Source organism: Drosophila persimilis, unplaced genomic scaffold (genome assembly GCF_003286085.1).
Source record: "Drosophila persimilis strain 14011-0111.01,24,50 unplaced genomic scaffold, DperRS2 tig00000579-arrow-pilon, whole genome shotgun sequence".
Taxonomy (NCBI): Eukaryota; Metazoa; Arthropoda; class Insecta; order Diptera; family Drosophilidae; genus Drosophila; species Drosophila persimilis.
Window position 1 is genome coordinate 1,383,065 of NW_020825322.1, and position 245,521 is coordinate 1,628,585.

General features: G+C 44.1%; 37 protein-coding genes and 2 long non-coding RNA genes across 58 annotated transcripts; 16 read left to right on the top strand and 23 right to left on the bottom strand.

Moving 5' to 3' along the window:
• Positions 1-875: 875 nt before the first annotated feature.
• On the top strand, positions 876-1,867 carry LOC6598226 (larval cuticle protein 16/17). The gene is made up of 2 exons (XM_002023332.1): positions 876-1,233; positions 1,653-1,867. The coding sequence occupies exons 1-2, from the start codon at positions 876-878 to the stop codon at positions 1,865-1,867; spliced, it is 573 nt and encodes a 190-aa protein (XP_002023368.1).
• Positions 1,868-2,978: 1,111 nt separating this feature from the next.
• LOC6598225 lies at positions 2,979-3,829 on the bottom strand. Its single transcript, XM_002023331.2, has 2 exons — positions 3,170-3,829; positions 2,979-3,104 (listed from the first exon to the last, which is right to left on the bottom strand). The coding sequence occupies exon 1, from the start codon at positions 3,672-3,674 to the stop codon at positions 3,180-3,182; it is 495 nt and encodes a 164-aa protein (XP_002023367.1). The 5' UTR covers positions 3,675-3,829; the 3' UTR covers positions 2,979-3,104; positions 3,170-3,179.
• Positions 3,830-11,418: 7,589 nt separating this feature from the next.
• Positions 11,419-12,028, top strand: LOC6598224. The gene is made up of 2 exons (XM_002023330.2): positions 11,419-11,440; positions 11,505-12,028. Exons 1-2 carry the CDS (start codon positions 11,433-11,435, stop codon positions 11,905-11,907), a joined length of 411 nt encoding a protein of 136 aa, XP_002023366.1. The 5' UTR covers positions 11,419-11,432; the 3' UTR covers positions 11,908-12,028.
• A 1,945-nt stretch (positions 12,029-13,973) lies between these two features.
• On the bottom strand, positions 13,974-15,173 carry LOC6598223. The gene is made up of 3 exons (XM_002023329.2): positions 14,449-15,173; positions 14,178-14,350; positions 13,974-14,085 (listed from the first exon to the last, which is right to left on the bottom strand). The coding sequence occupies exons 1-3, from the start codon at positions 15,171-15,173 to the stop codon at positions 14,012-14,014; spliced, it is 972 nt and encodes a 323-aa protein (XP_002023365.1). The 3' UTR covers positions 13,974-14,011.
• A 4,281-nt stretch (positions 15,174-19,454) lies between these two features.
• Positions 19,455-20,796, top strand: LOC6598222. The gene is made up of 2 exons (XM_002023328.1): positions 19,455-19,613; positions 19,942-20,796. Exons 1-2 carry the CDS (start codon positions 19,455-19,457, stop codon positions 20,794-20,796), a joined length of 1,014 nt encoding a protein of 337 aa, XP_002023364.1.
• Positions 20,797-21,745: 949 nt separating this feature from the next.
• On the bottom strand, positions 21,746-22,447 carry LOC6598189 (sperm flagellar protein 1). Its single transcript, XM_002023327.2, has 2 exons — positions 21,962-22,447; positions 21,746-21,895 (listed from the first exon to the last, which is right to left on the bottom strand). Exon 1 carries the CDS (start codon positions 22,379-22,381, stop codon positions 21,989-21,991), a length of 393 nt encoding a protein of 130 aa, XP_002023363.1. The 5' UTR covers positions 22,382-22,447; the 3' UTR covers positions 21,746-21,895; positions 21,962-21,988.
• Positions 22,448-26,601: 4,154 nt separating this feature from the next.
• On the top strand, positions 26,602-28,142 carry LOC6598188. The gene is made up of 3 exons (XM_002023326.2): positions 26,602-26,660; positions 27,306-27,859; positions 27,931-28,142. Exon 2 carries the CDS (start codon positions 27,342-27,344, stop codon positions 27,768-27,770), a length of 429 nt encoding a protein of 142 aa, XP_002023362.1. The 5' UTR covers positions 26,602-26,660; positions 27,306-27,341; the 3' UTR covers positions 27,771-27,859; positions 27,931-28,142.
• A 1,886-nt stretch (positions 28,143-30,028) lies between these two features.
• LOC113566130 lies at positions 30,029-39,068 on the top strand. Of its 5 annotated transcripts, none has more exons than XM_026990383.1 (2): positions 30,029-30,045; positions 38,926-39,068. In XM_026990383.1, the coding sequence occupies exon 2, from the start codon at positions 38,928-38,930 to the stop codon at positions 39,048-39,050; it is 123 nt and encodes a 40-aa protein (XP_026846184.1). In that variant the 5' UTR covers positions 30,029-30,045; positions 38,926-38,927; the 3' UTR covers positions 39,051-39,068. The 5 variants fall into 5 exon arrangements, with proteins under 5 accessions (XP_026846184.1, XP_026846181.1, XP_026846183.1 ...); XM_026990380.1 differs by lacking the exon at positions 30,029-30,045 and adding an exon at positions 30,060-30,325; XM_026990382.1 differs by lacking the exon at positions 30,029-30,045 and adding an exon at positions 30,060-30,177.
• Positions 39,069-40,865: 1,797 nt separating this feature from the next.
• LOC6598186 (protein-tyrosine sulfotransferase) lies at positions 40,866-53,456 on the top strand. 2 transcript variants are annotated; one of them, XM_002023324.2, is made up of 7 exons: positions 40,866-41,046; positions 43,984-44,114; positions 46,192-46,432; positions 46,587-46,766; positions 47,100-47,236; positions 47,300-47,498; positions 52,782-53,456. In XM_002023324.2, exons 1-7 carry the CDS (start codon positions 40,885-40,887, stop codon positions 53,277-53,279), a joined length of 1,548 nt encoding a protein of 515 aa, XP_002023360.1. In that variant the 5' UTR covers positions 40,866-40,884; the 3' UTR covers positions 53,280-53,456. The 2 variants fall into 2 exon arrangements, with proteins under 2 accessions (XP_002023360.1, XP_026846179.1); XM_026990378.1 differs by having other exon boundaries at positions 47,300-47,460; positions 52,782-52,890.
• A 4,391-nt stretch (positions 53,457-57,847) lies between these two features.
• On the bottom strand, positions 57,848-64,935 carry LOC6598185 (troponin T, skeletal muscle). 5 transcript variants are annotated; one of them, XM_026990371.1, is made up of 9 exons: positions 64,898-64,935; positions 64,061-64,105; positions 61,841-61,864; positions 60,757-61,129; positions 59,768-59,986; positions 59,594-59,686; positions 59,429-59,509; positions 59,244-59,322; positions 57,848-58,393 (listed from the first exon to the last, which is right to left on the bottom strand). In XM_026990371.1, exons 1-9 carry the CDS (start codon positions 64,918-64,920, stop codon positions 58,137-58,139), a joined length of 1,194 nt encoding a protein of 397 aa, XP_026846172.1. In that variant the 5' UTR covers positions 64,921-64,935; the 3' UTR covers positions 57,848-58,136. The 5 variants fall into 5 exon arrangements, with proteins under 5 accessions (XP_026846172.1, XP_026846170.1, XP_026846171.1 ...); XM_026990369.1 differs by lacking the exons at positions 59,244-59,322; positions 61,841-61,864; positions 64,061-64,105 and adding an exon at positions 58,732-58,810 and having other exon boundaries at positions 60,760-61,129; XM_026990370.1 differs by lacking the exons at positions 61,841-61,864; positions 64,061-64,105 and having other exon boundaries at positions 60,760-61,129.
• Positions 64,936-74,138: 9,203 nt separating this feature from the next.
• Positions 74,139-77,361, top strand: LOC6598184 (late secretory pathway protein AVL9 homolog). The gene is made up of 4 exons (XM_002023322.2): positions 74,139-75,481; positions 75,545-75,946; positions 76,012-76,192; positions 76,267-77,361. Exons 1-4 carry the CDS (start codon positions 74,434-74,436, stop codon positions 76,814-76,816), a joined length of 2,181 nt encoding a protein of 726 aa, XP_002023358.2. The 5' UTR covers positions 74,139-74,433; the 3' UTR covers positions 76,817-77,361.
• Positions 77,362-77,538: 177 nt separating this feature from the next.
• On the bottom strand, positions 77,539-79,837 carry LOC6598183 (kinetochore protein NDC80 homolog). The gene is made up of 3 exons (XM_002023321.2): positions 79,689-79,837; positions 79,554-79,616; positions 77,539-79,488 (listed from the first exon to the last, which is right to left on the bottom strand). The coding sequence occupies exons 1-3, from the start codon at positions 79,772-79,774 to the stop codon at positions 77,616-77,618; spliced, it is 2,022 nt and encodes a 673-aa protein (XP_002023357.1). The 5' UTR covers positions 79,775-79,837; the 3' UTR covers positions 77,539-77,615.
• Positions 79,838-81,196: 1,359 nt separating this feature from the next.
• Positions 81,197-108,990, bottom strand: LOC6598182 (solute carrier family 41 member 1). 4 transcript variants are annotated; one of them, XM_026990350.1, is made up of 9 exons: positions 108,726-108,990; positions 106,811-106,901; positions 84,242-84,519; positions 82,985-83,309; positions 82,765-82,911; positions 82,538-82,685; positions 81,859-82,064; positions 81,642-81,790; positions 81,197-81,559 (listed from the first exon to the last, which is right to left on the bottom strand). In XM_026990350.1, exons 1-9 carry the CDS (start codon positions 108,786-108,788, stop codon positions 81,353-81,355), a joined length of 1,614 nt encoding a protein of 537 aa, XP_026846151.1. In that variant the 5' UTR covers positions 108,789-108,990; the 3' UTR covers positions 81,197-81,352. The 4 variants fall into 4 exon arrangements, with proteins under 4 accessions (XP_026846151.1, XP_026846149.1, XP_026846153.1 ...); XM_026990348.1 differs by having other exon boundaries at positions 84,242-84,597; XM_026990352.1 differs by lacking the exons at positions 106,811-106,901; positions 108,726-108,990 and adding an exon at positions 86,283-86,919.
• A 483-nt stretch (positions 108,991-109,473) lies between these two features.
• Positions 109,474-113,820, top strand: LOC6598181 (protein ovarian tumor locus). Of its 2 annotated transcripts, XM_002023319.2 has the most exons (9): positions 109,474-109,780; positions 110,111-110,355; positions 110,426-110,523; positions 110,596-110,750; positions 110,810-111,178; positions 111,255-111,391; positions 111,547-111,678; positions 111,784-113,034; positions 113,101-113,820. In XM_002023319.2, the coding sequence occupies exons 2-9, from the start codon at positions 110,119-110,121 to the stop codon at positions 113,290-113,292; spliced, it is 2,571 nt and encodes an 856-aa protein (XP_002023355.1). In that variant the 5' UTR covers positions 109,474-109,780; positions 110,111-110,118; the 3' UTR covers positions 113,293-113,820. The 2 variants fall into 2 exon arrangements, with proteins under 2 accessions (XP_002023355.1, XP_026846331.1); XM_026990530.1 differs by lacking the exon at positions 111,547-111,678 and having other exon boundaries at positions 109,475-109,780; positions 110,109-110,355.
• Positions 113,821-113,861: 41 nt separating this feature from the next.
• On the bottom strand, positions 113,862-115,010 carry LOC113566163. Its single transcript, XR_003408966.1, has 4 exons — positions 114,291-115,010; positions 114,151-114,216; positions 113,997-114,084; positions 113,862-113,925 (listed from the first exon to the last, which is right to left on the bottom strand). It is a non-coding gene; the product is annotated as an uncharacterized LOC113566163 (long non-coding RNA).
• Positions 115,011-115,633: 623 nt separating this feature from the next.
• On the bottom strand, positions 115,634-116,933 carry LOC6598179 (chorion protein S38). The gene is made up of 2 exons (XM_026990428.1): positions 116,823-116,933; positions 115,634-116,735 (listed from the first exon to the last, which is right to left on the bottom strand). The coding sequence occupies exons 1-2, from the start codon at positions 116,865-116,867 to the stop codon at positions 115,806-115,808; spliced, it is 975 nt and encodes a 324-aa protein (XP_026846229.1). The 5' UTR covers positions 116,868-116,933; the 3' UTR covers positions 115,634-115,805.
• Positions 116,934-118,595: 1,662 nt separating this feature from the next.
• Positions 118,596-119,688, bottom strand: LOC6598178 (chorion protein S36). The gene is made up of 2 exons (XM_002023316.2): positions 119,620-119,688; positions 118,596-119,531 (listed from the first exon to the last, which is right to left on the bottom strand). The coding sequence occupies exons 1-2, from the start codon at positions 119,665-119,667 to the stop codon at positions 118,722-118,724; spliced, it is 858 nt and encodes a 285-aa protein (XP_002023352.1). The 5' UTR covers positions 119,668-119,688; the 3' UTR covers positions 118,596-118,721.
• An 863-nt stretch (positions 119,689-120,551) lies between these two features.
• On the bottom strand, positions 120,552-121,804 carry LOC6598177 (putative uncharacterized protein DDB_G0271606). Its single transcript, XM_026990492.1, has 2 exons — positions 121,743-121,804; positions 120,552-121,680 (listed from the first exon to the last, which is right to left on the bottom strand). The coding sequence occupies exons 1-2, from the start codon at positions 121,770-121,772 to the stop codon at positions 120,658-120,660; spliced, it is 1,053 nt and encodes a 350-aa protein (XP_026846293.1). The 5' UTR covers positions 121,773-121,804; the 3' UTR covers positions 120,552-120,657.
• Positions 121,805-123,588: 1,784 nt separating this feature from the next.
• LOC6598176 lies at positions 123,589-125,762 on the bottom strand. Of its 2 annotated transcripts, XM_026990443.1 has the most exons (3): positions 125,361-125,758; positions 125,244-125,304; positions 123,589-123,911 (listed from the first exon to the last, which is right to left on the bottom strand). In XM_026990443.1, the coding sequence occupies exons 1-3, from the start codon at positions 125,680-125,682 to the stop codon at positions 123,887-123,889; spliced, it is 408 nt and encodes a 135-aa protein (XP_026846244.1). In that variant the 5' UTR covers positions 125,683-125,758; the 3' UTR covers positions 123,589-123,886. The 2 variants fall into 2 exon arrangements, with proteins under 2 accessions (XP_026846244.1, XP_026846243.1); XM_026990442.1 differs by lacking the exon at positions 123,589-123,911 and having other exon boundaries at positions 123,967-125,304; positions 125,361-125,762.
• Positions 125,763-126,790: 1,028 nt separating this feature from the next.
• LOC113566136 lies at positions 126,791-127,807 on the top strand. The gene is made up of 3 exons (XR_003408957.1): positions 126,791-126,805; positions 127,029-127,341; positions 127,407-127,807. It is a non-coding gene; the product is annotated as an uncharacterized LOC113566136 (long non-coding RNA).
• Positions 127,808-127,889: 82 nt separating this feature from the next.
• On the bottom strand, positions 127,890-130,065 carry LOC6598175. 2 transcript variants are annotated; one of them, XM_002023313.2, is made up of 4 exons: positions 129,624-130,065; positions 129,232-129,420; positions 128,599-128,684; positions 127,890-128,526 (listed from the first exon to the last, which is right to left on the bottom strand). In XM_002023313.2, exons 1-4 carry the CDS (start codon positions 129,678-129,680, stop codon positions 127,950-127,952), a joined length of 909 nt encoding a protein of 302 aa, XP_002023349.1. In that variant the 5' UTR covers positions 129,681-130,065; the 3' UTR covers positions 127,890-127,949. The 2 variants fall into 2 exon arrangements, with proteins under 2 accessions (XP_002023349.1, XP_026846251.1); XM_026990450.1 differs by lacking the exons at positions 129,232-129,420; positions 129,624-130,065 and adding an exon at positions 128,780-129,205.
• Positions 130,066-131,123: 1,058 nt separating this feature from the next.
• On the top strand, positions 131,124-132,314 carry LOC6598174 (sepiapterin reductase). Its single transcript, XM_002023312.2, has one exon. It carries the CDS (start codon positions 131,328-131,330, stop codon positions 132,135-132,137), a length of 810 nt encoding a protein of 269 aa, XP_002023348.1. The 5' UTR covers positions 131,124-131,327; the 3' UTR covers positions 132,138-132,314.
• A 1,372-nt stretch (positions 132,315-133,686) lies between these two features.
• On the top strand, positions 133,687-134,614 carry LOC6598173 (sepiapterin reductase). The gene has a single exon (XM_002023311.2). It carries the CDS (start codon positions 133,737-133,739, stop codon positions 134,538-134,540), a length of 804 nt encoding a protein of 267 aa, XP_002023347.1. The 5' UTR covers positions 133,687-133,736; the 3' UTR covers positions 134,541-134,614.
• LOC6598221 (splicing factor ESS-2 homolog) lies at positions 134,556-136,247 on the bottom strand. The gene is made up of 2 exons (XM_002023310.2): positions 135,843-136,247; positions 134,556-135,783 (listed from the first exon to the last, which is right to left on the bottom strand). Exons 1-2 carry the CDS (start codon positions 136,186-136,188, stop codon positions 134,654-134,656), a joined length of 1,476 nt encoding a protein of 491 aa, XP_002023346.1. The 5' UTR covers positions 136,189-136,247; the 3' UTR covers positions 134,556-134,653.
• A 569-nt stretch (positions 136,248-136,816) lies between these two features.
• LOC6598220 lies at positions 136,817-138,336 on the bottom strand. The gene is made up of 4 exons (XM_026990407.1): positions 138,152-138,336; positions 138,035-138,085; positions 137,324-137,890; positions 136,817-137,255 (listed from the first exon to the last, which is right to left on the bottom strand). The coding sequence occupies exons 1-3, from the start codon at positions 138,178-138,180 to the stop codon at positions 137,554-137,556; spliced, it is 417 nt and encodes a 138-aa protein (XP_026846208.1). The 5' UTR covers positions 138,181-138,336; the 3' UTR covers positions 136,817-137,255; positions 137,324-137,553.
• Positions 138,337-138,768: 432 nt separating this feature from the next.
• On the top strand, positions 138,769-140,747 carry LOC6598219. Its single transcript, XM_002023308.2, has 3 exons — positions 138,769-138,894; positions 139,945-140,067; positions 140,129-140,747. Exons 1-3 carry the CDS (start codon positions 138,837-138,839, stop codon positions 140,599-140,601), a joined length of 654 nt encoding a protein of 217 aa, XP_002023344.1. The 5' UTR covers positions 138,769-138,836; the 3' UTR covers positions 140,602-140,747.
• A 762-nt stretch (positions 140,748-141,509) lies between these two features.
• LOC6598218 lies at positions 141,510-142,334 on the bottom strand. Its single transcript, XM_002023307.2, has one exon. The coding sequence runs from the start codon at positions 142,287-142,289 to the stop codon at positions 141,609-141,611; it is 681 nt and encodes a 226-aa protein (XP_002023343.1). The 5' UTR covers positions 142,290-142,334; the 3' UTR covers positions 141,510-141,608.
• Positions 142,335-144,815: 2,481 nt separating this feature from the next.
• On the top strand, positions 144,816-151,646 carry LOC6598217 (T-box transcription factor TBX1). The gene is made up of 7 exons (XM_002023306.2): positions 144,816-144,987; positions 146,877-147,292; positions 147,606-147,838; positions 147,911-148,067; positions 148,166-148,327; positions 149,564-149,631; positions 150,641-151,646. The coding sequence occupies exons 1-7, from the start codon at positions 144,816-144,818 to the stop codon at positions 151,563-151,565; spliced, it is 2,133 nt and encodes a 710-aa protein (XP_002023342.2). The 3' UTR covers positions 151,566-151,646.
• Positions 151,647-159,334: 7,688 nt separating this feature from the next.
• LOC6598216 (E3 ubiquitin-protein ligase hrd-1) lies at positions 159,335-160,755 on the bottom strand. The gene is made up of 3 exons (XM_002023305.2): positions 160,712-160,755; positions 159,728-160,524; positions 159,335-159,653 (listed from the first exon to the last, which is right to left on the bottom strand). The coding sequence occupies exon 2, from the start codon at positions 160,512-160,514 to the stop codon at positions 159,858-159,860; it is 657 nt and encodes a 218-aa protein (XP_002023341.2). The 5' UTR covers positions 160,515-160,524; positions 160,712-160,755; the 3' UTR covers positions 159,335-159,653; positions 159,728-159,857.
• A 507-nt stretch (positions 160,756-161,262) lies between these two features.
• On the top strand, positions 161,263-162,713 carry LOC6598215 (uncharacterized protein F58A4.6). 2 transcript variants are annotated; one of them, XM_026990343.1, is made up of 2 exons: positions 161,263-161,851; positions 162,526-162,713. In XM_026990343.1, exons 1-2 carry the CDS (start codon positions 161,432-161,434, stop codon positions 162,544-162,546), a joined length of 441 nt encoding a protein of 146 aa, XP_026846144.1. In that variant the 5' UTR covers positions 161,263-161,431; the 3' UTR covers positions 162,547-162,713. The 2 variants fall into 2 exon arrangements, with proteins under 2 accessions (XP_026846144.1, XP_002023340.1); XM_002023304.2 differs by having other exon boundaries at positions 161,266-161,851; positions 161,911-162,713.
• On the bottom strand, positions 162,479-166,438 carry LOC6598214 (bleomycin hydrolase). Of its 2 annotated transcripts, none has more exons than XM_002023303.2 (5): positions 166,255-166,438; positions 163,980-164,623; positions 163,438-163,913; positions 163,238-163,358; positions 162,479-163,163 (listed from the first exon to the last, which is right to left on the bottom strand). In XM_002023303.2, exons 1-5 carry the CDS (start codon positions 166,256-166,258, stop codon positions 162,948-162,950), a joined length of 1,461 nt encoding a protein of 486 aa, XP_002023339.1. In that variant the 5' UTR covers positions 166,259-166,438; the 3' UTR covers positions 162,479-162,947. The 2 variants fall into 2 exon arrangements, with proteins under 2 accessions (XP_002023339.1, XP_026846143.1); XM_026990342.1 differs by having other exon boundaries at positions 163,980-164,833; positions 166,255-166,352.
• Positions 166,439-167,941: 1,503 nt separating this feature from the next.
• Positions 167,942-170,667, top strand: LOC6598213. Its single transcript, XM_002023302.2, has 4 exons — positions 167,942-168,330; positions 168,443-168,478; positions 168,783-170,349; positions 170,425-170,667. The coding sequence occupies exons 1-4, from the start codon at positions 168,175-168,177 to the stop codon at positions 170,631-170,633; spliced, it is 1,968 nt and encodes a 655-aa protein (XP_002023338.2). The 5' UTR covers positions 167,942-168,174; the 3' UTR covers positions 170,634-170,667.
• A 1,037-nt stretch (positions 170,668-171,704) lies between these two features.
• On the bottom strand, positions 171,705-172,465 carry LOC6598212. The gene is made up of 2 exons (XM_026990486.1): positions 172,420-172,465; positions 171,705-172,275 (listed from the first exon to the last, which is right to left on the bottom strand). The coding sequence occupies exons 1-2, from the start codon at positions 172,428-172,430 to the stop codon at positions 171,939-171,941; spliced, it is 348 nt and encodes a 115-aa protein (XP_026846287.1). The 5' UTR covers positions 172,431-172,465; the 3' UTR covers positions 171,705-171,938.
• Positions 172,466-173,158: 693 nt separating this feature from the next.
• On the bottom strand, positions 173,159-173,818 carry LOC6598211. Its single transcript, XM_026990436.1, has 2 exons — positions 173,729-173,818; positions 173,159-173,580 (listed from the first exon to the last, which is right to left on the bottom strand). Exons 1-2 carry the CDS (start codon positions 173,799-173,801, stop codon positions 173,189-173,191), a joined length of 465 nt encoding a protein of 154 aa, XP_026846237.1. The 5' UTR covers positions 173,802-173,818; the 3' UTR covers positions 173,159-173,188.
• A 455-nt stretch (positions 173,819-174,273) lies between these two features.
• LOC6598209 (cytoplasmic dynein 1 light intermediate chain 1) lies at positions 174,274-182,968 on the top strand. Of its 3 annotated transcripts, none has more exons than XM_026990335.1 (8): positions 174,274-174,415; positions 174,721-174,919; positions 180,927-181,117; positions 181,186-181,586; positions 181,652-181,881; positions 181,964-182,075; positions 182,364-182,558; positions 182,632-182,968. In XM_026990335.1, exons 2-8 carry the CDS (start codon positions 174,822-174,824, stop codon positions 182,902-182,904), a joined length of 1,500 nt encoding a protein of 499 aa, XP_026846136.1. In that variant the 5' UTR covers positions 174,274-174,415; positions 174,721-174,821; the 3' UTR covers positions 182,905-182,968. The 3 variants fall into 3 exon arrangements, with proteins under 3 accessions (XP_026846136.1, XP_002023334.1, XP_026846137.1); XM_002023298.2 differs by having other exon boundaries at positions 174,724-174,919; XM_026990336.1 differs by having other exon boundaries at positions 174,274-174,379.
• Positions 176,179-179,610, bottom strand: LOC6598210 (armadillo repeat-containing protein 2). The gene is made up of 7 exons (XM_026990333.1): positions 178,862-179,610; positions 178,597-178,792; positions 178,399-178,536; positions 177,717-178,336; positions 177,478-177,658; positions 177,172-177,402; positions 176,179-177,111 (listed from the first exon to the last, which is right to left on the bottom strand). Exons 1-7 carry the CDS (start codon positions 179,383-179,385, stop codon positions 176,290-176,292), a joined length of 2,712 nt encoding a protein of 903 aa, XP_026846134.1. The 5' UTR covers positions 179,386-179,610; the 3' UTR covers positions 176,179-176,289.
• A 6,982-nt stretch (positions 182,969-189,950) lies between the features above and the next one.
• On the bottom strand, positions 189,951-190,865 carry LOC6598208 (farnesol dehydrogenase). Its single transcript, XM_002023297.2, has 2 exons — positions 190,264-190,865; positions 189,951-190,189 (listed from the first exon to the last, which is right to left on the bottom strand). The coding sequence occupies exons 1-2, from the start codon at positions 190,837-190,839 to the stop codon at positions 190,016-190,018; spliced, it is 750 nt and encodes a 249-aa protein (XP_002023333.1). The 5' UTR covers positions 190,840-190,865; the 3' UTR covers positions 189,951-190,015.
• Positions 190,866-191,497: 632 nt separating this feature from the next.
• Positions 191,498-192,150, bottom strand: LOC6598207. Its single transcript, XM_002023296.2, has one exon. It carries the CDS (start codon positions 192,102-192,104, stop codon positions 191,583-191,585), a length of 522 nt encoding a protein of 173 aa, XP_002023332.1. The 5' UTR covers positions 192,105-192,150; the 3' UTR covers positions 191,498-191,582.
• Positions 192,151-195,726: 3,576 nt separating this feature from the next.
• LOC113566157 lies at positions 195,727-197,149 on the bottom strand. Its single transcript, XM_026990509.1, has 5 exons — positions 197,096-197,149; positions 196,442-196,600; positions 196,246-196,378; positions 196,030-196,157; positions 195,727-195,973 (listed from the first exon to the last, which is right to left on the bottom strand). The coding sequence occupies exons 2-5, from the start codon at positions 196,553-196,555 to the stop codon at positions 195,887-195,889; spliced, it is 462 nt and encodes a 153-aa protein (XP_026846310.1). The 5' UTR covers positions 196,556-196,600; positions 197,096-197,149; the 3' UTR covers positions 195,727-195,886.
• Positions 197,150-245,521: the final 48,372 nt, after the last annotated feature.

The following is a 245,521-nucleotide window of genomic DNA, read 5'->3' on the forward strand; positions in this document are numbered from 1 at the left end:
AATGCTTGGCGCTTGGGGCGTGGGGCGTGGACTTGGGCTCGGCCCAGTGTGCGAGTCCCTGGAGCCGGAGAATCGATTCGGCCAATTTGGCGGCGGTGCGAACAGCCCCCAAAGCAAACACACACACAGCAGAGTTGGGGCAGAGAGAGAGAGAGAGAGAGAAGGAGAGCCAAAAGGGGCGCAACCAAATTGCCCAGTTAGCAACCTGTCCGGGCCGGCTCTGCTACGCCCCGACCCCTCCCCAGATAAGCATGTGTATAAGTAGATGAAATTAAGATTTTTTTTTTATGATTAAGCGTTGAGAATTTTTGACGGCAATGCCTCCACCGACAGATGTACCTACATACCTCCCTGTACCTCCCTTTCCCTCCCCCACTCCCCCAGTCACTTCTCACAGTACTCTTCGCCATCGGCTCCCTCTGTGGATATCGGTGTGGAGCTGGAGCTGGAGCTGGTGCTGGGACTGCGACTGCGACTGGGACAGAAGCTCTCATGAGTTGTAGCCGACGTTGTAGCGTTGGCGCTGGCTTCGCTGTTGCTGCTGTTGCTGCTGTTGCTGCTGCTGCTGTCGTTGCTTTTGCTGCTGCTGCTGCTGCTGATGCTTCAACCGCTGCTGTCGTTGACTATAAAAAGCCAAAGTTACGCAGTTTCCGAATTAAACTGTTAACAAAACAACACGCGACAGCACACGCACCCACATTCCCCAACCAAACACTCACCCACACACACACACACACATTAAACCCCATCCTTTCCTCCATTCTGTCAACTATATAACACACTCCTGCACGCACTCTAGCAGACTGTTTACCCCACTTTCTACCCCACTCAACACACACTTTCTACCCCACTCAAAAACTCTTTCACACATGAAAATGGCCAATACTAGTACTGTAAATCTGCTGCTCTCCGTCTCCGTGGCCGTCCTCCTGCTGCAGTGTCTCAGTCTGAGTGCCGCTGCCAGTGCAGACCCACAGAGCCACATGGAGAGGCAGGCGGATCATAGGGGCGTGCGACTACTGGATCGCTTCGACAATCGCTATCCGGATGGTAGCTACGAGTACCGCTTCGAGCTGGATGATGGAACGGCGCGCTACGAGCGGGGATACTTTGCCCTGATCGACAAGGTCAAGACCTTGATGGTCGTCGGATATTACTCCTATCGCATGACGGATGGGCGATACATCACCGTCTTCTACAACGCCGATCAGTTTGGATACCGTCAGAACCAATGTGAGTATAGAAGAATAGTTGAATACGAGTCGAATAAGAGCTTTGTTAAGTGCTTGGATGTTGTTAGGGAGTGTTTTTACTTAAGTGCTCTGAGAGCCTTTTAAACTTAAAAATGTTCTATGATAAACAATTTCACAAGATAATGATTCCAGTATATAGATGAAGCATAATTTGGCAATAGTGAAATGTGAAAAGATTGTAGATTAATGAATCCACAAAAGTTCAACCTCGTACTATTTGAAATTTAAAAGCGAAGACGAGAATCCCTTTTTTAAGACGAGTGAAAAAAAAAATCCCCCCCTATTTGGCATTTAATTTAAATATGTTTCTTCTATCAATTCTCTACTAAGAATAATACCCATTTGTTTGAATAAGCAATCAATTTAATTGATTCCATCTTTCTTTTGTTTCTCCCTCAGCGATCACACCTCAGGTGTACCCGAATCTGCCGCGCTCCATTGAAGTGCCAATGGCCAGCAGCGGGACGCCCGGACTACGCTCCCAGTCCCGGTCAGAGTCTGCCTACAGCTCCCCAGCCCCATCCCCATCCCCATACCCCACTACCCGTTCGCCGTCTGAGAGCACCACCACGCCCAGGGGGGCTGCGACGAGTCGCAGGGGAGGGCGCTTCTGAGACCGGGTTCAAGTAATTATTCCTACCTCTTCTTCACCTCGCTCTGTGCCCTGACTACTGATATTATATTATTATGAATTTAATTTTTTTTAAATATTTTTTTGCGTTTATTGAGAGCGAATTAAAAAATAATAAAAATTTATTAAGGCAAAGCTGCAGAAATTATGAATTTATTATTGAAGATGTTTCCAGTGGTTTGTGCGCCTCTTTGGGTATTTTATGGGTCCCAGCCAGTGGGTTACAGGGTCCCCCAGTCACGCCTCTCCTCTCCGCTTCAGTTCTCACTTCCCCTCTGGGATGAAAAGATTTCGCGATTTTTCGAAAGTCGCCGTCGCCGTCGCCCGACAATTTGGCAATAAATTTACCGCAAAGCGATTCGGGCAATAAAACATACAAGTGCAGACCCCACCGTCCCCCCACCAGCCTTCTCGGTCGCAGTCGCAGTCACAGCCCCCGCCCCTTGGGGTACGTATAGTGCATATATTGTACATATCGAATATCTGGTCATATTTTTGCATTTTAACACAATTTTCGGAGGGATTTTCTGGCCAAAGGCAATTAAGGAACGAAAACGAAACCAAAACTGAAACGAAACGAGACCAGGTCCAGGAGGAACGACGAAACGAACGGGAATGGGAATGGGAATGGGAATGGATGTGGAAGTGGGAAGTGGGAAGTTGCAATGGAATACCAAATCCCGATCCCAAAAGTGTGTGAAGGTTCGTCATAAATTTATAAAGTGCAGACAGTGGCCCGATTGGTTACGCAGGGAATCGAGGATGCGACGCCAGACGCCAAACGGGTTCAATGATCCACCTCTGACTGGCAGGATTACTCGTAAGCTCGCTCGCATATTTTCTTACCCTTTATCTTCCGACTATAAAGCCATAAAACATAAAAGCCCATAAAGAACCAACCTGAGGTCGGATTGCATTCGATTTCGCTGTGCTTAATTGCAGAGCTCCCAAAAAGGAAATCCAGCAATCCGAGCAATCAAAATTAATTTGATTTTGGTTCAAATTACGCAGAGTTGCATAATCAGGACATCGGTCCTACAAGTCTTTGTGAGAAAAACTTTTCAAAGAAATAATTGAACTTAAAGACAGCTAGCTTGTGGGAGGCCGTTCACTAATATCATTTATTGCCAGACCAGTCTATTGGATTTAAAATATATCAAAAGATCAAAACAAATTTCGTTGGCACTCTGCGAGCAGCACTGACCAGGTGGATGGGGATACTAGGGGTAAAAGAACAACCAAATAAATAATCTTCAAGCTTCCAATTGCATAGGTAAACACATACCACACACGATCTAGAGCTTCCAATCCTTATCCAGCGTCAAACTAGATTCTGCGCCGGTCATCGCTGCTAGGCACCCCAGCTCATGTGAGCAGCAGTTCAGCTCCTCTAAGGACTTCAGCACCCCCAAGGAGATAGCCTTGGAGGAGATTCTGAATTTCGGGTGCTCTTCCTCTTTGAATATCAGGCGGAACAGCAGCCAGTCGACTGCTCCTGGCTTGCCTTCGGCCAGCTGTACGAGATCGTTGGCCTTCAGTCGGAGACCCAGTTTCTTCAGATCGCGAAACGAGAACACCTGCCAGTTCTGCAGACGTCGAGCAAAGCTGCTGGCCGAAGTATAGAACTCCAGCTTTATGGAAGGGTACTTCTTCTGGAGGATCTGGGCCACGGGGCGCACATCGGAGTATGTGTCGCGAAGCGAACGCGGGTTCAGGGTGATACCCTCGATATTCAGCCACTTCTCGAGGCGAGCATGCTCGCGGCCGCTCAGTGCTCGAATGCGCTGCATTGCACTCACGAATTCTAAGTATGTGCGATTTTCCTTTAACTAATACTATTACTATTTAATACTACTAAAATAATTTTGAGTACTGTTGCTGTGTTGTGGGCCTAAGATCCGATCAACTGTTATAACCTATTTTCTGGCCTTATTGTGTGATGTGTATCGGTTGGAGGTCGAAACTGTTGTGAAATGTCGTGTGTGAAATATTTGTGTGCTCAAAACAAGTCACACAGTATATTCTCAGAGCACTCGATTATTCTCACTCTCAGTTTTACTACGATTTCTTCGATTTATCGAGCTAAGCGGCATTCCACCACTACATTCCACCACTTGCTAAAATAAACTACAAAAGGAAGGAAAATAGAAAATAGAATCTGGAAATTTGTTCTAATGAAAAAAAGAAAATTGAATTAAAAAGGAAATTGCAGAAGCGAGAACTTGGCTGCCATAAAAGCAACACTTCTTCGTGACGATGGAAGCCCTTCCCTTCTATGAGGCGAAGGCGTTAAACAGGCGTTGCTAGAAATTGCGGGATGCAGGATGCAGGATGCAGGACGCAGGATGCTGGATGGATGGGGTGCCGGGGTCACGGCCTTGGTCTCTTGACTCGATTGCTTGCCACTGTCGTCGCATTTGAAAAGACGAGTCGACCGAGCCGAAGAGGGAAGACAAAGAAAGGGAAAATAGAAACGGAAAGGAGGAGATCTTCGAGGACAAGTTCCTTGGTGGTGGTGTGGTGACTGCCCTTGGGTCGTACTAATTTGTTAACCTTTTTTACCTTATGTTTATATTTTTAATTGAACCCATAGGCTACGAATGCAGAGAATCCCTTCTTAAGAAAGATTGACCAGACTTTGAGGTTGTCAATATTATGATAAATGCACTTTACCGTCGATTTAACATTCCGAGAGTGATTATACAAGATACACAATAAAAACAAACTTTGACAAGTACTAAAAGCGCCTTTTCAGCTCGGCACGAAGTTACGCCGCCATCCCCAGTTACCAAGGAAAACCCCCACTGGATCCAGAGACCGAAAGACCAAAGACCGAAAGACCGAAGGACCGAAAGACAGACAGACAGACACATGTACCCGAGGTAGTTAAAATTATCAATGAAACTTTACAATCACAGTTAAAAGAGGAAAAGAAAAAGAATAAGCTGATGTGGAAGCGGAAGCGGACGAGCAGGAAAATGGATTGGGTTTTCTTGGGGCGGAGGCAGGCAACAGGGCGGGCGAAATAGGGGTGGAGGGTGAGTGCGAAAAAAAAGAATAAAACCAAATACAGAGAAAAAGTTAACTGAACTGCAACTTTGTTAACTTTGCCGCTTATTAAAGAGATGAACGGGGACGAGTCAGTCGGCAGCAGAACAGGAAAAGCCGCCGAAAGAGAGCAGTTGCCGGAAACCATGTTCGAGCAGTTGGAAAAGTACCCATATTCGAGCTTTGACTGGCTTAAAGATCCGCAAGAACTTTAAAAGCATTTCAGTGTCTTTAGCGGCCCAGGCAAGTCAATGTCAATGCCAGGCTTGCCTTGCCCATTACCCCCCATGTTTTTCCATTAAATACACATCGCCCAACAAAAAATCTTAAAGGTTATTCTGTATATGCAAAGCGTTTTTTTGTTTGGTGGCCTTGTGGCTGGCTGAAATATAATCAAAAGGCAATAAATATTGCAAATGTGACAAAGCAGGCAAAGTTTAACTAGGACAGGGACCGCAACGCCTCGCCCACACCAGAGCTCGGGAAATGGCTGGAAAATGTTTGCCTGCCACTGCGGCAACAGCAGCAAACAGCCAAAACAGCGACACAAAAAAATGTAAACCAGAGCTGAAGGATGGCCGAGCAAACAGGGGGGCAGAGGACATCGAAAAAGGACCAAGAAGCCAGGACGAGCTTGGAGCTGACCAAGCCATCAGATACCCTTGGAAAGCCAACACAGTCCGATGCGATATGCCAGTGGATCAGAGTGGACTGAAGCCCTTTGGAATATATTGGATATATGTATATGGAACCTCACCTTAATCAAGACATTAAAAGATAATCACGGCGTACAATACGTATGTGACTATCGAGCACAGCAAATTGGTATATCATCCATTTTAAGCTTATTGGAATTATGTGTTTGCCAGATTGAAATTCTAAGCTATTTATTTAATAATCTCTTGAATATATTTCCACTTAAATTTAACTTAATTTGCAGTCCAAAAAATGTTTTGTATCTTACCTAAATATGAGTATGTTTATGTTCATGTGTTGATGTGTGACTTTTCCCATGAAATAAGATATGTGGATGGTGAAATCATTTGTAAATTTTCCTTAATTTATTTTAAAATTCAAATAAAGTGGAGTATTTAGTTACACATTTTTACAGGCTTACAATATGTACGACCAATTATTTTCTATGCATGAACATTGATATGCCTTGCAAGCAATTAGTATAAATATAAATCAGATGTGGGATTGCTCCACCCCCGCCATAAAAATCGTTCAGGCAAAATACAAATTTAGATGTGATTTTTGCTCCTCCAAAAATAATTCCCCTTTACAGACATTTGATATAGCGAAGCAATCCGGATAGTTCTTGCTTGAATGCTTCACATAGCAGTGCAATCAAAGCCAGCAAAATCGCGACCCTACCCCTGTGTACGTCCCAATTGCAATGTCAGAATAGTTCACGTTGCAACACTTAATGGACTAGGGGACAAGCGACTCTGCTCAGCTCTCGATGCTGAACTCTTTGGCTTTGTGGGGCAAGCTCCTGCTCATTATTCGCATACCTTTGGCAAGGGTATAGTGGGGATGAGCCTTGTGGCTGAGCGGTTGAGGGCGATGCGATGTGGTGGGCGGGCTGGAAGGGTTCGGCGTTGGGGGTTGGGGGTTGGGGGTGGAGCGAAAAAAATTAAATATAAAATGCAAAAATGGCTTTTAAGCAGCGAAAGTCGCGTTTAGCTGTGCGGCCGTAGGGAAAGGGCACGGAACGGGCTCGGCTCGGCTCGGTCCCAAGGGAGGCAGGACACACGCCAGGTGGTATGTGGGCCGGATGTGCTAAAAGGACATTGCTGTTGTTCGTCAGGGCAGGGGCTCGTGTGTGCAGTTCATCAGCGACCGCAGCAAAAGGCAGAGATCCAGCGAGCAGAAAAAGGACACTCTGTCCTGCAAGTTAACCATCAAAAAATAAAATAAACAAATAACAGGAAGATGGGGAAAAAGCAAGTTATCATAGGACTGACTTAGCCGGGCTAAATGAAGCCTGGCAAAAGGTTCATTAAAGATATAAATATGGAAATAAAGAATGCAGCACGAGAAATTCAAATATTGGTATAGGCCCCTTTAGAATGGTGCAAAAAATAAGCCACGAAAACAAAACAAAAACTGATTGTGAAACTCCGCGAAAACGCTTCGTGGAACATCCTCGCGTGCCTGTGCAGCCCTGAGCAAATTATGAACTGCAAGCAAATTGCATTCTTTTGGGGGCATTTCTTTGCCCCATTATTTTTGTTTGCTTGCCGGCTGGCACCTCTAATGAAATTGCCCTTAAGTCTGTCTGTCTGACTGACTGACTAACTAGCTGGCTTCCCGCACCCGCCTGTCCCCCGGCGCCCCTCCTGTGTTTAGGCAAGTGGAAATTCATTATTTTAGCGAGCATGCCGCAAATTATGCGATGAACTTTTTCACTGCCGCTCGGCTCACATCTGTCATTTCTGCGCCTGCAAGTGGAATGGAATACCCCTATTGAGCAAGATTAAATTGTGAGAGAATTTCGCACGAATTTCATGCACGGAATCAACATTCCAAATTGAATGAGCCCCCGCTTTGATGGTCTCTGGTCGGGGCTGATTGGGCCCCGGAGTACATTCGCTTTCCATGATGGCTTGTCACCTGGTTTTGGGTTCCCAAGGATCTCTGATTCGATCTCTGAGCAACATATTGGGAGCACTTAGTCCAGACCACATTTCTTTTGTTCTGTTGTGTCTAGATAGAGCTTGCAATTATATATTGCATGACGATCATAGTAACTAAGTAACAGTTCCATACTCTGTGTTTAATTGTTTGTTTTAACATCGGATTACAGCTTAGTGGAGCTTTGCCATCATTACCTCTACCATCCCCCGGTGGAGAATCTCAGCTAGTTCTGGAAACTATTGCCATTTATGGACTGATTACAGAGCATGCTCCGACAATCCAGAGACAGACAATCCAGCTCCAATGATAAATACGGGCCCACCAATTATTCCAAAGCTGCCACCAGAAAAAAGCGAAGGGAATTTCCAACCACATAACAACTGTGGAATACATTTAAATTTTTAACGAAAATCCACTAAGAGCATTTCACACAAAACCCAATCCAACCTCTACCCATCCGCCGTTAACATCAACTTTATCCCGACATTCGGCAGTTCTAGGAAGGGATTTCCTGGTTATGCAGAGGTAGAATATTCGTAAAACTCGTATGTATGTACAAAAAAATAAATGTATAATAAAAACTCCCCTATGTCGCAGGCGTTGGGCACAAAACATGTTTCCTACCCGGCAATCGTATGGTGTTTAGGGTATATTGTATTCGCAAGGATCTATGACTTGAGCTTTGACGACCGAAAATTATAATTAATTATTTGTGATATTCGATGCTTCCATGTGGCCTGATGGTAATTACACAAAGTTCTTCTTCGATTCGAATATGGTTCCTTTGGCAAATGTGGGTTTCACTGGTTTCCAGCATGCAAATTATATTTCTTAAGTCCAAAGACTCCACGGCATCGTAGGGTATCACCCTGAGCAGGATCACATGTTGGAGCAGCTTCTCCGAAAACCAGAATTGGACTGTTGCTAGCAAAGTCTTCAAGAATATTTAAAGCCACTGACAGAAGGCAAATCAATGGAATTAGGGTAATTTGTAGATCGAAGAATATATAGCCTACAAACTCCCATTCATCGAGAATTTTCTTTAAGTCCTTAGCTGATACTTGCTGATCTCTCGCAATATTTCGTATGAGGAGGTATTATGTATGTTGCTTAACGGGTATCCCCGTAGTCGTAATCCCAGGTCCGGGCATTGTTAATTGTTTCTTTTTTTTCGCTCTCTGGTGCAAAATGAACATGAAGCTATTTGTTAATTCAATGAATTTATTTTACTGACAGAGAAAAGCCCAAACGAAACGGGGCACCGAACAGTGGCCAGGCCATGTTGCAGCACACACACGGGGACTACGGCAGATACTCACGCACATTGATGAACACATTACAAGATATTTTGCATATTTTATGGGCTCGAGGAGAGACGAAGGACCCACATACATATGTATATCGGTGGATCCATATGTATGAGCCGCAAAGGAGTGCACAAGTGCAGTGTGAGGGCAGGAGGGCAGGAGGGCAGAAAGGGAAATGAAGTCAGCTCGTGTAAAAATCTGTTTTTATGATTAATTGCCGTTCCAGTGAAAAATGAACCACGACAAGGGGGAGGCAGACGGCACACGCAGAGCTTGTCCTGGCCGGGCCTGGCCGGGCCTGGCCGGGCCATTTCTGCATTTCAATTTGTATTTTCCCAGCAATTTCATTTGCACGCCATTTTCATTGCTCCCCTCCCTCTCAGTTTCCTCCCGTCTCCTCCAGTCCCCTCCAGGCCCCTCCATCATTCTCGTTGCCAGACTTTACATTTCTCGCATTCACACTTGGCATCTGTCTGTCCGTTTTGTGTGGCTTTCTGTCAGACAGCCAGCTCTAGTTTTTCTTTTGCCCGGATTGAAAGTTTTATTTGCCCGATTTAATGGTGATCCCCAGCATATATAATTATACGATAATTAATCCCTGCCTGAACGAGGGCGCAACAGCATATTGTGCTCCCCCTTGGCGCTCTCTCTTTTTCCCTGCGCCAACGATTTAAGTTTTCCTCTATTTTTGCACCCTCCGCACACTGCGGGGAAAACTTATCTTGAGGAAAGTTTTCGGATCCGGTATTGGCAATTCCGTAATCCAGGACGATATATCTGAAACCAGATCGTCCGCAAAATCCTGACAAATACCCAAGGTACTATTCACAGAACCTCATCCGATTTCGCTAAAAATTCGAGTGTTTGTATATTTTAAAACATTTTGTATTTTCTCACGGTGTAGTTGTTTAGTGTGTGTTGTTGTTTTTCTCCTACTGCAAATTGGCGCGTTTATCTGGCATTATTTTGTGCACATTCGTTTCATATTGCTTTAGCTTGCTCCCTCGTTGGCTGACGAACACGGGAGTAAGGCTCTTTCTTTTTGCAGCACTACTTGGTCTGCCTCTTCCTGAGCTGTTTATACCCTTGCACAGACCATTTTCGATTCTATAGATTCCTTGGCAGCATCCATAGCTGAGTCCATGAGTTGTATTACAAATATATCAATCTACCAAATCTAATGGCAATCGAATGAGTAGTAGCGATGCAACTGCAAGTGTACAAAATACTTCGGTCTCCAAAAACATTGACTGTTTTTGTTGTGCCTCCTGCATTAGTTGATCGCCACTGCCACACCATCCTCCTCATCCGCTGTCGACTGCTGCCTCAACGACGAGTATTGCTTCTCCTCCTATGGCTGCCACAGCCACAGCCTCTACCGCTGCTTCCGTTTCCTTTTGCTTCACTCTGGTGGCACGCAGGCTTCCAGGCAGCACGAGGCGCAGAGGGCAGTAGAAGTGGCAGTGGCAGTGGCAGTGGCAGTGGCAGCAGTGGGGTCGGGAAAAACAACTGCAACTGGCATTTTTGGCGTTCCCGGCACGCGCTCACTAATTTTATTCCTTAATAAAAACCAAAGGCACAAAGCGATGGCAAATGGCTGAGCAGTGGGAGTACGAGCTGTGGGAGCACGACAGTGAGGAGCCAAGGCGGTGTGCAGAGGAGGGACCGGGACCCACATCGGAACAGTGGAAAGACCCAAGGCAGAGCTGCCACCCACCCCAGAGCCGGAGAAGTTCTGCACGTAGCGCTTCATCTCTCTCGCTGCGCGCATCCATTGGCCCCATTATTGGGGGGCCCACCTTTACGGGAGGCATGGGTCTCGCTATCAAACTAGCAAAGTTCATTAAAGTGATAATTACAAAGGCCGTAAAGCGAACGACGGACGACCAAGACGACACGAAACGGATATACGAGCTGACGGCAACAACAGCAACAGCAGCAGCAATAAGAACCGGAAAAGGGTTGCCCTCGAGACTCTTAAATAAGTGCATATAATTGTAAATGGGCAAGGACATGGGATACTACACTCTCCATCGTAGCCTCCCACTCGTTTTCTCTCTGACTAAAATTCGTTGCTTAATTTACAGTAAATGGAGCAGAACCGTTCCATCTGAGATGTTTATAAAATGTATACCTCCCATCCAGAAATTAGCAAAAATCATCAAATACGAGTATCTGCGTTTTCTAGAAAACGTTGATAAGTATAAGGGTTTCCTCTGGGACTCTTTGATTTAAATTAATTACAATCAATATATATAATATTTCAACTAAATTATATTCTATTTATTGTATAGTGTTTGATATTTATATTAACTATGTGCTTTATTTAATCAATCCCCATAGCAGTTTTCAAACAATGTTACAGCCAGTTACGGATTTGATTTTATAGTCCGTTGGCGAATGTCCGTACATTTTTAGAGCCAAAGTAGGCCAAGTAATAATTTGTGTGGCACTTGCTTATTTATTCCCCATTTTCATTCTCAAGCAAAGAGTTGTCACGTTCAACTCCGAAATTATTTTTTGTATTCCAATCAAAACCGACGAAACAAAATGTCTAGGTAAGTAGTCTGCAAATCTCTGCTCAAGTCACTCCTTTGACTCTCCTGCCATTTTTGTCGACAGGAACAAATGCGTTATCAAGCGATTTGATAGGCCAAGTGGACACGAGACCGGTAGGACACTGATGAAGAAAGCTACAGAGGAGACGCTGATGAGACGCGGAGATGTTGAAGACTCCTCTCCTGATACAATTCTGCGTATGCACCTCAGGAGGCTTAGTAGCGAGAACAGTCATCGCAGTGGAGTGGAAGGGATTGCCGTGGATCGCGCCCTGTCTCCGAACATGGCTACCGGCCATAAGTCTTGCAAACTGACCAAAGTGTGCAAAACTGGAAACCACTCGAGCACCAAGGACCGCAATTCGGGTACCGCTCGTTTCAAGTACAGAAAGAATTCCCAGATACGCACCAAGATCTGCTTAAGCTGTATGCGAAAAATGCTGTCCAAAAGTAATACAACCTCTTGATACAGACATCAAAATTTAAGGTTTAATTCAAAATACTTCGTTTTTTTTTTTTAATGTTAATTCAAAACATTAAAACTTGAGTACATATTTTGTTTCTTGGTTACTTAGTAAAAAAAACTAACGCTCGAGTCTTGTCTTTGTTTAACTCGTGCCTCTCGTGATTGAGATTCACGTCATGGCGACATGCTCACACGCACATTTTCCTTATCTTGTAATGAGTAATGCAGTAATGAGTACTTCATTAGATAAAACAAGTCAAAGGTAGAGATATAGCGGCGGATACAAATGGCTTCTGATCACCCAAGAGAGCTCTCCCCAAATAGAGTTCCCACAGTAATTAACTGTAGACCCAAAATTGTTCAACCACTTATTTATTTCGGGTTGTTTGAAGTCTTCTTTCCATCAATTTAATTGTGAACCCAAAAAGTAAATACGAGTACTGGTATGCCACAAAATTTGGCCAATACTCCATTGAAATCATCTTTTAAATACATATTCAGGGGTAATCATTGGAATCGAGGGACATATACAGGGACATAAAATAGAAGCAAACAAGACTTTAAATAATCATAACCCGAGACCCAAAAACTTTGCACAGCTGCCAACAGGCTGACGCCCAAGGACCAGGAAAACTTTGCGGCATAAACAACAAACAACGAGTGCTAAAAGGGAGGAGTAAAGGGAGGAAATCGGACGAGAGGGATGTGCCAAGAAGCGGGTTGAAAGCCATAAACTACAATTGAAAGAAACAACAAAGGCGGCAGCAGAGGCAGCGGCATTGGGCACAAAGCAAAAAGTATATAAATAAATAAATACATATGCAAAAATGCGAAAAGGATTGGGCAACAGAACAGTGAGATACTCGCACTTTGATATGCATCTAAATGGCATCATCAGGAGCAGCATCATCGCCATCCAATTCTCTGGCGGAACGGGTACTGGGACGGGGACGCGGACGAGGACGGGGACCCTCGGGGCGCCAAATGTGACAGCACAAGCAAGAACAACAAGCATATTCAAAAGATGGCAATCAGCATCGGTGCGATTGAGAAAGCAACAGCAAATAGAATAATACTCAAACGGAAAAAAACAACAATCCTAAGCGGAATCCAGGACATTCAAATGGGAGGCAAAGAAGCCAGTTTGGAGTCCAGCAATAATAGCTCCGGCATACCAAAGTCCATATACCCTTGAAGATCAACAGATTTCAACTAAAGATCTCAAATTTGAGTGCTAATTTCCCTCTTAACATAATTATATCTTTATTTTATAGTCATAGCTTCCATCATGGTAAGCCGATAATCATTCTTCAGGAAATCATACTTAATGTTCATACGTCTTATGTGAAAAATGTTTTATATTACAAATTGCACAGACTCTATGCCATTTGTCATAAAGCAATGAACACAAAATATTTTTCAATATATCTCGATAGCCAATTCTCTCCAACATAAGACTGAGCACAGGTCTAAGAACCTTGAAAAGAAGAAACAACATTTGTAGAGAAACAAAATTTTAACAAAAATTAGAATACCTTCAGGAAGGGCATGCCATCGGTAGGAAAACAAAAGCAACACAAACAGACAGCCATAAGAGCCAACGAAAAAACAGCAAATCATTTTGTGGGCATTACATTTTATTTCGCCATTCGTTTGCCGTAGCCAAAAGTGAACAGTGGGTCAAATATTAGATCAAATATAACAAAATTTTCAAGCCAAAGGGTAGAAACCCTAATGCCGCTAAACAGAGCAATGGATACCTCAGTTGTATTTCATTTTATTTATTTAATTATCTCGTACACATATGGTTCCTCTAGTTCCTTTGATCTCATGATCAGCCATGCTTTAATTTCGCTAAAAAATGCAGTCAAATTAAACTCGTTGAATAGGAGTACACGATATAATCATTTTTTCATATATTAGAAGTCCCTTTGTATTATTTTTATAATAATTGCTAAATGCTGCATTGATTGCTTCGTTTGGTTATATACCATTCAATAATAGCCCATATTATATTATAGTTTATCGAAAGAAAAAAAAAAAAAATTATACATTTATGTAGTTCCACTGTGCAGCGCGAATTTTAGAATCCTTCTCATCCTTGCTCACATATTGGATGGTTTTGTGGCTTTGTAATGCAAATGTTTGGGCAACCCTGGCTGATGATAGTTTTGCTCAACTGAAGAGAGGAAAAGGAAATAGACAATGACAATGACGGTTGATTTTGGGGAGCCACAGCCACAGCCACCCCCCAACCTCCAACTAACTCACTCTTATAGACATTGTATCCACGCTCATCGGCAATGAAATACTGCGTTTGTATCAGATTGCGTCGACCTGCGATGGGCACCGAGTTGTAGCCCTCCTGCACATTGATCAGCTGTTCGCCCACGCGTTTCGTGTACAGTTTCTTATAGTTCGCCAGGCCGTTGCTCAACACTAATCTGTAAATTCGAAATATATTTATAATATAATTTAAAAAATATTTAAATGTTTACTCTCTCCCTGTCTCTTTCTGTATTGTGGAATGTGTGGTACGTACTTGTACTCTTCGGTTCCATTGGGATGTATGAGGTGATAATTTTCAACAACATAAGTGGGGGTTGGTGTTGTCGTGCCAGTGGGATCTATGGGCCTGGGACGTGCAGTGGTTGAAGAAATTGATGGTGGAGCTGGTGCTGGGGCCGGTTCATCCAAGAAATAATCAAGATTTTCCTCTTCAAAGTCCATTTGCGGAAATACAGCCAATTGATCCTCATACAAAGGCCAGATTTGTGTTGCTGTTGTGGTAGTGGGTGGTGTTATGGTTGTTGTTGTTGTGGTTGTTGGTGTTGGTTTTGTTGTTGTTGTTGTGGTGGTGGTACTGTCCTCCAGTGGATTGAAGTCATCACCATCCTCAATGTCACTGGGCCAAACAACCAATTGTAATTCATAGATGGGCTGACTATCGGGGGACTTCAAGTGGCGCTGCAGCTGGACCGGCTTATTAGCCGTGCTACTTGCCCCAGACTCAGCCACAGCAGCCTCCACCTCCTGTCCCATGTCCATCTCATCGTGGCAGCCTAACGAGCCCATTGTCGCCGCATCGAAAGTCAATTTGCAGTCGATGCGTTGCCTGTCCTTCTCAAGTGTCGAACTCAACTGGTTCTGGCTCCTCGACTCCTCGACCTCCTCGACTGGTGCTGCCTGGACAGAGCTCTTGGCCAGGATTAGTGTCGCCAGCATCATAGCCAGTGGCAGGACGAGCCATATTCTGTTTGATGTCATGACTGCGGGCACTTTTCTTTGCCGTCTCTCGCTGCCAAAAGGCTCAGACTTGTATTTATACGAATCGAAAAAGCTTGACGCTTGAGGCCCTGACGCTGACTGTGACTGCAACTGCAACTGCAGCAGCAGCATCGACTGCATCATCGATTTAATCAACAGCACTTTGGACACCAGAAACATTTTATTCTCTCATTGTTATAATACCGTTATGCGACGCGCGGAGAAATGGGAACAGCGAACGAGAGAGAGAGAGAGAGAGAGAGAGAGAGAGGGGCCAACAGAATGAAAGAGGATCAAAATAAAGCTTTGCTTCTGCTTAACCCTTCAGTGGGTCACTGGGCATCATTCCCGAAATAAAAGTTATTCTCATCGAAACATAACTTTGAAAATAGTTTAAAATAATTTCCTTATACGTATGTACATAAATCAACTTCTTAAAGAGATAAAGCCAAAGTTAACAAAATATTCCCCCATTTGATTGGGGATTCCACTAAGGGATTTGTTTTAATTTTCCTACAATGAAATCTCTTCAAGTTCTAAAATACAGTTTGGAATTTTTAAAATATATATTTTATCACTAAAAAAGCTTTTATAATCGTATAAATATGTAAAACTTACTGACAATATATTGGAGATCTTCAAATTTAAAGACTATTATTCTCAATAAAGAGGTGCACGATGGATATTTATTACTGATTGGTATATTTTTCTTACTATTGAATTTCTGCAACATTATATTATGACACCCACACTTTCGACCGCTTGGCCTTTGCAAGGGTTAAAGTGCATTTTACAATCCTGAAAGATGATGAAAATCACCCAATAAAGATGTGAAAGGGCTCAGGTGCAGGATTGTTATAAAGTTTATAATTGTTTCATTTTCTGTGGGTATGGGTGTGGGTGTGGGTGTGCTGGTGTGTGAGCGTGTATGTTTCTTCGTATCTTTTTGCTTTTTGTGTTTATGAAAGTTCATTGGCTTCTTCTATAGATGGGATATTATCGGATTGATACGATTGCTGGCACCAAATTAATTCTGACCGAGTGATTGCCCAAGTAGAAGCATTTCGTAGCGGAGGCACTTCCCAGAGACACTTACTTGGATTCCTTATGACCCTTCACCTTTTGTTGGTAGTCTAGTCAAAGGGATTCATTATTTGTCCTATTTCTCCTTTTTTCTTGGTCATTTGAAGTACATCATTTATAATGAGATTTTCCAAGTTGAGCAAAATACGAGTACTTGGTGGACGGTGAATGGTGAATGGTGGAGGTGATGGAGGGGCAACCAGTGGTCGCAGCTGCAGCCCGAGTCGCGGAACAGAGACGCTGCTGTTGATAATGATGATGATGACGCAGCAGCAGCAGGGTATGCCGGGGCGGCGACGATGAAGCTTTTGATGCCCTGTTATTTTAAAAGTGGAAGAGTATGCCTTATCAGACAATAATACCTTATTTGTATAGTGTTTCGAAAAAATTGTATTATCAAATATCAAAAGCATTTAACCATATTTTTTTGAGCTTCTGTAGGATTAAAGGCTAAAAACGAGATTAATTCATTGCGGATTCATCTAGGGAACATACGAATTTCTGCCTAAGAAATTGATCAAATACAGTGTCCAAAATGCCCACAATTTGAAAAATATTTGGTTCAAATTTGATGACTATTATCCACCGAACTTCAATTATTTCGCATAGCTGTGAGATAATATATTTGTTGGTTTTTGGCAATAGTTTATTTTTGATGATAGTTTTTTTCCAAATCTAGTTAGGGTATCGCCATAGTCGGAACAAGGACCATATTGTGATTTCTTCTGATTGCTCCTCTTCTTCTACTTTCTTCGTTTATCTGGCGCTTCTTCTTTGGCATCTCCTGCATCTTCTTGTGTGATTTTGTTGCTGTCGTGTGTCATAAAAGATACATTATTTCGTGAGATATTTTTAAAGCTTGATTTTCTTAAAACCGGTCCAACGCCTCTTCCCGCCTTAACCGCCTCGCCAACGGCATTTGAATCAATCGATTGCCTGCCTCTGTGTCGTTTTTGATTTTTTCTGGACATTTTCAAGGGCAGCAGCAATATCCATTTTTTAGTTCAATTTCTATTTAATTGAAAGAAAGCCAGAACGAAACTAACACATACCCCCACACACAAAGCAAGGGAGGGGAGGTCTTTAATGTGCAATTTGTCAAAAACTTTTTTGATTTATGAGTCCACAACGGCAGCGGCAGCGGCAGCGGCAGCAACAACAACAGCGATGGCATCGAGAACAGCAAGCGGCTGTCAAACAAGTTGTCCCAGTACATTTTCCCCTGCCCCTGCCCGTGCCCCTCCCCCTCCCGCACGGAACCAAAGAAAATTGAAAATCTCTCACACAAATTTCCATGCAAACGAAACATTTTCCCCCTTCTTGCATCTCCCTGTTCCTGTTTCGTTATATTTTCTTCCTTCCTTGCTTTTTTTTTTCTTTTTTTTTTTTGGGTACAAGTTTAATTTGATTTGATTTTTTGGTGAATGCCGCTGGACATGGCCCCCAAGGCAATTTGTCAAGGACACATGTACATACATAGGTATGTGCAAATTTATGTACAATCTTTATTCCGTATTTTGAGGCCCCAAAATAGTATACTTAATCCAATTTAAATGTGTCAATATTGAAGATTATTTCCAATCTAAAAAAAATTGTTATTTTCTAATTTTGAAAAAGGAGCGACAGCCAGCATGGAAATATTTTCTTAATAAATGCAATTAATTTATCAAAATGATATTCTGTTACTTGGTAAATAATTAAGTGAAGCCTGAAATTATTTTAAGCCCAGGAATACAGAAAGAAAATGATTTAATTGGAACAAGTTTTAGAAGTTCGGAAGATAATAGTCATCAAATTAGAACCAGATAGTTTTCAAATGGTGGGAATTTTGGGAACAGTATTTCAAAAATTTTGTAGGCAGAAATTCATATATTTCGTTTATGAATCCGCAATCTCTTTATTTTCCTTTGACCCTACAGATGCTCAAAAAATTATAGTTAAATCTTTCGATATTTTTGCTATCTATGAGATAGTTTTTACCGTAAGAGTAGTAGTACCATCCTACATATGTGTATATATTTTACCCTTTTTTTCAAAGTTATTTGGATTAAGTCGGATAAATTAACTAGTAAAGCTGTGTTGTCCTTTGAAATAATTACATTAACTCATCTTTTATCGATGAAATATTAAAATTTCTGTATGAAAATGAATAATAGATTAAATATTTTTTCACTGGAGGAGGGATGTTGGCGTGGGACCAGAATATGACCCGTCTACGCCTTGAAATTATACATGTATATAATATATACATATATATGTATGGATATAAGAACCATTATGATCAACTGTACAAAATTTCAGCTCAAAATTGGCATTTTTCGAGTGTCTGGCAAACTTTTGGCTCCGCTTGTACGGCGTGTGGTTTCCATTGAAAATAGTCATACTTATCTTTGAATTAATTTTACTTTGCATCTCATACATCCACAGCAGTATCTCATTGCCCAATTGTTTCCAGAGTCTTATGCTGAATTGTTTATGGTTGCAACATGGCAGAGTGGCAAGTGCAACAAGGTAAAGTTAATCTGCTGAAGCTGAAGCAGAGACTGAAGGAGCGCAAAATATGAACAGAAATTAATTTGGGAAATTCTATAGCGAGGCGTGGGATGCGGTTGGGTGCTGTGCTCTGGTCCTTCAGGGGTGAAAAGGGTTGAATTCCAATAGGTTTGCCTAACAATGACTCATTTGAATACACAATTCTGCATTATTTTGGTATCTAAATCAGGACCAAAGCTTTGTGCATATGGGTCTATTGTTGTCATTTTCATTTAATCGATTTAATCCCATGCTCTTACCTCAACAATAAAGCTCTTCCGAAAACCTGAGGAGCATTTTAAATGCCCATATAACTTGTTATATTTAAACATACACAAGAGTGCAGCACTCGATATTAAAATTTGACCCACTTCTTGTGTAGAATCCAGTTCTTAAATCCTTATTAAGAACAATTAAAATTCGGGCCAAATCAGGTTCCATTAACCGCACCCCAACAAGAATAAGAAAACAAAACCGATGGAATATCATAAACGCTTTTGAAATCTCTTACCAAAGAGACCATATATAAGAAGATTCCGATTCGAGGTTGAGATCAAAGCGAGATCAACTCAGGAACGCTTCAAACAAGATCGGAAAAGATCAAAAGAAAACTGAAAAATATATCAAAGATATAGAAATAGTTAGAACTTTATTAGAAGAGACATCATGGAGGGTATATTGAGTTTGAGATTCCTCATCCTGATGGCTGTGGTATGTGTGGTCGTGGCACAGACTGCCACAACGAAGGAACCCATGAGAACCACCACCGGGAAACCTATGAAAGACTTTAAGGAGGCCACAGATAAACGCGATAAACGTCAATTGGTAAGTGAGATTGGGGATCTACGAGGAGCAAAAAGGTGAAAGCTTTCCCAGAATTCTTGGGAGATATCTGTCCGCCCAGGAGGATCTCTCAGAAAGATATAACATACTCCTGTGTGTCTGGGAAGCTTATCCTTCTGATACGATTTTTGGGATACATTTTAAGGGATTTTGCCCTTCGCTGCTTGTTACTGGACATACGCAAACATGCAAAGAGGTTTCGATTTCCGATTTCCATTAGACATTCTATATGCACCATAATACCATAAATAAATAGTGAACATTCTTGTGGCATCCCTAGTACAACCCCTGGCTTGCTTCTCAATTGCAGGGCAGCAATGTTGGTGCCGCCGCCAGCACCGGAGGCAATTTCCCCATCTTCTACGATGGGGTCAATGTGAATCCTCCCCTGCAGCCGCTGCAGCCACTGCAGCCACTGCAGCCGCTACAGCCCCTGCCACCGCTCCAGCAACTGCAACCCTTGCCGCAGCTGCAGCCCATCACCGTGGTACAACCGGGGGCCTCCAGTGGCAATCTGCAGGGCCTGCCGCAGACCGGCTGGCTGCCCAACTTCGGACAGAACTTTGGCCAGAATCTGCCCATCATTGGCACTTTGGTGGGCGGTCTGCCCAACCTGATCAACAGCCTGGGTCTGGGCAACCTCAATGGCGGCTTTGGCACTCTGGGCGGCATCAATCTGGGCAATCTGGGCAACCTGGGCCTGGGCGGACTGACCCCAGTGGTGGCGACACCCGTACCCGTGCCCGTACCCATCACCGGTGTCAGTCCCAGCAATCAACAATGCCCGCTCACCCAGAAGCTCAGCTGCCGCTGCGAGCCACTCATCCAGCTGCCCGGCCTGAAGCCCAGCTCCCAGCTCCGTGGACCCCAGTCCCAGTCCCAGTCGCAGTCGCAGACGCAGCTGGTTCAGATCCTCAGGCAGAACGTGCGCCGCAACGATGATGGGTCCCAGGAGCTGCGCGTCATCCTCAGCAGCGGGCATGTGGTCTACCAACGTACTGCGAAGGATCTCGGCCAGAGCGGCTACTTTGCCATGAGGATCCAGACGGGGCGGTACTTCAACATTTACTACACTGTCAACGACAAGGAGTACACGGTGAGGGCCGACGTCAAGGACGCGCCACCCAGCTCCGATTTCGATGAGGGGCTCAGTGGACAGATCTAAGAATCGTGCAACGGACTGTCTCCCGATGAGTATCGAGCATTGAACGAGAAAGTAAAAGGAAATTACACATCTGGTCAAAAGACTTTCTCCGATAAATGGGTATAACACTTGAATGTCCACAATCATCATCGTCTTGAGCGGCTCCAATCTTTCCTCCCCACATAATCCTCAACGTTCATCGCATAGCCACTTCTTCAAAAAGTATATAAATCATATTATTTTTTTTTTTTAGAACTAAAACTATAAACTAGCCGAAAATAAAATACACAACAATGAAACACATTTGTGGAAATTGTCCCGCTGGGGATTGAAGTTGCAAAGACAAACATTTATGGGCCAGGACTATAAAGTTTTCTGGATGTTGTTTTTTATTGCCGCAGTTGGTGTTGCTGGGGAGGAACCAGCCAGGGCTAATCTGCCTTGGGTTGTCTGAAAGAGGACTTTGGAGAAAGACTCCTTAATATGTAATTACAACGTCCGGGCAGGGCAGGGCAGGGCGAAGGAGTCGGAATCGAAATCGGAGTCTTCTTCCTGCCTGCCACTGCCACCAGTTGAAGCTCCTGGTGGATGGTGAAAAGACAGTGGCTCAAAGACCTCAATCTCCGAATGGCCAAATGGAAATCAAGCCGTAAAATGCAATGTCCTCTACCCAGCTCTGCCCTGCCCCCAAATGCCACGCCATTCGCTCCTCGTTTCAGTTAAGAGCTTTGCCGAGCGGATGCAACTCGAACGAGGATAAGTTCTGCAATGAGCCGGGAACAGGATGACCGGGAAATGGAAACTGCAGGATACTGCTCGGAACAGCATGAAAGCCGGCAATGCGATATAAAATTAAAAGTTCGCCTTTGTACTTCAGCTCGGGACACTTCTGACTGGAGCACAAGCTGCACCCTGAGGCTTCTATTTGACCTTTAATCCCGCGTGCATTCAATGAAAGTCGATGTACCAGTTTTGTCATATGAGTGCGCTATTTATCACATATCACAGGCCACTGGTAATTTGGATGCCAAATCAATTACAAAGTCTGAACAAACCAAAGTTGCATTGGCGTGTGGCATTGACGAGAGCCGCCTTAGAACGGGGCCAGCGCATCCGAGTTCTTTTGAAAGAAAAGAGAATACAACTTAAGGACATTGCAAAGACTTCGGTATAGCACAATAAATACCTAACGTTCTGGAACTTCCGACTGGATTCACGAGGACCAAGCACCGTACCCTTTGCAAACACTCCACATTGTTGGAGGCACCTCCTCCTGGGAGAAAACATTCAACAGCACATAGTCGATGGCTCCAGTCCGGCCTTCGGCCAGCTGCTTGAGATCACTTTTCTTCAGCCGGAGTCCCAGTTTCTTTAGCACGCGATACGAGAAGACTTCCCAGTTCTGAAGACGGCGAGAAAAGCTGGAGACCGTGGGATAGAACTCCAGCCTGATTGAGGGGCAGATCTTCTTGAGGATCTCTGCCACGGGTCGCACGTCGGAGTAGGTGTCCCGACGGGAACGCCAGTTCAGGGTGATACCCTCGCTCTTCAGCCATAAATCAAGCTGAAAACGTTCGCGTTTTGTCAGCTCACGAATGGTGCCCATGTTGACGCTCAGAAACTATAATTTTCCAACAACTAATACTTCAAAACATCTTTGGTTTAACCGAAATACTTAGAAAAGACGCGATATTTCGTCTGTAAAAACTAATACAATTTTGTTTATATTTTGTTTTTTCGAAATTTCTGAATCGAAGTGTATCTTACGGAAGTTGAAACTGTTCTGACTGTGCCAGAGAAAACCAGAGAAAACCAGAGAAACGGCAGGCTGTCATAAAATACTAGATGGAAGGGATTTTCTGTGCTAGCTTGGTTTTGTTTTTCCATACGAATCGAACCAACTATCGAAATCGATGATGTCTGAATCAGACCCTCTCAGATTCTGGTTCAGATTCATCACTGTGCCCTCCTTGTGCACCCTCTATTGCCACACTCTGTTAAATATTGCATAGCCAAAGCGATTGGTTGGGGTTGGGGTCTGGTAACCGCTTCCTCAACTAATTCACCCGACTGTGGCATATGAAATCTGTTGTTGTTGTAGGGAATGGCGCGGCGTGGCGTGGCGTGGCGTGTGGCGTGGGTCTAGGGGCGAAGCACAACCGCATTGCTCTGTGTAGACGAAAGTTTTCCGCAAATCATAAATGGGCCCAGGACACAGGACACAAAACCGGACCGGACCGGACGGGACGGGACGGAACCCTGCACTCTGCAATCGTCAAACCCTAAACTTTTAAAACTCCCCTTAAACTTCCGCGCACACACACACACGCACACCCCCCTCCACCCCCTCCTTCCTGACAGCCCACTTCCGCCTCATTGGTTATGCCAATTGGGGGAAAATTCCCAGGCAGCAACAATTGAAATTGCCGGACTCGTTGTCGAGGCGGGGGAGTTTGCCATTTGATGGAACTTTAAGCTGCAGCTGACTACTCGCCCTCCCTCTCCCATCAATCCCTATGGCCGGCGGTAATTACATATTACCAGATGACTACCATTAAATGCCCCCCAATGCCCCTGCCCCTGCCCCTGCCACTAACGTTGGGGGCTTAAAGCTGGCACAGAAGTATCTTTAAGTGGTGCCGAGTTGCACCACGCATCATTAAATCGACTGAATGCTCCACATTTGGTTCGGTTTGCCGACTGCAGGACCGGCCCGGGACTGCATCCATTAGCAGAAATGACCAGACGGGCACAGAGACCCAGACCCGTCGCAACCGCAGACCAACGTGAGTGACCAGCGAGAGCGAGGCTCGTGACTAGACAGTGTCCGACGGTCTTGCAACACCATCCAGCCCACGCCGGATGACCTATGGCAACGTGACAGCGCTCCACTGAACGCCCCTCCCGCCGAAAGCTGCCGCATTGTGTGGCCAAAAAGCGAAACCGCAACTGAGCCTGGAACTGGCCCCGCAACACGGGGCAAGTCCGAGAATCAGAACACACAGAGCCAAAACCCGGAGCTGCAATAGAGCCCCAGAACCTATTGGCAACGGATGCGAATCGAGAGCGGAAAGCGTGGCAGGTAGCTGGCTGGCGTTGTTGCCGTTGCGCGAAGAGGGCAAATCGTCGGGCTGGACGCCATGGAAATGACTAAAATGTATTAGCCAGAATTAAGTTGGTTACGCAGGGAAAGCGAGACGGAGGGTACGCCGTGAGGGGAGGGGCGCAAAGAAGGCCGGACACCCAGATACACAGATCCACATAGTATTAAGAGAGGTGGCCTGAGACCTCCATCTAAAGGGTGAGAGAGGCAAAGAACGAGCCAGTGCATTGGTTTTGGCCCGCCCGACACATGTGAATGGCCGAAAAGCATACAAAACATTGGGCTGCTTATGGTTATGGCTTACGGGTGCTTTGAGGTTAGTTTGGGTTGGTCTGAGTAACTAGTTTGGGACTAATGAATGTTGAATTCAACGGAGTCCTTGCAGACCCCTAGCTGAAAGTAACCCATAATTTCCATTACGTATTTTCCATGGCTTATTACGATCTGTTTCCCCACAATAATCTATGCCTTCAACCAGGTTTCTTTTCACTTTCTTCATTACTCATATATTTATATAATGGTTTTAGTTGAGTTATACAATTTGGCTTAGATTAGGTTCTCAAAAGGTTTTACAATATCTTACCATATTTCTCCCAAGGGGAGATTAACAATGAGATTATTACGGATTACCGGTTGAAGGATGATATTTGAATCATTTTTAATATATAAAACTAAAACTTCTACCATTTCCTGATCTGATGAATACGTTATTGATGGCTAATTTTTATATTATGGTTTTTGTATGCATATCTAATACCCCTAAGGTCTGTCGACTCTCCTTATTCACAGTCAATGATGAGCTTGCAATTCCAAAATATTGAAATCACTGAAGGGTTCGCGATTTGGTTAGTGATGTTTTCGAAACTCTGTTCGAAATCGTATCCATTTGTATATTCTGTCCTGATTTGCTGGTATTCTGCCTTTGTTGCATACTTTTGATGGACTCACGGACTCGGACATCTTTGGTTGTCTTTTTTTCAGAATAGTTTATAAAAGGTGAGGGTCATCCGGCTACATCAAAGGGAGAACGATTATTATTGTTAACAGACTTGGTACGGATGCTCGGATCTAGATTTGGTATATTTTTCTGAGAGAATTGTGGATTATTATATGTAAATTCTTGAGGTGTAAACATACTGTATTATATGTATTGAGGATTTTGTCTGTAATTGTGGTTGTTCTTATAGTTAATGTTCGATCGATGTGCTGGAATCGGTTTTTGGTTCGATCTACCAAATTCCGCTGTGTCTTGTAGTCTTGTAATCCGGTCTAGGCCAGATGGAAGGTCTGTTGGTGCCCTCATCCCTAGGAAGATCTCCTCGTAGTCCCCTTGACCGTTGGCTATTTTGTACAGCCATGGCAATCTGGTCTTGTATGGTTCCCAAATCTCTTTTATCGGCATAGTGCAGCGTAAGGCATCTCGATATCGCCTTCCAATTGAAGGGAACATTATAGCACTCTAATGTCGTATCTGCTTGCCCAATGATCTTGTTGCGGACTGTAAAAAGTATTCCAAAATATTTTGGAGTACCTTCCTGATCGTCATAGAGCGCAAAAATCCTATCAACTGCCTTTTTCCAAGAGCTAAATTCAGATCGGACACCGGAAAACACTCGAAGAAGTTTCACAACGTCTGGAATTCTATCCAATTCGTTCAAATTTCCACGATATTCAGGCTTAATTATTATATCGGCGAAATTAAGAAAGTCTGAATTTGGGTAGGGAGTGTGTTGGGTCCTTCCAAGTATTTCGGATAGCATAGTTGCTAGTTCTGTCATGTCTGGTAATTGTTAAATTTTTCTTGTTTTCACTGGAACTTTGAGTTATTCGAAATTTTGAGAAATGGTCCTTAAAGGTTGAGAGAGTTTTCACTAGTTTACGAAACTTATTGTTGTATTGTTCACTGGATCCTTCTTTAGAGGAATACAAATACACGATTGAGAACTGCCTTTATTGAGAATCCATGTTCAACTGAATCTAGAATCTGTAATCATCTATTGGTGATCGCGGCAGAGGAAAGTCGGCTGCGGAGTCGGCCGCAGGAGTTGGGGGGCAGCATCAAGTCAGCAGCGGTGGTCGGTGGTCGGTGGTGGGGACAGAGAACAGCAGAGTCAGCATTGTCGCAGTCGCGTCGTCAAAGCAGGGGTGGGGGTGGGGCCGGAGGACGGCGTCGACGGTCTCGGAGAAAATGCTGACTGAATTGGATCCAGCGGTACTTGAGAAATACTTTGGTTCGGTAATTTTGTTTGGACTGGAAATGGAAATATGATATACGTACATTCGGAGTTCTTTGAAAGTGGACACAAACGGATGAATAAACTGAAGAATGTTTGTTTTTCTTTTTGGTTTTGATTTTAGAGCATTGAACTCTTCGAACAGGCCACTCTTGAAACAGAGCATAGGCTTAACTTATAAGTTATAGCTCTCAATTAGCCCTTAATTTAAATGTGGCATTTGTACGTATTTAACAGTTCAATATTTGATGGTGCAGGCTTTCCAACACTTAAAGCTTTCCAACACTATTTCCAGCATCGTTTCAGAGATGTAATCGCTGTAATCCCTACCTGTCAAAGTAGTAGGCCGGCAGTTTCCATCAAATATAATATTATAGTTCGTATTCATAGTTCCCCAAATCATTACAGTAGTTTCAAATCAGCGATATTTTTTCCAAATTCTGCCCAAGTTTTAATCAGTTGGCACTATAAATATTGTTGCTTTATTTCGAAGAAAAGTGTAAGCCCCATTGTGAAGCATTCGTGGATGAATTTTATTTACTTAAAAGGTAAGTATGCTCTGGCTTTTGCTGCACAATGAGCACCCAATAGTCCTTTAAACTAAAGTTAAAAAATAGCCCCATACCATACAAAAAAACGGTAGAAGACTTAAACTTTGACTTAATATGGTACAAATAGCTGTTGTTTCGATACGAGCAATCATCTTTTCACGCCATCTTTTGAATTTTTAACCAGGATTTTGGTGGTATAATATTGCAAATACGAAGTACGTGGATATGATCTACTCCTTCAGGCCTACAACCTACTTTTGGACACGTACAAAGTACGCTCAAAAGTCGTCATTTTGTCGCGTGGTATTCTATTCCAGAATTTTGAAATTATTTTGACCATTTCGGGAAATTAAGCCAGATGCTGATCAGACTCCTAAGCACTGTCGAAACGAGGCTGCAGCAGCCATTTCTGCCGAATATTGAAGCCATTTAGTGGGCGTCAGTCTCGAAAAATCTCTTGAATAATCCCCTCCATCTAGTATGCTGTGACAGCCTGCTGTCAGCTGGTTTGAGCACAGGCAGCCCATAAATTCACAACGCTTTCGACTTCCATAGAACATACAACGTTTGAAAAATACACAACAAAATAAATTAGTCACAACATTACTTTTCAAATACACAAATTTCTTCTGTATTCACAAGTTTTGGTCAAAAGAAAAATTAGAATTCGTGAACGCCATGTGTAGCATCCGTCAACTGTCTGAAGAGGAGCGTTCGCTCGTCGATTCATGGCTGGAGAGCGAGGGCATCGTGTTGAACTCGCGCTCGCGGCGCGATACATACTCCGATGTGCGGCCCGTGGCAGAGATCCTGAAGAAGATCTACCCCGAAATAGAGCTCGAATGCTATCCCACTGTCAGCAGCTTCGATCGTCGCCTCCAGAACTGGCAAATCTTCGCGTTTCGGGTGCTCCTGAAGCTGGGTCTGCGGCTCCACAATCATGATCTCAAACAGCTGGCCGAAGGCAAGCCGGGGGCCGTCGACTGGGTGCTCTTCCATGCGTTTTCCCACGCCGAAACGTTTCCCAAAGTACGGAGCTGTTCCAGGGCCCGTTCCATGGGTGGTGTTTCCAGGCGCCAGAGCACGAAAAAGTGGCGCGATATTTAAATGTATGCTGTATGAAATTGCCCTTTATTATCTTGGGCTATCTATAATAATGGCCTATCATCGCCCCATCATCGCCATACAAATTTCAGGTGGGTGGAATTCCTTTAGAAAAACGGAGAACGGCAGACCTCCAAGTTTAACGTAACCGTTCCCGCCACAGTTCAAAGATGATTGCTGGAGGGACAAGAAGACAGTTTCCCGCCGGATGCGACTCGATTGGGGATATCATCTACGTGGGACCTGGCCAATGGCACGTGCTCCTGGATGTCCGGGCTACAGTCGAGCTCCATGGATTAGTTTATTTTAGTAGTACCCAGATCACAGATATTTTAATAACTCGTACAAAAAGTAAAAAACCCAGCCTCTTCTGAATATGGATATATTTACTTCTTGTAGAGCAATACACTTTATCCACAGTGGTCAGTGCTCGCCCCTGGGCTTCTGCACAGCCTGGTAGAGTCCTTGTGCGCTTTGGGTCGTAGTGGGGTCCGAACCGAGCGTTGGTTCTGAAAATCGGGGTTCTTGCACTGGTTCTTCCTCGCTTGCGTTAGGTATTAATCCAATCCTCTAGTACCTCTAGTAGATCTAGAGGATCTCCAATCCTTATCCAACGTCCCAGTGGATTCTGCGGTGTGCCCGTTGCTATGGTCTGCGAAGCGGTTCAGCGCCACCAAGAAGTTGGCCTTGGCAGTGATGCGGGAAGGCGCATGATCTCGTTCCCAGTCGATTGCTCCTGGTCCGCGACGCAGTTTCTACAGCTCGTGAGAACACCTTCCAGTTTTGAGTTTAGGGGGGTGCGTTCACAATCAACTCCGATACTGACCAATACAAATTATTCAAAGCTATTTTCTGTATTTTTTGTGGTATTCCTACTGAAATCCTGCAAGGATGTGTCACAAAACTTTATCGTTAGACCGTTAAGAGAATGTTTGAACTACACTTGCGTCATCTGTGGGATTCAGAGGAACACTACTGTTATATGCGCCCCCTAGATCGAACAGTGCTGCCAGATAAGCACAATTCAGTTATATATTTATATCAATAAGTTTTAGTAACAATTAACGAATAGATCAAGTCAATCGGTCCTTTTTAATCAGGGAATATAGGTCGATATACATAGATTTTAAGGATATCCACCTAACGTTGGACCGTTAAGAGAATGTTTTAATACCGCTGGCGTCATCTATGGAAACAAGAGAGAAAAAAGCTTTTAAAGGCGCCCGCTAGACCAAACAGTGCAGCCACACTAACAGAATTGTCACATTGCCGCTTATCTACTTCATTTCTACTTACAAATAGAGTATTATTTAATTCTACGAGTCACAACAGAATTTGGCTATAATATTTTTATTTTAAAAATAGAGATACGGATCCAAGAAATTCGTTCCGCTTATCGCACAAAAATATCGATGTGGTGCCGATCAGAAACGGTGAGGTGAGGTGCGTTGAAGCCTTTTAATGTTGCTGGGCCATTTTGCCATACTGTCCATACCTTTTTTTAATCACCAGCAACAAAGTCCTCCAGCAACATGCAAGCGAGAGCGGGCACACTGCCAGAAGAAACGGCAAATGGTCTCACAAATTTTGCTCTGCCTGTCAGCTGTTCGTGAAACCAAAAAAAAATAATACAAAATAATGCCGACAAGTGGGTATTTAATAATTTAAACGCAGCCTTAGATAAGGATATCGTGGTCTTTTTTTAAGCAGAGATAAGAGATAGGATGGGCTCTCAAGAATATATATTATTATTCTTTTTGTTTTCCACGAATTAACTCAAGTTTCTATCCTGTTTAAATTAACGGGTTTTAAGTGGGCTAAGATCTTTTTTTAGCGGTATATTTACGGTATATTTTAAAAACCAAGGCGGCATATTTAAGTATATTCCAGAAGTTCAGACACTAAATGGGCTAAAAAGGTAGGGACAACAGGCAAAAACTCCCGTAAGTTTTTTTTGTTTGACCTTTTTCGCCAAAACCATTTTTCAGACAAAATCCAATAAAAGCAAGTATTAAGAATACCCCAGTTAAATAGAAAATTGATTCATCAATCGTATAAAATTATGATGGCATGGCTTAATGTTCTGTATAGCTAGTAATATTCGACGGAATATCAAAAACGAGGAATATGTATAACAGAACTTGAATTCGTCAGTATATTTACGGTATATTTTTAAATCGAGACGGTATATGTAGGTATATTTCTGAGGGTTGGACGGTATATTTTATCGACAAGTCCGCGGTTACACTGGTTGTCGGTTTAGCGCTGTCGAAGGAAGGTTGTGTCGAAATTTTTTTTTAAGAATTCAGAAAACTCGACTCGTGTGTCGCACGCACAATTTGCAAAACAGTAAAATCTACGAGTTCAGTGCAGCTGTAGTGCACGTGTGCCTGTGTGTTTGTGTTCAAGTGTGAGTGAGTGAGGACTGTGCAGATCTGAAACGTTGGTTCTCGCGGAGAGGAGGCGGAGAAAGAGTAAGAGCACAACAAAATACAACAAGTGCAAACAACGCGCGGACATCTTCTGACACGAAACAACAAGAACAACAACAACAACGGGTACCGTTGGCGGTAGAGTGTTAGAGTTAGAGTGTGGGGGATTCCGGCGGCGGCGACGACGTGGGAACAGGGGCAGCAGGCACGTTATTGTTGCTAGAACATTGATAGCGAAATGATTAATGAATAAAGCGCGGCACACAGCCCAACGGCATATCGAGTAAATATATTGTACATTTAATACTAATGAAAACTATTTCACCCGCCCTTCCCCTCCCACCGTCACCCCTCTATAAAGTTATATATTTTAGGCGACGTTTCTGCTTTTCGCTTCTGCTGTTGGGTTCGAAAGAGGCAGTGGAATGGTAAAGGGAGAAGAACTAGCGTTGGTCTTTCGGTTCGTTCTCTTCTGCCATTTCCATTTGCCATTCCTGCTGCTGGTGCTGTTGCTGCTGCTGCGGTTTTTTGTCGCTTCGCTTTTGGCCGCCTGCAGGCCGCATAATGAGAGTGCTTCAATTTCAATGCATTTCGCTCTCGCGCGCGCTCTTTCTGGCTTTTTGTTGTTGCTGGTGTTGTTGTTGGTGTGTTTTGTTCCTCTGGCAGGCGGCAGTCACATGCATGTGCATGAGAATTTCCAGCTGTGTCGCCGAGGAGTGTCTCCTCTCCATGTTCGTCCGTGTGTTTGGAAGGGAGTCTGCGATTTGGAATTGTGGGCCTGGCAGGAAGGGGGAGCTTCATTTGTTCGTCCTTCCGCCCCCCCCACACACACACAGCCTCCCCCCGGCAGTCCTTGGGCTACATTTTCGTTTTATTTTGTCAAAGTTTGTTGCACTTTTCGCATCCTGTCAACCCAGCCCACCCCACAGCATTTCCTCTCCCTCGCACATAGTACACCCATTCTGTATTTCGTTTCCTCTCCTTTAACCGCCCCCGTCCCTGTCACCCTCCCCCTCCCAACAGCAACAATTAGTCGCAGCTGAGAAAGAAGGGCACCAAGGCAGAGCAGAGCAGCGCAGCGCAGCGCAGCGCATCGTCGCTGGCGGCAGACAAAAGCCGCCTTGCCATCTTGCAGTCCCTTTCCTCTCTGCTCTCTTCCTATCTAACGCTAGCGCTGTCTCTGTCTTAACTTTTGATACCCTCTCAGCGGGTATGATGGTTCTTGCCACGTCTGTTAAATAATCTTATGCACGTTGGTCCCCTACGAATTATAGGGTATTATATGGTGCGACCCCTTCCTCCTGACTGCTGGTCTTCCCTTCTTATTTATGTACACATTCCACTTGGCACTTGTTATATTTATACGCTCCGAACACTTGCACATGCCACACCTCCCTCGCCCGCCCGCTCGCCCCCTGGCGCACTCTCTCTTTGGGATGTGGGATGTGGGATGTGTGGCATCATCAGTATGCCAGTTGTCACTTCATCGTTTTAAATGCGCTTCATGGTTTTCAATTTCGGAAAACAAGTGGCCCAAAAGAGCTGCAGAAGTGCCCATATTACATGCCACAGCAGAAGCAAAGAAGACGTTGAGGCCCTCCTGCTGCAACTCCCCCCACCGTCCCCCTCCCCGACTGCAGGCAAATGAAATTAGTCTCCCCAGCAACTGAGAAAGAGAGAAGGAAGACAGGGAAGGATGGTGAGCAGCAGTTGGATATAAAACTCAATAAAATTCCACTAAATGCAAATTTCGAATGCATCCATTCGAACTCATACAGCCACCATCCCCCCGCCCCCAAGCCCTTACTGCCCCGTCAACAGCTCGAAATTACAAAAAAAAAAAAAAAAAGAGAGAAAAGAAAAAAGAATAACGCCAATCCGAAAGTTCCGGCCAAGTCTTTGGGACGGTGTAAAATCATTATTCGTCACGCTTATTCGTCCGTCTGGTGCTGCTTGAGGGACGCGTCGCGGTCAAGGGCGTAAACGTGTTCTCCGAGAGAGAGAGAGAGAGCAAAAGAGAGAGACAGATCGCTTTTGAATATGAGAAAGTCTTCAAAATACAGGTAGAAATGCGAATGCAACGCAGCTACCGGAAAAAATGAAAACAAAACTCTTTAGAGATTGGAAAATTCCAGACTACCCCGCGATCTACAATGTATCCATATATCAAAGGAATAGATACTTCAGCTAAAAGTTTCTCTCTCTCATTTTTATCTGATTTGACCACAAACTTTGACCTACCTGTTGATTTGTGGAGCAAATAATTTCCACACTTCCATCCTGCCACGCACTCAGCCAATTAACGGTATTTTGGAGCAAGAAAAAAACCAAAATTAATTGTGGATTGTGGAAAATATTACGCATTTATCATCGTTCCACGCGTATTAACGTGGCTATCAGCATTTTTCATCATTCACTCAAATTGCGGCCCATTACGGGGGCCGGAAAAGAATATAAAACAAAATGAAATTAATATCAAAAATTAAGGGGAATACTTACGAGAATATGTATATGCAAATCGCAGACACGCTACGTTGACTGTTTGTTCTACCAACAAAAAGAGAACAATGAAACCAAAAAAAAAAAAAAAACCAAAAAGGGAGAACCATTTTGATGGCCTCCAAAAGACCAACCTCCCATGGTCGCCCCCTCTCCCCAAACAATTGCACAAATTGCCCAAAAGCCAGAGAGAGAGAGAGGGAGAGGGAGAGGGAGAGAGGCAGACTGACGTTAAGGAAACGCGAAGGAAATGCAAAGGAAACTCCTTGGCTCCATTAAAAGTTGGCCCATTTGACATCGGTTTCATCGTTCTTCTCACCCCCTGGCCAAAAGGGGAAGTTTTAATGGCCTTTCCCTGAGTCCGTCCAGTCGTGGCTTGAAATTCTGTCTTTTGGGACACGTAAGCCCTCTCTTTCGCCCTCGCTCTCTCTCTTCTGTACAAAGAGAGCGAGCGACTTAAAATTGCCAATCAAATGAAACACAAAAAAAAAACACACACATACACACAGACACACAGAAAAAGTGCAAAAATTTAGCACGCTTATCAATTTATGACATTCGCCCTGTAAGGCCCCCCGCCCCCGCTTGACGCCCCACAGGCACCGCCGACTCTTCATCAGCAGAAACTTTGTTGCCAATTTGCATACAATGCAGTTTTTGCAGTTAACATTTTCCACTTGACAGTTTGTTACATTTTTTGCATCTTGTTTTAAATATTTATTTGTATTTTTTATAGTCCCCCCACACAACGTGCGGTACTTCGTAGGGCACAACAGTAAAGGGGTATACTTTTTATAGACTCTTAGAGCCGCACATATAAATATTTGCAATTTTGTAAATGTAATTTGAAACATTGTAGTGCTAACTGCTGGAGGGCTATCTATGCCATAGATAATTCTAGTATATATTTACTGCTTGTTTATTGGTTTAATCATTGGAGTATATTCCAAGTAAATCCCAGTCCCTGGGTATCCCCACAGTAGCAAGACGGGCGTGCGAGTGCCCCACACGGAGTGTCCCGTCTTCGACACACATTTAGTTTTGTTGCAAAGTCTGTTGCACAATTTCAAAGTCAATTCATTCATTCGATTGTTTTTTCTGTGTGTGTGTGTTTTCGGTTTCAACTTTTGATGCCCGGCGCGTCGCTGCTCGGCTTTCAATCGATTCCACATCCAAAAGCAAACAAACGCCGCTCTCGCTGTCGCTCTCCCGCTCCCGCTCTCTCTGTCTCTGTCACTCTCTTTCTGTCACTTTTGTTGCTTTAATCGCGCAATATTTTAGGTTCAATGACTTGAGGCATTTGTTTTGTATCGTTTCTTTTGCTGCTCTCGGGGGGTGGGGAGTGTTAATTACTTCTTCGTTTTTTTGTTCTTGTTTCAATTGTCACATTTTTTTTTATCGGGGCAGATCGAACGCTTGGCCACGACCTCCCAAAAGAGGGGAGGAATCGCTGACAGACAGACGCAAGCTGCCTGATACATAACTATTTTGATTGGTCCGCGAAGCGTGCGTGTCGTCAGCTTTTAAGCTTTTTTTGTTGGCCCTAATGACGCTATAAGCCCTGCCCTGCCCGTTGGAGTACGTAACGACAGAACACAGAAAGGAGGGAGCTCTGTCACTCTTGGAGCTTCTCTATAGACAAAAAGATGTAGCCATTTCCTTACAGCAATCAAAAATAAGTAGAACACAAGGCTTCTATACCCTTTTTCGTTAAATATTAATGGGAAATGTCACATCTACTCGATTGTATCTATGCCAAAGCGAAGTTCAATGTACCTGCCCGATTCCGATTCCGATTCCACAGCTGCACAAAGTCTTCTTCCCGTCTCTGTTTCGTATTCATACAATACTCGTATTTATTTATACAGCAGTTGACATAACACAAATTGAATTATAACATTTCTTTCCTGCTTCTCTTTGCCGTATTTTTCCTGTTTGGCTGGCTGCTGCAGCAACATTCCGTGTATAACGCGATCAGACGTTAAGTTTTAATTAACACTTTTTGCCCCACTTGCACGGGCAACACCCCACCCGATCTCTGCCGGATAGATGGGGTGTCTAACGGTGCCCTGAAGAGGGTATTAGTATATGCTGGCAGTGCAGCGTGTGGGCGGGGGGGGCGGAAACCCTCTTAAGCCCAGCCCCTGGCTTCACTCTTAGCATGGCTTTTCCCACTTTGAGTAGTTAATGTATGAGCATCATCCCGATAGAGGAGGGCATTAAATAATCAGTATGATATGGGATATATATACCATATAGGGATTGGATATAGGCCAGCCTTGAAACTTATTAAAAGATATATTTGATGCTCGAGCGGAATGTGTCGCCTCCACATACATGTCGTGTGCATGACGCGACACATTTGAGGCTCGGCTCGAGTTTGCTTGGTGCCCCGCTGCTGCGAAGGAATCGAGCACATTTGTAGGGTATTCTTTGATTCATTGGAATGCTGTGGCATTTCCTTCTCTCTCTCTCTCTCTGTCTTTCATCATCCAGTGTCGCGTTGCGCTTCAGTGTGCAAATATGCTGGGGGATATTCGCTTCATTGCATCCGCTGCCCCAGCGTTACGTGGCGTTGCGTTACGTTGCGTTGCGTCGCATTGTTCCGGCAAGGGCAAATCCCAAGTCCCTGTCACTGGGCCCCCGTCGTGGGTTTAGATAACGCCCTAGAACAGCTGCCTCCTACCCTCCGCCACCCTCTACTGCTGCTGCTGCTGCTGCATGTTGTCTGAAGTAATTTATAATATCATGACGTGACGTGCCTCGTGCCGCTGCCTTCTGCTTTGGCCTGATAAATGAGGCGAATGTCGCCGTGGAGTCAGTTGGCTAAATAATAAACTCTCTGCGAGGCATGCGGGCCATGGCGTTTCAGCCACGTTTTGAGTTGAAAAATAGAATGGCTATGGCTATGGCTATGGCCTTCCCTTCCCCACTTGTCACTCTCTCTCTCTGTCTCTCTCTCTCTTTTTTACCCTCTCACTCTGCTTAAGCTTCACGGATTTTGTTTTTGTTTTTGGCGCGCTTTAGTTTTTAGAATTTTCCATCAAATCATCAACACTTCCTGCAAAAAGCGTGGCTCAACATTATTTATGCAGATTTGTCTCTTTTATTTTTTCGCCCACCACTCGTTGTCCCTCTCTCGCTCTCAGGCGAATGATGTGGCAGACAATGAGACGCATGGAGGCGCAACAAGCGTGTGAACTAGCGCCAGGCTATTTGAACAAAGTGCCACAGTGGGACTGCAGTCGATGGAAGATGCCCAAAATGGTAGCCAAATTTTGCTTTAAAGCCCAGAGAGCACAGATGAAAGGTTTCGTGCACCAGTTTTTGTCGAGGCACACCCCCCGTACGACGTTTCATATGATTTTTGATTCGTGTCCTTCAATTTTTGTACATTTCTTTTGTTCAGAAAGATCCTCTTTAAAGACTTTATTGCTTTAGTGGCCCCAATAGATGCATTTCTTATGTCCCTGGGGCCACTGTGCGGCTGTGCGGCTGTGTGGAGCCGAGTGGAGTGGCCAAAAACAAAATGCCATTAAGCTTAAGTTGAGCACGACACGAAAGAACAAAATCAGCTGAGAACCGAGCGAACTGTTTGTGGAAAAAGGCACATAAAAAGCAAACAACCATTCGCTGCACATACTCCTAGTGTTATAATAAAAAGCAAAGTCCCATCAAATAAAGTAGGGAAAAACTCTTCACTTCGCTCATATGCATAAGCAATTTAATGTGACCGTCTGGCTGGCTGGAATGTTGGTTGGATGTTGAATGGGGATGTTGGTTCCAGAGCTGAGAGCTCTCTTGTTTGGCAATACAATAAAATTTACACGCTTATTAATTTTTACAAGACTTTAACCGACACTTTGGCTCCCACAGGCGAACGACAGGAAACAACAACAACAACAAAACGGCTGCCGGGAGGAAAAGTAGAGCAATGTGTGTGTGTCTGTGTGTGTGTGTGTCTGTGTGTGTTTACCCTTTTGCCAGCAAACACACAATCCACATCCACATCCACATACACACACTCCTCCTCCGGGTAGCACCTCTTCAAACAAAAATTCGACTTGCTTTTTGGTATTTTTCCCTATTTGAAAGAGTGCTCGAGGGGTGGGGGGTGGGAGTAGTGAATAGTGGGGCGGGGGTAGTGGGCGGAAAGAGGGTTGCTCTAGTAACTCGCAAAATAAAAACAAAAAACTTCCGACTGCTGAGCCCTTCTGGGTAAATATATAAGCCACATTTTGGCATGCAAAATATGGCCAAAAGGAATTTTTATTTTTTGTTAATATCAAAACTTTTCGACACACGAAAGCGCACAAGTGAGAAGAGAAGAAAGTCAAAAAGGGAAAATAGGAGACTCGGAAGCGGAAGGGCAAAGAACCAAAGAGAAACGGAAGCAAACCCTTGAGGGGTTCGCTGTCATATGTGGAAAGCACATTTTTGCATTCCCAGACACACACACACACTCCCTCAGAGTCCCCGCCCCCCATGGCCAAAACAACTCCTTGGAATGACCAACAAGTTGGCACGGATCAGAAGCCAGGAAGCACGGAGACAACCGACAGACAGAGAGGCGCTCAGACATGCACACACACGACGAGCCAGTGGGTGTGTCGCGGCCTGCGTGGGTCGACACGAAGATACCCCTCAGCGGTGGCCAGATGATGCACTCACCGAAAAGTGTTAACCCTGTTTCAATTAAATCTGTACTTAAGTAGAAGGATATTTGAATTAAGTATTTTCCCAATCCCGTCAAAAGGTCTTTAGAATTTTCCGATTTTGGGTGAGGTCGTCGAGGCCTAATATACCCCACTGCAAATCCCAGCACCTTCGGGGGCATAAAAACGGAATGTTTAATTGAGAATAAAAGGAGTGCTGCCTACCCTCTCCCCCACGTACGTCTACGAGTGCACAATACGGTGTATGCTTGGTCCTACAGGGCCAAAGGTGAATCATTCGAGAGATGAAAGGAGCGAAAGGAGTCGGTGGGCTGGTGGAGAGCCGACCGCAGATGACGACAAATTGCAAGCTTTCTTTGGAAAGTTTCTAGTGTCCGGAATAGGGTTTTGGGGTTAAGAAAATTGCATGCGAGTAATGGAACACACACCCAAAAAAAAACAAAAAAAAACTCATGGGAGAGATGATTTGTGCAAAGTTGTTCATTCTGTGGCTGTTTCGGGGGGAACAGGCGAAACGGTTTCTTTGTCGGCAAATCATCCGAAATTCGTTGCAGAAGACCCGTCCTTCTGAATGAATGAATGCCAAATTAAATAAGTTCGGGGTGTGGGGGTGTGGGGTGTGGGGGGGAGTGGAAAAACTTTTCCTTCAGTGTAATTACGGCTTCTAAATACGGAAATTGTGTGAGGCTAACGGAAGGGGAGGGCCGTCGTCCAGGTCTGGGAAGCAGTTCAAATAGTTCTCAGGAATCCCCAGGTATCGTTTCTGTATCTAATTTGATTTCTCGGGCAAGTGCAGTGGTCACTTCTCCATGGACTGAACGATGTGTTCTATCAGATAGCACTCGAAGCTGGCAAAGATACTCTTTGATGGGGGCTTCCCTTAAATAAGGAACTCTTTTCCTCTGCCCCTCCTGCCTGTTCTGTATTTAAGGGAATTATGCTTGAGCATCTGACACGTCGGCCGCACTCTCGAGAGTTGCCAGGGACTTGGCAGTTGGCAGTTGTGAAGTGCTGCTGCCACAGCCAGCGCTCCTCAAGAGGAGGACGCAAGAGGAGCCCCCGTGACGAATGTCCCCTCACAATTTTACGAGATGCACTCGACAAGCTACAGTCGGGCTTGCCAACGGATCGCCGACGATTCCTGACTGGCAAAGACGTATTTTGCATCTCTGCTTTGTGTTTGTATCCGTTTACTTATGGGATCTTTTGCGCCAAGCCCATCTGCTGGCAGTCTCCACTGTGCTGGCACTGCATGTGGCGACCCAGGCCACTTAGACCTGTGGAAACAGCTGGTAGATGTCTTGTGTCTTGTGTCTGAGCCCCAGGAGTCACGTCCCCATGTCATAGTGGCAGTAGTAGATTTCTAATCAAATATGGTAACACAAATGACAAAAAACAAGACAAAAAAACGGGAGGGAAAAGGAAGAGTAATGTGCGGCTGTTTACGCTTTTTACGCTTCTGTTTGCTGTCATCTCATTCCCCCGTCTGTTTGCCGATCTGTCTAGTGTTTTGGGATTACTAATAATAAATGTTCGATCGTCTGTTTGCAGGTATGACGGAGGAAATAACCAACAATTGGAGCTATTACCTGTATATATCGCTGACACTGGTCCCAGTCTATTTGGCCTTTCGGCTCATCAAGACCCTCGGCTGGCAGCTCTTTGTCAACAACTGAGCAAACACAGGACAGAGCTCGGTCCCCACTCCAACCAGGGTGATGCATCTACTGCCGCATCCAGGGGACACAGAAAAAGGCAAAGGTGCGTAGTCACTCGAGGTCTCCACACAGATGCAGTCCGGTATTCGGTAGTGCCGCTGGTCGAGCGTTGAATAGTTTCGAGTGCAGCAGCAGCAGCACCCAAAGGGTCTCCGGACGGCGACCAACAAATATACAGGGACGAGGATTAGGCAATCAAGAGATTGGCAACTGAATTTCAATTGGTAGGTGCATCGAGGAGATGGGCAAAATGCCCAACTGAACGTCCTTTGTACAGGAAGCTTTGCATAGTTTGAAACTAAAAATAAATACAAAATTAATGAATTCAAAAGTTTAACGCGTTTCACACAAAAATTAAATAAATGTATGAATACAAATTTATTAAATAATTTTAAAAAAATTAAATAAATAAATTAATAAATTAAAAAAAAAAATTGTGCATTTGAAAAAAAAAATAAATATAAAAAAAGTTAATAAATATAAAAAAAAATGTATAAACTTAAAAAAATTAAGTATTAAATTAAAAAATAATAATACATTTAAAAAAAGGAAATACAAAATCAAAATTAATTTAAACAATAAATAACAATACAAATTAATAAATTAATTACGTATTCAAAATCCTTAAGGACGATGCAATTTGAGTCTCCTTAAGCCATAGCTGAGCCTAGCAAACGCCCTCAAAAACACGCAACCTACAGTGGTGTTTCATCGGTTTCCTTATCGCGTCTTCGCATCGTATCTTAAGGCCACCAAAACAGTCTAGCCGATCGGTTCTCATGGTGTTGCACAGACCTTTCCATGCCAATCATATACCCGCACTGTTCGTCACGATTATAGGGTGTGTTTGGGGTTTATAACGAGTTGCAAGCACACAATAATTTTTTTCCACTTAAAAACTATTTAAATATGCATAATTTGTTGTATTTTTTGTGTGTTTTTTGCAGTTGAAATACAACAAAATAAATTATAGCAAATGCAATAAAGAAAAGTGGAGGCAGAAGCAGAAAAGAACCCAGAGGTGGAGCCAGAGTAAAGGAGAGCGATAAACAACAGGAGGCCAGCTGCTGGGATTTGTTTGGCCAAGAAGCAGGCGCTGCTTTGGCCAAAAGAAGCAAACAAAAGGCGAGGCAATGCCAAGCAATCAACGTCATAAACAGGAGCAGAAGCAGAACCAGCATAAGGAGGGGCAGGACTACAGTGGCCGCCGTAGACGCAGTCATTGCGGTGGCATAAACGAGGAGCAGCAGCAACAACAACAGCAACTGGAGAAACGCAGTCAGCATCAAAACCAGAAACATCTGCTCGAGAGCTCCCCTTTTGCCACGAAAGCCCAGGACTACACCTCCAACGGCAACGGCAACGCCAACGCCATCTCCTTCTAGAGAGCAAACAGTGAAGCAGAAAGAGTGAAAGCAAAGCAAAGCAAAGCCAGAGCCAAAGCAAAACAACTCGCTTTGAGGACTGGGCACGCTGTACGACTCTGTACATGACTCAAGAAAACCAATTTACATATTTAAGCTTTGGGCAAACGAACGAGGAGGAGGATAGAGCCAACTAGAAGACCACTCACTCGTCAATAAAAAGGCGACGACGACGAAGACGAGGGGTGTAAGAAGGAGCCACAAGCAGAGCCAAGGAGTCAGGCACCAGGCACCAGGCCCCAGGCCCCCAAGTGGCAGGCGGTAGGCGGCTGGCGGCAGACGGCTGGAGTCGTTAGGGGCAATTCAAATCAAAAAGCAGTTAGCTTCAACACCTTCCACGTCGGAATAGAAAGAGAGTGAGAGCCAGGATGCGATTGCCGTATCGTAATAAAAAGGTCACCCTGTGGGTGCTCTTTGGCATCATTGTCATCACGATGTTCCTATTCAAATTTACCGAACTGCGCCCCACCTGCCTCTTCAGAGTGGATGCCACCAACAACGAGCTGTCCTCCCAAATGGTTCGCGTTGAGGTATGTACCCAAATCTCGGCCCCCACACACACGCACACACGCTACCCCCCGCCAAAAAAAAAAAAAAAACATCTTCGCATCCTCGTGGCCTTAACGTGCGTTTCGAGTGCGTAAGAAAGTTTGGGAAAAAGAAAGTTTTCTTCCAGCTACTCGTACGAGCAGCTATATAATGGGAAAACCAACAAGAGAGGGAGGGAGGGAGGGAGGAAGGAAGGCATCCTCCTTGCAGGTGTAGGAACAAACTTTTGTGGCATTTACATATCAAACATTTGTTCGCCTAAGGACTTTGCTTATTTGATAATTTAATCAATTTGATGGCAACTCCAAAATGAAATTAGTTTCAAATTGAAAAGAATCTTCCTTTAGTGAGTGAAATTTGTGTGAGAATTAATGCAAAACACGACATCAAGGAGACCCCTGTGTCATTCGTTTGATGAGACCAATCGACTGTGAAAAATACCAGCAATTACGAGTTAAATACCAGTATATTTGAATAATTATGAGCTAAAATCCGATAACACAATCTATTCTGTTGTATAGGCCAACGATAATTGTCTTCCAATGGCAAAGAAATAATTAATTGTATGTGTGTAATGACTCCTTCTATAATATTGGATTATTCCCGATGGGCACGTGCCCACCGCCACTGCTAGAGCTCCAGGTTATATTCTTTGACAACCGAAGCCAAACAGGTACCAACGATTCGCACAGAATTAACAAATAAAATACATGTCGTGTGCATGATTCTTTTTTCTTTTCTCAAAATAACAAGCCTGTCCAACACTAATCTAAATAATTGTCCACTTGTCCACCATTCCCTTTTTTTGCAGTCGATCGTAAAACGCTCTGTCAGCCATTCGCTTATGGGACATTTGTACAGCAAAATCAACGAGTGTTGGGCGATTTCCCCGTGAAAGGAAGAGGGGCATTCATTCAGCTGTAATCCCAGCTTTGGCCGCGATGGGCGTTTGTAGCATCCGCGATTGATTCGGTTATGCGAGGCTGAAGCAATGTAATTCAATATTCAACTGCAAATACACTCCCGCGACGCACTGTGGTGCCTGGGTCCCCGGGTCCCAGGGCCCCAGGGCGCCCTGGAACACAAAACGTTTGCAATGATAAATCAAAGGGAAAAATACTCGTAGAAATTATATAGGAATCGTAGAAATAGGAGAACCGAAAGCAGGATAACTAATTTCATGTTGGCTGAACATACAGAGCGGACTGGAGTGGTAATGGGAGGATGCCCCAGTCCGTTTGGGAGGAAAGAGAGTGGCCATCCATTCATTCATCCCCCCACACCCCCAGGACTGACCGACCTGCCGACCGCACACGCAGACCAAAGCAAAAGTCATTGAGGGAATTTAACTGGTTATCGGATGACCGAACACTATTTTGTAAACATTAGTCCAAACCAAAATGGTCCTCATTGGACGTTGAATACCATGGGGAGGCAGGCAGGGATGCATGGGAAATGGTAAAGGCAGTGGAGAGGGAAGGGGAAGGAGGGGGAGGAGGAGAAAAAGCCATTGATTAGCATTGGGAATATCGAAGGCCATAAGGAGCTTAGAACCGGACCAGGGGCCAGAGCCATGACTCGCACACGAAAGACAATACCGATTGAGATGTGTGTGCTGAGATAGACAAAATTTTACTTTTCCATTTCCATTCGCTCACAGAACATTAGCACATCTTTTGGCTTTAACCCAGAGATGGAATTTAATTTCTTGGCATTTCTGTTTGTCCGTAATTAAGGGAACAATGAAGCGATGATGCCTTCTGATGTTTGCCTTCTGGTGTGGGGAACTCCATTCCAGTTGATTTAATTTTGAAATTGAATTTTGATATGTTTGATGAGTGCAAATTTCAATGTGCATGCATGGACTCAAATATCCCTTCTGGTAGCCAATTGGCATAGACTCAGAGAAAACCGCACTGAAAATTTAATATTTACACTTAAATTTATATTTTATACCAGCTGATCCGACAAACCATTTTCTGCAGTATTTTCTGTTGCCCCGAAGGCTGTAAATGGAACAGGTTTGAATCTGGATACCTGCCCGTCCATCTGGACTTTTGTCTGAATCTGAGCGCCTGGCAATGTGAACATTTGCTGTCCAAAGCACCAATCAGCACATTCGGATGAGCGGAATATTGAATAATTGGTCCGTACTCGCATGAGAGACGAAGAAACGAACCCTAGAATCATTCCAATTGTCGTTGTAAAACCAGAGTTAATTGCTCAATTAATTTGTAAATCAAACTAAATTATCAAAAATAGAAACATTCCTTAATTTAATACAATTAATGACACACACCACAGACACAGATACGAGTATCTTATCAGCCAACAGTGAAGTGCTTTCCCCTTAAGTTTATTTTGTTTATCATTTGATAGGCCCCCCCGCCAAAACCCAAAAGCTATCATAGATATCGGTGCCCCTAATTCATTTATAATCGATAAAGGAACACCGATCGATATCCCATTACGAATCGCGATAGCCCACAATAGAGGGCAGCGCAGAAGGTGTTGGGGAAAAGGTTGGTTCTACAAGGCCAGAAATTTAACTTTTATTGACAGTTTGAGTTCTATTTTTAATAATTTCCATCGCATTACGGGGCCCGTCCCGTACTCAAGCCCGGAAGACATTTTCCAGATATTCTTCTGTCATTTTCCTTATTTTTTTTGACGCTAATGCCTAGGAAGGCGTTAACACCTGCGCTAACTCAAGCGTCAAACCAGTCCTCCCTCCCCTACACGGCCGTACTTTTGCCGTCATCATCATCATCATGCTCTGAGCCACGTAATTTTTCTCTCGCCTGCCTGCCACATTTTCTCTAATTTCATTTTTTCTCTCTCCCCCAACACGGACGCCCACGCCATGCCACACCGATGCCACGCCATGCCACACCGATGCCACACCGATGCCCTTGCAGAAATACGTCACGGATGACAATCAACGCGTTTATTCATATAACCGGGAGATGCCTTTAATATTCATAGGCGGCGTGCCCAGATCTGGTACGACGCTGATGCGCGCCATGCTGGATGCCCATCCCGATGTGCGGTAAGTATTTTTCCACCCAGGATGCGATACCCCTTGTACAACGGCGTGGTGAACTGTTCAATTAGTGCAGAGTCCTGGCAATCGCGAGTCATACTTCCTGCTGAAAGTGTCCTTGAAGCCGGCAAAGCCAAGGGGAAAGGAAAGGGGCTCTTGTTTCAATCTACATGTCTTTGCTCTTTTCAAATGTACAAAAATGTAGCATATTTTTTTGCCAGCCTTTTGCATAAAGTGTATCCTTCTCTATTGTTGGCCCCACAGGGAGAATATTGTAATTTTAATATTTGCATTTCTCCACCACCCCCCAGCCAGCCCTCGGTTTCCCGTCCCGTTGTCCTGGGTTGGCCTTGTGCCTTTGCCTCCTCCAGATTGCACGGCCACAATTCAATATATGTATTCCGTGTCGCCCTTTGGCAATTTCTCCTTCTGCCGCAGAGACAGAAGGCAGGCGGCAGGTCCTGGCTTACCCTCATATATTTTCCCACTGCCTCACAATACTCACAATCCCCCTCGTATTGCCATAATTCTTAAGTTTCCCTTTACGCATGAGTAATTAGCCACGAAAATTGTGCAATCTGAAAATGTTAAAGGCCAAAAGCAGAACATTGCAAAGAGATGAGCCACCAGCCTCCAGCCTCCTGTTGCCTTAATTTTTGTAGCCGCTTATATATATATATTTTTTTTTTATTAACAATTTGCCTTTCTGCAGTCCCAGTCCCTGCCTCATGCCTCATCCATGGTCTATCCCGGATAGGAGATGTCCGTTGACAGGGAGCTCGGGCTCGCTTTTTCTGATGGCTGCACAGCACAATTTCCGCTATTTAAAAACCTACTTCCCGGCTACCCGAAGCAGCCCCCTGCCACAGGACGGAAGAGACTGTGGGATGTGGAAACGCGATGTGGAAGGGCGATTTTAGTTACGAAATAGGTTCAGCGAGCGCCAGGTTGAGGCCAGCACTTTGTCCCTTTGTTCGTCCCAAAAATTCAGTAAAGTTTTCGCAAGTTTCTCGTGTGTGAGAGAGAGGTAGAAGGAGACTCCAACACTCGGATTAAATCTAGTATCTGGTGTGTGTGTATTTGTAGCATTTAGCATTTTAGCATTTGGACTTGGCTTGAACTCAATTAGTGTGAGTCCTCGGTAAGCCCCAGGAATAATTTGTGGGATTTTTGTGTGTGTGTTTGGAGAGGGGAGGCACGCCTCCCACCGTTAATGTTGAGGTGTGAAACACACAAAATGCGCTTTGTGGCATATCCGATTTGGGTGCATGAGCTCTTAATTCCTTAACTTTTGAGTGCACAAAATGAATGCAAGATTTTACTCGCAACCGCAATCGTTTCGCTTGAAATACGTTCGGGCCAAATGTGCACAGACTTAATGGGTAACTAATCCTTTAACAGAGAGGCCAACAGGCTCCGGGATCCTTCAGGGCAGCACAGAAGCACTTGAATCTCTCATGGTGGCTGCAATCAATGAGGCAGCGCGATATTTATGATAATTTACGCAATCAGCGTACCAATTTTTTGTGCATGCTCTGAACTTGATTACTAGCTTTGGTTCATGGCTCCTGGTTGCTGGTTTCTTCTACTGGGACTGGGACTGGGTCTGGGACTGGGTCTGAGAATGGGGCTGGCGTTCAAACAATTCGTTTGAAGCCCTTCATAGTTGAGTGAGCTTTGAGCAGCCCGAAAGGAAACCGACAACCGAAGGGCGGCGGGTAAAAAATTGGGAGCCAAATGAGAGTTATGCATCAGACATCCAGCCCAGCAGTGCAGGGCAGTGCTGGGGAGGGGTGGTAGGGCTGGAGGTGGGGTATACCATTTCATTTGTCCGATTGCATTAGGAGGTGGTTTTTCGCCTTGTTCCTCCTGCTGGGCCAGCACCGATGGGACCCTTGCGTTCGTCCTGTTGTTGCCAGGCGATATCATGAACAGTTCCTAACCGCCACACGATACGATACATATATGCAACCTGCTGTTGCTGCTGATTCCACTTCCAATTACTTTATGTTTGTTCTCTCTCCCTCTCTCCTACCGTCGCCTGCTTCCGGTCTTTGTGTGTGTTTGCATGTGTGCGGTATAGCTGCGGGCAGGAAACGCGCGTCATTCCACGCATCCTGCAATTGCGCTCGCACTGGCTAAAGTCCGAGAAGGAGTCGCTCCGGCTGCAGGAGGCCGGCATCACCAAAGAGGTCATGAACAGTGCCATAGCGCAGTTCTGTCTGGAAATCATTGCTAAGCATGGCGAGCCGGCGCCCCGTTTATGTAACAAGGATCCGCTGACGCTGAAAATGGGCTCCTATGTCATCGAGCTCTTTCCGAACGTAAGCATAAGCACCCCACAGCCCACCCAAACCATAAAGCGGCATCTTACGTCAGCCCTGCTCCCAGGCTACCAGACTCCCATTCTCCCATGCTGTATCCTGCTGTGATACAATTTCCTCCGCCATCCTTTCTACATTTTCCTCCTCTTTGCAGGCTAAATTCCTGTTCATGGTGCGCGACGGCCGGGCGACAGTTCATTCGATTATATCGCGCAAGGTGACAATCACCGGATTCGATTTGAGCAGCTACCGCCAGTGTATGCAGAAATGGAATCACGCCATCGAGGTGATGCACGAACAGTGCCGGGATATCGGCAAGGACCGCTGCATGATGGTGAGTACAACGGGTCCCGGTCCCGGTCCCGGTTCCCACGTGACAAGCCAATCAATGATGGAGGAGCACCCGCTTCCATCCGCAGAGGAAATCACCAAAGAGGCTTCTCCTTCTTTGTTTATTTTTGCTTGAATTCCTTAAAGGACGAAACATTCAGTAGCCACATACCAGTTTTGAAGAGATCTTGATTATCTCTCCAATAAGGGAGTTATTATTATGTATTCCATTATGTATCTGATCCATTTAAACCATCCTAAGAACCTTTGGATTCCATTCATTCTTCGACCTCTTTCTGTGTAGTTTCGTTATTTATGGCCACTTGTTTCTGCTCAGGTCTACTATGAACAGCTGGTGCTGCATCCAGAGGAGTGGATGCGCAAGATATTGCAATTCTTGGATGTGCCATGGAACGATGCGGTCCTGCATCACGAGGAGTTCATCAACAAGCCGAACGGGGTGCCGCTCTCCAAGTGAGTTTTTGCCGGTCAATAAAAAAACATTTTTGATTCAATTTTATCCCCGAAACCCGTTAGAGTGGAGCGTTCATCGGATCAGGTCATCAAGCCGGTGAATCTGGAGGCGCTTTCCAAGTGGGTGGGCCAGATACCGGGCGATGTGGTGCGCGATATGGCCGATATAGCGCCCATGCTGTCCGTGCTCGGCTACGATCCGTATGCGAATCCGCCGGACTATGGTAAGCCAGATGCATGGGTGCAGGACAACACGTCGAAGGTAAGGTGCAGCCCCCACCAAAACAACAGCAAAACAGCACACACACGAAAACAGGCTTCAAAACGATGGCGAGGACTCCATGTCCTGTCCATCTCCCACTTTGCACGAAACGCATTTTAAGCCCTCGCACTGTCACGCTCTCTCTATCTCTCTCTCTCTCTCTTGCTCTCTGTCATGCTCTTATGGCGGCCCTCTCCCTAGGGAGGAGGCAAAGGAAGGGCTACTTTCTGTTTGCCTCCCCCTGCGCCCCGGCTAAGCTCCTCCATGCATGCTCTTGTTATCTTTCACCTTTCCCACCCCCACCCCCCTTCACAGCCGCCATGTCATTGGCATATTTTGCACTTCTTTAGCCCCCCCCCCCCCACACACACTCTTTGTGGAAAGGGAAACAAGGCGCAGACATACGCCTTACATCACACGTTTTGCAACACTCTTTATTTATTTTCTTTTCTTTCTTGTATCCTTCTACTCGATTTCGTTTTCTGTGTGTGCGATTTGTGTTTTGTTTTGTTTGTTTTGTGCTTTGCACTTTGCCTTTGCACGTTTCCTTTTTTTGTTGTTGTTGTTGGTTGCACCCCTGCAATTCCCCTGTTTATTTTCTTTTTTTGCTTTTCTTTTTTTTTTGTTATGTATATTCCTCTTTTTTTCAGCTACTTTGATTCTTGTTCCTATGCCAACGATATATCGTACTTATTTGTTGTTTTTGCTCTTCTTATTGGTTCTTGCTTATTGCTTGCGTATGTATATCAATAGCAGTGGTGGAGCAGCACCCATGGGAATGGGAGTGGGAATGGGTATGGGTATGGGTATGGGGGAAATGAATATGATGACTATGACTATGATGAGTCGAAGGTGAAGAGTATGGTGGGGCGACTGGCGAAAGACTACTTGGAGTAGCTTTGAAGATGCGACTATATTGGGTTTCATAAGAATCTTCGTGTAGGAAGCTGGGAAATTATAATTCCCCCAAATTAGATACTCACTGAAAGTGGAACTATTGTATTGTATTATTAGCTTGTTGACGTGCAATCATTGAACCCACAAGTGAAGCTTGTCACGCGCAGGCAACGCCACACCACCCAGAAACGAACAGGTGGGGTACCAGCAGGACCTGGCAAGGGGCTAGTATTTAAGAGACTTAAAGTTGAGCTGTTGTACGTGTACACTTAAAGGCAGAGAAATATTTCTTATGGGTGCAATATATTCGATTTGTGGTGAAGGAGGATGTGTATTCCTCGGTTATTGATCCGAGTCTATATAGCCATGTCTGTCTGTCGCACTCTTTCCTGCACACTCTTCGTCGTGCAGTGTGAGCCTCTGGCGGAGAGGAGCCCTACTGGCCATCGTGCAAACTGGCTTAGATTGCAATTCTTGAGATACATCGATATGTTTACGTTCAGCAGATGAGGAGTGGTCTGGCGGACAGAGCGAGAGCCGGATATTGCCGGATTTCCTTCTGAATTCGACGTTCGTTCCAGTGTGTGAATTGTAATTAAAGGCAAACACTAAGCCGATGACTATAATTCGCATCAATTCCACAAAGTCAAAGTAAAAGTATGTCGAACAGAGAGACACAAGCAGACACAAGCAGACAGACAATGCTGCACAAGTAAATAAAACCCATCTCTGTGTTTATTTATGCCGTGAAAAAGTGATGTGTCAGCAAAGATTGTGGCAATGTTTAAATACCAGTTTGCTTCAAGTTCCAGTCCCAATCGCTTGGCAATCGCCATTCATCCATTCACATTTCTCTCCAATGGCTTTTGGTTAGCAATTACAACGCCCTGAGGTCACAGTTCAATTGCGCTGTGGACCATTGCGGCTGTCATATTACGCATATTCGTCTGACTGAGTGGCATGTTCATTCGGATGATGATTCGGCCACAGATGTTGCCGGCGGGCGTCCCGCCTTACCCACAAGATTTAATTGCAATTTTCGGTTGGCCAGGGACGAACTTGGAGCGGACCAGCGGCGCGATGTGGGGCGCTCTAGACTCCATCTGCCCCATCCTTGCCCCCCTACTCTGTCGCTCTCTCGCCCTCTCGCTCTCGCTCTCTCTCTATGTCTGTCTGCCAGTGCATCCTGCAGAGTTATGTCCTGCGCAGCGACGCGTTAAATTAGCTGCTAATTAATTAGTCCACTCGACTCGAGTTGAGTTAACTTAACTTGAGTTATTTCCTCTTTACGTCTTTTTTTTTTTTTTTTTTTTTTGCATATTTGTTTGTCCAAAGAGTGTCTCATAAATTAAAATTGCATCAGTGTCAGCGCCAGCGCCAGCGCCAGCGCCAGCGCCAGCACCAGACCAATGCTGATAGTGGCAGAGACAGGACTCTGGTCCCGGGTGCACATTTAACTGGATTCTCCACTCCGAAGGGTGGGGTGGCTCCAGTCTGGGTCCAGCGATAGACTGACAGAGCCGGGAACTGAACGGAACGGAGGTCCAGGACTAGCGAGTCGGGACTAAACCGTTCCGTTTAGGATGTGTGGGCAGCCATATACACTGTGCACTGCACTTTTCAACTCGATTTGCTTTCACCTTTCACTGACATTCTGTACAAAATTCTATATACAAAACGAGGTGGAACGTTGTGAGTTGCTGCGGACACCGCAACTCTACGGTTATACCCGATACTAAGTCAGTATGGCTCTCCTCCGGCAGACGCCGCTAATAAAAAACGACACGACAAAGAGTGCGTGCGAGAGAGACAGAAAATCAGTCTGAGCGTGACGTCGGGCGCTGCGTAGCCACTGCAAATTGATTTGTTTCCTTTGGCTATAAAAATGATCTGATCTGATCCAGATTCAGCAATCTGATAGATATGGTCGTTATCTATGATTCTGCGTTTTTAGTTTTCTCAAATCTGCAATATTGTGGATGCAACAGATTTTCGTCCTTTGTGGGGGCGGAAGGGGGTGGGGCGAAATTTTGAGATAAAGGTTTTATAGTGAGATCTAACAGAAGTGCGGATACCAAATTTGGTTACTCTAGCTTTAATAGTCTCTGAGATTTGTGAATATCCCCAGATTTGCATCCTTTGCGGGGGCGGAAGGGGGTGTGGCGAAATTTTGAAACAAACTCGTCTCGGTCCGATATATTAGGAGTGTGGATACCAAATTTGGCTGCTCTAGCTTTTATAGTCTCTGAGATCTAGGCGCTAATGTTTTACTCTAAGCAAAGCCGCCTATGCTACCTGTGTGTTAGAGAGAGACAGGGCGAGAAAAAATGAAATTGTTTTCTTGATGCTGGCTATAATAATAATACGATCGAATTCAGATTCTGCAGTCTAAAAGATATGGTCATTCTCTACGATTCTGCGTTTTTAGTTTTCTCGTATCTTTAAAATTGTGGATGCCACAGATTTTCGCCCTTTGTGGGGGCGGAAGTGGGCGGGGCAAAGTTTTGAAATATTTTTGGAGCAGTGACATATTACAGAAGTCTGGATCCAAAATATCGTTGCTCTAGCTCTTATAGTCTTTGAGCATTAGGCGCTGAAGGGGACGGACAGACGGACAGACGGACAGACGGACGGACGGACAGACAGACAGGGCTCAATCGACTCGGCTATTGATGCTGATCAAGAATATATATACTTTATAGGGTCGGAAACGATTCCTTCTGGACGTTACACACATCCACTTTTACCACAAATCTAATATACCCCAATACTCATTTTGAGTATCGGGTATAAAAATTCTTCTATACAAAATTTTTTTTTAATTTTTCCCTGAAATTTCTGTATTTTTTTTTTTTTTGTATTGCGCTGTTACGGCGGCAATTTCTGCTTGACAGTTGAAATTGCAATGTTTCCACGCTGTTGCCAGTGGGGAGGCGTTACCAGGGATGGGGGTGGGGGTGGAGGGGGAGGGTGCAACACATCAGACAGCTTATGGCATAAGTGGCAATTTAAACATGCATGCCACCACCATCAGAGAGCGACAGTGGCAGGAACGAGCGGACAGGTGAGGCAGTGAGAGAGAGAGAGAGAGAGAGAGAGAGAGAGAGAGAGCCGGACAAAGTTAAGTCAACTTTTGCAATCCCCGTTACAGTTTGACTGGCGATTCCTGACGCCACATAATGCCACCAGGCACCTGCCACACTGCCACCTGCCGCCCCCCAACCGTAACCGTAGCCATAACCAGGTCGCAATGCAATTAATATCAATTGAAAGCCCGCCAATTTCATTATATTCCTTAATTTATGTTAATGACAAATATTTTAATTAATTGACGCGGCTGCTCCCCTGCTCCTCCACCCCTCCACCTTCCTGCTGCTCGAGGTGTCTGCGCACATTTAATATTTTATCCATATTTGCATATTTCATATTTGTGCAGTAAAAAAAAAACCGAGTGCGGGGGAAAACTGCACGCGAAAAATGGAAATCAAAATAACGAAAGGGAAATACCCTCAGGCAGGGCCCCAAATGGGGGACCAGCGAATGTAAATATAAATAAGATGGGACCGCTGCAAAAAATGCTCGTGTAAAGCAAATATGTTGAAGGGGCAGGACAGCGCAGAGTGCAACGAGAAAAATCTGTTCAAAAAAATCATCACATTGCAAAAATACCAGAGAATACTGTGGACGGGGGACGGATGGACGGGGGAGGAAAAAATGCGAATTGCGAAAATATATTTGCTGCATAAAAAACCCGATGGCAAACCGACAAAAGCTAGATTAAAAACTGCCCAAGGAAGATTAATAAACAGCATTATTCAATTAACTACCACACCCATGAAAGAAATTTTGTATTTGTATAATATTTAAAGCCCTTAAGGATACACAAAGGCAAAGTTTTCATCAGTAAAAATGGACATGGATTTGGAATACATTTAAAAAATGGGGAAAGTAAACTCTTTGCCCACTTTGTGTCAGTCTTTGAAGGTTTTTTATGGCGCAAAAGATGATCTTTCATACTAGTTTCGCTAAAAGTCTTTTGTGGCAACACAAAGTTGAACAACAATTTGCGGTGTTCGAATGTTTCCGTTTTTGGCAATGTTCTGAAGCATAAACGGGCAGCTGCTGGCATATCCACATATGCTGGGGCTGTTGTGTGTATCTGTGCAGATTGGGGAGCGACCATAATGAAGCGGCGGCCATCGGATCGGCAACAGCTGCTTAAATGGAGGATATAATCCACAGTATTTATGCTCAATCCTCATATGTGTGCCTGCGGATGTTCATTTAAAATATTTAAAGGATAGTTGCATCTACAATTAAGACATACATATGTACATATAGTATTTGTATTTATGCAGTCGATTAATTTGTTTGTACATTTTTCAGGTGAAGGCAAATCGAAGACTGTGGGAAAATAAGGCCAAGCAAGTGCTCCAAATGAATCCCAGGTCGAGTGAGGACACTGATAACGACAACCCCAACAATATAATTAACACTAGCAACAACAACAACAACAACAAAAATAATAATAATAATAATAATGATATGAACGATAATAATCTGTACAATATCAATAAAATTATACCAGTAGAAGAACAAGAACAGCAGCAGCATCAACTGCCGAGACACCATCAGGAGCATGAGCAACAACATCGGCAGCAGGACCATCAGCATCAAAAAAAAGAATACGTTCGAGAAGAGGAACAGGAACAGGAACCGGAAGACGAACAACAATTGTTGCATCAAAAGCCAAAGGATGTCATTACGATAAAGCAGCTGCCATTACAGTTCAGTGGCAGCATCAGTAACAGCAACAACAAAAACAACAACAACAACAAAAACAATAACCACAACAACCAGAATGGCCCACTGGCGGATACATGATATCCGCATATACCCATAAGACTGCCACGTGGCAAGCACTGAGAGAACGCGGAAACTTTGATAATGATAATGATAACAATGAGAGATGTATATGTAGATGTTGTTGGATGATGTGGTGCGCACAGACACCCAAAACATACACACACACACACAAATGCAAACCAATTTTAAATTGTATAAGCTATACAGCATAAAAGATTACATTTGGATATACATATGTGTATATGTATGTATGATGTACATGTACGTACATATAATAATGCTTTTTAATGTTACCAAATATGAACGAAACACAACAGAAAACATTTTAGCCCACAACAGGGTGCGTTTCATGACAAAGAATAGGATAGACATTGAAACAGATTATCCCATAAATGATAAATGATATGTAAATGTATTCTTTGGGATGACACAGGCATTAATCTGTTCCACAATTCGCTTAGACACCATCTCTTACGTATGTATATGCGAATACACCATTCCCTAAACTCTATTCATTAATTGTCTTAATAAGAAGAGTGATATTATGCTTTAGTTTCACTTACACAGTTACAGACCAGGTTTAAATCTACTTAATTTAAAGCAAGAACTCCATTGGACAACAGACTTAATATGTATAAACTAGAACCACTTCCATATAACTGGGCAGCAGATCTGTGGACACTCTTAAGTCATGAAACGCACTGTCTGCATAGTATATCTACTCCGAACAATCTATAAGTTACAAAAGACCACCAACAGAAGCTGAAGAAGTGCAAGCAAAAGCTCGAAATTGATTGCAGGCGCTCACCGACCTCCTCTATAATATATATTTATATATATATATATAAAATCTTTCAATTTAGTTTAGACACAATCTTTTGTACGCATGTTTTTTGAGAGACTTATAATTAGATACCATTTTTTTGCATATTTTTAATTGTGTATATATGTATGTACGAGTAAATTATAAAATAATTCGATTATTATTTTCCCCCTAAGCGTTTCTGATCGAAAGAATCTCTCGCGGTGGCTGAATTTCGTCTTTGGACATCTCTAGGCCCCTTTATAATATAAAATAGGGCACTGTTTATAAGCTTGCATGGCGGGACAGCAACAGATATCTATAAATGTTACATTTTTAATGAATGAGCTTTTAACATTTTTTATTTCAACTGACGAAATATTAGTAATACATCAAATATTTGCTCCTGTAGGGGTTTTAAAAACGAAAAGAAAATCGTGAGTAAGAATAAAACTAGGAATTTTTTAATCGTTTTTTTTTTTTTGTTGCAATAAATTGACTGAATGTAAAGAAAATAAATTGAATAAATCAATATTAATATTTAATTATACAATATACATACAATATATTATGAAATATATAAATGGATGTATCTATGTAAAACTGAATGTCTAAATATGTAAATGCGAGTTGTAATAGATTTTATCATACTCATGCATGTATGTATGTATATGTGTGTGCAATGTATGCCATGTGTCTGTATGAATAAGAGAGGATCATAGACCTCGAAGGATGTTAGGCTTACAACAGTTAAACTGTTGGCTTTGTGGGCACCTGGAGGACGTTTACTTCAGCCTCCACTGCCTGGCTGGACGACAACTCGAGCGACAGCAGATAGAGCGAGAGACAACTAACTTATGATAAGCGACTGCTTGACGTGACTGTACTTACCACATACAGCTTAAGATCAGTTACAGCCACGACATAGGGACACAACCCTCGTAGAGAGTAGTTCGAGGACGGGATTGTACTTACATACGACTAATATAGAGTAATGACAGTTTAACTGCTGGCGCCTGCATAAAATATGGGTACTGCCAGTGCACTGACAGGATATGGATCTTTTGGATACTAGTAAAGATGAATTCTAGGGTGACGGGACTATACTTTCAGGATATAGGCTAAGAACTGGATAATTGCTGGCGCCTGGATGACATTTACTTCAGAGAGCACTGCTTGAGGCTGCACTCCACTTCATTTAGCGGAAAAGGACTCTACGAACAACCAGCTAGAGCGAGAGGCAACGACTTGCTTGGACCGTACTGTACTGACCGCAGCTCCTTCCAAGTTAGTTTTGAAGTAAATGTCCTTGCGGAACATTATTTTGTTTTCTTTTTGCCACTGAACGCACTCCTCCACACACACAGACAGGCACTCACACAGCCATATGAGCCTTGTCCGTCCTAGCTGCTGCGTGGGTGCATGGGTGTGCGCGAAAGGGATAGCTAGATGTTGTATGTATGCTTGTACTTAATTGCCCTTAGCCTGGCACTCAAAGAAAAAGTCCCTTAAGATAAGTTTTTATTTTATTGTTTATTTCAATAAATAAAAACAGAAGAGAATTGCTGACAATAAATAAGAAAACAAAAAATGATTGCTTAGAGGAAATTGAAAATGACAAAAGACAGAGAAGGATAATCCATATACCGCTGTCTCCCTTGCTCACTAAAACATTATTTAAAAAAAAAAGAAGTAAAATTTCAGACAATGAAATGAGCAAAAGTTTATGATATGTATGTATGTAATATATATTTTAAATCTGTGTGTGCGCGTTTCAGAGCCAACGAAAGCAGAGCATAAATGTGCGCCATGAAATGGACAAATGCCTTAATGCTGGCCATGAAACGCAGTGTATGTGTAAACTATACGAGTATATAAATGTGAAATGTGAAACGTGAACTATTTTTGCTATCTTATAAGATGCATTTTTTGTCTAATTTTTACCAATGTATGTATGTATGTACTATATCTCCCCAAATATAAATATGCATAGACATATATTGTATGTAAACATCATTTTATTCTGTGGGTAATCGCTGCATGTTGAAACACCAATTTGTATTAGCACAATGGATCGCACGATCTACTTGCAGCAGACAGACAATCAAGGCTCAAAGAAACTATAAAATTAAACTAAATGAATCCCCAACAAGCCCCATCCAAGGAACCATAACGAAGAGTATTTAGCAAATTAGAAACCAGGAAAACGGCAACAAAAAAAAACACCCTGTACGCTGCAAAGATCACATACGGAAAAGAACCATGTAATTCTATTCATTCGAAGATTTTCCGTGTGCAGTTCGTAGGCTAAGCAAATTGTACAATATTGTATTCATTAATAACACCGACATGAACATGAAGAATCTGCCGAATATGTATACTTACGTGGAATTATACTATACAACCAAAAACAAACAAAAAACAAAAAAAAACAAATCAAAAGCGGAAACAATAAAAGTTAAACATAACATATAAAACATAACGTTAAAATTACAAAAAAAAAAAACGTTTGTACTTATTCCTAAAATTTCAGACTGTAGTAATATCAAGGACCAAGGACCAGTCATATACATATGTACTATATTCTGTTTCCCTGATATATGTACTTATGTACTTGCAGGTTTTGTCTTTGATTGAAAATCTGATGCGCAGGTGGCGAAGTGGGACGTCATTTTCTGGGCCCTAACTCTGCTAGGAGTCCAAGATTAACTGGTAGCCATCATTTGAAATTTTCATTGTGGGCATGAAAAAGCGCCCCATTTCTCAAGAATTGTAGAACTTCTGATCCCGCATCGGCTTTGTTGGCTTTACATCGTTGTCCTGCTTTGTCTCAAAGTTGCTATATTTTGATAAGAACTCTTTGATATGCTGTTTTGCAATTCTCGGTGCTATAGACATGATCTGAAAGGGCATTACAAGTTTTTCTGTCATAGTTTTTGTACTCAGTTTACGAATAAGATGGGAGAGCTATTCGAATTGACCAACACGGAAAAAGTTTCTTCTATTGGATATTTTAGGATAGAAGGTTCGGCTTTCAAGGTGCCGAGCAGATAGGAATTCACATATGAAGAGGCTAGGCACTTATAAAGATGGGGGGATTCATATATTTAAGATACTAGATCTACGATTGGCTATGGCTCTGGCTCTAGCCGACGCTAAAAATATACCTTGAGGATGCTTCAGGAACGTTATTCTATTCTATACTATTCGAGCTTCCCACTCTGACGTAGATTAACCAAGATAGAGCCACCCAAGGCCAGTCAATCCATGTACTATACGAAATGTAGCGTTCAAAAAAAGTATAGCATACTTTGCAGCTGTTGAATTGTTGTAACCGTCGTTCATGCATAGGTACATAGATTGAACATTTTTACGCTATCCCAGAAAGGGTTTTATGGACCAAAGAATACACCATTAAATTTGTCAGTTGACATTGTTTGTTGTTCCTATGAGATATTCTGGACTTCCTTCCCATCTTTCCCAGCAATCTTTTTGGAACTGCTGCAGACTAGTAAATATCCCGCGTTCACTTCTAGACCGCACTCGCATAAGTAGTAGCAGAGATATGCTACAGCGAAAGAGCGGATATTGGTACATATGTTTCCCATATCCATACGCCATGGAGAACCAATGAGGGCCAATGCTGAGAGAGAGAGACCCGATCGACGCACAGACATACACACAAACAACAGGAATTGTTCATAGATATGATGCCATAACACACTTTAATATCTTGTTTGATCTTTTTTTTTTAGTTGATGGTTTTTGTTCTCTGGTATTTGACTTAGTTGGTGTTGGTTTTGATGTTTTATTTGAAAGAAATTGTACATTTCCTGTTTCAATTTGATAAGTTCAATAAAAAAAGTTGCTCAAGTTGTTGTTTTGTTGTTTTGCAAGAATAATAAGTATGTTTTTGAATAAGCTAAGATAATAACTATTTAGTTCATTCTTTTACTTTTATTAAAATTGTTTGGCTTTGGTATTTTTGCTTTGGTATTTAAATGTAGAGTTTGTTTTACGAAAAAGACGGGGGGGGGAACGAATGGCTTCAGAGTTCAGGGTTCAGAGTTGGCTTATTCCTCCTCCTCCTCCTCTTCCTCCTCCTCCTCCTCCTCTTCCTCCTCCTCTTCCTCCTCCTCTTCCTCTTCCTCCTCCTCTTCTTCCTCATCCTCCTCAGCCTCCTCATCCTCCTCCTCGACGACCTCCTCCTCGACTTCCTCATCATCCTCAACGATGTCCTCATCGGCCTTGGCGTCTTCCTCGCCCTCGGGTGTCTCGGGCTCACCGGCCTTCTTGCCTGGTCGCTCGCCGAACCACTTTGGCAGTTTGGCTATATATTCGGAGAAAGAAAACACACAGAAACACAAACGATTAGCACTGGATCGATCGAATGGGATAAAAACGGGGGAAAAACTCTTGTGGATGGGGCCAGAGGAACAGGAGCAGGAACAGGAAAATATAATACAATACATAGCACGACAATGAACAGAATGATGAATGTTGTTCTGTTGTTGTCGTCTCTGGCGGTGCGGGGGCTACAGCGAGTGCATGTGCGCGGGGTACAGTCGACCCCCATTCACAGTGCTGGTGCTTGTGCTTGTACTGGTGCTGGTAGCAGTGGCAGTGGCAGTGGCAGTGGCGGTAGTAGTAGTAGAGTACAGTACATACATTTTTGACGGCCGGTGTATTGTTCCTTCTTCTCGTTCCAGATCTTCTCGTTCGAGTCCTTGGTGATCGCATCCCAGCCCTGTCGTTTTTGTGTTCGAGCGTGTGTTTGTGTTTGGGTTTTTTTTGGGGATGGCGTGTTTTTGGTTGGGTTGTTTTTAATGAATGTTACGATACGCAGCGCACACAAGTACAGTTGACAATTATGAAATATAGTTTACATAAAACATAGAAAGAAAAAAATAAAAAGAGAGTAGACGTTAGGCGAGTTATTGCTGTCAGTCCCCATTCCCGTCCCCCACCACCCATTCATTCCCTTCATCCTAAGCTGCTTCATCGCTCATCGCTTCCCAACGAACCCTTTGACGTGACTGTACTTTGGTAATGATTGGACATAGTTTATGGATTAGACATAGATAGATAGGTAGATAGAGAAACACGTAGACACACGTAGGATATTGGAGATTGGAGATGGCCCAATAGATGGGCCATGTGATCGTATATCGGACGCTTACATTTTGTGCGCTGAGTAAATCTTTCCTGTCTTTCTTGCCAGGTCTTTTCTAAGGTTTCCGCATAGACCGTATTATAGCCCTATATTATTGATATTGAGATATACATAGAGAATATACATAGAAGCAAGAGAAACCCAGACAAAGACCAAAACCCCCAATCGTGTGCCAGGCAACCGAATACTTACACCCTCGAAGAGCTTCTTCTTGTCGTCGTATGAGCGTGTATCCACACGTCGCTCATATTTGGAGGCGACTTGAATCTTGGGCTGCAAATGCAAAGAAAATCATGTAAGTCAGATATCGATATCGGAATCGGAATCGGAATCGGAGCTGGCGTATCGATCACTTACCGGGTATTTGCCAGTCAAAGCTTCTGGGTCGAGACCCTTCTTCAAGGCTTTGTGCCTGAGCTGTTGCTTCTGTCTTTCCTTCAACTCTTTCAACTGGATTCGGAGGGGAGGAGATCATATTGATTTGTCAGCTGGCTTCGATTGCTATGGGGTGCTATGGCGATTGGTACTCACATCGTAGTCCTGACGTTTCTGCCTTTCTTCCAAGTCATACTTCTCAGTTTCCAATTTGACGATGAGCTCCCACAGCTCCTGGGCCTTCTCGCGCAGCTTGGCCTCGCCGAAGCCCTCGATGGCCAGTGGCTTGATGCGGAACGACAGCGAGATCTTCTTCTCCTCCTCCAACTGTTCCTTAGTCTTGTTACGTTCCATGGCGGCGGACGAGAGTCCCAACTATTTTTTTTGTTTTGTTTTCATGTGCGTGCAAGTTTTTTTTTGTTTTGTTTTGTTTTTGGTTTTGGTTTTGGTTTTTTTGAATTTGTTTTAATTTTTTTAATATTTGTTTTTGATGCAGACACATTTCGTTGTGTTTTCGGTTTTATTTTGTATTTGTTTGGTTTTGTTTTGTGGTACGTGTGGTACAAGTGAGAGAGACAAACAGTGAGAGAGAGAGAGATAGACACACAAGAGAAGAGCGCATGGAGCGGAAGAGGAAGTTGCGATTGTTTTTTTTTTTTAATTGTGTTTGGTTGTTTGTTTGTTGGTTTATTTGTTTGTGTGTGTGCATATGGACATACATGCGTGTTTGCAAAAGAAAAAAGAAAAAACAAAGAGTTTGTTTTGTTGTTTCAGTTTCACATTTGTGTAGGATTGGGTTTGGTTTGTTGTGTGACAAGCATGGATGCGATACGAGTATTGATGGATGGGACACAAACGATAACGATAACGATAACGATCACGTTCACGGTCAATGATCGAGGATCAACGATCAGCGATCAATGACGACCAACAATAAGGGCAATCGATGAGGAAAACATAATTGATGTGTGTGTGTGTGTGTGGTTTGTAAGTGTGTGTTTGTGCGAATCGTATGTGAGAGAATAAAAAAGAAAACAAAACAAAACGCATAATGATATAGCCAAAAACCAGAAAAAAATAAAATAAAATATATGGTTGGGGGAAGCGTATCAGTAGGGTGCATTGATGGAATCTCATATAATTACCACGCCTGCATCCTTCTTGGCAATGGTGAAGTTGGGGCCCTTCTTGTCCTTGTCCTTCATGGCCTGCAACATAGCCTGGCGCTTCTTCTCGGCTTCCTCGAGACGCATGCGCTTCTCCTCGATCTCGCGCTGCTTCTTCTCCTCAGCCTCGCGGATGCGGCGCTCCTCCTCCTCCTTCTTGCGCTGAGCCATCTTCTGCTCCTCCTCGGCGCGGGAGATCTTGCGCTTGGCCTGCTTCTCCTTCAGCTTCTTCAGCTCATCCTCCTCCTTGGATCTCTGTTTGCGCCATTCGCTGATGTATTCTTTCAGCTGTTCATCGAGATCGGATCGCTTCTGGTCCTGACGCTTGATGAACTCTGGATCGCCCTCACCTCTGGATAGTGCCAAGTCAGGGTTAAGGGGGGGAGAACAAAATAATCGATTAGTTTTCGCTCATCAAGTGGCGGGCTGTTATGTTTTTTTATTCTTTTTGGTTTCTTTTAGATAGCCACTAGTACTACGAATAATGTCTAAATACTAAAATTAATTACAGAATTTTGATACAACTTCTTAAGGCCCGTTTTAATTCGTTTATCATCTTTTATATATTTTGTTGGTCTAAAAGTCTAAAGGGAATCTAAATACTAGTCTTTATTGAGTTTTATTTTTTATTTTCTTTACAATTAGTAGCCATCAAAGAGCTGATGTGAGAAAGCATTAGGTTTTCTACATTCTACTAAGGACAAGTCTACTCTAGATAAAAAAAAAGATAAATAAACATTAACGGAAGCGGAAACACGCCAAAAAAGGAAACGATTATTAATCGCTTCGATGGCGCCGCTTGAGGTGAGTTGTGGTGAGTAAGTGTGTTGAATTGAGTTGTGTTGAGTGGAGTTAAGTTGAGTAGTGCTTGCTACGGAGGTACAGTACAGTCTGAATTATACATTTGAGTTCTTGAGGGTGCTTTTTGGGGGCTGGGTTGGGTTGTACGAACAGGCGGATTAATCGTGGACGATCTTAACATAACACTAGGGTTTTAGGTTTAGTTTCGGTTAGCATTCTTGTTTCATTTGTGGTTCACATTTGTTTTTGTACATAGACTTACTCGGCTGGTGTCTGAGGTGGTTTTCTATACGTGAGGCATTGAGGTGGCAACAAACATGGAGGTGGTGATATTTTTTATACATATATAGATTTGGTTTTGTTTGTTTGTTTTGTGTTTCAAAAAATTGACAAATTCACGGTGTTTTTGTGGGTTTCGGTTTGAAAATTGCATACAAAATTGAATTAAATTTAAATTTTTGTTTTTTTTTTTTTTTGAAAAGAAAGAGAAAAACATTTGGTTGTTTAAAAAAAATTCAATTGCAAAATGGTTTGGTTTGTTTGTTGTTTTTTTTTTTTGTTTTTTGGAAACGAAATGAAAGAAGAAGATAAGATGGAGAATATATATAGAGAGAGATATTTTTTTTTTGTATAAAATAAAAACAAAATAATTAAGTTCGTGGTAAGTACGTATTTGTTGTTTCTTTTGTTGTTGTTTTCTGTTTTGTTGTTGTTCTAAAGAAAACTAAAAAATGTGAATAAAATCGAAACGAAACGAAATTCCAAGCAACGATTCTTTATACAGTATGAACTGGAGCTGGTTCTGGAACTGGTACTGGAACTGGAACTGGTTCTGGTTCTCTGATGCATGGTTTGTTGGTTGAGAGAGAGATATAATGTCGAAAGAGAGCACAAATATACAAAAAAAAATTGTTTGTCTCTTTGGTTTTTTTGGTTTTTAAATTTTGTTGTTTTTTTTTGGTAATTGGCAAACGAGCAATGGTTTTTGGGCATTTCAAAAAGAGATTTGCGGAAATTTTGTGGAGCATTCTGTTTTTGGAAAAAGATTTGTACAGATTTGCAGGATATTGTGATATCAGATTCGAAACAAATACGAATTACATTTGATTTAGAATTTGGGTTTCAGATTTCAGATTTTTGATTTTTGGTTTGGTTTCTTTCTTTCTTCTTTTCATTGGTTTTCTCACACAATTTACTTACTTCCTGTAACAAGAAAGAGAATCAAAAAGAGATGGAAGAGAGAAAGAGAGAGAGAGAAACATAGTTCAATGAGATCAATGAGATATTTCCAAGTCTGAAAGGCAAGAACATTTTTTGCTAAGCCAGGCCAGCGATAGGCGGAAAGAGAGTTAACTTTTTGCCAAAAGTTTGTTTTAGAATTTTAGATTTAGAAATTTATATAGATATATATATATATATATTGTTTGGAAATTTATTTTCTTGCTGCTGGGAATCGGTTTGGGGGATAGACAGACATGTTGCAGCTGCAGACAGATAGACAAAAGACAGGTTACGAATACAAAATACACAATAATAAGTATATGGTATATAGAAAGCTATAGGCTCCAATGGTGTGGGGTGTGGGTTGTGGGCTGTGGAGTGTGGGGTGTGGGTTGTGGGGGGATACACATAGCTTTTATGTACATACATATGTACACAGATTGCGATTTGCGATTTGATTTGCCAATTGGTTTGCCGAGGACGGGGGGTAGATGGGGGACAGAACTACACATGAGCTCGTTGGCTTGAGTGATAGGGTGATAGGGGGTGAAGGGGTGAGTGAATGGGTTCGATGGTGCTTCTCCAGGGTTCCATTAGTAGGTTTTTTTTGTACAATTATCGGAAGTTTAGGTCGTGATATTTGATTTTTGATTTCGAAATTTTCTTTGATAGACGCACACAACAACACATTGAAAACAAAAACCAAAGGAAATAACATAAATGTACAACGGAAAAGGAAAACAAAATCATAATCATAATGGTAAAATTAATAAAACAAATACAATTATTTACAGACAAGTACACAAAACAATTTTGTTGGGTTGGTTTCTGGTTTTGGGGATGGGTTTTCGGTTTTAGGTTTCAGGTTTAGGCTTTCGGGTGATACACAAAAATGGACAGGAAGGACAGATTTTCTACGGATTTATCAAAAAGTTTTGTTTGTTTGTTCTATTCTTTGATTTGTCAGCATTTGGCGTACATTGACAACAGAAAAATATACAAAAATACAACACATATAGAAAATTTTGGAGTAAAAAACAAAAATTACATAACAAAAGATGGAAGGTTTTTTTATAGATCAAACAACAAAAAAAAGGAGCGACAAAAATATTTATATTTATGTGACACAAAAAGGGAGTGGGGGGGGGGGGGGTGGTAAGATAATACAGATAGTACGAGTATATTATAAATGAACACCAATCGAGTTCTTGAGGCTGCTGCACCAAAACCAACAAAAAATTGGCAACAAAAATGTACTTACGTCTCCTCTCTGGTCTCCTCGACAACCTCCTCCTCCTCGGAGCTGCTTTGGAGTTCGTAATTAAACGGAGTCGTTTAATTATAACAGTATTATATGTGTTTTTTTGTTGGTGTTTTTTTTTTTTTTTTTTTTTATTATTATTATTTTGTTTGACGAGTGGGAGTGCAAAAGTGCGAACGGACACACACACGGGTGCAGGTGCAGAGGTGATTGTCGATTGTTGTTGAATTGTTGTTGATTTGTGGTGTTGTTGTTGATTGGTTGTTGTTCGATTTCGAAAGAAACGAAACGACAGCATTAGCGGTTGATCGAACAGAATAATGATAGGTATGGTGGTTGTTGTTGGTTCACGGTTAGGTTTCGTGGTTCGTGGTTCGTGGATCGGGGTTCGGTTTTGGGTTGTAGGTTGTGGTTTTCCATGGGGGAATGCGTGGAAATAGACAAAAAGGAGTACAGATCAAAATAGGTGCCACAAATACATGGTACATGGTACATGGTACATGGGTATATCAAAAGTGTTGTATAGTGGCGTGTACGGGTCCCGCACACAAGACGTGTTCAAAAACTTCTCTTACAAAAATTCACAAAAAATTCATTCGACAAAATAATGTTCCAAAATAACTTTGAATTAGTAGTGGGAAACTTGAATACTTCTCTTCAATTTGTAACTTTAACTTGAACTAACTATATTTCTTATCATTTAGCACTAGTATCACTATCGCCATACGCCTTTTTTCGATCTCTTAACACTTTGATTACTCGTTACTCTCTCGTTGTCGGACGCGTCGTATACTTAATATTTTCAAGTCGTCGAGCGCCTCCGGCTCTGCTACTTACGTGTACTCTTCATCGTCGGACATGGTTACGGTTTAGGGTTGAAAAAACCTGCAACAATAATTTGGAGAAGGAAAGTTTCGGTTAGAATCTGCTGGTGGTTCAGTAATTTCCAACAAAAGTAGCTGCAGCAACAGCAACAGCAACAACAACAAACAACGTTCTTTCCTCTTTCTATGTCTATGATTGCCTTTATAGGACTCTATAAATAGATGCATATCTCTTTCTATGTGTGTGTGCTGTCATAAGATATACACATATATATGTATATATGTATATGTATAGGGAGAGAGACCTGTCTTTATATAGCCAGCCGGCAACAATGTCGTGTTCTCACATCATAATCCTCGACAACAACAAATTCCTGCGGCTCTGTTGCCTCTAAAATTATTTAATTTTCTGGGTCTATCTTTATATCTTTATATTAACACATTTGCATGTGTGCGAGTGTGCGAGTGTGCGAGGGAGAGCGCCATAGTCTGATCTATATACACACACATATGTATATCGGGGCTTTTCTTCAATTTTTGTTTCAATGCGTTTCCCGTTAAAAATAGACTGCGGGGCACGTATTGAATTTCCCTTTTGGCGGCGACGGCATCCAAAAGCTTCGCAAAAGCTTCCACAAAAGCTTATTCTGATTTTTTGTTGAGATTCGAAAATTTTGTTATATTTTTTTTACCTTGGCACTAAATCAGAAATTCTAGAAAAGCTTCTCGCATATATATATTTTATATGTATATGTATTTGTGTGTGCCAAAGAAAAGAAAAATAAATTTCAAATGCCATTCATAGATCGCTCTCTAAATATCTATACTAAATATATTCCATATATTATATATGGTTCTAAATATATGGGGCGTGTGTGTGGCACATTTCATATGCAAAAATGTCTAAAATTTCATAAGATTCGTGCGATTGTCTTCCTTTTTGCATTTTGCATTGGAATGCAGTTTTAAAGACCTATTTTTAGTGTTACACGAAACTGGGTCAGTTCTGGAGAATATCGGGTACACACGGATGGCAATGTTGCCGGAAAACCTTTTTTACAGAAGACTACAAGAAGTTCTTGAAAACCTCTCTTCGTTGTAGCCTACAAAATGGTTCCATCTGACAGATCTGAAAGGATCTGTCTCAGAAAACGATCCATACCTTAACGAATGATGCCTTTTGATTGAAGTTTTTACCTGGCTATATTTTTGCAAGTGGGACTTATGTTCTCTACAATACTTGAGTCGTTCTCTTGTGTCGGTCTTTCCTACAGATTGCCAATAACCCAATGACACTACCGTTGGCAGTGCTTTCCCAAAAGCTCTACAGGATTCCATTTATAGGAATCTATCTTCCAGAATCTCCAGATCTGTATCTGTTGGCTGTCGTGTGTGGGTGGATCTACATCTACATCTGCATCTCTTTCCCCATCTCTTTCTCTATCTCTGTGTCTGTGGCTGTGTCTAATCTCTGTCTCAATGGCGCCTGCGCCGATTGTGGCCACAGCTGCCAGAGACGAAGAGTATCTTTGTGTGTGTGTGGATCTGTGTGTCTGTGCGGCCGTCTGTGCCAGCGTGTGGTGTATCTTGGACATTTTACCAAGGTAAAAACACACACGCACACAGACCGAATTTATTTTTAAAATACGAACAAAATGAAGCAACAAAATTCAGAAATTTCCTCTCAGATCATATAACACTTTTTGGTCTTTGGTTCGACTCGTCGCTCGAGTCGGATGAATATATATATTCCTGTCTTGCTGTGGTTTTTGCTTTTTTTTTTATTGATGTTCCTATTTGGTTTTTGTTGTTGTTCTGGTTGTTGCCGATGCTGCTGCTGTTGTTGTTGCTTTGGTTGTTTTTTTCTCTTTTTTGTAGTTATTGTTGTTGCTGCTGCTTTTGCTTTTGCTTTTGATTTGTCTTTGGCTTTTGATGTTGTCGCAAATGCCTGGGAGCACTCGAATAGAAGTATTTTTAGCCAATGCGGCAGGCAAAAACTAAACGAAAAAAATTTAAAAAAAAAAAAAAAGAAGAAGAAAAACATTGGCATACAAAAAAATAGGAAACAAATTATCATTTTGTTGCAGAGTTTTTTTACGGTTCGTTTGAATTCACTTGATACGATTTCGGTCCATTCAATTTCACTTGAAAAAAATTGCCAACAAAAAAAAAACGTAACTGAAACAGGATTATATAATACGGAATTTCCAATGTTGTTTCGGTTTTTTGTTGATTTGAATTGTTCGGTTGATTGATGGCTTGCCTTGCCCCGTTCGTTACGACAAAGGATTTTTTCGGTTTATGTTCGATTTGAATGTTGATTTCTTGGTTCTTGGTTTTTTTTTTTTGGTTTTTCAAAAACTTTTTCGTTCATTTTTTTTTTTTTTTGTTCTTTCGGTTCGACACACTCTTTGATTTTGGGCAGGAAGAAGCAGCAGCAGTAGAGCAGAAGAAGGAACAGAAACAGAAAAAAAAAAAAACTTACTTAGGGAAAAAGAAACAAATTGAAATCTCAACTAAAGTCCGAGCAGCTGACGTCGTAGGAGCGAATGCTGCGGTTCGACTAAACAGACTGACGATCCAAAGCGTTGCTACACGTTATGTTAAAGAATTTTTCATCGTTCGCGTTCGCGGAAAAGCATGAAAAGCATTTACCCCCGCTCACGAACCCCACGAATCCCCATACCAATGGCCATACCCATACCCATACCCATACCCATACCCATACCGATACCCATACGAGAGCCTCGCGAGTGCCATGCGATCGCCTGCTATATACCAGAATCGTCGCGATAAACGAACGGGCGTGAAGAGGCCAGATATATGCCACGATGTGGCAACAAGTGGCCGGCCCAGGGGGGGACACACTGAGGGGATCTGTGCTGTGTGCTGTGTGCTGTGCGCTGTGTGCGTGTGGGTGGGTGTGGGTGGGTGGCGGCAGCCGTTTTCAGGTGGGCTGCAACTGAAACATAAACTTGCCTCACACATTCAAAAGATTCCAAAATGAAAATTTTCCAATTGGCCAGAGCGAGAGCAAACCAGGAGGGGGTCGGAGCAGATCTATATAGCATATATATGTATACACATAACTAGAACATGAGTATATAGCTTCTGGGGTGCGTCGGTGGCTCTCGCTGGCTCTTTACACATTTGTTTTTGGAATCAAATATCGTAGAACATAAATTTCACAGCCATTAAAATTTTGTTGCCGCTCAGTTGCATATATCTCTGCACATACTCGTGCTCGGGCCTATGTATAGGCTAGGTATAGCCAGAGTTTCCCATCTAGAAAATATTGATATTCGCCTGTGTTGGTGTGACATATTCGACGGCAATTGTTGCAGCATTTGAACCCCATTTCGGCCCCAGAGTGCACGCCCTACAGCTCTATATGTTCTACGAGTATACCTATATAGATCCGTATAGACTGTATCGCACTATATACATACAGACAGACATACATATGTATGTGGCCCAGTGCTGACGTCGCTCGGCCTTTGGTGGCCCCCATCGCATTGCCATTTGTCTAACACTTGAATCTATTCGTCATTGTTCTGCTTCGCTCTTTTTTTTACTTCTGTTTTTTTTTTGGTTTTCTTTCTGCAAGTATCCAACGGATACATTCGCCAAATAATTCCCTATGCCCTAGCACGCATTACAGTCACTCCGTTAAGTCATTGGCTTCGTCCAGATATATCGACGATAACTGGAGCATCCGGCATTGTCTGCCCACCACCAGATTTCGTATTATCCCCGGAAGGGTATTCCTTCTGAATGCCTGTGAAAAGTGCATCCTACTGTAAGATCCATCCAGAAATGAATCTTATATAATATTTATACAGTAGTTTTTTCTAACAAAAATGTTGGATCGTGCTCCCGAGTGCTCACGGGGCTTTCCCACTAGTATTAATATAATTATAATCGTAATTAAAATAATTATTTATTTTTTATATTAGATATATTACACAAAGTTTAGGTATAATGCTTCTGCTGAAGATTTAAGGTACTACTTTATCCGATAGTAGTACCACTATCTTGAAACGGGAATAAAATTATTCCCGACTTAAGCTGAACATTTCTTAGAGACTGAATAATACAAATAAGAACATATTTGTATTCGTAAAGGGCTCAATATGATATCGTGTCCACATGGAGGATCCCTGAAAGACATGTTCAACAGATGTTCAATAAGAAAATAGTAGGCAAGGAGCCCTAGATTAAGTAAGGACTCCGTTTCATTGCATCCAGAGGATGCTGAACTAAAAACCGCCTGGCAAAATCGAATATTACAATGCATAAAATCTTTCTTAGCGAGAGGGAGAGGATGTTTTCTGGGGGTTATTGATGCATTTCTACGCTCAAATAAAAAACTAAATTGATCTATGATTTCTTTAGGTAAAGCTTTTGAGGAGAAATCATTTGGAAATCGGCTTAGAAGAGCAAAACTATTATACCTAATATATAGATCGTATTAGAAAAATAATTCCCATTTACATTTATGGCAGATCAGATCCCAGACTTGTCTAATAATAATGATATAATCCCACTATCAATATACATACATATGGTTATGTATATAGTTGTTTTGTTAAGATTTATGTTTTGATTCGGCATCTACTTGTCTCTTAAATTTAGAACAGTTTAGTATCTGCATTTTAACCGTATGTACCGAGACGATATGCACTATACGAATATGCTTTATTTACACATGTACATCTAGATATGTATCTCAATCCGTGCATCTGTATCCGTTGGATATGGGTCGTCCGGTATGGTCTAGGTATCATCCATTGCTTGCCAAATCGCCGAGCTGCAGTAAGGCACAGGCACCGGTGGGCAGGGAAGAAATCGGTTGCTATAGGATAGCGAAAGGCATGTCTGCCCCGGCTATATCCAGCACAGACATCGGTCAGAATCGGCGGAATTGAACATTTCATTGCCATCTGGCTGGGTTCACGTAACATTTTCCGTTCGATAAACAACTTTGAACTTATGGCAAACGTCGGTCCAGCTATTCCAATAATCTGCACAATTCTTGTACATAAATATATACACTAGTCGGTTATACAGATGTATAGAGATGGTATGGGTATGCCTTCAACTGAATTTCAATTCGCATCATCTTCAGCATCAACAAAAAGAATCAGGGAATAACAAATAGCACAATTTCGGATTTTCGTTGTTCTATTTTTGGCGCTTTGTGTGGGCGCTCTCGTCTATAGCCTTCGGTTTTAGTACCGCTCGTATGCACGAAGTCTGCTTCAGAAATACAAACATACACAGATATGTGCATATATGTATATGCATTTGCTTAAATATCATATAAGTATATGTATATCTATCTATAGGCCAGCTTTCTGGGGCGATGTTTACGGGTAACTGTCGGTAATACATATATCCATAGATAATAAATAACATAAACAATATCGAAAATCTGGAAAAATATTTTCAATATTTTAAAACCTGTCATTGAAGTACGTATAAATATGTAATCAGGCTCAAAATAATTTGCAACTATTGAAGTTAATATCATATTAAAAATTCTAGAATAATTATGCTTTTAATATACATATATATATACATATGTATGTATCATCCAGGGAAATCGCCCAAATATTTAAATTTGAATATCTTTCCTTGCATTCAGTCTACGACTGTGCACATTTTGCTTTCGGTTAAATTAATTTCACAGCCCAGCCCCATAAAATGAGAATATATATTTTCGTATCCCATTCTGCATGCATTCATTGAATGGGAATGGTTCAGATTCGGATTCGGATTCGGCACCAGTCCAGTCCAGGTCTCGTACATATCTTGTAAAGAACAAACAACTCGCTGTGTTCCAAATTTAGATTCTGTACGTTCGATAGTCGATTTAAAAATAAGTCTTAACTAAATTAAATGAAAATGAAAACGAACATGAAACGAGAAATAACACAGAAATATCCAAGAGGAAAAACACATAAAAGAAACACCAAAGAAACGGCTGAAAATATCAAACCGTTTAGGAACGAAATCAAACTCAGAAATTCTATATAGGACTTATGGTCTGTCCATTATATGTATAATATTACACGTTTATTTTCAGAACTCTTCGTTTTGTTTTTAATTTTTTGGGTTTCGTCTTTCTTACAATTTGAAAAGTATACATATTAAAATTTAAATTGTAGAAGACTTCTCCAGTTATAGATTTATTGGAGTATTGACACTACTGACTGGCATATTTTATTATTCCAGATAACAATGGCACCTAGTCTATGTACTCTAATTGAATAGATACAAAAAATCACAGACTAAAATAAATAAATTAATTGTAGAAAAATTATAGCCACTTACGGTCAAGAAGGGTCAAAGCTTATAGGCTTGCTTTAAGCCAGAAACACACAATTTCTTATCTTCCAAATAAGAAAGTTTTAATATCTATCTTATTTGTATACTTAAATGTAATTTCCAAAGGACAAAAATTAAGTTGTAGACCTGGTTGAGTAGATAATTTCCTCATACTTCGAATTTGCAATAGTATACCACCAAAATCGTTTTTCAAAATTCGAAAAACACCGATTCGGTGACTTTCATAATTTTCACTTGGCTATCTGCAAGGCGGATAACAGATTGGTACGAGAATTGTCAATATCGGACCTTGAATGAAATCAGTTTAAAAAATATTTAAAAGCTCTTAACATAATCGAGTGAAATACTTGACCAAACAACTTCTATCGTCCCAATTAGATCAGATTTTGTGTCTTAATGTTTTCCAGGTTCGAAGACATTCTCCAGAGTAATATTCAAGTCTGGCAAAATGGCTCCCGACTATCCAATCGGTCGAGTGTATGCTTTTTCTTATGTATGTACATAAGTCGTGAAAGTAATACTTATGATTATGATTTTATATGATATACCAGGAGTCCGACAGCCTCATTGAAACTATCCTCAATTATATAGGGATATATTGAACCAGAATTTTTGTATCAAAAAAATTGTTTTCACATAAACACTGTTTTTATAAAGTGTCGTTTCTATGTTATCATATTATGTTATTTTTTGATTTCGCTCGGATTTGGTAAGATTATTAAGACTTGGTGAATGTTTGTTTGTTGTGGCGCCGACTGTTTTCATGTCAGCTAGTTATTTATATATTAATTTAATCTTGTCGATACATACATATGTACAAGTGTATTCTAATGCTGACTGCAGCAGCAAATAATTTTGTGCTAAATGCCATCCAGATTTCTTAAAAACTAAGCAAGCACTTATCCTGAAAAAATCCGCTTGATGGGAAAACTATAAGCCACAATTAGTTACATTTTTTTTTTTATTTATATTTGTCCTTTACAAATTCACATGTACATGTATACATTTATAATAAAATTAATTATTTCACTTCAATTAATGTAAGCCTCGAAGTGTCAAAATTAGAAAGAAATTGAAAATAGTAATTTTTCCAAAGAGCACAGTAATTTTTGATCGTGTTGAGTATACAATTAAAGAAAAGGTTAACTTTTAACGAGAAGGTTTTTAAACTTCTCTCATTCCTAAACCCTGAACCTAAGCCCATAGTCAATGGCCAATTATCAGATTTGCATGTATAAAAGATTTCCTCAACTTATTAAAGATCCGCAGGGAATCGATAATGAATTTGTCCTATTAAAAAATGATGAGGTTCTTTTTAGTTTATTAAAAACACACAAAAGTCCTGGCCATTTCTGGTATTCATTGGGACAAATAAAAGATTTCAACAATGAATTAAAATATGAAAAATTGCCAGTTTCGAATGTATCATGTGAAAGAATTTTCTCCGAAGTGAACTTAATAAAAACAAATACAAGAAATAGATTTATGAATATAAATGTTTCAAATCTTTTATATGTGAGACAAGGTCTAAGGAAGAACAACGGTTGCGAGAATTTTGAACCGAACACTGAAATGCTGTTCCAGCGAAATCCCAGCGACATCGTTAAGGACGATAGTGATGTTAGTGATTAGTATATTATTAAGACTTTATTATTATTAATAAGTCTTATTAAGACTTAAGATTATTAAATGAAATGAATGAAACAATTATATCGAATAGGCCAATCAAGTAGGAAATAGATTCACCAATCGTATAAAATTATGTGGGCATGGCTAAATCTTCCATATAGCTGATATTCGACGGAAGATCAGAATTGAGGGAAACGTCGTATTTGTTGAATCGGTAATGGCCCGGTTGACAACATTTAAATCCTTGTCGCTCACATTCAAAAAAGTTAGATTTGGCGCGCACCACTCGTAACCAGTCAATAGTATCGATAACCGAACTTGAATCGGGTAAGGACCTCTTTTACTCGATTGACAACAATGAGTCTCATTCCATGCACACATACCCTGGGGGAAATGGATGTTATAGAGTTGTCAATATGTTTGTCATCACAGGCAAAAACAATTTATTTTCAATATATTTTATTATTATTCAATATTATTTAATATTATTTCCAATATTTCAACGATATTTTAAAGCTTATTGTCTTCTTGCAGAAACCAAGAATAGGTATCAGGATCGAGATCATATACTCATCACTCATCATATACATGAATATGTCTAAAAAATGTCAATTTGAGAATACGTCTTTATTAGTTACGTTTTATCTTCATATCAATATATATACTTTCATATAAAATTAATAAAATATGGTATACAAAGGCCTATACTACGGCTTACACGCAATATAGCGACTCTTTTTTTGTTGAACTTTTTCGTTTAAACCTTTTTTTACAATAAATAAAATAAAAGCAAGGATTAAAAACTATGCAATCTTGTAGAAAGTTTATTCATCAATGGGATAAAACTATTCGGGCATTACTGAAAGATTTAGCTTGTCAGCATTATTCAATGGAATATCAAATTTGAGCAATTTCCTTTTTCGTTTGTTTTGATTGACCTATTTCGCTACTTGTTGTTTGTTTGACTTATTTCGCTAAAACCTCTTTTTACGCAAAATGCAATAAAAGCAAGTATTAAAAATACACCAGTAAAATAGAAAATTGATTCATCAATCGTATAAATTATGATAGCATGGCTAAATGTTCTATATAGCTAGTAATATTCGACGGAATATCAAAAACGAGGAATATGTAAAATAGAACTTGAATTCGTGAGTATATTTACGGTATATTTTTAAAACGAGGCGGTATATGTCGACATATTTCTGAGGGTCGGACGGTATATTTTATCGATAAATCCGCAGTCACACTGCTGCCAACCCCCCATCACCAACACACTGCAAATTTTTTTAAACAAAAAACTAAGCAAATTCCGAAAACAACAACAATTAGCGCGTAGAAAGAAGGAGAACAGCAATAACAATAGCGATTGCAAACACTTTGCAACTGTATTTGTGAGTGAGTGGCTGCTGATGTGGGCTTCGCAATCCTGACTCCTAGGCTTATCATTGCCTTGCCCACCCACCCGCCTTTCGATTTGTCAATCGGGAATTGTTTTAACCGCAGCAGAGCCTCACACACCGCAACGAAGCACAGCGCATTCCTGTGTGCAGTTGATCAGTCGCCGTCATGGCCAGCAGCAGTACGGAGCCGGAGAATAAGCCACCGATACTGCACATCCTGGTGGTGGGTTTCCACCACAAGCTAGGATGCCAGGTGGAGTTCTCCCATCCGCCGCTGATAGCCGGCTCCAGTGGCCGCAACGAGTGCCCATCCGGTTGGAAGTATTTGCCAACGCTGGCCCTGCCCGACGGCTCACATAATTTCGTGGAGGATACGGTGTTCTTTAACCTACCCAGCCTGTTCGAGCCGGCGGCCAGCATCTATGGCGTCTCCTGTTACCGCCAGATACGCGTGGAGAAGCTTAAAATCCGCACAGCCGATGTCACACGGAGCACAGTGCAGAAATCGGTCTGCATTTTGTCCCGCCAGCCCATTTATGGCTATATCGAGGTGAAACTGGCCCTGATAGCCGACGCGTTCTTTGACCAGGGCGACTTTAGTTGCACGGAACTTCTGGTCAAGGCGTATCAGCAGCTGAATGCCTGCCTGCTGGACGACGAGTCACGCCGCCCTTTGCGTCACTTTCACGTGGGACTGTCCCTTCGCGAGATCGTCCTCCACTGGCGCCACAAGACACTGATACTCTTCAAGCTGCTGCTCCTGCAGCGCCGGGTTGTCTGCTTTGGGTCTCCGGTGCGCGGCATGTGTGTGCTCATCCTGGGCATGGCCTCGCTGGTGCCGCGACTCCTGGAGAAGGGCTTTCAGGAGGTGGCCTGTGTGCGTACCTCCCGTCCGCTTTCGCCCATGCCCGATTTTACCGATTCGCTGCAACGAGAGGCGCTAGCACTGGCCGCCGCCGAGGCAGAGGCTGAGGCGGCAACACAGGACGAGCCGAAGCTGACGCCCGAAAGCGCAACGGCAGCCGAGGGCGAGGCGGAGGACCTGGCGCTGGTCTCTTCTGCCGCCTCGGCGGGCTCCCAATGCAGCGGCGACACCTCGCCCCACTCCACACCAAACTCGCAGGACTCGAACTTTGCATCCTCCTCGTCGCATCGGGAATCGAACGGCCGCAACAGCTCGCTAACGCGAGAGGCCAGCGTGGACACACTAGCCTGTAAGTGGAGTCCAAATGAATCCCCGCTTTATCTGTATGCCTCCGCACCCTCTGTTTCCACAGCCAACCTGGCCGCCCTGTGCTCCGTCAACCCGGATGAGTATCGTGCCCCCGTTAGCATCTTTGCCAGCGGCAATCTCTGTCTGCCGTATTTGTCGCTACCCTACATGGATCTGCTTAGCGATCCCATGGTCCTCTCCTATGTCATTGGCACCTCGAATGTTCTGTTCCAGCAGAAGCGCCAGCTGGCCGACGTCCTGGTCGACATTGAGGCGGCCAATCTGGATGCCCACGATCCTGAACTGCGTCGCCAATTGGTGTTGAGCACCGAAGATTTGCGCTACATGGACTACATCATGAAGCATGTCCAGACGCCCAAAGAAGATGCGGAGGGCAGCGAGCATTGGATAAGGGAACAGTTTCAGGGCTACATTCTGGCTCTACTACGCACCGCAGTGTCTCCGGGTGAGTGCCGTCCCTCCCGCTGCTCTTTTGTTCCAGCCCCCCTCTCATGATGATTCCTTCGATAGATTCCACGCCCAAGGACAACGATCATTTTAATGCGCACTTTATAGGCGCCTTCAAGCGCACCCAATGCTATCAGGAATGGTTTGATGTGCGACCCGAACCCGAATTTTTCGAAGCCCTACCCGCTGGCCATCCCTTTGCCGGCACCCTATCCGTGGCGGATATGAAACTGAAGCTGGCGCAGTAAGCCCTTCCAATCTTTCCGAACCATTCGCACGCCCTCTAGCATTTCTCTCTCTCTCTCTCCCCTGCCATAGGACCATGCAGAACAGCGAGAGCGGTCGTAAAATCAATCAGGCCGTGAACACCACCAGTCGAGCGGTTGGCGGCGCCATCTCTCAGGCCAAGGGCGCCTTTTCCAGCTGGTGGTCCTCGATAACAACAGTGCCAGCGAATCCTGGCAACGGGACCGGCACGCTTTCTGACAGCGAGGACGGCGAAGGTGCAGCTGGGGCGGTGGTTGTGGCCACTGCCCAAGAGATCTCAGTCACATTCCAGAATCACAAAGATGCTGAGGACTTGGATATAGCTGGCGTGAGCATACACCTGGCTGGCCAGAGCCAGGACAACAGCACCAGAACCAGCACCGGCACCCCCCTGGAGGAGGCGCACGAGTCGAGAAATGTTTCCCTGGAGCAGCAGCAGGGCATCGTGGAGATTGGTCGTGAGGCAGAGCTGCTCGACAAGGCCGAAGAGAGTCCCCTCTCGAGCATATCTCAGCAACCACTGCGTCCTGGCTGTGGGGCTGATGTGGCCACCTCAGCCCCAGCCCTAGAGCGCAACAACGGGGATGTTTTCATTGTCTGAAGGGTCACGGCAGCAAGCGGCAGAGCGGCATTGTAAAAAAAAAACTTAACTAAGCGTATAATGATAATTATTTAATTTATTGCGAAACAAATTGTGTCTCAGTCTCAATGTCTAGATATTTCTACATGTCCCCAAAATTGGCCAAATGATAATATTATTTAATATTTATGTGTAACCCCTTGCCATCCGCCACACACACAAACACACACACACACACACTCAATGTATGTATATGTACTATATCCGATATCCTATATCCTAGACCATATGTAAAGCTAGACCGTTCCAAGTGCAATTTGTAATCCAAACAAAAGAAGATTAATTAGAGAAAACTCAAAGCTTCATCCGCGTGGCAATAAGAAACTCAATGAATTCGTATTTATGTATGATGGGGCCGATCCAGCCGAACGCACACACGAAACGATATTAATGGCCTTCTTGTCCAGAGAGTCGAGTCCCGTGCACCCCACCCACACTATTGACCTTTAACCTAAAATGTAATCCAGACACACACAAAAATAAACATATGAAATGTGCAATTACAATTATTCCATATTTCGAGCTTAATGGAGGAGTCGCATTGGACTGCTGGATGGCAGCTCCATCACTTTAATGATTGCCTGTGTCAGTCCTGCGGCATATGACAGCTGACCCACACCCGCAAAAGGTTGATGTTGTCCTCGAGATCCTAGATCGCACCTGCGCAGTGAAAGAAATACTAGCAAAAAGAACAAATCTATTTAAAAATACCTGGAATAATTTATTAAACACACAAAACAAAAATATTAAAAACTCAAACTCAGGGGGACTCCTGTATGGCCGGGAATGCCGCATCAAACGGGGGTATCCTTGTGACCTGGATCATCTGCTTGGCAGCGCACAGCTTGCTGTCGTTCTCGGCAATCGTTAGCTGCACAGCCTTGAGCTCCTCCTCGGCCTCGGCCAGCGTTTGTTCGTAGCTGTCGAGGTAGGCATTTCTGGTATGCAGTGCCTGCTGCTGACACAACTCGCCGGCTGTGATGAGGTCCCCGTTCTTTTGCTTCATGCTGCGAATCAGGTTGCAGTGCTCCCGTTCCTGGGCCTGCAGCTGCTCCAGCCGGGTGTCTAGCTCGTATTGACTGTCGATAAGCTGCTGCTGGTCCTGCGCCATCGTTTCGAGCTTGCTCTTGTGATTCGACTCCATTTGGGCCATGGTCTGCTTCTGGGTCCGCAACTCCGACCCTAGGGTGGCCAGTTGGGTGTCCAGGTTGCGTTTGGTCACCATGATATTTGTTTTTTGCTCCTCCAGCTGCTTGCAACGGTCAGCGCTCCGCTGGCGGCACAGACGCAATCGATTCGCCAGTTTGGCCAGACGCTGATGGCCACCCTGGACCTCGTCGCGGCTGGGCTGCAGCGACATGGCCAGCTCCATCCTAGCCTTACCGCTGGCCTTGCATATCACCGAATCCATGCAGATTTTGCGCGCAAGACAATTGAACTGCTCGATCTTGTCCAGGAGCTTCTGCTTGGAGCGCGACAGCAGTACCTGCTGGTTGAGCTGACGCTCAGTGATCTCTTTGACCTCGCGCTTGTAGACCTTGGACTCGTTGGTACGATCGGTGTACTGGATCTGCAGATCCTTCAGCTGTTGGGCCGTGTACCGCTGGCTGGACACCGTCTGCTGGATGTGGCGCCGCTCCTTCTCCAGCGACTTGATTTGCGCTGTCTTTTGTTTGGCCTTGGCTCGCAGCTCCTTGATCAGATCACGCTTATTAGCGGCATCCTTGTGCATGGCCTGCAGATGCTGCCTGAGCTGCTCCTGCTTGCAGATGAGGCTTTCCAGCTGCTGAAAGTTCTTGCCATCGGCGGGTAGAGCCTCTTCCAGCTTCTGGTCGACGCCGCTGAGTTTCGTTCTTAGGGCCTCTATGTCCGCATCGAGGGCCCGGCGGTCGGCCAGGTCGCACCTCTTGCTGATAACCTTGTCTCTGGTCCTGGCCTGCAGCAGTTCCTCTTCTTCTTTGTTCTCCTGATCCCAGAGAGAGAAACATGCCGTGGCCTGGACCCACAGTAGCTCGTTCTGCTCCTCGTCCAGCACGAGCGGTCCACTCTGGGTGGTTGACATGGCAATCGACTCGGAGGCCATGCTGTGCAGGTACGCGCTGTGCTGATCGGCCGTTTCCATGAAAGGGAAATCTTTGCTCTCATCCTCGGCCGCCGGTTGTGGGCCAAAGTCCATCAGGAAGTCCAGCATCACAATTACATGGCCGAACGAGTGCTGTGCGGTTGGCGTCATCAGCGAGGACTTATTCATTTGGTACGGATAGTTGAGCTTCTGCATGGTATTCATAATGTCCTCCACATGATTGCTGCCCACCGTGACCCGATTCCGTATGATTTGATGGAAGAAAAAGTTGATTATTCCCACAAACTGCTTCGTTCCCATCTGACGTAGGCCCGAGCCACGATTGAAGAATTCGCTGGTGATTCCCTGTATGCTATGCGTGGGCAAGATGGCGTGCAAATAGTCCTGGATCTGTTGGCACTTCTCTGACACCCATTTCTTGTTCGAGTGGTGCGGCATCTCAGAGCCCATGCGATGGCTGCTCATGGGTGTTCGGTTCGACGGCAGACCCATCTGGCTGCCGCGATCTCGTTCCAGGCACAGTGGCTGCCCTAACCGGGAATGCGATGGCCTGGCGGATGGACAAACAAATAATTTGAATTGGTCTGGCCGTTGGTTGCATGGCTGTTCCTTTACCTTATGGTTTTGCAGCTACCCTTGGCCTTGGGAGTGGGCGTGGCCATGCTGCGGAGTCCTAGTCTGCATGGAACCCGAGAAAGAGAGTAGGGCATCAGAAAACTAACTAAAAATCCAATTTGTTGTCCTCCTTACCTGGTCTGCCGCTTGTCCACGTTGCCCTCATCTTCGTGGACATCCTCGCGGAACTCGCTGGTTCGCCTGGGCATTGCGCGGTACATTTTGAGCTCTCTAATAATTAGTTACCCTATCGTAAAATTCAGTTTATTTATTATTATTTATTTGCGCGTAAAGTTCTGAAATGTTTGGCATCGGGCCTAAGTTGGCTGCGCATGCGAGCAGTGTGATCGCGGATTTATCGATAAAATATACCGTCCTACCCTCAGAAATATACCGAAACATACCGCCTCATTTTCAAAATATACCGTAAATATAGCGTCGGCTCATTTTAGACCCCAAAAAATACCGAAAATTATAAAAAATGCGGGTGATATATCGATAGCTGATCGAGGGATAGATGGCGTACGATACATCGATAGCGATATGAGGGTGCTAGGGCCCGCCAAAGATATTTTCAAACTAGAGATTTAAAAACCAAGTGGGAATTCTATCTTTATGAACGTTTTGCTTTCGTTTATTCCAACATATTTAATTAATTGGTATTATTGTTTCAAATATTACACAATAATGATGCCCTTTCGTTTACGATGTACATTAATTTATAATTATTGTTATTATTATAACTAAATATCGATCACATTTCCTTTCAGAACGTCTCTCATTCTCATCGTTTTCTTTATCCCTGTTCGCATTTTTTTATAGAACGCACACATTCACTGTACAATATTTTTCGGTTTAAAGAAACAAACAAACAAAAACGAAATGCGCACGCTTTAACTTAAAATATATCTATACAATAATAATATACAATTAAAAGAGGAATATACATACATACATGCACACACTCATCTATATAATAATAAATATCGTTTGCCGTGTGATTGAATTATTGCTTCTTTCTCAGGAGGTGGGCGGGGCAGGGGAATGATAAGAAACTTATTTAAAAAAATAGGAAAAAAAAAATTAAGCGAGATTTGCAAAAATCAAATCTACGCTAATACTACGCATTGTTTTTTTACGTTTGTAAATTGTAGGTGTGCATGGGACTAACAAGAAATTAAGTAATGTATATTCTATTTAGGACTATTTTTGCATTTACACGATTCAATTATTATTTTTTGGCTGCCTTAAGGTTAACAAAAGGTTAAAGTTTCAAGCAAAAGGAACAAGAACAAGAACCGAAGGAGGTGAAGGAAACGACATACATATGTAAATGTTTTCTAGTTCCATCTCCCGTTTTAATCCCCCATTTTGTATATATATTTCTTTAAATTGTGTATAATATTGTCCTAAAAGCCTTAAAAAATATTATGCAGCACGCCTGCCATGTATACAATATATATACACCATACGTATGTATATATAGGCATGTACCATATACTCGAACATAACTTCATTTGTGGAGCAAAAAGGAAGGAACACAAGCAAAAGCCATGTGCAAAGAAGGACAGACAGAATATGGAAAATATTCTGTTTCGTGTTTGTGTGTGTGTGAGTGTGTGTGTGGGGGGGGGGGGGGGGGGGGGGGAAAGGTCTATACATACAATTTCTAGGATTTCTATGTTTCTTTTTCACTTTAGGTACATAACAGTTCTTTATATCGAGTTGCGGCTGCTTTCTTTTCGTTTTTCTGTGGCTTCTATTGCATTAGTTTAGAGTTTAGAGGGAAAGATCCCCTTCTAGTTGGGTGCATTCAGTGCATTCTCCACCCCAGATCCATACTGCATTCCCACGGACATGGTAAAGATCCACGCGACGGCCAACAGACTGCTGCCCAGCAGATCGCCCAGCGCCGTCAGATAGGGTATGGCCGAATTGTCCGGATCGATCTTCCACTTCCACATCGCGTGCACAATGATGTGGGCAATGTACAGCAGCAGCGTTACCTGTGGAAACACGGAGTCACAGTTTAGCCACAACACATACGTACATACATTCTGCCCGTTCTGTTTTCGGGGGATTCCTCACCTGAATAAAACTGGCCAACAGATAGGAGACCACAAAAACCCAGGACACCGTCGAGGCGTGCATATTTAGGTAGTCAGCCGTAAAGATAAACAGTATGTTGCCCGGTATGGACATGGCAATGAGTATCCTTGCCGTCTTTGCGTAGGGAACTGCAAGCAGATAACAAATTATTATTATTCGCATTCGGCTGGAATCCTGACCACCGCCGGGCACTCACCTCCTTTGAACAACGCCTTCCAGGGCCACTCCCAGATCTTTGTGTGCGGTGGTATAATGCCAATAATTGAGCTCTGATGCAGCATTGTGGATATCTTGCTGGCCTGCACCGACACCAGATTCCCGCCAATTCCATTGATGATCGGCTGAAAGACCACAAAGCCATCGAATACCTCCACGGCAGCATCCAACACGAGCCCACCCAGTCTGCAAAATACAAATGATAAAATTAGATGTGATTCCATTTCGATTTGGGATTACAAATTTGCAATTGAAGTCTGTGTTCCTGCCAAGTCATGGCGGATAATTACTCGAACATTTGGAATTCTAATTCTGCTTCTAATTCTAATTATAGTATTTTCTGCTTGTGCGATGTTGTGTGTGTGTGTGTATCCCGCAATTGACCTGCTGCCAAATGCGAGTCAGGGACACCCATAACAAGGGGCAAAAATTTCACATGGTCACCATCGTCGACAGATTTATCAGATTTATAAATACACACAATCTACGGCGTGCTAGTAAAGCGTATGCCTGGACATGATTTGGCACAAATGAAGCCTCGATCGACCGATATCTAAATATGGTCAGCAAAACCTGACGATTTCGTATGGCATGGGATTTGTGCTTATCATGGCCTCAATTCTCGGTTCTTGAGACTCTTTGGCACTCGATCAACCTACCCACTTATGCAGAGAGCCGACAGCACTGGCACCCAGCCGCTCTTCAGCACCGGGCGCGTGTACTCGTTCCGCATCACAATCAGCACCCACATGGGCAACAGCACCAGATAGCAGGTGACCACAATGAAAGTGATCCACAGATGGGTCTCTAAACAGAACAGAATGGAATAGTATCAATATGGAATAGAATATAGTGGGATTTGGGGGGAAAGCAGGGGGGCACTCACTTATGTTCTCATACAGCAGAGAGGCAATGAACGAGAGCAGACTTATGGAAACCACATCCCCGATGGAGGCGGCCAGCGGTGTGGCCAGGTTGTCCGGATTCAGTTGGTACTTCTGCGAGAACAGGATCACAGCCACCAAAACGAAATCTGATGAAAACAAATAGATAGTTACTTTGAGGGACTGTTTCTCTAGGCGTTTTTCAATGCACTATGCACTTACCCAACACAAAGCACGACGAGGTGGCCGTGAACATGGCCGAGGCCGTCAGCAGCATCACATTCTCAAAGTAGAACTCTCCGGTCATGGCCGCACCCACACTCACGGCGAACATGGCCACCAGAAAGGAGGCCACGATGGCCTGGACCTGCACCAATGCTATATTCCCCACAATCATTCGCACCACATTCTGCCGGCTCGTCATATTCCCCAGATTCACTTGCGTCGAGAGGCGCGACGCGAGGCACATGTCCAGATTTCCCTTCAGACCCAACAGCGCCGGCACCAGGATAAACAGCTCGCTCACGTTCTTAAAGACATACCATTTCTGAAGAGGAGGAGGGGAGAGAGGAGAGTGGAGAGAAGGGTAGAATGCAAACATTCATATATTATTTATATTGCAATAAATTAAGATATCACAAAGATACATATGGCAATCTTTATGGCTGTGTAAATCTCGCCCGTCTGTCTGTCTGTCTCTAGTCTGGCGATTTCCAAACATTTTCAGTTCTGTTCGGGCATTGGCCGCCTGGAACTGGCTTCGGTGCCAGTTTGGCCCAGAACTTTTACCATCCCAACCCATCCATCAATTAGCAGGCTAATTAAACACTCCACCATCCAAATTTCTTGATATATTCGCAGACAGCGATAAATGATATTCTACCACATAAAAATAGTAGACAATCAGGGCCGGACTTGAGGGCAGAGAGGACTCCAGAATATTAGTTATTACTTACTACATTTATTACGGGCCCCAGGGCCTGCAGACCTACAAATCCGGTCCTGTATGGGTTCAAAGATTGCCTTGTCTTACTTTTATTCTTTGTATTTTCTGAAGAAAACAATTGATGTGATTGAAAAGTTCTTCAATAACTATTTTTCTCAATTTGTCGTGGAAATATTCCCACCCACACATGATAAAACAAAAAAAAGACAAAAACCTACAAGCAAAAGATTGTTATTAGTTATTTATAATTTTCTTTGTGGCTTGGGCTTTGTGTAAATCTTTTTTAATGGCCCCTCAACAAAGCAATTAACATTTTTTTTTTACAATTTACAATTGCCGCAATTTTTGTTTTCGTTTCGCCTTTCGTGTTTCGTGTGTTTTATTTGATTTTTGTGGGGAAGTTCTTATCGCCAGTTACACCACGAGAATTCCCGGGATTTATCGGCTGTTTTTTCGTTTTGTTTTGCTTTGTTTTATCTATCTAGATATATGTATGTATGTATGTATGTGTATCCCTCGATCTGGCGGCTTACCTCGACTTTTCCCAGCACAATGCCAGCCCCGATGGTTCCGATGCCGGCCAGGAAGAACGGTATGGAGACCTGCAGCAGGATCGTTGTCCATTTCTCCTGCTTGATACCCGGCCGGTTGAGTGCCAGCTTCTCCTCGGAACTGCCATTGATGCCAGCGATGCTGGCCGCGTCTGCTGCCACCAGGGGGCCGCCATTGGGGCCGCCTCCACCGCCGCCGCCGCCGCTTCCTGCACCTCCGCCGCCAGCACTCGCCGCACCAGGATCCGGTTCGGAGGATGCTATGGACGTCGTGATGATTGAGCTTAGTGAACCAGTTGTCGAATGTGGTAGGCCCGACAACTTCTCATTGTCGGGATCTGGTTACGAGCATGGTCGGGGTATGGTTTGGGGGGTAGAGAGGGGAAAAAAGAAAGAGGGGAGAGCACGGCAAGATGCAGGGTTAGTACATAAATATTTTTGGGGATATTTTCAGAGGGGTGGGTGTGGGTTGTTGCAAGGGATCAAAGATCGAGTGCGTGTGGTGGGTGGGTGGGTGGGTGGATGGTTGCTGGGTCTCTCACTCATGTCTCATGCACGGACCGTGTGTGCCGTGTGTGCGTGTGTGTGTGTGTGGCATGCATCTAAATTTAGCAGCATTATGCAATTAGCAAGGCAATTAATTAACATCACTATAAATGATATGTGTACATTGTATGTGTGTGTGTGTGTGTGTGTGTGTGTGTGGAATATTCTCTTGTTTGTTGCTGTTTTTCTTTTTTTTTAAATATATTTTTTTTTCTCTCTTCTTCTCCACCAGCTGGTGGTCTCCGAGTCTCTTCTGTGCTGCTGCCTCGGGGCTCGAAACTCGTTTTGAATAGAATCTTTTTGTGTTTTTAGTGTCTGAATCCGAGTGCCCCCGTATATTGTATCCGGAGTTCCATAAACCACAAATCGCTCGGCCATAAACAAATTCGCCAGCCATTCGTCCGAGACAGCGACAATTAAACATTTCAACCAACAAATAAACAATTAAGAAAGCCGCTACGCGATACGCGATACGTGTGGCGGGTTTACCCCCCCGACCACTCGATTACCCATTAATTACCCATTATGAAACTACGAAATAGCCAAGAAAAACTATTGCACGGCAATAACTTGATAAATCAATTGAGGATCTTGCTGACTAACCGAGTTGTTTGGGTTTCCCAGAGATCGGCAACAAAAAAAAAAACAAAACAGCATGCATTGCGTGTGCATAATTCTAGACTTGAGTTTCGCTGATAGGCGCCTGATAGGGGTTTACTCCAAACATACTCATCTTTGCCCATTTTAATCCATAGACAGACAAACGGATGGAAGGGATCTACAAGATTTCCTTTGAGATTTATCTGAGAGCTCTACTACAAAGTACATACATATGTTCCAATTTATCTGTCTTTCTGTCAAATTCTGGAAACTTTAAGCAGCACGGTGACATGTATCATTTAATTTAATTTAATTTATGTGAAATATAGTCCAAGAAGCACATTTCTGATCCTTTCCCAGCACATACGCATACTCGTAAAATACCCAAAAATATTATCAAAATGTGAAGAAATATAATAAGAAAGAGAAGCAACATGCAATGATCTAAAAATTATATTAAAAAAGATTAGTAGTCGTACAAATTGAATACTTTTATGGCTAAAAAAATCGATATGTTTGCAGCAAGTATTACCACAAATTCATTGAAATTTGTGCATAAAAATGTTAAAAAAAAAAAGTCAAAGATAGATAGAGAGAGAATAAACTTAAAATAGAGAGAAAGAGAGGGCAAAAATAAGAAGCAAAAAAACGTAGAGAAAGGAAGAAAAAGGATCCCTTGATCCTGGCTTTTTGTGGTGTGTGTGTGTGTGTGTAGCCAGCCCTCGAAAACTCCAAAAGAAAGAGTCCTACCTATCCGAGACGACGCCGCACTTGAGGTTTGAGAGACTCCCGCTTTAAGGATTTTTTTGTTTGTTTTTTTGGTGGCAGGATGGCAGGGCAGTGGCAGGGGGGGAGGGGGAGAGGGGGATCCACTCACCGTTTCCATTGAAAATGGTAAACAATTTATATTTATCATCCGATGCCACAACATCTAGGGGCGTGGTTGCTGTCAGTGTGGACAATTGTTGTTGGTATATTGGTGGTGTGGCATATGCGGATGGTGGCGTTGTTGTTGTTGTTGTTGTGTTTTTGTTGTTTGTATTATTATTGTTGTTGCTGTAGCTACTATTATTATTATTATTGTTGTTGTTGTTCATATTCATGTTGATTGTGATGGGTGGCGGATCATCATTGATCGCTGCTGCCGCTCCTCCCGTTGCATGATCGAACGTTGCATCGTCCACCGTTTGCGGATTGGCATAGCCGGACAGGCGTCGCACATTGAGCGGCGTCAGTCGGTGTTTCAGCTCATTGGGTGTTGTGTTTGTGGTTGTGGATGGTGTTGTATATGGTGTTGATGTGCCTGTGGATGGTGTGCTGGCTGTGGCTGTGGATGATGGGTGCTCGGTTGTCTGTTCGTTGGGTAGCGACATTTTAGCATTTGTATCGTGTCTCGTGTGTCTTGGGGCGTGTGTCTCGTGTGGCGTGTGTTCTGTCTTGTATTTTCCTTCTGTAGCGTGCAATATTCTGTTTCGGTTTCGGTTTAGTTTGTTTTTTTTTTTTTTTTTTTTTTTTTGACTAAAATTGGCTCGAAAAAACGCACAAAAAAATCATCAACTAACTGTGTGTGGGTGTGTGTGTGTGTGTGTTTGGGTGCTTTAATAAATATAATATAATATATATTTTGTTTATTTTTTAGATATAATATCTATCTATCTATCGGTTTTGCATAATTTTTGTTTTTGGTTTTTTCTGTTTTTTTTTTTTTTTTTGAGCTTTTCGTTTTTATTGTTTTCTATGACTAAACACAAAAAAAAAAAATGGTAGTTGAAATATCACACGATTTGGTTCTGAATAAATAATTTAAATTTATTTATTAAATTTCATTCATTAAACTAGAATTTTTCGGAATGCTGTTGTATATTGCTTTACGTACGCTCTGATTGAAGAGGAATGATTGAGGTTGATTGAAGAACATTTACGAATTGGAATAAAAATTGAAAGAATCCAATGGGAATTTCCGCGGGCGTTTCGGTTTACATTTTCGTGGCTATGGGTTTTGGGTATGCTCTCGTCTCCGTCTCCGTCTCCGTCTCGGTCTCGGTCTCAGTCTCGTCGTGTCCTCGTCTATGATGTGCGTTTGTGTTTGTGTGTGCGTGTGTGTGTGGGGTGGGGGGTAGGGCGATGTGTGCGTGGTTGTGGGGTGGGATGATGTTCTAGGGGGAGAGAGGTTGAGGTAGAAGAACTGAGGCTGTGGCTGTCGCTGAGCTTAGTCACCGGACCGTTGATATGGCTGCAAGGGTTTGAATTCGTGTTACATTTCGGTATTTTGTTAAATGATATTCATAATCTATGGCATATAGATTCTAGAACGGCTAGAATCTGGCTGGAAATCAATGGAAATCATCAATAAAAAAAAAACAACTAGAGAAAGTACACCCTGTCCCTGCGGGATAGACGAAGCTAAACGGGTTCTGGCGTCTCCTAGGCTTATTCATGGTAGAATCCATGAGAATTGGGAAATAAACATATTACATGTCGTGTGCATGATTCAGCATAAGGTTTGCTCGGCAGCTCCCGAATTCCCTAGGCTTATTCATTGGTTCAGCCTTTGGCTTAAGACATCTTTTCGACTCCAGACGCACTAGCGAATGCTTCAAAGTAGAAACAAATTACATGTCGTGTGCATGATTCAGCATAAGGTTAGATCGGCTGCTAAAAGTTTTCCCTTTCATCGAAAGTGGCATCCCCCGCAATAAACTGCCATTGCCATATACGAGGCTTTGCAGTCCCTAACCTGCCCGAACATCTGTGTTGTGTGTTCAACTTCACTTCCGCATAGAGAGCCCTGAAAAGGAGGGTGCCCTGACCCACGGCCAAGTTGCAGCCTGGTTTTTAGCACTTGTTTAGGACCTGTTTTGTGTGTGTCGCTTCTACAAGAGTTGTGTCTTTCTTTTGGGGCGAGCTGAAAACACATTTTAGCTTCAAGGCAGCGGCAGGGGCAGGGCCGGAGGGCAAACCATTGGCAAATTCAGTTTAGGGACTGCAAATCCATTCGAAATGCAATTTCTGGAAAATGGTCTACGGGTGTCACAGTCAGGGCGATAAGTGGAAGACTTTTGTTTATGGACTTTTCGCAACTTTTCCAAAACGATAAGATTTTAATTTGCTGGCACGCTTGATCGCCAGCTCGCCGGATCGCCTGACAACACACAGCACGCGGACACAATAAACTGTCCCTGTCCACTTGGCCGACAATGAAAACGATGATGATTGCCGCTCAATCGGCGGCCAGTCAATTGCGGTGTGGGACCACTCGAAACTCGAGGGCTCGAACGGTTCTTTTTTCTTCTTTGGAAGGCTTATCGGCTTCGCGTGGACGGGCAGCCTTCGAGCACAAATCAAAATCATGTCACTGCAAATCATAACAGCCAGGTCACGCGTCAATGGCGAATATACAAGAACGACAGCTGAGAGACCAGATACTAATTTTATATGCACTTGAAAGTGTGGCCATAAAAACCTATGGGCAGCAGGGCCGTAAATGAAATATATATCAGGGAATTGACACTTTGCCCACGATTATTTATCGATAACAATCGGCTTGCAGTTTCCCTAGCAAATAAAGGAATATTGGAGCCAGAGCAGAGCCCCGAAATGTATTCAACGATAAATAATCGATCTACAACCCATCAAGCGACGATTTATAGGATACGAAACTCCAGCTAGCGAGACGGATCCCTGACTAATCCATTTCCGAAAACAGCGAGTACAAAGAACACCAGAGCGAGCGGCAGTAATAATATAAAAATAGTTTTCCAATAAAACAATGTCTCGAATCTTATCGGCACTTGTTACTCGATTAATGACCCCGATTACTGGTTGATTGGTCGGAAGCAGGCACGGTGCCGCCTTCGAGCAAGGATTTACTTGAGACTTGGCCCAGAGAGAGCTCCGATCCATACAAAACGACGTATCGATCCCAAACTATGGAAGGAGAGGAGCGGAGAGGAGAGAGGGGTAAATGCTATTTGCTATCCGCGTATCAGTATCGCTCAAGATTTCCTGAACGACGTAGAAACAACACTTATTCGAGTGCCCGTAAACAGCAAATTCCAGATAATGGAAAACCCATATAATGGTAGTGAAGATACACATTCCATTTCATTGGCGAATCCAATAGTTGAGCTGACAAACCGTCCGTTGTCCGCCCTTTGTGATTCATTCGGGAGTAATAAGGTGCGAGAGGTGCGAACTGGTCGCGAAGTTTTCAGTCCCAAGAGCTAGGGGTAGGTCATGTGATCGGATCCCATTCGAATAGATAATCCCTTTGGCACACGCTCTGCTCGCATTCCTTGCCACTCACGAGTGCTGCTATCTATCTACCAGGAAGTGTCTTGTAACAAAGAAACGAAACCGAAACCAAAACCGAAGCCGAGTGGCAGGAAAAACGTGACCGCTTGTTGCACAAATCGCAGACCCTGCTGCCCGATAAGGTCTATCCAATCAACTGCACCAGCAGCACCAGCAGGTGATCAGAAATAAGCTAATCAGAGAGAAAAGAAATCTTGTATGCAGCCGTATGTTACGTATACGCAGCGGTTGCCAAGCCGGGGCTCGATTTACAGCCCGGAGGCAGCAGTACCGATTTTCAAGTTCAAAGTCAAACAGAAACAAAAACCTGTGGCTGGGGAGTTGATTGGGCAAGTGCATTTGTTTTTTGGAACTAAATTGAAATTCCCCCCAACCATTCGTATGCGGAACCTATGTGTCTCTCTCTCTCTATCTCGCTCTACCTGTCGGCTCTCTCAATCAGGTTGTAATTGTCGCCATCGGATCCGCTGGGCATATAAATGCACCTTGATTAGTGGATCAGATGCCGCCGTAGACGACGACAAACGACAAACGACAAACGACACAATCGGCAATCGACAAAAGTCAATCTTTACCTTTCTGCCCGCCTTTCAGTCTTACAGTCTTTCAGCTATTTCCGTCTCTGTCTTTTCCAACACACAATTTGTTTATGGTCATCGGGAGGCTTATCGGAAAAGAGGGGCCGCAGCTAATTGATTTGTTTCGGGCATTATTTTATAAGCCTCTTGCCTGCAGCTTCATTCACTTAAATGCCAAAAGTTTCATTTTTTTCGTTGTTGTTGTTTTTTGGTTTGGATTGCGTTTTTCGAGCCACAGCCCCATCGGTATTATTTTTATATTTTTTTTCTGTCTCTCTGCTTTTCAGTTGTCTGTCGTCTGGGCAGACGATTTGTCTGCGAAATTCCAGTTCGGTTCGTTCGTTCCATTCCGTTCCGTTCGGAACGTCGCGCGACGGTATGGAAATTTACAAAATGCCAAGAGCAGGTTTACGGAACCAGTTCGGGGGGGGGGGGGGGGGGGGGCGACACGAGGCGAGGCATGCCATGCACTTTGATGTATGCGGCAGTTGCTATTTTTTTTGGCTAAAATGATCTATGAACTGAACTAGTTCCAGTGAACTAGTTCTGGAGCTAGAGGGTCCTTGAATGTGAACTGATTCTAGAGTCACGCACTTATGGGAAATTTTGTGCCCGCAACGGTATTTACTCGTTAATGAGCTATGAGCGGAACTAGTTCAGGATTGAACTAATCCAAGTTCCAATCCGTTTATTAAATATTTTATTTACAGAAAAGTCCCGACTCCATTTATGTACAAATATGAACTAGTTCCAAAGGAAGTGAAATTAAGAACTTCTTGGGAAAAGAACCAGTAAAAATGTGTGTGAGAGAAAATCTTCGTAGCAAACGAACTGAGTCTCGTGCAGGTTGTAAGAGATGTGCCAGATATTATAATATCTACTCGTGGCATTAATTCCCAAGTATCTATTTTGCCTTGCTGACCTTTCCTGAAATCTTGATCTTGACTGGAAGAAAAGACAGGGGGCGGGCGGCCAGAGGGAAAACAATCTGCTATCAAAACGAAACCATAAACAAAATAATCTGCTGACAATCTTTGGATTTTGATTCGGATTCGCATCGGGAACGATGACGACGACGATGATGGCTGTGCTGTGGTGGGCAAAATCTAAAGTTGATCAATCTATATTCCATCTGATAATAAATCAGTTCTCGGTTGGCATTTAATTACTTTGCTTGAGTCCCTGGACGCGCTCTTCGATTAGATTAGGCACCGGACCCCCCCTCAAAATCGATGGATGATAAAATTAACAAGACCGGCAATGAAATATGTAGTACACGTAAAATTGAGACGAAACGCAAGAATGCGTTGCTTTTTATGTACCCCGCATACAGCATTTTTAAGTATTTAACCCAAGAAAGCCAGGCGGTGGCGGTGGCGGTGGCAGTGGCAGCTGTCCCGAGTTAATTTGGAAAACGTGCGCTAACTGTGCGATGATGCCCCGGCAAGCTAATTCTAATTCTAATTCCTATTTATTGTGATTAAAACAGTCGCTGTTGCCGAGAGTCTGGCGACTCGTGGAGGCCCACAGACCACCACAGATCCATACATACATACATATGTGTGTGTGTATGTATGTGTGTGCGAGTGTTTATTCAGATATTCAGATACACATATGGTGTTTGATTCAACAGTTCCCAGGGTTCATTAGAAGCGTTTTGTGCTCTTTAAACGCCCTTCCTATCTTATTCTCGATGCATTTTTAATAGGACTTTTATTTTGCATTTTTGCATTGTTTCTGGACCTTGACCTTGGTGTACATGTGTGGGAAGGCCACGAATGACAGCCAGAGAATCGAAATGTGGCACGAAGGACAACAGTCCTTTGGCTATTTTCAAAGAATAAGAAATGGGGGCTCCAACGCATCTCACGTGTGACCCACATGGCCGCGTAATATCTGATACAAAAGCAGATACAGATACAGCTACAGATACAGATACAGCTACAGATAGACAGTTATTACACATTCATTTCAGCTATCACAATCGTTCACGTGAACAGCTTTGCAAGGGGTCTACAAAACCAACAAATTGATGTCACATTTCCCATTTCTTTTTCAATTGAAACATAATACCTACCCATACATATTATATATTTTATACGCAAAGATCTTTCTTTGGAATCGGGCCTGTGTTGTTTTTTTTTTTTTGGATTTTAATGCATGACGCAGGTGAAATCGAATTCGGTTCTCAATCAACCGAGAAGAGGGGCAATTATTTATTCAAAAATTGTTTGCTTATGGAGTGGGACTTGGATGATTTGTCCTCCACAGCCCAAAGGTGAAACAAACACAAAAGTGTTTGTTTGGCCAGACAATTTGCAGGCCCAAAAATTAATCACTTTTATTCTGGTTTCAAAATTTGTTACTGTTTCTGTTTCTGTTTCTGATTTTTGTGTATAAATATATATATATTTCTCTCGAATTGAAAACTGGAACTGAGACATGCTAACCGAAAACTGTCTCAAATGTAAATGTCATTCAACTTGGCATCAATCGGTGCACCAAAAAACAACATCTCAATCAAGCCTAAACACCAAAAAGGCAACAGGTGGGTGAATATTCTCGGATACGAAACACTAGCCACACTGGTGGGTGGATGAACTGACTCACTTATGATCTCATTAATGGCATGCAAATCTAGGCAAACGTTTGTCGAAATACCCTAAGTACTCCACGCGTACGAGTTGCATTTGCAATCGGATCGATCGATCGATCGTGGCATTTCTTCAGCCACTGATAAACTCTCCCAAGTTCATTGTAGCTAGGGTTTGTCATCAGACAGATGTTCTTTGCGTTTCACGGGGGGGATCCCTGTACGAGCAAGGCTCATCGGAATCAGAAATAATCTCGAAATAAACATATATCTTCGGAATCCTGAATGTCTCAAACTATTTAAATTGAATTCTTGTTTTACTTCTAATAATATTTTAGGTTTTAATTTAAGTTAAGACTTTCTTTTTGCCACTCTCGATCCAATTTAGAGATCAGCCAAGAGTCTGGGAAAACCACTTTTGGGGCATAAATTCTTCCGCCACCGACTACCGTGATAAAGGTTTCAGCCTTGTGTGACCCATAGATGATGGCTGGCCTTGGCAACAGTTACCCGGTGACTAGAGACTCTAGCCGCTGGCCGTCTTATCCCTCGCTGAAAGTCGGTGAATGGCAAGTCTACGAGCGAAACCCATTAACGACACGCAGCAGTTGGTCTCTCCGCCCCCCGCCCCCCGCCCAGGCCCCCCTTCCAGCTCGATCACATCTAGTATGTATCTTTATATAATGGGGGAGGAAAATTGCAAACGATTCAGCACCTCTTTGGGGCAGGCAAACATGCATTTCAGCCGCATGCGCAACACTTTCAAGGGACCCTATCGGTGGGGGGTGGAGTGGGGACACATAAAAGACACAGAAAACACAGGCATAGACAAAACCAAACTTAAAAAAATGCAATTTGGCCGTGAAAACGAAATACCAGCAAACATAAATTAATTATTATTATTATTAATAATATTTGTTTCTTTTGTTTTGTTTTTGTTTTTGTCTTGGGGCCGGCCCTTTGTTGTTTCTGTTTCTGTTGCTGTTGCTGGTGTTTTCTTTTCGGGGGCCCCGGGCAACAACTATAAATATTGTATTTTTCTTTGTTTTTTGTTGTATTATTATTAACTATGAATAAATTAAGAGCGTTTTCTGGGCTCCCAATTCACATCGGTTCGCTGCCGTTCGATTTGTTTCGCATTTTTTTTCACTGTCCGTCCGTTAAGGTTGCATTATATATTTATTTGCTTGTGCATAATTGAGGGTTTCTACATACATACATATACACGTTGTGTATGTGTGTGTGTTTTTAAGTGATTTATATTTTAAGGCTCCCCATTAATGAACAAGAAAATTGTTTTAGACTTGATTTATGACTTGAATTCGTTTTGATAATGGAATATCTGTGTGAAAATGTGTTGAGAGAGGTCTTCGGTTCACCCACCGATTCAGCTTTATCGACTAAAATATTACGAGCTCTTCGAGGAAGATTCCTGAAGATTTACATTTAGAATAGAATTCTAGGACAAGGGCATACAAAAACCTTAAAGAGAGTAGGAATACAGTTCTAAAAAGACCCGTCCCTAAAAACATAAAGAAAGACCTTGAAAACTTTAAAGAACAAAGCGAATCCTGTCTTGGGAGATATCTTTTAAGAGGATATGAAAACCCACATAAAAAAGAAGAAATCCAAGCAAAGGCCTGAGGAGAGTGTGAGGGGGGCGGTGGGGGAAAGAAGAGTAGGTAGTCAATACATATGTATTGCCAAAAACCAAAACTTGTTAACCGCCATGGAGAGAGAGAGAGAGAGAGAGAGATGGAGAGAGAAAAGACACAAAACTAGAAATATGAGGCTAGGAAACAGATATTCTGCCCACTTTCAATGGTCATAATTGCAAATCGATCCAATCCAACGATTGGCAGACAGACTGGTAGAATTAGTTAGGTATTCTATATTTAATATGTGTCTAGATTCCATTGATTTCCGCGTTTTAGCCTTTCTCTTCTTACTTCTGTGCTTACTTCATCAACTATTCGGATTGTTTGGATTCACTGGATAGGGTTTCCTTTTCCCTGGTTTGGGTTTGGGTTTGGGTTTTCTTTTAACTTTTCAGGTAACTTTTGTACAGGACGCGCGCGCGCAAATCGAGACTTTTGACGCGATATTTTGACTATAACTTAGTTATATTACAATAATTTGTTTGATTTATCACCAACAACAACCATTAAAAAAAAAAAAACACAATTTTTTTCATTCGAAATGCAAAAGGGTTTCGGGGCCCTAAAAGGTGTCTGTTTCTTGCTGCACTTTTTGTTTCAGGAGTGTTGGAGAAGGAGTGTTGTTCTCCGCGAAAAGTTCTTGCTTGGGGCTTGGGTTTTTGGGTATTTTTTTCGGATTTTTCTCTATATAAGCTTTGTCCGTGTGCGGCGAACGTAGTAGTCTGCACCGCCGGGATATCGCACACTGAATGTCCAAAGACGGCAAACACTTGTTATTATAACGCGTCAAAGCGTTTCCATTTAGCGTCGGCAACGCCAGTGCCAGCGGCAGAGGCAGAGACGGCAGAGACAGCCTCGGGGCTCCGACAGGTAAGGCAGCAGCAGCGACGGACTCGTCGTCGTAAGCTTCGATATCGATGCCTCGGATGCCTCCGACGACCGATGATGATGTCGGCGACGATGCTCTGACGCCCGAATCTGGCCCGAATCAATAAGCCATTTGATAAGCGACCTGCTCTCAGCCGCGAGCAGAGCAGGTGAGCATTTTGACGCGCTCTCCGACTTGTTATCAGGCGCCGACAGAGGCAGCGGCAGAGCCAGAAATGAATGAAATCACAAAAACAACTAAGGCAAAGCGGGCAGCAGATTACAAGCGCCAGCGTCACTGTTGGCGTTACGTTGACCGTTAAACTGAGCAGAGGCTCACGGCAGAAGATATCACAACAAAGAGAGAAGGAAAGAGAGAGAGTGAGCGAGTCCAAAGGGGAAATGCAACAACAAGACACACGAACATCAGAGTAGATCAAGAAACAGCTGCTGCAGAGCCTCTCTACATTGACCGTTAGAAACAAGGTGTATTCATGATAGGTGAGGCATTCGATAAACTTTTCTGGAATATATACTAAAACGGATGGACATTTTTGGAAATTTACAAATATATAAAATATTAATATAACAAAAATAGTTCCTCTATCAAAAATGCAAGTATGTATAATGCATCTGTAGGTTCAGTTATGTGTATAGCCCTACAGTGTATAAATATAGAAATAAACAAATATGAGCATATACCTATTTAAATATTAGATAGAGTCCTTCTGATAGGATCCCATAAACTGCACACTCTGAAGTATGTATGCACATATGTATGTAACATAGAACATATGTAAATCCCTACATAGAGCACTAATGGTGATGCGTGCAATACTCTGTATACAATACAGCACTTTGGATACTTCGCTGTTCGCTCAAGTCTTAGCAAAAATGGTCACTCCATTCCCTACCTTTCCATAAATGCAACTTGGAGAAGATAAGGAACCAGAGCCGCTGCAGCAAATCTACCCACGTGGATCAGGCACAGACGCAAGAGAGACACAAACCAAAAGAGAGAATCGAGGGAACAGCAACAGATGGCCCTTAGCTTCCGGCAGAAGAGAGCCGCAAAAAGCAGAAGAGAAATCAGCGCAGCAGCTTGACTGCTGCCTGCCGCTGTGCTTTGAAAAGCGACCGAAGATTGCACGACATACGACCGAAGACCGAGAGCTGAGCAACTTCGGTCCGTCCGTTCTTCGTGTGCGCGGGGCTCGTGCGAATGGACAATCAGTTTTCGACAGTTAGGTGGCTCATTAACCGTTCATTAATTGCCCGCCCCGTATGAGTGATGTCGCCGCGTGATCGTTAGAATTGCATGCGATTCGGCTACGAGCCGTACGATGTTAACTCTTTTTGGTGGACAGCTGCCCCAAATATTTCCCCATCCATAAATCTTACATTTTACTCGAATGCGCTTTCCTCGTACCAGGAACGATCTGCTCAGTGGGGGAATAATGAACGTACTGGGGGCACGATCGGGTTATTCGGTAAAGCGCCGTAACGACACGAGTTATGGCTACTACCCACACTTTTTCCACACAAACATTTCGGATAATCTTCCGTAACACTCCCCGGGGATGTACAGAACGAAAGGTTTAGATTTTTTCCAGATTTCCGGAGCTCGTACACATATGATAAGATTTACGATTTTCGTTTAGTAAACTTTTCCATCAGTGACAGTTAGCCTGATGTGTCGATGAAAATAAATATATAATTATCTCTAAATAGAAGCCTAATCACTGAGCACAGCTGTAGTGTAATCTTATTTGTCCATTTTGTCCTTTAATTGTTAGTTTTAATGATCCTAAAGATACGCTAGAAACTATTCAATATTCTCCAGATCTTCTCCCAAAGATTTCTACAAATTTAGCAAATATCCAGTTGGGTAATGGAGTTTGCCCAAGTCCAATTTCTATTTTTATAAATGTTTATTTTTTGTATATATTTTCGATTCCCAATCGTGACAACCATTGACCCGTGGGACCCGGGAGTAATCCACCTGCGGAGAGTCCAACACGAACATGGAAAGTATTTTAAACTTTGGCTCGAATATGACGCACACTCGCGATGCTCTATGCTCTGAGCCACCTCTTCGGGGAGTGGTGGGCATGGCATCCAACGTCAGTTTTGGGGGGGGCCTTTGTATGCGAATACGCCACAGCCAACAATTGTGCTTGCCCGTTCCGTGAGTGTGTGTGTGTGGGACTAGCCAACGTTTGTACTTGATTTTATTTGGTTTTGGCTTTTTTTTTTTTTGTGGAACCGCACAGAAACAGAAACTGGTTTCCCACACCCGGATGAAATGTGCGTCCAAAACCCAGGCGAGAGAGTCCACACACAAAAAATAAAAAACAAAATTTAAAAAGAAGAAATATTCATCAAACATCTGGGCACCCGCGGGGGCTTTAATTAAGATTTTCAGCTCCCCTCGTTTCGAATTGAGAATTGAATTTTTTATTTTGACGGGCTTCAGGATGTTGTGAAGCGCCCAAAGATACGTAGTAGATGTCTCAATGGATTAATGAATGGAGCACAGCCAACGCTCTTGATTATAAGCCCAAATATAAACAAGGTGTAAGATGATGAATATCAGAAATAGAAAAACGACGGCGAATCCCAGTGTTTATTTGCTCTGGTTGGGATTGATTTTATTGTGGGGTTGGGGAAACAATTACCACGTTAATTGGTCAACGATTTTCAGCGGTTCGAGACGCACAAGCGAGTGCTGTAAAAGAGAATGCCCGAGAATTGCAAAAACAAGATTTATTGCGTGTGCATGATGCGCTCGCTGTAAGGGTTTTTGACTTATTCTCAGATCTTCTTGTACATCCCTGTATCGAAAAGAAATGTATAGATTATAGGAGGGATACCCCTTACATTCCGGGCCAATCATTGCATGGCTAGGCCCTTCAACGGTTCTGGTTACATAATGACCTACGACAACTATAAAAATGAAATACTTTGAAAGTCCAATAAAAACCTGTCACGATTTAAGCAGCAGTGATTTACGATACACACAGTACGTGCATCTCATGAATGAAATGGAATCGAATGGATAGAATACATTAAAGTTCTACTTCAAATTACAAAAAACTTGGCAAACTTTTTCCTTTCACTTGATATTTTTGCAAAGACCCGTAGTCGGAGTGTAAATCCCATTATGGAACATAGTCTTGGGGGGGTTTTGGATAAACCAGACGGCGGCATTGGATTCCCTTCTGTTTCAGATGCAATAAAACAAAAGAATGAAATGGTTCAAAAAGTCCCACCACGGGGAGTTCCAGAAAACTGTCAGAGCAGAGCAGAGTCTTTCTCTCAAGTACAGTTGCTTCCTCGGGGGCTTGGGCTTGGGAACAGGGAAGTATTCTGAGTACATATCGATCGCGGCAGAACAAATAGCCAGAGACAATAAAAGCCACAACGGAATAAAATAAATACAAAATGAAATGACAAAAGATACATTTACCGCTTATCGCAGATACAACGGTTTATTGTTGTCTGCTGTGGAGGTGGGTGTGGGGGGTGGGGGGATCAGTGGCGTTGCGACTGGGTGCAGGTATATCGTTGGTGTCGTTGGAGGGGGGGGGTCTTTTTTTTTGAGTAAATTACTGAAATGAAATTGGTTTTACTGTATCAAATGACAATTGAGGAACTGCTTGAAATAAAGGGAGGGAGGGGGCCGAACTGGAGGCGGATCGGGCGTTCGTTCAATCAAATTGCTGGCGGGATAGATACCCGGTAATTGGGATCAACTGTCGCGCTTGTTGATCGCCAACGATTGGGTTGTTTCATCAATCGCTTCGACTAAATTGGTGGACGCTTCCCACCTGCTCCTCTAGCTCCTCCTCTGCCACATGCCACCCGCCCAACAGCCCAACAGCCCCACTTGCCCCCTTTCCAGCCACCATCAGCCATGCAAAATATATTGCGACAGAGAGAATTTGAACTTGAACTTGATTCTGTTTCTGTTTTTTGTTTTTTGTTTTGTGCACGCGATTGAAACAAAAATTAGCAGCTGGAAAATTGCAACATGAATTATTACGCCAATGAGTGTCCCAGGTTTTCCCTACGCCCCTGCCCGGACCGGCCCTTCCATCCCATCCCTCCCCTTCAATTATACATGAGTAATGAGGTTTAATTGGATTTTTAGGTATATTTATTGCAACACTTCGCTCAACACACTCTATTGACAGCTGGCATGGGGAAAAATATGCATGTATGTACATGAAAACCACTCGAATGTTGGTATACCCTTCCAAGGAAAGTTCATAGCAGCTGAGAACCATATAACCATATATGTCGTAGTGGTTCCATTTTGGAAATGTGTTTAGTTTTTCCAGAAGAACGATCGTAGAGTCATTCGATTGGTATTTCATGGAAGAACATCCCTGCTTCAATGGCAAAATGTGTCCGTTCGTTTATGGGAAATTTGTGCATTCACTTGATGAATTTGTCCTAATGGTTCCGAGGTATTATTTCAGATCCTAATTGTGGATGCAGATCAATAACAAAAGCTATTTGAGAGATCGGAGGTAGCTTATTTCATCAAAATTAAGGCACCCTCCAGGGAATACCGAATACATCAATGGTGGGGCTGTGTGTGTGTGGGTGTTCCAGCAATCTTATCTTAGCACAAGATGTGCATATTAATTGCATATTTTGCCCCATGAACGATTACGTTATTATTGCCGTTTCTCCCACCCCCACTCCCCCCCAAAAAAGAGAAGAGAAATAACAACTGAAATTATCAGAATAAAACGTGTATATCTCAGTTGGGAGATACAAAGATACATAGATAGATTCGTGTGCAAGCACAGAGAAGCAGGGAATTGTTTGACGGCAACGAATGCGTCATCGCATCGCACGGTGAAGACCCATTAATGGGGGAATACGAGCATTCAATATTCCCCCAAATACGGCCGATGTCTGGAATATCCGTGGATGTGACAAAAGAGCACCGGCTTCAGGACAACACATTGGGGAAGTATTTCATTTGATTGCGGGGAACTTTTTCTTCCCAGAGATTCGCTTGGGCTCTTTTTTTTTTGTTTCGGGTGTCAATTTATTGAAAATTCTGCCAGCAGATTGTTTATTTATTGATGACACAAAATCAGATATCAGATATCGGCATGGAATTGACAATTTAATCGACTTGTGGTCGACTTACAGTCTCCGTACAAGAGCAAAACCTACTTTGACTCTGGTACAGACATACCCGCATATCTCTTATAGATAATGCCATCAGTATCAATTCTCTAGGGACGCTTTACCAAGAATCCGGTGCTATGGCCCCACATGACCACGGTGGCTCTAGGTCCAACAAATGAATCATATATTTTTATTTCTGATTGTTTTGGACCCAAGTGGGCACTGGAAATGGAAAGGGCACTAGCCACTGGCCACCAGCGAGATAATGGTTATCGGATCTCACACATAAGTACCATTTCATTGACGCAAAATTTGGAATCGAAATCAGAAAGTCAGAAGCCTCCTGTGGCTCCTTTTTCTGTTTTTTTTTTCTGTCCCACTTGAGATACACTCATTCGCTGTTGGAAAACGACACTGAGGATACTCTTTTGCCACATCTTTCTATATAGAAAGAGTCCCAAAACTGTGTTGCTTATGGGCAATTTGTGCAGCGAATCAAGTGGATTATTTGGTATTTGATTTGATTTTCCTCCTGCTTAAATTTGTATTGTATTATTCTTATATTTTTCTTAGTTTTATAGCCTTTTTAAACCTTTTATTAGAAGGATTAATATAGGCATAATTTTGTTAAATTATTTCCTTTCGGTTCCTCGCCATTCGACATCTTTGTGATAGCAAATCAACTTCTTTTCGAGTGTACAAACTACGTCAAATGGTTAACCGGATCGAGGGATCGCCTCATCCAGTTCTAGTTCTCGTCGCGTTTCCTATGCCCCCAATCTGATTCAATTGCGATCGCGATTTCATTTTCAATTCCTTTTCCCCATTATCAGTTGTCACGTAGCTGGCAGACACAAACTTGATCTTGATGTGAAGTACCAAAAACCGAGAGCTGATCGAGTGGTCGCTGGTCACTTGTTCGATCGCTCGGATTGGGGCATGGCCAAAACCTTGAGTCGTGTCTACTATTTACACCGATTTAGTGAACCACAAGAGGGTATCTTATCGCAGGTTCCTTTGTCAAAATTCTTTCATTTCATTAGGAATTTTTGTGTAGTGGAAAAAAATTGTATCCCAGTGAACCCGGAATCCTCGAATCACCAGCCACCGGCCACAAGTCCCGAATCCGAATGAGAACCATCAGGAATCAACGCAGCACAGAACCCAGACCGTTCGAATGCGATTCCCATCACGTCGAGTGCATTTCGGGGGCTGCCATTCAGTTGATATTTTTATTATTTGTGCACTTTATCATCATGTTTTAATCATCACTCAACTGTCGACGGTTTCTTGTGGTTTCGATTTGGGCCTTTGAAGAGTCGACAGCCAACGACACGCGTCATTTGCCCTGATTAGTATGTAAGGGGCAGGCCCAATGGCAGATACAGATACAGATACGCATTTCATTTGTGGGGGCTGTGGGGTTTCGTTTATGTAATATTATTTTGTTTGGCATTTGGATGTGCGTTTGGGTGTTTCGGTATTTGAGTGTTTTGCCTTGCCCCTGACCTTGGCTGCCCCAAACAATTGGCGGACGTGTCGATTAACAAGTTAGCGCCACTGTCTTTTATTAGTTCACTTCATTATCATTATCATTACATTACACTATCACACACTCCCCTTCCGCATGAGCATTACAGGCGCAACCGTCAAGTGCTGCTCGTTGATGGTTTGATCGGAACTTTTCATTGGAATTACACACTCGTGCCGTTCGTCACTCTTTCCGCCCAACGATTGAGGGATGGGCGGCTCTGGTATCAGTGAGAATTTCCCCAAAAGATACGAGATGAAGAGCCTCGGGAAGTTCCCAAAAGGTTTTTCTTTAATTAAAGTATGACTAAAAGGGTTTTTTTAGTTTTTAGGGAGTTTACGGGAATTTTTCACCGGTTTGAAGAACATCAATTTTAGATAATAAATATGACTGTTTCTTATGGCATATCCCATTCAATGGAGCTTTAAGATGGGGAAAGATCTTTAAAGGGACCAAATTAGAAAGGGTACATATATCATTTTTTTGAGGCCTTTCGATTTGATTGCTGTACAGAAAAAAAGATAAAGAACTTTGTTCCACCCATCATTACTTATCATTATGAAAGCTCTTCCTCTCCCGACATTTTCCATTAATTTATTATACTATATAGTTTTAGAGATTTATTGGCAGAGGTGAAAGCTCTCAAGATATACGATAGATGATAATATAATAGAATGTAACTAATGATTCCGCAGATTCCATATCTATAAAGAACTGGCCCATAATTTATACAAAACCAGAGACCAGATTAATCTACTATTAAACATTATTCTACACTTTTGGGAATATAAAATAGACCATTCCTGCTACCAATTGTAGGACCATGATTAATTAATTCCCATTTCCGCTTCTGTGGGGTGGCATGTCATAAATTCAATTATAGTCCTAATAGATTTTCAAAATTCTCTCCTTTTCTTTGTTGTATTATTTTATGGGTTGAGATAGTGGTATTGGCATCTGATAATGATCGTGGAGTGATTCCATTAATTGAGTAAGGCAATCCGCGAGGAAGAGTTTATATATTGTTTACCACATAATCTTTATTTTTCATGTTGACCGAATGAAAAATTGCAACCAAAAACAAAACTGACTCATGGACGGGAGGACAATCTACGACAGAAGTTTCGAGCCATACGATGTGACGATATTATCTGGGAATATTTCTTATCGGGGCCTTTTAATACGAATATTATAGGGAAACCTACACCAACAGCCGAGAATAACAAACAATTCAAACGAATTCCGTTTCAGCAAAGACGGTGCCTAATTATTTTACAATCCGCTCTGAGCTGTAGTACGACATTAGCTGATGATGAAGATTTTTGATGAATTCGGGGTCTGTCATTCGGTCGCTGATAACTCGATTCCACGGAGAGACGATAGAATCCTACGACCAGCCAAGGAAACAATGAAAACGGGATCATAAATAAGATAAAGCCACCAAATGGCAGTGTCAACAATTTTGGATGGCGATGCAATGGTTTGATTAGCGTAGGAACTCTCGAGCCAGACACTCCATATTACTGACAATCAAATCGGTTGAGTGAACGATTAGCTGTCGTCGTGGACTATAAACCTTTTCCAAGATATTGGGACATATTCGAAATAAATTTAATGATGGTTTCTAGGTGGAAAACATGTGGGGTGTTCATAGAATAATCAAACTAAAGCTGTATGAGCACTGAAGGGGTTGCTTTTTGGGAACCCCAGAAGCACAATCGAAAATTTCGAAAACGAGGCGCCCATTAATGCTCAATTTGAGACTGGGACGGAGGCTTGGTTCCACGAAAGCAAGAACAAAATACATGTAGTGTGCATGATTTTATTTTTTGGTATACATTTTCCATATTTGGAATATTGGTGAAAAGAAGCAAATATTGTTGATTCGCAGAACAGAAAATTGTGGTCTCTGAATTATTACTCATTTCATTTTTTCGGACAGTGCAATAGATCCAATCACCGAAAAACAACTTATAAAATACTTGGTAAAGAGTAAAACAGCTGTTTTTTATTTCCATACACGCGTGAGCGTGGAACATCACTTTTCATTCGCGTAGCCAGACCTTTTGGCTAGCATTTAAGCGACCGAATCAAAATTCTCGACTCGAGTATGGGGATTAAAATTTCAAGAACACTTTAGGAGGAAAGTAGTCGCATCAGCAGTTGTATCTAGCGAAACGTACTCTAACTGGTCGATCCGTTCGTGTCGTTGAGTCATTCGATTAGGGGTATTAACATTCCAATTACCAGCAATTATTTAAGAAAACATTACTTTCACACATTTATATTTTATTTGTTCCCCGCAGTTCTGTGATCACTGGTGCCTCTCTTTCTCCCTGTCTCTCTCCGTCTCGTTTTTGTAATCAAAGTAAGGAATACAAAGTAGAGAACAAACATACCTGCCCCATCGCTGCTCTCGTCATCGCAGGTGTTTATGAGGCGGGCATAGCCGCAATAGTGTCTGCCATGACCCCGTCCTGTACCGCCCAGCAGACCATCCATGACAAAAAAAAAATGTTAGGGGGTTTCCAACGTGGACCCAAGAATTTATTATTTTATTTTTCTTCAATTTTTTTTCGCTATGTCCCTTGCTCCGATTCTGAATAACGACTGAAGTTGCGGCTGGGTTGGGCGACAGTTTCTTTTTGGTACCAGATACCAGAATACCAGACACTATTTGATCGAGCGCTATTTACACAAATGTGTTTCGTAGGCACTACAAATAGTGGGCGATCTACGGATATTATTTCACATTTACTGCCTATTCCAGGTTAGTCCCTTTGGAAATCCGGCAGATCAGCGGCATCATTAATCGGTGTTTTGGCATTTTCGTTTAATGGGATCAAAATTAATTACTCAATTTACGGGACTATCTTAATTTCCAGGGCACAAATGACGTCGTCTGTCATCTCTAGCGTAAGATGAGGTGTTAATACCAATATTTGCATTACTCTTTACCACAATCCCCTTGCTGACTGACGTCATAACAAGCAGCAGCAACAGCCAAAGCCAGAGTCAGGGCAGCCTCCGAATTCCAGTTAGAAAGCTCACCCTCAAAGCCCACCCAATTGGGTACGCGTGTAAGCCCTTGAGCTTCTAGAGAGGGAGCACTTAATAAGACTGTATGTAAAGCTCCGGGAAGTTCTTCTGGAAGTCGTCCCGTGTAGTCATCAGATGTTGCTATAACGCATGAATACCTACAAACTTTTTTAAAACGGTTGGTTTTTATGTTCAACTGATAATTCCAACGGCAGCTATCGTATCTTGTCGGAACCTTAGATAAATATAATCTCCCCAAGAAGAGCGATAGAAAATGATCCCCATACATGTCGCTGTACTCTCCGTGTAACAGGTATGCCCATCCGCAGGTGCCGACCGCTTGACCGTTATGCGGCGTTGCCTTGCATGGCTGCAATGAAGGGCTAGGGGTGGGGGTAATCGACTGATTATTGAGGCTAGGTGAATACCCGACAATGGCAATGAAAATACATTTAAATTGCAGTTAAATGTTACTAGGTTAAGTCATTCAATTAAAGAACGATATTTTACCAACGATGGATTTTGCCATTCACACAATTGGCAAATCGGTTTCTACTTTCCTACAATACTTACTTTTCGCAATATCTTGAAATATAACCATTGAAATAAGATACCATAGTATATGGTTTTAGAACCCATTTTCTCCCAAAAAAAAACGATAGGTTTAATGCCAATCGTGTAAAGGGTGTAACTTATGCGATGGATAATGCAGGACTGTGCGGGACTGTCACCTTGTGGGTGATTTTTTGTCCATCTCTAAGCTATCGATTAAACGATTATCAAGTGGCAGCAGTTCAACCCTGACAAACAGCTGAGCATAGCGGCGGAACCGTTAACAACAACAACAAAATAGCCTGGCAGGCGGCAATGGCAATGAAAGTGCAATGGCAGTTGTTTACACAAAATAAACAAATGCAGCAGCAGCAGCAACAACAACAACAACTATGTGGGTTAAGCAGTGCAGTGCATGCACTGCTTGCACTTTGCCGCTGGCCTTAAACTTTGATTTTCATGGTCACACATTCAAGCCAAGCATAAAAAAAGAGACAAGACAACAACAAAGCATAATGTAATTGGTATTGAGAAAAATAAACAAAATTAATAATTAACATTAAATTAATTGCCGCACAACTCGAGTGGAGTCGAGTGGATTGCAGTGTTGGTACTTTTTAATGGCGCATGTAAAGTGCATGCGAAATGCATTTCACGGTTTTCTTATAAATAGCGTGCAGCAAATTATGGGAACAGCAATAAAAGATGTCACACAGCGACAAACACACACACACACACACACACAGGCAACTTAAATAAATCAAAAAGAATACAAAAAATCGAAGAGATGTTCCTGGTTATATCTTCAAAAACAGAACAGCGACTGGATTTGCATAAATCAGACAGACAGCCGGACGGTATGCGGATTAAAATGGTTGGGGCCCCCACCATTGGTGGTTAGTGTTAATGGATTCAAATTGGATTAGTAAGCCCCAAATCCCTGCCTTAGTTTATATTTAAATACTAAAATTAGCAACCAAAGAACAAAATGCCAGGAGAGAGAAGAGAGATTAGGTGGGAGGTGTTGGGGTAAAGTTACGTGGCAAGGTGCTGGGGGGTAGGGGGGTGTGGATGGTAACACGTAATATGTAGAGTGGGGATAGTGTGACAAAAATAGCTTACGTATAGGCCTGCGGCGCAATCTGGACTCATTATTCTTGCCGCCACTGTTCGGAGGGCTGTCAATCGGCTTCATGTTGCCACGGTCCCAATACTACGACAACAACAACAAGTGGGTGTGGGGGCGTGGCGTAGGTGGGCGTTTTGTATAATGTATTCGATTTGTATGTGAAAAGAAAAGAACCAAAAGAAAGATACATATGTACATAAGGTAAATGTCGAGGCAAACAAAAAGTAAGAACAAATTTCAAATCAAATCAAAGCACTACAAATACACTCGTGGCAGCACTGCCAATTCTTTTGGTCGCACAATTTTCTGACACGCCACTGTATTAACGGATTCCGAATGTCTACGGTCGCGGTCAGAAAAGTAGACCCAGTACAGTAAGTGCTTCCAACTGAACACCATTCACTGTAACCTTCTCTTGTGAAAGATTCTCAAAAGAATACACCAAATATTTAAAGTTCTTAAATCTGGATAATGTACTGGCCCGCCACTGTAGGCCACTTCAAAAGATAACAGTGCAAAATAACCGGTTCGACAGCGCCGCCACGCAACTCGCACGCACACACACACATTCACAATTAACATTTGGCAAAAAAAAAAGAGTTATTTTTCCCGTCTTCCACCCCCTTTACGATTGTTCTTTGCCTTTGCCTTTCGATGTTTTTATGTTTTACCTTTCTCTCCCTCGGCAGAAACGCGAATGATCGAAGGCAACTGACAAACCGAGAGCGAGAGATCTTTGTTGCTGACTGACCGGCAAACAAAACAATCGCAACAGCAGCAACAACGTGTGAACCAAAAGAGCAGAGCAGAAGGAAATTGTTATCAAATAAGCGCGACGCTGGCGTTAAGTCGCGCCTGAAAGACATGTCGGGGTAGGGAGAAGACGAAGAGAGGGTACTTGTCAGAGTTGCGCTATACTCCGATAAGATAACTTTTTTGAAGGATAGTTTTAATCGTTGTATAAGAGAAACCGCAATTCCCGACCGATATTGATAAGGAGATGCCAATTCAGTCATTCGATTTAATCATTCTGCTTATAGAAAATATGTACATATGTATGTATGCATGTGTGTAGTTTCATAACACAAGCCCAGGGGTTCCTTGGTGGCCATGACATTGACCACGAAACCTTGATAAAGATGAAGATGAAAGAAATACTCAAAAACATACGCACATTATATACATGTATGCATATGAATGTATTTACATACATACATATGTAAGTGGGTGGAAACTCCAGAAATGGAAAAGGAACAGAAGAGTTCGATTGAAAAAAATAGAGAGGGGGGAATGCCCTGATGGCCTGAAGAGAGAGAGAGAGAGAGAGAGAGGGACCATGTTTTGCATGCGTTCAATAAACTTAGATAAACAGTTAATCGATTCACCAAAGCACTCACTCCGGGGGAAAGACAACACGTGCTTTGTCTCTCCTATTGATTTTTACCCCACCAGCGTCAGCTCCCAGCCAAAGGGAGCAGGAGCACGATATGTACGAGTAGATGGGGAAATAACTGCACAATTCCATTGTTTGAATTTCATAATCAAACGTAACTTTTCTCCCGCAGGGATCAGATGGTTTTCTTTGATTTTCCGTGACGTACGGCGCACACACGTGTTGTAGTCGGTTATGAGGGATTTTATTTTGCATTCTGATGACTGTTTCGTCTTTTGTTTGTTACATTTGTGGTTATGTTTTGACGAAATGCAGGGGGAGAAAAACAGCAAGGTATTGCCGCTGGTGGGGAATGGTGTGGGTGGGCGTACACAGATGAATGATGAAACACCGAGAGAAGTCGAAACAAACGGAACAAAAACAGAAGTAGGAGTGACACACACTTACAAGATAACCAAAACGAAGTAGTCAACATTTAACAATTGAAAAAAAAAACAAAAACAACACACACTCACATCTTTTCCAGACAACTTTAGTCGCGGTAACAGCGCGAACTTGAAGTTTACTCCTGGCTTCATTGACTTGCAATTTCAAACTGAGGCCAGCGGGGCAACAACAACCAAAGAAAAGCGCAGACAACAACGGCTATGCGGCGACGGCATTTTCCACCCCATTCTGCAGCAGACGCGGCACAGGCAACAACAAAAACCACAGGAGGCGGCTCTTCTTGTTCTCCCCTCCCAGCATGCACAGCAGCCTGGCGCTTTCGGTGATGGCCTAGCACACATGTTCCGGTATCGATAGACTCCGCACACATCGATAGTAAATATTTTGGTTATATTTGTGTTCAAAATATGTATATAAGTAAATTTCCTCTAATAGTAACAGTAGTTTTAATGAAAGCCAGATTTAAAAGTCATTAACATTTCACAAGAATGTATTATTTCAACTCGCTTGGATCGCTTGGATATGTGGAGCGCCCTCTTGCGCACTCGTTCGTCCCTTTGGATTTCCGTAGCCCGCGCATTTAAACATCCAGATTTATAGTCCGCGCTTGGATAGTTTTTCAAATTAGTTCAACAAATTATAATACCAGCAGTAATTTATTAAGATAATAGATTAAAATTGCCTATCGATCTATCCTTTTCACCGTTTCTTGCGGCAACTCTTTTTTTGAGCGCCCTCCTTCTCACCCGCTCATTCGTACAACTGGAAAGCTGGAAAGAAATTCCAATACACTACGCAGATCGTTCCAACTCTTTGAATCTACTGTAGTGTACGGACGCGGATAAGCTGAAGCTGGCGGTCGAAAGATATATAATAAAATCAGTGCAAGTGCAAGGAAATAACATAGAAGAAAAGCCAAAAAAAAAAAAACCCATTTGAGTCGTTTCGTGTAATTTTTTTTAACATTTTCGTTACATATATTTTTTTGCCCACTCTCCCTACGTGTGTGCCAGCCATCCTTATTCCGGCTAGTTCATTTTATATTTAGAATTAGTTATTTGTGTGTTTTTTTTCGACCGGTATCGCAGTTTGTAATTAGTTGCTATTACTGCAAGGAGTTAAGGTACGTTACGTAAGAAGTTTGTACATTTTATGCATGCATATGTATCAAAATTGGCGTCAAGTATAACATTTTTTGATGATCTCCATTTGCCTTGTCTTGTTCGCCCTGGCGCCATGTTGAAAATGTGTATACATTGACGATGTTACATATCGTCATCTCTCTCTAGCGCACACAGACGCTGGAATTGCGCAGCAAAGCGCCGTTGCTTTTGTGGAATTCTGGAATTTTGCTTGCAACGTTTGAGAATTTTTCGTCTTCGAAGGTTCTTTGCGAAATTCCAGTGGATTTTTGTGCAATAATTATAGAGCAAATATTGTTGCGTTTCTAGAGGTCTCACCATGGAGTCACTATTGATGGAAATGGTGCGCCCAGTCACCTCGGGCAGCCGCCAGGCACCCGATCCGTTTGACCAATATCTGGAAAGTCACGGTATGTACCGCAAGCACACGGCCCGCGACGCCTCCAGCCTTTTCCGTGTGATTGCCGAGCAGATGTACGACACCCAGCACCTGCACTACGAGCTGCGCCAGGAATGTGTACGCTTTATGACACGCAAGCGTCGCATCTTCGAGCAGGTGCGAAAATGCTCCTCGAAACATACTCGTTCCCCTCTGGGCTAATATTCTCCCCCCGACTCTTTTGCAGTATATTAATGGAAATTTCGACAAGTATTGCAGAGAGTTGGCCAAGCCCAAGACCTATGGCACCATGCTTGAGCTGAGGGCCATGTGCCTCATATATCGGTGAGTGGTGTGGTTCTTCTGTCCTTCGGGCAGGGCAGTGCAGCAAAATGAAATCTTTCTTATTTGGGGCAGGCGCAATGTGATCCTGTATGAGCCGTTCAACATGGGCGCGGGCGTGACCTTTAATCGCCACTGTGTGGATAACTTTCGCGTATTTTACACCAAGGAGAACCACTTTGATTCCGTATTCGAGCTAGAGTACATGACATCGGCCGCCGTTTGTCAGTGTAAGTGGAGAACGCCACTCGAAGGGGCGTGTGTTTATTCATCTTCTCCCTGCTTATAGCAATCACTTTCAAGATGCTCTACCAGTCGCTCTTCAAGCTGCCGGACGTGGACTTCGCCGTGGAGAGCATGCTCCATCCACACACCTTTCAGTGGGACTTCTTCAAGGTCGAATTCGATCCTAGGGGCTACATGCTACGGCTGCGCTGTAGCGATGGCCGACTCTTTAAGCTGGACGTGCCGGAGCTCACGAAATGCATTCTCGAGGATTTCAAGCTCTGCAAATTTCACAGCAGCAGCATCTCGATTACCGAGGAGTTGTCATCCGGCGGGGGCGGGGCTGAGTTGGGGCGGGATTCGACTGAGAATGATATGCTGCAAATGTGCCCCAATCGATATGTCTCGTGTGTCCGTCAGCTGCTGGACGATGGTAAGAGATGGCTAGCTAAGAGATGGCTTCCATAAGGATAAAATGGTCTGTAATGTGCCTTGTGCTTCGCTTACAGGAATCACACCGTTTCCCTACAAGGTGGCCAAGTCCTTGGACCCCAACATGTATCGCAATGTGGAGTTTGATGTGTGGAACGACATACGCAAGGAGTCAAAACGCTACAATGTCTACCACAATGATTACAACTTTAAGGTAAAACAGGAGGACACACAAACACACACACACACACACGTTTCATCAATCTACACTTTCATCATCCATGTCATTCACCCATGTCGTGTCGCTTATCTATCTCTTAAACGTTTCGTTTGTTCTGGTTTTCCCTGTTTTTCGTGTCCTCTTTGCAGGTGGGAGCCAAGTGCCTGGTGGAGTTTAATCTGGGGAAAGAAGTGGAGGATTGCACGGGCTACATCCAAAAAATTAATAGCAAAAAGAACGAGAGTATTGTGTTCATAGAGAAGCTTGGCAAAAATATATTGGTACCCCACCCTTCCTTATGTTATTTCTAATCTTTTGAATGTTCCCTACTGCCGGACGGATAAGTAAATCCTAAAGTCTCTCTCTCTCTTTGTCGTTCTCTTTAGGTGCCCTATGAAACGATGCATCCTGTGGCACCCGAAGATTTTCGTCCCTGGGAGGTGCCGTATCGCCATCAGCAGACCATGCAGGGACAGATACAGCGCGAGAACATAACCAAATTCTTTAACAAGAACAAGTTGCAAAAGTGGCGGAAAACCAAGTCGACCGATGCGAGCACCTACTTCCAGCCCCATGCCCAGCAGCAACGGGAGCCCCGACATTCGGAGCACCCACGCGGAAACGCATACAAAAGCATGATCGAAATCATCCAGGTGGAATCGGATCCGGACGGGCAGCAGCCGCAACAGCAGCAGAAGAAGACTTCGATGTCAAAAAGCGATAAGCGCGAGGGTGATGATCGGGCCTCCAAATTGCAACAGACATCGTCGCCTAAGTCGCAAGAGCCATCATCCTCTGGGCCAGCTCCGCCAGGAGTAGGAGCAGTAGCCGCCGCTGGTACCACCCACTTTGTGCCCTACATGCCGCTGATGGCGGGCGGGGGTCGTAGTGGCCTCCCACCACCACCGACAGCCTGGTCGGGCTCTCCCATAGCAGTGCCCGAGGAGGCTTTCCGCTTTTCAATGCCACCGCCGCCGCCAAAGAATTGCGTGATGATGCCCTTCGGGGGATTTGCACCGTCGCCGCAGGGGACCATTGCCCTGCATCCGCCGCTACCGTTTATGCCGATGGCACCGCCGCCACACCCAAACCGTACAGCACCATCGCTACATCCGCTCTCGTTTGAGGGACAAACACGTCGCTCGTTTATTTCGAATGGCGGGGATATGCCGCCGGATATGGAGACATTGCGATACTTTTACAACATGGGCGTGGATATGCATCTACGCATGTCGACCTTCGGGACCGAACCGGAGTTGAATGCGGTTGCCGGAGTGGAGGATCCAATGGGCAAGCTGCATTTGGCCACAACCCCACCGCCCACACCCGATGCTGGTGAGCAGGAAAACGGCAATACATTTCCGTCTAATCGTAGCGCGGGATCGACCAAGTCGCGCGGCAATCGTCCAGAGCAGCTGAAAGACCTAAACGATACGCTGGCACATGCTGTATCTCTCTTGCCCACGCCAACGCCATCGCCCAGCACCAATGGCCGGTCGTTCAGTTTCTTGACCTCGTCGCCGGTGGGGCCGCTGCCCCTCTCGCCGACCCACCTGGTGACCCCGGCAGGTCCGCCACTATTCTTTCAAACAGCACTTCCGCCATCCCCCCTGGCCAGGGGTGCTGCTGGAGGACAGGTAAGATCTGCCTTTCAATTTCCATTTTCATTGAGTATTGTAACGATATTTGTGTTGATTTCGTAGAATCGGTATGCCTGGCCCTTGTCGCCGCCAATGATGTCCTCGACCGCCGCTCCACCAGTCTTTGAGGTGATGAACAACTTTCCCAACGATGGCAGCCCGCTGCAGCCCAAGAAACAGCAGCAGGCGGCCACGAAGCCTTCCCCAGGCAAAAATCAGCCTGCAGATGCCTATGCTGCAACCCGTCATCAGTAAAGCGGGGAAGGAAGGAAGGGCATGAGAAAAGGATCACCCAAAGGACACCCACCACCGAACCACGGGCATCAACGTATCTTTAGGCCATAACATTCCATCAGAGCCTCGCATTTGACATTTTTTTTCATATAAATTAACGCACTTTTAAATTTGTAGACTTTTTAAAATCCGTAAAGAAGAGAATCACAAGATATTCCGCCAGACCCATCCCGATTACCCAGCGACGAGAGGACGATAATCTATTCCCTTACTAACTCAAATCACATCCCAGGCTCACATTTCACATACATATGTCGATTGCAATATTTAACCCTGTTTCCAGTTCATTTTAAATCTGTAATCAAATTCACTTGTATGCGATTTTATTAGCTCTAAACAGAACAACAGAACAAGAACGTTTGCCACAAAAGAACAAATTAAAAGACCATATTTAACCAACATTTACTCTACAAAAAGTTAACCTGCTCGAAAAATACATATATTCAAATTATTTTCATCAGCTAAATACAGTAATTTTTGTACCAAGAATTAAGAATTTTTATTGTAAATTCAGTTCGAGGCCAGGCTTTGCGTTGCTTTGGCAATGGTTGTCGGTCTCTGCACTGATCTGCTGGTCGCTGGTCGCTGGCCTTTCTATAAGCGGAAAATGAATTAAATAAGAATAATTGTCTGATTTTGGAGATACGATTTGATGTACTACACACCTGTCGGTCTCTAATGGAGATTTTTGGAACTCCGAACTGAATTGGGGGCGGGGGGGCAGGACTCAGATTGGAATGCAAATCTCGACGCCTTTGAATAGAGATAAAGAACTGAAATATCTGGGAATTGTATATTTTTGGATCATGCGCGACCTACCAGCTTAGTAATAGATATGGTACTAGTCCGATCTTTGGACAAATTAGATGGAGGCAAAAGCTTTTGCTATTTGTTTGGATTATGATTAAAATCATTGGATTATTCATTTATCATAGGAGCGGCTGCACACAGGGACATACCTTTCTATAAATAAGGAATACGTGCTCAAAAAAAATTAACAATAAACAAAAAAAAGTGGCTCAACGCGTTCTGCCCACAATAGTGAGAACAAACTTGGTAATATCCATCACTAAAGAGCGAAAGTCCTTGGGCTGGTTGTGCAGCGACACATAGTTTTTGCCCACTTTCAAAGGATGCATATTGCCGCCGGAGCAGAGAGAGAGCAGCGAACAGAGTACCAGGAGCAGGAGCTGGGCCGTGAGCATGTGCCAAAGAGTGCGCCTCATTTTCGGAGTATCTTTGCTGCGGGTTTATTCGAACTTGTAACAGATTTTTGTACTATTTCGCATTTACTTTTGGTTTCGTTTCGTTTCGTTTTCTGTTGTGTTGTTGTTGAATGCACTCAATTTAATTCTGCTTACAGACTGAAATCGCTTTGCGAAAGTGTCGCATTTTTATGCTGATTTTTCAAACTGGCCAAAAGGGCGGCGCGTCACCTGATGACCTACTTACTAGACTGTTAATTGTGGCAGTTATCTTGCATTGTTACCGACTGGGCGAGCGGATGTTAAGGGTGAATATTAGCAATAGTAAGCGGTGGGCGTACGTGACATTGCCTGGATCACGCACACGCACTGGCAAGGACGAGAGTTGTACGGTCCCTACAATGGAAATTTAGACTGCACTTTACGACCAAGCCCATACATTAGTTTGTCGACAGCTTTTGACCACCTATTTAATTCTGATAGATATGCTATGGGCCAATAGGAGACAGGTTCTGATCAAAAGCGACTTTGTTTACCTTTTTTATTCGGATACAATTCAAGCGAACATCCATCGATTACTTTCATCGATATCGATTACCAATAAGAGCTGCCCAGTTTGAGAATATAAGAAATCAGCTCAAAAAAAACTAAACTAAAATCTGTATTATATGGCTTATATATTCAAAATAAGAGGGCTTCTTTTTCTGCATTGTATTTTTGGTAGCATATTGCTATTCTTGCCCAGCTTTGAGTAAAACGATAGCAAAAAATATCTACTGCAATTATCGCATATGCAGACCTGGTTCGACAAGTGCATGCGATATCGATTACCAAAAAGAACTGCCCAGTTTGAAAATATAACAAATCAGCTAAAATAAACTAAGCTAAAATCTGTATTATATGGCTTACATATTCAAAACAAGAGCGCTTCTTTTTTCTGCATTGTATTTTTGGTATCATATTGCTATTCTTGCCCAGCTTTGAGTAAAACGATAGCAAAAAATATCTACTTTCTATATACTGAAAATTTTTGTGCCGCCGCTCTTCCGCTGTTCAGCTCTTCCGCCGTCCGCCTTCATCCAAATAATAAATCATTGTTAATTTTTTCAAATTTTTTTATTTGTTTGCAAAGAAACCTGAGTGCCACGCCTTCCATTGTGCATTGGTTGCTTGTGTGTGTGTGGGGTGTGTGGACGTTCAGGCTGTGTAAAAACATAGTAACTAAACGCCAGAGCCAGCCACTGAAAGGCCGACACGCAGCGTCCCAACCTAATAGGAGGGAGCCGAGTAGGCTCCGGGTCCGGCAGGGCCGGCACCACCGTAGTGCTGATGGCTGTGACCGTGACCGTGATCGTGACCGCCACCGTAGTGACCCTCGCGATCGCCAGCGATGCTGGCCAGGGCGGAGAGACCCTGATTGCCACCCTGGAGCAGCTGGTATCCGGCACTGGCAGCGGCGCTGTCGGCACCGGAGGCATAGGCGGGCAGAGCTTGGCCGGGACCGTGCTGGTGGCTGCCGCCGTGTCCGGAACCGTGCGAGCCGGCACCGTGACCGTGAGCACCGTGACCTCCGTGGCCGTGTCCGTGGTGGGAGCCCTGGGAACCGCCGTGGGAGCCCTGTCCGTAGCCCTGTTTATTCTCATTCACGAAGTACTTCTCTGCTGGGGGCTTGACCACATTGACGAACACGGGCTCGACCTTGACGCGACGTGGGTGGTGCTTAACGTAGACCTTGCGGAGCACGATTGCTGGGGGCTTGTGGAGCACCACGGGTGCGGGCTTCACCACCAATGGAGGATGATTCACCAGCACCTTGGTGGGCGGACGCTTCACAATGATGGGCGCGGGACGATGGATCAGAATCTCGCCCTTGTTCTGGGGATACGTGATGGAAGAGGTCAGGGTGTTGCCCTTGGTGTTCACCGGCTTGTAGGGGATGTTCTGGTCGGAGCCATAGCTGCTCTGTCCAGAGGAGGCATAGCCGCTCTGTCCGGCCTGGGCCACGCCCGAGGCGTCGGCACCCTCACCAGCTCCAGATCCGCCATTGCTAATGGTGTACTCGCCGCCACTGCTGCCGGCACCGCCAGCAGATGCTCCGGCCGATGCATCGGCGCCTCCATCATTGCCACCTGGACCGCCCCCGGCCCCGGGACCGCCGTAGCCCTGTTGCGCACCATAGCCATTGGCACTGGCGCATGCCTGCAAAAAGAAGAGCGAAACGGAGACGATTGTAGATCATGTAGACGATCCACATCTGTGTGGAGGAGCATCTCTTGTGGTACGTACGATGAGGCAGGCGGCCAGAGCCCAAATGTAGCTCTGTCTTGTCATCTTTTCTCCAGTTGCAGTTCCCAGTTGGCGCTCCGATGATGGTGCTCCCAATTGGATTGTCTGATGTCTTCTGCTGCCCTGCCTCACTCGGAGATTTCTTTAAATATGCTCTGGCTGGACAGTACGTGACATTTGGCCGGCACCAATCCCGGTTCGAGAGCTGGCGGCCCCCCAAGCTTGTTCCGCTCAAAAACTTCGTCATGTTCTTGTTATGGTTCTTCTGGTTGTTGTTGCTGCCGGGGTTTTGGCCCACGCGATGCGAACGAAACATGGCCAAATGCTGATAGATCGCACGCATCGCACATCGCGCATCGCACCCATATCACGGCTTCTTACGTAGAAACCAAAAACAAACAGCACCAACAATCGACACTTTTGAATCTCTCAGAGCTGCATATCGAGGTCCGAACGTCTGCGGAGAGATTGCGATTGCCCGGCCAGCCAGCGCTGCTTCCGCATTGGCCACCCATGAAATCTGAGTGCGGGACTAGCGAATGGCGGAAAGAAAGATTCCCATCCCTGGATTGAATTAAGGATTGAGGCTTTGGTATAAATCATACTCTTGGTTACCTTTCGATTGAATTGATTTGTATTTTTGGTGCCTGTTTTGTATGGAATGCTTTCTTTCAGAGCCCAACAATCGCATGGAACTAAATGTGTATAATTTCTTCCTCAAGAGATGAAAAATACAATTGCAGAGCGTCTCAGGGGAACAGCTTCTCCGAGAGGATTTCTTGGAGATTTCTATGGAAAGATAATGCCACGTGTTTTGGGATCTGTAGCCCACAGTCCACGGACTATAGGATAGAGGAAAGCTGTGGCTTTCGGCTGCAAATTGTTAGAACTAACTGCTAATAATAGACTAAGTTAACAACATTAAAGGGCAACAGGGAACAGCAGACAAAACAACACCAAAACGGTTTTACAATTCTGAACCATTGAAGATACTGATAAATGTTATTATATATCTATAATTGTTTCATAGTACTCTAAAAAACTTTGTAAAGATATCAAAGAACGTACTCTAAAGCAAATCGAATTCGTATGCTTACAATTTACTGTGTCTGACCATCAAATGTTTATTGTATTTCAACCTCTTAAAAGTAGTAATATTTGTAATCGAATAATAGTAATTCAATCCATTCCTTCGTTCAACTTCATATATGAACACATGTATTATATTTCCATAAGTATTGTGCACTCTGCAATTGTGTGTATCGGCAGACAATAGCTCTACAAGTGTATATGGTTCATATGTGATTGAATTTGACTTTATCGAGAAGAAAAATGTTACCAGTTGAAGCTGATTTCATTGCAGATTGTTAAAGATATGCCAAGAATGTCTATGTGTCTAGAGGTGTAGTGCAAAAGATAACGAAAATATGTAAATCTGGAGTGAGAAGCTGTAGTAGCTAAGGCCGCCGCCCTTCCCTGTAGCTTTAATTTGTATGTTTAAGCTGCAAATATTCATTTGAAGCCTATCTAGCCTCTATAAATTACTTTAAGGACCCTGAAACTGAATTGTACTACTATATAATCCTTAAAAGTAGATTCTTTTATTTGGGATATATAAAATCAGTGCTGTATCGAATGTTTAAGCCAACATTCATGAGTAGTATGCCGTCGAATGTATCGACAAATGAATGATTCCAACTTCCAAATGGATCGCAATTGGATGGATTCCCCTTCCTTTCCCCAGTTAGTCAATAATTATATATTTTAAGCATATTTTCCATTTTTTATTTGCATTCAGCAAGGGGCAAAAAAAAAACAAATTTGTTAAATTAAACAGCTGCTCCGCGTGCAGAAGACGAGGAGCACTCCTTGGCCAGGAGAAGGAAACTCTAAGCTGGCTTAGTAGTTGGCCTGGCCATAGGGGGAGGGGTTGTTGTAGAGGGGTGCCTCGTTGCCGGCGGCATAGCCATCGGCGGAGGAGGCAGAACCGGCAGCGGAGGCGGCCCCAGAGCCACCGTACGACTGCGGCTGGCTACCGTACGACTGCGGCTGTCCATAGACGGGGGCAACAACGGGTGCCAGTGGCGCCTCGATCTTCTTGCCCGGCTTGTAGACCTTCACGTAGACGGGGTTGAGGCTGAGGGGGGTGGGGACCTTGTTGATCACCTCCTGCTGGTAGATGACCGAAGGCTTGATCTTGTAGATCACGGGATTGCCACGGACCACGGTGGGGGGTCCGCTGTTCACATGCGCTGGTGGTGCGCCCGGCTGGTGGACAATGATGGGTGGCAGGGGCTGGGTGGCGATCACCTGGTGGTTGTTGTGGCCCGACGGCACTAGCAGGGAACGGAACAGATGCTGATCCACAAACTGGGGCGAGACGACATTGATCTTGCCCTGGCGGATGTTGCTAGCGAGATTCGTCTCGGCCAGCGACTCGGCAATGTCCTCGGAGTTCTTCAGCTTCTGGTAGGTGGGATTGGCGTTCAGAGCCTGCAGCTGGGCCTGGACACGACCCAGACGACGGGCCTCCTCTTGCGTGGGCTGGATCTCGGCCTGCGCTGCGATCTGGCTGGCCGCTGGCTGCGAGCCGCCCGTCGCCACGTTCACGTACTCCTCGAGGCCCCCAGACGGGCCACTGGGCAGGTACTGAATGGGTCCATGGCCGGGACCACCACCTCCACCTTGACCATAATTAGCGCTTACCAGCTGGACAAAGACACAAAGAGATGGGCTTGGGTTAGCTTAGGGAATGGGCGGCGGGGGTTGTCTGGGTCTTAGGCTGGGGCTGTCTTACCGGTGCCGCAGCGATGGCGAGAATGCCAAACCAGAGTCCGAGTTGCATGTTGCGGGTTACGTGTGTGTTGTCTACTGCTCGGTGTCTGGCCACCGGGCTAGCTCTTTATAGCGCCTATAATCGCCCCCCGCCATGGTCGGCTACGTGATCTTTACCAACGATTTCCCATTTCCGATTTCGGTTCACCTTTGTGTCTCGGCCACCTCAGAAAGCCCTCAGCCATCAGCCAACCTCCTAACCACCGAACTGCTCCGCTCCGCTCAGATCAGATCAGATCTCTCTGTCTCTCGTCGCAATCTCATCTCTCTGTGCCATTGGACGGATGGCTTCTTTGTGGCATACCCATACCTCTTGTGAGTCAAACCCATGGTTGCCCGATCTCTCGCTCAATCTTTGACGAACCAAAGTGGCTTGAGTGGAGTGGCTTGATCTCTTTGGGGGTTACGTAGACCAAGATGAGTGTTTCTCTTTCTCAAGGAAATATTTAGTTGTGGATTTCTTAGGGTTTTCTTTAAACTTCAGCAACTTCTGGCTGATAGAAGATTGAAGATAAAGGTTAATATTTTAGTGCGATTTCGATCATCTGCTGTTTGGGAATAAAGTCTCCATCGAACTAAAGACACCAGTCTGTAGATGAAAAGACTTGAGAGAACTTTACACAGAAGCACAAAGGTCTTCGTTAAACTGCTAAAGAATTAAATAAGGTGCCATGATCTCTATCTTAATGCCCGTTCATTATCAAAAGATCTTCCGGATCTTCCTCTTCTCTTTGAGACCTTCACTAACTTCCGTTCAGTGGTTTCCAATGGAGGCATCGTAGTGTTTCATTTTCTTTATCTAAAGTGATTTTGGGCATCTTCCAACCACTTGGATTGTTGGCCCCAACCAGGAGTCCCCTTAATCCTCGCACAAACAACATCATAGCTGTGGTTTTCCTCATTTTATTTTGTACTTCCCCTTAAATGTTTCTGTAATGTAATTGGCTGTGCCTCATTTATAGAACCCAATTGGAGGCCAGGCCTTAAGTCTAAACTAGTCCTAGAGTCCCCGCCTGTACAGGAGATAGGTGAGATCGCGGGTGGGTCGACTGCCGTAGTCGTTGAAGGGCGACTTGAACGGCAGCTGGCTGCCAAAGGTGTCCGCCTCATCTTCGTCGGGGGACCGTCCGATGCCACCTCCCGCTTGAATGGCCGCAGCTGCTGCGTGCTGGGCTCCCGGACTTGATTGGGCCGCATGCAGCTGATCCTCGCTGGAGTTGATGATGGTACGGATGGGTGGCCGGTGGTTGATGTATCGCACTTGTTGTTGCTGCTGCTGCTGCTGCTGCTGGGCCTTCGGTGGATATGGTCTTTGGTATCTGTGTGTGTGTGGCTGCTGTTGGTGTTGGTGTTGGTGTGTGTGTGGTTGTGGGTATTGGTGTATCTGTGTGTGTGCTCGTGGTGTGTATTGCTGGGCATGCTGCTGTGTGTAACCATATCTCTGCTGTTGCTGCTGCTGCTGCTGCTGCCGATGGATCAGGTATCGCTGCTTCATGGCCAAGGCCTCTCCCTCAAGACCCTGCTGCTGCTGCTGCTGCCTGGGGGAGCTCCGTGGCGTATAGCGAGCTCTGGGCTGCTGCTGCTGCTGTTGCATGGAGTCTGGTCGCTCTGCCCCCGGCAGATACTCATGGTGCACCTCCTCGTGAATGCCATTCTGTGTCTGATTGACCAGACGATTGTACTCTTCATTGGTGCCGCCCACCTGCAGGTGAATGGCATGCTTGAAGTCATCCCCCAGATGCTTCATCCAGAATGTGTCATCCACGTCTCCGGTGGTAAAGATGCGCGTGGTCTGGCCGCTCTTGGCCTTGCCCACCACCGCATTGGTGGCGGACAGCACATCAATCACATCGTACTCCTGCTTGGACGCAGAGCCGCTGCCCGGCGGCGACAGCTGCTCCACGCGCGCCGCCTTCCGAAGATCTCCAGTGATCAGACGATCGGTGGTCTCTGGTATGGACGGACTGGGACTAGTGGCCTCGTCGTCATCGATATCCTCACTGGCCGTGGTATCGTTGATATTCTACGGAATATGATGGACGCTTAGTTCGGTTCTTGGCTTTGGGGGGAATCTCGAAGACTTACCTCTGGCCGGACTCGGCCCAGAGCCAGCATCAGCAGCAAGAGCAGCAGTGGCCAACTGCAGTGGACTTTCGATTCCATTTCGATGGAGCTCGCATTTGACTGAACCCGGGGCAGTCAATGGATTCCATTTAAATAGCCACCAAAAAACAACGCCACTGCCACTCTGCCACTCTGCCACTGCCGTGAATGCTCAGGTTACGCGCCAAGTCCGAAACAGAAGAAAAAAAACGGAAGAAAAACGTGCCGGGACGTGATCTATGGTCAGATACTCAGATGTGTATCATCATGATCTTGATGCGTCAGTCCCAAAGCCGTAGCCGTAGCCGTAGCCAGGCAGAGATCGTACGAGACAGTGAAAAGCACTCACTCCCAGGGCCATTGGAAATTGTTTTTACTGAATGATTTAACCAGCTCTCTCTCTCTCTCTCTCTCTCTCTCTCTCTCTCCGACTCTTACCTCAGAATGGAGCAATTCTTATCGTCTGGCAGTGGCAAAGGAATACAAATAATTGGTATATCCCACAAGACTGTCTGTCTGTCTGTCTTCCCAATGGATTTCTTCAATGCTGTTCAGTGTTCTTTTTATCTCGTATCTCTCTCTCTCTCTCTATATGTAGAGATTTTGGCTCAATCCAAAAGAATTTTACTGGCTTGAATGATCAACAACTTTATGGAACCGCAGCCATGGCATGCAGCCATTAACAGATCGTGATAAATATTCATTTTTGGAATAATTGAGCTTATACGAGCATGTTCACTAATTCATTAAATTGAATGCCGAATCTTTGATAACATTGAATTTTGATATCACATTTTATCACGATAAAGACCTGTTTATGTGCAAAGGAAAAAATTGATCAATTATGTACCACAAAATGTATGAAATATATACCATTGTAAGATTATACTTTTACCTCAGAATCGGCTTGAAAATATAGCAAAAAGGTATAGCATATAACATACATATGTACCATAGAAATCCATCCTTAAAATTTAAACGTTAAAATTTTGGAGCAACCATTTGGCAGGAAATATACTTTGGCGATGGGCAAAAACTAAACAAAGAAAGTCCTTCGGAATTGAGAGGGCAAACACTGGACATCTTCAAGCCTCGTTCGGGTTCTAAGCTTTCCAAGATTTCCCCTTAGAAAGCATAAACAGACTATAGCGGAACAGTTGCCCAAAGAGGAAATGCTTCGCTTTTACAAATACTGTACAATACTTTTCCCAGTCTTAAAACTCACGGTCTGGTACAGTCTCTCTTTTATTCTTTATTGATGCCTACGCCTTATTCGTTGTGCTTGGGGATCGCAGTCGGACCTCTTTGCTGTGTGGGGAAAAAGAGGAGTTCTAACCTGCCGCTGATTGCCCTTGGCGCCATTTGCCACCCATCTCCATTACCTGGGCAGAAAGTAGTAGTCCAAGGTGTTTCCTCTTTCTGACCCATTCTGACGGAGGCACTCCTTCTGCTTTCTGCTGGGAGGTCCAGTAGGAGCAACGGAACGGCAAGGACCGCGGCTCTACATTAATATCCGATACTCAGTCAGTAGGGACGCCAGAGGACGCACACTGCACGAGGAAGAGGGTGGGTGAGAGAGAGCAAGAGCGAGAGTGAGAATGAGTAAGAGGAAGCGCGTGGAAGGCGCTGTTTCTTCTGGCTATAATAATGATCCGATCCAAGCCAGATTCGACAATCATTTTCTATGATTCTATAGTTTTTACGGGCATACTTTTAGGGGAATGCATTTCGCGTACGCAACCTGTGGAACCGAACCCCAGCGCCCCAAAAATCAAATCAAGCGTATCCAAGCATTTTAATCAAAAGCAAATATTTTATTAAACTCTGAATTGGAGCAAAAAAAAAAAACGTGGAGAGCTGCAGAAAGACAAGGCAAAACGTAGACAGAAATTGTGGAGTGTGGAGGACAGAGTGCGAGAGAGATGGAGGTGGAGGTGGAGAGAGGGAGAGGAAAGGGATAGGGTAGGTGGTCAGAAATCTAGTTACATTTATATGCAAGACTCCCCAGAATGGTGCTCCACTGGCCTACATTCGGAGACCCCATTTGGCCGACCTCAGCATATTGATTGGGTGCGGTTCGCGTTGAGTTTGGGTTTGGGTTTGGGCTTTCGGTTTTGGGTGTCTTTTCAGTAGCCCTCATCGTGGTTGCAGCTGCAAAGAGAAGAAAAAACAAAGGGGAAAGTGAATGAAAAAGAAACGCCAACATCATTTTCAATTTATTACATATGTATATTCATTTTTGTTTGCTTGGTGGGGGGTGGTGGTGGTGGTGGGGTTTTCTTCTTATGGAACTATGTAAATTAGATGTAAGCTAAAGATCACGTTGGGACTCTGGGGGGCTAGAACCAGGCTCGCAGGTACTCGGAAATGGGTGGCACATTGTAGGTGTCGATACTGTAGCCGTTCTGGACATGACTGTTGTAGCCATAGGTCTTGGCGGGCGTCGTGGAGTAGTCGGCATGGAGGGTATGGTCCGGCTCAGTGGCCGAGTCGAAGCCCCAGCCGCCGAGGCGGCCGTCAATGAGCTTCTTGAGGAAGTCCGTTGTTTGCCTCTTCTGGTGGGGCTCGGGATAGTGCGTGCTCGACTCCAGATAGTGCGGATGCGGGTAGACAATCTCTGAGATGAGTCTGTCCAGCTGAGAGTCGGACACATGCTGTACGGGATAGCCACCGCCGCTGCCCAGCAGAGCAGATGTATAGCCGCGCCGCGTCACCGACTCCAAGTCGCCGGCAAACTGCAGCGGCGTGGAGCCCTGCTCCAGCGGATCGGGCACGGAGGTCGTCGACAGCAGACTGCGAAGCTGCGAATCATCCACATACTTGTAGTCGTCCAGTGGCAGACCCAATGGCGATGGGATCTGCAGTGGATAGTAGCCCAAAGCGGCTCGCTTGGCGGGTATGGTATTCTGCTGTTCTGTCGTCACTGGCAGCTCTGTTTGATCTTCCGTCGGATCGAACTCTTTGCCAGCCTCTTCGGTGGCTGGAGGGAGAGGCTGAGGAGGAGGAGGCCCGACTGCTGTAATGGCGCCACAGCCCATATGACACTGGCCCGGCTGGAAATTTGGATTCAGCGTCTCCGGCATGAACTGTATGATCTCGGGGGCCGTCAAGTCAATCTGGGCACGTTCCCGCTCCAGCAGATCGAATTCTCCTTTGATATCACGCTTGGCCAGCCGCCTACCCAATCCCAACCAGCCAGCCGGTGACTTCTTGGTCTTGCGCTTCGTCTTTGGGGATGGTTCATGCGACTCTGCTGGCATCAGGCCAAAGAGTTTCAGCTTCTGCTGCTGCTGCTGCTGCTGGGCGGCCAAATCCTTGTGATAGAGCTTCACGTAGCGTGGGGGTCGCTCTTGGAGCTGTTGCTGGCGCATTAGACGCCTGCGGATCAATGAGCCGGGCGTGCGCAGGTCACGACGACGACGTATGGCATTGGGGGACCTTGGGCCTGGGTCTGGGCCTGGGCCTGGGCCTGGGGCTACATACCTTGGTTTGGGGCTGGAGCAGCTCGAGCAACTGCAGCTGGATGTATGCTTGGCGGCACAATCTGCAAAGGGTAATCATGGTTAACAATGGCAGGGTATGGGTTGATCTCCCACTCACCTCCTTTGTTGACCGTCACCCGATCGACTTTGGCATACAGCTTGGATTCGGGATACTTGGGCGGTGGCGGTGTCCTGGGCTGTTCGACGGTGAAATCGAAGCTATAGCTGATCTTCGCCTTGGTCTGGACGGGTTTTTCCACACGATAGCCATAATCGCTGGCCCCATACTTCTTGGGCTTGGGCGGATTGGGCACATTCAGCTGATAGCCCAGCTGGGTGGGACAGGCACAGCCCTCGCCCGTGTAGACGACCTCCACAGGAGCCGACTGGACCAGGCCTAGTACCACAACCAGGCCCAGAAGGGTTATCAATTGGCGCATAATTCGTGCGTTTGGATCTGTGTGCGGAATCCGGATCGATGTGTGCTTTCGTGTCTGCCGTTGGGGCTACTACTAGCCGCAGCTTCAATTGTCGCATTCTTTATATGGAACCGTTGCATCCACCGATGCAATGTCTCACGCAGCCGCCGGCCACTGACCACGTCGCTGGGGCTTGAGGTTGGGGCACTGTGTGCCCCAACGAGCAGCTCGTTGAACTTGAACTTCGGCAAGGTTTTCTCTATATGCTCTCCCCTCTGTGTTGTGGTTGTTTTTGGGTTTCGCTGACCTTTTCAAATTTCAAAATTTGCATTTGCTTTCGCATTGGGTCATGTTTTCCATCAAAAGACATGTTCCCAGCTTTCGCTGGTTTTTTCAGTGTCTTTCAGCGTTTAAATTGGCTAAATCCAAATGTTGTGCCAAATTAATTTTCTCATTTGACTTGTGGCGCGCGTTGATGCTGCCACACATTCCAAGGATGCCATGCCACACAAATACAGTGCTGGGAAGGGGGGGAAGGAGATGCTGCAGTGAAGATGCTTCCTTATGCTTATGCCCTCTGCCTCTGCCTCTGCCTCTACCTCTGCTTTGGGATCGCAACGTTTCAATTGTGTGTATTTTCTTATGGCATTACCTCTGCTCTGCTCTCTCGCTTGCCCTGACTGCATTCGTTTTCGTTCGGCTTCCGCCATCGGTGGCTCTCTCTGCCTGCCACCTGCAGGGGAAGTTCCTCGTGTGGTTCTGCGCCTCGGCTAACGCTGACTGAATTTACTTCGATTCCCCTCTGCTCTGCGTTTGCTCTGTTTTCACCCTGTCTCTGCTGCTCTGCCCTGCTAAATGCTTTCAATCAATTGCTTGTTGTGGCTAATCAACAGCATGCATCTCACTCACGCTCAACAACACCAAATTAGCTCTGACCGCCCTCTACCTCACGATCCACTCCACTCTCCGATCGCATTCTCTCTCACTCTCTCAGTAATGCAATAGGAAAATGATAAGATGCAGCCAAGTAACTGTATCGCAAGCACGCAAGAAAGATGAGTCAATTCATGCACAGCCTATTGGAAGGAATCATCAGGAATTTACAGTTTATTCAGTTCATTCGAGAAGTCGGAGCAATACGGAAGTAAATAAAATTCAATATTTTAAATTACAGAAGTGCAAACACCTTTTTTTTAAGTTTTTAAAAGTGTTTGTTTAAAGTGTTAATGGAAAGCTAACGTCAAGCATTAACGTGCAGAAATTAATTGACCTATGAAAATTCTTAGTATTCTTTTGGTGTCATATTTTTAGAATTTCTTGTCAATCTGATTTCGTTCAATAAAAACAAATTCTCTTTATTTGTACAGGGCTTGGCTCGTCTAGACGGTTTTTTGGGATATTTCCCATGGATATATGTAGATATCCTCGTTAGACGCGTCTCCCTTCTTGGCTAGAAGAGTCTCTGCTGGAGCTGTCTTCACTGGGTTTGGCTTTTTGTGTGCCTCGTCGTCCGAAGCACTAACCTCACTGCTGGAAATATCCTCCGAAGAACGATCCTCAATGGAGATTAAGATCACTGCTTAAGGCCATGAAGCTGTGTGCGTGTGGTACGCCTACGTTTGTGGAAGTAAACAAGGAGGTCGGATGCCAGTTTTTTCAGTCGGTTCGAAATGTCCGGAGGTAAGTCGAATTCTAAATTAAATCCTAGTATAAAAAAAGCTTCAAAAGAAACAAATTCTCTTTAGTTTTAAAGATTCTCAACTGGTGGGGGCCGGCCCATCATCGTTGGCCTTCCCACAAAGGCAAACAATCTGCTAAGAAAGTGCAATTTTTCTCCATTGAAATCGGATCGTTCGTCGGAGATAATTTCCAGTATTGAGACTAGTACTTAGAGGACGAAGCCCGCCAAAAAGTCAGTCCAGATGGCAGACTCTCATCTCTCGCCACCCCTCGGGCGATGAAACCAAAGGGCTCCAGCAAGGACTACGACAATCGATAAGGAAGAGCCTGTCAACAAGCCACAACTCTGAAGACATCAGAAGAGAGATACATAGGTTCTGACCTAACGAACCAGTGGCTGCTTAAATCTAGCATATGAATGCCTGGCAGTGAGAGAACTTGAATGAAATAAATGTAGATTAATGTATAGCCACGTTTGTGTTTGTTTTTTGCATAAATAGTGAGAAGTCAATATATTTAAACTCTAAGCCAGACAGACAAACATCCATCCATTCATTCCTTAGCATAAATAGTAGATATTTACAATCGGAAGGATGAGCAGGATATGCCTAATAGCAGCTACCAGCATCTGGCTCCTGGCGATTCGCATTGCGGTAGGAGGTTATGCGTCCCGGCTTGAATCCACAATCAACGGAAACCTTGCCGGCCACCTTGCCGTAGCCATCGCTGGAGGCGCTCTTGGAGGCGTAGCTGCTGGAGCCGTAGCTGCTGGAGCCATAGCTGCTAGAGCCATAGCTCGAGCGGGAACTGGATATTTTCTTGAATTTGGGGTTCTTAAATTGCTCGGTTATGTAGCCCAGCTGCTTGTAGGTCAACTGGGGGGCCGGCTCATCATCGGACTGCTGTTGTTCCTCCTCCTCGATGTACTCCTCTTCCTCCTCCTGTTTGGCAACATAGTTGGGCTTCTTCAGAGTGATGACCTCGCTCTTCAGCTTGAAGAGATTCTCCTCGGGCACATTGGAGAACTGTACCTTTTGAACACCATCCACAGGCTTCTGTGCAAAGCCAAAGGCCAGCTTAGCCTCGGGCACATTGATGGCCTTGCCGGCCTGGGCGGCCAGGCTCACACTGATGGGATCTGCGGCCGGACTGTTATCTTCCGCCTTCTCGGCCGCATAGGCAATGCTGTGAAAGTTACAGGTGGTTAGCACATGGAACTGACGGTATCGTAATGGTAATGGGGATGGATCCACTTACTTGCCATAGCTGGAACTGGAGCTGGAGCCACTGCTGTAGCTATCGTCGCTCTGCTGGCATCCGCAGGTGGGCTTGCATGGTGTCGTCTGTGTGTAAATGATCGAGAGTTTCGGGGTATCGTTATAAGGTATCGAATTTGGTTTCTATCATTTTCAGATTGTTGATGCTTAGAAGCACGTACGGAGCGATAATGATGACGGGCGAAGAGCATAATGATGGTGAAGTTTACGGTGACAAGGCATAGTTGAGGCTCTGGCTAGTATTGCAACCCACGACTCACTGGCGGCTCTCTGATAAAGAGCTCGACGCGGAAATACTATATACTGCAGCTGAGGATGATGATGTTCTCGATGATGATGGATGCGCGCATTGATTAAAATTAGTTACTGGTCCCGGATCTATTGTGCTAGGGCTAATTCTAGGACTTAAGCTATTATGAGTGGTTAGTCATGTTGGTTAGATTTGATACTGGTAGCCGGATGGACGCCTCTTGTAGCAATCGATATGCTCCAGACGTTGCAGACGCTCGGCCAGACGGCGAGCCGCCAGTGTTTTGGCCTCGAGTGCACCCTCGAGCATACGGCGACCCAAGAGATTGTTGAAGGCATGCACATATTGAAAGAGATCACGTACTTTTCCGCAGGTCTTGGGCAGTTGGGCGGGTTCGATCAGCTGCTTGCTGCACCAGCAATTGTCACCGATCGGCGAGAGGTTCACATCGCTGGGCTCATAGTAGCGGGGCTTCGGACGCACAATTGTCGGTCCTTGGCAGCTTTGGCAATAGTCGGAACCCTTTTCCGAGCACACACAGGCAGCCAGCAGCTGTAAAACCAATAGAAATTTTTAATTAAACACATTTATCTTTCATTAAGTAAACACACGCGAAATTTGTAAACAGTGTTCGCTAACGTCAAAAGAGCTTTCTTCAATCCGTCACATTAGTCGTCGCACTTTCACACGCACAATTATTGCCGGTCCCGTTCAAATGAGATGCTCTTGCTCGCTCTTTCCTTCGATATGCTTACCGCTTGAGTGCAGTGCATCGCCAGCAGCAATGAGAGAAACAGTTTACAGGCTTGCATTCTGGTCTGCTTTGGGGCTTGGCTTTGGTTTGGTTTTCTTATCGGTCGCGTGCCGCTCGGTGCTCGTTAAAAGTTTGAACTGCTAATGGAGTGGTCCACACGTTTTATATACCCCAGAAGACTGTGAAGCGCTGCTTGGGGTCTCGTCATTGCAGTTGCTCTCAGAACATTAGTTTTTGTTGTTGTTGCCGTGTTTCTCTCGATTCGGGCTAAAAGAAATCTTGGCCATTCATGGTTAAGGTTCAGTGCAGCATCACACTCGGCAGCATCCAGCTCAGCGCTTTCTCGATTGAACTTGACTGGCCCACACCAGGGTCAGGTTCAGGTTCAGGTGCGGGCGGCGCTGTCTGCTGATGCTGCAGCGACGCGACCGCCACCGCCACCGCCGCTGCTCGAAGCCAGTAGGTACGTGCTCTCCGGAATTGGGCAGCGCCCAACCTGATATTGATAAAAACAAAACTACCATAAAGAGACAAATCTGTTGAATTCCATAGAATTTCATATCGCCCCGCCACCCCGTCGTCGGCGACAAAATTAACAATGAAGTTGCGACAAAGTCGAAATGTTATAGGAATTGTATTGCGATTAGGCTGTAGCTGCGTGTTCCCAATCCACAAATTGGGTCAGCGTCATCTCGCGGATTGACCCCCGGGAGCAGACGAGACGCCAAAGAAGCGGAATCAGGCCGTTAACCTAATTTCTGGATTTTGTTGTTTTCGGGCTCGGCTCTAATCAAAACAACAATACACAAAAATACGCCTATCGATGGGAGATTGCAGTCGCAGTTCCTTTTCATCGATAACATTGAGTGAGTGTGTGGGTGTGGGCGTGTGCATATCGAAGTAATCTTGTGCACATTCTTCCATTAAAATCCATTACATGACACATCCGACTAAACACGTCTTTGGCGGTATCATTGTGCATGTGCATTAACTGATGTAACAAGTAATTATGACCGAATACCCGTGTTTTAGCAATTGATTAAATCATTATATTTTTCTATTATGCAATCGAAGTTCGATGACTGAAAGCGATAACGTAAGTAACGGCGCGTGCATATGTGACGTATATATGTGCGGTAAGTAATTATTCTGAAAGAAGAGTTCATCTCCCACTCAGGTTTATCTCTTTCTAGATCAGATCAGATGCTTGTACGGTCTTCCGACCGAGTTGAGACGAAGTCGCCAGTAGGCAAGCGATCAGCAATTGAATTCATGCAAAGAAGGATGCCAAAGGTCAAAACTCTGCTGGTTATTGGGCAATTACAGGTTAATGGCTCGGCAACACGCCGTGGCTGGAGCCCGGACACAGAAGATCGTCTGTCTGTCTGTCTTATCAGATGTTTTCGTATATAAGCGCTGAGCTGACGTACTCACGAGCTCAGAGCAACGCGAATCACCGCTAGAAGAGACCCGGGTTTTCCATTTACACAGATCTTCAAGTATATATTTAAACGAGTATATACCCAAGTAATTCACTGAATGCGAAGCTTATCTTGCCCGAACAGAGTCCAGTTGTTAGAGCCGAGAATTGCTTTCCGTTCAGTACAGTTGTACAGCCGCAAGTAATCGCCAGTAAAAAAGTCGGTGCTCTTCTTCCACACGAAGTCCGGGAAATCCTGCTCATCCAGTCCTCATCCAGCTTAAAATGGCAGCAAAAAGAATGGATTTAAATAAGCGCACCTTTCTGGTGCTGAGTGGCAGCTCGAATCCTTTGGGTCAGACACTGGCTCTGCAGCTATGCAGTCGCTTGGCACCCGGATCTGTTGCCCTTATCCTGGACGATGATCAGGAGAAACTTGCTTCTTTGGAGCAGCTTCTCAGGGAGCTGCTGAAGCCGGATATAGTCCAGCTGAGGACGGGCAAGCTGGATGAGCACCATTCGAATGGAGTAGAGCTGATGGAGCAGGCCTTGAAGCAAGCGGAACCGTCTACCGTCTTCGAGCGTTCCATTATCGTGCACAACGAGGGAGTGGCCGCCACCGAAGTGCTGATGGAGCCACAGTTGTCGCAGGATTGGGCCGCCTACGTCCAGCAGCAGTTGTATGCCCCGGTGGCCCTGAATCAGCGCTGGCTTCACTGCAAACAACTGACTGACGTGGAGAAGCTGGCAATCAACGTGACCTCGTCGCTGCTTGTGCGTCCGTTGATCCACAGCGGTCTACTCTGCTCCTGCAAGCGTGCCAGGGACATGTACTTCCGTGCCATGGCTTCCGAGGAGGCACGTCACAATGTCCATGTGCTTAGCTATGCCCCTGGCTTGCTTGACTCCCATCAGACCCAGTACGATGTCAACGGCAATATGATTAACCCCGAATCTCTGGTAACGTCGTCCCAGATGCTGCAAATGCCACGCGCCCAGCCGCTGCAGGCCACCCTTAAGCTGATCAATATTCTAGAGAAGATCTCCTTTGTTTCCGGCCACGATGTCGACTACTACGACACATTCGTTTTATGAGTAGAAACCTGGCGGTGGGCTGTGTTCCTGCTGGACTCGGTTCTAACCATGGTCAACGACTTGGAAGCTGTTTTTGATTTAATTGTTTGGGAAATGAATAAACTTTGGCTGCTGACCCCGGTACTGGAGGTGGAGAAGAGCGAGGCACACGAAAAGGAAACTGAAAAACAAAACAAACACGATTTTTATTTGGCTTTCCGGGAAAGAAATCGGTGGGAAATCTGTGCTCTTTGCAGGAATGGTTGAAGACATCGATATGTAAGAGATAATCATGATCCGTATGAACTGCAGAGAGGATTGTAATAGGAAGAAACTCAAAGAAGTTCAACGAACTTTAGTAGATCTATACAGAGTCGCTATAGCATTCATAAAGTGGGTCCGTAAGTCAGTATTCGGGGGAAAACTCCGTAAAAGATTAGCTATATTATATGTATATTTCAGTTCCCACAGAATGAAGATCCCCAGGAAAGAACCGCCTGTTCCGTAGATGAATCAGCGCTTATTGCTACATATAGGATTAAATATGTACATATTTATATTTATGCCTATCGTCAGTTATTTAAAATCCACTTCCAGACAGTACCAGTCGGAATCACCGATAAGCGAACAAAATTATATATAGAGAGGGGGCACTAGGGCAGTCACGAGAGTAGTAGACTGTTGCCGGGTCCTCCATCAATCTGATAAGAACCGAATCATATGGGACTCGCGTCTTGTGGGATGGGATGGGATCTGAAAATTCGGAATACTTTTTCGCAAGAGTTCTATGTCTTATGTTTGTCTATACAAATCATTGCCAATATATTGGCAGCTCAATCTCGGGAGCTGTATTTTAAGTTCCTTTCTGTAGCATTGGATTAATGTATAAGTACATATTTTGTAGGTTTTTTTTCACAGCGCATACCAATTATGGTTTGCCATAAAAGTGATCCCTGTCGCTAAATATACATACATATGTAGGGACAAAAATACCCTAGGGCATCTAAGCGCCTTAGTGGTGATTTTTACAAACATACACACACACACATACCTAGGAGGAATTTTGTGTTATAGAACACTCTAACTCTAACAAAGAATTAATGGACCAGATCTTGGGAAAATGGCTCAGAAAGTTAATCCAGATCAGATCCCTTGTTGGACGCTTCAAGGCATACTTTGGGGGCTAAGAAAATACAAATTAAATTGATCAATTAGAAGTCTAAAGCATGTACAATTACATTGCAAGCTTTTTCTGCTTATCCATGGGGAAGGAAGCTTTTACTTTTAGTTTTTTTTTCCCTTAATTTAATCGATTGACCTTGACTTTGAAATCGAATACGGCCTTGGCATGAATTTGTGGATGCGAATTTATGTTGCAGATTTTTAGAACTTAATGATTTTTTAGGGGGGATTCAATTGGCCAATTAATCGACCATTAAGTAGGCACAGCGATAACCTTTCCGTTTAAAGCAAAGCTTAGAGCAAAAGCACCTTCGTACCGGGCAATGTGTGCGAGGGAGAGGGTTAACACGAGAGCTTTAGTCAGCTGTGCGATAGCTGTCAGAAAAAACGTCGGCTAACTGTTGCCTGCCAGAGATTGAAAAATTAGAAAGTCTCAGCATGGATCTGAAGCAGAAAACATATCTCCTGGTGACTGGAGCATCGCGTGGCATTGGCCGCGAATTCGCCCAACAGCTGTCGCAACGCATTCAATCTGTGGGTTCGCTGGTTGTGCTGATGGGACGCAGCCAGCCGCTGCTCGAGGAGACAAAGGCCAACATTTTGAAGGAAAGTCCAGATCTGTCTGTTCGCACGTTCGCTTTGGAGTTGAGCACAGCCAGGGCCGAAGATTTTGGCGGTATCATATTCGAATCCCTCAACCATGCAAAGGCGTATCCGCGCCACTTCCAGCGCGCTGTTATCATCCACAATGCGGGCACAGTCGGCGACACTTCCAAGCGTGCTCGGGAGATTGGTGACACGGTGTATCTGCAGCAGTATTACCACACCAATGTGTTCTCCGCCATTGCCCTCAACTGCCAGTTCATGCGCATCTTTGGTGACGTCCCCAAGCTGGTGGTCAACCTAAGCACCCTGGCGGCCATAGCCCCAATCTCATCGATGGCCTACTATTGCACTGTGAAGGCTGCCAGGGAGATGTATTTCCGTGTGCTGGCCACCGAGGAGTCAGCACCGGGCACTCTGGTGCTCAACTATGCGCCCGGAATGATTGACACCCAGATGACAGTTCAGGTGCAGCGCGAGGCTCACGATCCCGCGGTGGTGGCCATGTTCCGGGAGCAGCGTGAGGCCAAAACAATGCTGACACCGCCTCAGACAACGGAGCGATTCATCCAGGTGCTGGAGGCACAACGGTTCAAGTCCGGCGACCATGTCGACTACAAAGATCACGATGCGGCCTAGATTAGAAGGCAAATATTACAACATTTTGTATGTTTATTGGATAGTTGTATTAAAATTTAAACGCAAAAAATGAATTGACTATGTGTTAAAGGATATCCGGGTTCGACAGTTTGCTAAAAGAAATCCGCCGCTGCACTGCGAGGCTTTATGGGGATCTTGAGAAGGTCGTCTGTTATTGTGGAGCCCGTGTCGATGACGGTGTTCCTGGATGGTGTTGTGATTCGTCTTGGCTTCCCCAGCGGTGTTGTGCTCTTCACCAGACCGGGCGTGATCTTTCTCTTCCTGGCCGCACCCGGCGTTGGAGTGTGTGATAGGCTGGGTGTGCAGCGCAAGCCTAGCTTGGCGGTGGCCAGATGCTGGGCAGCCGGTGACATGCTGGCCAAGCGCTCCATGTTGGTACGGATCAGCGGGGAGCCGATGTTGCGTCGGGCAGTGTCGAAAGCAACTTGTTTTTGGTTGCGCATCTTCTCGCTGACTCTTTCGGCCAAAGCAATGGCTATGTTCTCGCGCCGGGAGTTCTCGTTGATACGGAACGAGGGTCCCTGGGTGGGACGCAGCGGAGTGTCACCTCCATCCAGGCGGAAGGGCGTGCCATCGATCTCGCCCCAGGTCATGATCGGGGAGAAGGCCACACCCGGATGTGGCGAGGGAGAGCGTAGTAGCTCGAAGCCGCGTATGCGTGGTGTGGCTGTGGGATCGTTTTCTCCAACCGCTGGGTCTGTAGCCTTTTTATTTTCCACCTCCTGATGTTTGTTGTTCAAGCTATCTGGAAGTCTGGTGGCCTCGTGCTTGATGCTCATTCGGCGTTCTGCTGCCTGCACACGCTCCTCCTCGGTCAACTCAACCCCGTCAGGCACATACATGACCGAGTTCATGTTTGTGTACTTCCAAGTCTCGATCTTCCTCAGCGGATCGGGCTCCTCGAACTGCTTCTCGATGCTGGGCAACATAAGGGCGCGCTTCAGCTGATCCGCGGACAGCTGTTCGTGGTTGTACAGCAGGGCATACTTCTGGCGCAGTTTCTCCTCGGCTGTCTCAATGATTTCCTGGAAGCTCTGGTTGTCCTCGCTCGTGTAGCTCTGCAGGAAGGCGTCCAGCGACATCTTGGAGGGTAACGAATCGCCTTCGGTAGAGCTGCGAGCGCTGCTGCTGGTGGTGGAGCACGGTGTGTCAGCACGCTGGAGAGGAGTGTTGCTGCGACTTCCTTGGCTTACAGGCGTCTCAAAGGTGGCCGGGGACATGGCTAACGCAAGGGACAAACAGATGAGTTATATATGGAAACTTCTTTAACCGGCTACTCACCATTGTTGTTACGGTTGTTACGTCTACCGTTCCTGCAGCCCATCCTTGGAATCCTGCCCAGGCTGTAGCGCGCCCGTATCTCTGCCATTTGCAAAAAGTCACGACGCGCCTCAGCCTCAAGGTAATCATTCTGGGCCCGCAACTTCTCCAGGTCGGGAAAGAAGTCACGCTGTATGATCTTGGACATCTCTTCAATGTACTGCTCTTCGGTGAGAATTTTTGGTTTGTTTTTGCGTCGCACGAGATCTGTGGGCTTCTTGAAATCTGCCAGAGCAGTGTTCTGGGCCTTGACCATCTCCATGGCCAGGCTGCCGGGGGTGCCAGGTGTACGTGGCGTCTCAGACATTGTCCTTTAATCCTTTTTACCGCCTGGAAACAATGTTTTTTCCGAAAAATATTTGCTTTGAAATTTTATTAGACAACTATCGACGGACTTATCGAACAAATATACCGTCTGACCCTCAGGAATATACCGAAACATACCGTCTCATTTAAAAAATATACCGTAAATATACTGACGAATTCAAGTTATATTTTACATATTCCTCGTTTTCGATCTTCCGTGGAATATTCTCAGCTATATAGCACATTTAGCCATGCCCACATAATTTTGTACGATTCATAAATAATTTTCTTCTTAACTGTCTTATTCTAAATACTTGCTTTTATTGGATTTTGCGTAAAAAAAGGTTTTAGTGAAAATGGTCAAACAAAAAAAACCTTTTAGCGAAATAGGTCAAAACAAAAAAGCGAAAGAGGATAGTCGTTCATATTGTTCAATTTTTATATTCTCTTGAATAATTCTGGCTAACTAAAACCCTTAGTTCGGCCCAAATAATTTTAGGCCGTTGATGAATACATTTTCTTCAAGATTGGCTAGTTTTTAGTTCTTGCTTTTATTGTATTTTGGCTAAAACAAGGCTTAAACAAAATAGTTCAACAAAAAAACAGTCGCAATGTTGCTGGTATTTGAAGACATGATGCGTGTATAGGCCTTTGTATACCCTATTTTGTTTATTTAAAATGAAGATAGTCTTTGAGCGAAACAAATCAGTGACAGGTCGTCATCATCAAACAGAGAGTTTTTTCCAACTAATCTCTCTGAGAGTTTGTTCGGCTGCATCAATGGCTTGACAAATATATTATCTAAATCCAAATCATCGTCATCGAATGGTAAGGATTTAAGCTTTTGTTCTGGTTGCTTTGGCTCGGGCGAAAAGGAGCTTAGGACTTTGTCAACGGTTTCGCAGGCTTTTTGGAAAGATTTTGACTCGGCTTGGCACTCAAAGACGACGGCCCGTCATAAAATATGGGACTAGACAGATGGAATGGTTCTCAACGGTGGACTGTAACAGTTTTGGGCTTGGGCAGAGTTGATACAATCTCATGGATCTGCTTGGCTGATATGCAAAGCTGTCGGAAGGTGGAATAGGATATTTTTAGTCTAATAATTTGGGCAGATATCGTGTCTTTCCAATCACCTTGTTGATGGCACAGTGAAAGCCGCTTGCAGCAGTCGGCCTCATCGTGGACATTTTCACAGTTGTCACAGGTGGTAGCATCGCAGATCAGAGCCTTGTCGAAGCACTCGCCGGATTGGCAGCTGAACTGATCCACCCGGCATGTGGGTCATTCCAATTCATCCGACTTTTCCGGGCAGTCATTTTGGCCGTCACAGCGCCAGGAGGCGGGTGCGCAGTCCTTATTCATGTCACCATTCTCCGTCACTGGGGACGTGCACGTGAAATCTGGCCCAAAGGCCGGACACACGCCGTAGCTCTCCTTGTCCTCCAGCAGCATCAGATGCTTGGGGCACGAGCAGACATCGTGAGTACTGCGTGCCACACCCTCCCCTCTGGCTATGCAGTTGTGGAAACAATTTGGACGACTGTGCCGCACTTCCGCTTCTTCGACGCTCTTCGTTGACAGTGATCCGCTTCAGTCCGGTCTTGTCGTCCAGCCAGTACACAAATCTCCCCAAGGCGGCAATGTTGCGAGGCTTTTCCGAGTCCCCGGTATCGTTGACGCCTATGGATTCACCCAGGAAGCTAAAAGAGGCAACGTTTTAGGAACACAATTGTGCGGATGGTCACGTTAATGCTGTTGGAGTAGGAGCAGGTCCAGAAGAGCAGCCGCCCAATGATGTCGATTGCAATGTCGAACGGCTGTCCGGAGTTGGCCAAGAGGCTCACCTTTGTGCCATTTGCCAGAGAACGCTTGATGCTGTGACTCCTGCCTTCGATCTGGAAAAACAAAAAGGGTTAGGGATATTAGGGACACCGCGCTCAGCTTCTGCTAATCCTTCTTACCCAGTAAATGTAATGCGAGATCGGATCATAGTCCACAGTAGTTCTTGCAGGAGACCCCGTCCTTGGCCAGCTGGTAGTGCCCCTGTTCTTCTTCTTGTCTTTTCAGTTGTTTTTCAATGAAATTCGTCTTCTGGGGGGCTGAGGCAGGGCGGAGTAGTGGGCCACAACAGCGCCAAAGTCCACGGGAAAATCTGCCCCACAAATCCAATTGAGATGGCAGTGCTTCGATAAGTCGCCATAGCTGATCGCTAGTGTTGGTTATAAAATTGAAACCGATGCTGTTGTTGAGTATTTCAATATCGAAGAATATCGATAGGCTAACGTTAATTGTGGAACCTATTTGAGGAGCGCGCAATGTTTAAAATCACCTGCTATGGCGAATCAATGAAAGGTGATTCGTAGGGGTTTGGTGTGCGTGTGTCTGTGTTTTCCACACGCCAGATGTCTCCACCCCGGCCAACCGTTTGCCTTTATCACACTCGGTCACGAATCATGACGAATGTGTTATCTTATCGTCGTCGGCAACCGCAAGCTCAAAATCCCTATGCGGGCCCCCGATGCCAAGCGTGGCTACGGATTTTTCGTCAGTCCAGTTTCAACTTTACTCCGTGTCGCTACTCTAACGCCCCACCTTCCTTAAGTTAACCCACATTTTGAGTCCGCAATCAAATATCAAATATCCAACATGAACTTCTATTTGCTGGTGATTGCGTCCCTGTGTTTTCTGACCTACATCAGTTGTGGTAAATCTTTGATCAGTCATTTTACTTCGCCTACATTTTCATATATTTTTGTTGACTTCGGTTTGAGTTACAAGTGCATTATATAAGAAAGTGTGATAAGCGGCGGCCACCATAAACACATAACAAATCGAACAAATCGAAATTGCGTATCTTATCAATTGCCCACCGAGTCCATGGTAACTGTGTTCACGGTGTAACGCTCTGCTACGTATCTGTGTGGGTGTCTTGTGTCGTGGTGTGCGTGTTCACTGCATGCCGGCAACAACGAAATATTTTCCAGATATATGTACATGCAGATCGTATGACGTTTATGTCTCTTTCTCTCTTTTTTTTTGGTTGTGTTTGTGTTTTTGTTCCATACTGGAATGCACTGAAGAATATGTATAATATAAACATGGATAACTCTATTAATTTAGTGGGAAATACTGCTTGATTTCATTGAGATTTAGATGGACTTAAGTGCAAGGACTGCAGATACATTTGGATGCTGTTGCATAGATTGAGGGTGGAATGTGTAGGGTATTCGGTAGATGTACGAGTATTTCCTTGTAGGGGAGTTTCAAGCCAAACAAGTGGAGTACTTTTGGGGCGCAAAACTTGGAAATAGTTTCCAAATTTGATTTTATTTTTAGGTTTATTTGCTGGGCTTATCTTGTGTGGAGACCTATGTACATACACAGCTTAAATATATGGTAGTTGACTCATTCGTCGGTCTATGTACCGTGTTCGACTCACTTGCTCGATAAGAATCGATGGCTACGGTAGAGAGAAAACGAGATAACAGCGAGCCCCATACAGTACAGTGCGTGCCGCGATCATGGGGCAGGGCGGGTGAAAATCGTAGAAAATCAAACGAAAACCAATCGAAAGTCCCAAATGGAGTGTCCTTCATGTACGTTTGACAGGTCGCGCACTGTACTGGACGTTCGGGCTGGTGTAGCATAGCTGGTGCTGGATGGTACTTCGAAGGCTATACAAAAATTAATCTAATCTAATCAGGTTTAGCCATGACTCAAAGCAAACGCAACGTTCCACTCGCTAAATTCGCAGATGGCTGTCTCCAGTGCAATTCGAAAACGGAGCCCCGTTGCGCCACCGATCCGCTCAGCTTATTCACCAAGAACTGCTCAGAGTCCACCGGCGGAGCCGAGTGCTACGTGCGCGTCATCAAAGGTGAGTGCAACTCCTACAACTGTCGAATGCACTGTTTTCCAAAAGTAAATCTGATCCACAGACGGCTACACCGTGCGCGGCTGTGTGAAAGAGCTGGACAATGCCACCAAGGCCACCTGCAACAACGAGCTGGAGTGCCAGATCTGTACGTACGCGGAGGGCTGCAACCGTCAGATGTTCCCCTCCTCGCGCGCCCAGTGCCTCCAGTGCTCGGGCAACTCCACCTCCTCGAGCTGCGCCAGCCAGGTGTACGAGCACGCCTCCATCTGTCCCATCTATAAGCTGGGCGACCTCTGCTACATTCGCAACAGCAACCGCACCGCGGACGGGTCCTTCCAGCGCGGCTGCCTTACCAGCGCCCAGGCCAACAAGCAGTGCATCAAGGACGGCCACTGCTTCACGTGCACGGGGCGCGGCTGCAACTTCCTGCAGGCCAACGATACCCTGATTCCCCTGGCCCGCGACTCCAGCGCCCAGCTGGTGCTCTCGATGTCTCTGCTCCTCTGCGGCCTCCTCGTCGCCTGGATGCTGTGAAGCCCAGCCCTCTCTCTCTCTCTCTCTCTCCATCTCTCTTGCTGGGGACATTGAAAGCCACATTTTTCCTTCAGAATTATATACTATTCTATTAGATATTCATTTCTTTTTTTTTTGTAATTTGTAATTATATAAAAATCACACTCTGCCTTTGTTTGCTTTGAACCACGAAAACTGAGAGACGAAAGCAAAAATAAAGATGAAAATGTAATGGAAAAGAGGGAAACAATATTGATCAAAACACTTTTGTTTGCTTTCGATTTTATGGGGTGCCAACGGTCGGGGCACTTCAGCACTTGACACCCCCCAAAAAAATGCAGTTGACAGTTCACTGTCCCCCCCCGTCCCACGTACCCCGTCCACCGCCACTTCCCGTGGCGTGGCAGCGAACCGGAAGCTCTCCGCCAATGAGGGGGTGCATAAATGTGTCGACGCCTTCAAAATGTTTGTCAATTATTTTTCATTGCCTTTGGGTTTGTCGGTTCTCTCCTTCCTGGGGGCATTTCCAATTGAACCATCGCTCGCAATGTGAAAATAGATCATCCAATAAGATGGGGAGATATATATCCAGATATATCCATGTGACGGGAATCCGTTCAGTTGATGTGTCCTCACTAATAATGGATACTAGCTCTGGACAATGTACAGTGTAGGAGCCCCAATCTCGATCAGAACTAAGGATAAAGGTAAGTCCATCAATCTATGGAATAAATCAACAATTGCAACGCGAAACTGCTAGAATGTTTTGATATTTCAATATCCGACTGATCATATATCCTATATATCCTAGGTTATCCGCGGATAGGTTTACATTTTTAAATGGAAAGAATTTATATATATTTATTATACTTCCTGGGAATGCTGAAACGAAAATTTAGAGCTTATCGAAGGATTGAATTTTGGGGGAATAAACTTAGAATTTGGAAACATTCTTTATTTTTCTTAAGAGCGAGCGTCCCTTGGATTGGTGTAGCTTAGGGAGGATTATCATTGATCTGTCTAGGTCCTCATTGCTCCTGCCGTTCCTCCAGCTTTTCCGGAACAATGCCCAAGCTAGTATTTTCGTCCAGGGGCTCATTCTTGAAGGGTAGCTCGTCAAAAGATTTCATATCGGACCTCTGCCGGCGGAAGATGGCCATTAAGTCGATCTCATCATCTGATAGGTCAGAGCACTCTTCCACCTCCTTCTCATCATCCTCCTGGGACTGCTCCCCAACGCCGGCTCCCGGGCGGCTCGCCAGCACGACCTCAGAAACGGAGGGAGCGGCGGTGGAGGCTGCGGACTTTGGACCTCTGGCACGGCCAAGACGTGGGTCCTGGCCGCTCGACCTCGACTTGGTCGTGGTGCCGCCTTTCTTCAACATCTGATCATAGCTCTCCGACCTGCCGCCGTGACCGGTTCGACCCTCCAGCACGCTCATTTCCCCGCTGAGCTCCAGTTCGCTGAACCTCTTCCGGGTGCAGATAACCGGCTGCCAATAGAGCTCCAGCGTTGACAGCGGCCTGACACCGGCTTCCTCGAGCTGTACGCTGTTTTTCAGTATTTTTGTCCTGAAGACCAATCGACTGAAGCCCATGGGGACGCCCAGCGCGCGACCGATGCGGATCTTCAGTTCGCCCGCGGTGCCAAAGTGGCCGGTCTTGAAGGGAGTCCTCTTGCCATCACGTGTTTGAACATAGATCTGCATACTGTGACCTGAGCAGTTTTGAATTTTCTATGCGATGATGGTTAGTTCCAAAAAAATACTGAATGATCGGGGGAAATGTGAATTTAGACGCCTGGATAATATGTAAATACAAATTCTGAGCTTGCTAATATTAAGGATATGTGTAAATATGTTTAGTCCATATACCATCGTCTATCGGAAGCCCATTTTTTGAACTGAAAAATCATTTTTAATGCTTTCTCGATCTACGCAGATCGAATCGCTTCTCCGAATATTCACAATTTGAATTCCATTTGTTTATGGCTAAACAAATGATTAACAAATAATGTAATAACCAGAAAAGCATTCAACAATTTATGAATTATTTATGTAGTCTCCATTCCGATCTCACGAAACGAAAACCACTTAACTCAAAATAATGGTAAACAGAGCGGCGCTGTGGCTGGGGGGCCATTACCCATAAATGGCCAATGGATAAGTCCTGGGCGCAACTGGATGCAAAGATTTATGCCCATAGGAATCCGTAGAGTGCGATCCGTATAAACAAATCGCGTCAGGTGTACAGGAACGTGCAGGTGTATGTGTAGGTGTAGGGCTCCGACCAGGTATGGCGGCTGCCTGCTGCATTTGTGCCGTTAATTGAATGCCGTGTGGCTGATGAAAAGCAGACACCGAAAAAAGCAGGAGAAACAAATCGTTCGCTTTGATCGGTTCGGTTCGGTTCGGTTCGCATCGGATCGGATCCCCCCCGTGGGCTCATGCCAAACAGACGCCATTTTACTCTCTATGTCTCTCTCTGTCACTCCCACTCGCTTTCAGTCTGTCTCCCTCCTCTCGCTGGTTATTCCGTATTCCTCTTTACGGTTTATTTAGTGTCGAGGTTATGGCGCAATTTGTATTTATGGGCACCACTAGGCGGCAGCATCACTGCCACCACTGCCACCACTGCCACCACTGCCCACATGTGGTGGCAGTCCAATTAAACGCATTTTCCAAATGACTCAGGTCAGCCAGCCACCCACCCAGCCAGCACACGCCCACTGGCGCGCAGCCCCCACCACAGAGCAGACCCAAAGATCGCCGCCGCTAGAAGACCACGCCTCCTGGGAGAGCACGGCACAGAGAGAGCATCCGTGGAGGAGGAGAGCAAGAGTACAGTAAAGCCTGACCTGGTGGCCAACGATTAACGAACGATTGAAACATTTATTATAAAACGGATCACTGCCTGGGAACCGACTACTTCAGTGTCCCTCTGTCAGACCTTCTTGACATCGGAAAAACATAAACAGTTCTTTGTCAAGGATCAACAGACAAGTGCATACAAAAAAGTTGTATGTTTAGGCTTAATTTAAATTGAAATGTTATAGGGATAGATAGATAGAGCCATGGGAAGCTCCACTGTACATATCCCCCAGCTAATCGATGTCTCTTTCGCTCCCTATGCTCTACGCCGAAGAGCACATCGGTTCTGCCCGGCCATAAAGAACGTACGGACAGCGAAGAGCAAACAGATGTCGACACAAATCGATTGAGAGGCCCCCGGAAGGAGGAGACGCCTCAGCCAGAGGCAAAGCCACAGCCACAGCCATTGGTCGACTGATCGGCATATGGACTCTGTCTAAATTTGGATGCTGCTGGCAGCGATTGGCAGAACGGGAAGAGGGAGAGGAACCAGCGCAGATCCATTGGATGGGCGAGATCTTTCAGAGCTGCAGTCAGTCTCCGGCAGAGATCTCATTCGGCAGACAAGCGCCTGACGGAACGGATGTGTGTGCAACGCTGCGATCGGTTCAGATCAGTGGATCTTCTTCAGATCAGTATCAGTTCAATTGAGATCAGTTGAGTGCTCGGTGATCGGTGCTCGGTGTTCGGTATAGATAGATAAATGCCTATTCGCGTGTGTACACTCGATCGACAAAAATCACTTCACACTTGGCCGGAAGAAGGTGGCAATTGAGACAACTCAACGCCTCCGACAAAAGCGAAGCGAGATTTCTGCAAAGAAACAACAAAAATAAGGAAACAAATAAAAGAAGTTCAAGTCAATCAATCGATCGATCGAACAGTGATCGATCACGCCGAAAATTTTCGCCAGTCAACGCCAGCGGGCCATAAAACAGAAGCGGATGATTTGAAACAAAGAAAAAACAAGACAACATTTGGTGGAAAATTGCCTCAAAGTGTTGAAGCGGCTGCGAAAATAAGGAAAACCCAAATGAGAATACAATTTTTTTTCCGTTGATTTCGCTCTCGATTCTGATTGACAACCTCCCCCCTCGAATCGTAGCTTTTTTCAGTGTACTCCCATGATTGTGTGTGTGCGTGTGTGTTCTGTGTGTGTGCGCGGATTCAATAATCAAATTTGACAACTGCGCGAAAAACGTTTGAGATCAAAACAACAACTAGCCCAGCAAAACCAAATAAATGGGCCCAGAATTCAGTGAGACTTACTTTTTTTTATCGTGATAGCCAAAAGTTGCCACCAATTGACCACCAGATATACATAGATACAACAATAAGCATATCGAGGGATTAATACGGGCTCAAATGACTCACCTGATGGGTCCCACGGAGTGCGCCAGCGCCATGATGAGCACCTCGATGCCCTTCCTGGACAACGGCCTGGGCCCCAACCTAACGGATTACAGCTGCTATGCGAATGATTACTGGACCACGCCCTACATGACCGGCGGCCTCAGCCCCATGAAACAGATCGAAGGTGAGTCTCCTCCAATCAGATGCACTCTGTAGCCAAAGGTTTTTGGTAGAAAACTGCGCTGGGATTTACCCAAACAACCATAAACATCCCGTGTACCCCATTTCATTTGGGCCTAACTCGGAAAAATCAGTATAAGATGAGCTTCTGAACAAGGATTGTGCGCTTTGATGGTACATCAGATGTGCATCATGTTCAGGCTGATTAGGAGGGCTTTATATAAAGCTTACTTAGTCTTACATCTAACATCAATAGATTATTCCAAAACAAAATATAAATGTGCATTAGAATGAGGAAGTTCAGATTGAAAGATTACCATTCCTTTGTTTGAACTAAACATTGAAACATTTCGAAAATAGGTGGGATTTTTTAGCATTTCGGGAACAGAAGAGGTTTTTGGAGGAAATTTATGCTACTGGTAATCACAGGACGATTATTCGCTGGATTTCGAAATATTTATAGTTTTTTCCTTCACCTACACAAATCAAATTAAATCTTCAACTTATTGAAGAATATTCCAGGAAAGATTGAGGTACTTTTTGTAATAGATAATATCATTTTGGAAAGCTACAAGGAAGCACAGCCCTATTATGTTTTGAATAATATTATTTTGTTTTATTCAAATGAAAAAAACTTTCAAACTTGAAATCATTTGGAAAGATTTATTTATACCCTTTGAAATATTTATTAAATAATTGCGTATGTACCAAATCCATTTCGCAATTCAATAATGATTACTTTCAATTTTGAAGCATTTGAAAATGCTCAACTCAGCTTTCGAAAAATTTGCTGAAAATTTGTTCCGAGGGCCACCGCCAAAGTGGAGCTCATAAGTGGTTTTTCTCGGGCTCTTTTTATCGAGCCTCAATGGATTTGAGTGCCGTTTCGGATACAGTAATTACCAAAATACACGAACCATGGCAGCAGCCACCACAGAATGCAGAGAAGGCACAGAAGGCAGAGCAATTAGCTCGGACTTCTCTGCGAGATTGCGATTCTCAAGTGGCATTTTTCTCTGCCTCTGCCTCTGTCTCTGCCTCTGCCTCCGCCTCTGTTGTTGTTGTTTGATGTTTTTGTGTGACAGAAAAACGATTTGTTGTGCCAAACGTTAATTGATTTTAGAATTCATTCGTGAAGCACTCAGAACAACAGCGAGAACGTGGAGCCAGCGATAAAAAAGCAAAAAAAAAAGAAAAACAGTGGAAGGAATGGAGCCGAAAAAGTGTGTCTCATTAAGCGACAATTGATGGCGGGAAACTGTCGAGCCAGAGGCCCAAGAGGCACCAGTGTCGACCTGTCATGGGTCATTGGCAGCGATCCCAGGGAATCCCAGCGAATCGTTGACAATTAATTGCAAAATTTACTTGCAACCAGAAGCCGCACAGCCCTTCCGCCGCCGCCACCGCCGCCGCCCGGGGCCGCCCGGGGCACGGGGCCCTTGAGGGGAGAAAACTAAATTTAGAGCAGGCGTCTCAATCAGCAGCCGCTGCTCTGACGCCTTTTTATAATTGGATATGTTGTCCCATTTGTTCCGTTTTGTTCAGTTTTTGCCCAGCGAAAGTCGGCTCATTATATAGCCAGATCGGTTGAGGGTGAGGGTATAGAGCGAGTATCTGGTGAATTTGCGCCGGCGTGGCGTCTCCATTACTGCAGGTCTTCCGTGTCTTCCACTTTAAATCGCATAAATCAAATTAAATATGAAATTAGCAAATCTCAGCTGCTTTATATCCATTCGGTTGGCTTGTGTGTGATTTATGGGGAAATATTTTCCGCTCATTTGTCAAAGAACAACCAAAGTAGGTTGAAACATGTGTATTTTGGGGAAGCGTAATCTTGGGAGATGCATTATTTCCAATGTAAAATAACCAAAAACCGACATGTACTAATTACAGCCTGCATTCAGACGGCTGGCAAGGATCGCAGCTCCTACAAGCCCCTGGAACAGATCGATGCCAAATTGGCCGACATCGAGACGCACAGCATGGGCAGCAGTGGCACGGCGGCAGGGTCCAGCAGCAGCAGCAGCAACAGCAACAGCAGCAGCAGCTCCCTCAGCAACCCCAATGGCGGCTGCCAGGAGCAGCAGACCTCGCTGCTCCACCAAGAGTATGCCGGCGGCAGCAGCGAGGCCACAAGCGGAGCAGCCTTGGTGTCGGGCCCAGGGGACAGCACACCGGCGGGAGCACCTTCCGCCGCGGGCACACCAGCCAAGAAATACAAAAATCAACACAAAAAAGACAACAACAGTTTGGAAAATAGTTCTGTAAAAGCCAACAACAATCACAGCGCCAGCAGCAATGCCAAAGGGGTAAGAAGGAGTAACACTTAATGATTCGATTCATCGATCATCAAATATCCATATTCTAACGAGATCTAAAAAGAATGCACACATCATTTCACCTTCGAAATACTCGTTTCGAATCCCACATCCCACTACTTTAATTCAATTCTTACAGAGTCTTATAAATTAAATTACCAACATTCTAGTTCCTTAATAGATCGGCATTGGGTTTATAATATTCTTTATAAATAAATATGATCTATACATAAATATATGATGTATGATTTACATCGGACACTCATCGTTTATTCGTTTATTCATTTCTTATAACTATCGTTAGGAATCAGAGCCAGTGCATCCATCGCTGGCCCAGGCCATCGTTGTGCTGGAGACGAAGGCGCTGTGGGATCAGTTCCATGCCCAGGGCACCGAGATGATCATCACGAAGACGGGTCGTCGCATGTTTCCCACGTTTCAGGTGCGGATCGGGGGCCTCGATCCCCATGCCACCTACATCTGCATGATGGACTTTGTGCCCATGGACGATAAGCGCTATCGCTATGCCTTCCACAAGTGAGTATCTATCAGAGATCTATCAGAGCTGATGGATCATCCATGATGATGCGTGTGTTCCGTCCTTGGCAGCTCCTGCTGGGTGGTGGCCGGCAAAGCGGATCCTATTTCACCGCCTCGCATCCATGTCCATCCCGACTCGCCAGCGGCCGGCTCCAACTGGATGAAACAGATCGTGTCCTTCGACAAGCTGAAGCTGACCAACAACCAGCTGGACGAGAACGGCCATGTGAGTGACTTCAGACAACAGACAGCACACGGTGTTCCGTTGCCCAGTGCGCTAATGTCTCCTGGAAATGCTTCTCTCCCCCCCGTTCCGCTCTACAGATCATACTGAACTCGATGCATCGCTATCAGCCGCGCTTCCATCTGGTCTACTTGCCCCCGAAGAACGCCTCCCTGGATGAGAACGAGCACTCGAGCCACTTTCGCACGTTCATCTTTCCGGAGACGAGCTTTACGGCCGTGACTGCCTACCAGAATCAGAGGGTAAGTGCCGAGCAGCCGAGGTCTTCGGTCTTCCTTTGAAAACGTTTACCGTATTCAAGCGAATTAAATGGGTAATCCCCATAGATGCCCAAAAGTTATGCCCTCTCCTGCACAGCCACTCCTGGGCGATGGCATACCAAACAAGAGGCCGCGACCATTTTGCGCCGTTTTGGCCTCATTGTTTATGATTTTCCCATAACTTATGACGAGCAGGGGCCAGAGCTCCACACAACAACAGCAGAAATATCTGAAAGAATACTATAGGAAAAGTATGCCTATCACCGACTGCAAAGATACACTTATCTAGGACAATAATAGTTTAGGAATTTCTAGAAAAATCATATATGAAGGTAAATGGGAAAAACCACATATATAAAATGAGAAATTTCACATACAGTACTTTAAAGTATTTTTTGTAAGTAAATCATTTAACAAGATCCTATAGTAAACCATCATTCAAGATATGAACACACTGTTTTCTATTTTTAAATTAGTTTTTCTAATTATTTGTGATGGATTGAACTCCAACCCAATTTAGTGAACAGTTTTTGTTGAGTTTTGTCCAAAATCCTCCTAGCAAATATTAGAAAATCAACTAAATTCCACTTAATGATGATCGCTTAATTCTCGATGAAATTTAAATACGTTTTTTGGCAAATGCATCAAAAGATTGCAGAAAAATGATGAGCTAACACAGGAGAATCTTTGCTTGCTCCCAGCAAATATTATCACAACCAAAGTGTCAGAAGGTAAACTTAGGGGAAAGGTACAAAGCCCTGAGTGCCACTCGTAGTATCTTATCGTGGGGGCGCAAGATTCACGACAAAATAGGGGGACTCGAGGCCTTCTCCATACCTCCTCATATTTGTCTCGGGCATAATTCATAATTCTGGCAAGTGGGGACAGTGGGGCTGAAACGGGTAATCGCTGGCCGAGAGAACATTTGCTATAAATATATCTAGACATTCTTGAAAAGTATTTAAATTATTTATGCGCTCAATGTGGGCGTTAACAGTTTTCCACCGCCACCTCCTGCTCCGCGGCCTCTTCAAATTTATTGCAAATCATTTTGTGTGTTCCGCTCGTATTTCCCAATGCGAATTCCAGTTGTAAACATTTTTCTCTAATTTGTTGGGTATCTAATTTATTTGTTTTCGTAGTAGTTTCTGTTCCCCCAGCCACCAATACTTTTCCAAAATACCCGAATGCCATAAATTGTTTCTTTCCGTATTGCAGGTGACACAGCTGAAGATCTCCAGCAATCCCTTCGCCAAAGGCTTCCGAGACGATGGCACCAATGATGTGTGAGTCTTTATCTTTACTTATCAAAATTATATTTAAAAGGCACTCAAATAAGAAACCAATTAGATTGCTTTTAAAAAGCGGGACAATTTGTTAGGAAATCAAAGCCACTTCTGCCGTACTGGGGGCTGCCAGCCCCCATCTCTAGTGCCAGTCCCAAGTGGAACTAGACAGTCCGTCGACGGCGGGCAAAGACATTCCCGGAATTGCCGATGCGTCGCAGCAAACAAAATATCTAAAAAAAAAAAGGGAAACAATAACTCAAAAACAAAAGAACTTCAAAATGTAGAACAGCAGCCAGTGATGTCGAGGATGATGATGGGGATGCTGTTGCTGATGCTGATGATGATGATGATGCCCGAATGCTGATGGTACGACTGACAGATGGGACGGCGGCATAAACAATTTCACTCTGTTTTCCGAGGGCTTTTCATATTTGTCGAGAACGGGAACTGGAACGGGAGCTGGTAGCCCAATCTTGGGCGCAGCATATTCTAAACAAATCAGGGGTCTGCTCTGCAATTTCTATTGTTTATGCCCTGATGTTTATCAAAAAGCACAAAAATGCTTAGCATTTCTCAAAAATTGTTCTCCAAATTTTTTGGTTCACATACAATAATTCTTGTATGGGATTCTGTTTCAACTCAAACGCTTATCAGAATTTTATTTAAATTATCGTTCAAATCTTAGCAGATGTTGAACAGTATAACAAATTCAGAAATTCCCAAAATTCTGAACACAGTTTTGGTTCACGCATAAAGTAGCAACGTTAATCTATTATTTGTGTTCGATTTTGCCATAAATTCCAATGCATTATTCAACAATTGAGGAGTTTATTTTTCTATTTTAAATATCTTTTCCTAGCAAAATATTATAAAGTGTCCCAAAATTTAAAGAAACTTTTAGAAAAACTATTTTGAAATATTTAAAGCAGGATGGTTTTGCTACTGAAGGATTCCTTTTATTTAACAATGTTTTAATTAACGTTTTTTCTTAAATGTTGTATTTCAGAACCAGCGGCAGCACCATGAGCCACGAGAGCCAGGCTCGCATGAAGCAGCAACAGCAGCAACAGCAGCAGCAGCAACAGCAGCAGCAGCAGCAGCTGCAACAGCAGCAACAGTTGAGTGGCAAGGAACGAACAACCAGCAACACTTTCAGCCTGAGTTGCACAGAGCTGAGTGTGGATCCCCAACAACAGCAGCAGCAGCAGCAGCAACAACAGAGTGGCATGCAACTGCCAGCCACGCCCTCGAGCAGCTCCGCCTCAGGGAACTCCCCGGATCTGTTATCCTTCCAAATGGAGCAACTGCAGCAGCAGCAACAGCAGCAGCAGCAGCAACATCACTTGCAGCAACAGCAGCAGCAGCAACACCAGCAGCAGCAACATGCCACGTTGCATCACCAGAGCCACAATCAATATGGGAGCTATCACCATGCCTACCAGACCCATCCACTGACGCCACACTCCACCAGCTCAGCCTCGCCGCCGGCTGTAGTCCCCGCCAGCAGTGCAGCGGCCACAGGAGGGGCACCAACAGCAGGAGGAGCAACTGCAGCAGGAGCACCAGGCGCAGAAGCTGGCGCTGGGGCAACTACCCAGGTGATGGCGGCGGCGGCTAACATTTACTCCAGCATCGGCCAGCCCTATGCCCAGGAGCAGAGCAACTTTGGGGCAATCTATCATCATAATGCTGCCGCTGCTGCTGCCGCCCACTATCACCATGGCCACGCCCACAACCATGCCCATGGGCATGGGCATGGGCATGGGCATGGGCATGGACCCTATGCCAGTGCCTACGACAAGCTGAAGGTGTCGCGGCATGCGGCAGCCGCCGCCTATGGAATGACGGCCAGCTACCAGACCTTCTACGGATCGGCGGCCCATCATCAGATGATGCGACCCAATAGCTATATAGATCTGGTGCCCCGCTAGATCGCGGATCGGACATTGCAGATCGCAGCAAAAAAGTATTAGCAGCAGTTGAGATTAAACCAAATAAATGCAAAAAGTATTACAAGTATTTCTTTAAATATCTAAAAATTATTGTTTGTTTTTTTTTTTTTGCCTAGTTCTTAAATATGTAAAAGCAACCAAAAATATGTGTGTGTGCCATGTAAGAGAAAACCAGAAAAAAGAAGCGAAAAAAAATGCATATTTATAGTTTGTAAAATGTAATTTTATCATACGATTAATGTTTTAATATTAAACTGTTTTTTTTTTGCGCCCAACATTTGTAGAGTCCTCAATCCTCAATCCTAAATTCTCGTTCCGATTATTCTTACGGCTTCTATGTACATACAAGAAAAGCGTATCCCTCTCTCCCTCTCTCTATCTCTCTCTCTAAATATAAAACTGAAACAGTTTCAGCAGCAACAAAAATCATAAATTAACAAAAACAAAACAACAAAAAAAAGCAAAACGAAATTTTAATTTTCTTCAATATCAAAATGGCCGGCGGGAGCGATCGTAGGCGATCGGTAATTGGGAAATGCGGCGAGGAAAATCACACGATTTTCCATTTACCATTTACCATTTTGTTTATGCCTTGCTCAGTGCTCCGTCCCGCCCGTCTCTTTCTTTCGTTCTGTGTAGCCGTCTCTTTCTAAACAAAAAGTGCCGTTGCCTTAATTGAGAAAAACCAACGAAAGAGCATCGTTCGATCAAGGGCTGGCAATAGAGGTACTAAAGGTGGCATACGCGGAGGAGGAGGAGGAGAATGCTGGGGAAGAAGGTGTGCGAAGGAGACCTAAAGGGTGGAGGCAGAGTGAGAGCGATAGAGACAGACTAATGAAGAGGATTGGAGGAAGAAAGAGACTCAGATTGGAGCAGAGTGGTGGTGGTGGTGGGGCAAGTGGTGAGAGTGAGAGAAGGAGAAGGAGAACAGATTGTGGGAGCAGTAGAAAGGAAGATGGGGAGGTACTGGAGGGAGACCAAAACAAAGTAAACCGAAAAAATACACAGAGAAGGAGGTGGAGTATCAGAAGGAAGGCAGAAACGGACAAAAGAAATGTAAAATGTAATTCTAGGCTGTGGAAAAGCAACCAGGAGAGAGAGAGTGATGGAAGTGGAAGACAGAAAAAGAAGGAAAACGAGGGGGAACGTTGTGAGTTGCTGCGGAGACTGCAGCTCTACACTTATACCCGATACTTAGTCAGTATGGCTCTCCTCCGGCAGACGGCTCTTATATGTATGTAACGATTCCTTCTGGACGTTACACACATCCATTTTCACCACAAATCTAATATACCCCAATACTAATATACCTCATTTTGAGTATCGGGTATAAAAATGGAGTAAAGGAAAATGGAATGGATGCAGAACAAGGTGGAAAAGAAAGAGGAGCTATTGTGGGTGTGGGATCGAAAAGGTGGAATCACAATTGCGGATGTGAACGAGGAGAAAGATCAGAGAGGGGCTGGGGATAGTGGAAAACTAAAGATCACAGGCTGATAAACTGGGGTGTAGATGGGTGGTGAGAAAGAGAAAGTACGAAGATGGGAGAGAGCGAATGCACGACAGCCATAAAACCGTATCTGTATCGCTCCGATTTTCCCGTTTTCCCCTTTTCCCCATTTCCTCCCCCCATTGTTATCGTTGCGGGGTCCGTCGACCCTCGAAATGCGTTTACCATCCTGATAAGTTTTCCTCCTTGGCTGGCCCGGCCCGGCCCGCTGATTGACGAGCGGATCTTCGGGGCAAACAAACATTTAACTCGTACCACGATCGAGGTCGATTTATATTCTATTCAAATCGATTTGGCCAACAAATGAAGTCCATTCCGGGAGGGGGACTCGGTTCTACGCATCTTATTTTCTCTATGGAACTATTCGTTGAACAATTGCTTGGCATTTTCATTAGTTCTTACCGATGAATGGCATTTGGAAGTATCTACTCGTATAATCTGTTCTAAAAAACGATTTGAATAATGTGAAATCAATTATACTTCTGTTGGAATGTGTTCGAATGGCATATGTATAAAGTCTTTTAATTGTCTGCCTATTTTTCGGTTGTCTCAGATTTATTTGTATATATTTGGGCATTTACATCCTTTAAAAAAAACCTTAAAAACAAAATTTAAATAATTCTAATAATTGAAATATAATTGCATTAACTATAATCCGAAAACCAAGGTCTACTTTTCCGGTAATTTGCTTTAATATTGTCTCCTATATGAAAGATGACTTGGTAAAAGTATTTTCTCAAAGTCTCTCTAACATATTTAACTATGTTTTATTATCTATTAACTCTGAATATTATATATATATTAGCACAAAAAATGTATTACAGCTTGTCCTACCCTGTTTGCAGGGTTTTACGATTTTGTGGCCCAACCTCAAAATTCACTTTTAATTTTTGTAATATATCGTCAGGTTATATTTTGGCTGATATTTTTGAAATTGTACGTACGAATATTGTACATTTTTTATTTATATATAGGGCTACCCAATTACTATTCAACTGGAATAATTTGTATTTTAAATTTTGACTTTTTCATTATTTTTTTTAAAACATTTGTGGTACAAATGTAGCTTAAGCCCTGTCCATACCTAATATGTTGTATTCCTGATATAATTATATACTGCTAAAATAGATATGAGTCTATCAATAATGGTGAAATTGAAGGCGATATGTACATTCTTCTGTGCACTTATGTACCTTTTTAAGTACTCCCCAATTTTTAATATTGTAATCGTAACGCAAGCCAATTAAATCATGAATTAAGTACGATGTACTCAAATATATCGACTATAGAAAATCCGCTACCCAGATTTCTTTATGTGGATTTGAATTAAATGAGAAAAGGCAGAAACTAAGTAGCGCAAAAGAAGAATATTAATTTAAAAAAAAATTATAAAGTTATTAGTAGAAAATGAGCCCAGCTTTTTGTCTTTAGGGCTATAGGTACGACGATGGCAAATATAGCAGCTATAGCCGCCTACAGATCGTGAGCATAGATAATGTACCCTGTACTCCACGCATGGGAGATACAGGAATACATATACAGAGCCAATATATATATGTATACAGACATGTGTACATACTGTAGGAGTAATCGGATGGAACGATCAGTGAGGCATGCGACACATGGTCCCGTTATCATTAGTATTGTCGCTTTGGTGACGTTTAACCTGCACCTCCTCCAACACCCTCGCTACCTCCACCGCCACCGCCACCTCTACCGACACGAAACGAAACGAGACGGCACTTCAATCTCAATTTCACACGCTCCGAAAAAAAAAGTGAAATGAAATGAATTTCTCAAAAACTGTGACAAGCCATCAAATGTCCGACAATCATTAGTCACAGGAGAATTTTGACACGCGAGAGATCGGCGAAGGGAGATTGATTATATGGCATATTGAACTTTTACCAAAGACCCGCACACGTAACCGGAGGAAACCGAACAGAGCCGATTCTATACGATCCTATACGATACGAAAAACAGAAAAACATAGTCTAAAAGTGTTCCTTAGAGGAAATACTTTCCACTCTCTGATCGCAGCGGCATCAAAGAGCTCCGTGGATGTCTAAAATTTAATAACGCTATATCTTCTTGTATCTCCTCATCTACCAGCCCCCCCCGGCCTCTCTGGCTGTGGTCCTCTCATAAATAAGAACAAATTGGCATGCAATTCGCCTTAGAGCAGCGACCAAGTAGAACATAAATTTCTCAACACTTGCATAAAATTTCTACAAAAACAACGATCAAGAACAAACAGATGTGTCGCCGACTGATTGAAGGGAGTACTGCGGCAAGGGGAGGAGGTTGCATGGGGCAAGATGGGAGGGTGGAATATGCAGAGGTAAAGAGGGGCATTTAATAGGGGAGGTGGCGTATTTTTTCGGGAATAATTTCAATTGCAGGCACAGAAAACCCAATGAATTTTGTTGATCATTTTCGTATACAAATGCATTGTATATGGTGTACTCCATTGTAGAATTCTTGTATGTAATAAGGGTCAAAAGGTCAAGGAGGAGATAATGGACGATGGCTTATGAGAGTGTACTTTCTAAAAAAGGAAATACATACACAAATACACATATAAACCCGTTGAGTAAAGGACTTACATATATATATATGTATATACTCGCTGTGACATTCCTGGAAAGAAATAAGACGGACAGACATGGCTATATTGACTCTGCTATTGATGCTGATCAAGAATATATATACTTTATGGGGTCGGAAATGTTTCCTTCTGGGTGTTACGCACATCCATTTTCATCACAAAATACGGGATTCCATGCGATCTAAGATTCCAACTTGCACGAGCATTTGGCCGTCAAAAAGTATTTTTGCCCCCAAAAACCTCGTTTCAGAGGAGTGCAATAAGGGCTTTGAAGATTGGTTTCAGCGGATATCCATTATCATAGAGAATATTTGAAAATCATTTCCATTCAGTCTTTGTTGGTGTTTCACTAGCCAGCCTACGTATAAGCTCGAAGAGCATATTACTAACCCGATAACTGACTAACTCAAGAATGAATGAATAACTTGACTAGGCTGTGAGTGATTCAGATACGAAGATTGCGAATGTGTCGGGTTCTTTGACTGACTAATAGAAAGGGCAATCGTTGGACAGGTTGCGAATGTGTCGGGTTCTTTGACTGACTAATAGAAAGGGCAATCGTTGGACAGGTTGTGTCCGGTCATAGCACTAACACACTACATTCATTTCATGGCAAGATTCCGAGCCGAACCCATGGAATTCTACGAAAATTGTGGCGGGTAGGTTCGACATCGACAGGAATGGGAATGGGAATCATCATCACCGTTTAGTTTTATCGCCAAAAACACTTACGGGGCTGATAAGTAATAATCGGCATACTCGTGTGACGTATGTACATAATCGTACTATGTACATATCTTTGGGGGAAAGGAACTTGCCGTGTTTCTATCATCGTGCTCAAAAGTCCGGCTGGGTTTCGCTCCAAATTATATACGGCACTACTACGGCCCGGCACATGTGTGTGTCCACGCCCTATCCTATCATTATATGGTGATAATCAATTGGTGTGTCTGTCTGTCTGTATGCGAATGGTCGGGGCTGGGCCACTTGAGAGTGGAATGAAAAATCATTTGGAAAGATGATTTGGATGCCACTGTAAAATGAATATTTTCGATATTTATTGTCATCCCAACGATGTGGTAGGTCCACTTCACATCCCCGTATTTGTTGTTGTAGGTGTGCGCCCTGTCGCTCCGTCGATCCGATCTCTGGAGTTTCGATCTGGCATCTTGCATGGTGTCAAATGGCTTGAAGGTCCGTGTTAGTGTCTCTCTCTCTCCCTCTCTTTCTCATCCTTTCAAGTGGTGCGGGACGGGAAAAGAAACTGTTATTCTTATCATCTCTGAGTGTGTTTGTTGCAGGTTCCAGTGGCTGGGGCGGGGGGCTGGGGCTGCGGGCGCATCCGTAGCTAATCGCTTTGAAAGTGAAACCGTGTTTATGCTGTTGTTGTCTTCGTTTTTCCGCTTTTCGCATTCATTCGTTCCCGATCCCGATCCCGAGCCCGACACTTGAGTCTTTGTTTATGCATTAGAGCAGCCCAGCAGCGTAACCCACAGATTAGGGTATGCCAGGGGTATGCCAGTCAGTAGGGTATGCCTGGGACAGTCCGAAAGGGCTAAGAAGCGCTCTTGTATCATGCAAAATGATTGTGATTTATGAGTAATCAAAGATTGAGAGGCACACAGAATGGAGCTTCTAGGAGGATCAGTGAAACACTTATCATTATCCTTAGTGATTCGTTAAATGATATTGGATGTTTCCCATCCAAAAGAATGTATTTTCTAAACCTATTGCTTGAGGACATCGAAATCCTTTCCCAGCAAAGTTGTCTTTAAGAAGGTTCTGCCAAAAGATAAACCAACCCAAATCCTTGCAGATCAAAAGCTTCTCATCATGAATGTTCTGAATACGATCGAATACTACAGTCTTTAAATGAAAGAAATGACCCATCGGTTTCCCGAAACATATGTTCGTATCTCCTTCATCATGTCAGCCCTCTAAGTACTTTAAATAATGCTTCGTACTCGTACTCGTAATAACTTGTGCCAGAAATGCCATTGATTTCTAGGGGATGTCCTTCAGGGCATCAGCTAGTCGACTACCTTCGTACTTTTCTTGTCTTGTTTTTTTTTTACTGTTATTTATGCCTGGATAGGGATCTTTCCTCAGAGACGCCTCAACACGCGACTCAAGTGGGAAACGGCGGCCTGACCAACCCAAAAAAAAAAAACGGGAAACGGGAACGGGAAACCCTTTTGTAGGGGGACGCATGCGCGACTGACTGTCGAGGGGAATATTTGACATATTGCTGACACGCCCACAAACAAATCTCTCTTCGTCTTTCCCAGCCTCTGGCTCTGGCTCTGACTCTGTCACTCTCCACTTCAACAGGGCACAGATGGCGCACGTGCTCCGCGACTCGGGACGGGCCTTGGGCTGGACACCCAACATTGTTGCTACCATTTTATGAGCCGTGAAAATTATGAAATAAAAATTGCATTTAAATAAGGGACGTTTTTGCCACTGCCATTGCCATCGCCAGTGCGAAATGCAATTTCCGATGGTTTTGTGAGCAATTAATATTACACAATAGTCCAGACATTGGGATCGGGATTGGGGGGGATCCCCCCAATCTTGCCTGTCGATTCAACGGAAATTGAGCGCATAATTCAGAAAAATGTTGTGCCTCGGATCGGATATGTCGTGCCATAAAAATCGTGTTGAAATGTGCAGCAGTGGCAGCGGCAGGAGGAGCTGCCTCTATCGCCGAGGAGCTGGCGCACTTACCGAAATTAATGCTATCGATGACAACACTGGCAGCCACAATAAAAGGCAAATGCCAAAAATAGCAGCAAACATTATGTTGAAGAGGCTGACTCTGCTGGCAGGGCCTTGGGGAAGGAGCGAAACGACGGGAAGGGAAGGGATGGGATGACAAAGCAGCCACAGAAATTATGATGCGAGGGGAGGGGCATCCCCTCGCCCTGGGGCAGATGGGGACAATGTTGCCACTGCTGCACAATTATTGCCAACTGTTAACAGATTTGTTGGCAAAGAGAAATTGAGAGAGCGCGAGAGAGAGGGAGAGGGATGGGAATGGGTGCGCCAGCGGCAGCAACATTTGTTTGATAATGATAATGGCCATGTTGACGCAATTGGCCATTGGCCCGCAAGGCCCACAAAGGATGCAGTTACACCAAAGGGAAATTGAGTCATTTCCAGATGGTATTATGGCAGCACGAACGGAACCCAATGGCCACAAATCAATTTTTGTGCAGAAAGTATCTCCAATTTCGAATAACAATCATGAAACTATGAAGATAAACGATGGAACTATTCAGAGGATTTTAAAGTGGTTAAGAGGTAGATCAAAGATCATTTGAAGAGCAGTACATTGAAAGTAAGTCCAACACAATCGAGTTTTCCGAGTAGCCCTGGGATTGAGTGGAGCTATCAATTGGTAAAAAATAAAAGCAAAATGGATGTACTATGGAATCGAATACTTACCGGTAGGTCTTAAGGTAAATATGTAAGTATGAAACATAAGCAATGTGTTTATCTTTGAAAGTATAACTTTTCTCCTCTGTGTCCTCCACACTTGCGGCAGCACTATTATTTTGATTGATGTTGTAAATGTAAATGTAATATTATTCGATGAAAAAAACTTAATCTTTTTTATATGTATTTGCCTACCAAAAGTCAAAAATAGCTGCAACTCAAAAGTAATTTGAAAGTAAATATTGTAAAGGCATTCCACTGGTTGCTGCTGATTTGAAATGCCGCCAAGCAATGGGTTCTACAGTGTGGAACGTAACTATCGATCATTTTTGCGATATCGATATTGACTGCCAATGTGCGGTTAAATTTTCAAATTTGAAAGCTCCAACTCAATTTGGAGTGTTTTATGTGGATTATCTGGAGAATTATCTGGATGTTTACTGCCTTAATACAAACAAAATAACACAACAGGCAGAGATAAGGTCCACAATGCGATAGAATCCTTTTCGAACTGAAACCGAAATTTATATAGGTATTTTTTGATGATGAGTAGAACATTTCTATCAGGCTGGGATAGATGCTTACCTTATGAAGCATTTTGCTTATTGTAGAGTTCAATGATAATCCCAAGAGATGGCAGCTGTTGGTGGGCGGCTATGTGGTTTATTCATTGGTATATTTCATTATGATGAAGCGGCACTCCAGCTGGTTCCGGCTACGCGTGTATTTTGACGCCACAGAGTGGACAGAGGAACTGGCCGTTAAACCGGGCCATGGCACAGCACCTGTGGTAGGAGTGACCGCACGGCAGACGGACCCAGCCACACCGCTCCTTGGGTTCCATGGACTCCCGGCAGATGATGCAAAAAAGGTCCATTATCTCGCTATAGTGCAACTTTTTGCATTTTCTTTCAATGGCAGAGCGGGCGTCTTTACGACTACCAATTAGGTCTAATACAGTATAAAAACACTGTAGTCGATAGAGCACATTGCCCAGACCCACAGCCGGCCAGTAGTAGAATAAAATAAAGATGGTGCCGACGAGCTGGAATCCCTCAAAGAAAATCATGGTTTCTGGAATCAGCTGATCGCAGTAAAGGCACTCCACCTTTAGAGCCTTAGAAGCACTCCAAATTCGAGTGGTATGCACGGCATGGACCATAAGTAAGGCTTGTTCGATTGTCAAGCGATCCTTTAGGCTGCCGTCGTCCAGCATGCACCGGTAGGACAACATCAGCAACCCATCCAAGACGACCAACACAATAAGAGAATTGAAGGGCGTATACTTGACATCCAAGGGCTCCACCTGCTGCCGAGCGAACCAGTGCGTCCAATGCGATATCATCAGTAGAAAAAGGCAGTACGGCACCATCCAGTCCAGCCTGTGTGGCATTAAACAGAGAATGTATATCATATCCACAGCATAGACTAGAAAACGTTTGTCCACATGGATCAGCCTGATCTTATATACGATATAATACACGAATGTTATGCCAATCCACAAAAAGGGATACAGAAATTGGGAAATGTTTTTGTTCATTTCTAAGAATCAGTTGTTTCTTCACGTACTTATATGTTGATACGAGCGCCTTTGAAGGAACGTTTCGAAGATTTTTTAATTTTTCTAAATTTTGTAGAAGCGACAATATTGTTAATTCATATTAGTTTGATCTTACAGTCTATGTTATAGTTATGAAATTTGAATCCCGATAACTTTTGGGCCAAAAAGCTATATTTTGTTGGACTATGGAAAGGTATGGACAATAGGCAAAAACAGCAAAGGGAAATTGCACAGCACGTACGAATCCCACCTAGCCGTGTTTATACATATGATATGCTATAAGGACGAGGAAATTGTAAATTATCCTCATGGTATGTTTGGCAAAAGGGGTGGATTTTACCTAGCATGCTTTGCATTTTTTGTCCCATTTTTCCTGTTATCCATACCCCAGTAATTTCCCAGCGGGGAAATTTTATAAACTTCCTTCCAAGGTATGTTAAGCAAAAGAGGTGTATTTTAACTAACATAGGTTGCGATTTCTGGGCCGTTTTGCCTATTGTCCATACCCTATTTTCCATAGAAATTTTTCCCACTCAATTTTAACAACAATTTAAGTGTCCGGAACAACAAAAGTCCGCGAGTGCCGACTTTTTTAATAAAAAAATTTTATGTTTTAACCAACTCAGTGCAGCCGTCTATACAAAAACAGAGAGAGTGCCATCCAACACAACAGCCTGTTGCTCGTACGCATCCTTTGACTGGACCCGAGACCTTGATAAGAAAACATTATGTCGGGAACACTAACTCTATGTGTCTGCGACTACTGGAAACGGCGTCACTACTACAAACGCCCACCACTGGGCCCGTGCGCAGTCTCGACAACAGCTGAAGAAGTTGGGTCGGCTGCGGCACATCAAGAAAAAAATGAATTGCGCCGCCTGCGGCTGCAGGTGGATGCCATAAATGGCAACTATTATCTGCGAGAGTTTTTGCAGCAGCGGGTTCTGGCTGTGACGCTCCAGAACCAACACGGCGTGCAATTAATTTGGTTGGAACTCGAGCCACCGGAGCGGGACACCATTGATTACAAGTTTGCCGACATACTGGCCCACACCATCTGGGAGCACATCGAGGTGGAGAATCTAATGTCCTGGCTATCCACCCTCGGCGGTGGCTTCTCAGCCCTAGGCGAGCAGTTCGGACGATGCGTAAGTGTAGCCATAGACCTCCGTGTACAAACCACACATACGTACATATATATCCACAGGCCGAAACGGCTGGCAAGATCTCGCTGCAGCAGCTAAAGATTGGTCTGCGGCTGGGCGATCCCTTCCTACAGGCTCGCTGCAAGCTCTACTACAGTATTTCGCTGATACAGCGTGGCCATTTGCGGGCGGCCAAGCATCTGATCCGGGATCAGTATCAGTTTGCACGTGTCCATCGGGAGAAGGATCAGAGACTGGTGCGCATGTGCCAGGGCATTTGGCTGCGTCTACGATACGAGTACGAGCAGCGGAATCTGCGGCTGAAGCAGCCACCACCATCCAAAACAACAACAGCAGCAGCAAGTCAATAGACCCCCTAGCCAAAAAAAAGAGAAGCTAAAAAAGATACTCTACACTGTACTCAATTCGTAATAAGCGTTACCACTTACCATATTTACCAGTTACCATTAGGCGAGCACGGAGGCAGGAGCGGAGTCGGTTTTTCGGTTTTTATTCCAAGTTTTTAGGCAAAGTTAAATTAATTAATGTATATTCAATAGTTCATTTTATTATTATTATTATTTAATGTGTAATTGTATATACGTAAAAAAATGCATTTACATCGTTCACTTCTCTTTTAATTTATGTTGTTGTATATTATTATTATTTATTTTCAGCGGCTGATTGTTTGCGAATAATTTAAAAAACACGATACAAATTTTCTGTACGTCACAGGACAAAGGAAATTTTTTTACTTAGGCTAGACACAAAAGTTATGCTTAAACTGAAAATTGAACGCCCCCGAATGGGGCGATGGATAAGTGCATATTATATATCATATATAAATGTGTGTGTGTTTACGAAATATTATTGTGTTGTGTGCCCTAATATCGGTAACAGATAAACAAAGGATTTTGGGGGGCCATAAGGAGCGGATAATTTTTGAACCGAAAATATGATGCTTAAGTTGCTTGCATGCCACACCATCTCGATGCTGATGCTGATGCCGATGCTGCCTGCTGCTGCCATTGATGTTGTAAAGCTTTGTATATATGTATAGGCTGTATTTATATAATGACGGCTGGCTCATTGCTGCTGCTCACTGCGCCAGCGTGCCCATTGGATCCCAGGCGGGCAGGACAATGGGATCCATATCAAAGACGCGCAGCACATCATCGGGCACATACTTCTTGTCGACCACCACCTCGAAGCCAAACTCCCTGAACCAGTCGGCGCACATCACCAGATAGCCCTTTTCGCCACGATCCTCGCCCCAAGAGTTCTCCACCCGCAGCTTCTGGGCCACGCCATTCTTCTGCGAAACACACATACAAAAGATTTCAAAAGTTTAAAGATGAATCGAAATACATGCAATTAGATGGTACTCACATCCACTGAGACGGCGGTGAACACCATGGCATGGGTCATGGCCGATTCGCCATAGATAAGACGGTCTGCCTTCGAAAAGGTCGTTTGTATGTCGATGTCAAAGACCAGCTTGAAATCATGGCTGCAACCAAAAATAAAAGGTTCAGTATAGAAACATTTATCTACTTTGGGAAAGAGGCTGCTTGCGGGGCTTCACTCACACTGACATATCCTCGATGCCCTGCTTAGAGGCGAAACGTTTGCTGACCTCACAGCCAAACCATACAGCCTCGCCGGCCTTCAGCGATTTGGTGACAACGGCCAGCAGGAGCTCCACAGATTGATTATTGTACAGGACGGGACGGCCGCCAACCACATTGCCCAGACAGTCGACAGTGTAGGCCTGATCGTATTTGCTTGATGGCCGGGGATCGGTCACCAGGCAAACCTTGTCCTCCACGTTAAAGTGCGGCTTCACATACCGTTCGTAGAACTCCAGCGAGCTGACGGGGCCAACAGATTGGTAGTTCTTGCTCTTATCATAGTACTCCCAGACGAATGTCTCGGCGGGTATTCCCAGGCAGATGCCCACCACCTTGTAGATCTCCGACATTTGCTCTTGGATCTTGGCTGTGATCTCCTCCTCTGTGGGCTGCTGGTCCATCAGCACACGCAAATGGCGGGCATACTCCCGAAGCTAGAGGGGAGTAAAGGAATCAAAGATTAGCGGAGTGAATAGGGCTAAGGGAGAGGCTTTCTGTACCTTGCTTTTCAATATGGCATTCATTCGTATGCTGGACTCGCAGCTAAAGCTCTCGGGAAAGCATTTCTTTGGCATGAGACCATGTTTGGTTATCAGATTGACCAGCATATCCCACTGACCGCCATCGGAGGTGGGGTCCAGCAACAGGAACGACACCAGGCGGCCATCAACCTTCTCGCCCCGTCGCGCCGTCTTCACAACATTGTTGAGAAAGTAATTGCAGCGCTCGATCTTGTCCCAGTAGAAGAGGAAAGCCTGCGAGAACTCAAACTCATCGAGATTGTAGTTCTTCATGAAGGGCAGGCGTATGCAGTTGAGGGCAGCAAAGAGCCAGCAACGGCCGCTGCTCCGCTGATTGGTCACCGGCTTGCCCTCCGTTTCCACCTTGAAGTTGAACACGTGGTTCGTGTTCTCCAGCACCTTGCGGGAGAGGCACACATCGAACGGATCGACACGGGAGCAAACGTTCTGGGCGAGCAAGTTCTTCGGCTGGCTGTAGAAGTTTTTCCGCCACTCGCCGAGCAGTTCGCTGGTGACGGGACTGTTGCTGCAGCCGCTCTCGCTGTCCAATGGATGGATGGAGTTCTTTGAGGCGCTGTTATTGTTGCCATTTCCACCAGCGCATCCCGAGCTATTCTTGTCAGCTGCAATTAAATGGGAATGGCAACGTTCGCCCGATATTGAGTGGGATTTTCGTACTGAATGCGGTGGGTCCAGACACTCGCTCTGGCTGCAGCTGGGGCTCTCTCCCTGATGCCACATCTGCTTCTGAATCTTGATCTTGAGGGGGATTTCTTTATAGCTGGCTAAATAGTGCACGGATTGGCCCACCTGCTTGAATGCCCACCGAGAAACTGGGTAAACGAAGATCGAACCAAAAACGAGAAAATTTTGGGTGCGAATTTTACAAAACAAAAGTTTGAAACATTTAGCTACAAAATGTAGAGAAAATTAAATTAAACAACAAATAAAACTCATAGAAAAATGACAGATTTATGGATAATAGGTAAGAAAATACATCATTTTGAGGGGTGAGGTGGCTTGTGACGCAATAGAAATCTGAGAAAAGGCCCCCGTTGATAGCGGTATCTTTATAAGCATTTCCCCTCTAGAGTTGGCCAATCCAATGTTATTGCAAGGTTGAGAGCTGCGAGTGCGGGCGTTGTCCACGGATTGCGGATAAAGGCCGAGGTAAGTAGAAAAATTACTTGCACAAGAGCATTGGCAATTGAAAAGCGACAACAGCTGCGGGACCGGGCCGGGCCATTAGCATTAACTGCAAATGTCTCTCTATCTGTCTCTGTCTTTCTCACCCGCTCGCTTCGCGTGCGTGTGTTTGCGAGTGTGTGTATGTGAATGTCTTATGCACTTTGGATTTCTGCTGCTTTGCCATTTATTGTAGATTTTGCGGACCAGCTTTTGTTAATTGTTTATTTGCATGCATTTGTGGATGTGTGGGTGTGTCGCCAGGGCCTGGCCATCAGATGCTGATAACGCAAAACTTGACGAGTTAACAGAATCGTAAAGAATTCTGAGCGTAACTAAACCTGGAAAAATTTTAATTAGCACAGTTATGACCCTTTCGGAATTGGGCTTCTTTGTGAAGGAAGCCCGTGTGTGCGTGAGAGGGAGAGGACAATGCAATTAAACCAGTTTAACGGGACTCTCACACATTCGCTACTAAATATATGTACATTCATACAAACAGATATGCATAGCGAGTGTGGAGTCATGAGCAAGAGGGAGAGGGAGACGAAGAGAAGGCTGGCCAACAGGCAAAATGCCGTTTTAAAAACTTTCGCGGAAAGCCGGCGCAAAAAATCTAAACAAACCAAAAAAAAAAACAAGAAAAAAAGAAGGGTTAACAAATATAAAAACTTGTTTGTCCAGTATTATGCGTGTGGCTGTGAGTGTGAGCCATAAAACAAACAAAAATTTGGGTGAAATTTTACTTTCGTCTGGACAATTTTTGTTGTGGCTGCTGTTGCTGGGGCGTCAGCAAAACTGCGTCTCGCTCACACGTACACAGAGGCAAGAGATACGCTCGTACACTTGTGCATGGGCTGTCACCCCCGCACAAAGCGGTCCAACAACAACAACCAAAGAATGCAGAAACTGCAGCAAAAATAATTTCCTTCCTGCTTCTTAACCATTATTTTGGCTGCTGCTCTCTTTGTACTTCTCGTTCTTTGTAGTCCGTTGTCCGTTCCTCTGCGACAGAATATGCGCGGGGGATGTCGTCTCCCCCACCGACGACACGTCCTACTCTACTTACACATAGTTTTTTTGTCCTCTTTCACTCTTTTTGTTGAACTTTTAAAAATTTCACTTGTTTTGAATTTTGCAACTACGGAATTTTGCTCTACTTCCTTTGGCTAGCTGGATGTGTATGTGTGTGTTTGTGCAATGCAAGCAACTGTAAGCGACTGTAGTTATGCGCGAATTAGCCGCTTATTTATTTTGATAATAATGTGAAAAAAAATGAAATGAAAATGTTTGGCTTTGGGATTCGAAACTAGAGATGTGCAATGACCACTGCGATGATTTTGGCCGCAGTGAATCACGTTATTATTAACACTGGCCACCAGTGTGACCTGACCCTCAGAAATATACCAAAATATACCGAAATATACCGTTTAATTTTCAAAATATACCGTAAATATATAGTAAATATGGCGGTGAAAAAACGAACTTAGATCTTGACTTACGCCGCGGAAAACAAAACTTCTTATAGATCCATTCTGCGCTTAAGTATTCGAGATCGAGGTCGATCAATATCATTTATAGCGACTGCCAAGCTGCGATCACATCACATAAACATCTTCAGGGATGGATCGAAGCTAGCAGACAGAGTCGGAGGAGGAATCTACTCTGAACAGCTTAACATAAGGCATTTCTCAGGCCACCAGATCATTGCAGCGTCTTCCAAGCGGAAGTCATAGCAATCCGGGAGGCTCTAAACTGCCCAGCCACACATTTATAGCGACAGCCAGGCTGCGATCAAATCACGATAAGATTAGACTCTTTTAAATGCAGGAACTACACAGTCTCTGTTTTAAAGCTATTTCAACGAAATTTTTGAGTTTATGGTCTTAGTACAGAGACCATGAATAGGTATTGGGATCGAGATATACATACATACATACATACATATGTATATACAGGAAAGTTATCAAATGCATAATTCGGTCCAAAACATGTCAATCTGTATAAACACAAAAAGGGAGTATTTCAAATTAGCCAATATAGTAGAAAATTTGATTAATTCTGTGTTCAGTGCTGAATGTTCTAGCTAGATAGTAATAAAACGAATATCAAAATCGTGGAATATGATTTATGATCATGGACAAGGTACGATTAGCACATTGAAGACCAAGAAGAAATTTTGTTATTACTATTTATATTATTTTCCGCGGCTTAGCTCAAGCTGTTATCCTGTTTAAATAAATGGGGGTTAAATGGGCTATGTTCGTTTTGCGGCTTAACTCAAGCTGTTAACCTGTTTAAATAAATGGGTTTTAAGTGAGCTAAGTTCGTTTTTCATCGGTAGGTTTACGGTATATTATACAAATTAAACGGTATATTTCTGAGACGGTCACACAGCTGTTCTCTCCTGCTCATACATGCAACGAAAAACTGTGTCAGGAGAGCGTAATTTTGAATGGGCTATAGAAAGGGGTATGGACAACAGGCAAAAACAGCCAAGGGAAACTGCAAAGCTCGTACGAACCCCACCTAGCTTTGTTAATGCATATAATATGCTATGAGGACGAGGCAATTTAAAATCGTCCTCATGGTATGTTAGAAAAAGGTGTTGGATTTTACCTGTCATGCGTTGCATGCGTTCTGGGCCAGTTTTCCTGAGCTGGGAAATTTTTCTAATCCTATCGATAAATCCACCTAGTGCTCAGAATGTTATCAAATTTTCCAATTTTTTGAACCGTCGGTAAATACAAATAAATTATTATATAGAGAGCAGCTTTAAACCTTTTAAGCAGCTGTTTAATCCCCGCCCGGGCTATTGGGTAGCCGATTCAGATCCACCGCCCCCGTTCAACCATCACGCGTCGACCCGATCATCTGGTTATTGTTAAGTGTTCTTTCTCTTCATACCCCAATGAAATCCCACAAGTGAGTCGGATTTTTGTCGTCGTTTGTCGTTTTTCGTTTCGCGATATTCTTCGCCACAAAAATCATGGAAAACCAGGACAACAAAAATGGCGACCTGACCGCGAAGGAGATGGCCCAATTTCGCTACTACGTGGAGAAGTGGTACCTGCCGCCACTGGATCTCAAGAATGACATTGTTTATTGCCAGCGGGCACTGCGTGATTTTATAAAGGTGCATGCGGTGAGTAGTAGTTGTAGCTCCAGTCACAGTCGCTGCGGGAGCAGTGGCAGGCAGCGCGTGCGAGGGATGCGTCGATTCTTAATAAATTTTCATATTTTTCCCCTCCTTCTAGCTGGTCACGGAGGTGTTCTCGCAGCAGGAGGATGCGGTAAGTTTCTAGAGTTTCGCGTGCTCCGTTCGGGGTTTGGAGCAGCAGCAGTGGAAGGGAGGGGAGGAGAGGGGAGTGAAGTGAAGTGGTGACAAGGCAGCAGCAGAGGCAGTGCAGCAAAACCAGGGCTGGCAACGATTGCGAAAATTGTAAAAAAAAAAGAAAAGATAATTAACACTTTGCCCCGCACTTTGCCCCGTCGCTCCCTCGCACCCCTCTCAACTGTTAACCTTGTTTTGAATTCGAATTTTGTATTTTAATTATGGTATCATGCTGGTCTCTTGCTGTTGCTCTTGCATAACAGGATCCCGTGGCGATGCGTCGCATCTTGGACGAGCTGGAGGAGGAGATGTACGAGATCAATGCCGAGTGCCAGTACCTAATGCTGCGCCTCGATGAGGATATCGTCACTTTCCTCAAGAAACTGCAGGAGAGCAACATCAAAACCGATGTGAAGGAGGCCAATGCGCACGTCTCCACCCTGATAGTGCCTTTAATTTCGAACGAAGACTATGTAATCATTCCCAGCAATGTGGGTACTCGCGACACCGAGGAGACGCTCATCCGCAAGCATTTTCTCCTGTCGCAGGAGGGCGAGAACCCACCCATGAATCTGAGCGACCTCGATGATAATATCGCTCTTATGCTGGTTCCGACTGAGACGAACATACAGATAGAGCTGGAAAATGGAGACGGTGAGCAGCAGGAGCAGCTGGAATCGTCGGAGGAGACGCAGACGCAGCTTCAGCTTTCTGTACCGCCGCCGATGCTCCGTTGTCTGCCGGACACTGTGATCAAGACAGTTGTGGAGCCCCCGCCACTGCGCATGGCTGCTACGCAGAAGTCTCAGCGTTCGCTTTTGATACCACTAAAGCAGCAGGATTCGTTTGCCATGAAGCGGAAGCGCATATCTAGTACCTCACCGCCGCCATTAGCACCCATTACGATTGAGTTTCATCAGGCTAACGTTCAGGATCCGGCGCAGGCTGAGCTGGGCTTTGAGCAGGTGGAGGCGAGCCGCGGCAATCTGCGCCAGGTGCTGAAGCGGTCCAGGAAGACCAAGCAGATGCCGCGCCTCTGCTACGAGGACAACATGGAGCTGACAACCATAGAGACTGATATAAAGCGGAAGGCGGGGAGGGGTTCCCAGATAGCTGCTGCCAAAGCTGTACCAAACACTGCGTCATCCGCCGCTGAAAAATCGGTCAAGGCACCACCAACGCCACCGCCTCTGCCATCACCACCACTGCCGAAGCAGAAGCAGAGCCCGGCAGCGGCCGCTGGGGCAAACAAATCGTCCAAGATACGCAAAAACCTACGTAAATCATCACCAGAGGCACAGCCGTCAACGGGGGCAGGCGGCTCGCCATCAGCATCTTCAGATGACTCCACCGTCCAGGAGCTACAGCAGGAGCAGCAGCGTCTCTCCGCCTCGGCGGCTCAGTGGTGCGATGAGCCGCGCGAGACCCGTGTCCTGCCCGAGGAGTACGGCCAGGAGACATTCCTCCGTATCTTTGGCCTGTACACGCCCGAGGTGATCACGAAACTCAGCCAGCGCCACTCGAAGCGCAAGCGTCGCAATGTCCAGAACGCCAGCGGCGTTGACTTTCACTATGGCCAGCAGCTGAATGCCACACTGGACACACCGATGGGGCGCCAAAAGAAGGTGAAGAACAAACCGGAGTTCCTGCTCTCGCCCAAGGAGAAGCGACTGCAGGCCAAGAAGGCCGACGTCCGCAAGAGCAAGAGCCCGGACAAGGCCGCTGCCGAGGCTTCGCAGACTGTTGTTGGTCAGAGCGTCAGCAATCAGTGGGATTGCCGCAAGTGTCGCGGAGAATGCCAGCATTGCCGCCAGTGCAAGCGTCTCGTAGGTGAGTCCCAGCCATCGATCCAACGATTGAAATGAGAACCTCTTCTTGAACCCATATTTTTAATCCTTTCTGTAGGTAAAGACGATGGGGTTTGCGAGCAGTGTGCCGGGGTCTACCACAAAGACTGCCACCAGCCCACAAAGGGCCGGCTGCTGGCCCAGTCCCAGAAGAAACGCTGCCCCCCCTGCTGTCGCGAGATGCGTGAGAGTCTGCTGTCGATCCACGGCAGCAGCAGCACCTCCGCCAGCACTACCAAAAAGGCAGCCGGTGTCCCGACCGTTTAACTTTAAAATTTATTCTTTTTTTTTTATCCATCCTTCCAGCACCTTCCCATACCCTCCCCCCCCCCTCCCACCACCCCCACTAGTTTTTAAAACTAAAAAGGGAGAAAAAACCAAGCTTTGTCCGCAATGCCAGATCCCGGGAGATGCGATCCCTGGCTCTCACGTTTTAGTGCATCTGCGATGCGTTTCCCTTTGCTGTTTTTGTTTAGTGTTGCATGGCAGTGGCGTCTGTGACCGCTTGCTTCCTCTACAGTGTGTTTTACGGGTATTTTTTAAATATTTTATTGTAAATGTTTATTTCGAGCTACATTTTCACACATACCTAAAGAAAAAAATTGTATATATGTGCATGAATGTGCATACGCGGAGAAGAGATGACTTTAATAATAATAAATACTGTGTGAGCAGCGGAGGATTGTTTTTGATGATAAAACCAATGGCATTTCTTTGTTGCAAAATTTGATATGGATGATTGAGGGCAGGGCATGTGCTTGTGCCATAAATGATGACGTTTAATGCGTCATGTAAATGGGGTTTTGTGTCGACCTACATCGTACGCGCGCAGCCCCATTGGAGCTGAAGGAAGTAAATTCATTATTAAAAGCCTAATTCATTAGCCAGCCTAATGAACTTCAAGAGGATGCTCTCTATATTATAGCCCGCTTAGTCGGCTCTTTAGAACCGTAGAATATCTCGTTATTCAAAGTTTTACTTCCCTGCAATTTTCTAGAGTACAGTCCGGCTGTTACATGCGGATTTATAAAGATGTTGTAGGCAGCGATGGCGGCTGTTGATGTTCGATCCATTTGTTCGATGATGTTCCACCAGAGCGGCTCTTGCGGAAGGTTTGCTAGGTCCAGCGATGCGAATGACAAATACCTGGAAAAAGGGAAGTACAAATTTGTCGATTTACTGCACATATAATAATAACCCTTGATCTTTTCAGACACCATAAACGCCAGATCAAATGTAGAATGCGTTTCAGCGTTGCCATCTGGCTTGACTTCTTCCGTGCTGAGCAGCTTGTCCTTCGTTCGTTGAGGACAAACCCGCGCCTTAAACTGCTGTCGCCTTCGGACCTGGGGTCCTTGTCGAAGGCATTGTGTTAGTGGTAACCTGGCACACTCGTCCAGAGTCTTTTCACTTCCTCCGTACCGTAGCTTGGTACCGTTGCACCTCAAAGGCAATATCCGGCAGGCCAGGAGGCCGCTTGCAGCAGTCGGCCTCATCGTGGACATTTTCACAGTTGTCACAGGTGGTAGCATCGCAGATCAGAGCCTTGGCGAAGCACTCGCCGGAGCACTGTCACCATTCTCCGTCACTGGGGACGTGCACGTGAAATCTGGCCCAAAGGCCGGACACACGCCGTAGCTCTCCTTGTCCACCAGCAGCATCAGATGCTTGGGGCACGAGCAGACGTCGTGAGTACTGCGTGCCACACCCTCCCCTCTGGCTATGCAGTTGTGGAAACAATTTGGACGACTGTGCCGCACTTCCGCTTCTTCGACGCTCTTCGTTGACAGTGATCCGCTTCAGTCCGGTCTTGTCGTCCAGCCAGTACACAAATCTCCCCAAGGCGGCAATGTTGCGAGGCTTTTCCGAGTCCCCGGTATCGTTGACGCCTATGGATTCACCCAGGAAGCTAAAAGAGGCAACGTTTTAGGAACACAATTGTGCGGATGGTCACGTTAATGCTGTTGGAGTAGGAGCAGGTCCAGAAGAGCAGCTGCCCAATGATGTCGATTGCAATGTCGAACGGCTGTCCGGAGTTGGCCAAGAGGCTCACCTTTGTGCCATTTGCCAGAGAACGCTTGATGCTGTGACTCCTGCCTTCGATCTGAAAAAACAAAAAGGGTTAGGGATATTAATCCTCTTTACCAAGTAAATGTAATGTGAGATCGGATCGTAGTCCACGGCGCGGATATTTTTTATGGACACTGGCAGCGGCACATTCGGGCAGTCTGTCGTGTTCGGCAGCAGTCGGCCGAAGCTGTTCCTCTGGCTGAAGATGATGTAGTTCTTGCAGGAGACCCCGTCCTTGGCCAGCTGGTAGTGGGTGGGGCAGGCACAGGTCATGCCACAGGGCCAGGCACAGGTGGCAGCAGCAGCGAAGTGATGTACGTCATGCCCGAATGGACCAAGTTGCGGCTCTCGCCCATCGTCTTGTGCACCCGCTCAATGTCCTCGGTGTTTCAGTCGCTCCAGCACGCGTAGTCCTGATACAGGGAAACCGCGTGGCGCGGCTTATGGAGTCCAAGGCGACTCTGTCCATGTACATGTACCTGCGATGCGTCTCGAGGACCAGGGAACGCGGCTTCTCCACCCCCGTCCCTTTCACAAGAGCACGCGCCGACTGCTGCCACCCAGGCGGGCGACCTCGATGAGACGAGGCTCCGCATCGGACCAGTAGATGTTGCTGGGCTGGGATGATGTAGGATTGTTCAAAGATACCAAAAAACCCACAGAAAATCAAGATAAAGGCAAGTTTTCTCATTTCATAATAAAGTAGTAAAAAAATACGTTTATTTCCCTAGGCTTAAGGCTAATTAAGTGCATCAGAGTAGACGACAGACCGGCACAAGGACTGCCAAAAGAGGGAACAGGAGCACCAGTCGGCCTGAGGGCTGCGTCCAGCTGTGGCCCTTGTTGCAGAGATCACCCTGGCAGAAGCACATGTAGACCTTCTTGTAGTTGTAGATGGTGTCGGCGCAGCGGTCCATGTTGTCGTCGGGGCCGCGCTGGACGCACATGCGCTGGATGGCAAGGTCGTAGTCGTCGATGGCGTAGGTGCCGCCGCCCTCGATTACCTTTCCGCACCAGCCGCTGGCGCAGGGTATGGCAGCCAGGCCGGGCTCGTGGTCCACGTCGGTGGCGTTGAAATTGAAGGGGTCCTTACAGCTTCCCAGATCGCCGCGGGAGCGGCACTGGTAACAGCGACGCAGAAGTCCTGCAGTGGCAGAAAATAAAAAAAAGTGAAATTGCAGCAGAAACCACAGCGCACACACGTAAACAAAGGCCTTGCAACCCACACGCACACAAATGAAAACAGATGACAAAAGACTTGAACAGAGCACAAACTTGGCCAGAGGACTCACCATGGATCTTGCCGAAGAGGAAGCTGCAACTAAAAAGGAATATCACAGCCAGGCATATGCTAATATATTTCATTGTTCCCTATTGTTTAAAGTTTTGTCGGCCACGATAATTGGTAATTTACTAAAATTATTGTCCAGTTAAAAGGTGGCAGCTTTCCATTGTAATCGATGGTTTCCTTTTCTATTGCCATTGATATGGCCACCAACTATCGATTAGAATATAGTACTTCGATTTGATCAGTTTTGTGTTCCACTGTCAGAGCATGTGCAAGAGTGAGACACCACATCAGCCTTAAGTTATTTTGTTGAGCGTGCACCACGATTTCGCTGTAGCCAATTTACTTAAAACTATGTTTGAAATTCTTTGCGATACGCGCACCACTGTCTCACATATCAGCTCATCACTAAGTCAAAGCAACCCTGTGCAAGTGTTTTTCGATGTTTTTGCGTGTAGGACAACACTTGCCGTACTGTATGTGTACACACTGTGCCTCGTTCGTCGTACAATATATCATAGCGAAAAAATTCATTATTGTGTCGCCCCCACTTCTGAACATATATTATTGTTATTTTTTTTTTAACCAAACAATAAGCAAGATTCAGCCCGAAACGACAGAAAAGTGCCAGTGCAGCTGGGAGAGTTTGTGGAGAGTAAGCAAAGCAAAGAAACTGCCAAGGAAGCGCTGCGTACGTACAAAAAAATTGCCCCAAAAGAGAAACAGACACAAATTTGCAAATTGGTTAGCAGCAACAGCAGCAGAAGTAGCAGCAGCTGTGCGTCGTAACACACAAAAGTGAGGAAAGAAGTGAAGAGGCAGGCAGACAGACGGATAGTAGTGCCCAGGCGGTGCATAAACAAATGAAATATTTAAATAGACATAATCATTCGTTGACGCTGACTGCGACGTCGACTGCACAGTGACACCTTGCAATCTGCCCGAAACCCCTTGCCGTTTGTGTGTTTGTTTTCCAACTGTTTCATTTCTCCGCAGCAGTTGCATCTCGTTTGGAATTTGAATTCAAATCGGAATTGAAATCGGACCAGGAAGTGAGCGCACCAGAAACGGCCGCAGAAACAACAGCAACAAAAAGAATGGCTTTGGAAAGCGGCACACAAACTGGCAGCAATGCGCTGACATCATCCTTTACGACAAAGAAGAAGGATGCCGCCGCGGAAAAGGAGAATCTGTGGTAAGTGCACAAAAAACTAAACTCTAATTGTTGGATAGTAGATTTTTTCCCTGTCCCTCTCTCTCGCGTTTGTTCCTCTCTCGCCACTACTCTCTCCCCTGATAAGTTTTCAGCTTTCTTTAGCTGACGTTTGCAGTAGATTTGTGCTAACTGTTAACTGTCCCTTGCCGGCACACCCACAAGGCCAGCCGCCCTCTACCCCGGCCAACCCCACCCCACCCCTCCCGCGCTTACTCTGTCGCACTCGAGTGAGTGGCCGACCGACCAGCTGATTGCTATGCATGTTGTCATTTTCCTCTTTCGTTCCGTTCCGTTCTTTCTTTCTTTCGTTCTTTTTTTAGTCTCTTTGCCTACTGCCTACTGCCTTTTTCTAGTTAACCTCAAAAGTGGGTTGGCAACGTTTTCCCCAACGATTTGTTGCTTGTGGCAAATATTTAAGCGCAATAATTATTAAATAAAATGCGTCAAGTAAATGGCAGAGAGGGCGAAACAGAGAGAGAGAGAGAGTGACAGGCAGCTACGGGTGACAGAGAGGGAGACGGCCAAAGAGAGAAACAATGTGGGGATGGATGATTCACTTAGGCAGCGGCTGCTACAGCGACGCTGGCAGCGGTTACCTTTTTCGCTTTATCAATTTTGTTGTTGTTTTTTCTGTCTAAGACGCATACGCTCTCACTAGCACACACAAGCACAGTGAAGCCCAGCTTAGTGCGTGTTGCCTATCAATACTGATTCCAATTGGAATTCGGACAAACTTGGCCTGAAGATGTGTGTGTGTGTGTGTGTGTGCGATGATGCTGTCATCGCTCAAATATGTATGTGTGTGTGCGTGCGTCGTCTGGGGCTTTGGGTTACACTGGTCGTCACAAGAAATGGAACACTCCTGAGAATGGGAATTCCATATGCATTGTTTACGGTTTGCTTGGAATATTCCAATGCCGATACCGACACCATTTTACGCCCTGTACAATGTACAATGTTGGCTAGAAGAATTCTTTGAAAGGGAATTCCTTGTTATAGGTTTTGGTAGAAATTGGGAACGGCATTACTGGGGAATTTTGGGATTAACTATGAACTTGTCTGCTCATTGATATCCGTTTAATTATGCAAATATTTAAGGATCACTTAAGTTTTTCTGACTTTATCCCTTTAAATGGTTTATACTTGAATTTCGATTAAATATTTCTTTTCGTTTTTTAACAATTAATCAACCTTTGTTGCTTAGTGTTTTTTCAAATTTGTTTTATTGGCTTCGGATTATGTTGCTATTAAAGATATTGATGGATTAGAAATACCAGAGACTGTGGTGCGTGGCGGGGGTCATTTCCTCGATGAATACATGGCCATCGTCATCGTTATCGGAGCATTTCCTACATTTCCTCGATGAATACATCGCCATCGTCATCGTTGTCGGTGCGCACAACCGATTGCGGCTGCTGCTGCCTATCGAAGTTGTTCTGGATACGTTCCAGCAGATCGGTGGCCACCAGAGCAAAGTCCTCCCACAGGGCATCGTGATCTGCGTCCGTCTCCTTTTCCGTCTCCGTCTGCGTTTCCAGCTCGTGCTCATCGTCGCCGGCCTGCTCGTCATCGTCATCGCCAGCGTTGAGGCGATCTTCGTCGAGATAGTCGGCCAGCAGGTCGCTCACCTCGTCCAGAATGCAGCCGCTCCGACACAGAGTGGCCGCACACTGGCCGTCGATGAGGAGATTCCATAGGGCCTGGCACACGATGTTGGCGAGGAACCAGTCTTCCTGCTCCAGCGATCCACGGAGCAGCAGCGACAGCAGCTCGGCGCCGCGCAGCTGCAGGAAAGGAGCCCGCTGCTCACCATCGCCCAGCAGATTGACCAAAACACCGATGGCGCAGGTGCGCAGCTCGTAGTCCTGCCCGGCCGCCTGACGGGTCAACTGCTGTACCATCAGCGGCAGTCCGCCGGCCGCACAGAAGCAGCGACGGGCCCGCTCGTTACGCGTGAGATTTCCCAGCACCCGGACCAGCTCCACCTTGGTGGCGGCCGTCTGGCATTTGGCCAACACTTCGGCCAGCGACGCGGACAGCTCATCGATTAGACTCTGAAGGGAACCGGCGGCCGGGGCGGCAATGCTGTCTGGCGTCTGTTTATCCTGATAGAAGCACAGATTGTGCAGAGCACCCAGTGTGGCGTGCAGCAGCTCCTGCTGCTCCGCAGACTGCAAAAAACGAGAGCATGAGCGAAGATCGGACTGACCGGAATGCAGATGATGGCTTACCTTCTTCTGCAGCAGCGAGGCGCTTGTGTGGCTGAGAAGCTTCAGCAGCACCGAACCCAAGCAACGGACATTGCCAAGGCCGGCGCCCACCTCGGGATTCACGCTCATGTTGGCCACCACGCGAATCAGCTTGATCTGGGCATCCAGGAGGGCCACACTGCTCGGCGAGCGTTCGCCCAGCTGCTCCAGCACATTCAGCAGATACTCCATGGCCACATCGTTGTGGAAGTACTATGAAGAAGGGAAGGGAATCCATTATTAAATATATGTCTTACTGATTGTAGATCACATGGAGTGGCTGCGCACCTGGGTTCTGGCAGACTCGTGCTTGGCCAGGATATTGCCCAGCATATAGCCCAGGCGACTGAGAACGGCCAGAAGACGTTCACTTGCGCCCGCACTCGAGCAGGAGGGACCCAGCAGCAGGCCAATTCTGGCGGCATAGTTATGCAAGGTCTCACAGCAGTCAGAGTCCTCAGAGAGCACGCTGCAAAAGAAGGAAGAGATTAAGTCCTGCGACAACCATAGTCATTGACTACCGCTACCTTAGAGTCCGCACAACATTGGCCTGGACCTCCAGCTCCCCCATGGACACCTCTGCGGCCCGGATCAGATGCGGACACGCTAGCTGCAGCTGCAACTGAAGCCGCTGCTGCTGTTGGGAGACATCCGCCAGGGCACGCATCGCCGCCGACAGCTGGTAGAGCGTATGCAGCGGTGGTCCGGTCAATCGTTTGGTGGCCCCCGCCTCATTGAGCATCTGCAGATGGAGGATCATCAGCTCCACGGCGCCATGGCGGGCCAGACGTGCCACCAATGTCTGCTGTCCCGTCAGTTTGCGCGGACACAACACTGCCGCAGGCATTGCAGCAAGCGTAGCGGAAACGGGAGCAGGAAGAGGAGCCTTTATGGCCTCGCCCAAACCAATCCAATTACGATTGAGAGCATCATCCCGGTCCTGGGCACTGCTGGCGGTGAGGAAACGTATACAGCCATAAGCATAGATGCAAGCTTCGGGCTCGTCGAGCGGTGAGGCATGGCCCAGGCCGTCGATCAGCAGCTCCAGCACATCATGGTCATGGAACAAGGCATCATTCTGCTCATGCCGGGCCACCTTGAAGATGAGTTTGCAGGCGCCCGTCAAATTGCTGCCCGTCACCCGAAGCTGGAGAGGGAGAGGAGGATGCTCGAGTGGGAAACGGATGACCAAAAGAATGGACTACTTACAGCTAGCACCACTCGAGCCACAGCCAGGAGAACACGCGGTGATGTGCACTCCACGAGGCCATAGAGCCCGCCCAAGATGAAGCCCCGCTTAAAGTTGCGCTCCTGCTTTCTCACGCGGGTGTACAGCTCCTGCAAGATCTAAAGCAGACATGAATGATAGATGTATGGAGTCCTGGAGATGGATCTCCTTCCACTTACTGCGTTTATATGCTGGACTGTCTCATTGGTGCACTCCTTTAGGCCGCTATGCTGCTTCAGCAGCTCAATCAGCGTCTCTGTGGTGGACTGGCCGAGCAGTGCCCCGTTCCGTGTGGGCATCGGGGTAGTCGGCCCCGTGCCAGAGAGTGCGGGAAGTTGTCGTGGCGTTGGCTTCTCATTCTGTAGATACCGCATGCTGTAATGGATACCCCAAGAGTTGAATAATAGCCTTTAACATTCGTTAACGGTCCGTGCGGCCACTTACGAAAATGCGCTGGGTGGACGTCCGGCCAGGGCCACCTTTCCGTAGAGCACTCGACCTGGTTCGCGCGGTGTGATCGGACGTCGAGTGCTGACCAGACGTGCCCCTCCCGTGGCCATAATTTGCAAGGCGGCGCCACCAGCAGCACCTCCTCCTCCTCCTCCTGCTCCTCCTCCTCCACCGACACCGGCTACCGTTTCGCCAAGAAAAAGCTTGGCCTCGCAGATCAGCTCCGCAGAGGTTTTGCGTCTGCCCATACCGCCCGCAATCGAGAAGGTGGTGGACTGGTGTTGATGATGGGACATTCCCAATCTGTTGAGACTCTGTTCACTGGAATGCGGCTTGCCACGACTCTCTTGTGGTCTCTCCTGCAGCTCATGCTTCTCCTGGTGTTTCTCCAGCTGCTTCGATTGCTGCTGCGATTGCTGCTTGGATTTATCTGCAACGTCTTTGGGACGCGTTTCGCTGCGCGAGCGTCGCTTCAGCAGCACACTCATCTTGGAGCTTCTGCCTGCTTCCTGCTCCATGCGACTATTTTGTGGTTTTCCAATTCGATGGGAATCCTCAGCGGCTGGACATCAGCCAACAACACACGCGCTCAACTGGCACGGCCAACAGTCTTAAGTGTACTCAAAACGGCGATAAATGCCTGGAAAAATGTATTTTTCGTTTGGGCCCTTTCGTGCACCATGCCAACCGGCGGCCCATGCCCCACTCCACCACCCGGCTCCGTGCACCCGGCCCGAACCCGAACTTGGGTCGGCATGACTGTCAAGTGTGAAGCGAGCCACCGGGCTAGGGGGGGAGCAAGACCCCACACTAACCGGAGAACCAAACGCCACGCCACCCGCCAACAAATGTTGGAACGTTAAAAGTTTCGTTTACTATTACCAGGAGTTGCGGCACAGTGGGAAGGAGAAAATTAATGGAAATATGTAGGGACTTTCTTTGAATAGCAGGGTATACGAAAGAAGAAAGAGAATTAAAATGAATGGTCTAAAAATTACATTTGTGGAACCAAGCCACACCAGTACCAATACCGATTACCAGTCCCGCGTCGAGCATCATCAATGTGCTCCTCATCATGCACACGACATGTAATTTGATCTAGGACTTTTGAGCATTATCTTTGGTACTAATTTCATTTTAAAATACAACTTGCACCACTGTGGTGCCACACACATACATAGGCAAATGAAGGAACACCAAAAATACAATTGAATAGAGCTGGAAAAGCGGGAGCTTACCAGCTTGCAATCGATATTTCTGGCTAGTTGGCTGTCGGCCACTAATCGCGGAAGCCGAGCACAGAGTCAGAACTAGAGCCGGACGGGCGGTCTCGTCGGCCGAGGTCAATTTGCATGTCTAGGCAGTCTAGTCCAGTCGCGGCTGTCAGTCGGAAGGAAATACCACAAGTATTTCACGTCAATTGAAAAATATTTAATTGCTTTAATTGAATTGCTGGCAAAAGCTACGACGTTTGAAAATCGCATGCCAAACCATATCAAATATTGAAGCCACCCGCCTCTCCCCCAAGCGCTCAACAATAAGAAATGGAATTGAGCACGATGGCGGGGCCATGGGGCAAGGGGGCAGTAAATGTAGATTTGAATATGGTTCGAGGGGAACCAATTAACTTGATGGCGCATGGTGGATGGTGGCTGGTGGATGGTGGAATGCCTTGCAAAAATAGGGAAATGCTGATGAATGATGGAACTGACCTGAATTTACGATTGTTAGCTCGCATTTGCTACCATGTTCGTGTGCCCTAGCCCCCCTCCCAGGCAGTGGAAAGTTGAACCAGTTCCGGGTATTGGTAGCAGTCCGTAAAAAGTGTGTGAATTCTTGATCATTATATGAATTGTCGAGTGGATCATAGCAAAGTTTTTTTGTGGGACAGCTGACAGAAGATTGAGTCCAAAAAAGAAAATGTATATTTATAAAGAAGAGTCTTCTAGCTATAGATTGGTCTGTTCTTGGATCGTTATATACAAACGAGATTATATATGGCAAATCATTTGAATGCTTATGATATATAAATTTGTTCTCCTATCTGTAATCGTTGCAGGTCGGCAATATTGAATGAAGTACAAACACAGGGCAGCACAAAACTTCCAGCAAACAAATCTGTACTAGTATTAGGCGACAATGCCACCGGCAAGACGACCCTCATTGCCAAACTCCAGGGTGTGGAGGATCCCAAAAAGGGATCCGGCCTGGAGTATGCCTACATTGATGTCAAAGACGAGTACAGAGACGGTGGGTAGAATGCATGCCGATAAAATAAAGAATTCTACTATTTCTTTATTATTCTATTCTATTTGCAGACATGACGCGTTTAGGTGTTTGGGTCCTGGATGGTGATCCAGGACACACAAATCTGCTACACTTCGCGCTCAACGAAACGAACTATGCACACACACTCGTCATCCTCACAGTGTCGATGACCCAGCCTTGGGGCTGGCTGGAGCAGCTCAATCATTGGATCAAAGTCCTGGGCCAGCATATCGAGAGCCTGCCACTGGAGGCTAAAGATAAGGAGATGGCACGCCAGCGATTGGCCACGACGTGGCAGAGCTATTGCGAGGTCGGCGATGATCTCGATCCTGGCTCACCCGTCAAACGCACCATGCGCAACAATTCGATCGATGAGGATGATCTGTTGCCGCTGACAGAGGACGCACTAATTACAAATCTGGGTCTCGATATAGTCGTTGTGGTCACAAAGGTAGCCCCAAGATTCTCCCAATCTCTGGTTGCATCTGAATAATACAAATACAATTCTTGTCTTAGACGGACTACATGACCACATTAGAGAAGGAGTACGAGTACCGGGATGAGCATTTCGATTTTATCCAGCAATGGATACGTGGCTTTTGCCTACGAACTGGCGCCTCGCTCTTCTATACAAGCGTCAAAGAAGATAAAAACTGTGATCTCCTCTACAAATATCTAACGCATCGAATTTATGGCCTACCATTCCGTACGCCAGCGCTAGTCGTTGAAAAGGATGCGGTACTCATGTGCGTGTTTACCCTAAAAAAAGGAATTCCAATTTGCTTTCTAAAATTTCGGTTTTTCCTTTTTGTTTTTTTTTTTTTGCAGTCCGGCTGGCTGGGATAGCCTGAAGAAGATTAGTATTTTGTATGAGAATATGCATGGGATCAAGGCCGAAAGTCCCTATTCAGATGTCATCAAGGCTCCGCCCACACGAAAGGTTTGTAGATTGTCCCCTCTACCCCCATTTCGATCGGTTGCCCTGCTTACAGCGCATCTCAAGTCACCCAAGAAGCATATCCCGAAAAACCCCAGACTAAATCTGTGAACAGTCAAGTTTGAAATTCATTCGAAAATTATTTGTTAATGCTGTGATTTAATTTAGTTCGTCATAAAAATAAAATTAGTACTAACCAAGATCCCATCAAGCAATCGGATAGCCTCATTCTTCACACAGCCATATACCCCACTGATTATTGCAACTGCTATTATTATTATGTTTCTTAAGGCGGTGTCCAATCGCGAGGTGGAAGTGCAAACGGAGGACGAACAGACCTTTTTGGCCCGCCAACAGGAGATACTCAAGCAGGCTGGACAGGATCGCGGGGAGTCACCGTTGCGTTCGCAGGGTGGGGGTGGTGTCGGTGGCAATAAGAGTGTGCCACGCACACCCGGCAGCACCGGCCAGAGCTCACCCAAGAAGGTGCTCTAACATTTTATTACGAATAAAATCCCAGTGAAAAAGAAGTCATTTTTGTAATCGTTTTGTCTTGCAGATTGATCCCAAACTGACGCCAGCCACGCCCGGTGGCGAGGGTGTCCTGGCCAATTTCTTCAACTCACTGCTACACAAAAAGTCGGGCAGCCCGGGTGGCGGTGGAGGTCCACCGGGCGCCGGCACACCCACAGGCACAACGCGCACCTCCAATGGCACCGACAGCCTCATGACGCCCGAGAAGTTGGCGGTACGCTCAGATGCGGCCGCTGAGCTGGATCGGCTGTCGCGCAGCGTTAAGAAGGAGATTGATCTGTCACAGAGTGAGTGTTGAAACAACCCGCCCATAGCAGCAGCAGCAGCTACCACAGCGGCAGCAACTACAACAACAACAACAACAACAACAACAACAACAGCAACAACAACAGCAGAACCAGAACAACATTATAAGACATCTTTAAGAAAAACAAAGTGGAATGCAGAGAGGCTCGTAAAATAAGGGAGAAAGATATGCTGGGGAGCAAAATAAGAGGACAACAGCTTCTTGGATCATTCAATGGCCAAATAGTTGTGCAGAGGGGTTTTGATCATTGTGTTTTACACCTTAGAAATGATACAAATCTAAATTCTTGTATGTTTTAAATTCGGGTTCCTTTCAATTAGTATTTTAACAAGTTATGGATATCAATTCTGCAAGAATCATTTGATTAAAGTGCGGACTTTTATCAATCGCTCAAAAGAGTAGCTCTCAATTAATTTTTAACAAATGAGAACGAGAATCCAAGCATATTAAAAAAAAAAAACGAAAATCATTTAAGGGAAGCGACAGTCAATAGATGCGAACCCCAGGCCTCGATTCCATTCCCATCAAATGATCAAAACCACTGAAAACTATGCTCATAATGAAGCACCATAAACTCTTTAAACTTTCGAGGAACTCATTTGATGAGTTTCATGACCAATTTCGGGCTTTCCATCAGGAACTCTGAAATGGGGTTTTCTTACGAGCCTCCTGCGACTCATACTCAAAAACGTTCGATAGGAAATGAAACAAAAATAGAGAGAGATATACAATACGGAAAATATTTGGCACTTAATGGTTCGGCTTAGAGAAAATGTATGCTATATTTTAAGGAATATTGTCTGCGCGGCATAAAGATCCCTTCGCTCGCGGATCCATTTGGGCCAGCGCATGGGATAAGAGCGGGGTCCAGAGCGGGGAAAGATGATGTTAATGATGAACGAATACGAGTAATAATACAAATCAAATAAGTAATACGTTTTTTTTTTCGCGGGTCCACACACGTTTGTATAATAACTTATTTAAATGCTGTAAAATGTAATTACTGAAACGACGAGAAAGAGTGTGGAACAATGAGAGATTCTAAAAGTGCAAGAGCCCCCAGAGAAATCGTGATAGTAGGGGCCTGCACAGACACACACACGCGCCTAACTGTAGCTCGATAGCTTGTATGTATTTTTTAATTATATTAATTAATTACACTTACACACACACACACACACACTCGCTTGTTCACACCATACAGACACTGTAATTGTATTAGTTTCCTTTCGATAACCCGTAAATCCGCAAGGAAAACAGTTTATAACATTGTTTACACAACACAAGAATGAGTGTATTTTGCTTTCATTAAATCGTAAGGCAACGTTTATGCAAACAAACAAAAACTATTTATACGAATCGATGTGAAACTAGAATACCACACAGGCCTGTATGTAAATGATCAGCTACCTGCCTATATACCCTTCATTAGTTTCGTTTATCTCCTCTGTAATTAATTTTAAACCTAAACCCTTCATTTTATTTTAGATTCAAGGCCGTTTCGGTCAAAAAATGCAAAGAGACATACACTTTTAAGATATGTTTTAACGAAGAATTTTAAGCGCTCGCATCTAAGGCGATACTGAATCGATCAGATATGTTTCTTCAATCAAATTCCGTTCAAGCTCTGTGTTCACATTCAAAGTTCAGCAAGATAAAATCAAGTTAATAGATCGAGATGCCTAGGGATGTGTTCCAAATTTCGATTACCCAGTTTTCAAGTTTATTGTTATTTTGTTTGGCAAAAGTTTCGTTTTATTCTTTGCCATATAGAAAATGTACTGAGTATACGTCGTATCTTTTCTCCCGTTTCGATCCTCTTAGGGCATCTCTTGGCATCTCGCTCTATGCCGTGTGTAGTCAGAAACAACAACCACAAAAAAAAACAACAACAAAAAATAACAAGATTTGTGCTACAGAAACTATTTTTATGTATAAATAAAAAAATAATTAAATAAAAAATATATTGTATAACATTATATACTATATGAAAAGCGAAAGCGAGATAAAATTACTGTACAAGCTAATTATTTAAACAAATTAAATGGCATTCGACATCCAAGAGAATCCCACATCCAGCACGAGTCTTTGGCTATCTACAAGTAAACATGGTACATGAACTAAACGACAAATTGTGTAAATTCGTTAAAAAAAACAGCTAGGCATCATAACTGCGTTAAGAATAATGCAATAAAAAACTAAAATAATATAAATAAAATTTTCCAAACACAAACAAATTAATATAAATCTTGCAATAGTTTTTCTTTATTATGCATAATAATTCAAACTGGGAAGAGCGTGGTAATTCTCTTTGTAAATAAAAAATATTTTGAATGCAAAAGGGATGAGCGTAAAGTAAAGGGATTGACTGATATATTTACCATGTTCACAACATTCAAACATTGTGTCTTCATTTTATTTAAATGTGAGCGAATAAATTTTTGTATTTTAAATTCAGTTCGTTCAAAATATTCCTAAGATTTGAAGACTTTCCCTCTTTTCATAATGTCTGTTGTTCTGGGTCAATCAAGCGCGATTTTAATTATTATTATTTTTTAAATATCACATCTATATGTGATTTAATATGTGGTTTCTAAAAAATGAACTTTTTATTATTTGAGTAATATTTGAGTAAAACAAATACAATTTTTAGTTACTTTTTTGTGTGCCAAATATTCAGTATTCTATAGTAAAACCAGTTTCCATAAATACAAATCCATTAAAATTGTATCCTTATAATTGGCCAAGCCTTAACTACAGCTGCTCCAATTACATTGCTTGTTTTATTCAATTGATCACAACGATTTTTTTTTGTAATATCAAGTTTAGTATTTTCTTCATTTGATTCATTCACTTTTATTGACTCATGTCCAAAACATATGCATAATAATTGGTTTTACTCACTTGATCAAAACGACTGACTGGCCGAATCGAATGTAACCCGCGAAAATCGAAGGAAATATTTATAGAAACTTGGTTGTTTGGGTTGGAAAGGAAAGGGCAGCCTTCAATTGTATCATTGATATCTGGGACTTTTATTAATGATGAGCCGCTTCTCAGATGATAATCGCACTAAATGGGAGCAGGAGCAGGAGCCACAGACCGAAGAAAATATACTCGTATGTATGTACGTACATAAAACATTTCACATATCATTGATATTTTCATTTCGATAGTGATTTTCCCAAACGTTTCCTATATTCTCTATCACACTCACGCCTCTGGATATCTACCACTCCCTCTCTCCCGCTGTGAGGCTGTCCGAAAGTCTGAGAGGAACAGCTGGCTCTCTTCCTTCCAAGGATAACACTTTGCTTGACCTTTCTCTCTGTGTGTCAGGGTGCGTTGTGTGTGTGCGTGGGTTTGGGAGTGCGCGCGTGATAAATGATGACGCCAGTCTACCTCAGCCGCTGCTTTTTGTCAGCTTGCGCCACCCGTTTGATACTTATTGTTTTAGCCCGTTTGCTTTGAGCCAGGCGACAGTTTGCCAAGTTTGCTTCAGCCACTCCCCGTCCATGTCCTTTTGCACGTGCTCATTTCGCTTATTGCCAGACCCAGAGCCAGCAGGGCCCGCACTGACTTAGCGCCTTTTCTGCCAGCCTCGATTTGGCTCACAATATATTGACATTGAGTTTGATTCCCTTTTTGATTTTGATGTGCCTGCCTGGCTGCCTTCCTTTGCACGTAGCTGCTGCAGCAGCAGCTGGCACTGCCTCAAGCGTTGCATGTATCCTTATACCACCATCTTATGAGATTTTTCCTCTGGATTTTGATTGATTCTGTAGTGCCAAACGTTGTCGGGGATTGTGTGCAACTTTATTTTAAAATTAAATATACATTCAGACGGAAGCTGCGACTTACTTTGAGCGCATTTAATCTAGGGGATAAAATATTAAATAAAACCTTTGAATTTCTACCTCTAATAAGCCGATCTGGCAAGTTTTTTATCCGAATGGGATAACTGCATCATTTAGATGACATAGGGAAGACCACTATATTAAAATCGAATCGAATAATACTTAATTATTTTTTAAGATACTAAGGGGCAGATACTAAGGGAAGATACGCAGGGGTGCACTCGCTTTGCACGCTCGCCATGATGTGAGTAAGATATCGGACGACGACCAAAAAGTTTTTTTTTAAATTTTTAGAGATGTATTAAATTTATTTTATTTATACAACAAAAATTACTTCTTATACCCGATACTCAATATATATATATATACATATATTCTTGATCAGCATCAATAGCCGGGTCGATTGAGACATGTTTGTCAGTCCCTATGAACGCTTCGTGATATCACTGGTAGCTCAAGATCGGATCATTAAGCTACGCTCCCGACACGTTCCGACACGTTTCTGTCTCTCTCGCACGCACTCTTTGTCATTCAATGTTAACGCCGTCTGCCGGAGGAGAGCCATACTGACTAAGTATCGGTATAAATGTAGAGTTGCGGTCGCAGCAGCAACTCACAACGTTCCTCGTCGTCTGGTTTTAAATATTTAAGATTTATTTAATTTTATTCATATTTGGTTTCTTCTACTTTACTTTTATTTTTTATTGTGTTCATTTAATTTGATTTGCATTTTTTATGGAAATTAAATTAGGCTTTTTTCATGCTTTGATTTTGATAGACAATGAATTTAATTGGAAAATAGTTTATGCGCACACAGACAGCCGCAGCAGAAAAATGGTAAAAATATGTATTTATGTTACAGCAAATCAAATTTCATGCAATGTAATTAAGATTCTTTTTCGTTGCCGCCAGTTCTGTCGGACACAAATCTAATATTAATTAGGTATCCCCGAGAATTCAGATGGTTTCTCTTTTGGAAATTAATCGAACTAATTGAATTTGCATTAATTTTCCGCAGCAGCAGGACAGAGAGCGAAAAATAAATAATAAATATCCATAAAAACCGGAAAAGTACTGGAACAAGAAGAGCCACATTCATGAATTATTTATGAACCTAGAAGATTTGATGACTAGAGTTTTTTTACTTTGGCCTCAAAGAACTCATGCTATTCCCATTATTCAATCAGTTTGTTAACAAATTAATCAACAATTTGCGGCTAATAAACAACATAAAGGCGAGAATATCACAAGACATTATAGTAATATTCTAATGCAAGCTCCAGCCAGATTTTGCCACACACGAACAAGTTTTTCCGTACCCAGTTTCATTTCTATAATGACAGCCTAATTGGAATTGGCATTTGATGGGTTGTGTAAATGGAATCTCTATGAGTGGGATCTGGTCTGTGGAAGGAAGTGGGGAGCGAGTGTAAAACTTTTGACAGCTTGCGGCCTTGCGGGTGCCGTCAAAACAACTTTCTGATGTGGAACCGAATAGACAAATAAAAAAGGAAAAAGCAAACAAGCGGAAACAAATAACGACACAGAAAGATGGCAAGGGAGAACAAAATATAAAAATGGAATTTATCAATCTCAAATGGCGAAAGAAAAACCAAAAGTTAAAATGAATCCAGAACAAAAAAAATAAAGCAGCCATGGATCCATCGGATGGCTTAGCGTATCTGTAAGCCTGGCAATAAATTGTAATATCAAAAACCTTAATTCAAATTGAACTGATGGATATAATCGAAATATATTTATTCAAGTCAATACCCTATTGTTTTCAAAAAATATAAAAAACCCCACTTAAATTTGTTGGTTTTCTGTATTCTATTCGTAAATTCTTTCGCTCATACCTTCAGAGAAACCCAAACCATACTGGGATACCCCAACTCCACAGCGACTTCCTTTTCTTTCATTCTTCTCTTTTTAAGGCAAAGAGAAATGTGGGTTCTTCCCCAAGATCTTTGCAGATGCCATTCAGATAGTTTCGGTTTTAAGTGAAGTAAAAATGAAAATACTCGTAGAATACAAATACGAGTACGGGCATCCGGAATGAGTTTCCACATAATGGGCAGCCAACTAATTGCCGTTGGCCTTAATGGCTTTAATTGACAATTTTTGTCGGCCAACGGGCAAATGGCTCTCTCGGACAAGCAGCAAAGAAACAATTGAAATTTTACACAGAAAAGGCTAGCGAGCGAGCGAGCGAGGGAGGGGTGCGGGTGCGGGTGCTGGTGCGGGTGTCTTGAGAATAGATAAATGAAATTCTGTCTGTGGTCAAAGAGTGTCATGTGCATTTGGGGGAGAACACTGCTGGCAATAACTTTATACAGTCCAAGCACAAGAAAACCAAATCATTAGTGTGTCCTGCTGTTCTTCTGTGCTGCCATCCTTTGAGGCTGGCTGGCTGGCTGGCTGGCTCCTGGCACCACATTTGATTTTATTTGAGCTTTTTCCAAGTCCGAGTCCCTGTCTGTCCGTCCGGAAACTCAATTTGTTAGACAAATGCGATAGAACAGAAGCAAGTAGTACGAGCAAGAGCAGACCGAGGCAACACAAAGACAAGACACAGCTTCAAGGACAAAGACACATCCGCACTAGATATACATATATATGGACATATGTACATACATCCTTGGTCGTGTCTATTAAAGCTGCATCAACACTCTCCCTCAATGAACTCTCCCTCAATGAAACTGCAGCTTCAATTGATTTCAATTCAAAGATAACCGCACCAAAAAAGAACAAGTATAATTTCCGTATAAGAAATCCCTGCCAGAAGGAATGTATGCTTTAACACGAAAAACTTGCTTTATCGATTTTTGTTATCAAACAAGTTTTGTCCATTTGTTTGATTGATTTGTTTCTGACCAGAAATAAATACACATACAATTAAATGGAATTCCCAAAATAAATAATAAATTACCAATGCTTTTGATGCCCCCACGGACTGATCGTTCCAAGAGACCTTTAAAGTTTGGGAATAATTTGAAAGACAAACAGTCGGACGGACGGAGATCGATTATGCTGTTGATGTTGATGTAAGTATTTTACCCATGGGGTAACAAAAATCCGATTCCGTGTTATTCCGACAATCAATTTGGTGCTAGGAAAACATTTTTTTTTATTTATTCTGCAGAAAAGAGAGAAAAACTTCCACGAATATGTAAAATAATACACAAAATATCTAAAAACCGCCTAAAAAATTTGAAAAAAAAAAGATTTTAACAATACAAAATTGTCTACATTTTCTCTCCCATAGGTTTTATGATTATCTCGTGTACTTGGACATGGGGGGGCGTGGCAACGGCATAGAGGACCGCCTGGGAAATGTCCTCTGAATGAAGCATGCGTCCGGTGACATTCCTTATGCTATCCGGTAGTATCTCCGTGTCCACCACACCAGGACTGATGCTCTATTAGAGGGAGAGGGGAGAGGAGAACAAATGAGCTGTAGAGGAGGAAATGGATGATAAGGAAGTGGACCCACAGTAATTTTGATGCGTGTTCCCAGGGCCATGAACTCCTGCCGATATCCCTCTGTCAAGGCAGTCACCGCATGCTTGCTGGGCGGATAGATATTCAGATCGGGCACGACGCCCTCCACGGCGGACATGGTCTTGTGCCCCAAGATGCTGTTGATGATCACCACATGGCCATCGAATTTGCGTTCCCGCATCGAGCGGACAGCGCGCTGTGTGCACAGGACAACGCCCATGATATTCGTCTGGATAACCTGCTGAATAAACGCCGGATTCATATCCACCAATTGGCCCGACTGCAGAGTGCCGGCATTGTTCACGAGGATGTCGATAGCGCCGAACTTCTGGATTATCCAGTCGAAGGCCTCGTTCACCGAGCTCTCGTTGCCCACATCGCAGTGCAGGGCTACCAGTTTGTCCTTTCGGGCTGCGGGCAGGCGCTGCTGCAGCTCCTTGACGCGTTCAACGCGACGCGCCAAACCAACGACTGTGAGTCCTGCCTTGACCAGGTCCACAGCAATGGCCGATCCGATGCCCGAACTGGCACCCGTTACGACGGCAACGCGATTTTGCCAACGATCCATGTTGTTCCCGGTTGCGACTAGATGCGCGATCTGATCTGATCGATTGGTAGATGCGATTCCTTTTATAACCCTCTCAGACTGAGTTTGCGTGTGTCTCTGTCTAAACGGGTTCTACCCTGTTGCGATTCTAAGTTATAATTACGACGGGCAGGTCTGGGTCTAGTCAAGCGTGTCTGGTCGATGAGAACCTGCCAACTCCCGGCTCTGGGCAATTAGTCACGCCCCCTACTTGGGGAAACGTGCCGAGGCTGCTGATTAAGACTTGAAATTTGCTGAGCTTCCCTACGATTGTCATTCTGTTCTGGCTGATCTTATGAATGAATATGAATATGTATAGTTGTACGAGGGCGCATGACTGACCAACCTATTATATTTAAATATTATATACATATTAGGCACATATTATATGTCTTATAATTTGTTCAAATAATTTCCATAGAATTAATTTGGATAACTGTCAACTGCCAACACACTCGCTTAGAGCCAACCGAGTGTTGGAGATTATTGTCAAGATTGGACAATATATAGGAAAAATATTATCAATAACCTGGAATTATATAAATCAAGCTGCTATGGCTCTCTCCCCAATTCCCATTCCCCCACCAATCGAAACAGCTAGAGAGGACACGAATGTTGTTAAAAAAAACACAAGAGGGGATTTACTGGTTCTTGTTATGGCTTTTTATTTGAATCACTTTGCAATTTGTTGGTGACTGCAATCGTTCAGCATCTACCAGGGGCGTCTACCAGAAGCCACCTTTGCCGCCGCTCTGTCCTTGCATTCCACCGCCGTAGGTCATGCCCATATCCATCCCGTTGTAGGCACAGAAGGCCTCGCCGTTCTCGATGCAAGGCTCGTACGATCCCTGGGCTTGGGTATGGGCAAAGAAGCTGTTCGGTACCGGACAGGTAAGAGGGGAGCTCATGTGGCTGTAGTCTCCCATGCCCATCATGCTCTGCATGGGCATGGGACTCTGTCCCGTCATAGCAACTCCTCCCATACCGGGATACTGCTGCTGCTGCGACTGGGGCTGCGGCTGCATGCCTCCTCCACCACCAAGGTTCAATGTAGTACCTCGAAGCGACGGGGTCTGGGAAGGGACGGCAGCCTGGCCCTGGCTCTGCATGGGAGCCGCCTGGGATTGGCCAGGAGCGGGCCACTGTCCACCGCTGTAGCAAGATGCGTTCGGCTGCATCAGGTCTCCAACTTGGGGGTACAGGGGTGCGTTCACAGGTTGTCCGTTCCAGAATGAGAAGTTTGACATTTTTGTGCTGCACGAAAGCTTTCTAGAATTTTCGTTACAAAAATTATTTTAGATACAATTTTTTTTTTTTTTGGAAAATTTGTTTTTTTATGCAACAAAATTTTGTTCAGCCGAATGATGTGAACAGTTCGAAACTTAGACTAAAACTGAGGAAAACTCCAGGAAAATTTCCCTACGTTTGCTTTTGGGGCAGCTTCAAGGCCGACTTTATGCTAGAAATTTTTGAATTATTTGTATGCCTGGTGTGTACAATCAAAGCGTGCGTTTGAGCAGATCTAAAGCACCTGTCAAATCGTTTTTGGGCCTCAGTCCGTGCGGTTTCCTAGGGTGTGCCGATGACTGCTTTAGAAGCACTTTCTTTAACTTACCCTCTCACACATGGGCTACGAAAGAGAGGCATGATACGCGTATGATCTCTTCTTTCTGTGCAAATTCCAAATTCAATTTAGGGGGTACAATTTTTGGGCGGACGGCCCAATGGCACTGTGGTCCAAAAATGTATCCCATAATGGGCATAAAGCTCCTCGCTCTGCTCTGCTCTGCGTTTTAATTCAGGTCATTCCATGTTATTTAGCAAACAATTTTATACAGTGATAAATGACATTTCGTTTTATTTTCATGTTCATCTTTTTATTTTTATTCGTTGTCTTGGGCCCCGCTGCTGCTTAGCCTTGCCTTGTCCGAATCGGGGGCTTTGCGGGGCGTGGCCGTGCGGTGCGGTGCGGTGCGGGCGTGAGGCGTGGCTGGCGTTTGTGTTAATTTTTAAAAAGAACGCCAACTGTCATGGATGCAGCGCAGATGTTAATGATGAAGACGTGGCAAGAAACGTTTGTCCCACCACAGGGTAGCCATCGGGCATAATAGTCTCCAACAGTAGTTGAGAAATTGATTCAGTGTATGACCATCAAGTATGTCAACTCCGTAAAAATACCTTAAAGCAGTAGGCCGGATGAATTTCCGGTTCAAGCATAACATTTTTACACGGTACTTTTATGGTGTAACTAAAAAAATACTGTTGTTTGCGGTAGATATGCGTATGGGGTATGTTCTCGTGTCACAGCGGTTGCCACAATTATTAAAGTTTGGATGGAATATTTTTGAAATAAAACGGTTACGACCCATTATTGGAGCAATCTTGGAGCGCTCTTGGGTATTATTTAAGAGTAAATAGCTGGGTACATACGTACATACATAGATGTTTTATAAAATATGGTGTCGGTGGTGTTTCCTCTTTTTTTAATCAAAGATTGTTATCAAAATCTTCAAGGTTACAAAAAGAGGGCCATAATGAAAAGGTTTTTCATGAAATGGGTTCGAGTTTTGGACCGTGCCGTAACAGTCGTGCCCGCGTTCATCTCTAGGGCATAAAGCATAATATCAAAACACTTGAACTGAGTGGAAACGAAGGCGAAAAGCAAAGCAAAGCCGGCAACAGAACAAAAGCTAGAAGAACGGACAGAAGCAGCGGCACCAGCTGATGGGAAGGGAGGTGGGACGGAGCCAGAGCTGGAGGAAGAAAAAAAGAGAAAACGAAAAAACGAAAAAAAGTGCCACATGGCAGGTGGGGGGTGTTGATAATGATAGCAAAGACAAAAGCCCCACCCATGCCTAATGGGACACAGACTGACAGTGGTGTGGGGGTGTGGGGGGGTGGCTATCCGGCTGTCATGCCCATGTCCTTGACGCGGATTGCAGTGGCGACGCCTCCATCTCCATCTCCGTCTCCGTAGTCGTCGTCGCCGTAGTTAAATTGCCTGTCCTCGGCCGGCGTCAACATTGTGTCATTGCTAGTATTAAATCAGACCCAAACAAAAGATGATGCATAAGTACGACAGAAGTACATTTTCTACATACACATGTTTCCATTCCGACGTTACATTCGTACGAAACAATGTTAAAAAACGAGCAGTTACGTTGTTAGCCGCGCCAAAAAAGATTATAAAAATCGTTTGAACTGCTTGGGAGATTTTTTATAATTCGATTTTACCTGTTTCCCTTTTTCTTTATATCTTTTTTTTGTAAATCTGTATTTTACCCCCATTCTCACACCACCCTGAGTCGTTTTATCTCGTGTCCATCAGTCAGATCACGCACACTGCACGAGGAGTGTATGTGAGAGAGAGAGAGAGAGAGAGAGAGAGAGAGAGAGAGAGAATGAGTAAGTGCGTGAAATTTCACTTGCCCTTCTGGATATGATAATGATTCGATCCTGTTGTGGCAATCTGCTGGATATTCTCTATGAATCTGCGTTTTCGGTTTTTGTGGACGCCACAGATTGTCTGAGACTGAGTGAAATTTTGAAATACACTTGTAACAGTGTGATGTCACAGGACTCTGGATTTGGTTGCTTTAGCTCCTATAGTCTCTGAGATCTAGCTTATCGGGACGGACAGGCGGACATGGCTATATCGACTTGGCTATTGATGCTGATTATGAATACACATATGTACATATATACTTTATAGGGTCACGAACGCTTCTACTGGGTGTTACACACATATCCACTTTAGTTACAGATCTAATATATAGGGGTATCAGGTGTAAAAATATGAAAACCATCAATATCTTGGAAACTGGAAAAGGTAGCACGTTCTCAACACGCTTCAGCGTGTATGGAATCCTTCTCTATGGAATCTTAACCGCTCTTGGTGCGTTATTAAGATCCCATCTGACTGTTCTTCGCTGTAACAACTAAATATTATATTATAATTTAAAATTGTACAGATTTTCTAATAATTAATTCTATATTTTTCTATCCTTGCTGCTTGCGGTGTTCCTCTATCTCTTTCTCCTTGCGATAAGGCCTTTTTTACATAGATTTCTCTGTGCGCTGTACTTTTTTGGGCAGTTCGGAATTGATTAAAATTTAATTTCTACCTGGCTCTTATTTCCAGAATTTTCCTTAGAGTCCACACAGAAAATTTCTGGTGTTTGTTTTATTTACGATGATATATCATCATGACTGCCATCCTGCATATTCGGTAGACATCAGTGTCACTCCTTTCTTATCTTCGAAATGGAATTGTATAGCCTTTGGTTAAATGTAAAAATATCCGTGCATATATCAAGAATCGGCTCACATTATGTACTCTGCCCGAGAAATAAACCCTACAGTACCAGTATGTGTTCTCTATGGTCTATATGTAACGCCACTCGCCTCTCGTTGAACTGCTGCGTGCACGGTAATCTGCTCCTAATGCACTTTGCAGTGTTGCTATCGTTGCTATAGCAGTTATTGAAAATTATACAGCTGCAATCATAAAAAAATAATTTTACTGTTAATATGTATTCATTTGATGGATTCTATATCCTATTTCACCCGCATGAAGGTTGGGCTGCTCTGGAGGAGTTCCCAAACAGCGAGTCCTACTCGGCCGCCACTTACAACAGCGTGTCGTATGTCGCCCCTGCCGAGTTTTATGCCGAGACCACCACTGAAGCTGAGGCTGCTGTCTCGTACTTGACTTCCTTAGTGACCAGGAGATCGATCAGTGGAGGCAGGGAGACGATACACTGAAGATGGTGGGAACGAGAACAGAATACTGCGAGTTCCCGTGTTGACAACCCAGATAGCCTGTAAATCTACGCAGAAGAAGTATTGACTAATTAAACGTATGGTTTCTTTTATTCTTCAGCTGTCATTAACGAATCTACAATGGGCCACATCGAAGTTTGGTAGAGCCTGCTGGTATGTATATAGATTCTGATTCGTTACTATCCAATCCTTTAATAGATTGAACGGCTTGTGTTTGAAATAAGGAAATATTGATTGTTTACATAAACTACTCAGGGGATAAGATTTCGAACATTTCCAACATCTTAGCAGGACACAATGTGATCGATGGTATCTCTGCGCCCGTCAACTGAAGCTGTAAATGTAACATACTTGGATATTCCGGAGTATATAAATTGATTTAGCACCTACCTTCTGTGCGAGAAGATCGTTGCCTTTGACTTCGAAGACAACAGATTTAATCAGAGTGTTACGCAACGGTGTGGCACTTTCTATTTTTGAGGTCCGGTTAGCGCGCTCTATGAGCGAAGAATACATAGCTGAAATTTTGCATTGGAAATTGAATTAGACAAAATATGTATTTGGGAACTCCAAATCGACATTGAAAACATTGCGGGGCTGGCTTACGCTTTATGTAATTGTCAACAGTAATGTTCTCCTTAAGGGCTTCTTCGAATTTCTTGGCAGCCTCGTGCAATTTGTCCGATTTGCTCCCATCAGGTAAGGAATGATGAAGGAAAGATGGCAATGAGCTTTGCTCCTTTGTTTAAAAACACAAATATGTACCTCAAATAATCCAATGAATACTGAACCATTGGCTTACCTGTGCCAATGGCAGACTATCCAAGTTCTTGCTCATATCTGCCACCAACTCTTGGCCACCTTCTTTTTGTTTTTTGGCAATGGCTTGCTCCCGAATAAGAATGTATGAGTCCATTTTAAAGAATTAAAGATGTATATACCAAAAGCTGAAATCCAAGTGCTGGTAAAAGCAGAAACGTGGTACCGCGATTGCTAAAACCTATCGATTGCTAACATCTATCGCTACAAGTGATGTTAGGCTGCTGTGAGCACACGCTCAAGCTCGGATTGAAAAAACATTCTGATACGAAAATGTTTAAATATTCTGAAAGTGTGACCATCGAACATTTGTTGTATTGTAGAATAGACGGCTTCTGTTTTACCTCTGGAGGAGGACTGATTTAGTTTTTAATTTTAGATGAACAAAGATGCTCGAAAAGAGCAGTTGCGGATTCTTGCTTGACGAGTGCGAACTGGCACTATTTTTGGCCATCTTTCATTGGAGAACGAGAATGAAAAGCGATAGCGAGAGAAATCAGACTACCGCCTTTTCTCATAAACGGTGTGGCACAGATTGATCTGTTGGCGTATGTATAGCTATAGACTATAGACTTCCATTCCTATTTCTCAATCTACTAAAAGATATATACTTATGTAATTATATCTAAAGATTTACTTTTTACTTGTCTGTTATTGCTGGTGCTGTCGATAGTTCGATGTTGCGGCCGGCAGTGTGACGCAAAATTTTGGTATTCGCTGTGATATAATTGTATATGAAAATTAACGAGCTGCAATTATTTAAGACTCTTCACCTTTGTCCAGAGCGACGAAATATTCTGCAAAGTTTGTACTTATTAGTTATGACAGCGGCACAGTGTGACCCATCAACATTCAGTAATATGTTTCAGTGAACGGCTACACTGTTCGGTCAGCTGTGTTTTGCGCAAAAATTAATTATTAAATTACCGCGAAGTAAATAATTTTGAACCTATTTCAGATGCGAACAAGTCGCGAGGTCTTTCGCCGGACGAGTAAGATTAGCGAGAGAACACAGGTAAGACCAAGACTTTGCGAGCGAGAACGAATCAAATTACTCTTCCTATCAATTGGAATGCAGCGAGGCGGCCACCAGCGAGTCCTCCGCTGCGACAGTCTTTGTCACATCCAAAATGGCCTTATACCCTGGAGTGCGTTTAGGCCCATGGCATTTCTACACTCAGTGCAACGAGATCATTTAAAGTAAGTTCCATTGCAATCGGTGTTTCCTCTGGTTGTTGAATATTTCCATTCCTTTCAATCCATAGCGCAAAACAATACTCTTTCGTGGATTGATCAACAAAGTCAATACAGTTTCAGGAAAAGTTATCGCTGAGCCGCTGAGTGGTACGTACCTTTGAATGTCTTATGGTCGCTGCAGATTTTGTGATGCCTTCTGCATTGTTCTGTGAGATTGAAATGTAAGTCAAATGTGATACAGACAGCCAACATAAACTAGCTTAGGCGTTTAATGCATATTGTATGTGTGCGGCTGGTGACAATTGACCTGCCCTGAAAGAATTTCCGTACCTTAGAGCCCTTAGAGTCACGTTGGAAAGTATGGCAAAAATTCGATAATGTTCATTTGGTGGGATGTTCAGCTACTTTTGAGCTTAGCTCGCTTAAGCCTCTGGCGCTCTTAGCCAGTTCAAGTGATCAACTGGGGGCCGGACTCTAATGACTCCAGCTTGGCCTAATCACTCCGCTTCACAGAACTTTATCGGAAGTGGTGGGGCATCGGATGTGGGGCGGGGTCTGCGTGTGCTGCTTGGGCAATGTCCAGCCGCAGGCAGAGCTAAAGAGAGCGAGAGAGGGAGAGACTGCCGTCTTACCGCATCACATAGCCCTGCCAATTTATTTAATATGCCGTACGTGAGCTTCCGCCGTTTCGTTTATGGGTCTCTGCCACTCCACCGACTCAGATTCCTCCTCTCTGGCCGCCGCCCACAATGCTCTGGCCTCTGGCCTTGTCTCTGCCTCTGTTGGAGGCTGTGTGTGTGCGTGTGTATGTATGTTTTTGCACTTTCTCGCATTTCATTTCATTTCACTTTACTGGACGTTTTCAAATTTTTCACTTGAGCGAGCTTTAGCAGGCGGTTTCACATCTTTAACGATGTGAAACAGAACTCAAATAAAGCGCACAGAAATTGCAGAAGCTGTTGTAGGCGGAACAGCAAGAAGAGAGTGGAGCTGGCCGGCCATTTGTAATAAGTAAAGCCCTCAGTGAGAGAGAGAGAGAGAGAGGGAGACAGAGAGACGTGGAGGTGGAGGTGGAGCAGCCAATATGTGAGTGTGGGGTCCTCCTCACTGACCGAAGGCTTCTGACATTTTTTGGCACAAAAACAGCATGTAACGGATATTGTTCGGCTCTCCAGTGCCAAAGAAAACGTTTATGCGAAGAGTATACCCCTCATAGGGGCTAAGAAAAGGTTACAAAACGAAAGCTTTTGACAGACAAATTTTCGAAAACTGATAGTCTGATTTGAAAACAATATACATATAATAGCTAATTATTTTATTTGTCTGATAATTTCTCCATTTTTCGAAGCTTTTCAAATAGTTCTTGAAGGCAACACTTTTTGTAAATTGTCGAATATATATAATATGTCCAATATATTTAAACTTCTATAAATTCCTATACTTAAACATACCAACAAAATTATTTAATGAATTTTTGGCTGTTATTTTAATATATATATATATATTAATATATATGTATATCCCATATATGTAGTACTTACTTAAATATGTAGATGGGCAATTGTTTGATTATTGCAGAAGTACCCATAACAATTGAAAACCTTCCTTGCAGAGTCTCGAAAACACATGCATAGCTATAGGAAAATGCAAACAGCTGTTGGGGCTTGGTGTCCGCTTAGAGTTAAGCGTCCGTCAAGGACAGCGAGCCGGCGCATTATGTATATTATGTATGTTCCACCATTGTCTGTGCTTGTGTCTGCCAGTGCAAGTGGAAGCTCATCCGCAGTCCCTGCCCATTCGTCCTCATTGCCATCAGTCTTGATGCTCCACGCGAAGCCAAGCCAAGTCAAGCCAAGCCAAGCCCCGCCACCCCACGGAACACTGAGCCAACCCAAGCCCAAGCCCAAGCCCAAGCCCAAGCCCGACCTCGTCCCGGGTGCGATTCTTTGTGTTTGCGCATTTGAGTGACGTGATGCGGCTGCTGCGCCGTGTCCTTTATCCCCGTTTCTGTCTCGTCTCCTTACTGGGCTTACATCCGTTTTATACCCGTTGCTTGCCGAATGCCAGGGTATATTGAATTCGTAGTGAGAAATCTATCCGTTTCTGAGCTAAAAAAAAAATATATCTCTTTATATGTTTGATGTAGAAGTATTCTTGATGAATATAAGTACCAGAATCTTCGGTGTTTATTAGATAAAGCTAACAATAATGTGCCTATGTTTCTGAGAAACTTTGGCTGATCATACTCTGGCGTATTGAGATACCTATCAATTGTATCGAAAGATTAAAACATACAGAACTTGGATTTAAGCATCTGCAAAAACTATCCAGAATTGATCATGCTGTCGTGTAATTAATCTCAGATTGCCATATGCTATTTAGCTGGGTATCGAGCTTAGGGTATCCTCTAGCCCCAATATGAACCATAGCGTTGTTACTTGTTTTTCCTGTCGTCGTTGGCTATTTTTTTCCATCCATTGCGGTACTCCAAAGTGAGTATTTCCATATTTATAGTTTTTGAAATGGCTCCTAACTAGCTTAGTCCTGGCAAAGGGTCCAATGCGGAACGGCGGATTGTGACTTGGGCTGGGGCTTGGAGTCCACTTGAAATTGAATATCCTCTGGTCACTTTTGCATAGAAATTGCTCGATTTTCGCCATGACTAACGTAAATGAGATGAAGTGGATAGTTTCTTGCCAAGTTATTCAGTTTTTGATCTTTCAAAGCCAAAAAGGTTTTGCATTCTTGCTTATATTACATTTTAAAGATGTTGAATGTGGAATATTAGAACCGACATCAATATGATAGGGCCAGAGATCGAAGCAAGAGGGTTTTATTTCTTTTCACGAAGGTTTCTTCGGGAAGCTGTATTACTGCATATTCTAAATATATCTACATTTTCCGCTTAAACGAAATTGCTATGCACAGATATAATTTCCAAACGATTCAGTTCTTCTGATGAATGCCCCATATATGAACCTATTTATGGCTTCATGAGGAGTCGAGGAAAACAAAGCCGTTTCGATTCGGTGGTGGGGGACGACTGACCATCATCGGACCATTTAGTTAGAGGCTTTCCTTTCGTCCCCCCACCATTTTTTTTTTTTTTGTAGTTCCTAACTACAAGAACGGGAATGTTTAGGTCTGCCCGATGACCTTCAGCAGTTTACTGACATTTATAAATTTTTATAAGGTTCAAGGGCTCACCTAACGCAGCATGACAAAATTTATAGCCACAACGTGTTCATAACACACCCACACCCACACGCACACACCCACACGCACACACCCACACACACAGACATACTGGACAGCGCGCGACCCACACAATCAACGCACAAATGTATGCCGCGGGGGGCAGGGTACAGGGAAAGCGGAATATTGATGGCAAAACTTCATGAAGCATAGCCAACTTTTTATTCGTCCATTTTTGTTTGTGCTTTGTTTTTTTTTTTGCAGTGCGTAAATGTCAGATAAGACGCACACAAGCGCAGGCAGACATGCTGTTTATGGAATGAGAAACGACGCACGGATACCCTGTAACAGTGCCATTGAGGTTGCACCTGGCTCGGAATACGCATAACCATGACCCAGGTTATCCGAAAATGACCCCCCATTGGGGGCGGAGCACATTGTGGTCACAAGCTGTGGCACTAACTGTAACTCCCCTTCATGTGGTGCCACACACATGGTGCTGTTGCTGGTGCGTGCAATTCTTAGCTTACGGCTGTCAGCTGACTAACCAAATCACACACACACAGCCCCATATGCAGAGACAGAGAGAGAGAGAGGGAGAGAGCAGAACTAAACGAACCAAACAATTTGGTGGACTGCAAACGAATCGAAAGGACAGCGAAGGAACACAAAACTAAGGCTGAGGCGGGCGAGCCGGAATAAAAAGGAAGCAGAGGCGCGGCGCGCTTGTTGCCTATGCATGAGGCTCCTCCGTTGGAGGCGAAGTCCAGGGCGAAGTCCAGGGCGAACTCCGGGTTATCCGCCAAGGGGGAATGGCACTGGACCTGCTTCCGCGCCACTGTCGATTGCCAAATGAATTTTGTCAGGCAGCGAAGGTTGAAATTGGCTTTTGCCTTTTGGCGAACGTATTTTGAATTTTAATGCGGCCACACGAAAGCAGAAGAAGAGCCACCGCAGGATAAAGAAGCAGCAGGCAGCATCATCAGAAGAACCCTTTTTCGGTGTTGTGATGTCTAAAAAGCAAACAAACAAACCCACAGACAGACGGAGAGACGGAGAGACGGAGAGACAGAGAGACGCATAGGACTATTTTATTAGCAAAAGGAGCTTCCGACGATGTCGGTCAGGACTGGAGGAGGCCTCTCTTTGGGTTCTTTGTTTTGCTAAAAATCAACACATCCTCCGCCTGGAACACACACGCACTACAAAGCAACCGCAATAGGATTGGATTAACATTCCAACTGAATCCAAGGCAGGCTTGTGGGCCGGGGGGAAAGCCGCTCCCGGATAGAAAGATAGAAATGAGAGCTGGATGAGAGACCTAAGTGCCGCCTTAGTTGCGGTTGAACACTTGCTGGCAGTCAGGGGCGGGGGCGGGAGTAGTCGTTGATGGGGGGTGATTTGAATATTTGATTTCATTTATTTCATTTATTATGTACGAATGTCTGCCTCTCCCATTATGTGTGCGGGTGGCTGTGTTGAGTGTGTTTGCATCAATCACCCAATCATTCCATAGATTGTGTATCTTCAACGTATCTTTATTAACTTCTGGACTGAATTTAATTGAATATCCTTTCGCTTTTGAAGTAAAAGCCATTATTTAATATGTATTTTTCTCGAATCGTTTAATAATTGGGTTTAATGCCAAGCTATTTCTAGTAATTTATCCCAATTATTTATTAAGACTGCTAGCCAATGGCTTCTTATGACGGATAATGTGTGAATATGTGACTAATTTAAGGCTGGACAAAGATGGATAACTATTTTTGTAGATGGGTTATTTATCACCAATAACAGTCTAATGGAAAATGTATATTCATTAATGATCTTTGCCAGGTAGAACTGCACTTTAAAGAAAACCCTTTTCCGGCAACGAGGAACAAGACTTTCCAATGAGATTTTCTTGTGGCTGCCTTTAAAACCTTTAAAACCTCGCCATGGCTCCTTCTGGTTCTGTTTTTCCTTTCTCTTTTTCAGCCTTGAAAAAAATGTTGATTTTTCCACTCCAGCTATCCTTCCTTCAACTGTTTTTGCCCTCGTCTCCGCAGAGCAAAGGTTTCTGCTTATGATTGAGGCTAAAGCAAAAGGCTGAAACAGAGAACAAAGAACAGAGACAGATAGATAGATAGATAGATGGATGTACATATGTAGGTGTAGTGGAAGGATATATAGGACCAAAACCGCCGCCAATCGAGTAGCAAAAGTGTGGCAATTACAAGAGAGAAATTGTCAATTGATTGCCACTTAACACGTGCGCTCACTTCAAACCCAAATAGACAATGGAAGTGGAAAAGCAATGCAAAGAAAACCATGGAAATGGGGGACAGGGGGCAGGGGGACAGGGTGCTGTCATCTGTCAATTGCCGGAGAAAACGCTTTGGCAGACCATCTCGCCATGGCATGGCAAAGCATATTCAATCCGTTCGATTGCCCACCAAAAGTACAAAGCCGACACTTAAGAGCTGAGAACTGCTGAGTGCCGAGAATTCGCATGATTTCACCTATGCAAAAGTCATTTGGCTTCAATCAGACGTGAAATTGTTTGGTGAATTGGTGAATTGTACGAGTATTAGCCGAATCATAATATATATCTTCATCAAATATTGACAGATTGCTCTGCCTGTCCCCCTATCCACATATCGTCGAAAATAAGTAGCAATCAATTGCATGCCATTAGGCCAGAACCGATATTTTCATCCCACCAATTCGGTTAGTAGTCAGTCCCCTTCCCCTCCCGTCCCGTCACGACCCTTCTCTTCTCTTCCCTTTTCACGTGATCGATGTGAACGGAAATGTCAATATTTATTTTCAGTTTTTCTTCTTATTTGCGATGCTATTTATTATTAACTGATTTATGTACATGGCTTTTATTAAAGTTAATTTTGGTGTATAAATTGCTACGGATTCTCTGACGTATCTGGAAGTTTAAGTGACATTGCAGGGTGTCTAAAATGACACTAATTCTTGTATCGATCTCATCAAAAATATTTACTCATTCAATATATGTATGTATATGTTCCTTGGGATCCTCTCTTGCGATTTAGATACTATTTCGATATATATTTAGTTTACAACAGAATTTAGCATGTTCAATAGACACCCTGTACTTGGCATAATTGGTGTGCAATTGACCAAAACCAAATGCTCGCTGAGACTGGCATTGAGAGGGTCAGAACCACTTTATGGGGCTGGGAGAAAAACGACAACAACAACATCAGCATTATCATTATCATCATTCAAGATTGAAATGCACAGATTGTTGAGGCTAGGGGCAAAAAGCGATTACGATTACGACCCCAGGAAGAAACAGTACAAAACAGACAGATAAATTAAGATGAAAAATATAAAATACAAAAAATGAGCGCTGACTCGTTGAAAATTCGAAGACAATTAATTACAGTTACGCGCGAGGCGTGAAAATGGCCAAGAAGCAGAAGACAAGACGAGACGAGGCAGAACAACAACTGCGAAAAATAAGGCATAAATAAGCGTCAGCAAATTATAAATTAATTCAAACGCATTTAATGAAGAAAAACACCAGAGCAAACAGAAGCCAGAGCAGATCCAGAGCAGAGCTGGCCGGCGCCGAGAAGGACACACCAAATGCAAATGCCGACCAAACTAAACAACGGACCTCGGGACTCAGGACGGGGCACGGACCGACCCAACCATCACCAGCACCAGGGACTGAAGCCAACACAGAACGCACAACTCAGTCAGACGTTTGAATTAAATAAATGAAATACATAAATAACCAGCCAGGCAGCCATGGCCGATTCCCCGACGACAGGATACCCGCTCCTTGGTCCGAGTATAAGATCAGGAGAAGCACATATATAAGAAATATATACCTATATAACTTTACCGAATATTAGAAGAATACCTTTAACATTATGGCTGCCACTTGGCTGTTACTTAGAAGTCTACTCAAACATTCCAAGTGCGGTCAGACCGTTACCAACATCTGTACCAATTCCGCATACCCTCTGTACTTGACCAGTCCAAGGGTATAAGAACGGATGAGCTGTTGCTGTCGCAGTTGGAGCAGTCGCTGGAGCGTTGTAGGAGCCAACCGCAAGGAAGGCCAAACCCAAACCCAGCCCCAAAATAAACAGCAACAGCAGAGTGGAAACAGACGCCGAGAGTTGAGGGTGAGAGAGTTGGAACCGAGTGAATCGCTTATCCTACAGGGACTCGGTTCAATGTTACCCTGCAGAAATGCCACCACAGAGATGACCGCACCTGTATCTGTCCCTGTGTCTCCAGCTGATGTACAGCCGTTCAGCCGGGGGTCCAGGGCAGGAGAGCTGACCACACCTGCATCTCCATCCGTCTGATGTGCAGCCAGAGGTAGACGACGTAAGCCGAAGGTCAACTGGCTAGTTGAGAGGAGGAGACGTATACGTAACGAGTAGGCACGAGTGGGCACGAGTGGGCACGAGTAGGCACGAGTGGGCGGGCATGTGAATCAATGTGAATCAAACGGCCTTGGCCATGGCTAGGTGCTCGTAACTATAACTGAGTGCTATTCTATTTATAACATTGTATTCGTCCTTAAATAGTCCCTAAATTATTAGATTTTAATTATCGGTCTAGTAACGAATTTCACTATAATTTGTCGATGTCCCTAGCCTGATATACCCTCAGTTTTTGGCAGAGAACGTCTGTCTGGCAATACATAAAATAACCGAAAATATAAAAAGGAGGAAAAGAGGAGTCACAGAAACAGCAGAAACAGCGGAGGCAGGCAACAGCAAGTTGGAGGTAAAGCTACCCCAGCAATTAATCAGTGAAATTGCAGGCGGAATATAATAAGAAATGAGCCGAAAAAGTTCGCCAGAAAATGCGAAGACTTTAAAAAGCCAAACCACAGACAAGTGGAAATTTTCTTCTCTTATTCGCCGCCCACAAAACATACCAAAATGAGCGCAAAATTTTGTATAATTAAATTTTGATAAATTTCTTGCCAAAGGAGGAAGCTCTTGGAAAAAATAATAAACGATCTTTTTGGTAGAGATAGAGAGATAGAGATTTCCCTTAAGCAGAAAACGTTAATTATTCCGGGACATCCAGAGATTGAAGTCCAATTAGACCTGAAAAGATTGAAATGCAAATAATTGGATACATTTCAGTCAGGGCATGTCCTTGAGCCATGAACAAATGCCCACGGAAATGCCAAGGGCCAAAAACAATCGAATTGGAAGCGATAATGAAAACGCGGAAATTGTAACTGCATTTACATCGATATGCACTCGTATATCCGAGTGAAGGCAGTGAATGCTCCATTGGTTGGACACCTATCTATGGTTCCTGCCAGCCATCTTGGTCCGTCAAGGGAGATGTTCAATCAAGATATTCGTGCCAGTTCGGATTCACTGTGCGGCCTTCACTGTAGCTGCATATAGGAGTGTATGTGGCTATAGTTCCTGCCTGATAACTGGGCACTCGTCTGACCGTAAATCGTTTTTGCCTGTCCCTGCCCTCAGACCCGTTCAGTTCCGCTGTGTCAGCCCCCCCGCCCCCCACCGAAGGATTCAAACAACCCGTGGATTTATGATACTCGTGCGAAATGCGAGAATCTCTTCCTATCGTCCAGTCCGGCGGGCGGGCGGGCATATTTGTCAGTTATAAAATGGCTGCGAAATGGCAGCTCTAACGCTCTTTACGGCTGTCAGACGTCGTTGTTTTGTTGTAACATTTCAACACATTTTTGACAATGTCAGCAACCGACGGACAGCGGCTAACGGACAGTAGAAGAACGGACATCGGACATCGGCAATCGGCCATCGGACAAGGGGAGAGGATATACCCCAAGGGCTTTTAATGTGTGTGTGTGTGAGAGTTTCAACTTGAACGCCTCTTGCGTTTGGGCATTTCCTTTCGACTCGTCGCACTCAACGGCTCCATCCGCCCGCTCAACCGATTTCCATTTACATTTTCCATTGCGAAATGGTTGAAAATATGTTGTTGACCCTCCACTCCGACCCTCCGCCCAGCAGTTAAAATTGTTAAATACTTTTGGCTTAATTGCAAAAACATCTCACAACTACGAGTATGTCCAATCAATTGGCAATTGGCATTGACTTGTGGGATACGCTTTATGCTTTTTTCAAGAGATTAAGGTGGAAGACGAAGAGGCAGTGAAGTACTTGTCTCTGGTCTGCGTCGCCCTAGCAGAGCTTTCACAGCTGACAGGAGGTTCAGGAGGTTCAGGAGGTTCAGGAGGTTCAGGAGGTTCAGGAGGTTCAGGAGGTTCAGGAGGTTCAGGAGGTTCAGGAGGTTCAGGAGGTTCAGGAGGTTCAGGTTGATTTAAGAGTGACGCAAAAACAAATATACCCTTCGGTAGTCAAGCCACTGACCGAGGGTATACGGAAAGATGAAATTGAATAGAGGACATTAATCAAGTTTTTACTTGCCCTGAAATTGCTCTCTGCCAGCTGGCAGAGCCTGGAGTCCTGCTCTTCGATCCGTAAGGGAAACAAACTGTCAGCACGGAAACCCTTCCTCCACTCCTCCATGGAACGATGGCCGGCCCCTAGCCATCGGCCCAGTCAGGTGTAAAGCGGCAGCAGTCTGGACAAATGTTTGTGGCCAGGGCCATTAACTGTTGCCATTCTGCCATGCTTCCCTGCTACCATGCCCTGGCCATGCCTGTCCCCCTGCAGATGCATCTGCCAGGGTCCTGCTTCTGGAAGAGCTCATCGGCAGGGCTGCATCGGCAAAAGTTTAATTATAGCAAAATATTTGCGAAACCATCTCGGCGCGCGTCTCTGTTGCTGTCTTTGTCTCTGGGTATGAGGCTCTCTCTCTCTGGGCCACGCAAATCAATTAAGACTGAGAAATGGCAGGCCGCAGGGCGATGTCAACAGCAATGAGAATTGCAGAAATATGACTCCAATCGAGTCTCGCACTGAATCGATTTCGGCTCAAATTGGATGCCATATTTACGAGCGACACAAAGGATGCCCACATATGGAATATCACTTAAGGATAACATTTCCTCGTTCCGAAAAGAGAAACGCACATCAACTCAAAAATGCAACGAGAATGCAAATCGATTCACGCCTGTGGACACATCTTCGGGGTTCTGCCAAAAGGCTCCATTGGCCAGTCCAACCGACGGACATCGGAAATCGGACATTCCCTTGCCCTATTTAATGCCCTTTTCCAGTCCATTGTTTGCACAGAAGCCCTCGCAATTCTCAATGCACAAAGCACAATGCACGGCTGGGGACCTGCTCCCTGGCCCAGGCCTCTGGCTCTGGCTGTGGCTCTGGGACTGCACTTGGTCCCGGCCAAAGTAATTATTCGGCAGGGGACTGGCCAAAATTCCGGCATGGGCATGGCACTCTGACCAGCTCCTCCTCCTCCTCCTCCTGCAGGATATTGCCGCTGCACTCCCTCCCTGGGGACCTGCAGCTGACCCTTCGTCAGAGCCTTCCTCACTCTGGGCTCCCTCCATTGTCGGTAAATGCTTTCCCGACTGTCCTTCTTTTCCACACATAATACACACTATTGCTATCTGATTTGTTGTATAGCTGAAATGGAGAAAAAACCATAAATGATAGTCTCAGCTCTGTTGAAATTTAAAAGCAGATCGCTTAGAAAGGTCCCAGTTCAGCAGAGATTACTTTGTGTGGGATATTCAAAAGAATGCTCTTCTGAAAATGTATCATTAAACAGGAAACCGCTCCATAAGCCCTTCAGGAGGGGTGCTTCGTTGGCGGAACGGCAGCAAATTCTCGGATTTCACACCCACAAAACGGTGTAACATCGACTGTATGCATTTTTTCGAAAATCATTAAACATTTTATGGGCTTTTACGTTTTTGTGCATGCATTGTGTAGCTCAGCATGGAAGACCACGTTGATATATTCATGTTTATATGCAAATTACAGATGTACTCGTTCGAGCACAGTAATTCCTGTTTTCTGACCACTGGGCCAGATGAGAGTGGGCGTTGCGGGTGCGCTTCATTAGGCATCTGTTTGTTTGCCCCAGGCCCTGAGGCCAGGGCAGAAGACTAGGCCTGGACGCGCGACTGTTTACCTGTCCTGAAACCATTGAGGGCTCTACTTTTGTTCGATTCTTGGCCAAATCGGGCATGCTATCAGCTAGAATATCTTGTTCTGTGAGAGTTCCGGCCTGGCCTATAAGCATCCAGCCAATAGTTAGAAATTAATAGAAATACGAGTATATTCATCGTTTATGGCCATATCTGTTCCTGCCATTTGTGGGGCATCTCATCTGCATCTCCTGCCCGCTGATGCCTGATGTCTTCTGTCTCTCCACCTTTACCCCCCACTGCACCCTTATCGCGTTCTCCCAGTTCTGCTACCACCGTCTATATCCCGTCTTTTCCTGGGCTGTCATCATGGCTGCCACTGCTGTTGGTGCTGCTGTTGGAGCTCCCACTAATTTATGCGTATTCAAGTTTAAATTGCAAATGCGAATGCGCGCCACGTGTGTGTGTGTGTATGTGTGGCAGGGTCCTGTGGTGACATGGGAGACATTTTAGGCAAAAGAATGAGAGGGCATGAGCGAGCGCCGTGTCGCGTGGTCGCAGAACGTTGACGTTGACCAAATTGGGCATTTTGTTCCACGGTTAGTGTGGTGGCAGGGGGTGTGGTGGGTGCACCTCTGATGATGTGGCAGGATCTGCAATCACGCACTCACGCACACACCCCCGAAAACACCCAAGCACAGATACAGACACAGACACAGACCGGCTGAAATGCATTTCATGTTTATTGTATTGAATTTCGCTGTCGTCACTGGCATGTGGCATATGCCATGTATGCATGTCTATGCCTGTGTATATATGGGGGCAGAAGTTACCCCTATTCCCAGACTGCCTCCCTCATTCCTCATCTGACCCCACTTTCTTCCTGCTGCTCCCTCCCGCACAATCGAAATGCAAATGCACTGGACATGTCTCTGGATATCCCCACATGTTTTGTGCGTTTATGTTTTTCCACTACGAATATACCTCACATTCGTGCAATGTGCGGGGTATGTTGCATTCTTGACTTTCACTGGAATAAAGAGAATAAACAGCGTGTTTTCTTTGAGAGTTTTGTCATCCATAATGGACTAAGCATTTCATATTAAATATTGCATGTTAAATATAAACATTATATATAATAAGGGGGGGTATCGAATAGTCGAAGTATCGGCCATATTCCTACTGCTCCTGGTTTCGTTTTGTCCTGCTCTTGTGGGTTTTTTTTCCTGCTTTTACTCCCTTTACCCTCGTCCTCTGTCCCGCCCTCCCACTTGTTCGACTGTAATTACATGGCCTAATTGTTGTTGTGGCTGTTGCCGTTGTCCTTGCCGTTGCTGTTGCTGTTGCTGTTGCTGTGGGTCGTGTCCATTACTAAGTGCTCTCTTTCATCCTGCATCGAAATGCGTTGAGTTAAGCACTCGGACTGCAATTATCCCGTCCTCCATTTTTCTGCTTGCTAGAATTTTAATTGCCGCCTAACGATTTGCACATCAATTTGCGTTGAATATTTCTTTTTGTAGGCCAATAAGTTGAAGCCAACATTTAAGTACTTAAATTACTAGAGATCATCCATCAACTGAGGGAAATATGAGTCGATCTACTGCCCTTTGGACGATACCTTCGGAGACGATTCCCGTAGATTATCGAAAAACCAAGGCTGAATATACATATATGGCTATGGCTATGGCTATGGCTAACTTTCGCTGGGGGAATTTTCCCATTATTATTGTTTGTAAGTGGGTGCACCTTGTTGGCCATGCTGCCCGCTTAAGCCATAAACATATTCTTTTTACGGGCTCAAAAATTGTTTTCTATCCCATCCATAATAAATAACAAAAACTGTCAAACTGCTGCCGTTCGCTGCTGTAAAATGTTAAACATGAAATACGAAACAAGCCCCAGGCCCCCAACAACAACAGCCCCATGGATGGCCTGACATATGAGTGCCGCTGTCAAACGTAGTCAGAGGCAGGAAGATTTATGTTCCGTCTAGTTTTCCATGGTAAACCATCCAAGTAAGTACGTGCCCCCAGTCTCGCAGACTTCCAGTCCCGCATGTGCGTTGGATTACCAGCCATAAATGGATGCGGGGGCATACCAAATAATTGGATTGGTTCCGTTTTGCAGTTTCGCCGGGAAATCGCTAATGAAAAGTTTTGATCGATTTGCCCCGCCCCCCCCTCTTTCGATTGACCCAAAAGGTTGGCTCTTGGTAGTTGTGAAGAGCGTACGAGTATTCCCCGAAATGAATTTCATTCGGTTTTCATTCGGACTTTTTGTTTTCACATTTTGTTGGTTTTTGTTCTTTGCGACTTGGCAAGTGGCAAGGCGACATATGGCGCTGCGTGATTGATGTGATATTCTTTGACAGGCTTACACTCAAATCCTTTCCATTCCATGCCCCATCCCATCCCATCCTCTTTTCCTATCCTATCCCATTCCGTTGCCCATCTCCTTACCCGCCCATTTTGCAGGCAGTGCTTCATCAATGCGACAATGTCCCGACAGTTGCTCCGTCAGTCGCAAGTGCAAGACAAACAAACTGCACTTCTCGCACAGCTGCGTCCCGTCCGCCTCTTCCTTTTCTTTCCAGCAATCATCTCACGCATGGAGAGCATATGCAAATGCAGGCTGCTACTGTACTTGCTCAGTGGTGCCAGGTTCCAGGCCCATTTTTCGATATTCAGAAGCGTGTCCAGTCGGACTTTACTCTACAAAAACTCACAGTTAATTGAATTATTTATGGTTGAGCTTAAAATTATTTAATGAAATTTAATGAAGTCCATTGAACTTTTATGTCGCACCCTGGGACACTGTGCGTGTGGCAAGCAAGGGTCTCGTCTCGCAACCAGGAATCGGGAACACATGTGCCCCGTCAATATGCCAACAAGCAAATGCAGCGGAATGAAAGGAGAACGGACTGTGGCAGACAATTTTCCACTTACTCGTACAAGCTCTGCTCAGACACAAACACAAACACAGACACAGACACGAACGTAGACACCCCCTACCCAGGGACAGACACCTTCTCCCTGGGTCCTCTTCTTTCCATTTCCATTTCCATTTCCATTTCCATATTCATTCTCTTTTTACGTGGCAATAATAATTATCGTCAAGAGTCGGCAAGGCATGTGCTGGTATCCCACAATAACCAAAGTCATATTTCAGCCACCTCCAATCTCAACATTTTCGCAGGCAATTTCAAAAATTGAATGTTCAGGCCGCAGTCGTAGCAGTTAGCATAAATTTTAGCCCCATCTTCCGTTCCGCATGCCGCTTGCCGCTTGCCGCTTGCCGCATCCAACATCCCGCATCCCATCCAGGCCAAGTGGCAATCAAACCTGTGCTCTAAAACGGAGGCCCTGTCGCCGCGGCCCTCGTCTGGTGCTGCTACTGGTCCTGGCTCGGGCTCTGGTCCAGTGCCTCGGCCTCCGTCTGGTCCTTTGCCTGCTGCTGGCTTTGATTAATAGCTAGGGCCATAAATCAGGGGAGGCGGGGTGGGGGTTAGTGGGGGAACAGGTAAGTAACTTGCATAAGTTAGCCGAATGGTCAATGGCCAGCGTCCAGCCATCGGGTCGGCTACTTGTTATGGCCGCCACGCTAATGAGCGGAAGGTGCAGAGCGGTCGCCCGGGGTGGGACATTGCGGGGGGAGAGAGAGGTGGCAGTCCTGTCCTGTTCCTTCCTGTTCGGTCCTGTTCTGTCCTGTCTGTCATGTCAGTTACGCGGTGGCGCTTGTCATTTTTCAGAGCCCAAAAAACAAATGACACTAATAATTTGAGCGTGGAACCAGCAGGATAGCGGAAGGGAACAAAGAGTCAGCAGAGCGGAGTGGAGTGGACTGGAGTGGAGTGGGTGGCATCAGGGAACCAGGCAGGAGTCACAATGGCAATGGCAGCACAATATTTTCCAATTACCAAAGAAATATCCCCCATTCATGGCGCTCGATAAAAGGCAATTAAAAATGACTTATGCCATTGTTTTGGCTTTTGCTGTTTGGCTCTCACTTACGTTCCCGATCAAAGTTTTATGGGGGTCAAACATCACTGACCCCCTCCTACCACCCCTGATGTATGCATGTGTGTGTGTGCATATGTGTGTGTGAGTGTGTGTGTGAGTGTGTGTGATATGGGTAAAGTTTTTGCTCGGTAGTTTATCGCTGAGAAAATCTGGAATGTTGCATGTGCATTTTGCATTCAATGATGTAGTTCCCAAGAACTTCAGCCTATTTAAGGATTAGAGAAAGTTCTCAAGAAGTAATTAGAGGAGTCCCTGCTGTAATCTGAGGACAGAAAGCATCGTGATTACATTTTGCACTGAAAGCAGCTAAAATCGGGATTTCTCAGATGGTTTTCCAGGTTCTTGGAATGAGTTTGGGCATCGTTTAACACTACTACAAATAAATGAACAAGGACAATGAGACTTCACATCCCCATGGCGTGATACCAGCAAAAGAGAAAAGGTTCAGTCATGATCAACAAAAGGCATAATCAAATGGCCCATACACTCCCAGCAACCGAAAAAAAATAGAAGCCATAAATTAAATCTGCCATGCACCCGGCAGGACATAATTCTATTTTCATCTATGTAAATATGTGTGTCGGAGTAGTCAACGCGATGAAAAGAATTTTATTAAATATTTGTAAAAAGGGTAAAATGAAAATGTTGCCTCTTGTCCAAGCGGGGGCAGGTGGTGCCCACAGTTGGGGCCATAAATACTCCACACATCCCCCATGAAAACCCAACGGCATCGGTATGCAAAATGCATTGCAGGAAAGGAAAGGAAGCGAATAAAAGTAGAATGCAGGAGAGCAAACCGTGAACGGGGAGCCGGGCAGGACTCTCCCATAAACATTTGCATTTGATGGCACTGGAAGAAAAATGGAGGCGAATGGAAAAGAGTTGACATAAACTAAAATAATATTCGCCATCAAGCGGGGCTGAGAGCGAGAGCTGGCCATAAATTGGAGCCTGAACACTAAAACGGGAGCTAAAGGGTCAGAAACCACTCCATCAGGATGTCCTAATATCATTCCTTGACAAAGGCTCCGGCATTCTCGATGCCCTTTAGCCTGATCCTGGCGGAGCCGTACGTTCCACAGTCTTCCATCGGCATCGAGGACTACATGTGCATGCCACCCCATGTCCAGATTCTCCACCGGAATATGCAGCTGCATTCCTCCCCTGGGACTCAGGAACTGGCCTTGAGTCCTGGAGTCCTGGAGTCCTTGAGCCTGTACGTCCGCCTGTGCCTGGGCCTGGGTCGAACTGCATTCCAATGAAGCCTGGTGCAGTTATGTGCTTGCCACTGCCAATTTGTGGCCTCCTGCCAGAAATTGGCCTTTTGAGAATGAGAAGGGGCTCAGAAGGGACTCAGAAGGGACTCAGAAGGGACTCAGAAGGGACTCAGAAGGGACTGAAGAATTCAGTTTGAATTTTTATATATTCCGCTAAAGCTATTTCGAAACTTTTGTATAGTTTCAAATCATTCTTAATTCTTGTGTTATACATCCGCGTAGAAACGGTAATTGACAGCCTGTTATCCTATACTTAAGCTTATTTTAAATTAAGCTTTCCTATTCTGTGGGCCTGTAAATTGATTTGATAGAATTAGGGATACAGAGTATTATTTTGTTCAGGCTCCTTGCTGAGGGACGGCTCAAATGGCAGCTGTATTTCAAGGGCAGCCTCTGATTGATCGAATTTCCCTGCTCCGTACACGCATACACGCATACACGCATACAGCATTCGCCCTGAATTATCCCTGCCATGCATGTAATCCACGTTTTTCCACTTCCATTGACTGCCGGGCTCCAACTGGGAATGTTAATTAGCAGTTGGCCGAGCCCATTCCGTATTTGGCCGCCTCTGACCGGGCCATCTGCTGATGGCCATGCCGCCTGATGCCAGTCAATTAGCTGACATCAATAGACACGCCCAAGAACATGGCCCCCTTCCCCGGTCCCCGCTCGCCGGCCCCCGACAGCCAACTCCCTGCCCGCCCTGCCCGGATCAATCGGTTGCTGTTGCATGCATTTAATGCGCATTAATTGCGCATAATTAAATTTTCTACAATTTTATTATGCACTTTACATGGCAAATGTTCAACATTAAAACCAGATTAAAGCAGAAGTTTGTTAAGTGAAAGTATCCCTGGTGCTGGGACTGGGACTGGGGCTGGGGCTTGCGGCTGGGTGTACAATAAATGGCTTTCTGAAAGGTGTTTTTTTTCGGAGCTCTCGCTTTTGGGCATCTTTATAATACACGAAAATCTGTTTTGCAAAGAAATAATTTGTGTATATGAAGGTCCCCTGGCCGCCATTTTGTTTCACGCTGCTGTCAGTCAGTCGCCTACGCTTCCTCTCTCTCGTTCTTTACTCTTTCGCTGTCACAATTTCCATTTCCTTTTTTTTTTTTTTGTTATCTGTCATTTAAGTGAAATCGTGCCCGTTACGCTGTCATTGCTGTCAATAATATTATTATAATTATTATTCTTATTATTGCTAATGTTCTTGCTGTTGTCGATTCTGCTGCTCTGCTGCGATTCATGCCCCCTGCTGCTCTTCAGTTGTTTTTCAGTTCAGTCTCTGAATGAATATTTAATTTCATTTTAATGCGGTTTAAATGATGTGAAACACGAGCATATTTAAATATATATTTACCCTACGTTGCATAGCTATGAGACTGGGCACGAATTGAGGACTAAGAAGCTCTCGAAGATGTCCCAGCTGTGTAGATCATTATCTTATCTTAATAATACGCACTGTACTAGCACTGATCAAGTCTCCTCGCCATTGACTGATGCTGTTTAATTAGCTCCACAAAACGGGAACACACAGAGGTTCCAAAATGATGCTCTTAAATTAACAATCTTAATTGTATAGGTCTTGTCTTTATTAATGAACTCTTCAATTGTTTTTACTATTAGCTTAAAAAAAATTTCCATAATTACATTATGCAAATTTTTCAAAATTTCGAACAGTAAAAAAAATATCTATTTAATTCCGTTTTTCTCGACATTTTTGCTCTGTTTGGTTGCTTTTTGTATCCCCAAAATGTTTGAACTCCCGCCTAACCGCAGAGGGGCTTCGTGAATGTGTCAGGGGGATACATTTATCTCATGCTATAAAATACATGTACTATATTTTTATTTATTTAATAAGTTTAATATTGTTAATTGCTCAAAAGATTCCCACAAGTGGGATATTTTGCAATTTCATTGAGTTCTTTCTAAACATAGAAAACCCAATTCAACTAAAGATACAAATGTTTTAAATGTTTTTTTCGTAGCTTCGAATATTTGTTTAATATTTAAGGGCTTGCCATTTTGTACCATTTAATAATATTTATTTTATCAAGCTTCTTTTTGGATCCTTAATGGTTTACCCTACGCCTGCGAATATGTCAGGGGACACATTTATCGCATGCAACTAAACCGGACTCTCGCTCTGAGGGCAATTCTCTCTTCCGCTCTCTCTCTCTCTCTCTCGCACAGAGGAAAAGTCCCAGGCGCAGGATATTTCCCTTATGCCCCCGCCTCTTTGTCTAATGCAGTGCCTAGAGCAGCTGTGGGAAAGGGGTGACGGGGGAGTGGCGGTTGGCGGATGGGACGTAATGAGGGGAGACAGTGAGGTAGGTGATGGTCGGCCGGGAAGAGATGGTGGGTGCGTTGGGTTGAAATGTTGCTCGACTAAAGCTTTTTACGCATATTTTTGGCGCCGGTAGAATGTTCCTCTGCCTTCGTGTAAGTGTTTGTAACTGTGTGGGTCCTCTCTGTTTTGCATGCATGTATATATATGTGTGTGTGTGTGTGTGTGCATTGTCTATTCCTTCATTTCGCTGGCCTCCGCGAGAGGGTTATGTTCGTTTGGCTAATTAAACATTTGACAATTATTAATACATTCCAAATGCTTCTTGCAAAGCCAAAAACAAAAAGAACTAAGCAAATATTTAACAGCTGCTCGGCACACACACAGACACACACCCACACCCACACACACACATATACGTATGTATGTATAAGCCCCCTGACCGAAATTCCCCGCTGAGCCAAGTGGGTCGACGCCTTCCGAGTGTTTGCTGCTGCGTCATTAAAAGCGCCTGTCGCCATTTATTTCCCTCCAAGAGGGTGTCCGGGTAACGGGTAACGGGTAACGGGGTCTAGGGGGTAGCCCAGAAAGAGGTAAACGAAGTGGGGGCATGGAGGATAGCTTGAGTCTCAGGGAGAAAATGGGCCCCTGGATGTGATGGGTCGCAGAGATGCGGGGCTGACGGGCTTCTAACTTTCGCTTTTATTTTTATCCCATTCGTACTTGTTGTTGCCACTCTTTTTTAATTACTACTATTTTCGTCTTATTTTTGCTTCTGAATATTCTTTTTTTGTTCTTTCTCTTTGGGTTGGTCTTCTCCAGCTGCTTTTGGCTCTTCCTCTGCTGGTTCTTTTTCATATACTCAATAGAACTATTTCCCGCAGCGGTTCAACTCATATGAACAAAGTCAACTGATTTCCGCTGATATTTTGTAGATATTGTACAAAGATAAAGTACATTACTCGAGCCTCCACCTTCATACGTAGGCACATACAGTACCTTTTCCCGGATATTTGTATTTCCCCTCTATCATAGCTCTGCGCTTACTCTTTTTTTTATCAGAAATTGTCTATAAATTTCATATATGTACAGAAATCCATAATATTGTACATTTGTTTCCTGTTGAATGGGTGTTTCTATGGTTCTATGCTTCCTGGCTAATGTGTTTTCTATGGTTTCCTATATGTTTTCTGGTTAAGCTAGGCACGTATGTATCCCAGGTTCACGTTTGGGAGTATATTGGTTACAGCTAATAATTAATTGGCTAATATTCCGGCACTGCTAGCCAAGGGGCCATGGCAGCTAAAAATTATCAGAAATCTGCTGGGACGCGGGCACTTGCACACTTATTGTTTTATCTGGTCGTTTCTACTTTTGATCCCATTTCCGAGGCACTTTTATGGTCGCGCTGTTTTGCTTGACTTGACTTGGCCCCGGCCCAAGTCCGGGCCAACTGCAAGGTCACCCACACACACACACACACACATAAGTAGGAGTCTAATCAAGCCCAAAACCAAAACAACAAAGCCCATGGAATGGACATTGGACCCCGTCGTTGGAGGTGGGGGCGCCTGGGACAGGGGCTTGAGCAAGAAGACAGGTCGCTCCTCTTTGTCAAATGTGTGTCATGACCTTACGCACAAACACAGAAAAACCCACACAGCCACACCCACACGATGACAGCTGGAAAGTGAAAAAAGAGGCGACTGCCAAGAGAAGCTTCAACATTAAATTCTCCCCATAAAAGGTATACTAGATGTACATATGTATATTGAAAGCGTTTCCATTCTTAGATTGGAAGGTACTCAAATGAATACGCAATGAATATTCGACTTCTAAGACTGCAAGTGGATCATTGAATGTGTTGGCAAGCTCTCAAAAAACAGAAATACCGGCGGATTTAATCCGGGATCGGATCGATATAGTCGATATTGTATGGAAATGATATGGAAAATGGTACTAAACTACTTTGTACTTTATGTGTTCAGGTGTATATCGCCATTCGAATCAAATATGATGTGGAATATCGCACTTATCGGCATGCCTGGTGACCTTGGTGACTCGGGACAGTGGAAAGAGATTTCTCTGTTTGCTTGCCAGTCGAGCACGAGCATTTATTTGATCCATTTCCCCTAAAGCATTACTCATTCAGGCACTCTCTCCTCATCTATGGCACTCTCTTTGACACTTTCTCTGGCCATTAAGTGGGTGGCCACAGCCCCCAGTCCCACCCGCAGCCTCATTTTGAACATCAATCAGTGTGGCAGAATAGCATTTTGTTTTATTTCAATTTCTATTTCTACTCCCACTTCTACTTCTATTTAAAATTGCAATTTGGATTGAAAACCCAATTTGCTGGCCCGAATAGGCGCTGGCATTTACCTGAATGTTTCATTTATATCTATAAATACGCGGCGCGCAGTTAATTAAACATAAATGAATCAACATAATTATATTGTGTACACACACACACACCCACACCCACACCCACCCACGCTTTAGGGACATGCATATATCCAGTATCTGTATGTGTGTGTGTATTTGGGGTCCTGCTCTGTATGATGATTTTATGCAATTTGCTTATGTAAATTTTATTTGCGTAATTTCGCGTATTTTGCCAAGTACATTTTACATTTTCTCCTTCTGGGCGGTGTCCTGTTTTATTCATCCTATGTATGTGTGTACATACATGTATGGGAAATGACTGTAGGTCCATCTGTGTGGGGGTATCTGGTTCTGTATCTGTATCTGTATCTGTATGTGTGGGCAAGGTCTAAAAATTATGCAGAGGCAAATTCGCGGCCTGTTTAGTCAGAAATTTGTTAGTAGTTTTAGCTTGGATTCGCCTCTTTTCCGTCGGTACAGTGCGTTACATGAAAGTCATAAGGTGTTTGTTGTCAGAGCCCAGAGTGATCCATATGGTGCAAGAATTCTCCCAACTGCTGAATAATATAATGTGCATAAGACACATATATCCAAAATATTTTAGTTTTTTATAAAACAACTCTTACTGATTTAGGATTCCTTCTACAGGAATTCGTTTGACATAAAGGCCGTCCCTTGTAAACTTTTTTACTGCAAAGTTTGGGCAAGTCTCTATAAATTATGCCGTACAGAGAGAACACCATAATTAACCCACAGAAACCCATCGATGGGAAATACACATATTTCTCTGCATGACGGCACCAATTCCCGCCGTCCAACAGGGGGGATGGGGAAATCCGAAAGCGGAAAGCCCGATAACCCGAGGATTCTTTTTAGACTTTAAGCCGGTGACGCTTTAATGCACTAAACTGTAGTTAGGGAATTGGCGCTGGATGAGCCCCAGGCCGAAGATGGACATGGAAAAGTTCACGCACACAGCTGCCATGCCATTGCTCCGCCGGCGAAACGGTTCCGATGAAATAAAAAGAGAGTGGATTGGCTATCGGGTTGATCGAACGGTAGATACCCTAGATACCCTACCCTTGCTCAAAATATTACTTTACGTTCCGCTGCTACCAGCTCATACGAGCTGCATTTGAGTAATCCTTAGAGCCGTCTTAAAATCTGACCAAATTTTATAAGTTAATATATGTAGACTTCAAATTTAAACATTATTGAGTACTGAGTACATTACATTTTACTTTGAGGAATACTTTACTTCAGGCCTACCCCAAAAGCACAGCACAGGGTATTTCCAGGATGAACAAACTTGAACGTTGGCTAAAAGTTTTCATTAGGAGGTTATGTCAAAGGTGGCCGGGCAAGTGCTGGGAAAAGGGAAAATGCTGAAAATGCGGAGGAGAGGAATTCCTTTCTCCCTAGAGCCATACCCAAAAACACTCTCACACACGCCGCCTCATGCATGGACAGGATGAACAAAAAATACTTGCAGCTATTTTCATAAATTTTTCCACAGTTCGTTCCGAAATACTTGCCGCAAGTGAGTGGCGAGGGGGATAGATTCCCGGGGTCGAGTCTTTGTTGTATGGCAAATTATATCATTAAAACTTTATCCAGAATAACAGCAAGTTAAGCTAACAGCAGATAAAACTCTGTAAATTCAACAAAAACAAGGGACGAGGACGAATAGAAGGAAGCATACACATGCATAGCTCTGTATAGTGGAGGCTCCAATTGGGGGTCAAGGATTTCTAGAAGTCTACACTTTGTAGATTGGAGGTCCTTACGAAGTGGACCACCCGATGGATCTATCCGCGTTGTAGAGGTTTTCCTGTGCCTCTTTAGGCACAGCTACAGCTACTTTGTGTTACAGAAACAATTGCACTTTTGAATGATAGTTTCCCTGCAAGAGGTGAAGTCTGAAGGTGAGGTGTTTGAGTGTTTGCGGGGGAGCGCGCGGGCAGAGCTGTTGGCGGAAATGGATCAGGAGCCAGAGGAGTGAAGTGAAGTGTGCTGGAAGCTGTCAACTGCCTTGCAAGCCTTACAACCCTAAAAGCTTTGCCCACATATTCGTGCACAACATGACAAATTAGAGATAGCTCTGCGATAGTGCGTTTCGCAATTGTAAAGACACTGTCTAATCGGAGTTTGATTTCACTGTTCAAGTTTATTCATATTTCCCCCAGGCATCCAGTTGCGAGATGCACTGTAGCTACAGCAGCGCTTGGGGGGCGGATGGGCAACAACAAACTTCTTCATAGGAGCTTGAAGGCGTCAGACAAAGCGCCAGAGCCGGCGATGTACAGATACAGATAAAGATGGAAAGAAACAGAGAGAGAGAGAGAGAGTCTCTCACACAGATACACACAGCCATCAGCTGGCACAGACATTTGCATAGAACGTGGGCAGGGTCAGGGGCATTCAGAAATGGCGTCAAGTGGATGCCATCTGATAAAGCAACGCCTTAAATCAACTTTCAGCTAGTCAAGATTCAAAGAAAATCGGAGCAGAGAGTTTCCTTGGAAATGAACTCCGCAAGGCCGATGGCTGGTCGAAGATATGGTCCGGATTTTTATGGGCTGTGAAGTGAAGTGCTCCTGTCAGAGAGCTCAAGGGGAGCGGCTGGCTGTGGGCATACATGGTATGTAGATATGGGCAACAAAACAAATTAGAATTAAATCAGAGAAATGGCGGGGCATTGTTCCTGAACGTGGGGGAACCCCGTACACAAATTGAAATAGAAAAGAAAGAAAGTTAGTTGAACACAAAATACCTTCTCGGAAAATATGATGGAGTAATTAGGTAATTTAATTGCAGAGCAAATACTAGGCGGCTTAATCGAATATTTAAAAGAAATCAACTTTCAATTACAAAAACCCTAACCCCTAACTTTTTGGACACCCACTTGAGATCTCAGTCATTCCGATAGATGGAATAGCGTTTTCCTCGAACTTAGCCAAAGCTACAACAAACATACAACAATGTCCTTAAAGTAATAATTTGTAACATTCATGTATGCCTGCGTGTGTGTGTGTGTGTCCAAGGTGTGTATGTGTGAATATTATTGAAATTATTTAATACCATAAACACGCAAACTTTTGGCGACAAATAAAATGCGATGAGGGGGGCACGGCGAGGCTAGTGGAATAACCAAAACAATATCTCTGCCGACTACTCCTTCCTCTCCGCCCTCCAAAAAACGTGACAAAACCCAGGCACACCTACAACACCATCGCGTACACACCACCACACGTGGCAATACACACAGACACACACACACACATATGAATATTTCATGTGGTATATGGAAGGGTGGTGCCGTATATGCACGAGTACATATAGAAAAAAGCCGAAACAAAAAGAGGCAACAGCCTGAAGAAGGGAAAAAGCAAACAATTTCACTTAGTTGAGGCTAATAAATGTCAACGATAATGTTGGACATTATTTTTTCTTTGCCGCCTTTTTTGTGGCTGTTGTTCTCCTTCTTGGGCCTTCGAACATGTATGTAAAGGTGTATTTGGATATTACTTAGATAATATAGGGTATTACGAGTGTTAAAAGAGCCTAATTGATTGCCGATGGTTTTAAGTAGGTAAAAATATGCCTTTCATTGATGAATTTAATGATTTCTTGATTATTTCTCATAGATACATTAGATAATTACTTCTAAAGGGCACTAAAGCTTTCACCTTGCATGTATTGTCCTCGTGCTTTTACCCAAAAACTTAAAATAGTTTTTATTACTTGATACGATTGTACAGTATACGATCAGTATAAAACACAATATTTTGTTGTATTCTATCCTATTATAAGCTTCGGCGATACATGTAAAAGTATAAGGAATATTACGGAAAATGGGAACAACTACATGCTGATTTTAGCATTAAAAAAACACAACTTTCTTAATCATTGGACCTGGCAGAGGGTAACCCAGTAGACCATAATCTATGTGCACGCAGATGGATAGCTGGATGTCAGTCTCTGATGAACAGACGGGAGCGACCTTGCCATAGTTTCGTTTCTTGTTGCGTCCTGTCAACATTTCCGCTTGGCAAATGAATTTCTCTTGAATGTTATTCCTTCATCGAGAGGGAGGGGAGTGGGGGAGAGGAAAGGGCAGCTCTAATTAAATTAATTACAGTTGTCAGACCCAGGCGCAGATAACATACATGGAATATGGCGGAGCCGCAATAAACTTATGTTGGCATATAATCAAAACTGAGGCTGTTGGATCCTAGATCCTGGGCTCTCCAAGCTGTCGTCCGGGAAGCTTCTGCTGCCGCCGAGCGAGTGCGACGAGCGAACATGTGAGACATCCTTGGTATGGACCAAGGAGGCCAACTGGTTTATGACAGGTCAGGCAGGCAGTGAACAATTTTTGGCAAGGGAGCAAGCCAGTTGGCTTAGCTGGAAAACTCATCAATCTAATCCTCCAGTTATTTCCGTGACATTTTCTTTGTTAACGCCAGGATGACAAGGACGAAGTCGACAGACGCCGGAAAATCCGCACCCATTTAACCCTACTTGGGAGGGGGGGTGTGGGGTGGTGTGGGGTGCGGTGGCATAGACGACGATTTCATTTACATTTTAGTTTACGTCTTAGTCCTGTCCCGCCCTGTTCTGTCCTGTCCTGTAATGTCCCTCCCTGTTCTGTCCTTTGCCTGACAACGTTTCCGGGTTTATGTTACCCCCTGTAATGCCATAAAAAATACGTCAATTTTTTTGGCCAACTTCATGAGAGAAAGAGTGACAGGGATAGAGGGGAAGAAAGCATGGAAAAAAGCGGAGCAAAGGAGACTGAACTCGGCTATTTATTCAACCTCCCTTACGATCCCTCATCTTGTGAAGAATGAACCAAAATAAATACGAATTTGAAATACCCTATCCCATCCTATCCTTTTCACGTGCTGCAAATCCATAACTCGGAATTTCTCGATTTCTTCGCTAATATTACTTAAAGCATTATATATGTACATATATACAAATGTACATAGTTATAGTCTTTATTTTGGTGAAATAAGAATAATACAGTAAGCCGGACATTCTTAGTTCCGAGGTTTTGGCAGGTCGGTACACAACTTTTAGAAAGGACCGTTCGTCTCGACGTGCAGGAGGGGTTCTAATTGCAGTGGACTCTTACTTCACGTCAGAACACTTCACAGTCCAAGTTCAACAGGAACTGGAATTCCTGTGTGTAAAACTGATTCTTCCCGCTTTCGCTACATTCATTACTTGCTCGTATATCCCACCTTCTTCGGATATTTCAATTTATGAGCAGCACTTGTCCGCTTTAACCGGTGTTGCTTCCTCGCTATCTGATAAAGATCGTATGATAGTTCTTGGTGACTTCAACTTGCCAGGAACTGTTTGGTCTTCGGTAAACGAGTCTAGTATCCTAGTGCCCATGTCACGACATGACTTTTTTGACGGCTTGCTTGACCTGTCCCTGTCTCAAGTCAATCATGTGAAAAATTCCTTGGGTCGATTACTTGATCTATGCTTTGTATCGGATCCGACCATAGTGTTGTTAACCCGAGCCCTTCCGCTCACTATACCTGAAGACGCCTACCACCCTACTTTCGAGGTGTCGCTAGACATAGGACCAACTGTATTGGATCGGTCGAGTAGACTACCTGAACGTGTCCGCTGCTTTCGTAAAGCCGAGTTTGCGAAGCTTAATAACCTAATTAGGGATTTTGATTGGTCCGCTTTGTACTTGTGCACTGATGTCACAAAAGGCACAAACATTTTTTACAATGCTCTTGTCACATTTTTTGATTCTTGTGTCCCGCTTTCTTTTCCGATTAGATCTGGAAAACCCCCTTGGTTTACCAAAGAGTTATCCAGTCTAAAAAACTTAAAATCAAGACTTTATAAAAAATTTCAAGAAGTGGGTTCTCCTACTTCTCACTCTCGTTATGTAATAGCTCGGTCAAACTTTTCAGTTCTTAATGCTCAATGCTATAAGAACTACCTATCTCGTTGCAGGATACGTTTTTCTCAGGACCCTAAACAGTTTTACTGCTTCGTAAACAGTAAGCGTAGAACGTCCGCACACCCATCCTCGCTATCATTTTGTAATACGTCGGCAAATAATGATCCGGCAATTGCCGATCTTTTTGCCCAGTTTTTCCAAACCACCTATTCTGAGGAACGCTACTCTGGTCAACCGTACCCATACGGATTACCGAGGTCGAACGGCATTTTCAGTCCCTTGTTAAATGAATATTCCCTTCTTCAAGATCTTCGACTAGTTAAGCCGGTGTTTTCACCGGGTCCAGACGGGGTTCCAGGTTGTGTACTCAGGTACTGCGCCGAGGCTCTGTGTGGACCATTGCTTAAACTATTCACCCTGTCCATTGATTCCTCTTGCTTCCCCCCAATCTGGAAGGAATCGTTTATAATTCCTCTCCATAAAAAAGGTAGCAAGTCTGATGCAAAAAATTATAGAGGTATAGCAAAGTTATCCGCTATTCCCAAATTGTTTGAGAAGGTTTTAACTCCGCACTTGCAACATCTCTGCAAGTCACTTATATCTCCAACTCAGCATGGATTTATAAGGCGGCGATCAACCACCACGAACTTGTTAGAGTTTACCTCTTTCATTATTAAAGGCTTTCAAGGTAACTTACAGACGGATGTTATTTACACCGACTTTAGTAAAGCATTCGAATCTATAAACCATTCCCTTTTAGCACATAAACTTGACCTTTTAGGGTTTCCGCCCAACCTCCTGAGATGGATTTCTAGCTATCTTTGTTCTAGGTCTCAAAGAGTCCTCTTCAAAAACTCCCTCTCTTTACCAGTAAAGGTTTCTTCGGGAGTACCACAGGGCAGCCATCTAGGCCCCTTACTCTTCACACTCTTTATTAATGACTTGCCTTCAGTATTAACATACTCTCGAGTACTTATGTATGCGGATGATGTTAAACTCTGTGTCCAGTACAAGGACATTTCATTTCATTCTCGCTTGCAATCCGATCTCAATAGCTTTCAGTCATGGTGTTGTGCAAACTTGTTACACATTAATGCCTCGAAATGAAAAGTTCATTTCATCGTTCTAGCCCTTTGTTGGCTCCCCACACCCTATTTGGGGGTTCTCTTGGGAGAATTACCCTGGTGGATGATCTGGGTGTTATGTTAGACCCCAAGTTAAAGTTTTCCGAACACATTTCTACCATGGTAAATAAGGCCATGGGCGTGCTTGGGTTTATAAAGAGGTGGTCAAAGGAATTTGACGACCCCTATATAACAAAGACTCTCTATACCTCGCTTGTTCGTCCGATCTTAGAATACGGCTCCTGTGTATGGTGCCCTCAGTACAAAGTACACCAGGACCGTATAGAATCAGTACAGAAAAACTTTTTACTCTTTGCTCTGCGGGGCCTTAACTGGGATGCGGGTGTAAGACTCCCATCTTACTCTAGTAGACTATTATTAGTAAACCTCCCATCCTTAGTTAACCGTAGAAAAATGCTTGGTGTGATATTTATGCACAACTTGATCAGGGGTGACATAGACAGCCCTGATCTGTTGAGCCGCATAAACTTCACGATTCCTATTAGACTGACTAGAAACTTTATACCGTTGTTCCTTCCACTTTGTAGATCGAATTATTCCTTGCATGAACCGTTTAGGGTCTTATGCTCGGATTATAATTCCCTCTACCATATTATATCCTCCACTAATTCTCTTCCTCTTATTAAATTACTAATCCTTACACACCTTTCTAGTAATTAGTAATTGTAGTGGTATTTGTATTTTGTATTTTATTGCATGCTTAATTTCTTAATAAGTTTAGTGCTAATTTTCCTCGAATGTTAGTCTAATATCTATCTTTCTTGCATGTTCGCGTTTGGTTCGGCTACGCACCGCGCGTCATGCGGCAGCGCCCCTCGGTCGGTTGGGCGGGAGGAGGGCTGCGTTTTGCCTGGGATCCGCGCGTAACAGCCTTCTGCTGGTGTCACACGGGCCACTTGACGGTGCAGTAATTGCATCGCCTCTTGATAGATGCAGTCATTGCATGTCAACGTCCATGATAATACAGTTTAAATTATAAGTCTGAGTAGTGGGTGTTTGAAAACTGACTTGATGGAGTGTTCTATTCAAATGGCGAAAAATTTATTTTTAGTCGCAGTTTTCATTATTTCTGTACTGTGTTTTGAATGAAAAATGGAAAAAGATTCAAGTTTATTCTTGTTTGCAGGATCAATTTGAGGCGAAACCAACCAAACCTTCAGGTTTCAGGGCCGCACTGCTTCATCCCCTGCTGTCAATACAAAACGAACCAAACCTTCAGGTTTCAGGGCCGCACTGCTTCATCCCCTGCTGTCAATGCAAAACGAACCAAACCTTCAGGTTTCAGGGGCGCACTGCTTCATCCCCTGCTGGCAATGCAAAACGAACCAAACCTTCAGGTTTCAGGGGCGCACTGCTTTATCCCTTGATGTCAATTCAAAACGAACCAAACCTTCAGGTTTAGGGCCGCACTGCTTCATCCCCTGCTGTCAATACAAAACGAACCAAACCTTCAGGTTTCAGGGCCGCACTGCTTCATCCCCTGCTGTCAACGCAAAACGAACCAAGCCTTCAGGTTTCAGGGCCGCACTGCATCATCCCCTGCTGTCAATGCAAAACGAACCAAACCTTCAGGTTTAGGGCCGCACTGCTTCATCCCCTGCTGTCAATACAAAACGAACCAAACCTTCAGGTTTCAGGGCCGCACTGCTTCATCCCCTGCTGTCAATGCAAAACGAACCAAGCCTTCAGGTTTCAGGGCCGCACTGCTTCATCCCCTGCTGTCAATGCAAAACGAACCAAGCCTTCAGGTTTCAGGGCCGCACTGCTTCATCCCCTGCTGTCAATGCAAAACGAACCAAACCTTCAGGTTTCAGGGGCGCACTGCTTCATCCCCTGCTGTCAATGCAAAACGAACCAAACCTTCAGGTTTCAGGGGCGCACTGCTTCATCCCCTGCTGTCAATGCAAAACGAACCAAACCTTCAGGTTTCAGGGGCGCACTGCTTCATCCCCTGCTGTCAATGCAAAACGAACCAGACCTTCAGGTTTCAGGGGCGCACTGCTTTATCCCTTGCTGTCAATTCAAAACGAACCAAAGCTTCAGGTTTAGTCGATGAACTGCTTCCAGGCTGGCTTCAAGGAAAAACGAACCAAGCGTTCAGGTTTCAGCAGGGCACTGCTTGACAGCTTGCTTAAAATAGACAAATTCAAGGGAAAATTAAAAAAACATAATTTCAAGGGAAAACGAAACGCAATCCTTTGGGTTTCAAAGCGCAACTTGTTCGAGTGGAAAAAAACCTGCAAACTTCGTGCTACTTTAAATGGATTTGATTGCAATTCTTTATAAGTAATTCAAAATCCTAATCAATCGTTCAGCTCAAATGCATTGAGATCGATAATATTGGACTGGCTACCATTTATTTATTCTCAATCAGGATCTGCATCTGCGGAATTCATATTGTATCTGTTTTGTCTCAGGTCTGTGAAACGGGTATGCAAAGCAGCTGTCGCTCCCCCAAGCTTGTTTGCTATTTCATTTTCCCACCTACACCACACAATCTAACTTTAGATTCGAAGGAGGCAGGAGCAGGAGGCTTTCTTTAAATGTACAAAAATATATGTTCATCCAGAAATAAAGGCAGGTGGCGAACCCACTACATTTTGGAGTGAGACTTACTTTTATAATGATTCTGGTGGAAGCCGCAGATTTCTTGATGCTATAATTGCCAAGGTTAAGCGCGGAAATTGAGTGGGTTTTTAGTCAGGCTAATCTGGCTAAGACAAAATTAAGGAATTCCATTAAACTAAGCAGGACCACTCACAGTATAAAGATGTGCCACTTCATACACCGAACATGTCACAAACGAACGCTCTGAATTAGATACCAGGTCTTTGGCTCTAGCATTCGTCTACTGGCGCGTCATCATCTCTCTTCTACTCTACCGCTCCCAGTTAGAGTTTCCATTTGCGCCATGTGCTCAAAAACAGCTCCGCACCTCCCTCTACCTCCAAAGCTTTATATCATATACTCAAAAAATTAACACCCTCCCCATCCAAGCATTACACTCAACAGAATTGAGAATATTTAATATATTATTTGCGATTGGCTAATACCCAGACTCCCTCCTTACTCTCTTCCAATTGCTGACTTAACGCAATCAAATCAAGTCAATTAGATTTCTGTTTGTTCTGGCCAACAAGGAAAAGTGGTTAATTAACATGCCTGATCGGATGCCCGCACTTGACGGAAGAAATGCAAATTGTCGTGTGATTGGGTTAGGCCCAGACCAAACAAATAATTCGCCACGATTTGCATCTTCAGCAGTTCACACTCCATTCTGAGTATTTCTCCTCTGCTTCGACTATGTTTTGGGCTCACTTTGAAGGTTTTTGTTTTTCCTTTTGCCAACCGCAGCCGCAGTGTTCATTTATTTATCGATAGCTTCGATGGGTGTGCGAGGCGAGAGAAATTTCGAGACAGGGAAATGGACTCGAGGCTGGCACGTGATTCCGCCTTTCGCCAGCCGCCTCTCTCCCGGGGCTTTGTTTGTCCGGCTCCATTTTTTCGGGGCCCGACACTAAATTATCGTTTTCAATTCCTTGCTGGTCGGGCGCTGCCATTTGCTGATTGCGACCGAGCAACATATTCCCTTACATACATAAATACACTCGGTTAGTATACATACAGACATACACGTAGATATATTTTTGGGTCTGGCAAATAAATTGCCTGACAGCAGACCCTCATCCTCGGGCCGCTTTTAACTTGGCTTGTGTGCGCTCAGATTTGGATTTCAATTCAATTGCAGTCGGACTGGAATCTGGACCTGGACTTGGAGTTGGATGGCGAGTGTTTGTAATCCTATCGAGGCTTAGGCCTAAGCTCTGCCTCCTCTCCCGTGTCCCTTCTTCTCGACCTCTCGCTGCTCCTTGTTGACCATTTGTGTTAGTCGTTGACTTTTTACTGTCTACATGTGGGTGCCTAATTGATGCAATGCATTTGAGCTCGGAGCCGGAGCCTGACATAACTTTGCTTTTAGACCCGCCACCCCCCCCCCCCCCCCCCCCCCCTCCAAACCCTGGCAGGCTCCCTTATGCGGCACAAAACTCTGTCAAAGAAAGTGGAAAAAGGGGGAAAGAAAGTAGCAGCCCCATGGACACTGTTTGGGTAGATCGAAAAGGGACCAAAGCGAAGGCTGCTCTTCACTTCAGGTTGCTTACACGCCCCGTTGGACAGCAGTCGGGTTTTTGGCTTATTGGCAGGTCCTTCAATTCACGCAGCACTCTCTTAATTTGGTCCTCAACTTTGAACAAGCTTCCATTTTAGCCAAAGTCAGATTACATTGTAATCAGTTCTATCTCTACAAATTCATTTTACCAATTATTTTGGTATTTTTAAATAGCTTTCTGCTGCTTTTAATTATATTGGTTTTACATATGAGGCAACTTGAAAAAAAGGTTAAGTTACGTATCTAAAAATGTGGATACTAATGGAGCTCAGAGCTCACAGCGCAGCTTGGATTTTAGCTACGAGGTTTTCTGGCAAGCATTGCCCAATTATGGCAGCGCTTTCGTATTTGTTACTTCATTTATAGCCTGCTTTCAGTTCCAATACTTTTTTAATATTTCGATTTCTGATAATTTGTAAACACTTGTCTTCTGAAACATGTGGGAAAGCATCTATTGCTTTTCATTATCTACAGGTCAATGTCATTTCATCCCTTTTTCGCATATGAAACGTATTTTTTCAAGTATTGGTTATATTTCTATCAGGTTCTCTATAGAGCGCGATTCTATTTATTTTCTTTCAGCTCAATTTAAGTTGCATACTGCAGTATTATGCTCCTGAAAATTCTTAACTACCTCCAGCTGCAGTTTTTATTTTGCACAGCACTTAAGCATGGTTTTATACTGCTACTTGAGCAGAAAACTAATCTATTACCCATGGGATTCATTTTCTCTGGAAGAACCGCCATAAATGAGCAGAATTAACAGTGGAAACGAATGCGGAAACAGCAGATGTTTATGGGAATCGTCAACTGCACAGCAAAGACCCACACCCCCACCCAGGGAACTGATGCTGTTCTGCATTTGGTGTTGTTTTTGGTTTCATGGCTAAGCCGCAGCCAACAGAGAGCGGGAATAACTATACCTGTGACTAAAGTAGCGCATTCAAACCGCAGGCATCTCTACACATCCCTCCGGTGGGCGGCATTATGCAATGCATGGACATTTGTGTGAATATAAATATAAACCTGATAAAATGCGACATGTGTTTAGGAGCACTGCTACTACTATGTCAGGTGTTGTCAGAGCAGCAGACACGGTAGTCTGCGTCGGGAGTTTCAATGGTCCCATCAAATTTGACAACCTTTATTAATCTAAAAGTTAGAAAAAAGTTTATAGTTTCATCTTTCATATTCATGATGGATGTTTCGCTCTATTTACCGCCATGAGGATCCTCCCTGTGTATAAACTGCCATCTGTATTTTCATGTGTACCACACTTAAAATTATTCGGAATGCGAGTCTGTGTATATGGCTTTAGTCTTAGTCTCTAAACCATACCAGCACATGGTCTATAAAATATAAATACTTTTATTTCTATCCATGCATATGCAAGGGATAAGCTCAACAAAAAGAAAATGTATAATTTGGGATGTGAAGAGCGAAAGCTTTTTATTCACTTAATTAAATAATTAGTAAAAACTATATATAATTCTACTATATTTGTAGAATAAGTTTTCAGAAATGCAAAGAGATTAAAACCACATTTGAGAGTCCTGATAAGTGTATTTTTCTATCGAAAAAAATGTATTTATGTGTGGGTCCTTATCAATCTCAAACAAGTTCTTTAATGATATCCATGCCTATTAGTAATCATTTTCCTAAACCTATCTTTTATCTGGTAGTATCTGTGACTGCACCATCTTCAAAAATGTATGTGCTATCAAAATGTAAAAGTTGATATCTGACTATTTTAATGTGTACATCTGCTCCATGTAAGCTTTCTTCATTTTTTCATTCATATTTTTGGAAGCTCAAACATTTTCGGGTTGTATTGGTTTTCTGATGGATGTGTATGGGTCTAACACCCAGAAGAAAGCGTTTCCGACCCCTTAAGGTCAGTACGTCCCGATGAGCGCCTAGATCTCAGAGACAATGAGACCTAGAGCAACAAAAATTAAAAGTGTATTTCAAAAGTTCGCACAGCCCCCATAGACCCAAAGGACGATAAACCAATCACGCAGAAAGTATGAAATAACCAGTATTCAGTATTAACAGCCAAAAACGTTTTCAAATTACAGAGAGTTACTTCTGATAGATGATAGTTCTGAGACACTTACACACAAAAGATACTGTGGCTGATCGGAACATCAGAAAGTAACTGAGAGATACACATTCTAATTCTAATCAAATAGGTCATTAGATAGAAATAGGAAAGCGCAGTGCAAGAACTAAGATTAGAAGACAGCTGGTGGTCGTAGTTCGTCTCTTTGTCCCTAGTTTTAGATCATCTTTCATGAAAAATGCTAGCAAAACTAAGAGAGATCCTTTCACCCCGCATTAGCCAAAAAATCAGTTCGTCCTTTTTGCGAACAGCGATAGCAATAGACAGAGTGAGAGAGAGATAATGCGGCACCCATTGGCTCCGATGCCTATACCACTGCTTACATATAATTTCGTATAAAAGATGTTTTATGAGATACTTAAATCATGAACTCACCTATATGTATATTCACTGATTACCGGGTATAAAAGTAGACCAGCGGCCCTTGCCGCGTCTCACAACGTTTCTGCTCGTTTTTTTCCTTTTTTGGTTTATTATTCTATCCAACCACCGTCTTGTCTATAGCTTCTGTCCGCATTCATTCTCGATATGGCATTGGGCCCATATTATGCGGCCTTAATGGTTTTGATTGCATATTTTTTGGGTGAGTTATGTGCGGCTCCAGCAAATAACATATGCGCATAAATTACCCCAGACCCCACCCCCCCATAGTGTACATGGAACTCCTCTTTGCGACGGGACTCTCAGTCATACTCGGAAAGTATGGCCATCGTTTACTTGTGGCTCGAGCTCCGAGTATAATGTGGCGTAATTAGAGGTGCAGCTGGCAAATGACAGGAGGCACTGCCTGACCTCTGGCCAGGCCCCGGCCTCTGGCGACAATTAAGGAACAAGACAGTAATGCGTGACAGTTCCTGTTCCGATTGAACATTCAAGGACCCCCCACGTACAATATGTTTATGGGCATTCTCTCATCCATCAATCCTCGGTGCCCACTTCAAATTTCATGGCAATTGTGTATTAAATTTTCTTCGGCCGTTTACACAAATTATGCTCTCGGTGGAGCTCCGCAGTGTCCAGTGTATGGCAGTCAGGGCCACATTACCTGGCTACAACTGGCATCGGCATCAGCATGGACATCGTGATTGCGATAGCTCGGAGCAGGCAGCAGCAACACCCGCAATTCCTGTGCGACACAATTGCAATCACAATTGCATTTCTCAGTCCCAACACCGGAAAACCCCAGCCCCAACGCTTCGCTGGAGCTCATCGTTAAGCGGAACTCAGTCTCTGTTGTCATTATGAAGCCCAGGGTCCGGGTTCTGGGTTCCGAATCCCTCACGCTCTCCTCTGGTTATTAAGCATAATAATTGTCTGCAATTTGCCGTTTGGGTATTTCAATTCGTGCAACCAAAGAGATGGAGGAGAATAAATAGAGAGAGAGGTAGCAAGAGGGAGATTTCATGGGTCCATTGCATTTGATGACCCGACTCTGCTGCTCCTCTTGACCATTGTTGATGGCTGTCTGCCCAATTAGCCGACATGGCGAAGATAGGTATAATCCAAATATGAGAGAGAAAGTTATAGCTTAAAGAAATACGAAATAAAAGAATAAGACCGCGTATTAGGGCTATATGTAGGAACATACCTTTGCTTACCCTTACCTTTACTGACTTTTATGTTCGTACGACAAAATGTGAACAAAAAATAGTTAAAAAGTACAATTTTACCGAAGTGAAATCACAACAAATAGCAGCAAAGTCGTCATTGAGCTTGGGTTACGAAATTGAAACATTTTGCGGATTGGGTAAGACTATCTGTGTATCAATTTTATTGTACTAATATATAAAATATACAGTATTCGTTTTCCAAGTTGATAAATGGAGCGGAGGCATTACTGGCGTTACATTACGAAATACCGGGGTAATACAATTTACATAATATTTCATTAGCCGAGATTGGGGCAGATTCTGGGCAGAACTTTTATCGTGAATCATCTTTCTTGTAGGAGATAAAAATAAAGACATCGAGGGGGAACGTTGTGAGTTGCTGCTGCGGCCGCAACTCTACAATTATAGCCGAAACTTAGTCAGTATGGCTCTCCTCCGGCATACGACGCTAACATTAAACGACAAAGAGTGTGTGCAAGAGAGACAGTAAATCAGTCAGAACATGTCGGGCTCTACGTAGCGTAATGATACGATCTTGTAACAGTGACATATCACAGAAGTCTGGATACAAAATGACGTTGCTCTAGCTCTTATAGTCTCTGAAAATATGGGTCCAAATAAGATATACTCTGAGAGACGCGAAATTGTTCTTTTGAATACAATCTGCCAACACGAACACGAGCATACTCGTATCGTAGACTCATTTGAAACCATTCAACAAATGGGAACTCCCAACGGGTGAAATAGCCTGCGCAAGACTGCATACAATCCAGCCGAGGCGGAATCGGTGGATTTGTTATCCCTTTGTCCGACTGCTGGGTACATCGACCCCCGTTCATTGTAAGCGCTCTCGAGTCTGCATTCGAATGTGAATGTGATGAATGCGGATGAATGTTGATGATAGTCATCGAGCCCTCAGTTAAGTCAGTGCCCTGGCACATAATGTAATTTGCAATAAATATCAAATTTAGAAAGCTCCAGTTTCGTTGCTCCTTGGCATTCCTTTATGTGTGTCTCTTTTCCCCTCCCTCTGGATTCTATGGCATTTTCCATTTGGGCAATAAAGGGAAAATCAGCAGAGAGTATCGAAGAGCTTAGCCCCCAGCACACACAGCACACAGGAATTTTAATAATCATAAAAAGTTGAGGAAAAAAGTAAAACAAAACCAGTTCGAGGGAAGAAAGGAGCAAAAATAAACAGAAATGGGCTATGGCAAAGGTCAGAGGTGTGGGCACACAGATGGGGGTCTACATGGAGGTGGCAGCATTGCAGCGGCCCAGACACTGCCACGCGACAATAGTAGACCAACTTAGAATGCAATTGCAAAAGATATGCAAAAAAGCTGGTATATGGGAAGGGGAGCCGCAAGAAATGTCATAAATGTTGACTTAATGTCCTGCGAGTCTGCTGCCTGACTGTGTGTGGGACTGTATTTGTACGAGAATTCCCTGCTTAATTCATATGTAAAACTTTATTAAGGACAGACCCAAAAAGCGAGAGCGAGAGCTGAGGAGAGCTGCAACTGCAAAGCTAACAAATTAGCTGCCTGGATAAGGGTACGGCTAGGAGAGGGTGTGTCTGTGGGGGGTTCGTCGAGGAGGATGGGATGGGGTGAATAGAAACTTTCGTACAACCGGACAAGTTTAACAAAAGTCTTAACATATTTTCGTAATCCAAAAGTTTACTACAAATGCGACTTAATTGTTGGTGAGCGTTGCCATCTTTTACTGCTTCTGCACCACTGCTTTCCCATTTGCCCCATCTATCGGCCACTGTGCCACGCCCCCTTTTGGCTGCTGTCGCCAGGGATAAACAAAAGACCGGAGAATGCCAAGGAGGAAACCCGTAAGGAATTTGTTGTTGATGATGTTCAGCGCGCTTTTTATTAAGTGATTAAAACAGAAAGTACGACAAGCAAAAAAAGGGAGTGCAGAAAAGAAAGTTTCCGCTTAAGCTAAGAGGAAAAGGAACAGGAAAAAAGGGAGAGAAGAGACTAGCAGAGCCATTTGTGGGGCCAGCAGAAGGACTTTATCCATCAGGGGCGAAATAAAAGGTAAAATGAGAGGAGAAAAAAAGGCAAAGTAAAACCAACAATAACCTCTTAGGAGAACATGAGTTATGTCAAGTTTTTTGCATCAAATATCCAAGCACATTGCCCGTGCCCTGGAATAGGGAGCGGGAGCATTTCCAAGAGGGAAGTTTCCATAGTTCCAGATTTCAGATTCTTGTATTTTACATTCAATTTAGATTTGAATGTCGCATTCAAAGTCTTGAGCTCTTAGAAGACCCAATGTTATGTCTACTTTGATGTCGGCTGTTTCAAACACTCATGTGTAGAAATTTGACAACAACAAAAAAACCAAGTTCATTTCTTGGGTGTCTTTGAAATCCATTCAGATTCGGATTCTAATACCGATTTGCCATTTCCAATTTTCAGGATATTCACAGATTCCTCCACTTCTCAAAGACTTTCCCCACAAAGCCTTGCAAAGGAGCGTGTAAATTGCAATCTCTGGGCCCCACACACACACACACACACACATACACATATGTACAGGGGACCCCGATACATGGCCACCTTGGACAATGTGTCTGTGGTCTGACCCATCCCTACCCCTCCCTCCTCGTCATCGTCTTGGTCTTCCTGTTCCTCGTCGTTGCCATCTTCAGCTCCTTCGCAGTCCCCCTATGAGCAGAAAGTGTTTGATTACAGTTTTGGTTTTTCGGTTTTCGGTTTTCGGTTACGGCCTTTCAATTTTGTCTGTGACTTTGGCCTTAAGTTGACTCGAGATGTAAGTGGTTTGCTCAACTTCATCGCCCTACCCCCTTACCCCGACCCGACTGTCACTGCCTTTGGCTCTTGTCAGCTGCTGCTGCTCCTGCAGCGGAGGGGACGTGTATATGGCTGCGGGAACTGAAATCAATAAGTGTGTGTGACATTTGTGTCACATTTATGTCGAAACTCTGTGGCATTAATGTGCTTCGGTTTATGGCCTGGCCATAGTTCGTGTTCTTGTTCCTCTTGTCGCTGGCCTCCCATAATGTCCATATTTATTACAACAGCTCGACGGAATAGAACATTGTTAATGCCCCCAAAAATGGGCCAGATAGAGACATTCTCATCTGTCTCCGGACTCTGATTTCCTGCCAACACACACACTGCACACACTACACACCACATGAAGACATAAAAACTTGGGAAATCTTTACCGGGCAATGGCAATGGCAATGGCAATGGTCACTGAATGCGATTATGGGTTGCTCTTGTTTGTGAATAAATAGATGGATATAATGATGAGAGAGTGTGTGTGGATTGTCATGGGATACCCCAAGAGTGGGATTGAAGAATGTGGAAGTATACATAATTCAATACGAGTAGTTTTCCTTTTGAATTGGTCGACTATCTCAGCACGATATGGCATGTTCGGCTCTTCCACCGAAACAGATTTTATTATTGGTTTGAGCAATTGTTTTATGGCCAACTTTACGCCTTAAGGTATGCAGAAAATACTTACAGGTAATTGAACGTTTTCGAATTGCCATCGGCCAACGCCGAACGTTGGAGCTCCATGGTCGGTGGTCGATGGCGTTGCCTGACTCTGGCTTCCTTCGATTGGCTTAGCCTGGCGGCATTCAACTTGTCCCAGCAATCCACTTTAATCGTTGTCAATGTCTGCGCCAACAGTTGGGATAATCCCGTAAATATTTATGCGCAGTTTGGCCCAAAAACCGATTGTGGGCGGTGCTGGAGCGGCAGCATCTGATGATATAACAATGGCATAAATGGTTTTACGGTTAACTCAACTCGAAAACTTGTCTAGGGCCCGGCCCGGGCAATCGATAACTGTCAACCGCGTCTTGGCCAAGGATGCTAAGGAAGAACGAACTGAGGATGGGATAAGTCCTTACTGAATTTAATGCTGATGTTGTGCTAACTTCTATGTAATCTTTGGAGAAGAGCACTTGATGGTGTTGCAAAACGAGCTTGGAAACTAGCTCCTAATCAGATCTGAATGCCTGAGCTCATTCATAGATGGCTCCAATTGGACTGTGATTTTAAGACCTGGGTATACCCCGAATATTGACCAAACTTGTCAGTCCTTTTTTTACTCTATTGCCAGAGACGGCAGCACAACCCAGGCTCCCGGCCTCTAGGCTCCAGAGTCCAGAATGCCTGCCTTTCTCTCTTGCTGTTGGTGGGGCATTGCTCAAATAAACGCCTGAACGCATGTACGAATGCGGCTGACCATCCGGCATTTACGGACATTTTGTGTGGCTGCTGCTGGCCTCCTGGATTGTGCCGGATGGTGTCCACTGTTTGGCATTGAAAATAAAATGTAAAGATGCGTTTGTCCATGAAATGCTGAGTGGTTCGATAGGGGAACGGACGGACGGAAGGGTGGTGCAAGTGGTGGATAAGGTAATTCTTTAATGGAACATGAAAGCGATACACATGTTTGGCAATTAAACCTTGCCGCACACAGGGACCTCGCCCATGGCCTGAGCAGGGGCAGTCGACCTGTTCTAGCAGGCACTTATGCCTGTCAATAACTTCATTTCCGTTACAACGTGATTTAATTAACGATTACCCTCCGTGCCTTCAGTTCCTCCTACATCTCATGTGCGTGCTCTGGTCCTCCCTTTGCCTGTTTTTATACCCGATACTCAAAATGAGTATTGGGGTATATTAGATTTGTGGTAAAAGTGGATGTGTGTAACGTCCAGAAGGAATCGTTTCCGACCCCATAAAGTATATATATTCTTGATCAGCATCAATAGCCGAGTCGATTGAGCCATGTCTGTCTGTCCGTCTGTCCGTCTGTCCGTCCGTCCGTCTGTCCGTCTGTCCGTCTGTCCGTCTGTCCGTCCCCTTCAGCGCCTAATGCTCAAAGACTATAAGAGCTAGAGCAACGATGTTTTGGATCCAGACTTCTGTGATATGTCACTGCTCCAAAAATATTTCAAAACTTTGCCCCGCCCACTTCCGCCCCCACAAAGGGCGAAAATCTGTGGCATCCACAATTTTGACGATACGAGAAAACTAAAAACGCAGAATCGTAGAAGATGACTATATCTTCTAGAGTGCAAAATCTGAACCAGATCGTATAATTATTACAGCCAGAATCACGAAAACAATTTCACTCTTTCTCGCTCTGTCTCACTCTAACACACAGGTTTCATGGTCGGTTTTGCCAATTGCAAAATATGAGTTCAAGGATCTCAGAACCTATAAAAGCCAGAGCAACCAAATTTGGTATCCACACTCCTGTGATATCGGACCTTGACCGTTTCCTGTCCAAATTTCGCCACACCCCCTTCCGCCCCCGCAAAGGACGAAAATCTGAGGCAACCACAAATCTCAGAGACTATTAAGGCTAGAGTAACCAAATTTGGTACACACACTCCTTTAAGATGTCACTATAAAACGTATATCTCAGAATTTCGCCCCACCCCCATCCGCCCCCACAAAGGACGAAAATCTGTTGCATCCACAATATTGCAGATTTGAGAAAACTAAAAACGCAGAATCATAGATAATGACCATATCTATTAGATTGTTGAATCTGGATCAGATCAGACCATTTTTTTAGCCAAAAGGAACAAATCAATTTGCAGTGGCTACGCAGCGCCCGACGTCACGCTCAGACTGATTTTCTGTCTCTCTCGCACGCACTCTTTGTCGTGTCGTTAAATATTAGCGGCGTCTGCCGGAGGAGAGCCATACCACTAACCATACAGTATACAGTATACAGTATGCTGTATGGTTAGTGGCCATACTGACTTAGTATCGGGTATAACCTTAGAGTTGCGGTGTCCGCAGCAACTCACAACGTTCCCCCTCGTTTTTTTTTTTTTTGTGTAACAATTAAGTGAGTTTCCTTGTCGGCCCTTTTTCCTTCGCTTTCTCGCTCACTCTCTCTAGGTTCTGACCCTGCTCGTGTGCGTGCTTTGAACGTAACCGCATTATAATTGCAGGACGTGGCTGGTCAAAGGAGTTGGCCCTGGCTGCAGTCTAGGCACCATCTACGTCTTAATCTCCTCCAGCCACAGCCAGAGGCAGAGCCGCAGGCACAGCCACACGCACATGCCCGTGTGCCACTCAGGGATTGGTCAGCTGCTTTGATAGTGATTTTCCTCTTCGATCCGCTGGCAAAATATGCTCTTCCAATCCATTTACCGCTCTGGTGCACTCTGAATTCCAGGCACACACATATTTTGCAACCCATTTCGGCCACTATCCGACCGAAAAACCTGGCAAATCCCTTTGGCGTGACGGCAGCCCTGTTGCAGCCGCATTGGCAGTAATCATAGGCGCATTATGGAGCATAAGCATCGAGGCGGTGGCGCCAGACTGGGTGCGCTAGTCCATCATTAATGCATTCATTGTGGGGCTGCATAGGCCCTCTCAATTGAGCTCTGCTTATTCGCCATTATTGGGGATATTTGGCAGTAACACTTACCAGATCCACAACAGGTACAGCGATGATATCGGTAGCTACATCCTAGCAAAATAATTGAAAAATAATTGCTTCTTTTATCTTTTTTTTTTGTATAATTCTTTTGGTTTTTATTTTCTTTATACATATTTTAACTTCACAAAAAAAATATTTTTTTTCATTTAATTAAGTTTTTTTCCGTAGTATTTTTTGTTTGTTTTTGGTTCATGCAGTTTGCATTTAAACAATGTTTTTTGTTTTTGTTTTTGTTTTTGGTTTTGTTTTTTAGTTTTGAAACATTTAGTTTGTTTTTATTGCATGGAAAGTTGTTTGGTTTGTTCGTTTGGTTTTCTCATTTAAAATTTACACCAAAAAGATCAGCTATGTTTACAACTAGTTTGCTGGGTATATATGTATGTGTATATACTCGTAATTATCAATTTTCAATTTGTAATTGTGTTTATAACATTTATTTTACTCAATTGTTTCGTCTCATCTCGTTTCGTTTCGCTCAGTTGGGAACTGAGTCAACTGATGGTCAAACTCAGTGATGATAGTCGCTCTGGCCTGAGCCTGACGCTAGTACATCGGCTTCCACTTCCATCACATCTTTGAGGATCACCTGGGAAGCGAACGAAGACCTCGTTCACCGATCGATCAATTGATAAAACTTGAAATTCTCTTTTGGTTTGACTCATTGGCTAAAAACTTTTGCTCTTGCTCTTGCTTTTGCTCCTTTGCGTTTGATAACAATTCGGATTTTGATATACTCCTCTCGCACTGGTCTGTTTGTCCGTCTGTCCATCTGCATTCTGGACCCGCTCTTGGACAATTCAGAGCTGTTGGGCTGAAATGTTCGTCTATCGCTAGTTTTTTTGTATTTTAAATTGTTTCTTAGGCCTATGCTATTGTATGACATGTATTTTCTGTTTTTGTTTCTTTAATACGATATACATATACATATATACATATACATATACATATATGTAGATGTACAAATACAGTTTTTACAGCAATAACTGAAAGTTCAAATATTTCTCTAAAACGAGATTTTTTTTTCTTTTTTTTTATGTTTTTTGTATTTAGTACATATTTCTTAAATTTTTTCGTTTATTTTCCTTTTAAATGACTTTCTTGGCTTTGTTCAATACTTAATTTCGTTTAGTAAAATTTGATTTCAACAGCTTATAAATAAGGAAAAAAAGCCACACGCGCCCTCCAAGGAGCTTCTCTATACAATAACGGTTTTTTCTCATTACGATTCTTCTAATTCAAGTTTCTTGGTTTACACTTTTAAGGCTTAGGCCTGGAAAATACTTGCAACTTGGTTGGCAATCCTCCAATTGTTTATTTCATTATTTTTCTTCTTCTTTTGCTTGCCATCCTTTTCTTTGAATTTGTTTTTGTTGTTGAAAATTTGACACATTATTTGTTTGAAATAGATTTTGCATTTAAGATTTTATTGCTAATTCACACACAGACTAACACAGAAAAAGATTGAGAGCTAGAGAGAGAAAGGGAGAGAGAGAGAGAGAGAGAGAGAGAGAGAAAAAAGAACTGTGATGTAAGACTGATTTTCCACCAACTGAGAATTGTGTGCGTGTGTGTTCTCAAGATCTCAAGATTGAAATCGGGCTGGGGGCTTAGACGGGGGCTTCGTTCTGGGGTGGGTACGGATTGAACGTGGGGGAGTATCGTATTGCACTGGTTTATCGGCTTATAGGTTGTGTCGGATAGTCAGGTTCGTGTTTTCGAGTTCTATATTGGGTTCTATATTGTCGTGGATGCCTGGGATCAGATCAGATCGGATCCCGCTTAGCTTACATACATATGTAGAAGGAAACCAATGGTTTGAAGGACTTTACTTTGAATAACCATGGGAGCGTTTTCAAGGGGGGAATTCAGATAGTTTTGGGTAGAGTTTGCTATAGAGGTTGCTAGGTTTGTTTGCCTATGACTCCGACGCCATTGATAACATTTATCTAAAAATAATATAATTTTTCGTATGTATAGTATGTACATATATAGTCGTATCCCATTATGATATTGAACGCCTTGATTTCGACAGCAACACAATTATTGTTAAAGAGCTTTTCGCAATTTTACTTTGGACACGATTTCGACTATTTATAAGTTTTATTGTTTTACAATTTATATTCCGGTTGGTTTTTCATTTGTAAGGTCTTCGTTGAATTTAAATTTAGTTGTAGATTTAGTTTTAGTTTATGTTTTGAAAGCTTTCGAGGTTTTTCAGCTAAGGTACAATTTTGCTACAGGTTTTCATCTACTTGGAATAGAGTTCACATCGCCTCACCTGACGACTAGTGTGTTTTCGGTTTCGGTTTCTGCTCCGGGCTCTGCTCCGGTTTCTTCTCCGGTTTCTGTTTCTGTATCAGTTTCTGTTTCAGTTTAATTTGCTGTTTCGGTTACTCCTGGAAGACTACAGCTAAAGTACACAGCTATGTATTGTAAATATAGGGGTTTTAAAATGCAACAATTACTTTGAGTTTAGAGTAATATAGAGAAGGATTCTTTAGTAGGTTTAACTGCGAACTGCAAGCAAATGAAAAACCATTTCCACACTATATACATTGAGAATTCATTTTCAACATTTTCTCTTCTATTTCTAATAGTTTTCTTCATCTTCGTTTGTTGCTTTTGACTGTTAGTGTTTGTGTCACTTATATCTAGCTACAAAAAATTACATTAACACACCAATTCACTTGATAAATACTCGTATTGTAAGCATACAGGTCTACACTGTATGTATGTATGTGTGTACAACGTACATACATGCATGGGATATCGGTTAATGCTACTCCTTTTGTTGTAGTTTTAGTTGCTGTAACTGTTTGCCTTATGCATTGTTGCTGTGGTCCAATTTCTTATTCAAACATTTGTTTTATATTTGATTTGCCTTCAACTTCCAATACTCTCCAACACACTCACTGGTTGCCTGGTTGCACAGACTGGACATACATACATACATGTATATCTCTCAGTATATACAGGCAGACTAGAAGGCATTCATTCCCCATCGCCATCCCCCTCTGATCCCTATACGAGTAATTTGGCAATGGAAATACCCACTTTGCAATGACAACAACCAAATGGAATAAATTCAACAACATGCTCAAGGGAACACTATTACATTTACTGGTACTGTGTCCTCCTCTATGGGTTTGTTATCATTATTTTGATTTAGACAGCACAGAGTTCACATTTAATTATCTACACATAGATCTTTTTTTTAAATATTTTATTTTAAGTAGAAAGTCAAAATGGTTCCAATTAAGTTTCAATTATGTTGAAATTCATATACATATATTTTTCTTTGCTAGTTCCTGTTTTTCGACTTGTTTTTTTTTGTTTTTTGTTTTGTTCTTTAGGTTTTTCTCATTCGTATAAATATAGTTTTTCTGTCATTCAATTTTCTCAATATATGTACTTTCTTTGTTTTAATCATTAAGAGTAAGGTATTAGTTTTAGTTTTAGTTTTCATTGTATAAAGCTTTCGTTTGGTATGCCGTAGACATATACATATAAATTTTCAATGGGCCATTTCTTGGGATGGGGGGAGTACTTACATGCAGAACATGGGTTAAAACATTTGCCTTGGCTTTTGCTTCAAAAACTGAACGAAACTGCTTGCTTGGGTCCATCAGATGGTCAAGCAGCAGCTGCTTGCACTTGCATGACGCGCGAATATACTTACAGAGATAGAACTGCTTGCAAGCAGTGTTTGTTTGGGTTCGGTGTTGCGGCTAACCCATTAAATGCCACCCTGCTAATTATGCAGCCAATGGAGTATGTTCATAGCTGTTTCTGTTGTTGTTGTTGTTGTTGTTGTTGTTGTTGTTCTTGCTGGTGCTCTGACTGGACTGCTGCGATGTCGCTGCATTTTGTTGCAGTTATATGTAGTCGCTGCATAAACACATCCACACTCTTGACCATAATTGCATATTTATGGACATTTGGTAGCTATGTATATTCATTTTTTTTGTTTTTGTTCTGTCTTTCTGTTTGTCAGAATCGCGTTGCTTTTTCTCGTTGCGCATTTCATTTTGTTTTTATGCAAATTTCTGCTAGTATGCGTATGTGGTTGAATTTGAGTGTATGCGTGTGCGTGCGTGTGTGTGTGTGTGTGTGTGTACCGGGCCAGCAGCAATAAGCAGAGAAAAAGAGGAAGAGAAAGAGAGAGAGAGAGAGAGAAAGAGAAATAAAGCAGATATTTTAATTGCCATACACGAATTTCAATTCCCATGCGTTTGTATCCTTGTTTGCTTTGTCTTGCTTGTCTGTGTCTGTATGTGTGTGTGTGTGTGTGTGTATGCGTGTGTGTTTCCTTGTTGTGTCCAATGTGGCATAATGAAAACAACAACAACCAAAAGCATGTCAAGCAATAACAGTTAGCAAAAAAAGTTAACGCTTAGCAAACTTTGCCCAACTCGCATCGTCAATGGGCTCCTGCTCCTCGAACAAAGTTTGAAAAGAGTTGGCACACACACATACAAATTCGTTTATAATACATATAGAGTGGAGTAGTATAATGGCATGACAGGCGTCGCATCCAATTAAATTTGCCCAATAAAGAAGAAGAAAGTTGGCTAAAATACGAGTACGAGTACGAGTAATCACGCAAAAAGCGGCTACCTAAATGCAACACATACATATGTACATATTTTTTGCCAAAGAGTTTCACATTTTTAATCATTTTACGAGTATCTATGTATGTATCTGATCCCGTTTCGAGTCGAGCGAAATACTATTTAATTTGCATTTCAATGACAGCGATTTTTTCTCCTGTCAAACGACGACACTTTATTTGCTGAAAGTGTCCTCTACTCTGTTCATTTAATCTGCATACTCGTTTCATTTCGTTTCGTTACGTTTCGTTTCATTCAATAAGCAATAATAATATTACCACACTTTTTCACAATTCTGTATCACTTTTTACCGTGTGGGGTTTTCGATTAATTTCCATTTGACATTGAAAAGTGCTGCGCTGAAATATAATTAAAGAATAAACATCACTTTTATTCGCGGAATTTCGTTGAAGAGTGAAAATTGTTGCATTTCGACAGACCAGACCTCTCTACTGTTTCAAGTGGCGACTACATACATACATACATACATATATGTAGTAAAGTTGAATTTATTTTTTTTAGGATTGGTCTCTGGTCTCACACTCGCACTCCCACACTCACACCCACATTCAGAATCACTTTGATCCTGCTTGCGCTTACAATAGATATCGTTTCTTGAGCAATACATC

What these genes read in the sequence shown, in the direction of transcription:
- LOC6598226 (XM_002023332.1), top strand. Translation starts at nt 876, where the DNA reads ATGGCCAATACTAGTACTGTAAATCTGCTGCTCTCCGTCTCCGTGGCC. An exon ending in TGGATACCGTCAGAACCAAT is followed by an intron (nt 1,234 to 1,652) that starts GTGAGTATAGAA and finishes TTTCTCCCTCAG; the next exon opens with CGATCACACCTCAGGTGTAC.
- LOC6598225 (XM_002023331.2), bottom strand. Translation starts at nt 3,674, where the DNA reads ATGCAGCGCATTCGAGCACTGAGCGGCCGCGAGCATGCTCGCCTCGAG.
- LOC6598223 (XM_002023329.2), bottom strand. Translation starts at nt 15,173, where the DNA reads ATGACATCAAACAGAATATGGCTCGTCCTGCCACTGGCTATGATGCTG. An exon ending in AATGGAACCGAAGAGTACAA is followed by an intron (nt 14,351 to 14,448) that starts GTACGTACCACA and finishes TCGAATTTACAG; the next exon opens with ATTAGTGTTGAGCAACGGCC. An exon ending in TGGATACAATGTCTATAAGA is followed by an intron (nt 14,086 to 14,177) that starts GTGAGTTAGTTG and finishes TCCTCTCTTCAG; the next exon opens with TTGAGCAAAACTATCATCAG.
- LOC6598222 (XM_002023328.1), top strand. Translation starts at nt 19,455, where the DNA reads ATGGAGGGTATATTGAGTTTGAGATTCCTCATCCTGATGGCTGTGGTA. An exon ending in AACGCGATAAACGTCAATTG is followed by an intron (nt 19,614 to 19,941) that starts GTAAGTGAGATT and finishes TCTCAATTGCAG; the next exon opens with GGCAGCAATGTTGGTGCCGC.
- LOC6598189 (XM_002023327.2), bottom strand. Translation starts at nt 22,381, where the DNA reads ATGGGCACCATTCGTGAGCTGACAAAACGCGAACGTTTTCAGCTTGAT.
- LOC6598188 (XM_002023326.2), top strand. Translation starts at nt 27,342, where the DNA reads ATGTGTAGCATCCGTCAACTGTCTGAAGAGGAGCGTTCGCTCGTCGAT.
- LOC113566130 (XM_026990383.1), top strand. Translation starts at nt 38,928, where the DNA reads ATGACGGAGGAAATAACCAACAATTGGAGCTATTACCTGTATATATCG.
- LOC6598186 (XM_002023324.2), top strand. Translation starts at nt 40,885, where the DNA reads ATGCGATTGCCGTATCGTAATAAAAAGGTCACCCTGTGGGTGCTCTTT. An exon ending in GCAAGGACCGCTGCATGATG is followed by an intron (nt 46,767 to 47,099) that starts GTGAGTACAACG and finishes GTTTCTGCTCAG; the next exon opens with GTCTACTATGAACAGCTGGT. An exon ending in AACGGGGTGCCGCTCTCCAA is followed by an intron (nt 47,237 to 47,299) that starts GTGAGTTTTTGC and finishes GAAACCCGTTAG; the next exon opens with AGTGGAGCGTTCATCGGATC.
- LOC6598185 (XM_026990371.1), bottom strand. Translation starts at nt 64,920, where the DNA reads ATGTCCGACGATGAAGAGTACAC. An exon ending in AGAAACGTCAGGACTACGAT is followed by an intron (nt 59,687 to 59,767) that starts GTGAGTACCAAT and finishes CTCCGAATCCAG; the next exon opens with TTGAAAGAGTTGAAGGAAAG. An exon ending in AGAAGAAGCTCTTCGAGGGT is followed by an intron (nt 59,323 to 59,428) that starts GTAAGTATTCGG and finishes TCAATAATATAG; the next exon opens with GGCTATAATACGGTCTATGC.
- LOC6598184 (XM_002023322.2), top strand. Translation starts at nt 74,434, where the DNA reads ATGGCCAGCAGCAGTACGGAGCCGGAGAATAAGCCACCGATACTGCAC. An exon ending in CAGCGTGGACACACTAGCCT is followed by an intron (nt 75,482 to 75,544) that starts GTAAGTGGAGTC and finishes CTGTTTCCACAG; the next exon opens with CCAACCTGGCCGCCCTGTGC. An exon ending in ATGAAACTGAAGCTGGCGCA is followed by an intron (nt 76,193 to 76,266) that starts GTAAGCCCTTCC and finishes CCCCTGCCATAG; the next exon opens with GACCATGCAGAACAGCGAGA.
- LOC6598183 (XM_002023321.2), bottom strand. Translation starts at nt 79,774, where the DNA reads ATGTACCGCGCAATGCCCAGGCGAACCAGCGAGTTCCGCGAGGATGTC. An exon ending in GTGGACAAGCGGCAGACCAG is followed by an intron (nt 79,617 to 79,688) that starts GTAAGGAGGACA and finishes GGTTCCATGCAG; the next exon opens with ACTAGGACTCCGCAGCATGG. An exon ending in GGTAGCTGCAAAACCATAAG is followed by an intron (nt 79,489 to 79,553) that starts GTAAAGGAACAG and finishes TCCATCCGCCAG; the next exon opens with GCCATCGCATTCCCGGTTAG.
- LOC6598182 (XM_026990351.1), bottom strand. Translation starts at nt 86,778, where the DNA reads ATGTCGCTACCCAACGAACAGACAACCGAGCACCCATCATCCACAGCC. An exon ending in TTGTGCTGGGAAAAGTCGAG is followed by an intron (nt 83,310 to 84,241) that starts GTAAGCCGCCAG and finishes CCTCCTCTTCAG; the next exon opens with AAATGGTATGTCTTTAAGAA. An exon ending in GAAGGCGTTGTTCAAAGGAG is followed by an intron (nt 81,791 to 81,858) that starts GTGAGTGCCCGG and finishes ATCTGCTTGCAG; the next exon opens with TTCCCTACGCAAAGACGGCA.
- LOC6598181 (XM_002023319.2), top strand. Translation starts at nt 110,119, where the DNA reads ATGGAGTCACTATTGATGGAAATGGTGCGCCCAGTCACCTCGGGCAGC. An exon ending in ATCGGCCGCCGTTTGTCAGT is followed by an intron (nt 110,751 to 110,809) that starts GTAAGTGGAGAA and finishes CCCTGCTTATAG; the next exon opens with CAATCACTTTCAAGATGCTC. An exon ending in GGGGTGCTGCTGGAGGACAG is followed by an intron (nt 113,035 to 113,100) that starts GTAAGATCTGCC and finishes TTGATTTCGTAG; the next exon opens with AATCGGTATGCCTGGCCCTT.
- LOC6598179 (XM_026990428.1), bottom strand. Translation starts at nt 116,867, where the DNA reads ATGACAAGACAGAGCTACATTTGGGCTCTGGCCGCCTGCCTCATC. An exon ending in CTCTGGCCGCCTGCCTCATC is followed by an intron (nt 116,736 to 116,822) that starts GTACGTACCACA and finishes TTCTTTTTGCAG; the next exon opens with GCATGCGCCAGTGCCAATGG.
- LOC6598178 (XM_002023316.2), bottom strand. Translation starts at nt 119,667, where the DNA reads ATGCAACTCGGACTCTGGTTTGGCATTCTCGCCATCGCTGCGGCACCG. An exon ending in TCGCCATCGCTGCGGCACCG is followed by an intron (nt 119,532 to 119,619) that starts GTAAGACAGCCC and finishes GTCTTTGTCCAG; the next exon opens with CTGGTAAGCGCTAATTATGG.
- LOC6598177 (XM_026990492.1), bottom strand. Translation starts at nt 121,772, where the DNA reads ATGCTGGCTCTGGGCCGAGTCCGGCCAGAG. An exon ending in TGGGCCGAGTCCGGCCAGAG is followed by an intron (nt 121,681 to 121,742) that starts GTAAGTCTTCGA and finishes CATATTCCGTAG; the next exon opens with AATATCAACGATACCACGGC.
- LOC6598176 (XM_026990442.1), bottom strand. Translation starts at nt 125,682, where the DNA reads ATGCGCCAATTGATAACCCTTCTGGGCCTGGTTGTGGTACTAGGCCTG. An exon ending in GGTGACGGTCAACAAAGGAG is followed by an intron (nt 125,305 to 125,360) that starts GTGAGTGGGAGA and finishes TACCCTTTGCAG; the next exon opens with ATTGTGCCGCCAAGCATACA.
- LOC6598175 (XM_002023313.2), bottom strand. Translation starts at nt 129,680, where the DNA reads ATGCAAGCCTGTAAACTGTTTCTCTCATTGCTGCTGGCGATGCACTGC. An exon ending in TGCCCAAGACCTGCGGAAAA is followed by an intron (nt 128,685 to 129,231) that starts GTACGTGATCTC and finishes ATTTACACACAG; the next exon opens with ACGACACCATGCAAGCCCAC. An exon ending in TCCAGTTCCAGCTATGGCAA is followed by an intron (nt 128,527 to 128,598) that starts GTAAGTGGATCC and finishes TAACTTTCACAG; the next exon opens with CATTGCCTATGCGGCCGAGA.
- LOC6598174 (XM_002023312.2), top strand. Translation starts at nt 131,328, where the DNA reads ATGGCAGCAAAAAGAATGGATTTAAATAAGCGCACCTTTCTGGTGCTG.
- LOC6598173 (XM_002023311.2), top strand. Translation starts at nt 133,737, where the DNA reads ATGGATCTGAAGCAGAAAACATATCTCCTGGTGACTGGAGCATCGCGT.
- LOC6598221 (XM_002023310.2), bottom strand. Translation starts at nt 136,188, where the DNA reads ATGTCTGAGACGCCACGTACACCTGGCACCCCCGGCAGCCTGGCCATG. An exon ending in TAACAACCGTAACAACAATG is followed by an intron (nt 135,784 to 135,842) that starts GTGAGTAGCCGG and finishes CCCTTGCGTTAG; the next exon opens with CCATGTCCCCGGCCACCTTT.
- LOC6598220 (XM_026990407.1), bottom strand. Translation starts at nt 138,180, where the DNA reads ATGATCCGATCTCGCATTACATTTACTGG. An exon ending in TCTCGCATTACATTTACTGG is followed by an intron (nt 138,086 to 138,151) that starts GTAAGAAGGATT and finishes TTGTTTTTCCAG; the next exon opens with ATCGAAGGCAGGAGTCACAG. An exon ending in CTCTGGCAAATGGCACAAAG is followed by an intron (nt 137,891 to 138,034) that starts GTGAGCCTCTTG and finishes TGCCTCTTTTAG; the next exon opens with CTTCCTGGGTGAATCCATAG.
- LOC6598219 (XM_002023308.2), top strand. Translation starts at nt 138,837, where the DNA reads ATGAACTTCTATTTGCTGGTGATTGCGTCCCTGTGTTTTCTGACCTAC. An exon ending in TCTGACCTACATCAGTTGTG is followed by an intron (nt 138,895 to 139,944) that starts GTAAATCTTTGA and finishes CTAAATTCGCAG; the next exon opens with ATGGCTGTCTCCAGTGCAAT. An exon ending in CTACGTGCGCGTCATCAAAG is followed by an intron (nt 140,068 to 140,128) that starts GTGAGTGCAACT and finishes TCTGATCCACAG; the next exon opens with ACGGCTACACCGTGCGCGGC.
- LOC6598218 (XM_002023307.2), bottom strand. Translation starts at nt 142,289, where the DNA reads ATGCAGATCTATGTTCAAACACGTGATGGCAAGAGGACTCCCTTCAAG.
- LOC6598217 (XM_002023306.2), top strand. Translation starts at nt 144,816, where the DNA reads ATGACTCACCTGATGGGTCCCACGGAGTGCGCCAGCGCCATGATGAGC. An exon ending in AGCTGGACGAGAACGGCCAT is followed by an intron (nt 148,068 to 148,165) that starts GTGAGTGACTTC and finishes TCCGCTCTACAG; the next exon opens with ATCATACTGAACTCGATGCA. An exon ending in CTGCCTACCAGAATCAGAGG is followed by an intron (nt 148,328 to 149,563) that starts GTAAGTGCCGAG and finishes TCCGTATTGCAG; the next exon opens with GTGACACAGCTGAAGATCTC.
- LOC6598216 (XM_002023305.2), bottom strand. Translation starts at nt 160,514, where the DNA reads ATGGTGCCGTACTGCCTTTTTCTACTGATGATATCGCATTGGACGCAC.
- LOC6598215 (XM_002023304.2), top strand. Translation starts at nt 161,432, where the DNA reads ATGTCGGGAACACTAACTCTATGTGTCTGCGACTACTGGAAACGGCGT. An exon ending in GCGAGCAGTTCGGACGATGC is followed by an intron (nt 161,852 to 161,910) that starts GTAAGTGTAGCC and finishes ATATATCCACAG; the next exon opens with GCCGAAACGGCTGGCAAGAT.
- LOC6598214 (XM_026990342.1), bottom strand. An exon ending in ATGCCATATTGAAAAGCAAG is followed by an intron (nt 163,914 to 163,979) that starts GTACAGAAAGCC and finishes ACTCCCCTCTAG; the next exon opens with CTTCGGGAGTATGCCCGCCA. An exon ending in GGCATCGAGGATATGTCAGT is followed by an intron (nt 163,359 to 163,437) that starts GTGAGTGAAGCC and finishes TTTTGGTTGCAG; the next exon opens with CCATGATTTCAAGCTGGTCT.
- LOC6598213 (XM_002023302.2), top strand. Translation starts at nt 168,175, where the DNA reads ATGGAAAACCAGGACAACAAAAATGGCGACCTGACCGCGAAGGAGATG. An exon ending in TCTCGCAGCAGGAGGATGCG is followed by an intron (nt 168,479 to 168,782) that starts GTAAGTTTCTAG and finishes CTTGCATAACAG; the next exon opens with GATCCCGTGGCGATGCGTCG. An exon ending in CCAGTGCAAGCGTCTCGTAG is followed by an intron (nt 170,350 to 170,424) that starts GTGAGTCCCAGC and finishes TCCTTTCTGTAG; the next exon opens with GTAAAGACGATGGGGTTTGC.
- LOC6598211 (XM_026990436.1), bottom strand. Translation starts at nt 173,801, where the DNA reads ATGAAATATATTAGCATATGCCTGGCTGTGATATTCCTTTTTAGTTGC. An exon ending in CCTCTTCGGCAAGATCCATG is followed by an intron (nt 173,581 to 173,728) that starts GTGAGTCCTCTG and finishes CTGCCACTGCAG; the next exon opens with GACTTCTGCGTCGCTGTTAC.
- LOC6598209 (XM_026990335.1), top strand. Translation starts at nt 174,822, where the DNA reads ATGGCTTTGGAAAGCGGCACACAAACTGGCAGCAATGCGCTGACATCA. An exon ending in TAGTCGTTGTGGTCACAAAG is followed by an intron (nt 181,587 to 181,651) that starts GTAGCCCCAAGA and finishes TTCTTGTCTTAG; the next exon opens with ACGGACTACATGACCACATT. An exon ending in AGGCTCCGCCCACACGAAAG is followed by an intron (nt 182,076 to 182,363) that starts GTTTGTAGATTG and finishes ATGTTTCTTAAG; the next exon opens with GCGGTGTCCAATCGCGAGGT.
- LOC6598210 (XM_026990333.1), bottom strand. Translation starts at nt 179,385, where the DNA reads ATGGAGCAGGAAGCAGGCAGAAGCTCCAAGATGAGTGTGCTGCTGAAG. An exon ending in CAGTCCAGCATATAAACGCA is followed by an intron (nt 178,537 to 178,596) that starts GTAAGTGGAAGG and finishes TGTCTGCTTTAG; the next exon opens with ATCTTGCAGGAGCTGTACAC. An exon ending in TGGCTCGAGTGGTGCTAGCT is followed by an intron (nt 178,337 to 178,398) that starts GTAAGTAGTCCA and finishes CTCCCTCTCCAG; the next exon opens with CTTCGGGTGACGGGCAGCAA.
- LOC6598208 (XM_002023297.2), bottom strand. Translation starts at nt 190,839, where the DNA reads ATGGATCGTTGGCAAAATCGCGTTGCCGTCGTAACGGGTGCCAGTTCG. An exon ending in GAACACGCATCAAAATTACT is followed by an intron (nt 190,190 to 190,263) that starts GTGGGTCCACTT and finishes TCCCTCTAATAG; the next exon opens with AGCATCAGTCCTGGTGTGGT.
- LOC6598207 (XM_002023296.2), bottom strand. Translation starts at nt 192,104, where the DNA reads ATGTCAAACTTCTCATTCTGGAACGGACAACCTGTGAACGCACCCCTG.
- LOC113566157 (XM_026990509.1), bottom strand. Translation starts at nt 196,555, where the DNA reads ATGGACTCATACATTCTTATTCGGGAGCAAGCCATTGCCAAAAAACAA. An exon ending in ATAGTCTGCCATTGGCACAG is followed by an intron (nt 196,379 to 196,441) that starts GTAAGCCAATGG and finishes TTTTAAACAAAG; the next exon opens with GAGCAAAGCTCATTGCCATC. An exon ending in TGTTGACAATTACATAAAGC is followed by an intron (nt 196,158 to 196,245) that starts GTAAGCCAGCCC and finishes GCAAAATTTCAG; the next exon opens with CTATGTATTCTTCGCTCATA.